Below are 288,358 nucleotides of genomic sequence, written 5' to 3' on the forward strand. Positions count from 1 at the left end.
GAAGCTAAAGGTCTTGTAAGAAGCCCCTCCATTATTTCAGACGTTCCCCACAAAGATTTCTTAAGTGACCATCTATCTCAGCAGTGGCAACCAAATATGGACTCCTGCTTAAGGTCTTTCTTCTGTCTTGCCAGTGCTGGGGGCTTTGAGTATCCTCTTCTGGGTCTTCCTAAGAGGAAGAGTTAGGAAGGCAGCAGTTTCACCAAAGTCAGGGAAAGACCCAAAGCTAAAAGTCACAGAGACCCTATATAAAACTAAGCCCAGTGGTCTTTGATATTTTGGGGGCAAAACAGACAAGATCAAAGAAGGTTTCAGAACTTGAATGGAAATAGAAATTTAGACTGTTGAGGAAAGTTGAAGATGCTCTAGTTCTTTTACTACTTCCTTGCAAGTAGTCAAGAGCTGTAGGGTCAGTGCTTTTTTAATAGTCTTGTTTCAGGAATCTCAAGCTGAGATACAGGACATTGAGGTAGTTTAGCAGGAAGCAACGTTTTATTGTGCTAGCACAGACTCAGCAGACTCATGTCCAAAGACTGAGCCCCAAGAACAAAGAGGTCTCACCTTATATACCCTTGCAAGCAGGTTACAGAAGCAAAAAGCAAAGCTTAACCCACTTGTGGCTGCATGTGACTTCATTGGCTATTTCGTTTTCCCAGTGCTATGTGACATTTATGTTTCAATTCTTTAAGTTTTATCTCTCTGCTTTGCCATCCCTTCCTCAACTCATCAGAACACAACCTGTCTGTTTCTTTTCTGGCCCTCCCCCCTGCTACAGTCTGTCATAATAACCAAGAAAATATTACACTTGACTTTAAAGCTGGCTTTACTTATTTACTGTGTGCTTAGTTAAAATTGGTCATCTGCTTGGTTGAGCCTTAGAGTGGCCAACATGTTGCAGTTTGCCTGTCTTAGCATCGGAAGTCCTGTGTCCTGAAAAACCCCTCAATTCTGGACAAACTAGAATGAGTGCCCCCACCCACCTCACCCCCGGACCCCATGTTTCCATTGGGTAATAAGATTGTCTAGATTATTTCCTAAGGCTCTTCTGGCAATGGCACTCTTAGAACCCGTGAGTGCCTCGTCTCCTTTTCTCTTTCATCATGCTCCAAATGTTAGCCTTGCTGAACCTCAGAACTGGTATGTTCCTCTGTACTTCTTTACCTTTGTTCATGCTCTGCTTTCTTCCTGGAATTTCTTTTCCCACCTCTCTTTCCAGCAGACTCAAACTCATTCTTCATTGTTTCAATTGCATATTTATGCCTATGGATGAAGAAACAGAATAGAGTTGTTGAGTGACTTGCCTAAGTTCCCCAGTGGTAAGTGGCAGAAGTGGAATTTAAACTCAGATGGTCTAGCCCCAGAAGCCATGGGGTTTTTGTTGTTGTTTATTTGGTTGTTTTTGAGACAGGGTCTCATTATGTAGCCCAGGCTGGCCTCAAACTCATGGTCCTCCTGCCTCAGCCCTGAGAGCTCAGATTGTAGGCAAGTGCCACCACACCCAGTTAGAGACTATACTTTCTTTTTTGTGTGCTGGGGTTTGAACTTAGGGCTTCATACTTGCTAGGAAGGTACTCTGCGACATAAGCTATTCCACCAGCCTTTTTTGGTTTTAGTTATTTTTCAGATAGGGTTTACATTTTTTGCCCTGGACAGACTGAATTGTGATCCTCCTACTTATGCCTCCTGAATAGCTAGGATGACAGGCTCCCACCACCATGCAGAGCTTTTTTGTTGAGATTGGATCTCACTTGCTTTTTGCTTGGGCTATGCCTTGAGCCATGATCTTCCCAGTCTCTACCTCCCAAATAGATAGGGTTAAGCTGTGAGCCACTGCACCTGGCCCAGAAGCCATGTTTTATTGGTTTCACTCTACTGCATTCTGTACATATCCCTTCTATGGCATTTGCTATATTATATTGAATACTTATTTGCACACCTACAATAAGTACAGACTTCCATGCTAGACTGTAAATTTCTTAGGAACATAGCTACTCCTTTTTCTGGTTTAGAGCATTTAGGACAATGCTAGCACATGGTAGACACTCAATAATTATCTGTTAAGTGACCAATGAGTTATTGGCACAGAGGCAGAAGAGGGACAGACAGCTTGAGTCACTGCATTGTGGGAATTGCATTATCCTGGTAAAGGAGCCTAGGGATATATGGTCAAGAGATCAATTAAGACTATCTTAGAAGCTGTCACTGAAATCTGTGTTCTCAGAATACAGAATGACTAGAACTCTCACTCATGGGAGTTTTAAAGAGCATTCTACCCCCCCCCCCACATCTTTATAGGCCCAAACATTAGACTATCCATACTTATTTCTTTCCATCAACCCCAAAATGTCCATGTGTATATAAGAACACCTCAGAGGGAGGTAGAATTGCTACCAGCTCTGAAAATAGATGCCAGAGGCTTCTGGGTGAATGAGATAATTGAGCAAGCTCTTGAAAAGTAAGTAAGAATTTTTAGGTGAAACTGTTAGTTTAACAAAAAAGAAAGAAAGAATACCTTCAAAAACACATGTATTAATGAGGACGTTTTCAATAGCAAATAATGGAAAAAGTCCAACTCAAACTGGTTCACACATAGAAGAATTTGTTGATTCAGTTAACCATACAGTCCAGATTTGATATACAGTCAGTTAACCATACATGCTTCAGATGGATTCAATGGCTCAATAGTGTTTTTTCACTCTGTCATTCATGATTTTGACTCCATCCTATGAATGGTTTATCTCATCTGCCATAGTGCTGCCAGCACCACTCAGTGCTACAACTTCTTCTAGTATCTAGTGGAAAAGAAAATGCACTTTTCCCAACCATTGAGTAAAATTCCTGACTTTCACCTGATCGATCTCCTCTCCTGGGCCAGAGGAATGCTATGTACCAGTTGACTTGAGTCTGAAGACCTTGAAGCAACCACTGTGGCGAGGGTGTTAAGGTAGTCTGATTTACTTAGACTGGTGTGGATGAACACCACAGTACCCTTTCCATTATGGCAGCAAGAAGCCTGAGTGTAAATTGTTCCACATGGCCTGCTTCACCAGAACAGAATGTCAAGAGATTAAAGAGTAGAGAAATGGGAGCTAGAATGATGACTTTTGGATATTCAGCCCAAAAGTACTCAGCGTTATCTTGCTATTCCATCTTTCATGACTTCTACCTTAAAACACCACCATTTCTCTCTCTCGAAGCATGTGACTCTTCAGCCCTTTTTTGTGATTACCAACACAGTTATCTGCTCTGTGAGCACTTTGGAGGAACTCTCCTGCCTTAGGACACAGTAACTAGCACTTAACAAGGATTCAGTGAATGTATTGTTGAAATAGACCCCTCCCCGCCTTGGGCCTTCTTTCTTTAGGTTCAAGGAATATCCAGAGGTGTAAAATATTCCCAGTAACCAAGAGGCTCGAATAGTAGAAGTGGAAAAACACAGACCCAGCTTTGGTCTCACATCTATAAATCCTCTGTGTGACTTTCCATAACTTACTTAAGATTTCTATTTCAGCTCACTGATACATAGTAAGAGAAATTGAAAATGTGGTTGCTTTATATCGATTTAGCTATGTTGGAACTAAAAATCCTAGAATTTCTTTCCCTATGTAGTTCAGAGTTGGAGTTGGTCACAAGCTAGTATTCCCTGTCATGTGAGATTTAGAAGAACAAAGTGATCAAGAGCCATTTTATTGTCTCTATCCTTGAAAGATCGATGAAAGTAGATTCTGTTGTAGCTCATGCACATTGTCTCAGATTTACTTGATTGATATGAGGTGCCGTTGGGACTGTAGCTCCTTCAGTTTATGCCAGGTCCCCTCCTTAAGTTTCTCTGTGCCTGGATCAAATTCAAGTGTTACCCTGTGGCAGAAGACACCATCTTGCAGGTCAGCTGCGCCATTGAGACAGATTCTTGTCTACCTAACTTTCACTAGTCCTATTCTGTTCTCCACATCTCTACTCTTTGTTACTTTTTCTTTTGCATTCATAGACTGCTGACTTCAGATGCAATATCAAAAGAAGATACCAGAGCCTTAAATTGTCATCATAAATAGTTCTCACTGTTATGCATGATCTAATGCTTTTCATATGTCTCTTATTCTATATCATGCAGAGTGGTCTTATGTCTCTAATTGAGCTGTGAATGATACAAATAATATTTATTGACTGCTTACTATGTGCTATGCACTTCCTCAATACTTTCTTATTATTAATCCAGTTAAACCTCACAAAATCTCTGGTAGTTAGGCATCATATCCATTTTATATTACCTCCATTTTACCTGTATTATCTCTATTATTTTGTATAAATCATACTTGTAAGCTTGTGTGAGGCTGAGCCAGGACTTTAAATCTTTTAGTCAGCTGGAGTCTGTACCTTTGTCCTGCATTTCATGTGCAGAATGAAAAGCTGTTCTAGTTGTCCTCAACTTCTTTTCTAATGTTTTAACACTCTAGGAAACAGGTTCTGTATTTAATTTTTAACCCCTAGAATAGTGTATCTCAAAGTGTGGTCTAAGAATCATTGGTACCAAAATCACCTGAAGAGCTGGTTCCAACACAGGTCTCCCCACCCTGCAGGTACAGAGCAAGTCCTGCAGGTTCTTCATTTTCCTGAGTAATTTTGATGTACAAAGTAACTTGAGCACCACTCACTGCCCCCCACAAAATAAAGAAAGAAAGCAGGTGTGTGTATGTGTGTGTGCGTGTGTGTGTGTGTGTGTGCGTACATGCGTAGGCAGGCGTACATACATGCCTGTCTGAGGAAAGAAGAGCTGAAATTCGTCCCTTTGGAGGTGACTCTTCATCCCATCTATGTTTGAAGTAGAAGTCTGCTTTGCAGTCTCAGGTCTATACCCAAATGAGGCCCGCCATGGTGTTGGCCTCAGGAAGCTCTGGCAGGATTTGCCTCTGCTCCTCCCAGAAGTGCCTCTGGAAACAGCTTCAGAGATGTCTTCAGTGAGACAGGTTGTCATCAACCTGTCCCATGATGGTTCCAGGAAGCAATTAGAGTAGCAGCAGCTGAAGGAACAGCAACGGCATTTACATCCTACTTCCCACCCAGCCCTCTGTCATCTGTCTCGGGTTTTAATTAAAAGTGTCTCTTCTCTCTCTCCACGGATTTCTCATTCATTTATCTTCTCTTGGGAAGTCAGGAGCACCCTGCACGCTATGTGAAATGAGCAGAGGCTCTCACTGGTGACCCTGTCTGTTAACAGCCTCTGGGGCAGCTCCAGGATGGGGAGCAGCCCACAGGCTGCACAAATTGGACCAGAACGGGGCAAGGCCTGATGATGAAAGCTGCTTCAAGGCGGCTGGTGGCATCATTAGCAGGCACTCAGAGCTGATAATGAGGCCTCTCCCCCACAGTGACACTGGCTGAGGGGGCAAGCACTCCTGTCTGAAGACAAGGAGGAACCATCTCAGGCCTAGGACTCTCCCTTATATGTGGAGGACCAGTTTAAAAAGGGCTTTCCTATACCTGTTTCACTGGAGCTTCTTCCCACCCATCTAGGTATGAATAACCAAAGGAATTTAGAACCTGACTGCTAACAATTTCTTACTATCTTTCATGTCAAACAACTCTCACAAAATGTGTCATTTCTTAAAAGTATTTTATTTTTCTAGCCAGGTGCCGGTGGCTCACGTCTGTAATCCTAGGCACTCCAAAGGCGAGATCAGAAAGTTTGCTGTTTCAGGCCAAACCTAGGCAAAAAAGTTTGCAAGAGTCCATCTCAATCAATAGCTGGGCATGGTGCCATGCACCTGTCATCCAAGCTACCTTGGGAAGGGTAAAATAGGAAGATCATTGTCCAGGCTAGCCAAGCAAAAAGTGAGTCCCTGTGTTAAAAATAATGAGGGAAAAACACCAGAATCACCAAAAAATTTTTAAAAAGTATTTTACTTTTCCTAGATGTAATGTTCCTAGGTGAGTTTTAGGCCAGATACCAGGAACTGTTTGGCAAATTGCATAAGTGATACCGTTTAATCCTTAAGTACTCTACAAAAAAATAGAATCAGCTTCATTACAGAGATAAAGAAACTGAGGGTCCTTTTAAATTATCCCATAAAAAATCTCATGAGACTTTGAGGAATGACTGGCATAACTCCACGATGCAGGTAGAGACACAAGCTAAAGAAAAACATTGATTCCTGAGGATGCACCTCTGTGCCAGCCTCTTGAATGGGGTCCTCTCAAGGTAAGGAGCTTTGGTCCAACATTTCTCTTTGCCTATCTCATGTAAATTGCCAAAACCAAGGCAAAAGGAAACCAAACCTATGCTATCCTATGTTTGTAACCAGGCTTTTCCTGGTAGGTAAGCTTTTCCATAGCAGAACTCACAATGCTTGTACTCTGGGCCAGCTTTCCTGAGAGGACTTGGCCCATGGTTGCTCTATCCCACATCTTTTTTACTGTAGAAGAAAGAAGAAAAAAAGTCTCCCCATCTCTTTGACCCCTTTCCAGACCAGTCCTAATGGAAGATCCCTTCATGGGCTCAGATGCATATCTAGTTGTCCTTTGAGGTCCACAGTAGATTGATTCTAGGACCCCTGTGGGTACCAGAATCCTTGGATGCTCAACTCCCTTCTATAAAATGGTGTAATATTCACGTAGAACCTACACGAATTCTCCTATATACTTTATATAATTTCTACATTAACTGTAATACCCAGTACAATGTAAATGCTGTATGAGTAATTGTTATACTGCATTATTTAGGGAACAGGTAATATGCAAGAAAAAATACTTGTCCATGTTCAGTACAGATATAATTTTTCTATACGAGACTATCTTCCATCTGCAGTTGGTTGAATTTGTGGATTCATAACTCATGGATATAGAGGGAAGACTGTTTCTATGAATATGAATCCCACATACTTATAGTTCATGTATTAGAAGATATTTCAGTAGACATTTAAGTTAGACTCCTACTTAGTTCAGTAATTAACCCTACAGTCAAAGAGATCACTACTTAATCAAGGATCTTTTCCTTTTACTGGACACAATGTACTCTATAATATCTCATCACTCTGAAGCACTGTAACACTGGACAACATTAGAAATATCCAGGTAGAAGAGAGATGACAAATTATTTGAAGAAAGTAATTATGACTAGTTTGTTTACTTCTGACTTCTAGAATCAGAAGCTGACAGCTGAGCAGAAGGTAGGTTGTCTACATAATTGTCAAGTAAATAAATAAACAAGTGAATGAATGAGTGAAAGAATAAATCCCATAGATTTCATGACAACTTTCCCATCACTTGCTTGACATAGTGAAATGTCTCTTACCTGTTCTCCCTGCTCCCCGAGTCTCTATGTAAAGCCTTGATTAAACAATGTCCACTCTAATTCTTCCAGTGCACTATTTATTCATTGGCTCTGTCACTAAACTTGGGATGAAGGAAAGGTTAAGAATAAAGTGGTTGGAATGAAGATCCTGACTATTTGAATTCTGTTGCTAAAGATTTCTAGGAATTCTAGAAAAAAAATCTGCCAAAATTCTTATTTTCCTCCATTCTAATGCCAACTAAGCAAGTCAAAAGAGCTACTTTACTCTCTATTCTCAAGCCCAAATCTGTTTACCATTCCAATGGTGAGGAGAGGCCAACCCAGCATAGGCTTAACATAAATAACAAAACCAAAAAAGGAATTTGCTATGCTACAGGCTTATCTGTTCCTCTGGAAATGTGGCTATCCAGTGTTACTTGCTATGACAATGGCCCATACATGCTCTTCAAGGCTTTTGCTATTAATCCATTTTCCATTGCTATAACAATATACCTAAGGCTGAGTAGTTTGAAGTAAAGAGGTTTGTGTATGTAGCTCACAGTTTTGGGAGCTGAAAGTGCAAGATTACATAGTCCTATCCATTCAGTTTCTGGTGAGGACCTCATGGCAAATGACATCATGGAGGGGTGTGCAAGAGGGACGGGAAGTCACAGAGCTGGGACGGGACAGTTTTGCTCTTTTATATAGGGAGGAAACTGGGTCTCACAAGAACTGTGTTAATCCAATGAACCTACAACTAATCTCCCCTTTTAAAAGTCTACCACCTCTCAATGCCATCACCATATTGGGGTTCAAGCTTCTAACATGTGAACCCTTGGGGGAATCCACAAAAACCACACTCAAATCATAGCAGCTCTTTATTTTCAAAACATATCAGAGACCAATAGCAAACTAACATTGAGTTCCAAACCACCCTCCCAACACCCCCAAAATGAGTGCTGTTCCATCTAGCCTTACTAGTCCACTATCTGCCAGGCACTATAACACATTCCATTCTCCACATCCTGGCTCTTACATTGACCCCTGTTGTTTGCCTCCATGCCTCCTCTGCCCATATTTCTCTATAACCAATTCCATGCTCCCCTCCTCTCCCACTCATGCCCTGACTTCTCCTCCTCACATGGGGAAGTAAACATACAAAGGAAGAAATCCGGTATACTAGCTCTGTCTTATGCCACCCAGTGACCAGGACAGGTGTACTCTGATTTGTGTGTGGAGAAGTACTGAATTTGAGATGAAATATCTGGGATTAGTTCTACATTTCCTAAGTGTAAAAATTGGGCCCACTCACTTAACATTCCCAAATCCCAATTTCCTTCTCTAGAAAATTAGGATAATATCTACTTCACAGCACTTTATGAATGAAATGACACCTAATAGTCACCCAAGAGGCTCTTATTAAGGGTGTTCTAGAGGGCAGATGCACAGTAACTGATACATTGTGGGGTTTATGAACATTATTCAATGTTATTATGTTCTTAAGTACTTTTTAAAATGGATTTATAATACTTGTCCAGTTAGAGGAACTAATTATTAGATTAAACATAGAACTTGTTTGCACAGTCTTCCTTCTTTTTTATTGTTTTACTACATGCTGAACACAAAAGAAGGGAAACAAAAAAGAACTAGTTGTTTAATATCTTATATTCAATATCTCATCCCTTATCCATATTCTATGTCTAACTGTTTAATTTCTGGTGGATGTAGTACAGAAATACCTAGAATAAAAATAATAAGCATGACAAGATTTTCTCACCCTTTTTGTATTAATCAAGCGACATTTGTTGGATAACATGGTAACAGTTTATTAATCCAGACTCAGTGTTTACCTAAGAGAATACACTTATGAAGGACATGATAATTATCTTGAAATACACAAAAGCTTCTCATAGAAAGATGAATTAGACTTTTGTCCATGTGTCCTCAGCAGAAAATCATTGCTCATGGGTGGAGGTTATCAAATGGTAGATTCCTCCAAGATACAATATAAGGAGTCAGTACACCCCCTCAGAGGTGTGTATCTGTATCTGTGACTGGAATTGGTAGCCACTGAATTAACAGTCTGCAGCAGAAGACTGTTATGATTCTGACAGGGACCAAAGAGGAGTAGCGAAGAAACGAAATCTTTCTTACTGAATAATAAGGATTCCTCTAATGCCTTTTTTGTGGTACTGGGATTTGAACTCAGGGCCTTGTGCTTGCTAGGCAGGCACTCTACCACTTGCACCACAGCCTCAGTCCTTCTTTGGTTATTTTTGAGATAGGGTCTTGCTTTTTGCCCAGGTGGGCCTAGACTGCCATCCTCCTATTTTAGGCTGTCCAACGCAGCTGGGATGACATGTGTATAGCACCACACCTAGCTTTTCTCCACTGAGGTTGGATCTTGTGAACTATTTTTTTTTTTTTTTTTGCCCAGCTGGCCTAGAACTGTGATTCTCCTGATTTCAGCCTCATAAGTAACTAGTATTCTAAGCATGGGCCACTGGCCCCCAACTTCACTGATCCCATTTTAACTGACAAATTCACTGTATTCTAAGTTGAAAATAATGTACGTTACTGGAACCATACCTAGTCTCCCTAACATACTCACAGAAGTGCACACACACACACACACACACACACAAACACAACTCATGTTTGTCCTCAAGAGCTGATCTTATTCTGTTAAGTCCCTGGAAAGCACATCTTATAGACTCAGCCTTCTTAGGCCATTATCAGAAAGGAATCTCCCAAAGGTAATGCCATGCTGATTCTCCCATGGATTTTGCCCCTATCCTGTGCCTGCCTATGAAATTTGGCTGATGACCAAGGCAGTGTGGGCTTGGGGTGCTAAGACCACATGATTCAAACTTAAGTCATTTTATATCTGGAAAGGATGAAGAATCCTTTATAAATAAGTAAGATTTCCTAAAAGGAAGTGGAGGGTGGACATTTGGAGATATGTAAATGAGGTGGTTGATAAGATGTAACTGTTGAACTTGAAGACAGAGGATGCAGATGCAGTGGAAAAAGTCACCTCAGGGGATCCCCTCACAGGGCTTCATTTCTGAGAGTCAAGGCAATGCTTGCATCTACTACAACTATACTCTCTTCCTTTTTATCTAATAATTCTCTTTCCAAATCATTGAAATTCTTTAGAAAAGAAATTTTCCTGAAACCATAAACCTGGAGATGCTGGTCTTAAGAAAAGTAAGAAACAAAAGGGCAAGAGAGAAGGGGGATCCTCTTGTGTTTCATCTGCCACACCCCATCAAAGATGTGAAGTCTATTTCCGCATCTTGAGTTTGAGATTGGCTTCACGCAATAGAATGTGGCAGAAGTAACATGCCATGGTCAAGGATAGGCTTTAGCAGGACTTGAGAGCTCTGGTTTTTTTTGTTTTGTTTTGTTTTTTTCCCTCTTGGAGACCACCCAGGGAGCACCATGTAAGAATGACAGCTTAGCCTAGGGAAGAAAGACCGGTCACTTGGAGGAGAATGGGAAAGTCCTAGGTGACTATTAACACCAACATCCAGGCATGGGAAAAAGGCCATTTTGTGCTTTGTACTCTGGTTACACTTTCTAACTGACTGCAACCCCATGAGAGAGAAAGCCCAGGTAAAATCAGCAGAGCAACTTAACAACCAACACTCAGAATATAGCAAATAATGAACACTTGGTTAAGCCACCAAATTTTGGGATGGCATACTAGACAATAGCCCATTTAATGGAACATGAGCTCCAGATGATTCCCAAGGGAAGTGAAGGGCAACCATAGAGAAGCCAGAAGCAATGGGAACCTTGCCAGTGTTAGGGAGCATTCCAAGAGGAGAGCCCTGAGCAAAGGAAGATAAAAGGAACTTGGCCTCTCTTGCACAGAACAGAGAATGCTGCTCTCTGCAAACTGAAAGAAGGTGGCACAGCATGCACCTGAGAACTAATAAGAGAAGGAATTCTCCATCAGAGCGCTTTAAAAACAGAATGGGCTGCTTCAAGAGGTACTGAGTATCCCAACATCAGAGATTTTCAAGCACACGCAGGAGGCATGAGTGAAAGACAGAACCTGAGTGCTGTGCAGTTTGGTCTCTGAAGCCACAATCCCACAGCAGGCATTCTATTAGGTTCTCCAATTCCTATTTGAGCAGATGCATGATTGTGTCAAATCTGTTACGTTGCCTTGAAAGTAGGCCCTGGTTTATCAAAACTAAAATTAACGTGCATGTGAATGTGAATCACTCTGAGTGCAGAGCTAACTGGCCAAAGCATGCAGACAAGCACAACAGGCACTGGAGGATGGTGAGAATGAATTACCAGAAAAACATCCGGCTTAAAAATGAGGCCTCTGGGCAGAGATTGTATTTTTTGAGTGGCTTTTGGGATTAGGCCCTGTTGTGACCACTAAGTGAATACGCAACATGATTATAATAATGACAACAGCAATAATAATAACTTTAACAAGCAACGTCCCCATTGCCTTCTTACCACCAGCAAAAAAATCTGTCACTAAGATAAGCTGTCTCCCCTTTCCCTTCAGAAAGGGTTTGTGAAATGACAGTGGGTGTGCTTGGTCTTGTAGAAAAGTACTGCTTCCTTACAGAAGCAGGTAGATCTTCTTGAAATTTCTGTTTGAGGCTGCAGACTTGCTGTATGCTCATTACACTGACTTTCACCAACTTTCCAAAGAGGAGTTAAGCATGTCAATGATTGTGCTGGTTTTACTTTTCACAGGAATGCAATGAGGCTCTTACGACTGACTTCACTTATTCTGAACTCCACTTTACCTTCCTCAGTGGCACATGGAACCAGAAGTAGAAAAGGACTTTGAAAAGGCAAATTATAAGTTGTATCAGCAAACTCATTAGGGTTTAGTAAAATTTTTATGAACCACCTTTAAACCATATTGTGTTATACTTATATACCATATTTTAGTGCAAAGGAAGAGGAACACAGAAAAAGTATTTCCAAGAGAAAACAGTGAGTAGCTGGTGAGGATCATGCACTCAAGCTCGCTTCAGTGGAGAGAAACCTCAGGGAACATAAACACAGAGTCTTCACTGCGTAAACAGAGTCTGTCCAACCCTCAGGTGAGTTGTTTTCTCAATCAGAATGTAACCCAAAGTACAACCTCTTGAACAGAAATAATGCTGTCCCACCTTAAAATTTTCCTCAGGGCAACTGAAAGACAGTTTGCCCTAAACCTGTCACTCTCTCACTGAATGACTTTCAGCGATTCACTTTCCTTCTCAGAACCTCAGGTTATTTGTGATGTGACAAGTTTCCCTCCAGATTTAGGAGTTGGTGAAATCTGTTTATGTCACCCCCTCAGCTTTACTTTGCATTTCAAAGTGTTCAAGGGGACAGATATTGAATAAATTCAATTTTCTGATTATAAATGGGCCATTTGGAGGATGAGGCTTCTGGGAGGAAGCCCCCTCTCCCATAGGTCTTGATATGTCAATAGAAATGTGGAAGTTAACTATGGATTGCTGAGAGGGTGGCTGGACCATAAGGATCAGGGGAGAATTGGGCTACAGTAGCCCAGAAAGAGTAGGTTCGAGCTTGAAGTATAACATGCAACTATGGTATTCCAGAATCAGATAAACTGTTGGAGAAGGAAGCTGAGCTGTGATTAAGAAATCATTTAACACTTGGGTTGTTTTTTTTTTTAATATGGGAAGAACTATATAGGATCATTCAGGCTCAACCAGAGTCCAATGTTATAACTTAGAACTGGAAAGATAAGAAGCTTCAAGTTGAAGTTTGGCAAGGAAAAGGGTTTGGTGTTATGCCAGGGATATTTTAATTAGAAGGCAAAGCCATAGGGAGAGGCATATCATATTGAGGTACACCAGCTGGTAATATGGCAATGATGATGAGTAGAGTGCCTCAAAGACACAGGATTTAGTTTTAGTTGTGTTGGGCAAACAAACATCTTGCAAAACTGGAAGAGTAATTCTAATCCTGTTTATCTCCTGGGCTAATGGTACAAAGCTCACATGAAAACAAGGGCAGAAATGTACCTTGTCAATTATAAACTGTTATACAATGATAGTTACAAAGCTAACAGTAAAGACAGACAAATAAAAGAGAAGGTAGACTCACTCCCTCCCTGGCTTGACTCTTCTAATGACTGCAAACACAGGCCAAACAATTTGTAGAAATCTCAATTCTTCTGACTCTCCACTACATAACAAGTACAGTAGTTCCCCATCCTACCAAACGAAAACCATAGATCTAAAGATAAAAGACTTTTAATGGATTACTTAATTAAGGGTACTATCCAGAAGCCTTACCCCTGGTGACCCATTTTGGACTGTGGGGATGGGGATTGCCTGCAAAGCATTAGCTCTAGACAAAGCACAGACTGAATGGAGCAACCACTGTCCTGATGAAGGATGGCCGAGCTTCAGGGCTCAAGAGAGGACGATTTATAATGCAAGGAGCTCTGTATAATAGTTCTAAATTAGAAATATTCCTAAAGTCTTTAAGTAGGATAACTGGAAACAAATTGAGATGTATTCAATTTAATAGAATTACCTGCAACAATTAAAAAAAAACCATGTTGCCAAAATATGCAACAACGTTTATCATCAATTTAAGGTATAAACTAGTGACACACACAACTTATTGATATGCACAAAAATTTTGCATCAAATAAAAGAATCTATACACCATAGCATACCTGCTATAAGAATTCCATTTGTGTTACTTTTATTGTTTCTTTAATCAGTTTTGATCATTTGTGTCTCTCCTTCGTTATTTGGAATTTGACAGTTTTTTCTAAATAATTGAGTTTATTGGCATCAAGGTATTAAGATATTCCTTTTTTCTTTAAATATTGTAATAATGCTGTTACATTTGATACTGATTATTTGTGGGTTTTAGCTTTTCCATTTTGAATACTTTCTTATGATATATCGATGCTCAGTCTCTTCATCAAGCTAGCTTTGTTTCTTACCGATTTCCATATGGTTTGCCCAATTTTCTATTTTATTAATTGTTGCTCTTTCCTATGTTTACTGTGACTTAATCTGCTCTTCTTTCTTTTAAGATTTTTTGGGTTTTTTTGTTTTGTTTTTTATTTTATTTATTTATTTTTTTTTTGGTGGGGCTGAAGTTTGAACTCAGGGCTTACTGCTTGAACCATACCTCCAAACTCATTTTACTCTGGGGCTATTTTGGAGATGGGGAGTCTCATGAACTATTTGCCAGGGCTTGCCTCCATCCTCAGTCCTCCCAATCTCAGCCTCTAAAATAGCTAGGATTGCAGGCATGAGCCATCAACACCCAGTGTCTTCTAAGTTCTTAAGAATGAAGCATACAACTTTGCTGTTAAAACTTTTCCACTTATACCTATAAATTTCTCTCTAAAAACTATTTTAACTATATGCCCAAAAGTTTGATATATTCCATCTTCATTATCATTCAGTTCAAAAGATTTGATTCCAAAATGTTTAATTCCAAATTGATGGGATTTTCCTTATTTCTTATTTATGTTACGATTTTCAGCTTAGTTCCATTATGATCAAAAGATGTATTCCAGGGGTTGGAGAAGGAGGGGTGAAGGGGATTAAGAATGCTACATATGTACATATCAAGGCAACATAATGAAACCCACAAACACTGTTCGAAAAAGAGGGGAGGAAAGAAAGGGGAATGGGACTATAATGGATGGGGTGAACTTTTTCAAAGTACATTATACACATGTATGGAATCACCATAATGAAATCCCCTGGTATTATTAATGTATATTAATTCAAAATATAATAGTACTACATATATATATATATATATATATATATATATATATATATATATATATATATTTCATGTGAGTTTTAAATTTTTAATTTAGGAAGGCTATCTTGGTCAATGTTCCATGTGCATTTGGTAAGTAAAGTCTCCTACAAATGTCAATTAGGAAATTTGATCAGTACTATTGCTCAAGTCTATAGATTTTCTGTCTACTTCTATCAATTACTGAGGGAGAAGTTTTGAAATTCCCAACTGTAATTGTGTAGTTTTTCTTTCAGTTCTGTCAGTTCTTACTTCATGTATTTTGAAGTTCTGATTTTAGGTGCATACATATTAGTATTATTATTTCTTCTTGAAGAACTGATACTTTATCATTATGAACTGTGCCTGTCTCTGGTGGTACACTTGTTTCTGCATCTACTTTGTGTTATATTAAAAGACCATTTCTCACTTTCTTGCGATTAATATTTCCTTATTTATCTTTATCTTTAACTTGTTGGTGCTTTTATATTTAGCATGTGTCTTTCATAAATAGCGTAGTTGGGCCGTGCTTTGTTGTTGTTGTTGCTGTTGTTTTGAGATAGGGTTTCACTATGTAGCACAGGCTGACCTCAAGCTTGCAATCCTGCTGCCTCAGCCTCTTGAGTACCGGGATTACAAATGGGTGCTACATGCCCAGCCTGAGTCTTAACTTTTTAATTAAATTTAACAATTTCCTTTTAGTTTGAATTTATGCCTGTTTAGTCATTATAATTACTACTTTGTGCTTAACTATAATGATAATATTTATTGCCTAATTTGGTGGTCATTTGTGTCCCACCAACTTTTCTGCCCTTTTTGGAGTGACTATTTTTTTTATTATTTTATTTTGTCTCTCCTTTTGATTTACTAACCATCCACCTGCTTTATCAGCTATAGGTGACCTTCGATCTCAAAACATAGACCTTTGACTTACACCTCTGCACGTATAAAGCATAAATCTTATAGCACTATACTTCCACTTCAGTCCTACCTTTATGCTCTTTTTATATTTTAGTTTTGATAAACATGTATTGATCGTACATGCTAATGGGGTTCAGTGTGATATTTCAAAATACCTATATACAGCCTGCACTGATCAAATCCCGCTTCCCTTTATCCATCTTTCCCCTCTCTTTCCCAACCTCTAGCAATCACTATTCTGAATTTGAGTCAAGGTTTGTTTGTATGTTTGCTTGTTTTTTAACTTCCACAGATGAGAGAGAACATATGGTGATTGTCATTCTGTGTCTAGCTTATTTCACTTAACATAATGGCCTCCAGATCCATCCATTTTCCTATAGATAACGGGATTTCGTTTTTATTTGTGGCTGCATAATATTCATATATACACATGTGTGTGTATACTATATATGTATATAGTCTCCATGTATATATAGATATACATATGCACATATATATAGTATATATACTGTAATTTCTTAAACCATTCATCTATTGATGGGCACTGAGGCTGATTCAATATCTTAGCCATTGTGAATAATGTCACAATAAACATGAGAGTGTAGTATTGCTTTTGTATGTTGATTTCATTTCCTTTGGATATATACCCATAAGAGGGATAGCTGGACCATATACTAGATCTAGTTTCACTTTTTTGAGGAACCTCCATACTGTATCCCCGTAATGGCTGTGCTAAGTTACATTCTAACTAACAACACATGAAAGTTTCTTTCTCTCTACATACTCGCCAGCATGTTATATTTTATCGATAATAGCCATTCTATCTATGATACAGACCTATACACAGTAAGTCTGATGGGCTGTTATTGGAGCAGAAATTAGTTATGTGGCTTGAGTCTATGTGGTAAAAGGGGATATAGATGACAATTCATACTCTTGGGACACTTACTTCTGGGATTCAACCACCATGCCATAAAAACACAGAAAGATCATATAGAGAGGCCATGTACAGGTTCCGTAAGGTCCCATAGTCAGAATCACTTTAGATACATGAGTGCCTAAAACTTCAAATGATTTTGAAATGATTTTGGATCCCAGACTTCAAGCAACTTCAGCTCCACTGTGTGAATCAGAGACATACTCTTAACAAATGCTAATTCATGAGCCAAACAAATCAATGTTCCTTAAAGCCACTAAGCTTGAGATAGTTTGTTGAGCAGCAAGAAAAAACTATAGCACTGTATTTTCTGTCTTTAGTAGTTACTGAGGTGCAACTAGCACTTAGATCTTTGATTTTTTAAAAAAAAATCAAAGGGTCATGTTCTCAAAAAAAATGTGGAGACATACTGAGCTAGAAATTTTAATTGATAATGAACAGTATAGCAGAAGTCATTGTACTAATGATACTGGTTAGTTTGTTCTAATGAAAGACCATTCCCTGCCTGTTAGAAACTGCAGTTTGTTGAAACCAGATTCTATCTTCCATAGCAATTATTTTGACAATGTATTTTCCTTTACCCATGATAGTGCATTTACTTTTTACAAAAGCATAATTTATTTTTTAAAAAACAGGAAAATGATGCTTCCCTTGATGTGGACAAAACGAAGTGAGTTTAAGTAATTGGGGGAACAGGCATCTTTTAAAAATCATTTCTGCCCATTCGTCTTCTTTCCTTCCTGCCTACCTACACTTCTTCTGCATGGTTACTTGCACAAATGTGGACACAACAGTTGTCAACAACCAAAAATTAAGCTTTGAGTCAAAAGAAAGACTGAAAAATTGAAGCTGGAAACACCCCTAGTGATTTGTTCCATTCTCCTTAAGGTTGACTCAGGCAGAGAGAGTCCTGCTGCACGTGGTTTGAGATAACAGAAGATCTCCAACAGCCTGGAACAATGGGAAGGGACTGTGTAAACTATTGAGGTATTGCAGACACATACAGTGAGCATCTTTTCCAAATAAACACCAGGGCGCACTGATCCACTGCATGGGCCAGAGTAGAGCAAAGCTTTTGAATTCAAGACCTGTGATCTGTTGCTCAGACAGTGAAGGGTGGAGGGAACACATTCAACAGAATCCCAATTGTTCTGATCCATTTTGGACATATTTCACTCCAATTCCAACATAAGGCATAAATCCATCCAACTGGCCACATTATAGTTTTTTTTTCATTTTTTATTAGCATGCATTAATAGTACAGGGGGATTTGTTGTAATTATGCTATAGATGTGTATGATGTGCTTTGGACAGGCTCACCCTATTTTATTATATTCCCTTTTTTTTCATTTCTACCCAAATATTATAAAATTATTTATAATATTATAAATATTTATAAAATATTATAAAATACCCAAAATTATTTTTTCTATGAAACCCAAGAATTTTTAACCCATTGATTTTTTTCTTGTGTCAACTGAATTATTTGCATGCCACTTACACATTTTGCATTCTTATCTCAAAAATTCTAATTAGATTTTCTCACTTGACCACCGCACAAAGACCCCTGGAAAGCATTTCCGCAAAAGTGAGATGAGGTACTTAATGTTTGTGGATTGATCATTGAAACTCAGAAGTAATGGTTTGTTGCTATATTTTTAAAAAACTAATGAGAACAACTAACTTCAGACAAGTTTAATCTTTTAGGGAATCTAAGAACCTATGTAAATCTAAGGAAATTGCTGCAGTAAAAGGCACAGGGTATACAATTTTTACTACAACTTTAGGGAGTTCATGGACTTCAGGTTAAGAACCACTCCCAATGATGACTATTCCACTTGAAGTATGAGCTAGGTGGGTCACAATCAGTCACTGATCCTTGTAAGCCTGCCATGTGTCAGGCATGGAGCAAGGTATTCCCAGCTGGACTTCAGCATAGTCCTGGGGAATTGAGACCAGGACCTTATTTCTTCTTTTCTCCATAATGTCTACTAACATTTCAATAACTGAAAGTTCTGCTCGTGCATTTTGAGAGATGTTAATTTATTTCAAATCCTTTATTTTAAATGTAAGAAAATTAAAGCCTGGGGAAAAAGAAGCAATGTGCCTGATGTCAGATAGTGGGTTGACACAGATTGGAGTTAGAGTCCAGTTCTGTCTTCTAGGTCTGTGCTCTTTGACTGCATTCCCCTTCAATGAGAGGGATGACAAGTCACAGCAGTCTGAGTATCCCAGAAGCTGATCTGAGACAAGGAAAGGATAGCAAAGTTTATTTTGGAGGTGAAAGAAACACTGGTAGACAAAATGAGACAGGAAAGGCAGTCAATATATGTCTCATTATCAAATCAGCTATTACTGTGAATGACCAGAGCTTAATCCCATGTCTTTGGGGACCAATGTGCAACAGAGTCCTTAGAGTTACTCTAAATGGTGGGTGAGGAAGCTGGGCTATTTATATATCAACCTGAGTCAGTTAGGGAGATAGAAAAAGATACTTATTCCAGCACTTCCAACATCCTTCAATGATGGGCTTCAGTGGTCACAAAAGACTATTATTCAAGAAATGCAGGTACTGGAAGTTGCAAGCCCCTTCTCATATGCAAAAGATGTGGGAATATTGTCAAGCCATTGATAACATATACTACATGTGTCTATCCACATTCATGATCAGACCTGTGGGGTAGTGGCATGGGGTATTTGTGTGAGAACAGGAGAATTTGGCTCCATGTTTAATACATTTAAGTTCCATTTGGAAATCCACCTAGGCACCATTTGTAGACCAGGAAAAGTGTTTGTGAAAACAGCAGCTAAGATAATGAAGGGTTTGTGAAGCAGGCATAGTAGGATGATGGTGGCTTTTGGTTTATTTAGCCTACACAAGGGAAAGTTGAAACAGAGCTTAATTATAATCACTGAATCCAAACACTTTCCAAATTCTGTTAATTCTATACTCTCAATGACTTTGTTTTCTACTCCTGAGGCTTTTGTCTGTTTTCAATATTTATCATCTAAATCAGTCATCTTCAACACCATTTGATCTAATGCTCATCTCTCTGGAAAAAAAAAAGAAAAAAAACTCCTATATTTTGTGATGCTTCATTTAGTACCTGGAAATGAAAGTCATAGAAAAAATAACCTATCAACATATGTCATTTCAGCAAGTGCAATATAAAGCCCTGAACTTAATACAGGATAAACAAAAGAAAGTAATGTATAACAAAATAATAATGCATTTCAATGACATAATCTATACTAGAGTACACAAGCAATTAGTCAAATGCTTGTGCCTCTTCATAGTCACTCTGAATGCCATAACTATAAATGCAGAACAGCACCAAAGTGTTATAATGGGATTCAAACACCACTGGCACTGTGTGTGTATATAAAATAGAGTTAAATTCTAGGCTCAGACTATTACTAAAAGTTATATCTGACTTTTACCTGAGATGCAGGACACTTCTGTTTGGAGCTGTCCTGTTCAGTGCAAAATGTCAATCATTCTTGGCTCCTGTCCACCCCTACCAGTGGTAAACCAAGTAATTCTGGAAATTTTCGAAACATGAGCTATAAGCAATATTGTCTCCAATGAGAAGCAATGAGACTCATTGCAATAAAATCCTGGTTGCTCCCCAACTTCTAATTATTTATCATTTCATCTCTCTTTTTACATGGCTATCAGAGTCAACTTCCTAGAATGCTAGATGCCAAACCTTCCACAATTCCTCCTGTCCACATTTCTTTTACCTGATAGGAACACAGAAGGAACACAATTAGGAAGAGTTTCAAAAAGCTGGAAGCAGAGCCACTGTGGATAGTTGTGCATCTTTTGCACTGCTCAATTCCAGGGTCAGGGATTTCTTACATCTTCTGATGGACATAATATGTGATGCTGAAAATAAAGAAATGTATTATCCTGAAGTCTCTATGTAAAGATTATATGTAAAGCAGAGCTGATGTTCCATCAACTGTTGAGGACCCCTGTTTTTGGACTGTGGGCTGTTCATGACCTGGAGCAGTCAGAAGTGGTAGAAGATGGACAGGATGAAAGATGGCAAGATAAGTTGTCACACCACAGAGCCTCTCCAGTTGCCTGTAGGAACCAATGCGATGATGATGCTTAGGGCATATTGATTTAGTGAAAGAATCAATACATTTTAGAGAATGTTCCTCCCAAAAAGAGTACAGCGTGGCTCAGCAGGGCAAGTCTGCGGTGGCACGGGTGTGAGACTAGGTCTTTGTTTTCAGGTTCCAGTTTATTCTGTCCATGTACATTTAGTACATGTCATTCAGTACAGACAGTGGAGAGATGCTGGTTCAATTCATCTAATCAATCTTTACTGAGTCCTCACTTATAAATGCTAGGTACCAACAAGAGCTATGGGGAATGAGGCTGTGGAACATTTTGAACCACACCCCAAAAAGGGACCATAATAAGAGAGGGACTGGGTCTTGCAGAAGAGGGACAGTTTCTCTTCTCTGTGGACAGGCAGGTGGTGAGAACTGAGAATTAGAGCAAAGGTGACCAAGTCCATGGTGAAGTTCTTTCATGAATGGTTGTGGAAATCTTCAGGTTTCCAGAGATAGGCTTGACCATAACAGGACTCTTTCTGACCCAGGTTATCATACTCAGCATTGCAGTCAGTAGGTGTGGTGAACACCAACGTGGCAGTTTGCAGACAGGGACCTCTGTAGCCAATGTGTATTCTACTGAGCAGACCTTGTTTATTCGGTCCTCCCCACTCTGGGCTCTTAGATGAAGGCATCCGCATACAGTCCATGGGATAACAGCATTTAGATCTGTACTCTCAAAAACTCTACGAAACCTACATTCTGAAAAGTCACCCTAAATACCAAAACCACAGTATGTCAGTATTCATTTTACTTGATCTAGCAGAATTTGACCCTGCTAACCACTTCTTGACTCCTCACCTTGGTTCCTTTGACATCGTGTCATCGTGTTTTCTTCCTGCTTTTTTGTTTTGTTTTGTTTTTTGTTTTCTTCTCAGTTGCTTCTACTTGTTCATTCTCTTCTATTTTTTCTATTTTTAGGGGCTAGGGGCTTAAACTCAAGGACTCATGCTTGCTAGGCAGATGCTTTACCACTTGAGTTGCACACCCAGTCCCTTTTTTGCTTCAGTTATTTTTCAGGTAGGGTCTCATGTTTTTTGCCTGGGCCAGCCTGAACCTCAGTCCTCCTACTTAGGGTCCCTGGGTGGCTGAGATTAGATGTGTGCCACCACAGTCAGTGTATTTATTTATTTATTTTGTGGTACTGGGGCTTGAACTCAGGACCTTCACCTTGAGCCACACTGCCAGCCCTTTTCATAATGGGTATTTTTGAGATAGGGTCTTGTGAACTATTTGTCTGGGCTGGCTTCAAACTGCAATCCTCCTGATCTCTGCCTCCTGAGTAGCTAGGATTACAGACATGAGCAACTGGCACTTGGCACAATCAGTTTATTTGTTGAAATGAAGTCTCCCTAACTTTTTGTTCAGGCTGTCCTGGAACTATGATCTTCCCAATCTCTGCCTCCTTAGTAGCTAGGATTTTAGGTGTGAGCCACTGACCTGACTCTCATCTCCTCTACTGGACCTTTAAAACAAGCATGCCTATTTAGTCCATTTTCTGTTACTATAAAGAAATACTGGAGGCAGAGTGATTTATAAAGAATAGGAGTTTATTGGGCTAACAGTTCTGAAGCTATAAATTCTAAGAGCCTGGCACGGGTAAGGGCCTTCTCACTGTGTCATAACATGCTGGAAGGCATCATATAGAAAGATAGAATAAGCATGCTCATTTATTGTTAGATGATAATAAATTCTATAATTATTATAATTTTATTCTTCTTCTCATTATTATAAAACCACTGATGCCATCATGGAGGCCCTACCCTCACAACCTTTATCTAATTCTGACTACCTATCAAAGGTCTCACTTCTAAACACCATTAGCATATGAATTTGGGGATCAGAATTCCAACATGTGAACTACAAGGGACATACCCACAGCCATGCCCAAGGTACAAGCTAGATCTCTCTTCTGGTTTCTTTCCTTAAGACAGTTACTTAGAACTATGTCATTTAACTATTTTCAGATGTCTTTTTGTTTTTAATTTCTAATCTAATTTTGTATAGACTTCTGTCTTTTTAATTTTACTAATATTAATCAGTTGAAGGATTTACCTTGTTTATTTTCCTATTTTCAGTGGCTGTGAGCTTGGGGTATCTGGGTCCAATATCTGAAAGTGATTTCTTTCTCATATGTGTTGCCCAGTTTTCTCCTTGAAGACAATGAGTGAAAGTCATGACACAAAGCCTCCCTGGTTTACTAAATGTGACTCTCTTTATTTTTTTCTGTTATACTTCTGGTTTCAATGTAGACACTATTTTCTCTTAGAAGTCTCTCCTCTCTGCACTCTTCTGTGTTATTTTTTCTTCTTTCATGTTTTCCCCCAGAGTGTACAATATTTATTCCTTGTGTAGTATGTATCCACATTATTGTACTTTCCAGGTACTTTTACACTTTTTTTCCATAAAGAACATATATTTTATATATTAGAGCCATATGAAATCCTTACTACTTAACCATGAAATTGGCAGTTTCTCCTAGTTCAAGCTAATACGTATAAAAAATAACATTGCCTACACACACAAAGAAGTTGTGGGGCTCTCACTCTAGCCCCATCTGTTAGGAAATGTTATGACGGGAGTGTCCTCCTTTCTAGGAATCCTTTCTGCAAAGTGTTCAGAGTGGTTCCACTGCCATATTCTCTACTTCTTGTTATAAAGCTGCCATGAGGATAAAATAACAACCTATATCTGGACCACTGAGAGAAGAGTAGAGGCTCCTAGTGTAGCTGTGGCAGCTGTTCTGTTGGTGGTGTTCAGGTTGTTGTGTTTTTACTTCAGCTTTGTCATTGCCAGACACCAGGCTGTTGCTTACTCTGAAGAAACCTGAGGTCTTCTTGGTCTTTTCTCCAGTTACTGACTTTTACTTAACCCTGAGGAAAGTGCTCCCAACTTTGGGACAGTAGTTACTAGTGCCTTCAGCTGAATGCTGGAAAAATCCTCACAATCCATCTGTTTGCCTCTTCCAGCAAACTCTCATACCCTTAGGACCAACCCGTCCACCAGCTTCTCACCCCTAAGGTGGAGGGAAGGAGCTTGATTTAACCAAATCACTCGCCCTTTTAGCACTTATTGTTTTATTTTGATTTTCTCTTTAGCAATGTTTTGCTTTCTTGGCCAGAGTTTCTAGACCTGGTATTTCTATAACTGCCCTGAAGGAAGTTCCTAGGAGTCTGACAGTAGCAGTGGGAACACTCCTCAATGTCAACCCTCAGTTTGCGCACCGAGAAGAAGTCCCTTGTCTGGAAGCCTTAACATGGCATCTTACCTTCCCACTTGCTGACTAAGTCCTGTTTCCTCTCTCTACTCCATTTCCTCATCTGTTCAATGTCCTTCTAGTTCTCAGGTTCTATGACCTGTTTGAGCCCTTTTGAATGCATTTTCAGAATTCCCATACCTCAAAAATTAGAAAAATCCTTTATTGTCCAACTGCTTTATGCTTGTACAACATGAACCAGTCTTTTATTAGCTGCAGTTTTTCTTAATTACTTAACTAAAAGTTTAACTTATTATCTAAGAAGGAACCCAGTGTCCTCAACTTAAGATCAAGAAATAGCTCTTAATATGAAGGAACTCACCTTTGGATCCTCTCTCAGTCATGTGAGTGGTACCTCCAAGGTACCACTTTTCAGTAATAACACACAGGATAATGATTCTTGGCCACCTACCCACATCAGAGTGTTGTCACTACATAACACGTAAGAGGCATTCTAGTCTTTTCCCACGACAACTGAACAAGTGAGAAATGGCAGTAATCACAGTTGCGCACACCTCTGTGGTTGCATTAGCCATAGAGTCAGTGCTTTGGAAACAGTGGGGGCTATGCGCTGATAGGGAAATTATAGGCATGTGGGCTCAGGTTCTTGAGGAGAAATTATAGCCCCAAGTACAGAGCAACTGTGGGAGGGATTGATGGTTGAAATTGAAGAGCATAATATGGTATGTCAGTGGAATAAGCAGGAAAAGAGTGAAACAATGGCAGGGTGGCAATGACATGCCTTGTGTTTGATCGTTTTTGTATCCTGTTTCTATGTCTGTAGAGACAGATTCCATACAACTCAACCCAGGATTGAATTCCTGACCTTGCTTTTTTTTGTTGTTGTTGTTGGAGGTAATGGCACTGGGGGATTGAACTCAGTGCTAGACAGGCACTTACCACTTGAGCTACTCTGCCAGCCCTTTTTGTGTTAATTATTTTTGAGTAGAGTCTTGCTTTGTGCTTTGATCAGCCTGGACTGCAATCTTCCTCCCTCCTGTTTGGAGGAACTGCATCCCTCCATAACTGGGATGACAGGCATGCACCACTACACCCAACCATTGGTTGAGATGTGATCTTGCAAACTTTTTGCCCAGGCTGCAATCCTTCTGATTGCCACCTCTCAAGTAACTGGGATTATAGGCTTGATGCACCATGCCTGGCCTGACCTTGCCTTTTACTAATGGTACCATCTTGCACCAGTCACTTGCTCTCTCTTAGGCTTAGTTTGTTTCACTGTGGAAACTAAAGTGGCAACGCTTTGCTAAATCTTTGCAAGTAATAAACGAATTGGTATATGTAAAAGCAACTGGTGATGACACTTCAAGTCAGTAAAAGTATTTTCTGAATTCTCATTGTGTTCCAGGCACAATACTAGTCATCAAAGGGATACAGATAAAAAGAAGACAATTCCTGCCTTTTAGTAGCATATTGCTACTGGGTAAGAAAGTGAACGATTAGTTTACCCTAAGAAAATCCAATTTGTTTTAAAATATTTTTTCAAATATTTAAAAATTTTGCCCAATCTCATTTATTGTGGAATAGGATTGTTTCCATAATCAAGGAAGGGTGAATTTATTAGCACTTCTCATTCAAGGGCATTGTAGTGAGTTAATACTTCAGTGTCAGCTCTCATTATCATGAACTGTATGTGATGACACCATGATTCTGAGGGTTTAAAAATATCCCTTTAAAAACATTCAGTTATTAAATTTTAAAGGAAATTCATTGTTTTAAGTTATATCACTCACAAGTACTAACCATCTAAAATGAGAGTTAAATTCAAGATAATCCAGGATCTGATTTGGGAATCTAAGGGACCTATGTCATTGGAGGATGGAGATTTCCTGGGACCAAAATAATTGCTTTTCATCTCCCCAACTTTGCTTTGGGAAACCTTCTTGACTCTGAGGGATGTGGTAGGAAGTGCTTGAGGTGTTTAGTAAACCAGATTTGTAAGTATTGTCGGTTTTGGTCCTATCAGTTTTCTTAAGCAACCAGATACTCACCAAATGCAACCGTTTGTGCAACCACAAATTGGAACCAGTCCATATGTCCACTAACTGACAAATGTATATAAACAAGTGTATCCGTATGATGGAATATTCCTGAGTAATTGAAAGGAACAAGCAACTGATGAATGGTAAATGAAAGAAGCAAGGCACAACAAGGTACATATTGTATACTTGCATTTACACAACCTCATTTGAAAAGGCAAACCGTAGGAGACAGGAAGCAGATGGGTGTTTCCAGGGGTCAGCTAAGGAGTAGAGACTGACCACAATTCGGCATGAGGGACATTTTTGGGGGCAGTGGAACTGTTCCACAATGGATTGTGGTGATGCTTGCACAACTGTGTAAAATTATTACAAAAACATTAACTTTGCATTAACAATGGGTGAATTTTGTGGTATGTGTTTTATGCCTCAATAAAGCTGTTTTTAAAAGAAAACATTTAGAAAAATAATTGTTCCTAGAAGAAAATAAAAGCATAGCTTGGATGAAAGACCATCATTATGCTATTTGCCAGGGAAACAGTGTATGGCATTGTACTAGCAATCTACTCTGTGAAAACTGTATATTCAAAACTCTCTCCTTGGACCCCAATCCACTATGTCTGGGAACATGACTGTCTCAAGAGCATTCTGCTTGACCCATTGTCTCTCGGCTTTGTCAGTTTTCAGAACATGGAATGTCAGCACTGGAAGACATATCAAGCTTCAGAGTCTGATAAAATTGGGCTTGAACCCGATTCCTCATTTACTAGCTGTGTGGCATGGAGCATGTAATATGAATTTTCCAACCTTTGAGTCTTTTACACATAAATTGGGACTTTCTAATTCATATCTCATGTGGCCACTAGGAGGATTATATAAAATCGTTCCAATTAGGTATCATTGTTTAACAAAGTAACCTAAACTCAATGGATAAAAACAATCATTTTATTACATCTAATGATTTTGGGATAAGGATTCCTAAAGGGCTTGTTTGGGCAATCCATTTGTGATCATCTGGGACAGCTGGAGCTGGAGGATCTATTTCCAAGATGGCTTCTGTACCCACATGTCGCCTTTTTTCCTCTCTCTCCTTGTGGCATCTCCTCTACCATGACTTTTCTATGAGATTTGAGAGTCTCACAGCATGGTAGTCTCACATTGTTGGACTGCTTAAGAGGAAGCAGAAGTTGCAGGCAATTTAAGGAAAGATTGTGCCTGCAATGGCACTTCACTTTTATAATATGTTATTATTGATCAAAGCAGCAACAGGTTGCTTTGACACAGTCACACTCTACCTCTTGGTGGGAGTGGGACAAAAGTCACATTTTCACAAGAGCATGTGGGTTGGGAGATACAATAGACATATTTGCAAAAGCTACAATCTGTCAGAGACATGATAACCTCATAGTGCAGGAGCCAATATACATTTGGTATAAGAATCAAATAGTAAATATTTTAGACTTTACAAGTCACATGGTCTCTGTCACAATTACTCAATTCTGCTGTTGTAGCAACAGCATGAAACTAGTCACCAATAATAAATACATAAACAAATAGTTACCACTGAGTTCCAATAAAACTTTATTTATAAAAATAGAAGTAGGACAAGTTTTGCCCATGGGTTATAGTTTGCTGAGCTTTAACATAATGCATGACAAATAATAAGTGTTCAGTAACAGTAGAAATTGTAAAAGTTTCTTTAACACAATTCTCTAGAGCATTTTGTGTTTTCTTTGCAAGTGACTCATCTTAAATACTCTTCGAGTCAATGAGTAAGAAGTTTGCTAGAATTTTCTACTAGCAAGTTTGTCATTGATATCCTTGTTGTGGTGATATGTTATTGGCTTTATATTATCTGCATTGGCATTAACATTCCATGTCAAATCCACAGAATATCTTCAAATTTTCCAATGTGTTTATATGAGTCACTTCACTCAATTAGAAATTAAACAATCCAAGAGCCTATCTATTATTAGCTTGGAAAATTATCTCTTCCTTCTAATGAATTACTTTTGGTTATTTTTGGTTTTGTAATGATTTGCTATTCAATATCAGAAAACTTCTATCAATTTTCTTGCCATTTTAATTGTTATTATTTCCTGTGACATTAATTTTTAATATAATCCCTGCATTTTATTACTGAAAAGTTCAAATACAAAAATATTTTCAAATGGTGCAATAAATATTCACTAATTTTACTGAATTCTCCTGCAGTTCTTCAATAAATAATTTTTAACAACAAAAACAGGGTATTCTTCATGTATGTCCAAGTCAGGAGTTAGTAAATTCTCACTTGATTTACTAAGGCATTCCAATGTATCTCTTCATTTGAAATGGTTTATTCAGATGTTACCACTTTCTGCATAAAATTGTGCATCTTATTCATACTCAAATATATGAAATACAGAAATGTATCCCACTAAATCCAGAATAAATGTATCCCCAATTCAACTTTTTCATTGCTGGACACCCAAAATGCTACCACCTACTACTGAATGTGAGATGAAAGTAGATTCAGAGTTGAAAAGATTTCATTCTTAATTCACTATAATTAAAATATCTTAACTTTTGAGAATTTACAAGAACAAATGAATAAATTGTTAATTTCAGCCTTCATGCCTGATTTTGTTTGTTAGTTTTTGAGAAAGTAGGAAAGGCAGGCAATATAATACATGGAGAATTAAGGGCCAAGGATCAGCAGCTTCTTCTAATAACTAACTAGACTGTGAGACTCACTGTATATCTCTTTTCCAGATATGGCACTGTGTCCCCATCCCAGTAAAAATCCTCCTAAGCCTAGCTACAAGTGTATAGAGATAAGGGCTGAAGAGAATCCAGAGTCCCAAGACAAAGTCATGAGAAACACTAGACTGACATGATGCCTTTGGGTTTTTATTCTTTGGGGTCATTTTTCTCCAAACTTCATCTCATTACAGAAAGAAGAACCAGAAGACTTTTACCAACTCTCCATTTTTTGCATCATAAATATAATCAAAATCTAACCTTTAGCTAGAAATATATTATCCCAGATGCAAAGGGGAAAAAGGACCCACATAATTTCCCACACAATGACTCCAGAGAATGTTTTGCAGCTAACAATTTATTTCTGCCAGCACACTCATTAATTTTCATGACACCCTCTCTAAATTTTAGAAACAAAAGAAGTTAATAATATTCGAAGACACTGGGCAGTATTTTCTGGGCCACCTCACTAAAGTGACTCTTCTGTCAACTAAAAACAAGGAGCGGGGCTAAACCCAAAGTCTAGACTTAAGATTGCGTCAATGACAAGCCAGGGGTTCTGCTCCTATGAAGTGAAAGTGAGATGTGGAAACTTTGGGGACATTAAGCTAACATTCCAAATTGCTGCTTCTCATTCCATGTGAATGAAAATAAAAGCAGGTGACAGGAGATGGGAATTCCAGACCCAAATCTGCATTGATGCCCTAGATGGGGGTTGAGATCTGTTTCTGTCTTTTTGAAGAAAAAAACAATAATCCCTACCTCCAGAATACAATTTTAAGGAAGATTGGGCTATAAAAATGTACTTTTTAAAACTATAAATGTATAAGTATTAATGGTATTGACTTAAAATGGCCACTTGTTTAGAATTTTTTGTACTTACCACCAAACTGTATATCTTTTTAGTGATAGAGCCTTAGGAAATAAATAAGGAGTTGTATTTAAGGAAATGATGGGCCAACTAACCCAGGTTTCCTATGCATTCAATGGTGACACTTTACTTATTTATTTATTTATTGTATTTATTTATTATGGTTCTAGAGATCACGCCTTATGGGTGATTGGAAAGTGCTCTGCTAGTGAACTATATACTCTCAGACCATAATGGTGATTTTTTTTTTTTTTTTGGCAGTACTGGAGTTTAAACTCAGGGCCTCCACACTCTACCACTTGAGCCACACCCCAAGCCCTAAAGGACACTTTAATCACTTTTATAGTCATAAAAGAGACTTGGACAGACTTCATTTATCTGCAACACATTCCCAGCTGGAAAGAAGGATGTGACACTGTGATTTTCAAGTTTCCCTTCATCTTAGATATTCCACAGCTCCAAGTTTCTAACCAAATCACCATGTTCATATTGGCCTTTCATCTTTCCCATCCCTGGGAATTTCTCCATGAGCTAGAACTGTGGTCTTTCTCCTAGATAACCTGAAAATGGAGGTGGGGTCTTTTCCCTAAACCAGCTACATAGCAATCCTGTGTGACCAGCAACCTCAGAAAGGATGCACTTAGGGACCATGCCAACAGAGGATTTCCTCACAAACATTGAAATTTTCTTACTAATGAACTTTAGTACACTATCGTGTAATCATGTTCACTTTCTCTTCATTTCTGGAAATAACTCTAGTTTCTCTGTGGAGGAAGAAACAGCCAAGCATACTACTTCTTTGCCCTTAAGAGATAAGATAGTGGAGGTTCTCTGTGATAGATGTTTTGTAGAGAAGAGAGATCCCAAGGAATATCTCTGGAGAAAGTAGACAAGGCCCAGAACAGATGGAAAAGTCTTTTCAGGGGAGGTAAGCTTTGAGCCAGGTCTTAAAAGATAGGTGGGATTTGGACTGACAAGAAAAAAAGGGAATCCAATAAGTGAGAGTAAGGCTGTGGTCCCTACTAGTATCCAATAGATCCTAGGAGGCTGCTCAACAAGCAGCCCAAGAAATAACGTCCCAGATTGTTAGGAATCTCCTTGGGCTTTGTGCCAGGTTCTGTCCTCAGCATCCTCCTTAGGTCTTTTACTTCTCATTGCTTCACAGCTTACTCTGCCTTCTCCTCCCCAAGCTCTTTAAATTCATGTTTCCATACAATTGTCTGCTTGATTCTTGACTCAATCTCCACCCCTGCATTCAGTGTAGATAAGACAGACAGGGAATTTATCAGCTCCTATAGCAAAGTGCAGTGGTAGGCAAACCTCAAGGCCCACATAGGCTATGGCTCAGGCTCTGACTTCCTCCGAGGTTTCACCTTCACCTTACCAGTAGACAGCTGCACACATTCCAGACTTCAAACTTGACTACAGTTAACCAGAGAAAATGGGAGAGTACCTTTTTGGAATTCTATATGAAGAGTGAGGCAGAATTTTCCAGAATCTCTCTGCAAACTTCTTGCATTCCATTGACTAACTCTGTGATAAATGCTTGTTTATGAACCAATCACTGGCCAGAGGGATATTATCCCTTTGGATAAATTAGTTCATCCCATGGAACTAGAAGTGAGGCCTGGGAGCTTTATGAGAGAGAGGTGGACATGTTAAAGAAAAAAAAAAAAAAACTGAGGCTCAGAAAGGAAGAAGAGAACATGGATGCTGAACAGGCAAACCATGATGCCACTGAGTCCAATTTTGGAATCTATTTTGACTCTGAACTCAGCTATTCCAAACCCTTGCCTGTTTCAGATTGTCTGATTTTAGCATGGGTCCAATGAAAGTGACCCCTACTTGTCTAGAAGTGGAATTTAGTGGCTAGGAATAAAAGCAAAATGAAAGAAAGCATGGAGGTGGTATTGAGTGTGGGAAATCACAAAGCATAGTAAGATTTCCAACTCTGTGGTTACCAGCTGCAGGATCTTAAGCAAGATACTCAATCTCACTGAGCCTCAATTTCCTCATTTATCAAATAAGGCTAGCTGTATTGGCCTTAGAGTTGCTGTGAAGATGGACGTGAACAGGAAAATTGCCTTAAAGCAGGTTATGCAACACAAGAAATTGCTAGTTAAGCCATATAATGAGTCCAGGATCAAGATAAAAGGCCCCATGCGGAGATAACTGCCCATTCCCGCCTTTCTTTGTCTTTTGCAAACAGACTTCCCACTACAGATCCCCTGCTGCCCATTCCTGCCTTTCTTTTGTCTCCTTCAGTAAGCAGACTTTCTGAAACAGGCCCTCCTGCTGCTCCTACCTAAACAACCCCAGGTCCCTAACCCCAGTGTGAGCCCACCTACTAGCAACCAGCATGTTCCCTGTAACCAGGTCCCTTACACTACCCTTTAAGAAACCTGTGATTTCACCACTGGGGGCCCAGAATTTTGAGTAAGAGCTCATCTGGGACTGCCAGCATAAAATAAAATAAAATAAAAATCCGAGTTCTCCTACTTCTCTGAGTGTCACTTGGTTTCTCATCTGACAATATTTCCACAACAGAATATTAAAAGTGGAGTGCAAAGAACTGAACACTTCTAATAGATGCTCTGTAAACATTGCTGTTTTATTATTATTTCTGAGGAAGAGGCTAAGATACCATGCCATGAGGAAAGTGCTGAGTAGCAGAGTCAACAGGAGTCAACAGCAGGTCCTAAGGGCAGTGCCTTGAATGAAGTGGGAAGGCACAATGGTTTGATTTGAGGATAAGGAAGATGGCTAAAGTCATTTCTATCTGTAAGGTATTGCCAAATAAAGACCATGCCATGTGTGGAAAGGAAAGATTTATTAGGAACCAGATCACAGGGCTGCCCCTCTCCCCGAGATCAGGGAGCAGCAGCTTGGCTGAAATGGGTAGTGTGCATTATAGGAGGGGGCCAAGCCATGGGTGAGGGAGAGAGAGTCTGGTCTCTGATTATCTGTGACCACCAGATAGAACAGATCGACATGCCTGGCTAGTTGAGTAACTGGAAGTTCCTGAGTTGTTTTGCAAGCCAAGAAACAATGAGAGAAACAAGCAGGGGAGTTGGACAAGCAGTCATAAATCAGGGGGTCTGGTTTCAGTGCTAGGCTCGTGACCTTCCACCCACCCCAAGAATGCCAGGGACCTAACATTCCAGCCTTTTGTTGGTGTTATGGGCGCTGATCAATCTAGCTGATTCATGCTCAGTGGGAGCATCATTAAGAGGGGGAGTTGGCTGGAATTTGGAAATTTGTGGGGTCCCCAGGAGCGGAGGCTGATGGTTTTGCCTAGGCTTCATTTGCAGACAAGGCCAGTTGTTGGGAGAAGGTTGTAGAAGCATCTGGTGGGAAGTCTGTCTGCTGAGTTCCCTGAATGATCCTGGAGGCATCTAGGGTTAAAGAGCATTTTCCTGGCTTAAGGCTTGTATTTCCATAGCATCATTACATGTGCAGCTGTTTTTCTTTCTATAGTAGCCTCTATAATGGACCTAATAGATCATATAACCAAGGGAAGGAAGCAGGAAAGTATTATGCATGCTCCCAGAATTAGGCTCACTGCCTCTACCAGTGTTTTAATTCACCTATGGCAGAAAACCATCCTCCAAACAAGTTATTAGGATCCCAGCTTTTCTTATGGGGATACCCAGATTTTCACCTTATCCGAGGGGGAGCAAGAAGAAGGATGGCCTAGCAATAAAGGAAATGCAAATTAAAACCATGCTAAGATTCCACCTCACCCCTGTTAGAATAGCCATCATCAGCAACACCACCAACAACAGGTGTTGGCGAGGATGCGGGGAAAAAGGAACCCTCTTACCACACTGTTGGTGGGAATGTAAACTAGTACAACCACTCTGGAAAAACATTTGGAGGCTACTTAAAAAGCTAGACATTGATCTACCATTTGATCCAGCAATACCACTCTTGGGGATATACCCAAAAGACTGTGACACAGGTTACTCCAGAGGCACCTGCACACCCATGTTTATTGTGACACTATTCACAATAGCCAAGTTATGGAAACAGCCAAGATTCCCCACCACTGACGAATGGATTAAGAAAATGTGGTATCTATACACAATGGAATTTTATGCAGCCATGAAGAAGAATGAAATGTTATCATTCGCTGGTAAATGGATGGAATTGGAGAACATCATTCTGAGTGAGGGCAAACACAACAAGGGGATTGGACTTTGAGCACATGATAAAAGCTTTAGCACACAAGGGAGGGGTGAGGATAGGTAAGACACCTAAAAAATTAGCCAGCATTTGTTGCCCTCAACGCAGAGAAACTAAAGCAGATACCTTAAAAGCAACTGAGGCCAATAGGAAAAGGGGACCAGGAACTAGAGAAAAGATTAGATCAAAAAGAATTAACATAGAAAGTAACACACACGCACAGGAAATCAATGTGAGTCAATGCCCTGTATAGCTATCCTTATCTCAACCAGCAAAAACCCTTGTTCCTTCCTATTATTGCTTATACTCTCTCTACAACAAAATTAGAAATAAGGGCAAAATAGTTTCTGCTGGGTATTGAGGGGGTGGGGGGGAAAGGGAGGGGGCGGAGTGGGTGGTAAGGGAGGGGGTGGGGGCAGGGGGGAGAAACGACCCAAGCTTTGTATACACATATGAATAATAAAAGAAAAAAAAAAAAAAGAAGAAGGATGGTCTGATGGAGTCCAGCACACAAGACCCAAACCAGTTTCTAGGCAACACTATATTTACAGAGTTACAGGGGCCTTGACTGCAGTTAGGGGTAGTAGTGCCCTTTTGAAGGAGGCTAAGTGTGTAGCCCCATGCCATGTGGCTCGTGAAACACAACTCCAATAAGGGCAAAAATAATAACCCTCATTATTACATGGCCAGGAGTTGTCTCCCTGGCACATATATTTTTCATTTGATGTAGAGGTCCTTTCCCAACCCAGGCCACCACAACTACAACCTGTGCCTCCACATAGTTTGTCTATGGTCACACATGCATCAAACAATAATGACACTGGGTACGAGTAACAATGTTCCCAGTGAGGTGGTCACTCCTGAGTTCTAACCACTGCTCCACAGGGCAATAAGTGGGGTTGATCATGGGAGCACACTTAATAGATGGTGTGATTGTGCATGCATGACCCGATAACAGAGCCTGCACAAGAATAGTAAGTGTGGAGCAGTAAAGTCTTAGTAACAATACTTCCTGCCCATGCATGGGTCACAGGAAGAGGATCTGGGAAAGCAGATCAAGAGCCAGATGAGGACTAAGAGCTTATGTAGGAGTGGAAGAGGGAGAGAGTTTACAGAAGAGGTGCAGCCGCATGGGGCCCAGCAGTGTGCAAGAGTACTCATCCTTTGCTGTAGTGGAAGAGTCTGAAGTTGGTAGGCAATGTTTTTTTCCTTGAAAGGTGCTGCCACTGGGGGGTCTCATTGAGCTTTGGATGGCAGTGGGCATTGTGAGGATGACCAGATGAGGGCCGGTCCATTGAGTTCCCAATGGAGAGGGTCAAAGATCCTTTAGGAGAACAAAATCCTCTGGGTTAACAGAAATTGTTACAGGGCCCTCTGGGTGGTGGGTCAAGATCCTCCTCCTGGAGGAGGTTAAGATAAGATAGATAGTCAGCCAGAGGAGCAGAGTCTGTTGGAGGCAAGTTTTCTAAGAGAAATGGGTAGCCATACATTATGTAAGACCCAAATAAGAATATTAGGAGGAGCATAAAAGGTGTCTGCTAAAGGCTGCATATTTAGGGATCCAGATTCTGCAAAATCCTGTAACTCCCAAGAAAGCTCTAATCCACTTTATGGTATGGGGGAGTGGGAAACGGAGGATTGGGTTGATTCACACATGACTCAGGGAGTGAGTCTGTCCCTTTAAGATCACACCTAGGTAGGTGACCTGTGGGAGGCATAATTGAGCCTTCTCCTTAGAGACTCTGTATCCCCAGAGGCCAGAAAGTTTTAAAAAGGACTCAGTCATCCTGCAGATGAGGGGCTCTGTGGTTCTTCACTGAAGTAAGTCATATTGGAGAAGGGTGGCCTCTGGGTAGTGCCAACCTAATAAGTCTCTGGTTAGGATCTGTTCAAAAAGATGAAGGCTGTCTTTAAACTCTTATTGCAAAACTGTCCAGGTTAGTTGCTGTGAAAGGTTTGTGGAATCTTTAAAGGCAAACAGGGTCTGACTGTCAGAATGCAGGTTAAATGTAACACTTTTGGATAAAAGAGAGCTTTAGCTCATTATTTTATATAAAGTTACATTTTTAACTTTGTAAATGTTTGTACTGTATTTAGATAAATGAACTCTGATTTAGTAGTACTTAAAGCTTGACAAGATCAGCAAAAATAATTTCTTTGATAAAATGTTTCCTATAACAGTTTTTTTGTAGATGTTATTTAGAGCTGAACAATATTAAGATAACCTTGTTATTTTACAGACATAGAGAATTTGATTTTAGTTTGACATGATCTTAAAAATCTTTTAAGCAGCTCTTAGATTATAGTCAACTTTAACTTTGACACACATTGAAGTTACCTATCTATATCCGTATCAGTAGTTTACTTTGTAACTTGTATTTTAAAATGAACTTCTATAAGAATTTTAATTTTAAATAAAAAATTCCTTTTTGGCTGGTGGATGAGACTGTCCACCCCCACCATGGAGATCTGTGAAGGAGAAAGCTTACCTGAGAAGTCTGGTAGGTGATTGAGGCCCACCTGCTACTGGATGGTTACCCTGGGCTCTTCCAAGGTGATCTTGAAGGGGGCCAAGGTCCCAGGGCCATGTCAGTCTTCTGCCACCAGGCCCAAGAGGTCTGTGAGGCCTTTACTCTGTTGCAAGTGGGAATGGGGAGACTGACCTACCTTCCAGAGACAAAGAGGGGCAGTAGTCCTCCAGTGTCCATTCTGGCTACATTGTGGACAGGGTCCTGGCAGCAGGCAAAGTGAAGGGCAGTTTTTGCCCAATGTCTTGTCTGGTTGCACTTGAAACAGGCCCTGGAGGCATGCATTGTTGTCCGGCCCATCTCGTGGTTGGAGGAGGTAGCCTCAGGGCAGCCACCAAGAGCTGGGCCTTTTGCTGATATGGGGCCTCATCTCGGTTATTAAATACCTTAAATGTCATTTTCACAAGATCTCCTTGGGAGGGTTGAGGGCCACCCTCTGCCTGTTTAAGTTTTCTTTGAATATCAGGGAAGGATTGGGAAATAAGATGAGAGTTGAGAATAATTATTCCATCCTTGGAAGATGGGTCTCATGCCAAGTCATATCATATGCTTGGGTTAGGAATTTAAATTCTTTAATATAGGAGGTTGAGTCATTAGAGAAGGAGTTTAGTCTCTTTTCAATTTGGGAGAGGTCAGTCATTGGAAAGGGCACATGAACTCTGATAATGCCTTCATCTCCTGCCAGCTCCCAGAGTGGGTATAGATGGGCTGGGTGTGCTTAGGAGGAGGTATGGGAGTGGGTATGGGATGTGGGTGAGGAGGAGAAGGGTGAGGGTGTAGCAGGGGCTGAGGGCAAGGCTGGCGGTGTTGGCTCCTGAGAAGCTGATGACTCATGGTCAATTGTGACCACTGTAGAAGTGGAATAGGGTGGCAGATGTTTGGGAGAGCCAGTAGGGGTGGAAGAAGGGGGGTTTGAGTCATGGGAGGATGAGGTGGGAGAAGAGATTGATGTAGAGGACTGGTGGGAGGAGTTGGGAGGCAGGCAGACATAGCTTGTGAGGTCACAAGTAAGCGAGTTCAGTGGGAGGGAGAGGCACAGATTTTGAGGGGAATTTGTCGCTGGCAAGGAGGACAAGCAAATCTTGTAACAGCGTTACAAGATTGGAGCAGGGAGGGTCAAGAGCGGAGAGAAAGGAAAGCTTGGACGAATGAAGTTTTGGATCACTTGTTGTTGTGATGGCAGAACTTGTCAAGATCTAGAAGTGTGTGAAAATCAGTCGCTTAAGTTATGTATCATCTTGGAGACCAAGGGGGAGGTTGCAGGTAAGTATTGCAGTGGATGCGTCTAAAGTGGAGTGGGAAGTCCTGATAATGTAGAAGGAGAGAGAGAGAGAGAGAGAGAGGGAGAGAGAGAGCAAGGCAGGTGCCTTGGTGAGTTTACCCTTCAGGCCAATATAGGCCTAGGTCAAGATCTAGCCTCCCTTTCATGACTCAGGCAAGGAGAGCAGAATCGTCTGGTTGCCATTTGGTCATAGTAAGCTGGAGGGGCTGTTGAGCTCTCACCCTAGGTGGAGGAAAGGAGGGAGGAAGAGCAAGAGAGAGAGAGAGAAAGAGAGAAAGAGTGGGAGTGTCAAGTGAACAGGTTCCCAAGGGCAGGCATCCCCGGCCTGGGTTGCTGTCCAATGGAAAATGTCCCAACTGGTTAGCCAGGCATCTCCCCAGCGGGCAGAGAAAGGCATACCTGGCATAGTGCCATGACGTCTGGACCAGGCAGAGCAGGTAGCCCCAGGAGGAGGGTGACACTTGCCAGGTCTGAGGAGTAGGTCAGGTGGAGAGCAGTGGCAGAGAAAGACTAATGATGGATGGGAAAGCCAGCAAGGCAGTAAGGTCCAAGATCTACAGTCCAGAGGCACGTGGGGTCAATTCAGCAGTCTGGGTTCGGGAGAGGGCAGGACACGAAGGCCAAGGGAACAGCCCTGGGATGGAGTGCCCTGTTAACCTCTCCCGGGTTTAGGCACCACATGTAAGGTACTACCAAATAAAGACCATGCCATGTGTGGAAAGGAAAGATTTATTAGGAACCAGACTGCAGGGCTGCACCCCTCCACCCCCAGATCAGGGAGCAGCAGCTTGGCTGAAATGGGTAGTGTGCTTTATAGGAGGGTCCAAGCCATGGGGGAGGGAGAGAGAGTCTGGTCTCTGATTATCTGTGACCACCAGATGGAACAGGTCAGCATGCCTGGCTAGTTGAGTTACTGGAAGTTCCTGAGTTGTTTTGCAAGCCAAGAAACAAGCAGGGGAGTTGGGCAAATAGTCATAAATTAGGGGGTCTGGCTTCAGTGCTAGCCTCGGGACCTTCTGCCTGCCCCAAGGATGCCAGGGACCTAACACTGTCTCTCCTGTTCTTAGCTCAAGACTCAGAGAAATATTGCTCACTCCTTGGCCTGTTTTGCAGGCAGGATCCTAGCTTACTCATCTTAGAATCCTATTGCTGTTACTTCATTCCCTATAAATCATACACACACACACACACACACACACACACACACACACACACAAGTGTGCCTCAATACAGCTGTGTGTGATTGGATAAGTTTTGCTCCCTCTCTGGGCCTTCATTTCTCAATCTATAAAATACCAAACTCTCCTATTCCTTTGGCCCTAATATACTATAAAGACAAGAAACAAAATTGAAATCTTGGCCCAGCACTTTCAAAAGATTTCAATTTCCATCTCAGACTTATGGTCTTACTTTATATTAATTATGATGGTTCTCAATTTTACTATCCCTAAGGAACTTCTAGAATTTTTCTCTTCTTATTTGGAGTATAAAAAAAATGTGAAACAAACTTCAGAATCAGGGTATGGGGGTAGATGACTCACTCTCATCCTGTTATCTTTTGAATGGTTAATAGCTACCCCTGCTCTAACCAATTCCTTATCTGCTTGAGTTCCATTTCAGACAAATAAACAAAGTGATCATGAAAAAGGTAATCTTAAGAGAGAAGCTGTCAAGGCTGATGGACTCTGGCAATAAAATCTTTCCAACCTTGCCACCCACACAGATCTGGCAAGAACGAAAGAACAAAAGGGTGTTTGTGCAGATACCCCATCATAGTTGGTAAGCAGCTCAGTGTCCTTTGCCTCAGACTCCCAAATCTCTTGGCAAATAATAGCTCACTCATCCCCAGGGGCTCCCAGAAGGAAGCACTTACTGTTCTCTCTGATGAGGAGCCAGGAAGTAAGAGCTTTCCTGAAGCCCAAAATACTATCAACTCTGGAAACCCACCTGAGGCTTTCCAGGTTCTGTGTGAAAGTCAACACTCCCATTTGGAGAAATAGACTGTTGCAGAATCCTTGAGTTTAAACACAGAAAGGACTTTAAAGAAAACCTATGTGAAACAAGGATATTCAGTACTTCAATCCAGGTGGCAAAATATCTCAGCCAAGGTGTCATCTTTGTCTGACTTGAACATCTCCAGCAAAGGGTCCAACCGACTGCAGTAAGAACTCAGAGGTACAGAAAGGGGGTTGCAGGACCCAACCTGGAGTCCAGAGAGAGCTGGTGTGAAAACTGAGTGAGAGTGTGTGATTGGTAAGATAGTCAAGGGATCCTGTATGATGCCGGAAGGAAGAAGGAAGGTATTGAGTCCATGCCTTGGGCATGGGGGACATGAGAACAGGGACACAGTTTGGTTTTACTGGTCAGTGTTTGCAAAAGCAGCACTTTAAGGAGGATGGTGGGCTGGGCAAGTTAGAAGCAAGGACTCCATTACTTCCTTGAGTCATCCATCCTACAAGTGACAGTTGGGCTCTTGGACATCTTGGTCTTCCTGAATTTTGTTGCAAGAACAGAAGTACTGGATTGGGCATGATGAGACTTCAACCATTATCTACCAGCGGCTTGCAATTCCCAATGTGAGCTTGGACAAATTTTTAAAAAATATCTGGTTTGGACTTGAAATGTCTCCCAAAAGTTCCTGTGTTGAAGGGTTGGTCCCCAGTGCAGCTGTGGTCAGAGATGCGGCTTTTGAAGAGGTGACTGGATCACTGATGAATCCACAGTTAAACAAGTTATTGGGATGTAATAGTGTTGAAGTAACTGATGATTCTAATCAGAAGATTTTGGTCCTTGCACTCTGGCAAGGAAGAATCCAAACAGAACACATATTTGTAGTGAGGGAAATAATGGAGTTTTATTGTAGGAAAGGGGGTCTCTGCAAGGTGAAATGGGAAAAAAAAAAAAAAGGGCAGCGGTTTATTTTAGGTCACTTTTATATCATTCCTAACTTGGAAATGGGAAGAAAACCCAAGACACATCCTGTCTCCAATGACATTTGGGTCACTGGGAAGATCTGGGGGACTCATGCATACAACTCTGCTGATGCTAATTCTCAGATACCCTAAGTCCATGCAAGGAGGAAATTTTCACTCTAATTTAACCTAACAAAAGATTTGCAATTGAGATGGAAGCGCTCAGTTCAGACAGGATGAGTCAGAGAGGGCTGAGGGAGGTGCTGTAACTCAGACTGCATGATTTTTTAAAGTCCCAAACTTTCCCTAATGTCTAGTCTGCCTCAGTAGAACGTTTTTTTTTACATTTTTATTAGCATATAGTAATTGTACAAGGAGGGTTCATTAGCACATTTCCATATACTTACAAGGTACCTTGGTTAGATTCATCCCCTCCATCGTTCTCCCTCACCCCTAACACCCCAACGTAAAATAAGTTCAACAAGTTTCATTGTTCTATTTTCATACAAGTATATAAAGCACATTGACCTTATTCCCTCTTTTTCACCCTCTCCATTTTCCCTGCCCCCTCCCACTCATTACCCCCCCCACACACACACCAGGACCTGTTTTACAGTTCAGTACATCATAAATCAAGTTCAAAGGGGTTTTACCATGTGGTGGAGGAACTTTTAGGAGATGACACTTACTTGGAGGAGGGAGGTCACTGGGGGCATGCCCTTCAAGGGTATAGTTTGTCTTTGTCTTTGTCCCCTGGCTTCTCTTTTCTCTCAATCTCAATCTCTCTCTCTCTCTCTCTTTCTCTCTCTCTCGCTGTCTCTCTTTCTCTCTCTCTTTCCCTCTCTCTCTTTCCCTGTCTCTCTTTCTCCTCCTTCTCAGCCACCATGACATAAGCAGCTTTGCTCCATCTCCTGCCATGACACTATGCCTCACTGTGACAGGTGTTCTAGGCCATAGGCCCAACTCCAGGAGGTACATGTGTCTGATATGGCTACTCGCCCCAATATGTCAAATAAAGAGATGAGTGATGATAGACAGGGAAAGGAGGTTTATCGACGCAACATGGGCATACTGCAGGAAGAGGCAAAGTAAGCACTTCAGTCCATCTTTGGAGTACAGAATATGAGCTTTAAGCTTAAATAGAGAAAGAATTTGGACAGGGGCAAAAAGTCTGCATTATTATCAAACAGTCCTTGTCAAAGTATGACCTGGTTGATCATTATCAAGGGGTTGCCCAGGAAGTTGTTATCACTGTCATCACTTTAGGGGAGCAATGTGGTCAGGATAAGCAAGTCACTGTTGCCTGGCAAGTGTTCTGTTCTGCAGAGGCTTTGCTGTTCCTTTTCTTGGGGACATTGTATGATGTTAGTGATCAGTCCTGTCCTTCCTGGAACCCAAGGTACCTGAAGGGTAAGAACTGCAGAGAGAACGGCTCAGGGCGAAGAAGATAAAAAATGGAGGATGCCAAGCTTTTATCCTGCTTTTAGTTAATTTGTGGACCCAAGTAAGAAGTCAGTGCTTTTCAGCAAAAGAAATTTCTAAGTAGCTGTTTTATTACCACAGGCCCAGAAAAAATGGAGCCAGGTGACCATGGTCTGAAACCATGAGCCAAAACAAATCTTTTCTCCTTTAAGTTCATTTCTCCCAAGTATTTGTAACAGCAATGTTAAGCCAGTTAAAAACACCTGGAATATTGTGGGCCAAAGAGATTCTTAGGTGCTTCTTCAGTGCTGGACTTAACTTTCATTTTACTGGACTATTTTATTTCACTATAAGATAAAGGATCACTTATAAACTTTTTTCAGAAGAAATGCAGATAATTTTGACCTATTCAACTAACAGCACCAAATTTACAAGTTATGCTCCTGTTAAACAGAAACTATTTTTTGTACAGTTTATAACCCAGCAAGCTATTAAATTGCTTTTATATACTTAGCTTCTCAAATTGATGCACAGATGACATGCGCAGGAATTTCAGGTGCTCAGGGTTCTTGAGCCTGCTCTGAGAATGAAAGCACAGACAGACTCTAACCACAGAGATTGGAAAGATTTTATTTGTAGAGAATTTAGTTGGAGAAAAGAGACGAGGAAGACTGCATATTGGAGAATGCAGGGGGACCTGGAAATCGGTGATCCCATGGGTCAGGTTGGGGATTGGGTTTTATAGCCTTTTATTGCATTGCCTGGGGGCAGAGATGTCTCTCAGGTGCAGACAGAGGTTTCCTGGGAAGAAGAGGTGTCTCCTTGATCACTTATCACCTTTTGGGACCTCCTGCAGTCCATCCTTTAGTTCTTCAAAATGCTCTTTTGACTAGTTTTAAATCTTACTGATTCCTCATTAATTCAAACAAATTCAGATCAAATCTTTGAAACATGTTCATTCACTAACTGTGTGAAAGATGCAAATTCACCTTGTTTTTGAAAATTATATTTTAACAGACAACTTAGTTCTGTCTCCCAGGATTATTTTGTTGTTGTTGTTGTTGTTATCTGTTCAAAAATGCATCTGGTCTCTGAAAGCTTACTCTAAGGTATCTGAGGCATTAAGCCACCTGATATTGTCTCTTCCCCACATCCTAGGTCTCCAGAGAAAAGGCCATTCTATCTCTCTGTGAGAATTAGTGACTACAATACTGCTTCTGGCAGTCTCAGCCCCCTCAACCCCCAAAGAGTTGATCAAACCACATTAGAATACTTTAGACCTTTTGCAACCCTGAGGTTGTTAGGAAGTTCCTGGGAGCCAGCCTGCATTATTTTTCCCAATTTATTCCCATTCCTCTGATTCTTACTCTCCTGACTACTCTCTCCTTCCTGTTACAAAGGCTTTCATCTATAGCTTTTAGTTTAATCTGGGGCTATGACCCTACCCTTGAGTGTTGAGGTCTTTTACATCCTTAAGTGGGAATCTGCACCTTTGCATCCCTGCCGAGGCAGCCTGGGTCAAACAGCTACTCTTTCCACTGTGCTGAAGGGGGTGGATCTTAGAGAGGAAACCTTTCCTCTCTAAAATCACTTCCGGGTCTGACAGTAGATGAATCTGTCTTCCAAATCTCCAGAGGTTTCTGTCCTACCCTCTTGGCCTGAGGATCTGTAGGACCTCATGCTTTATGCTAAAAGAGCCTCTTTTGCCAGGGTGAAGATGTAAAATATAGTTGGGGGCAGGGAGAAAAGAGATAGTTCAGGGAAAGACCAGGGATTGCATTTAGCATCTTAGAATCTGTAGCTTTTGGCTCTGGCCTCCAATACCAATGGGGAAATAGTTTCATTTAAAGTGGGGGGAGGGCACTGATTTTGTTCACAGCAGTTTTTCCTGAGCCTTCTCAGATCAGACCTCTGTTTGCCTGAGAATCAGCTCAGCACTTACAGTACTTGCAAGATAAAAATTTCTGTTTCTGATATCAGCTTGGCTGCCTGGCCTGACTGATAATGCTCACTCATGGCTTACTGGGTGCTACTGAACTTCTTGTTTCATGTTTCTTCCCTTCAGTAATATCCCAGTCTGTTATTTCAGTAATCAGATTAATTTCCCAGCATGGGAAAAGAGTGATGTCTCTTGGCTGCCAACCATATCTTGACCCCTCAAGAGTCCTGGACTGACATTACTGGGAGTTGGTGGTACAAGGTAGCAACAGAAGATGGACAAGTTTTCCTGGGTTTTATTATGGATTTAAATTCTCCACCCATCGTTGCGTACAATGGAGCATACCCATCGTCCCATCCTTGATATTTACCTACAGCTAATATACTTGGATCCTAATAGTGTAAGCAGTGTTAGTCTAGAATTGTTTTATTGTTTTCAAACTATAAACATCCTTCCATCTGCAAATTTTATAACTGTAATAATATCTAAGTTATAGTTAGAAGAAGAGTGAGAGAAAAGAAGAAAAATCAAGGGAATGTCAGAAGAGAAAGGGGAAAAGAGCATATTAGGGTGAGGAAAATAAACAGAGAGAATGTGATAAATAGGGAGACATCCTTCTTCAGTCAAGATCTAAGCAGTTTTCAGATTTATAATGTATTAACTACAAAAGAGGCCCATTCTTCAAGAAGAAGAATGCTACAACGGGATGCATGACCCTTTATTTTGGTAACTACGTGCTGGGGAAAGGAGACTATCCAGACATTTTGAGAACTTTTGGGTTTTATTGATCCTTGAGCATCTGAAATGAATTATTGGTTGCTTGGAGAGTAGGACTCAGGTAAAAAAAGGAGTCCTCGTTCAAATTAGGCTTATAGTTGGTCCTCCGATTCCATGGATTTCCAAGTTGTCATTTTCCTAGTCCCAAATGTATAATTGGAATGGATACATCAATCCATTGATTCTTTACCGTGGTAAAGAATACATACTGTAATGAGAAAATCTGAGGACTCTTTCCCAAAAAACAAAAATATCCCCTCTAAGAGGGAATGGCAAGTGTTATGCTCACATCTGTCCATGTAGCTGTGATGGTGGATGTGATGTGAGGGTTTATCACTTATGACCAGTCAACAGAGAAAGGAAAAGGCCAATCTTGGCTCACCAATGGTTTAGTTCTAATACATGGCAGAAGTTGAGAATATACTGAGGTTGCAATATAGTCCTATATACTAGTGATCTTGAAAAGTGGTAGAAAAGAAAAATATTCCCAATGGGCAATACTTTGGTGTATCTGGGCATCTACTTCATTTTAAAAGCAAAATGTTTCAGTGAGAATAAAAATGGACCCATGGGCAGCAGCCAGTGGCTTAGCTGGTTGGTCAAGGGTCTGGAAGGAGAAAGATGGTGTGTTAGATTTTTTTCATCACTGTGACAAAATACCTGAGAATACAACTTATGGGAGAAAGGACTTATCTTGGTTCACGGTTTTGGTTCACAGAAGGTTTAGTCTGTGGTTCACAGTTTTGGTTCACAGAAGCTTTAGTCTGTGGTCTCTTGGGTCTGTTGTTTCTGGGCTCATACATGGTGAGGCAGAGCATGGTGGTAGGAAGACTATGTTGGTTACTCAAGTGATAAGTGAGAAGTTGGTTACACAAGGGTATCTATTCTTACTTCCTTGGCCAGTTTTGATAGAAATAAGTAAGGTCAGAAGCCACAGACTTACAAGAATTTTGTGACCAAGGTCTCATACTCTTTGGGGATAAGGTCTAGATAATCCATCAGTTAAGCCACCTAAACCTGCAGAGATATTAAGGTAAGAAAGGGAGATCATGAATATCAGTTGGCATCCCAAGAACAGATGCAGTGGTGGAAACTTATTTTACTCCATAATCTTCTTCTTGTTCATTTTTTTAGGAAAAGAATCTTGGAGGATCTTTACTCACATGTAGATAACTTTTTATACAAATCAAGTGGATCCGAATAATACAAAATGTTGATTATAATGAAGGTTGTGGGGCACCACTGAGGTCACCTCCTTTGAGAGTAAGGCACTCACTCTCCAAGCTCTGGGTGCATTGTTGCAGGGACATGTAACTGGGACTTTCCAAAGGATTTACCTCTGGCCAAAGGTTGTCTCAGAGAATTGTATCCAATTCTTGTTTCACAAATGTGATGTGAATATTTTATTCTTTTATCTGTCAGAGTTGTAGGTAGTAGTTTTGCTTTTAAAATATGTTTTTGATTTATTCTTATTCTTGATTCATCTTGAGTATTTTTTTAGTTCCATTTTTAGTCCTTTTTTTTTCATCTTTGCCTTCATATTAGGGGATTCTATCAAATATTTGATAATCCCTTGGCAATCTGTCCAAAGGCAAACACAAGACACTAAAAAGCTGAGTAGAAGCTACATGGGATTTCAATACCTGAGGTACTTAATCCATGATTATTTAAATTAACTATTGCATTGGTGAAGCTCCCTGCCTACTGCCACAATGGGTACTTATTTTCATTTTTGTTTTATTGTGAGCTGTGCAGTATTACTAAACAGGAACCCTAATACTGCATATTTGAAATGAGTAGGTAGTATATAAGACTTGCTCCTAGATTTGATAGTGGGCAATGGGAGTCCCATTTTTCTGAATGTTGACTTTCGAGGTCTTTTTAGTGTCTGGGTGGCACTCTTCACCTTTGGAGACTTCACAGAGCTCAGAGTTCCTATGAGTAAATGTTTTCAGATAATAAGGCTGTGTTCTTCTTGGGTTGGGTGAAAAGAAACTTGTTACAAAGGCTTTCTGCCAATCCTCCTTCTTCCAAGTGTTTACCTCAGAGTCACTGGCTACGAATAGCCATGGATACTTTCTGAGGACTCCATGTAAATTTGCATCTTGGTTTTCCAGTACTTAATTTATATTCCATATCTCTCTACTCTGCTAAGTCTGCTATCTATCATTAGTGCATCCATTTTCTAGCTTCTAACCTTTCTCTCTGCCCTGCATATTGTTATCTTTTCCCCCTTTTACTGTCTCAGTATGTGGTTTTGAGAAAGACCAAAGATAAATGCATGAGTTCAATCTTCCATGCATTACTTTAACCTGTTTTTAACATGGAAAAACTGAAGCCCAGGAAGGGATAATGGTTTGTACCACATCACACAATATAAACAGACTATAACTGATGTCTACAAGTACGTACCCAGGCCAATATTTTCTGTCAAAGAACCAAAGATGTATGAAAGTAGAAGGAATGCAGAAACTCAGTAGGTGGTTTGGAGAGAGGAATATGAATAAAGAGAAAGTACTGGTGGGAGTGGCCTGAGAGGAAATGGAAAGGGAGATTTTTTATTCTCTGGTTTTCTAGCCTCTAATAATTCACTGACTTCCTATTCCTTCAAGACATTCATTGTCTCCAGGTGCCCCTTTCTCTGTTTACCACTGTCCTGTTGGAAGCCAAACTCCTATGTCTTATTCTCTACTCTATTATTTCCCAGAACTATATAGTGTTTTTACAATGTGATTCAACTCAAATTGCCCAGATCCACAAATGTTTGTAATGACTTAGTTAATTGCCTATGAACTAAGTAGGGAAAGGGAACAACAGGAAAGCATAGAGGGAAGAGATGAGAGCAGCTTGACAAAAAATGAGATGATGAAGATGACAGAAGTTGAAGATGACTCCATGGAGATACTCTAGAGTAACTGGGGTCAATTAGAACAGGAAAGTCAGATATGCTAATAAGCTTGTTTTAAAACATGATAATGTTGAGAAGTCAGTATGATATCCACACAGAAATGCCTAGCAAACAGATGGATATAGAAAGTGAAAGCTAGCCTTACATCATGGGTTCTCAGGACTGGCATATTCTTTCGTGCTTCCCAATCCAGCACTGCAAAAAATGAGATAATACACTAGTTCCAAGCATTATCAAATCAAATGGAATCTCTTTGAGATTGGAATATTTGAGTTTCAGTAGGTGAGAAGGAAGAACAGAAGGAATAAGATGGATCACTATTTCTAATATACAAATGCTTCTTTTTCCTATCAAAACTGAAGTATACCTAAAACACAACTGCCTGATAGTATAGTTCTGGGTTTATCTCAGTCTTACTGAGATAAATTCATGTGATGGCAAGAGTGGTTTCTTCTAGAGATTCTAGCAGAGAATCCATTTCTTTTTTTGTTTGTTTGTTTGATTGTTTCCTTTTTGCAGCACTAGGGTTTGAACTCAGGCTCTCACACTTGCTAGGCTCTACCACTGGAGCTATTCCACCAGCCCACAGAATTCATTTCTTTACCTGTTTCAGTTTCTAAATGCCACCTCTACTCCTTGGTTTGTGATCCCTTCTTTTATCTTCAGAGCACATCACTCCAACCAGTTCCATTCTCAAGTCTCCTTTTTTCTGACATTGACCTTGTTACCACCCTCTTACGAAGGCATATGTTCTTCAGATTTCCATCACTGTGACAAAATGACCAGGAGGAATCAATTTAAAGGAGGAAATATTTATTTTAGTCCCCAGTGGCAGAAGTTTTAGTCCATGGTTTCTTAGCCTGGTATATTGGGCCTGTGGTGAGGCAGAACACGTTGGCTAGAAGAATGTGGTGGAGGAGGCTGCTCACCTCCTGGCTGCCAGGAAGCAGAAAAAGAAAGAGGAAGGGGCCAGGATCCCACAGTGCTATTCAGGGGCATGTCCTCAATAATCTGTTTCCTCCCCAACGATCTACTAGGCTCCATCTCCTAAAGTTTCCACCACCTCCCAATAGCACCATCAGCTGGGGACCAAACCTTCAACTATGAGCTTTTGGGTGACACATAAGATCCAAACCAGAATATAACTCTTGTTATTATTCACTGAATAATGCAAACTAATCTACTTGCCTCAGGATCCTTAAATTAATCACATCTGCAAGCCCATTCTGCCAGGTAAAGTAACACATTCACAGATCCTGGGGATTAGGATATGGAAGGACATTTTTGTGAGGGGAAGCAATATTCAGTCTATCACAGTAACTTTTTAATAATATTCATGATCTTTAGTTTTTGTCAAGATTTGATCAATATATATTGATTCCAAAAAAATGAGTGAATGAATGAATATCTCTTAGTGATTCAATACATATTTATTATTGGTTCCATTAGGTGTTTGACCTAAAGATAGTTTTAGACTATCTCCAAAGGATGTCCAGGAAATTAGTGTTTATTCTGCTTGATCATAAAGCAAATTCTCTGTCATATTAAAATAGCAGTCAATTTATTGACTAGCATTGAATTAAGACAAGAGAAGAGAACAAGACAAATCTATTTTTAAAAATTGGGGTTTTTTGGCGGCACTGGGGTTTGAACTTAGGGCTTTACCTTTGCCAGGCAGGTGCTCTACCACTTGAGTCATGCCTTTAGTCCAAAAATCATTATGGTTTAATGCTGTTTGGGCTGAAAATAAGGGCAAATACTACCAAACATATAATTATGAACCAGAAAAATGGGTCAGGATTACCCACAGGCTCTTCAAAAAGCACATTGTCCATTTGAGGTGAGGAACAGCAAATTTTTGTGGGAAATGTGGAAGGCTTTGCTGTTTGTTTTAGTGAGCCTTTTGTACAGGAGCCCAGAGTGCATGCCTCACAATTGTTTGTATCATGGGGCCCATTCAAAGGTACCTCCCGGATCATTGGCATCTTCCTGAAGTCATGTCCATAGTATCGCCAAAGAATATATTGTATCAGGTTTTGCAGAATCCTTTTGATACTTTCTGTGGAGAATTCAGGTTTCTCAAATTGGGACCAGGAACACTTCTGGCACCTCTGAGCAAAAACCCGCATAAGCACCTGGCCCTGAGATTTGCCAGGCTCTCTGTACATGTGGCACAGGATTTTTACTTGGGCAGAACTCCAACTTCGGTGGCACAGGGAACACCAGAACCTGCAGGCAGAAAGAAGAAGCCCATTGTGTCCTCAGCTGATTGTTGGCCTCAGGGAAAATGTTCTTGACCTCATTGCTAAGCGCTATTTCAATCTAGAAAACTGTCACAGTCACTGACAAATAAGACCAAGAGGTAGTGTGTTCTAGAGAAAGTTTTTTTCCTCTGTGAGCCACTGAGTCTGTCTTTTTGCTAGTAAAAACATCTCTGGATGGATGAGAGGGGAAGGAATTTCTACTATCTACAGTGAAATTTGTTCCTCATTTTAATAACAGAAAGCTTTTACAAAATACCTTTTTGAGACAGGCATGATAATCAACGCCTTAAATGCTATCCCATGCATCTTTATGTCATTCCTATGAAGTGTACATTATTGAGTCCAATATCCAGCTAAGGAAACTGAGTCATTAAAATGCACACAACCTGTTCTGGACATACTGTGGTAGAGGCATATTCTGCAACCCTAGGCCATTTGAAACCCACTTTGTTTACGAACCTCCTACATACAACACCTCTGATGAGCAATTTGGCTAATCTTGCACCTAGACAAACAGTCTGGACAGGGAGCCATGACACTTGGTTGAAGATTCAAGCCCATGACACTTCTCTACACCTCAGTTTTTAAATCCATAAAAAGGGAAATATTTAAGGGTGGGTTACCAGCATCAAATGAGACAATGTATATAAAAATACTTTATAAACTACAAAATGCTTTTCAAAAGCCGGTTGATATTTTCTGAAAGTATGCATGTAAGCTACTTTTCCCATCTCAAAAAGGCTATTCAATCAATTTATCTGAACAGAAGAAGCACCTTTTTGTTTGGGGGAAATGCCAAAATGATAAAAGACATTATGAGTTGCTCACAGATTCTGGCTGAATCTATGACAGACACAGCTCACTGGATTTTACAGTGGCTTGAAAACTGTCTTCAGAGACAGAGGATGTTTCATTTAAAACAAAGAATTCTGAAGCTCAAAATAAAATACATAGTTTGTATAGTATTTTAAATGGTTTATCAAAAATATATACTATGTATTTATGTTATATACATTTGTACTCTATACATAACCATTATCTTATGAGAATGTTGAAGAAGGACACTTGAAAAAGGAACACTTCCTCTGCTTAGGAGTTCAGGAGATGCCTTCACAAGGAGGTGGGCCTTGAGTGTGCCTTGAAGGATGAGTAGGGAGGGAAGAGGAAAGGGCCTGACAAACTGGGGACCTCTGCAACAAATGAGTGGTCAGAATGCATGGAAGTGCCATCAAAATTAGGGATTTTTAAAAATTCATCTTTTTCAGTTCTAGCTTCCTTTAGAAAAGATCGCACAGGAGCCACAGACGTCCTACTCCCAAGAGCCCAGATTGGTGGGGACAGGAAAAGGGTTTATCTTCCAGCTCATCTTCATATGCATATTTCCTGGGTTTTGCTCTAGCTTTTCTATATATCCTAACTGCTATGGGGAAGGCAGAGATAGGCTGAGAATGACTGCCTCCCCAGTTTTGACCAAAACTGTAAATAAATCCATTTTTCCATTTGATATATTTAATGTCATTTTCTCTTGATGCAGAGGAATAGCTGGACCCAGAGCCAGGCCTTTTTTGGCTGGGGCTGTCATAACAAGACAACAAGAGGCATTCTTCAAGGTTTTCCAGAAATATTTAGGGAAGAAAACAAGGAAAAAACTTCCTGCATTTAAACAGGAAGGAGGCTTGGAGTCCATTGGTTAGACCCTAAAGAATACTGTGACCACAAAAGGCTGGAGAACCTCATGACATTTGTTCTTTCAACAAGCCTCTCTGCTCAGGAAGGCCTACGGCTATACAAAGCTCCACTCACCTGCCAAATGCCGTCTGCTGGTATTGCTTCCATCCTGGGGCAGTGTGGCCTGGCAGAATGGTCCCATCCAACTTCAGGCTCCATTTGGCCCAGGGTTTCTCCTGCTCCATCAGTTCTTGAAAGGTCTGCTCCCATGTGCTGATATCTAAATACGACATTCTTCTCTGAGGCTGAGGTTCAGTCTTCAGTGAGGAGCATTTATTTTTTCTCAGATCTCAGGAAGAGGGAAAAATAACCAGTTTGAATGTCTGCATTCAGTTCAGTTTCGATTTCTGGTTTTTAACTTTCGTTTTAGACTGAGAGCACAGAAGAGTTCCTTGTTCAGAAGACAGAGGGCAGCAGAGATTTTTGCTTTGTTAATAGGCCTCGCAGAAGAACGCTTTCTAGCTGTGGGGAAAGTGGCTCAAACTGTAGCACATCTGTCTATGAAGCAAGAGGTCCTGAGTTCTGATCCCCCGCATTGGGAACAAGAAGATTAAAAGACGGATTACATTCTTAGAATTTGGGGGCCCAAATTTTCCCATTTTTATATAGTAAGCAAAGGATTATTTTCAGCCCTAGGTAAAGGAATCCTCTGTGACTAAGAAATCGTGTTTGCCCAACACAGACTCATGTCCTCGTGGAACCTGAGTGAATATGTTTAGCACTCGCCGCGTTCCTCTGATAGAGCCTCACCACAGGTCCCGGGGCCGGAGCTGCGGGGGAGAGGTAGGACATTTTTCTTGGTATTTTGCAGTGGTACACAAAGAGAGCTGTGGTGCCTTGCCCAAAGCCACACAGCAAGGAAATGGTAGCAGTAAGACATGAACCCAGGTCTGTGTGACTCCAAAACTTGCAGTGTTTGCACAGCAAGGAGAAGACAGGAGGGATGCGTCAGGTTCCCAACACCGTTGCCAGAGGAGCCATCTTGAAAACCTGACTTAGTGTTTTGGTTTAGGGAGATTTCCTATCCTGGGATCTAGACTAGGAGACCAGGTTGCCAGAAGGGATTATTTAATTCTACTTTCACGTGTCAATTATCCAGCAGGGACGTATACAAGCAGGTGTGGAAAATACCTTTCAGTAATATAAGAGAGGGAATTCCTGCTCTTGGGATGAGGGACTGGACTAGATGACCTTTTAAAAGCATGTCTAACTCACAGATTGAAATTCCAGAAAATAAACTTTGTCTCCTTGGAGTTTAAAGTGAAATGGCAGAGATAGGACAAGCAGGACACTTGTCTTGGGATGTACTGCTACTGCTTCTGTGTCTGAGACAGGATCAGTCTCTCTTCTGAAGCCTTCTACATTTGAATGTGACCTCTTGGGAGCCAGAACCACCTACACAGGATATTATATTCTATACAAACTCTCTCTGCTCTATAACCTTACACATTGAGGGTACCTCAATCTAGGAGGAGAGGTCTGGGAGCTTGGAATTGGATTACAACCATGTCACTGAGACTCAGTGAGGGAAAATGACTTACCCAAGTCACACAGTGTGATGATGGAAGCCTTCAGACTTTTATCAATTATTGGTGACTGAACATAGATTGGTTGAAGAACTGCTAAGAGACAGTAAGAAGAGGAAGAAAGGAAGAAAGCACAGATTGATTCTGAAAAAGACAACATAAAGAATTTCAATTCTCAGTACTTCAAAGCTAGAATAAGTCTACAGGATAACTAGTCCTGAGATGGCAAGTGATATCACTTTTCTATCTTTCCCAACATAGACATTGCTTAATCAGGACCTAGGTGTAACTTCAGAGTCCGTGTCATTCAGGCAGCCACGAGCAGCAGTAGTTGGACTATTCTTCTTGCCTATTCTTGTAAAATCCCTTACTTTATATGTTGCAGAATTGAAGCCAAGATAAATCTACTTTAACCAAGTTTTAAGTTTTTACAATCTTAGATATGCCCCTATTTTTGGAATATCACAATACCTATCACAAGTAAGGCTGGCTTAGGAAGAAGGAGACTAGACATTAGTGACAGGGATTAAACTACAAGAGGAGATGGATTCCCTGTTTGTGGCACTTCTCCCTTGATCATTTATTTCTATAGTCAGTCTAGCTTGGGAGTAGGAAGGAATGAAGGGATTGGGTTTGGTGAAAGCAGAGAAATAAGAAGTGAGAGAGGCAGTTTCAGAGATAGGAATAACTTGACTTACATTTTTAAACTCTCTTGGCTAGTTAGCATACACTCTGCAGGTTATTTGCAGAACAGATATAGAAAAACAATATAAAGTGAGTGAATAGGGAACATGCTTCAGTTCTTCAAAGTAGGGAGAATGAATTCTGGACAAAGGATCCCTGGCGTGTTCATGATAGCAAATGTGTATCTTCGCCTTTCTGATCTTGACATGATTGTCTAATAAGCAGGATAGCCAGCACTCAAATTTCTCTGATTCAGCACTAATCCTCAGGAAGGTGTGTGTGCTCCTAAAGAAGGACTGAGTTAGGAGGCACAGGAAGGTACTCTGGGAAGTCTGTGGGAATCTTCATACTGCAGCTCTAAGGATTGCATTCTCTCTGGCCCCCCGGGCACATCCTAGGGTGGACCACTGTTCCAGTTTGGACCACCTCTCAGCAAAAGATCAGCCTGGAGGGGAAAGGATGTGCTGGAATCACATCATCCTGCAATGTAACAGAAAGGGCTGGGTTTGCTCCACATCCCTGCCCCTTCGCTGTACATTCTGGACAATCATGACTATGTCCAGCAGGGAACCAGTAGAGTTAAGCAAAAGCAGAATGACAGAATTGGCTTTAAAAGACCAAATAGCGCATTTATTAAATAATAATCATCATCATCTCATCCCACAGCCCTTACCCTCAGACAGGACTTAGTCTAGCAAAACGACAGGCCTGGTCTTACAGACTCATTCCAGCTCTGAACTCTTTTTCAGAATTGAACTGTGCTTTTCTTATTTTGGGAATCCTTCCTCTTTTCCAGCAATCTTTCAATAGCCTTTCATTGTCCCCCTATCTCAGTTTTGTTAGCTTATCCTTTTTAGTTAAAAGCACAGATCTGGAGCCAGACTGCTTGTGGTGAGTCCTAGCTGTACCATTTACCACCTTTGTGGCTTTAGCCAAGGCCTTTAGCATCTCTGTGTCTAAGTTTTTCAATCTAAAAATGAGATAATAGTATTATCTACTTTGCAGGGCTGTGATGAGAGTTAAATGCATTTAAAAATAATTAATGGCACTAGTGGACAGAGTTGTTTGTTATTTTTTGTTATTTTTTTCTACATTACATGTTTCTCTGAAGTTACCATAGAATCTTTCTTAAATATATTGAGACTACAAAAGGTAAAATCACAAATACCTATTTTTTTTAAATTATAAATAGAAGCTGAGCACCAGTGGCTCATACCTGTGATGCTAGCAGGATCACAGGAGGCAGAGATCAGGAGGATTGCAATTCAAAGCCAGCCCCTGAAAATCGTTCACGAGACTCAGTCTCAAAAAGATACCACAAAAAGGGGCTGGTAGAGTGGCTCAAGGTGTAGGCCCTGAGTTCGAACTCCAGTACTGAAAAAAAAATTTATAAATAGAAATATGACTTGTTCTCAAGAGAGCAGAATAGTCACTTAGGAATCCAGATTGAGCAGAAGTACATGTTCCTGTCATACCTTGTTATCTAACCATGCCCTAGTCTGTGTATCTCCCCAGGCAAGGCCAGCTCTTCCTCAAAGACACTTGTCTAATCTCTGTCTTGATGGATAACTACCCTATAAAAGGTGAACAAGAAGTGAAACAAGGTGTGATATCCAGAGCCAGCAGCTGCTCAGGCCCAGGGTCTAAGTCTGCTAAGAAAAATATCAAAGAGATCAAAGATCATACTAAAATAAACCTTGAGAAAGAACTAAGACAAAAACTTACAAGTTTTCAAAGGGGCAGTTTGTTTCAAAATTTCTTGTTTTTCAATTTTATTTTTTTCCCATTAATTTTTTTATTAGAATGTATTCATGGTACAGGGGGATTCACCGTGGTAATTCCAAATAGGCTTATATTGGACATTAGTTATATCACCCCTACTGTCTCTTTCCTCTTAGCCCCCTCCCCTCAAAATTTCTTAAAGGTTTTTATAAGAACCTGTGTGACTTCTTGGTTTTTTGAGATCGATCACTGGGATGCTAGGGTCTGCCTTGATAGACAACCACATGAATATTTTTTGGTAGAAAGAACTTCCATGAGATTGAACAAAATTGAGCCTGAGAGAGGGCAGGTGACTAACCAAGGGCTGCCCATCTGGCTGAGGCCACTAGAATTAGAGCCTTGACTCCCATTCATAACAACTACTTTCTGTCTTTCAGTAGAGATAATCTTAAATTCAGAATGAGAACTATTAGTGCTGTTTCAAAGCTGAGGTGAATATATGTGCCTGACAGGGGCAGGATCAAGAAACAGTGTCAAGAAATAAGCAGGCCAAAGTACACCTTGAATTAGCTTCCTCCTTCCTGTGTCTGACTCACTTTATCAATTCCTTACTTCTTCCCCCAGGGATCACCTTTCAAAATAACTAGTAGAACTAAGACTAGTTCTATCGATGTCAGCTTTTAAAAGAAACTTAACCAAGACAAAGAGTAACTTATTTCATTTTTCTTCATTTCCTTCTCATATATGAAAAAGACAGCTTCCAGTCTAATTTATAAGGAGATTGGAAGTCATCATTCCCATCTTTACAACAAGAGAAAAGCTGAACAAACTGTATAACTCTTATAACTGAATAACTCTTTAGATCCATCAGAGAACTGCAGTCATGGGGCAAATTGCTGCCCTGAAGACTGGAGAGATGGGTGGATAGAGAGAATCACAGCTTACTAGAGCCAAAGCCCAGGAACTGACTAGTCCTGGTGCTGGTAGGGTAAGAACTCCTCAAACTGTAATTAGAAATTCCTGGAGGCTCAGTGAAGACAAGTTTGAGAATTTAAAAATCCAGGAGGGCCCACTTTCATGAGTTTTACCTCCAGGTGCCCCACCAGTTTCTCACAGTGAAGACGGAGAAAAATTTTATGCTTCTGTTAGGGAAGGCAAAATACAGCCATTTAAAAAATGTTCAGAGCTCTCTGTTCTCCTTAATGTGATCAACCCCCAGAACATAGCAGGCTGGAGAATTACCAAACTCTGACCTGGGGAAGGGAAAAACTCAATGCCATCCACTTTTATCCTTCAACATGAGGGATGAGACCTGGTGCACTCTTGTCAGGCGTGACTTCCTTTCTGCATGGTAATGAGGACAAAGCCTACCAAGATGACACTGACAGGGAGGTGAGTGTCATCTCACCTCGAGGTAAGCTCGAGGAGGCAGGGATATCTGTATGCTTTTCTCTGGAACAGGAGTCAGATCCCACACAGTTCAGATTAATTCTCTACTCAGCTCATATGATCTCAGGGAGAATTCAATCAGCTGTCTACATTTCTGAACATACAGCTGGAATCGTTAAGCCATCAAACCATGGAAGAGATTTTAAAGGTACTTTAATTCCATTCTTTCCTTGCTGGCTTTGTAGTGATCGGCATTTGAATTATAAATAAAAACTCAGATACTACTTATTCTTGGAGTCGGAGGAAAACAATGAACTTAAAATTAGAATTCAAGAATATAAATTCTACCTCCAGCATTTATTGAGTTGCTTAACCTCTCTGAACCTTAACATTTTGTCTATAATATGGAAATAATACCCATTCTATTAGATTTAATGACAAGTTATCAGATAGTATTATTTCAAAAAAGACAGACTATGAAAAGGCTTGAAATAATAGCATCTGAATGGAATAGAACATTTGAACTCAAATATTTTAAAAATGCAGAGTACATGAGTGCCACATATAGAAAGGAGAGAGATATTTAAACTAAGAACCAAGAAAGTGTCTGTGTCAGTGTGCTGCAGAGACAAAAAGGAAAAATAAAATGAATAACCAAATTTAGAGCACTTTTTCTCTTAGAATGCCTCTTTATCCCCATGTCTACTTGGTCCCTACAATAACAGAATGGCTAGTGACTCCTATCAAGGAGTCTTTCAGAATAGACAGATCTAACAAAGCTTTGGAAAATTTCCAGGCCCATCTCTGGAACTGGACAGGTCTGGTGTGGGGCCATGAATTTTAAGAAGCTCCAAGAATGATGCTAAAAGATTCTCCTAGAAAAAAATCACTATGAATAAAAAAATACTGAAGTTCAGGAAGCTTGAGCAAGGTGCTAAGAGCTATTACCATGAATGGCAGTGATAGGATTGAAGCAAGGTGCTTTAACTTCCACCTGTGTGCTTTTTTTCCATGGTGAGATTATAGAAGGCAAGGTCAGTCATCATTCATCTAGTCATTATGGCCGAGTTGACCTGGCACCAGAAAGCAGCTTACTCTGTGATGGATGGAGTCCAGGAGACGGCCAAGTAATAATGCATGAATTTAATTAACAGCAGACCACATTGAAAGCAAAGGAGGAGAGCTATAAAAAATGGAGATAGATCAAGCAGGGCTATCACAATGCAAAACTGAGAAGACATTGCCTGGTCTGCCAAAGATACCACTGATAACGTGTCACCTTTTTACCTTTGCAAATTCAATCCAGGCCTGAGAATGCAACAGAAGCCTCTGTGAGACCCTCCTGCATCAGAGAGTTTTTTAATTTGTGCAAAATGTAGACAAGACCCGAGGAAACAAGCAGGAGCAGGCTATCTACCCAGGGGTGGTTTGGGGAGTATATTAAAAGACTCTTGATCTTAACTTGAAGGCAGATGTTTTGCAAAGATTCAGACTTGTCCCCCTCAAGGACAGTGCACAGTATTCATGCAGGAATATTTTCAGAATCTGACCTAGAGTCAGTTACTGATTTCTCCAGGTTCATTCTGACAAGTCATTTTCACAATCTGTTGTGTGTATCACTCCGGGGGGCACCTTCCATTCTCAGCCAAAAGATCATACATTAGATGTTCCATTGTTGGGAGAAAAGAAGTGAGTTCTCTCTCCCTGCCAACTCCTCATCAGAGATGGGTTTTTTTTTTTCTTCATTTCCTTTTTTAAAAAATCCAGATACACTATAACCCTGTTTCACTAGGAGGGGATATTTAGGCTCTGTGAGCTTTAATTATCGAGTTTCACTCACATGTGTCAAGAACTAGAGAAAGATCAAGAGGGCTACAGTTTTCAGAACAAAGCCCAACGTGCTCAGGACATGCTCTGACGACAAGACAGGGTCATCACAGGTGATGAATGTTGCTTGGGATAGCAGCCCTGTTGCTCTATTTTCTCTCCTTCTTCTTCTTCACAGCCCCAGGATTTATAACGACCTGTCTTGTCCAATTTGGGTTGCAGCCTGATGAATGTCATCAGGTGTACCCACTCTGAGGTTTTATTTCTTGAGTGTGTTTTCTCCTACTTTGTATTTGTTTATCATCAGTGTCACCAAATAACAGATTAACTTCTGAACTCACATTTTGTTCTTGTTAAGCTTCTGAGGATTGGGAAATGAATATTCAGAGAATAAACATTCAGAACTGAGCTAAAAAATTATCCTGGCACTGATACATAGGGAGAAGAAAATATAATACTTTCCCAGGGAATTTGATAAACAAAGAAAACCTTATCAGGCACGAGAGGACCTGGATTTGAATCCAATTTCTGCCAGTCTGGAAGAGTTGCTTTGACTCTCTGCCTGGGCCCTCCTTTCTGCATAATAAAGCACTGGACTAGCCCACCTCCAAATCAAGTTCTAGTTTAGCATTCTGTCAATGGATCAGGGCTTTGTAAAGCAGAAGAGTCCTCCTGAGTCCCTGATGCTGTTGACAGCATCAGGCTGCTCCAAGTATGCAGCAAAGTAGTGATCTCAAGTGTAGTCTTCAGGAAGGTGGGAGGCCTATCTCCCAGAAGAGCAAACATTTCCCTCAGAGAAAGCCAGGGCGCTGAGCTAAAACTGGAAGAGGAGGATAGTATGCATGCAGTGCCTAAGAGGAAAGGGCGATGAGATAAGTGAGGCGACTTAACTTGAGGAATGATGGCTCAAGGAAGAAAGGTCTTTCATGTGCAAGAGGAAGCTATTTTACCCCTGACATCTCCAAAAGACTGAATTACAGGCAGGAGAGAGAAGCTACAAGAACAGCAACTTACTCAACCTAAGGAATAACAGAATAAAATTGTCAGTCAAACTAAATGAAGATGGTGTGAGTTAACTCACCCACCAGTTTACTCTCTGGTGACATCCCAAAACTTTGATGCAGCACAAAGAAGGCCATGTTAAGAATTAAACACTTTCATTGAAGTGCAAGCGGTGCTAGGAATGTGTTTGTGGTAAATAGGTGAGGCAACCACATGGTGAGGATATAGAATGGTTTAGCACCAAATGTCAGTTGGGGGAGTTGGCTTTAAAACCTCTTCCAATTTTAGATCTAAGAATTCTTGGGGTGTACCTTCTCCTTCCTCCAAACTTAAAATAAAATATGGGAGAAGTCAGAATAGTTCTGCTTGGCCTGGTGCCTAGTTAAGCTCTTAGCAGAAGTGGGTAAGTGGGTGTCTGTTTGCAAAAGAATTCTGGTAAAGTCTAGGCTAACTCCCCTGTCAAGAAGCACACACGATCTGCATTCATTTGTAGCCTTCTGGAACATTTCCATTCTGCTTTATGTTATTTTCTTAAGTGCAAGTACTAGATAGATTTAAAGTGTGACAAGTACTATTGAGTCTTGCTTTATGGATGAAACAACTCAGAATTGAAACAAAACATTACTTAGATTCTGCACTTAGCTAGACAGATATTAAATACTTCTATTCTGCCAAGAAAGTCAACTTTAATGATGAAAATCCATCTTATAATTCTGACTCCATTCATTTTCAATGACCTTCACCTCCATTCAGTTTCATGGCCACATACTTTTTATTTTGTCATATCCAAGGCCATTAATCTGCATAACCATATCCATCTCTCATTCAGCTACTCCCATCAAGCTTATTGTTTATCTTTGCCATCCCCTGACATCCCTGTCCCTCAGTGCCCTACTGCCTTTCCTCTTCATTCCAGTTCAGATAACATGACCCAACATGAGGAACTGTCCCTTCTGACTACAAAAATCTCAACATAAGCTGCACCTATTTCCAGTGTTTTCCAAAAGTATATAAGTAGGTGTTGAATAGTGTTGGAAAACCACACACACACATACACACACATTGATGTCGCTGCACATTTATGTCCCTAATCAATACAACCTTTCATATGAGCCACAAATCTTTCTGATTCACTTTCTCCCATGTCATGACAGTCATTTCAAACTGGGTCCACTCTGCACAAATTCCAACTCTGCTGCTTCACTGACTTACTCTCAGGAGCTGTCCTTATCTCCTTTGTAGGGAAAGCCTAAATCATCAGATGAGGGTTTCTTTAAATGCACATTACCACACCTACAAATTCTCCTTGGTCTGCACTAGTCCTTTCATCCTCAGCTCCCACTTTGATAGTAGAGGCATCCTTCCACTTAGGTAGAACAATTAATTCAGTCCTTCTCCAAAACCTTAACACTTTAATTTTCTCTCTTCTGTATCTCTGATCGTTTTTTTTTTTTTTTTTTCTGGCTGGCCTCTTTTACTCACCATTTAAACATGTGGGAGACTTTCCTGTCTCAAAAAGATTCCAAACTTGGTCCCATGTCTCCTTCCAGCCACCACTGAATTCTTTTCTCCCTGTCAAAGCCACATTTCTCAAATGAGTTGCCAGTACTCACTGCCTCTACTTCCTTATCTCCTGCCTACTCTTCTACATGCTCTGTGTGACTTCTGTGCCCAGTACACTGCCAAAGCCTGTCTCACCATGATTTACCCTCCAACTCCAGGTGGCTAAAACCATCAGGTAACTTTCCATCTTCTTGTTATTTGATCTCTACATAGAATCACATACTGCTGGCCATGCTGGTGTGAAACCATCTTTCTTTGACGTTATAAAATCACACGGTTCAATTTTTGTTTTGTTTCATTTTTCTCCACAAGTTTCTGGCTGCTCTCTTAGTCTCTTTGGAGTTTTTTTTCTATGCCTGTTAGTGTTCCATATAGTTTTGCCTTCTTATCTCATGTCACTCTCTTTCTTCTTAGTATGTCCTTCACATTCTCACATATGATTTTGTTGTACACCTGGCGCTCACATACCGTCCCAATCTTTCTACAGTACCATTGCCCTCTAGACAGTTTCACTGACTTTTTTTCTTTATTCATTTATTCATATATGCATATATTGTTTGGGCCATTACTCCCTCCTGTTCTCTCCTCCCTCTCCCTCCCAACCCCCTCGCTTCTGGGCTGAACCTGTTCTGCCCTTTTCTCCAATTTTGTTGAAGAGTAGACATAACAATAATAAGAATGACATAGCATTTTTGCTAGTTGAGATAAGGATAGCTGTACAGAGAGATTCCTAGCACTGCTTCCATGTGCATGTGTATTACAACCCGAATTGATTCATCTCTACCAGACCTCTTCATTACTTCCCAGTCACCTTCCCATAGGGACCTCTGTCATTTTAAGGTTACCGTATTAGCTCCTGTGCAGTAGACACATCAAACACTTTCAAGTTTTGGGTTTCCTACCTTTCCCTATTCCTCATGTATGTGTTCTCCCCTTAGCATGTGACCCAAGTCTGATAATATTACTGCAGGACCTTCAACATGTGCAAAGTTTAATTTATTTATTTTTTCGCCTCTGCTGTCTTCTTCACTTCGTTTCTTACTGTGGTCAATGGCACCATCACTATCCATCTCCAGTTTAAGCCAGAAACCTGCCTGCTAATCAGTCCCACTTTCTCCATCTGTTCCTGAGTGTTTCATTAAACAAGACAATTCTTTTCCTTACATTAATATCTTTTAACTCTCTGCATTCCCTCTGCTATGATTCTATTCAGGTTACTATTGTCTCTCTGTCCTCCTAACTCTCCAATCCATTTTTAGGTCATCTATTGGGTATTCTTTGGTGGAGAGAATATCATGCCAATTCCCCCACTGTTATCTGCTAAGTGAGGCAGACACATGTAGGGGCAACTTCTATATTAACACACCTTCAAAACGACCTTTCCTTTTATTTCAATACGATGTTTCGGCGAAAAATGAGCATGCCCCAAAATGTGTCTGCCATCTTCCTTTCTTGAACAATGACCTTAAACTGAGCATGCTGGGCAATGTCTTTAACTGAGAATGCCCAGGAAAATGCCCACCCCTAACGTGCCTTGTTGTATGAATATGCACCCTGATAAAATCCCCATTTCCTTTGTTCAGTGAAGGCACTCTTCGGAAATAACTTCCATGATCTCCTGACCTGCTACAGGAAATAAATCTTTCTCCTCTCTTAATTTTTTTGCCAGTACTGGAGTTTGGACTCAGGGCCTCAGACTTGCTAGGCAGGTGCTCTACCACTTGAGCTACTCTTCCAGCCCTCTCCTCTCTTTTATTTCTTGGCTGAGCTTGTTTTTTGTCTTTGCACTCCCCAAGATGTGAACCTATTGCATTCAATTACATTTCCTCTTAAGAGGCAGATCAAACTTCTCAACTCTGACCCCAACCCTTCATGACCTGACCTCTGCTCTTTATACCAGGGTTTTTCACCATTGGCACTTTGACATTTTAGGTTAAACAAATCCTTGTTGTAGAAGGTTGTCCAAGATGTCATTAGTATATTTAGAACCATCCCTGACCTCTACCCACTAGATACCCACTAGCATCACCACCCTAATTCTGACAACCAAAAATGACCCCAGACATTGCCAAATGTCCTGAAACCAATAGGAAAAGGGGAACAGGTACTAGAGAAAAGGTTAGATCAAAAAGAATTAACCTAGAAGGTAACACCCACGCACAGGAAATCAATGTGAGTCAATGCCCTGTATAGCTATCCTTATCTCAACCAGCAAAAACCCTTGTTCCTTCCTATTATTGCTTATACTCTCTCTACAACAAAATTAGAGATAAGGGCAAAATAGTTTCTGCTGGGTATTGAGGGGGGGGAGAGGGAGGGGGCGGAGTGGGTGGTAAGGGAGGGGGTGGGAGCATGGGGGAGAAATGAACCAAGCCTTGTATGCACATATGAATAATAAAAGAAAAATGAAAAAAAAAAAAAGCCACTGCTTTAAATAATCTCTCACTCCACCTAAACCCCATGTATTTGAACTTCTTCCCATACTCGAATTTTTTCTATTTGGCTGATGAAACTTTTTAAAATTTTACTTTATGTTTTATATTTATAGTAGTCTTATTAAAATATAATTACACAGCATACAATTCATCTATTTAAAGTACAGGCATGGTGGTACTTGGGAGGAAGAATTGAGAGGGCTTCAGTTTGAGACTAGCCCAGGCAGAAAAGTTAGTGAGGCCCTATGTCAAAAAACAAGCCAGGTGTGATGGTTCATTCTTATAATTCCAACTATGTGGAAGGTATAGGTAGGAGGATTGTGGTACAGGGCTGGCCCCAGGCAAAAGCACAAGACCCTATGTAAAAAATAAACTAAAGCAAAAAGAGTTGAGGGAGGATTGTGTAGCTCAAGTGGTAGAGCACTTTCCTAGCAAGCACAAAAGCCTGAGTTCAAAGTGAAATAAAATCAAAATAATAGCTAAGGATCGTCCCCAAACTCATTCTCAAAATCGGACTACACTATTTTAATAAACTGTGTGATTAATATAATAAGACTCACAAAGCTAAATAAATGTATCCCTGCACTGTCTATACTACTTCTGAGCTTATCTCTAACTCTCAGGACACACGAAAAGGAACATTAAAAACTTGAGTATATTACAGATAACTCTTTATTCCCTACCAGCTATTTAACCTTTTCCACTAGGAAGAGCTGGTGTGCAGAAGATGGGAGGTGGGGTGGAGGGGGAGTGGGCTGCAGGGAATGATGAGTTGACCCCATCTCATCCCTAGGGGCAGAGGAAGTGCCAAGACAGGTCTAAGTCAATTAGTGAAATCTCATTCCCATTCAGCAACAAGAAGTTAGAGCACTCAGTCTGAGCCAGCCAGCTGCCTCTCCTGTTCGATTACATGTGTGCAGAGAGAACTCTGGAATTGCAGCATCTATATTATCTACTGAAGGAAGTTCAGCTGACATCTTGGTGGCAGGGAAGGGAGATAAAAAAACTTTGTTGGTGACATCATTGAACTGATGAGAAAAATCATGAACACTTGGATCTCTGTTGCTGTCCAGACTTGTATGAGTTAGGCTTCCTGGTCATTATACCGTAAAGGATTTGCCGGTGTGCTGGAACCTATCCCAGGACATGTGAGCTGAAGGCTTGGAGCTGTGAGGGCAGACCAATGAGGCCACCATCTCAGCTAACTCCCAGGTCACAAAGGAAGAAGCCCTAGCACAGAATTAGAAGACACTGACCATCACTGTGCCTCCCGCCTACGCTTCCCAGGCTCAGGAATGAAGACTAGTAGAGGAAAACAGCTGTAAATCTAAACCTTGTTAGTCTCTCATTGTTTAGACCAAAGTGCTTAAATGATCCACAAATAATTCTTGAGGGATTTGGGCTCCACTGCTGATGTTGAAAAAGCACAGATTTCTGGAATCAGAGCAATACCTATTAAATAAAATTCATAAAGAAAAGACATGATATACAATTTATATCTTAAGCATGAAAATATTTCTTTGAACACCATCATGTAGTTTTATACAGGAAGGACTGTCTGAAAGCAATGAATACCACCAACAAAGTACAGACAAAAGGCATACCAATGGAAACCAAACCTGGAAAGAGCAAGTCCAGTATCCCGCAATATCAAAGAAAAGGGAGAGGTAGTGTACAACAACAAAAAAATGTAGGAAAAATGAAGAAGATCCTATTTATATATAAAATAAAATATGGAAGAAGAAAAGTGCAAATTGGGGAGAATCAACAAAAGAAGGAGAAAAAGTCAAAGAAATACTTATGTTTCAGTTGGAAAGAGTTTCATAAACAGTAATCAAAATTAATCCAAAGCGTTCTAAATTTCTTAAAAGTATGGATGGGTAGTGAGGATATACGTGTATACAGGCAGGGACAGGAGGAAATGGCTTACCTAAAAAGAAATAAAAGCTAGGTTGGCTTCAGATGATTTCTCATTAACATTAAATGCCAGAAGAAAATGGAGCACCATTTGTAGAGATTAGAGGGAAAACATTCAGGGCTGAAAAAGTTATCAAGTCAAGTTATTTTTCACTTGCAAGAGGGGAAAAAGATATTCTTAACAAGAACTTAGTACATATATCAGCACCTCCCAGAAATGTGCGCTCTGAAAAATAATAAGAATAAGAACTTCAGAACAGGGATATCTTAGAGCTTCAATGTATAATATAAGTTTTGTTATTAGCATCTGACATTCTTACTATATTTAGGATGGTTCAAATGTTTACTATTTTGTATTCAGTTTTAATCACTAAAATGTAACCTCCACAAGACAAGGAAGTTGCTTGTTCTTGTTCACTCTTATACTCAAATTAAAAAAGCATCTTGCATGTAGTTGGTGCTCAAGAAATGTTTGTGGGAGAAATGAATCAACTAACCAGAAGCAGATACTGAATCAAGTCATTGACCTTTCCCTCATGTGGTTTTTTTTGTAATGTTCCAATTTACATTCACGGACTTCCTAATACTGAACCATGACCTAGGGGTGGACACATAATTCACTCCTGGCCAGTTGGAGCGTTAGATTTCCCGGCCACAATGAAGGGTTAATTGCCGGGCAAGGGACTCATGATGGACCAATGAGATATCTCAGGGCTTGAGCTAAAATTGTTAGGAGAGAGATGTTTTCATGCTCTGAAGTTCCAAACTGATAAAATGTCAGCTTGTACCTCTTGGTACAAGCTTGGCAGAGCCAGGTAAAACGTGCTTGAAAGTGAAACAAACACAAAAGGAAGCTTAAGTACTTGTTTTAAGCATACTGGAGGACACGCTTCTGTGTTTTCTGGTAATATAAATAAATAAGCTCCTTGTTTTTCTTAAGTCAGTTAGATTTGATTTCTATCGTATTTCATAAGTTAGAATAGCCGGTACTTTTGGTTTTTGTCCTTCCCTTATTAAGTCTTAGTGTCAGGTCAATGCTAGCCCAGTACCACTATAAAAAGAAAAGCTACTCTCTTAGTGATTTTCAAGTATATGCTATATTATTTTTTACTATAGTAACCATGCTTACTGAAACTTTCTACACTTGGACCAACAAGTCTTCTTTGCACTCTCCCAGACTACCAGTGCATCCTCCAATAATCACTCTTCTAGTCTCTGTGATTTCAGCTGTTTTATATTATACACATGATGGGGCACAGATAAATAAATGGTATTGGAGGTGGGCATAGTGTCACATATCTTTAATTCCAACACTGGGAGGCAGAGTTCAAGGCCAGGATAGCTATATATTGAGACCCTGTCTCAGGAATAAAAATAAATAAATAAATATTATTAGGAAAATTGGATATGTATATACAGAAGAATGAAACTGAACCTTTATCTTATCCCATATGCAAACATCATAATGGGTTAAAGACTTAAGCATAAGACCTGAAACTAAAACTATTAGAAGAAAACATAGAGAAAAATATTTAACATTGGTCTTGGAAAAGATTTTTTTCAGCTACAACCCCAAAATCACACACTAAAAATAAAAAATAAGTGAATGGGATTCTATCATACTATAAATCTTCTGCACTGCAAGGTAAGCAATTAACAGTGAAGTGACAACCTACAAAATAGGGACAAATATTTGTAATCCATCCATTTGATGGATATGATTTTAGTATTGGAAAAATCTTCTCCCATTCTTAAAATTTATATTCTTTTCTTTTCTGTTAGTGTTTTTATGCCTATTGTTAATTAACTTTTACCTATGCTGAAAGATAAAGCAATTCTGCTGTTTTATCTTATAAAATACTTGTTAGTTTTCACATCTTTTTTTCAAACCTTTTGGCATTAGTTTTCATGTGTCTTGTGGGAATCAAATTTAATACCACTTATTGGAAAAAAAAGATCTTTTTCTGCAGCTCTGCATTGTCACCTAGACCACATATCCAGTATCCATATATGCTGGAATCTGTCTCTGGTTGCCTGTTCTAGTCCATTAGTTTATCTCCCTGTGCTAACATCACACTGTTTTACTAATGGTAATTTTATAAGTCATTATACCTTGCATATCATGTCCTTCTGCCTTGGGTTTTTCTAAAAATATCTTTACTATGCTTGACTCTGTATTTCTATATAGATATTATGATCTCTCTTCTTTTTCCTCCTTAACTGAAGCTTTATACTCTTTGATCAACATTTCTCCTTTCCCCTCTCGGACTACCATTCTACGCTTTCCAGATATTTGTAGAAAAAAACAAGACACACTATACAAGGTTTATCAAATTCTGTTGGAGAAAGCAATTATTTGATAATGATTGGGATTTCATTTAATTTTAAGATTAATTTAGAAAAAATGTCAACACTCAGTATTTATAACACTGCATCTTCCACCAACTTCCAAATAACATTGCGTGTTATTTGTCTTCACTTAGTCTGATGTCCCTTAATGTTTCTCGACAATATTTTATAGTTGTCTGCAAAGAGTTCTTGTATATCTTTTGTTAGACTTGATCCTAGATATTTAATATTTTGTGCTATTATATAAAAGGTATGCTTTTGGAATTTTACATTTTAACTGCTTGTACATATGAATACATTTAATGTTTTGTACATTGATTTTGTGTCTAGAAAACTTACTAAACTTTCATTTTTTTCACTTTTTTATTATCATTGTAATGAGGGTACACTGTGACATTTACAAAAGTTCTTGTATCATAGTTGAATTAACCTCCTACATCATTCTCTTTTATCCTCCTTCACCCTCCTTACTAAACTTCCAAATTTATATTATTTATATTATTTATAATTTATATTATCTATCATATTTATTTACAGATTACTTTGGATTTTCCAAATATATAGTTATATACCTATGAATAATAATAGTTTTAGCCTTTGTTCAAGACAAAGAAGAAAGAATATGAAAAGCTTAAAAGTTATTCTTTTTTCTTTGTCTTGCCAACCACACTATCTAGAATCCCCTGAATATTAGTGCATTAAAGCTCTCACACACCAGCTCTACAGCCCAAATCATCTCCATGGAAACCGAGGCTGCAATCAGGCAGGTGGGGCTCCTTCTGGCATATGGGTAAGCCATGTCAACAGAGTACTAAGACAGGGAATGAGTTCAAAACATACATAGTATTTCAAGGGAGAAATACTATGTACAAGGTACAAGAAAATATACTCCCTTGTTTAAAAATTGGAAGGTAAAAGTAACTTATATTTAAAAGGGGAACTCCTGGCAAAGATGGTATCACTTCACGTGGGGAGATAGAAGACCTTTGAACCAGACTCACAGCTTGGAGCCAGACATGTCTATGGTTCTCATCAGTGAAGCGACAGCAAGGAAATCTGCTTAGGCCTCTTTTCCCACAATGCCATGAAAGTCAAACAATATGAATGTGAAAATGCTTTCTTGGGGTAAATCACCCCAAGAATAAAATCTAATGTCATTATTAATATCAATAAGAATCAGTTATAATAACAGTAACCAGGCTCCCTGTCACTGGAAGCATTTATGAGGAAGCTGTGTAACTTCCTCTAAGGGATGTTTGGGGACACTGATGCATAGGACATTAGAGACATTAATCTTGGAGTCGCGGTTCAATTTTCTGAAAGCCTGTGATTCATCTAGCACTTGGAAGCGCCATGGGCCAGGGGACAACAATTTCCCTGAAGTTAAACTTAACTCCATGAATTTGAAATCAAGTAGGAACAAGTACACACTGTAAATTGGGGTAAAGGATGGCCTCGATATGTGGCTAATGAATACAGATCTCGCCTTCACTAATGACAGAAAAAAATTATGATGGGAATTCGTTCAGTAAAACAACCAGCTGCAGCCTATTGGCATCACCTTGGCAAGCTGAGGGAGAGATGGATCCCAGATTTAATTAGCAAAATTTGACAAATTCTTTCTCTTGCCCTGGGCTCCAAGCCCACTTTCTCCTACTGCTTTGAAGGCTCAGTACTCAAAGTCTCCAGTTGGTGCCTAGATGTGATATAAGTTGATAAATTTATAGGCTACAAATTATCAAAAACCAATCTATCCACTCATGTTCAAATGAAACCAGAACAAAAAATGTTATCTTGGTCAGTTATCATATACAAAAGTTTCTGAAAACTACTGAGCCTTGCTAGATGTCCCTGGAAACTGAACAAAGCCCCCTCCCCACAAAGCCAAAATATCAGAATGCAAAATGAAAGGAGAATCAATCTGACTGTTGAGATTGTTTTTGTTACTTGGCTCATTAATCTGGCAAACATTAACAAAGAAACCTTTATATTTTGAGACACTTGGCTCAGGACCATGGAGGGAATCCAGAAAAGAACTGGTAGCATCTTTTGCCTAAAATATTTATACTATCAAAGGCCAGCCAACAAAATATGACAAAGTAGAAAATAACTGTAATAAACAGAAGATAGGAGGTTCAGTTAAGAGGTGAGTGGAATATTAGAAGATTGTTTCTTACTAAGAGAATCAGGGAAACTTTCCTGGCTAGTCAATATCCATGCTCAATTTTGAGGAATGAGAAGAACACAGATGTGCCTGGAGGAAGGTAAGCCAACATCTCACCTACAAGACAGGTAAGTGTGGGGAATGTTCTTGAGACAAGGAACTAAAACAAGACATTTATCAAATGCTTTTACTATGTGCCAGGACCTATGCAAATCTCTTGGAATAATTATTTCATTTGATCAGGAATACTGAGGTACAGAGATCTTTCTTAAGGTCACATAACTCAGACATGATAGAATTGATAAAATGTCTGGTGGTGGTTATGGGAGTATATGTAATGACTGCTGATGCCAGTACAAGAGGACATTGGATGACAAGCTTGGGAGGCAAATGTGTCCAGCTTTTGAAATATTCTTTAAAGATTTTGTTAGTAAAAACATCTAACGTATCTCCTACCTGCTATATCTTCCACTCATCAAAGAATTAGTCAGATTTCCATTATTGTAACAAAATACCTGAGATAATCAACTTAAAAAGAGGAATAGTTTATTTGACAACAGTTTTGGACTTTGCAGCCCATGTTGCTTGGCACTGTTGCTTTGGGGGCTGTGGTTATGCAGCACATCATGACAGGAAGCGTGTGGTGGAGTAAGCTCCTCACTTCTAAGTGGCCAGGAAGCAGAGAGAGACAGATAGAGGTCCCAATATCCCTTCAAGGGCACACCCCCAGTGACCAGACTTCCTATCACTAGGCAGTACTTCCTAAGGGCTTCACTACCTTTCTGTGGGCTGAGGACCATGCCTTCAACACATGGGCCTATGGGAGTGGTTTAGCAAATCATGAAACCTGGAGTTCTTTGATAGAAGTGAAAATTATCAATTGCTGACTCTTTCTTCACCACATGGCTCTTATTTCTGAGTTAGGCAGTTCTCTGAAATTATCTGAGGAAAGATCTACCACAGTTTGAAACCTCTCAGCTGTGGTGAAGGAGGCAACTGACTGGTCTAGAATATGGTTCTCACTACCCCCTGCAAACTGAATACAAACAATAAGACATTATGTAGGAAATAGATAGACTAGACTAGAACAGGGGTTAACAAACCAGGGATTGGCAAACCAAATTCAGCTTCTACTTATTTCGTAAATAGTGTTTTATTGAAACAATCCACTTATTGTCTAGGTTGCTTTTCATGCATCAATGGAAGTGTTGAGTAGCTTCAACAGAGACCATTTGGTCCACAAAGCCTAAAATATCTGGCCATTTACAGATAAAACAGCTGACCTCTAAAATAAAAAAATCAGAAGATCTTGCATATTTTCATTGGATGAAATCCTTTTGTCTATTCCCTTCTCTTTTCCCATCCCCTATCACTCACATACACACATTTGATAAAGAGCGTGAGTCCAAAAGAAAAGAAAAGACTTGCCTAAAATCACAGAACTGGTAAGGGAGCATAATTCAGGTCCCCACCATTAGACTAATGTTCTATCTACCACACCAGTCCTAAAAGGGCAAGGTAACTTGCTTTGTAAAGAATTACTTGATAATTCTGAAGACACTGGGTGCCTAGCACCATGCCTTCTCACACTGTAATCAGGAACACAAATAGTAGAAGGCCTTCCCATCATGGAATCTACCCCAGAAGTGATAGAGACCTTATGGAGTGGTACTGTACTTTGATATTCTTAGCATCTAAGGAAAAAATCATACCACATCAAAACTTCCCTTCAAACTTTCTCAGAAGGCCCCACAATGGAGGCTGACATGACATTTTTCAATGAGCCAATGCCAATGATTGGCCCTCCAGGGATGGAAATGATTTCCATGTTTGGTAATACCTCAAATGAACTCACTGGCTTGCATTTAGCAGCCACATAATTCAGGATGTCCCCAACTCTGAGTGGCACACTGGGAATCAAGGAATGGGTCAATGGAGAGGAAATGCCAGCTCTCCCCTCCTGGTACACATGAAGACTGGCTGGGGCTTCTGCTTTCCAAGTGAAAGCCAGGTGGCATCCTCATACCACTGTAGTTATTTTTCTGCTCTTCTTCCCCCACCAAGCCTATATACTTAAATGAATGCAAGTTCGACTCCATGAAATATTGGAAACAATTTAAGAATGAGGTAGTATGTGGTAAATTTCTCAAAGTCAAGTAGCAATTGTCCTTTTGGGGGAGTGTACGTGTGTGTATGTGTGTGTGTGTGTGTGTGTGTGTGTGTGTGTGTGTGTGTGTGTGTAGGGGATCCAGGCACAAACGTCCAGAGAGATGGGAAATTTTCCCAAATAGGAAAGTCTCTTTGGAAATAAGAACTGGATTTTGTGTTCAAGATTTACACAATTTTGGAATTCAAATGTCATTTGAAGGCCGTTGACTCCCAGACTGAGCCCAGTGTAGAAAATGCCCCTGGGCATCTCGCAGAGACAGGCTCTACTGAATCCTATAGGTCGTACATTCCTGGGAGTTGTCTTATGCTCAAACAACTTCAGTTAAATTTCTGCATAGTGAAATAGATTTACAATTTTTACATCTTTCTCCAAACTCCATGGAATAAGAGTCTTCTGCTTTCCTCCTGATGATTAATAGGGCATAGCCTAAGGCAATGAGAAGCTCTTCCTTCCCCATCTTCTGTCCTCCTGATGATGGAGCAACATGGATAGGTGGATGGTGTACCTGTGCATGTGTGAAGCATGTGTGTGCACATGTACATCTGTGTTGGGATGTATATGGGAGGAGAGAGAGAAAATTATAGCAGTTCTGAATTTGTAGAGTATAAAAATAACTAGGTGAAGAGGGGATTGAAACAATAGGCAGGCTATATCACACAGGGGGTAGTATACTAAACTAAGATGGATAGTATTTAGGCAGAAGAGTGACATAGCCAGACTGGCAGTGAGAAGATTGTTTTGCCTACATTTATAGAGAAGTGCCTATGGGTCCAGGATAGGACCGTCCATTAGGGAAATACTGTGAAAGTTCAAATGAGAGGTGATGCTGCCTGAGCAAATCAAAGGACACAAAGATAGAGAGACAGAGACACCTTCAAGAGTTGTTCAGGAGGGACCCTTGGCAAGCCTTGGTGGCTGATGTAGAGTTTGAGGTGAGGAGAGCACCAGATGATGCCAAGGGGTTTGGCTTGGGGTGATGGGACAGTGAACAGATGGAAAATCTCCAATAGGTTACCACTACTAGAAATTATTATTTCACAGCCTCTTTGGAGCCCTCTCAAAGGAGTCTCTGCAGGAAGAGTTGATGCATTAACTGTAGAAGTTGGCAAGGAGCAAGGAAAAGGAAACACTAATTACAGGCCGAGATAATTAACCAGCAAGTCTGGGATCAGCTGCAGTAACCTCAGCTCATTTGCTCCTGAAAATGGCCCAGGGAGACTGCGAGGGGCAAAGTGTGGGCAGAACATTTTGCAAATACTAAGGGAGCAGCTGAGCTCAGACCTCGGTGACACTTGAGCTTGATGTGCTTGGCACTTGGGCTGCAGTTTCTTCAGCCCTTGGGGTGCCAAATGTACTGTAACCGGCAGGCCAGTTGTCCAAATGTCACTCATGCCTTTGGTCCACTAATTACTGGGGTCTCCTTTAGTCTTACTGCTATAATCCATTAGGGGCTCACTGGTGATACACACAGGAAATGGATTGGAGGCCATTACCAGGTTGAGAAAGGTCAGGTCTTGCCTCCTGAGAGAAAAGCCTAGGCAGTAGCTATATAATGGTATGCAAAAAGCAGGAAAAAGGTCTCAGGACTAGAAAAGGGGAATAAAATCTTGCCCCAGCCTAGCCATTTGACTTTGGGCATGCAAATCATTGCACTGCACAGCCTCTAATTGCTTCTTTGGGGTCCTGGAGATCAGATGATGTTAGAGCACCTGTACGTAGTAAATGCACTTAAGGAGATGTTGTTGCTGCTAAAGTTATAATCCCTGGAACTCCCTGAACCCCACCCTCAAGAGAAGGCAAACTACAGCTCCAGCACTGGTTCTGACCTGAGGTGGGGACATTTAAGCAGGCTCAGCATCCAGGCTGAAGGGTCTGGACTTCAGCATCTAGGCCCCCCCGGCACCAAGCTGCCTCTGACCTGCTGGTCTTCTCACATTTAAGCACCACCAGTGCCAAGATGTGGTGCTCATCACGCTGTGCACATGAGTTGCGAGATGGCTTTGTCTAGTCCTGGTTTTCTTAGTGTAGTCCTACTGTTCTCAGTCTGAACTGCAGGCTAACAGGAGGATACCTATGTGTGGCAGTAAGATTGTACCACATGCTGGATGATCCAGCCATCACCTGTTGTTGGTCCCCTCCTTTTACTATGCTACCAGCTGCACAGAGCACCCCACTCACACCCTGAACTTATGTTGGGCACCGTGATAGCCTTTCTTCCCAAAACTGCATGTGGCCCATTGCCCACCCAAGCAAGTGGTATTTTCTGCCTATAGGCCACCTTTTCCAGCCTCATTCCATTCTTTCCCTACTCCCGCCTGATTCCTACCCTCCAAAGTCATCGTGGCCAATTCTATTTCCACATTGTGGACTTCTCTGGGCCTCAGTTTGCCCATATGTAAAACAGAAGTGACAATTATCTGTAATTCCAGTCCTCTTCCCCATCTGTGATCTTTAGTCTTTTTTTTTTTTTTTTGAGACAGGGTCTTACTATGTAGCCCATGGTCACATTTCTCCTGCCTCAGCCCCTCAAATGCTAGGATTATAGGAATGTACAACCATGTCCAGATTTTTATGATGTTTAATTTTAATTGTTAATTTGATTGGATTGAAAGATGCCTTAGAGATTAGTAAAGCACACTTCTGGGTGTGTTTGTGAGGGGTTTCCAGAGATGATTAACATGTGGTACAGCAATGAGAGGGAAGACCTTCCCGAATGTGGGAAACACCTCCAATAGGCCATGAGCCCAGATCATGGGATGAAAAGGAGAAGAGAAAGGAAGCTGACAGGTAAAGGGTCACTCACTCTCTCTCTTTGCTTCCTGGCTGCTATGAGGTAAGCTGCTCTGTTCTGTCACCCTCTGCACCATGATGTTCTGCCTCACCTCAGGCCCATGTAACATAGCCAATCATCCATGGCCTGAAACCTCTGAAACTGTGAGCCAAAATAAATCTTTCCTCCTTTAAGCTATTTATCTCATGTATTTTGTTGCAACAACAAAAAGCAAATGACACCATCTATTAACTGAACTATTTCTTATCCTCCAGTTTTAGGTCTTAAACATTGCTTCATGATGAAGATTTCTTTTATGTTCTTCTAGTGTGCTCTGACAGCAACCTGCACTGTGGTATTTTAAAATAATTCCTCCTAGTGATCCCTATAAGCAGTCATAAATGAAAATCATTGATCTGGTCCAATCACAATATTTTTTCTGTGTGTCTCCTTACATTTGTATCATAGTTAATTATTGGTTTAAAGTCTTTCTCCAGATCATAAGTTCCATGAGGCCAGAAGTTGTCTTGCTCATCACTGTTAAACTCCCATGCTGGCACATACTAAACTTGCAATGTATACATCTGATGGTCAACAGATGAAATGTTACATTTTATCCAGCACATAGCAGGCAACCAAGGAACAGTATTCCCCCATTTCTGCTCCTAGAGAGCACCAAGGATCTGATCCCAGAAGTGAGTGCTCAGCACAGGGAGCACAGGGTTCAGCTGAGCTGGTGCTTGAGGCTCCTGCCAGCTTTCCTCTGGGCCCTGTGTAATTTGCAACCCAAGCAGGAGCCACAAGCAACCAGAAGTCTGGTGAGAATGGTGCCCAGGGCAGCAGTTACTAACCCTGAAATTCTCAAAAGAGTTCTATCTAGGGATCTTAAAAAAAAACAAAAACTGACCCATAGTGAATTTCATTTGATTGATTTGGAATGTGGTCTGGGCTTTGGTATTTTTAAATAATTCTTCCTGCTGATCCACATACTCAGTCATGGATGAAAACCATTGATCTGTTCTAATCATCATTTTTCAGACACGAAGACTAAGGCACAGGAGGGAAAGGAATTAGCCCAGGAACCCACCATAGCTTTGGCAGAGCTGGAGCTAGAATTTAAGAAGCTAACTTTCCACCCATGGCTTCTTCCACTATACAAAGTAACAAATTGAAATGCTCTTTATCAATAGCAGAGGCAGCTTTCCTGGCATCAGACAAGACTGGGGATAGAGAGCTTGTTTTTTCCACCCTGGAAGGTCTGTTATTAAAAGTCTGTTTATGCAAGAAGGATATAATTATAAGTGAATGAGTGCAATTCCTTTATCACAATGAATATTAATTACAGGTAAACACAGCATCTATATTTATTTAGAGAAAGACTGAAGCTGAAAGGCAGACTGCTCATATTGATTGTCAATCACACTGAAAAACAATGAGATGATAGGAGCCCAGCAGCAAAATGTGGCTCTATTTTCTTCAAATCCTCTTGATTCAGAAGTAAGCCAAAATGCAAATCTGCTGCATGACTGTGCATGTCTGGTTGGGCATGAGGCTGCCTTGCTTAGGGCACAGATTTCAGAGGATTTGGTACTATAAAGACTCTTCCTTTATATCAGGACACTGGAAGGGCTGCTAGCCCCTTCAGCCTTTCTGGAGAGGGAAGAGTCAAAGAGACCCAGTAACCAGCCATGTTGCTCTGGACTTTTGAGTCCTGGGAGAAAGGCAAAAGCACAAACATTGCTGAAAAAGAATTTCCAAGGTCCTGAGAGCTGATACATGGGACTCAGCTGGGGAGGCTTTTGACAATGTAGATTGCCAAGCTTTACCCTAGTCTTACAGAATCAAAGTCTTTTGAGTTGAAGCATGGGAATAAGCATTTTAGCAAACTTTTGCCTGGCCAGTCAGCATCTTAAATGATTTCATTCATTAGCTCGTCCATTCATCTGATGTTTGTCTTTGTTAGGCACTGGGTTAGTAAAAGTTTGAAGGCAGAGACTTCTTCTTTGTTTTCTAGCTCCTTGTGGTCTAGCAAGAGAAACTAACACATAAGAAATTTACTTACAACCCATAGGGTTGACTGCTGCCGGGAAGGGAGGAAAGTAAGTAAAAGAATGCAGAGCCAGGAAAACTCTACTCTACATGGGGTCTAGGAAGACTTCAGAGTTCATGAAGGGAGAACTCAGTGGGTGCTGAATTCTCCCAGCAGTGAAGGGGCAGAGTCTTGGAGACATAGATGGAGAATGGATTAAATTGGAAGTCAAAGAGAAGAATGTTTCTTGGGGCTGATGAGTACGGAATAGTGAAGAGCATCCAAGCCAGCAAAGGCTTGTGGATTTCATCATGTAAAAAGCAAGGTATAGCCAGGTTGCCTGATACAACGTGACTATCAGCAATGAGGAAAGAGGTTAAAGATTGAGGAGCCGACCCCACTTGTTGGTAGGTTCTGGTGGGAATGCATTCAGAGATTGACTGCCAGATTAAACGTTCTCCATCCTATTGGACTTGGGACCAAACAAGCATTTGGGAGATTTTAAAAAAGAAATGTCTGATAGGAAGTTACTCTTTCTTCTACTTAGAAGCCAAGACTGGAAGGCAGAAAAAAAGAGACCCAGAGTTCAAACAACTTTCTACAGAAAGTTCTAGATATCTTTGTTGAGAAGCCCATGCCTCTGAACAGGTAGGAAGGAGAGGAGGAAATATTCAGGCTGGGCCAGATTTGGCACCAGCAGCAGCACCAAGCAAAGGCCCTGGCCACCAGTGCAGTCCAGGAAGGTACTGAGGGGCTTTTCTAACTGTGGCTATGGACAAAGACCTGACAAGTGCCTAAAGAGAAAGGATCAATGTTTGGCAGTAATTGCACCACAGGACAGCGGGTTAAGCACCAGCTCTGACAACCAGGAATAGTCCAGGTGACCTCTGAACCCCCACAGGTCCCCCATGGTACAGTTTAAAAGGAAAAAAACTGATTCTACTTTTTCTGAGATTGGTTTTATGGAATCAGTCCTCAGTCCTACCCATACTCACAGAGCTCCTCCGTACCAACTCTCCAAAAGCAAACATCTGAGGGTCTGGGACCTTCCCACTGCCACCTTGTCCCAACCCAAATGTGACCTTCTCCCAACCGAAATGTGACCTTCTCCCTCTAAACACCTGTCCTCTCTCCCTGTCGTTAGCAAACTCTACTGCACACTGGATTTACTTTGGGAGTTTTATGAACTGTTGATGCTTGGGTCCTACACCCAGAGTTTCTTAATTAATGTGGGGTGGGGCCTGGGCACTGACAGCTGTAGATACCACCGGGGTTCTGCTCATGTGCCACAAAGTTTGAGAGACACAGCTCCAATTCTCAGTGTGAGTTAGATGCTCAGCCCATAGGTATTAGCAGGAAATCAAGGAGTTAATAATTCAGGTATCTGTTAAGAAAACTATTGCCTTTTTAATGGAGGAGTCTTTTTTTTTCCCTTTTATACATTTTGCTAATTTTCCTCTAACTTCAAAAGCAGTTCAAACAATGTGTTTGGTTATCTTTTTGTATAATCTAAAATTATACTGTACCTATATTCTTCCCCATTTGTAGCAACAAAAGTTAATTCCCTGTTCCCTACATTCTACAAAGGGAGCTAACATAATATTGATTTGAATTGGGGATCTAACATAATATTGATTTTTAGGAGTCAACAATTATTTATATTTCATTACAGGGTCTTTTTTTTTTTGGATTTTTTCTAACCAAAGAATGTTCCTCTGATTATTCCTTCTTGCATTCCCTTTTTATTTTGACATACTATAGCTTTCAGAAATTCTCATAAGAGTTGTACAGACATTGTGTGTCTGAAATGCATTTTTTGACCTTACATTTCAGTGACCATTTGAGTCAGGACATAAGTCTACATCCAAAGATATTTCATCTGATAACATTGAAGATTTTATTCCAATGTCTCTGGTAGTCATTATTGATCAGGAGCTTGGTGTCTGTTGTTGTTCAGATTCCTTTTCCTTTATATATAACCTTAGTTTTCTTTCTGGAAGATTTTTAATTGTTTTTCTCTTCATTTTCCAAAATTTCACTGAAGTATGTCTCAGGTTTTTTTCTTTTTTCTTTTTTTCATTTATTCTGGTTAGATACTTACTTAGTGTGCCCTTTCAATCTAAGAATGTTAGCACTAGGATGTTCTTATACTTTATATCTTTCATTTTCCTTCCATTTGTTTTCTCTGTTCTCTCCCCTTTGACTCTTATTATACAGATACTGGGCTTGGGGTTCTGTGCTTTCAGAGTCTTAACTTTCTCCATATGCTCTGTCTTTTGAGAGTTCTGCTCTAAGTCCTGGTGGGACTTCTCAGACCATTTTTGTAGCACACTAACCTCCTTTTCACTCATGTCCAATGGCTCTGTAGCCCATTTGCTGACTTTTTCTGTTCAGCTAGCTTTTTTTTCTGTTTTCAAGATCTCAAATTGGTATATTTCATAATAGCCTGTTCTTATTTCATAAATGTATCAATTAAATTTTTCCATGTTATTTATTGAATTTTCTCTTACTTAGAGTGCTAATTTTCCTGTTGGTTAAGTTTTGTTAGTTCCTTTCATTATTTGTTTCCTTAAATATTCAGTAATTCTTGGTGATACTCAACTTTGCATTAAAAGTTTCTCTCAAAGCCATCTAAGAGTGTTTTGCCTTTACCAAAATCTGATTCTAGTCCTGTGGTTAAGAAATGAGATGTGTTCTAGGTGATGAGTTGTGTCTATGACCAGACTTCTGGATATGAGGGCTCCTAGTTGCTCCTGGGTGACACTGATGCTCTTTATCTCTGTGGTCCTGGTAAGGGGCCTCACCAGGCATAGGAGAGGGAGTTGGAGGGTTGGACTAGCAGTACTAGCAGTAGGTTTTTGGACCACTCAGATCTGGTGGTGTATATAGCCCAGGCTCAAATGAATAGGAAGTGGGCCTTTCCTTGAATTTGTTGGCACTGGGCCCAGAGACAGATGGGAAATACATAAACCTGGTCATAACTTAACCCAAAGTCAAAAGGACATTTTAAAGTTTCTCTGCATTGCTTCTCCTTATATGTGCATAGATATGTTTATAAAGTCATATTCTAATAATTAAGGGTCCATAGTTAAGTATTAAAGTGTTTTTCATAAGACCTGACATTGAATTATAGAGAGCTACTTTGAAAAAGCATTCTTAACAGAAGGTATTATTGTCACCAAAAGTCATTCACTATCATATTTCCTCTATCTCTATACTTTCTTTAAAATTGGGTGGTAAACTAGAATGGGTTTACTTTAATACCTTCATTTTCACTTTTTAAAAGGTTAATTAATATGTTAATATTTTAAAGCTAATCAAAATGTTCTCATTGTAGAAACTATGAAAGGAACAGAAAAGATAAAATGATGTATTGAAGAAACATTGAAAGCCTCCCACCAGGGACAACTAGCAATAACTGTTCTCATAATCGGTGAGCTGTGGGGTAGGAAGGAGAAATGGTGGGTCAACAGTCTATTAATAAGCAGATCACTGGTCATTTTTCCCTCCATACAGACCTCTGGACTCTCCGAAACAGGAGCACTTTGTATTTTCCTACTGGCTGGAGAATCATATAAGTGACTACAAACCTGGATAGACTTTCTGTCTCCCTCAATAAACCCAGAGGAGCCCTCAGATCTGCCTGCTCATACTGTCTTTATGATGATCATAGTGTCTGCCTCCTGGATTTCATGACCTCCCTAAGCTAAGGATTATTCTGCTACTTGAGTTTCTTCTAGTATTACTATAGCATGCCCTTTGTCACAAGTGTGGAGATCATGCCAACCATTCTGGAGAACAGAGCTATGAGAGTTACATAGGTGCTATTCTTTCATCACTGTCTGAAAAATCCCTCTAAGAAATTTAGATGTCACTTCCAACATGAAGTCTGCCTTCTGCTAACCAAGCAGTTGGTTGGTCCCAACTTGGTGCTCCTTAGCAATTAGAACATCTGTGTCCTGTAGCATTTACAAGGTATTTGTTGACGTACAGGTCCTTCATACCTGATGGATTATGAACTTCCTAAAGGCAAAGATCCAACTCCTAGAACAATTTCCTGTATATTGAAAGGCCTCAATAAAAGTTTGATGAAAGAATAACTGAATATTTGAATGAATGAACTTTACTAAGGATATTTACCAAGCAGTTAAGAAGCATTTTGTTCATATAGAAAGACATTCACTAGAATAAATAAGACAAAACTTGACCTACTATGCTAAGCATACTGTAAATGATAGTGGACATCAACTAACCCTTTTGGACCAGCTTTTCTTCTATGAACATAGTCATTCATTTCCTAATGTAGCTGGAGTCAACAGTGGAAGGCATGTGAGTGGATATTAACTCTAACACCACAATTGTTGATTGAATTTATTCTATAGAATCCCAGAAAAGTGCTGATCTCATTTCCTGAGCTCCTCCAGGCCAATGTGCACATCCAATTCACCCAATGACTTTAGGAGATAGAAGTGGAATTGATTCTTAAGTAAAAGGTTTAGATTGATAGTCTGGATCTGCTACTAACCAACCATTGGATTCACCTCTTCAGCATCCTAAGCCTCATCATCTTATGTTGAAAGTGCAAAAGCAAGAGCCAGCCATGATGGTACACACCTATAATCCCAGCACTTAGGAGGCTGAGACAGGAGGATGGTGAGTTTGAGACCAGCCTGGGCTACATAATGAGACCCTATTTCAAAAGAAAAAAGAAAAGGAAAAAAGAAAAAGTAATTATAGCAATGAACATCAGAAAATGGCTAGGAACACAAAGTGTGAAATGAATATAAAAGATTTTGTGAACAGTGGAACATATCATACTTTATGTTTTGTGGTACTGGGAGTTGAACTCAGGGCCTTACTTGTTAAGCAGGCGCTCTACCCCTTGGGTCATGCCCCCAACCCCTTTTGCTCTGGTTATTTTGGAGATAGGGTCTTGCATTTATGCCCAGGCTGGTTTGGACCGTGATCCTCCTACTTGTGCTTCCCACATAGCTGAGATAACAGGCACACACCAGCATGCAGAGCTATTGGTTGAGATGGAGTCTTGCTAACTTCTTTGTCAGTGCTGGCCTTGAACCATGATCCTCCCAGTCTCCATCTCCTAAGCAGCAGTGATTATAAGCATCAACCTCTGGTACCAAGCTGAAACACTGTATATTTTTAAGGGAAAAAAGGAAGGAAAGATAGAGGTAGGTAGCATAAATGAGAAAAGATCCTTCTTCAGGCCACACATGGTGGTACATGACTGTAATCCCAGCTGCTCAGGAAACAGAGGCAGGAGATCGTAGTTCAAAACCATTTGGGGCAAAAGTTAGCAAGACTTTATCTCAAAAATAAGCCAAGAAAGATGGTATGCTCTTATAATCCCAACTGCTTGGCAGGTGGAGATAGTAGGATCACTGTCTGACGTCAACCTGGGCAAAGGCAAAAGACCCTATCTCAAAATCAAGCTAAAAAAAAAAAAAAGAAGAAAGAGAAAAAGGACTGGGATCACGGCCTAAGTGGTAGAGCACTTGACTAGCAAGCATGAGGCCCTGGATTCAGTTCCCAGTAACCACTAAATAAATAAATACATAAATAAATAAACTGATAAATAGATAAATAAGTAATTCTTTCCCAAAGTGGGAGAAACCATTGTCCTAACAAATTGTTATATTATCAGGAACAGAAAAGCATTGCTTGTAGTTATATAATGAGTCTAATGTCCATCTTTCTGCTTCTGTCCTACCAGCCTGTGTTTCTCTCACAGTGAGTTATGAGCACAGGCTCTAAGTAATACTGCCCAGGTTTGAATTCTGGTTCTGCCACTGGTTGAACCGCAGAAAGTCCTTCACTTCTTTATGCATCACTTTCCTCATCTATAAAAATCAGAGTAATCATAGCATCTACACATGGGGCCCTCTCTTCCCTCTTTTCCAGTTTTAACTCCAGGACCTATCATTATAACTTCCCTTGTATTTGTTCTCAGCTCCTTTACCTCTCCTTCTTTCCCATGTGCTGTACTCATTTTGTAAAACCACAGACCTCTTTAATCATAACTCTCCTGCCCTGATGCTGCTGAATGGAGCTTGAAAACAATTTACAACCACACAAATGGCTCTGCTTAAATTACAAGACAGTACGACAGGTGTGCCCTTAAGGCTGTCCAGCTGCTGTATTGTATTTTCCTAGTCTGCTTGCTCTCTCAGCTGCTAGAAAAAATTTCACAACTTCCCCTCTCCTCAGTCTGCCATCACTCACACCTCAGCTAATGACTTTGCTTTTTACATCTCTGAGAAAATTGAAGTAATCAAAGAGCATTTTTAGGCACTCTCATAAATATATCTATAAACTTGCCAGCATTTTCAAACAAATGTTCTATCTTCCCTTCTATTGCTAATGATGAATTGTCCATTTCCTACCTGAAGCTGGTTGAATTGTGTGCTCCAGAAATTCATATGTTAAAGTCTTAACTCCACAGTACCTCAGAATGGGACTTGATTTAGAACTATCATTGTTATAGATATAATTAATTAAGATGAGGTCATACTGGAGTAGGATTGGTCCCTAAATCAATATGATTGGTCCTTAAAGAAGTGGAAATGTATTCACAGAGAGGCCACAGGGAGGACGCATATGAAGATGAAGGCTGAGATCACAATGATGTGCTTGCAAGCGAACGAGTACCAAAGACTGCCAGAAAAGCACCAGAAGCTAAGGGAGAACCATGGAGTAGATTCTTCCTCACACCTTTCAGAAGGAACCAACCCTACTGACACATTGACCTGGACTTCTTGCCTCCAGAACTGTGGGGCAATGAATTTTCATTATTTGAGCCACTCAATTTGTGGTACTTTGTTTTAAAAGAGCTTAGCAACTACTCCAGAAGCCTACCCTCAGTCACCTGAAGTGATTAGATCTCACCTCTTCCAAGTGTGTAGTGTCCCGGCAGCACTCTCCTTTTTTTTCCCTGCAGTATCAGTTTTTCATTCTCTTCTGTATCATTCTCATCAGCATCCAAACAGATTATTATTTATCCCATCTTTAAAAACATAATTTCTAACTCTCATTGACCCCACTTCCTCTGCTTTCTACCACCTCATTTCTCTGCAACACTTTACAGCAAAAAAATTCCTTGTGTTGATGGACTCCTCTCCAGTTCTTCTTCTCCATTTTTCTATAAATAAGTGAACCTTTCTCCACATAAAGGGGACGTCTCAAGCTCAGCAGTAACCTTCACATTACTCACCCCAAAGGATAATTCTCAGCCTTGCTTCCACCTGAGCCTCCATTGACATGTGACACAATGGATTATCACTATCTCCTTGAGGCACTTCCTTCCCTTGGCTTTTGGGATGACTTCCTCTTGGATTTCTTCTCTGCTCTGACTGCTCCTTCTCATTCCCCATGGGTGGTTACTTATCTGTTCTCAGACTTATGATGTTGGAGACCCCAGGGCCCTGTGCTTGGAATTTCTTTGTACCTAAACACATTTCCAGGATCAAGATTTAAACTATGATCTGTATGTCAAAGACTGAAATTTACACCTTCTGCTGGTCCTCTCCTCTCAATGCCATACTCACATGACTAAAGCACCTAGTATGTCCCAAAATGACCCTCCCATCTTCCTCCAAAAGCCTGTTTGGTAGCTTTCATTTCTATCTCAGTATCATTCATCTCCATCCAACTCCATTCTTCTAGGTACTCATTTTTAACTCATTGCTTCAGATCCACTAAGTCAAGAAGTCCTGTTGACTCTACTCTTAAAATACACTTAAAAATGTAAACTTTCCCATCCTCTGTGCTGAGCTCTCATCATCTTTAGAACTGTGCAGTAGCCTCCTAGCTGGTCTCCCTCCCTCTATCCTGGCACCTTACAGCCTGTTCTCACCACAGCAGTGAGAGAGAACTTGTAAAACACAAGTTGCATTAAATCAGCTCCCTCTCAATATTAGTGGCCCCCTTCTTGCTCCTACTTGATTCAGAGAGATAATTGATCCTTACAGAGCACTCTGGGTTCTCCATTACCTCTGCCCAAACTTTTCCTGTAACTTCACCTTTCTATTCTCCTCTTCCCTTCATTCCAGGTACAGGGCTCCTTCTCCATCCTAGAGTATCCAGGTTGCTGTCACCTCAAAGTCCTTGCACTACTGGCAGGTCTTTCTGCCCCAAACACTGTACTCCCAGATATCCTCAGGGATAACCTCTTGCCACTTTCATCTCTGCTCTAATGTTATTTACTTAATAAGTTCTACCTGGATGAACTATTTAATATTCCAGTCTCTGCCTTCAAGTACTCACTTCCCCTTCCAACAGATGCTTTTTTTTACTCATTCACTATAGTTATTGTACGTTTTCTGTTTCCCTATGCCAGAGTGCCAGCTCTGATTTTTCTGTTTTGTTTCCTTAAGTATGCAATAAGTACTCAATGTACATGTATTGAATGAGTGAATAAGTGAATACATAGAAAATGTTTAAAATAGTGTCTGACATCAACTAAGTGGTTGATAATCACTAGCTGCCATCAATATTATCACCCATTCTTCAGATCAAATTTTGCACTATAAGTTTCTGGGCCCTCAGCTGGCTATGCAACCCTAGAAAGAAAGACAATGGGTGAGAGGGAAAGCCAGGGAATACTTGTGGGTTAACAAAGCTTATCCAAGACTCATTTATTTCCAGTTGACTTTGCAGGGGCTCTTTCAGTTTTCAGCCAACTGCTCTCTTGTGCCAGCCTTGCATCACTCCCTTGGACCTACCTTGGCAGGACTCTGCTAAAATCATTGCTCTGTGCTTCTCAGGAAAACCACAGGCCCAATTTAGCTAGCAGGAAACAAAAATTAATAACCTCAAAGAAATCTCATCCTATTTCTGCTATTATCTCATTTCCAGGATTTTTCAGTCATTAGGAGTATATAAGAGAATTAAGTCCAAACCTAAGAGCTGGCAGTGAATAATACTACTGAGTAAAGGACAGGCAGATTCTGCACAGTCTGTCACCATATCCTAATGATCAGCAGAGTACACAAATCGTTTTTAATTTTTTTTGGATGCAATGGTTTATAAGGGAACTGCCTTAATGTTGCTTACACTTTATAAGACTTCTCTGGCTGTGATTTTTAAATAGAGCATAGGGTACAAGGGTAAAAGTGAGGAGAAGGACTAGGAGGTAAATGCAATCATCCTGGTGACAGATGATGACAGCTCCGATTATAGTGGTGACAGTGAAGGGGGTGAGAAATGCTTGGATTCTAGGTATTCTTTTTGTCCATTAGGAATTCTCATTGATTGTATCTGTGGCATGAGAGAAAGGGGGGAGCTTGGCCAACTTGGGGGTGAACTCCTGGAAGAACAGAGGTGCCCTTCGATAAGATTAAGGGAGCTGTCAGAGCACCTCACTTGCCCTGGGATGCTGCTGTGTGTGTGACCTGGACAGTGTAGGTCACACTACATTGTTTAGTGCATAAACATGTCACATTTCCATTCCATACATATTTTTGCACAGTTTTCAAAACAAGAGAGAAGAATTCATCCTCAGAGTCCCTCATTACTAATTCCTCTCCTCCCTGCTTTTTTACTCTAAGGAAATGAGTTTTCTGAATCATTTTCACAGAACAGAATCACTAAGATCAGCCACCTTCACACACCCACACCCTCTCCTGAGTGACACAGACCCTTTCCATGCAGATCTTGTATAAAAGCCCGAGTGTCACCCTGAAACAGAGGGTTACTACTTCAATAACAGAATGAGAGATCAAGGAAAGGTTAGGGATAATATTTGGTATTTTTAAACACTTGGGGTGTGGAGGAGCCCCATTTTCCAGCCTGGAGTCCTCTGGGCACATGGATGTCTGATAGCTCCTGGCCAGAGACTGGGCCTGACCCAGAGAAAGGAATTGTTAGATGAAGAGGGGATAAGAGTGGGAAATGGAACTTCAGGGCCTCCCAGTTCCCTGATACTAATATTAACACTCTTTATATATGGAGCCTATGGTTAAGAAAATTTAGGACCACGTGAAGGAGCAGGATCAAATGGAAGCCTTGAGTTGGCTGTTTTGGGGAGTTCACTTGCCTGGGAGGCTCAGGACTCTGTGGGGGAAGGAATGCATGTAATGTGAAAGTGTGGCTGTTGTTGGGGCCCAGGAGGCCCCGGATGAGTTCAGTTATGGCCAAGGGCCACTGTGACTTAGGCAAGTCTGTCTCAAGGACAGTGCTGTGGCTATGCTCAGAAGAGAGCTATACTACAGAGAGTTTTCAAATGACTCACTGCTCTCCAAGTCAAGGTGCAGTCAAGATTGTTCTGTTAATAACATCATCCTTATCCTCTTTCCATGTGCCTTTTTAAAGGAACAAAAAGGAATGCTTCAAGATGAAAGTGTTTATTCCCTGGGGAAGGTTCATGGGGATACCCCAGGCAGACAAGTGGGCATCACTGAAAAAGTTAAGGGCAACTGTCTTGAGATGTCGAGATCCATCCGCCTCTCACACCAAGAGGGGCTCAGGTCTATCTCCAAACACAGAAAAAGGAAGCAAGGAAAGGAGGACTGCATGATAGGAGCTGCTGTGATTTTCAGTGGGTGTCCCTGAGGAGTGTCGCTGCCCAGGCTTCACTGGAGTAGCAGATGAAGCATCCACCCAGAGAAATTTTGTACTCTTGAGTAATCACACACTAGTCATTTTTGACACTTAAGGAAAGGCATTTGAACCTTTGAAATGCTCTTCAAAGAGAAAGTAGCCATTTTCTGTCAGGAAATCTGGTATGGGTAGACACTTTAGAATGTGAGGTGGAAATGAATGACTCTGGTCAGGTAGCAGATTTTCCTATTCAGGGAAAGAGCCTCAAACATAGAATCCAGAGATTTTTTTTTCTAGTTTAGGGGCTGATTGGGACTGCCACTGAATCTTTGTTTCTTCATCTGTGAAGTACACATGGTTTTCTGACCTCTTCGGGTAATAACTCAGTTTACTCTGACAGCAGAGTGGAGGCTGGATTGGGAGAATATATCGTAAACACTGGGAAATGAGTTACATTGACTACCAATGAATAACCATTACCATAGCCTAAGGAAGTCAGGATATGACCTGAGCAGCACAGTTAATATCAGTTTGGGACAAGTGACCTTATAACTATCTCTTCTTTTTCATAAAGGTATGGGTCATTAGGGTGGCCCTGCTAGATTCTGGACTGGACTTGGCCAATCTTGACTGGGTTCACTTTATGTGTCTATGGTTGGTCAGCTGGGGGTAGGTGGGGGCTCTGTGCTCAGCTCTCTTCTACATGTCCATCACACCTCTCCAGCACCCAGCACAAAGCATGTGTTCATGGCAGTGGCAAAAGTCCAAGAGAGAAACCAAATGCCCCAAAAAGCCTCTGTTTGCATTGAGTTTGCTACTCAAGCCTAACTCTCCTAGCCAAGCCCAAAATACACGTGCAAGATATAAACAGAACGCACAGATAATGAGGATGCATGAAAAGTTAATGCAATCAGTCTGTGTAAACGTAGACCAAGTTGAGAGGGTAGATACAAGAACTACTGAGGAGAAAAGCAGAAGCCTGTAAATGAGTTGTGACCTCAGCTCATCTCAAGCACTTGGATTGCACAAGAAGTTTTTAAGGAAAGCAAAGGTTTGGTTTCAGGTGAGTTGGAGTATGTCCTTGATCTTGACTCCAAGGTGAGTGATGAAGAAACAAGATGGGACCTGGTAGCCACATTGTACAGGCACATAAGAGACTGGTGTGGGAGAGGCTATGCCAGCAGGGAAGTCGATGATTTGGAAAAGGGAACTCAGAGTTATTAATTGCTTCTACTGATATTCTACTGCTCAACGCCTTGTCCTCTAGAAATTTAGCTCATTTTTTACAGCTGATAATTGTCTTGCTTACTTACCCCATCTTTTAAAAAGTTGTCTTTCCCAATGCCCTAACTAATTAATTGTTTTCAGGAAAAGAAGATGTGAGGCATGGGGCTCCAGCTAGGGGAGGACATGAAGCCCAATACCCAGCAACCAGATGGCATGAGGGCAGAAGGATCAGAGGGAGAAACCTAAAGGGACAAGAGACTTAGAGGCTGCCCTGGATGCTTGGGCAGCCAGCACGATCTCACCTACATTCTCTTCAAGTTCAAGCTTTTCTGCCTAGACCTCCATGGAGGACTCTGTGTTTTATTTGAATAGTGGAAGTCCCAGTATCACCAGTTTATCTTCTAGGTAGAAGACTTCAAAGGAAGGAAGAGGACAGAAAGCCCACTGCCATTTTTGTCGTCTAGGGCCAAGGTCCATCAACTCTGTTTGGAGATATCTCCCCCATATTTGTGATGTGTTTTCTGCCACAAAAGATTGAAAAATTATTCAAACATAAAAGAGAAAGAATGTGTTAGTAAAGCACTTTGTAGTTAACAGACGGTGTTCAGATATATTTTCTGAGTTGATCTCAAGGAACCCTAGACTGTCAGCTTCATCAGCACAGAGAAATTGTGTCTGTCTCATTCATGGTGTCCTCAGTGCTTGGGGCAGTGGGAGGCACATAATGGCACTCATCACATATTTGTTAGATAAAGGAACTCTATAAAGCAAAAATAGGAGTCATTATCCTCATTTTATGCTTGAGACCCAGAGTCCCACAGTTAATAAATGGAAGGCAGGACCAGACTGAGATTCCTAATCTCAAGGTTATTGCTAGTTCTTTTGTCCTGTGATGCTTCTAGGTCACTAGCTTTGGGATGCAAAGAACCCCACAGTCATGAGTGTATGAAGCAGCTGTATAGTGACGAGAAAAGAGGCAGAATCCTTGAGACTTCCCTGACCAGAGAAAGACTTACAAATAAGCTTCAGATTAGAGACATGGACACATACCTGGCAAGGAGCCCCATTTCCGTCCTGTGCTGTAGAGTATATTCCCAGCAGGCAGGTACTGATGGAGACATGTGTGGCTATTTAACCTCTCCTGCAGCAGAGTTTCTGAATACAGCCTGTCTGCAGGGATGAAGTGCTCACAGGAAAGCCCAGATATAACGGATGGCCCACTTTTAGATGTCATCACATAAACTGTGGGACTCCTGACCCGCACTACTTCTCCAGAGAAAATAACTAAAAGTCTAGTCGTACTACAGACTATGAAGCTGTTAATGTATATAGGGTGGTCATGAAGCATGACTATGAGACATTAGCTTCCTAAGGATAAGAGAAAACCAACAGGCCATAGTCCCTGGACAAAAGTTCTGAGGAGCAGCTAAAACAATACATGTGTTGTGAGCATTCTGGAATGGAGGGTCCATGACATTCATCAGAGCTTCAGAGGGGTTTTTGATTCAAACCCAGGCTCCATAGGATCTAGAATTAGCTCTTCAGCTCTGCTCAGAGCCCAGGGATGAGAGGTGGGCCCTACCAAGGCAACCAACCCACACCATCTCCTGTGATCAATGTGTGTTCCCCTACAGAGTAAAGGATAGGCTGGTTCATGAAGACTGGAACAGACTATCTCCTTCTCTGTGTCCAGCATATGGGGTTGAATCAGAGCTGCAGGGTGAGCGAGCTGAGACAGCCTCCAAAATGCACCAGCAGACCTGCAAAATGCTACTTTTAAAACTCATACAAAGGTAATTGATGACAAGTTTCATTGTGTGCTCTCAAGTGAACTTTTCAAATAAGAATTTCTTCCCACATATCTCAGAATAGCCTTACCTAAAAAGTGGGCATGGAGCCTACAGTAGCACCCATCAGCACCAAACTGTAATGGAACATTCCAAATAAGTTTCGTGTACTTGAGACAAAGTCCCAAATTTGCACGGAAAGAGATCCTCTAGTGCTATCTGGTGGCTAACATATATTACTGCACCTTTAACCATACATTTGTACCAAAGTCTTATTTCTGAGCTTCTCAAGGTTTCAAAAATTGAAACTAGTTTAAAGTTCTCCCTTTTCCTACATGTGAGTTAGTACCCAGAAATTTTTAATCAGCGTTTCATACTATGTTGATGGCAGAGCCATGGCGGGCTTAGGCCTTCCCTCTCATTCTGAGCTCTTGTCACGTTTAACCTTTCTTACTGCTTTGCCTGGGATAGTAATTTTCCATCTGAAAGTGAGGTCTGGGGTGATTGTTCCTTACTTTAGCTGTCACAGTTACCTGAATTTCCCTCTGGAACAGCATTCTCTACTCCCAAATGGTCATGACTGACTTTTCCAGGGTCCTTCACTCAGCAAGAGACACTCAAGGATAGATGTTGTTCACATTGCACCCAGAGGCCCATCCTGTAACTTGGTACCCATCCACAGATGAGTGACTGATACCCAAAACATAGGCATGCAGTGCAGCATGTCAGCCAAGAACACCCTTGTGGCATTTGTCACTGTGACTAATTGTCTTCTTGCTCCATACTATGGAGCCTGGAAAGGACAAGATGTGGTCCCATCATGCTGAGCTCACAAGCAGGCAGGAGGCCCCACAAGTGCATCGCTGATCATACATAGCACTGAAGGGGAGTCTTATACGTTGCTGTCCTAAGTGCAACGAGAACACGCTGGGCTCAGACTGTGAAGCTCAAGGGAGTTTCTGAGGCTTGATGTTGAGTTTAGATGAGCCTTGCTGGAGGGTACTTTGTCAAAGGGACTGACAGGCTCACAGGGGTGAGCCAGCAGTGGTATTAAGGATGTACCTGGAATACAGAGCACATTCAAGCGTTCAAGGGCCAAATCACAGAAGGCCTGATATGCCAGGATATGGAGCTTGGCTTCCATGTCCTGCACAAGTCTGGTTTCCAGGGCTTCAAAGGCAGTAATAGGGATGATGGCTAGGAAACCTTACAGTGTGGCCCAAAGAAAGTCTGTAGAATCCCAGGAGAGATGTTTTATAATGTAAATTCCTCAACCTCCTCCTGAGCTGCTGCTTCTTCTTCTTCCTTCTCCTCTTCCTCTTTTTCCTCCTCTCTTTCTCCTCCTCCTCCTCCTTTTTCTTTTCCTCTTCCTCCTTCCCCTCTTCTTCCTCTCCCTTTCTCTCCCCTTATCCTCCTTATCCTCTCCCTCTCCCTCCTCTTCTCCCTCCTCCTTCTCTTTCTTCTTCTTCCTGGTACTAGAATTGAACTCAGGGACTCATGCTTGCTAGGCAATCATTCTACCACTTGAACCATATCCCCCCAGTCCTCTTTTTTGTTTGTTTTTCATTTGTTTTCTCAGGTAGATTCTTATTCTAACTTTGTCTGGACTGGACTCCAATAATGATCCTACTATATCTGCCTTCCAAATAGCTGGGACTATAGTCATGAGCTGCTATATCTGCTTCTGATACAGTAAGTAAGGACTAGGCTCCAAGAATTTGTACCTTCAGCAGGCAGCAAGCTCTTTGGGTACTTCTGATACAAATGGCTCTTCAACCCCTGGAAAAGAAAGAAAAGACAAGAGAGCCAAAGACAGAAGACAGCATGCCAGAGATGGGAAATGAAAGAGCCATACAGGAGGTTTGGGAAGGAAAAAGAGAACAAACAGTACAAAAAAATCCCTAAAGGAACATTGTTCTTAGAAGGAGAAAATAGATCATAAAACAAACCCAATAAGAAGGTTAAATTATGTACAGAAGGATTGACCAGAGGTCCTTCATGTTGTCTGGGACAGAAGCCAAACAACAGAGGTTACTAACTACTCAAAGAAGAGAAATATCAACACTCAGGAGATAATCCTCTCTACAGAAGTTTGAATAAGGAATAAAGCAAGAAGGAGACTGGAGGTTGACTGAGAAGCATAACACTGAGCTAGAGGAGGAGTTTGCTCTTTGAATGGGAAAGCTTGAGTGTCTCTGGAACTAGGCAGTGGCTTTAGGACAGAGGGGCAGAACTAGAGAAGGAGACCTGTGAGGACCTGAGGAGGGGAAAAGGTCTGAGCTCCAGGGGGTGGGAGGACCATCCTTTCTCAAGGAAAATGGGAGTAGAAGAGTTTTGTAGGTTGATTAAAGGTAGGGAAAATGAAACAAACGTCACAAGTACAAAAACTCACCTGATAAAATTTGAGTTGATACAAGTCTGGGAGAAACAGTGAATTCATTAAGTAATTAAATGAAAATTCAAAAAGATACTGAGAATCTGGAGTGAAGAGCTGCCAACTGACTTCAAAGGTGTAAATGGAGATTCCCACTTGGTTTTCAAATTAGTGTGTGCCAATACAAGAAGGAGACCTGACTTAATAGCAGCTGACAACTAAAACTGCCAACAGATTACAGACTTCACTTGGCTAACAGATTGTGAAGCTTCAAAAGCTAAGAATTTAAGGTTGTCAGTGTGGATTCCTAAGGCTTTACAGAATCCTACCCTACTGTGTGTTATTCTACCCCTTTCTAAGGATATGAAAGCAAGGAATGGTGAGTGGTGTGATTATTGAGTCAATTTAACCACTCTGCTTTACTCATTTTTTAAAGGTCACTTATTTGCAAAATTGGTATTTTAACCATAAATGGAAAGCAGTTCTTTGTGATCACTCTCAAAACCAATTACACCAAAAGATCTGACTACAAATGAGGCTCATAAATTTCCCTGACCACTGAGAGAAACTTTGCAAGATAGAGAACTAAGATCCCCTCAGGGCTTCTGAATGTATAGGTTTGATGTAGGGGATTACTGAGTCATCCTGGGTATTAGTAAGGTTTAGAACCACTGAGCCTGTTAGGAAACCAGGGAAGTGACTGGACTGGTTCTCATCCTAAGCACCTGAGGAGAGACATAGCTCCTTCCGTTGTGCTACATAAGTGTTCAGAATCAGAGTCTGTGCCGTAGTGGAACATGACAAACCGACGTGCTTGAAACTGTGGCATACTATGGTCTACTAGTGATATTTGTACAAAAATGTAGAGAACCAGAGAGAGAGAGAGAGAGAGAGAGAGAACAGGAGAGAAGAGGGAATGGGAGGGGAGTGCGGGAAGTGGAGGAGAGGAAAGAGAGGAGAAAGAAGAAAGGGGAAGAAGGAAGGAAGGGAAGGAGAGTAAAAAAAGCAGGAAGAGTTGCTTAAGTTTATAGAATTCTTTTTCTCAAAAGTTTTGAAAATAAATCTGATCTTTTTGATATTTTCAAGTAACTAGTCATTTTTAAACAAAGCCATGTATAATGATGCATGTATATGATGAAGAGAGACTAATAAACTAGTGAAAGGTGATTTGGAACTAACAATGCCCAAAGAAAATAATGCAAATGAATAAACCACTGTCTTCTTCATTCTTTAGATTTCATTTTATTAGTTCTCATATCTCCTTGAACCATAATTTTTATACCATTAAATGTGTCCACTATAACTGAACAATTTGATGACTTTTAGGAAATTTAAATAGCCATGCACCCATCACCCTGGTTTCAGAGCCCCACAGAGCCCCTCCTGCCTGTGTGCAGTCCTCCAGCTCCAGCAAACCTCTAATCTGCTTTCGGTCTATTTTGCTGTCCTAGAAATTTCCCATAAAGGGAACTATAAAATATTTAGTCTTTTGTGTTTGGTTTATTTCACTTAACATGCTATCTGTGAGGATCATCCCTGTTGTTACATGTATACAAAATTCATTCCTTATTTTTAACTCTTAAAAATACGACATCCATCTACAATCCATTTTTAATCAATTTTTGTATATCACATGAAATATCTAAGTTTATGTATTCATGTACCTATGTATTATTTTTGCATATGGGTATGCAATTGTTTCACTATTTTTTTTTTGCAGTACTGGGGCTTGAACTCAGGTACTACAACTTGAGTCACTCTAACAGCCCTATTTTTGTGAAAGGTTTTTCAAGATAGGGTCTCACGAACTATTTGCCTGGGCTGGCTTCAAACTGTGATCTTCCTAATCTCTGCCTCTTAGGTAGCTAGAATTACAGGGTGAGCCTCCGGAGTGAGCCACCAGTTTTTAAAAAAGACTCTCTCATTGAATTGCCTTGCACCTTTGTTGGAAATCTTTTTTGGTTTTATATATTTCTAATGGGTTTCATCATGACATTTCATAAATGTATGTGATGTATTTTAATTATATTTAACCCCCCATAGCAACCTCTTGTCCCCCTTTCCCCCTCCCTCTGGTCCCCTTCCTCTTACTGGAATCTTTCCCATTGATCTCCATATTTATTCCTGAGGAAAGGGTAACTACTTCTAGGTTACCATGTAAAATGTATTTCTTATTGAGGATTGTAGTAAAAACACTTTTTTGAAAAACATTTGTTTAGGCAGCACAAGATAATATTCACAATTAGATGATAAAAGAGTCCTGGAATAAGTGAATAGGCTATTGACATCCACAGAGATCTTGGAACAGAGTAAGCCCTCACACTTTGTACATGGGGAAACTGAGACTTGTGGGGAGGAAATAACTTTCCTAAGATTAAACAGAAGGCAAAGTGTCCTGCCCAGAGGTCCCCATCTTCCTACTGCATCAGCTGCCTCCCTGTGCCTCTGCAGACCACCCAACATCCTACTTGTCCTACTCAGAGAACAGGCAGAGCCCTTGTGGCACAGGGCCAGGCAGGCATCAGACCACCAGTCCCCCCACCTCCCCTCTGACCCTCACTAGAACAGTCTCCCTAGACACTGCAGTGCCCTGTTGGATCCAGCCCCAGATGACTGTGCCCTTTGCTCCTTCCTGTTCTGTCCTTCTTCCGGGTGGAGGAGCTGGCTTTCCTTCAAGGGACTTGTCTCAGAATGGAAGAAAGAAAGCAGCACCATCGACGTCAAATAGCTCTTACACAACGGTGGCATCTTGCTGAGAATCATATAAATAAACGGGGAACATATGACTTGAATTTCTCTCAACTTACCCAAGAATGCAATAAGTCAGAGCCTCTCAGCCCTGGCCCTCAGAACATTTGAAAGGGTTGTCATCTTCCCAATCCCAGAGACTCCTTACCCAGGAGCATTCTCATCCCTCTTAATTTCCAAGGGCTCCTACCCTCATGGACAAGTTGGCTTTATCTCTGATAGACTAGCCTTGATGGTGAGCAGCATCAAAGGAAGCCCCAGCCCTCACTTCAGAGAAAGATTGAACCTCCTACTTCAGAAGCCAGGCAGTCTGCATCTGTTTATTAGTTCACTCATTCGTTCATTCACACAGTTGATATTCATTGAGCATCACGTGGAGCTAGGAACACAGCAGGGAACAAGGAAACATAATCCTGCTCTCAAGTCTAGTGAAAGAACTTTCCAGCTCTTCAGGTTGGCAAAGCTTTTGAACAGGGCAGAGTTCTCAGCACTGTTGGTATTTAGCAAAGGTTGGTTGAGACCCAGCATCAGATGAAGAATTGGTGGATGGCCACCAAGAACCCTTCCAAGGCAAGGTTTCAGGAGGATTTTCAGCCCAGGTAGCTTGCCCCTACTCCCTTCCTGCCTGCCTCCTGCCCACTCAGGTCTCTTTGGCAACACCCACAGAAGCTTAGAGCCATAGGTTCTGTTGGAAGACTCCAGAGGTCCCAGGAGAAGCCAACGATGGGTCTGGGAAAAGTGGATGTTCATCCCTCATACCTGAGGGATGAACATACCTCTTACTCTTCTTACTCTTATTTCCTTCTGTTTTCTGTCTTCTCTGTCCCCTTAGAGGAGATGTGAGAACTTCCTCCTGGGTGAGGCTCAGCCTGAGAAATAAAACAAAAACTCTTAAATATAGAAGTTCTGGATGAGATGTTCCCATTGGGGAAAACTGTATCAAAGCTCCACAGGAATTCTCTGTATTATGTCTTAGAAATGAATGTAGATCTACAATTACCTTGAAATAACCCATGAGCTCTTGATAATTATACTACAATATGAAATATGTTCCCATTGAGGGAAGAATAGTGGGGGAACATGAAAGAACTCTACATGATTTTTGTAATTTTTTGTAAATTCAAAATTACTTTAACATAAAAAGTTTAGAAGTTTTTTTTTTAGTATCAAGCAACTGCTTACTGATAATGTGTGGGCTAGGAATTAGTAGATATTGACCTCCTTTGTGACATTGGGCAGGTCCCTTCTGCTTTCTGGCCCTCAGGGTCTCCATTCATAACATGAAAATTCAACAAGATGATCTCTCTGCCCCCTTCTTCCTCTCCGTGGTCCACTCTTACCTTCAACCTCTTCCCAAGCCCAATTCTTCAGATTCCCCATGTATAGCATAGGGATACATCACATTTACCTTCCAAAATTGTTAAGCCTAGCCCCTTCTTCTCCCACAAAGCAGCATTCTGCTACTCAAATACCTCCAACCCTCCCTGTGCCTTGAGCATGGTCTCTGGAGAGAGCACACAGATTTTAACAAAAACTCGGAAGGTCCTCCCAGTGCTTGGAAAGAAGCAAAATGGAATGCTCAGACTCTGCTTCTTTTTATGTTGTTTCCTTAGGACAGCGGTTTTCAAACTCAAGTGTGCATCAGAATTGCCTGAGGAGCTCATAAAAAAAAAAAAAAAAGCTCAGATTGTTGGACTCCACCCTCAGAGTTCTCATTCCATAGGTCTAGTGTGAAATTTCAGTGAATTTACATTTCTACAAGTTCCCAAGTGATGCTTGAGCCAGGAGAGCAACTATCTCCTCAGGTTCAGGAGGGAAAGCAGACTTGCCAGGAACTTGCCCCACAGACAGGAGCAGAGGCTCCAAACAAAGCAGCAGGGGGTGTAAACCCAGGGAGAGTGAGCAGGGGTCCGTCCGGGGAGAGAGAGGGAAGAGCTGCTCCAGATTTTTCCCCTTCCTTTTTGACACAAAAAAGCTCTGCCTCCCACACACACCACCCACTCCTAGAAGGCTGCATTGTCTCAGGTGAGGCTGGCACACAGGTGAAGAAAGATAAGAATAGCAATCAGGCCTGACTTGTCAGCTGCAAGGTTAGAGGAAGGGAAATGGAGGAGTGGGGGAACATTCCCAACACCCAAGTCACACAAGCTGGGAGGGAAGTGGCAATTAAGTCAGTTGGGGAGCTGTGGAGGAAATGTTCCTGGGTGGTTTGGAGAACTGCGTAAGTTGGACGTTGCCTGTGGCTGTGCTTGTCAACACACATGTGCCCAAGTGGGAAAAGAGGTGAAAGATGGAGAAGATAGCTAACTTTTCTTAAATAGTTAAGTAAGTGCCTGGCCCTAGGCTAAACACTTTACTTACCCTATCTCCCACTCATGCACACTGACTGTATGTTACACAGGAACCCAGACTGGCTAAGGCCTGGCTTCAGACCCTTGCTCTATGTACTGGGTTGCTTCATAATCTCCAGCGCTCTGTCATTTCCTGCAAGCTTTGTAACTTTCAACAAAGCAACTTTTCTTAGCCTCAGTACCTCTGCCAGCAAAAGAAGTTATGGCAAATATCCACCAAAGGATTTTGAGGCTCAGATAAAATAGCCAAGGCAATCTGCCAGGTAAAATACTGGTTGCTATATGAATCTCAACCACGAACCTAACTGGTACTAGTGATGACTATAGCCTCTGACATTCACAAGGAGGACATTTGGTTCTGGGAGTGACTGAGTTAACATTTTCATCCTGTTTTAAATAAAACCATTACTCACCAGTGTAACTAAAGTTTTATTATTACTAATTCCAGAACCATTACACCATGGAGCCTGAGTTTAAAAAGAATTTAATTGAAGACCAAAACATGCTCAGTAGCAAACGTCTGTTTTGTAAATAACTTCTGTTCCAAATTCTAACTTTGACCAAGAAGAAGTTATTTTGGTATATTTCATTTTTCAATGCATGATACATAATGTTTTCATTGTACCTCTTTTGTAGAACCCTGGAAAGTCGAGAAAAATAGCTATAACAACCCTTCACATTTGTTCAGTGCCAAATGGTAGGCTGAACAGAGACTCGTGTTCCCTCACTATAGATAAGGAAGTAAGCCCAGGCAAGTTACAAGGGATGCTTAGGTAATTAGGCAGGATTAAAGCTGTGTCCACTCATTCAGGTAGGTTGAGTTCAGGGCTCTTTGTCTTATAGCATGCACTTTCACAGAACATTTGAGAAAAGAGCAGACCATCAACCACACAAGTACCTCTCTCCTCAGGTAGGTATGTATTAATAATAAGCCAGGAACTACTCCTTGAGAATCAAAACTATGTCAGAGTTGAAAGAGGCCTTGGAGGTCACCTTATGATTCATATGAGGTATAGAAGTTCAGATAAATAAAGAGATCAATCTGCCCAAGATCACATAGCCAGAAGGGGCAATAACCCCTGACTCTTCTACTGAAGATCTGAAGAGTCTTTTTCCAGTGAGCTTTAGAACTCCTGATAGAAGAGAGTACAGAAGCAGGTATTGAGGGTTGGGAAATTTCTGGACCATCAGAATGTAAAAATCTATACAACTTTCCTGGGGAGTTCCAAATTAAATTGTAATTTGTGTCCCTGAATTATTAGTCAAGTTACAGAATTACCAATTATTGGAGATAAATAAGGTCTTACTCCATTCATTTATCAAATAAGGAAACTCAAGTTCAAAGACCAAATGTGACCTGTTCAAAGTCACATACACATCATCATGACAAAGATAGGAATTAGTAATAATATTTAAGTACTAAACCATGCACTAGATAGAGTGCTAGGAGATTTCCCTGAACATTTCATATAATTCTCAAAATAAATGAGGATCTGGGGCTCAGAGAGGTAAAGACTTTCCCAAGTCAAACATCTAGGAAATGAGAGAGTATGGATTCACAACCAGGACTGTTGGGCTTCAAGCCCCGACCCACCTTCTAACTTGCAAGGACCCACTTCTATAGAGTCATTCCTCTGGCTCTGGTAATGACTTTGGGCTTGCCTTGACCTGCTTTTTTAATCTCATTCTAAGTATGTCTCTGGAGAGCTATATGAGTTGATAGGGCCCTAGGATTTTTCTGTGAAGACCATTGTCCTGGAATAACTATTAAATGACTTTTTTTTTCTCAGAAATGCAAGCATTTCTGAGTCTCCACTGATGTATCCTCTGACTACTTATCTTAATAGGCAATGTAACTCTGTGGTTAAGATTATAGACTCTAACATCACGTGAATGTTGCCACTTGATAGACTTATGACATTGGACAATTTAAACTCTCTACACCTCAGTCTCCCAATCTGTACAATGAAAATAGTAATGATGCTTAACTCAGAGGGCTTTTTTGGTGCTTGATATACATAAACTGTTATTTTTAACTATGCCTTTCCTAACCCTCAAAATTATGTAGATTCTTCTACTTCTAGTGAAAATACCTTCTTAAAAAAATAAGCACAAAATAAAGACTTCTCTTACATATAAAATTTGAGGGCTGGTGGAGTGGCTTGTGTGGTACAGCACCTGTCTAGCAAGCATGAGGCCCTGAGCTCAAAAACCAATAACTCCCTCCCTCCACAACAGAAAAAATTCATCACCAGCAGGACCACATTAAAAGAAACCTTCTAGGAAGTCCTTCAGACAAAGGAATGTAACACCAAATAAAAATATATAGCACACAGTAAAGAAGAGCACCAGAAATGGTAACTACAGGGATAACTATATGAGATTGTCTTCATTATTGTTTAAATCTTTTAAAATATGATTGCTTGCTTAAATAAAATAAAGCCAATATATTGGTGGGATTATAACATATATTTAAGGAAAATTCATAATCACATTAATATAATGATATGGAGCAGGAAAATGGAAATATACTGTTGTAAGATCCTTATAGTACCCACGCAATATCAGTTGAAGTTATACAGGAATAAGTTTAACCATAGAACAAACAACAAAATAACAAAATGAATGAATATAACTAATCACAGGAGCTGGGAGTATAGCTCAGTGGTAAAGCACCCACCTACCATATGTGAAGCCCTGAGTTTGATCTTCAGCAGTAAAAAGAAATATATCTAAGAAGATAAAAAGGGAGATAAAAAGAAATCATAACAAATACACTAATTCTAATCTAAATTAATCTAAAAGAAGGTAAGAAGAAAAATATGAACAAAGTGAGCAAAACCCAGATAGGACAGAGTACAAGCAGCACTCTTATATCCTCAAATCCAATTGTATCAATAATTACATAAAATGTAAATTTTCTGGGTTTGCAAGATGGTCCCTGTTTGTATCCCTAAGGGGATACAAGAATTTAGTGATTATACATGGGAAAAAGTGTCTTTGTGGGAACTTGGGACCCAGGGTTCTGCAGGAGTAGAAGACCCTTTGTGCCCTAGGAGGTAGGCCTGCCTAACTTAGTCCCACAGCAGACTCTGAAACAGCCCTGTAGCTTAGCTCTAAATCTCTCATCTGTGGTCTGAGAGCAGTTCTTCCTTCCCAGAAACCCAGCAGGCGGCATGCCCTTCCCAGCCTCTGGAGGCATGCCTGCAGACCTAGTCTTGGCTATGGCCCCCAAGCAGCTCTCTGACATGGTTCCAGCCACTCTCAGCCATTTTCCAGGACCAGGCCTGCCTTTCTAGGGGCCTATTCAGTGACCCAGGGGGAGAATTTCCAGGGACCCAGAGAGAGGTACACCTATTTTTTTGGAACAAAAGATTCCAAAAGGGAAGTTTTAAACAGTCCCTTGTCCCAGTTCCAGCCTTATTGATCAAGGAACTACAGGCTGTCCAATCTTTCCAGGGACCAGAAAAAAATCCATGCCCACTCAGGCCCCTGCTAAAAGATCCACCACCTGCAGACCACTATGTAGACTCAGCAACAGTCATTTGACCCAATTCCACTTACTTGTGATCCAAGAGGCCATCCTATCAGCCTTAGAACCCAACACAAGAGGGTGCTTATCTGCTGAAACCAGTCTGTAAAGATGAGAAGAGTTGTTAACTCCTTCAAAAGCACAGACACTAACAAAGTCTACAGGGATAGCAAAGAATCAATAAGCATGATAATACCAAAGGAAACTAATAAAGCTCTAGTTACTAATTCCACAGAAATAGACTTCTGAATTGCCTGACAGGTAATTCAAAACAATCCCTTAAAGAAGCTAAATGAGATATAAGAGAGCATAGGTAACCAACTGAAATCAGGAAAACAATGCATGAATAAAACTAGGAACTCAATAAAGAAATAGAAATGACAGAAAAAAATGAACAGAACCACTAGAGCTAAAGAATGCAGTAGCCAAAACTGAAAAGTACAAAATAAACCTTCGATGGCACATTGAGTCATGCAGAAGAAAGAAACAGAAAACTCAAAGAAAGAATATTTGAAATTAGTCAAGCAGAGGAATCAAAAGTAAGGAGAGTGAAGGAAACATAAGTCATCTATAGGACAGGAGAAAGAGAAAGAGAGAATAAACTCATTTAAAGAAGTGATGGCCCAAACCTCCCCATATCTTCTGAGAGATATGGATATCCAGATTTAAGAACCTTCAAAAGACCCTTAAGTAAAAAAATCAACCCAAATAAGAATATCCTAAGACATACCAGAATCAATTTGTTAAGAGTTAAAGACAGAGGGAAACTTGAAAGTAGAAAGAGAAAAGAAGACTCTACAATGTAAATCTCTAAGGCTGTATCAGCAGATTTCTCAGCTACAACTAGGAAGAATGGGATAATATATTCAAAGTGCTAAAAGAAATTTTAAAAAAAAGCTGCCAACCATGAATATTATACCCAGTAAAACTATCCTTCAGAAGTGAATGAGGATGGGAATTCCAAGATGGCGGCTAGAGAGAGGAAGCAGAAACATGCCTCCTATAGTGAAATCTTGGAGCAATACTGGAGACATATCTTGCAGGCAAAACCACCAAGAAGAGGCAAAACTTTGACCCCTCCACACCTCCAGCTGGTGCAGAAAATCTCCACTTCACATTAAATGGAGAAACCAGGAGGGCCCCTGGGCCGCCAGTCGCCCACACCCAGATGGCTTGGGAAGACAAGGTGAGATAAGCAGTACGTGGTACTCCCACAGACAACCCTGGGCCAGAAGAGCACAGCCCTGTGGACAGACCGACCTCCACCTGGGGAAAAAAGAGAAACTGAGTAATAACCAATAAGAACAATAAAGACACTTTGCAAAGAGGGTGGGGCACCCTGAGTGCCAAATAGGGGGGAGGGGACTCCTTCCCGGAACTGTAAATAAACAAGCCAGGCTGGCTGGAGAGGCTCTAGCAGGAGTGGGGGCGCACGCCCAGCAACCAGGAGTGGGAAAGCTTGTGAGAGTGGCAGAGGGAGGAAAACTCCACAGGAGAGGAGGGAAGACCCACCTCCCACGTGAGCTATAAACAAACATGGCGGCTGGCAGGAGCAGCAGCACCACCCAGCAATCAGGAGCAGGAAAGCTTGTAAAAGTGGCAGTGGGAGGAAAACTCCACAGGAGAGGGGGGAAGACCCACTTCCCACGTGAGCTGTAAACAAACACACAGGCCAGAGAAAGTGGGTGCAGTGTCACCCGCTTGGAAAGGGGAAAGCTTGTAGCAGAGGCTCACGCACAGAACTCTGAGTAAACAAAGCCTGCAGGGCCAGGTGAGTGCTAAGCTCACCCCAGAGATCTGCATAAATAAAGCCTCCAGCAAAAGCAGGCTGACAGTAGCGGGCAGACAAGCCACAGCCGCAGATAGCCATTCACAGATCTGTCTCCAGACTCTTTTTTCTCTCTCCCTACCTTTGATGAGAAAACAACCGAACTACACCTGCATGCTGAAAAACGTACTGAAACTGTATTGCATTTGAACTTGGGACACTTTGTGGGTTTTTTTTTTGTGTGTGCAGTTTTGTTCTACTTTATGCGTCCCCGTTGATGAGACAACTACAGAACAACATCTGAGGCACCATCTCCAGGATTGGAGGCTGAGACGGACACCAAAATTATTAAGACTGAAACTTCATTGCGTTTGAACTTGGAGGTTTTTTTTTATTTTCTATTTTTCATATTGTTTAATTTAATTTTATTTATATATATATATTTTCTTTCATTTACTTTTTTAATTCTTATCTTTATTCTTTTTATTTTTTATTTTCAATCCTCTCTCTAATGCCTGTTCAGCTTACTGTCAATTAGTACACTAACACTCCCTGTTTACATCTTTGAAACTTTTTTGTTTGATTCTTTGTTTTGTTTTTTCCTACTTGTCTGTTTCTTTTTCTCTTTTTCTTTAACTTCTTTGCATTCCATCTCCTCTCACCCTTCCATGCTAAATATCACCATTGTTATTATTACAAGCTACAAAATACTTAATCGCACACAGTACAGGGACAGTAACAACACCAAGGGAAATGATGGGAAAACAGAAAACACAGGAAAACCAGTTTCCCCACAGCAAAAAATTAGTACAGGAACCAGAGACAAATGAAGACAACAGATACTCAGATCCAGACTCCAATAAAATGAAGATAAACTATGCCAAAGAACCTAATGAAGCCCACAAGAATAATTTAAAAGAAGACATACTACAGGTACTCAATGAGAATTTTATAGAGATGATACTGGATAAGGTCAACCAAAATGTACAGGAGACACTCAAGAAATTCCAAGACAACAAAAATAGAGAATTTGAAAAAGCAAAAGAAGAAATAAAAGAAACATAGAAGCACTGTATAAACACCAAAGTGAAATAGAGAACACGATTAATAAACAGATAAATGAACTCAGGACAAAAATAGACAACATTAAAGAGGAAACCACCCAGGATATGGAAAACCTCAGAAAAAAGAACGAAACAGAACTGCAAAACAAAATGGAAGCCAATCCAGCAGAAGAGAACAAACAGAAGACAGAATCTCAGAACTTGAAGATGAAATGGTAATTAAAGGAAAAACCGAAGAACTATTAATTAAACAACTCAAGACCTGTGAAAAGAAAATGCAAAAACTCACTGACTTCATTAAAAGACCAAACTTGAGAATCATGGGCATCGAAGAAGGAGAAGAGGTGCAAGTGAAGGGAATGCATAATATATTCAACAAAATAATAACAGAAAATTTCCCAAATCTAGAGAAAGATATTCCCATATAGATGCAAGAGGCCTCCAGGAAACCAAACAGACCAGATCAAAATAGAACTACCCCACGACATATCATCATTAAAACAACAAGTTCAGAAACTAGGGAAAGAATATTGAAGGCTGTAAGAGAGAAAAAACAAGTAACATACAAAGGTAAACCCATCAAAATCCCAGCAGACTTCTCAACAGACATTAAAAGCAAGAAGAGCGTGGGATGAGATCTTCCAGGCACTGAATGAAAATACCTTCAACCCCAGGATACTCTACCCAGCAAAACTATCATTCAAAATAGATGGAGCAATAAAAGTCTTCCATGATAAGCAGAAACTAAAACAATAGGTGACCACAAAGCCACCACTACAAAAGATTCTTCAAGGGATTCTGCACACAGAAAGTGAAACCCAACTTAACCATGAAAAGACAGGCAGCACCAAACCACAGGAAAAGAAAAAGCAAGAAAGTAGAAAGTAACCTCAGCTTAGGTACACACAATCAAACCTTCAAACAACTAAGACAACTAAATGGCAGGAATCACCACATACCTATCAATACTAACACTTAATGTTAATGGACTTAATTCACCCATCAAAAGGCACCACTTGACAAAATGGATTAAAAAGGAAGATCCAACAGTTTGTTGCTTACAGGAGACCCATCTCACTGACAGAAATAAGCATAGGCTTAGGAAGAAAGGCTGGAAGAAGATATACCAAGCCAATGGCCCCCAAAAACAGGCAGGAGTAGCAATACTTATCTCTGACAAAGTAGACTTCAAACCTACATTGATCAAACGAGATAAAGAAGGACATTCCATACTAATAAAAGGGGAAATAGACCAAAAGGAAATAATAATTATCAACCTGTATGCACCCAATGTCAACGCACTCAATTTCATCAAACATACCCTGAAAGACCTAAAAGAATATATTAACTCCAACACAGTGGTCCTGGGAGACTTTAACATCATCAATAGATCGGTCATCCAAACAAAAACTCAATAAAGAAATCCAAGATCTAAAATAAACAATAGATCAAATGGACCTACTTGATGTCTATAGAACATTTCATCCAACTTCTACACAATATACAGTCTTCTCAGCAACCCATGGAACCTTCTCCAAAATAGATCATATCCTAGGGTACAAAGCAAGCCTCAGCAAATCTAAGAAAATAGAAATTATACTGTGCATACTATCTGATCACAATGCAGTAAAACTAGAACTCAAAACAAAAGTAAAGACAAAAAACATGCAAACAGCTAGAAACTAAATAACTCATTACTTAATGAACAATGAATCATTGATGAAATAAAAGAGGAAATTGAAAAGTTCCTGGAAGTCAATGAAAATGAAAACACAACCTACCGGAACCTATGGGACACAGCAAAGGAAGTCCTGAGAGGAAAGTTTATAGCCATGAGTGCATATATTAAGAAGACTGAAAGATCCCAAATCAATGACCTAATGATGCATCTCAAACTCCTAGAAAAACAAGAACAAGCAAATCCCAAAACAAATAGAAGGAGAGAAATAAGAAAAATAAGAGCTGAAATCAATGAAATAGAAACCAAAAAAACCATACAAAGAATTAATGAAACAAAAAGTTGGTTCTTTGAAAAAATAAACAAGATCGATAGACCCCTGGCAAACCTGACTAAAATGAGGAGAGAAAAAACCCAGATTAGTAGAATCAGGAATGCAAAAGGGGAGATAACAACCAACACCACAGAAGTCCAGGAAATCATCAGAGACTACTTCGAGAACCTATATTCAAATAAATTTGAAAATCTTAAAGAAATGGACAGATTTTTAGATACATATGATCATCCAAAACGGAACCAAGAGGAAATTAATCACCTGAATAGATCTATAACACAAAATGAAATTGAAGAAGCAATCAAGAGTCTCCCCAAAAAGAAAAGTCCAGGACCTGATGAATTCTCTGCTGAATCCTACCGGACCTTTAAAGAAGAACTGATACCATCCCTCCTTAAACTGTTTCATGAAATAGAAAGGGAAAGAAAACTGCCTAACACATTTTATGAAGCCAGTATTACACTTAGCCCAAAACCAGGCAAAGATACCTCCAAAAAGGAGAACTATAGACCAATCTCCTTATTGAACATTGATGCAAAAATCCTCAACAAAATAATGGCAAACCAAATTCAACAACATATCAAAAAGATTATTCACCACAACCAAGTAGGCTTCATCCCAGGAATGCAGGGGTGGTTCAACATACGAAAATCAATAAACGTAATAAACCACATTAACAGAAGCAAAGACAAAAACCACTTGATCATCTCAATAGATGCAGAAAAAGCCTTTGATAAGATCCAACACCATTTCATAATAAAAGCTCTAAGAAAACTAGGAATAGAAGGAAAGTACCTCAACATTGTAAAAGCTATATATGACAAACCTACAGCCAGCATTATACTTAACGGAGAAAAACTGAAACCATTGTCTCTAAAATCAGGAACCAGACAAGGATGCCCACTATCTCCACTCCTATTCACCATAGTACTGGAATTCCTAGTCAAAGCAATTAGGCAAGAAGAAGGAATAAAAGGAATATAAATAGGTAAGGAAACTGTCAAAATATCCCTATTTGCAGATGACATGATCCCATACCATAAAGACCCAAAAAACTCTACTCAGAAGCTTCTAGACATCATCAATAGCTACAGCAAGGTAGCAGGATATAATCAATATAGAAAAATCATTAGCATTTCTATACACTAACAATGAGCAAACTGAAAAAGAATGTATGAAAACAATTCCATTTACAATAGCCTCAAAAAAAATCAAATACCTAGGTGTAAACCTAACAAAAGATGTGAATGACCTCTACAAGGAAAACTATAAAGTTCTGAAGAAAGAGATTGAGGAAGACTATAGAAAGTGGAGAGATCTCCCATGCTCATGGATTGGTAGAATCAACATAGTAAAAATGTCTATACTCCCAAAAGTAATCTACATGTTTAATGCAATTCCCATCAAAATTCCAATGACATTCATTAAAGAGATCAAAAAATCTACTGTGAAATTTATATGGAAACACAAGAGGCCATGAATATCCAAGGCAATACTCAGTCAAAAGAACAATGCAGGAGGTGTCACGATACCCGACTTCAAACTATATTACAAAGCAATAACAATAAAAACAGCATGGTACTGGCACAAAAACAGACATGAAGACCAGTGGAACAGAATAGAGGACCCAGATATGATGCCACACAACTATAACCAACTTGTCTTTGACAAAAGAGCTAAAAATATACAATGGAGACATAGCAGCCTCTTCAACAAAAACTGCTGGGAAAACTGGTTAGCAGTCTGCAGAAAACTGAAACTAGATCCATGTATATCACCCTATACCAAGATTAACTCAAAATGGATCAATGATCTTAATATCAGACCACAAACTCTAAAGTTGATACAGGAAAGAGTAGGAAATACTCTGGAGTTAGTAGGTATAGGTAAGAACTTTCTCAACGAAATCCCAGCAGCACAGCAACTAAGAGATAGCATAGATAAATGGGACCTCATAAAACTAAAAAGCTTCTGTTCATCAAAAGAAATGGTCTCTAAACTGAAGAGAACACCCACAGAGTGGGAGAAAATATTTGCCAGCTACACATCAGACAAAGGACTGATTACCAGAATATACAGGGAACTTAAAAAACTAAATTCTCCCAAATCTAATGAACCAATAAAGAAATGGGCAAGTGAACTAAACAGAACTTTCTCAAAAGAAGAAATTCAAATGGCCAGAAAACACATGAAAAAATGTTCACCATCTCTAGCAATAAAGGAAATGCAAATTAAAACCACACTAAGATTCCACCTCACCCCTGTTAGAATAGCCATCATCAGCAACACCACCAACAACAGGTGTTGGCGAGGATGTGGGGAAAAAGGAACCCTCTTACACTGTTGGTGGGAATGTAGACTAGTACATCCACTCTGGAAAAACATTTGGAGGCTACTTAAAAAGCTAAACATTGATCTACCATTTGATCCAGCAATACCACTCTTGGGGATATACCCAAAAGACTGTTACTCCAGAGGCACCTGCACATCCATGTTTACTGCAGCACTATTCACAATAGCCAAGTTATGGAAACAGCCAAGATGCCCCACTACTGATGAATGGATTAAAAAAATGTGGTATCTACATACAATGGAATTTTATGCAGCCATGAAGAAGAATGAAATGTTATCATTCGCTGGTAAATGGATGGAATTGGAGAACATCATTCTGAGTGAGGTTAGCCTGGCCCAAAAGACCAAAAATCGTATGTTCTCCCTCATATGTGGACATTAAATCAAGGGCAAACACAACAAGGGGATTGGACTTTGAGCACATGATAAAAGCGAGAGCACACAAGGGAAGGGTGAGGATAGGTAAGACACCTAAAAAATTAGCTAGCATTTGTTGCCCTTAATGCAGAGAAACTAAAGCAGATACCTTAAAAGCAACTGAGGCCAAAAGGAAAAAGGGACCAGGAACTAGAGAAAAGGTTAGATCAGAAAGAATCAACCCAGAAGGTAACACACTCGCACAGGAAATTAATGTGAGTCAACTCACTATATAGCTATCCTTATCTCAACCAGCAAAAACCCTTGTTCCTTCCTATTATTGCTTATACTCTCTCTTCAACAAAATTAGAGATAAGGGCAAAATAGTTTCTGCTGGGTATTGAGGGGGTGGAGGGAGAGGGAGGGGGCAGAGTGGGTGGTAAGGGAGGGGGTGGGGGCAGGGGGGAGAAATGACCCAAGCTTTGTATGCACATATGAATAATAAAACAATAAAAAAAAATTTTAAATGTTTCTAGGACTCATATATGTCTGATATGAATTCTCAATAAATTGTGTCTTTAAATATTGAAAAAAAAAAGATGTGAATGAGTTGAATACATTCACAAACAAAAGCTGAGGGAGTTGACCATTATTACAGTTGACTCACAAGAAATGCTAAAGGGAGTTCTTTGAGTTGCAATGAAACAACAATAAGTAACAATATGAAAACATCTGAAAGTACAAATCTCACTAATAAGGGTAAATTGTTACCAGTCAAAATCCTGAATGTCATAATTCCAAACATTGAAATCCTGAAAGACTAAAATCTCTAAAGTCCAAAATCCCCAAAGTCGAAATCCCAAAAGATTAAAATCCCAAATGTTGACATTCTGAAAACCTAAATCCTGAAAATTTCAATTCCCATGAAAAATAAAAACATTATGTAAGAGAGGTAGAAAGCTCAATTCTGGAGAAGTGATTAGTGCACTTTGGGGTAGTATGCCAAACAGTTGCCAAATTGTTCAGTCATGTACCTCCTCTTCCCCTTCACACACAGTATCAGGCATGCCCTTTGTCAAGAAGGAAAAGAATTTCACAAGCTCAGCAACCTCCTGGATTACAAAACATTAAATGGTGAACTGTCTTGGTTAAGGATTTGACTGTTGAAGACAACAGACTTGTTTTATTTACCACCAAATCTAACAACAACAAAAAAAACTGGTGCATGCTTCACTTTGGCTAGTGGATGGCAATTTCAAAACTGTCACCACTATTTTTTAAGTGAGATGTATATATAATTTTTATTTCTATAAGATCTGAAAATTCTAGAACTCATACACTTGTTTCTGGATTAATAACTAGGAAAAAGTGAAGCATGTTGAAGATTTTGAGAGCTTTAAAGAACAGAATGAATTTCAATTGGATCCCCAAGCTGCAGTGACACATTTGGATTTACATATGATCAAGGCTTCTAAAGGTGAATTTCAAGGTGTTATCAATAAAGTTTGGTTTTTTTCCCATCCAACCCAGTGCCTTTGGTGGAAAATTCAGATGAATAGATTGGCCACATGACAGAGAAATGACAAAAATTTTAGTTTCAAAATGCGTCATCTGTCTGCATTAGCATTTCTTCCAACTGATGAAAATCCAGGAGCTCTTAATAAATTAAAGCCACATTTGCTCAAGGAAGCCAGCAAAGTTACTGACTAGTTTGAAAATAATTATGTGCAGGCTAGGATAAGAAGACACTTACGCAATGGTGTCACTGTTTGATCACCAGTATTGTTTCTACCAAATTTGTGGTCTGCATACAAGTAAATAGGGAGCGGATTTCTGTGTGTCCAAAACAACACAGAAGCATGACCCTGAAGGTGGGAAAATTTAGTAGGGATTCTTCATGACCGTGTATATCAAATCACAGAAGAATTTCAAAAAGAGCAGTGCTATGGACAAATGAATGTAAATGTATTCTTCAAGGAGAGTCACAGCCTAAAAGAAAAAAAAATGGCTATTCATCATGATTCAAGACTTCAAATATAGTTAGTGATTATGAAAGCTAGCCAATTCTTATGAAATGCCTCATGTAACCATAATCTTTCCTTATAAAATACTATTTCATTTTGAATTTCTTTTTTTCTTTTCATTTTTCTACTACTTTAAATTTTCACCATTAATGTCTATAATTCTCTATGCTAAGTATTTCATCTTCTCATGATACTGAAGATATAAATTGTAAAGACTCAGAGTTCTAATTTATTTTTTGTATTTTTTACAAATTTAATCAATAAAAGTTCATTATCAAAAACTTAGTTTTGTGTGTAAACATTCTACATATATATAAAAACATTGACACTTCTTCAATAAATGAAGAGATGTCCTTTTTGTATATCTGTACATATGAACAATAAAATTTCTCTAGATCTGAGTATCTCATCTGATTATATATATGGTGGTGACCCATCATGAGTTTATTTCAGTGGTGGGGGTTCCTTTTGTTGGTTCCAGACAAGAGAAGCAACTCAGATAAGAGATAGAACTTACCCACATACCTAAAACATGGTTAATGTTCAAGCACTAGTCAAGAGAAGCCCAGAAAGTCATGTCACAACTGGGAGATGATCCAGAGATGTTATAGACCTTAACATAGAATCAGGTGGGTTCAGGAAGAGCTGGATTCCAGAAATACTGGAAAGCTGATGGGGAAGTAGGGGAGATGCTGAGTTCCTGGGTTGAAGGCCCTACCAGCCTTGGAGGATATAGTTATCTGCCTAGTCATGGCACTATTTAGTGCCATGGCTTCCTGCCTTGACAACCAACTCCTCTAGCTTCCAATATGGCTGACTAAAAACCCATAACCCTTGAAGGATTGAATGGGGCTCAGTTGCTAATGCTGTTCTCATCATTGTCTAAATATGCACCCAGTTGGCTCAAGAAGGAAACACTAGATGCTTGTGATGCAGGGCCAGCTGCCTTCCTGCACTTTGGGGTGCCTGGTGTGGGTACCATGTGGCCCTGTGGTCCGGCATCATAGTTTTTGATTAATCTCATTGAAAGACTTAGGTTTTCCATCACCATATTTCAGATAAATGAAGTTATAAAACTGGAAGACACAATTAACAACCATCATGATATGCACTTTGACATTTCACTTTTTTAGCTATTTTCTTTGTGAATATGATTTGCCTTTTCATAACTACTACACCTATGATAATGTCATTAGTATATATGAGTGCTTATGTTTACAAAAGATGTATTTTATTACTGTTTATTTTATTATGCAAAATGACATATGAAGTGTTTTGTCTTGTTTATATGTGTTTCTCAAATAAATCTCCTATAAAAATGAAATAAAGGTCCGTGAAAGAATATTTAAATTATTTTTTCTAGAATTTTATTTTTGGGATTTTACTCTTTTAAGCTTTAACATTCTGAATTATGGTGTTCAGAATTGTGTCTTTTGGGATTATGACCCAAACCCAAAGATAAATATATGATGAAATTCAGAATGCAGATAATCCTTGACTTAAAATGGTCTCACTTATGATTTAAAAGTTTTTATGATGGTGCAAAAAGACACACATTTAGTAGAAACTGTACAAATTTTGAATTTTGATCTTTTCCCTGATGCGATATGTACCGTTATACTTTCTAATGATGCATGTCCCGGTCAGCCATGTGATCACAGAGCAAACAATTGATGCTCCACAGTGTGCCGTGTTGCTAAGTCTTGATGCTCAGTAGGTTAGGTGTATTAAATGTATCTTTACTTACAATATTTTCCATTTATAATAGCTTTATCAAGACAAAAGAAGTATCTGTACTCTTACATGTAATGGTGGGACATAAATCACTTTTAACTCTAAAATAAATTTAAAAGATGAGAATGTTTTTTAAAAAATGTAGCTATAATAGTTAATGAATGCACAATATAAAAGCATCAAGTGTGTGAGGATAGGTAAGACACCTAAAAAACTAGCTAGCATTTGTTGCCCTTAATGCAGAGAAACTAAAGCAGATACCTTAAAGCAACTGAGGCCAATAGGAAAAGGGGAACAGGTACTAGAGAAAAGGTTAGATCAAAAAGAATTAACCTAGAAGGTAACACCCACGCACAGGAAATCAATGTGAGTCAATGCCCTGTATAGCTATCCTTATCTCAACCAGCAAAACCCCTTGTTCCTTCCTATTATTGCTTATACTCTCTCTACAACAAAATTAGAGATAAGGGCAAAATAGTTTCTGCTGGGTATTGAGGGGGGGAGCAGGAGGGGGCGGAGCAGGTGGTAAGGGAGGGGGTGGGGGCAGGGGGGAGAAATGAACCAAGCCTTGTATGCACATATGAATAATAAAAGAAAAATGAAAAAAAAAAAAGCATCAAGTGTGACAATATTATAGATTATGACAATATCATAATGTGATTGAATTTAAGCTATTATTGGCTAAAACTAGAATGTTATAACTATAAAAGATTTTATGTGAGGTCTTTGGCATTCATAAAGTAAAAACCTCTTGTAAACACACAAAAAGATAAAGAAAAAAGAATAAAAGCATACTACTAAAAAAAAAAAAGAAAAGAAAATCAATATATCACAAAGGAAATCAGCAAGGGAAGAAGAAGCAAAAGAACTACAAACTAGTCAGACAATAATTAACAAAATGTCAATAGTAAGTCCTTACCATTGATAATCATTTAAATGTAAATAGATTCAATTCTTTGTCAAAAGACACAAACTGACCAAGTAGATTTAAACAAAAAAACCAACATATGATAATATGCTGCCTATAAGAGGCTTATGTTAGCCTTAAGTACACACATAAGCTGAAATCAAAAGGATGTGAAAGATATCCCACGCAATGCTAACCAAAAGAGAACAGGATGGCCGTGCTGATATCCCACATAATAGACCATCAGTCAAAACTGGTCACAACAGACAAAGATAGTCACTATATAAAAGTAAATGTATAAGTTCATCAAGAGAATATAACAGGTTAAGTGCATATGCACCCAACATCAGAGCAACTAAATACATAAAGCAAATATTAATAAAACTAAAGAGAGAAATAGATAGCAATATAATAGTAGGAGACTTTGACAGCTCCTTTTCTTCATTGTCAAAGAATTCCTGGGTGAATTCTACCAAATATTAAAAAAAAAAAACTGATACCCATCCTTCTTGAGCTTTTCCAAAAAATTGAAAAGGAGGGAAAACTTTCAAATTCGTTTTATGAGGTCAGTATCACCTACAACTGAAGTCAAACAAGGGTGCATAAGAAAGGAAAATTATAAACCAATATCCCTAATGGATACAGATGCAAAAATCATCAGCAGAATACTAACAACCTGAACTCAACAGCACTTTAAAAGGCACATTCTATATAACAAAGCAGGATTTCTCCATGAGATGCTAGAATGGTTCAACATATGTAAACCAATAAATTTAACAAAGTAATAAAATGAAGGGCAAAAACCATACTATCACCTCACTAGATGAGAAATAACTGACACAATTTAGCATTTTTTTCATGACAGAAGGCACTCAACAAATTAAGTACAGAAGTAATGTACTGCAATATAATAAAGGCCACATATGACAAACCCATACCTAAAATTATTCTCAACAGACCAGCATCAGAAAAGACAACCTTTCATTCCCCATACTCAGAGAGTGGGGGCAAAGCGCCATCTCAAGAGGCCTCCTGATTAAGCCTTAGGTACTTGAGGGTCTTGCAAACAAGGAGCAACTGTAGCTCAGGGCATCCTAAGATACCTGGCCACAATATATGAAAGGGGATAGCCACGAGAGGCTTGTGGAGGGAGGTTTTGACTTGGGGTGGGTTGAGAAGTTAAAGGGAGCTCAGGAAAGCAAAGGCACTCCATTCCTTAAGAACACTGTCAAAACAAAACACCTAACCTTCACTAGCAGAGTGCTCAGGTTGCAGAAGTTACATAGAAACAGCATGTAGGCAAGCCTTGAGACTGAAAACCCTGGGGATTTGAAAAATCAGAACTCAGTGAGTTCTATGACTCCTATCCACAGTGTCCAGGGGGTAGATTGCCATTAGAGGCAGACATATAGAGGGAGAGATTTTGATAAGGCAGAGTTGAAGACTCCTGGCAGCAGCTCAGGAAATGGCAAAAGGCCCAGAGATTGGCAGACCTACCCTACCCAATGGGAGCAATTCCATTGCCTAAACTCAATTTCAAAAACAAAAAAGAAGATGCAGGAACTCTGTGACTCCATTAAAAGACCAAAGCCAAAAATCATGAGCCTTGAAGAAGAGGTACAAGTTCAAGGCAAGATTCCCAAATCTTGCGAGAGAAATGCCTATCCAGGTATAGAATGCCTCTAGGACTCCAAACACACATGACCAAAATAGAACTTCTCCATAGAATATTATAGTTAAAACATTAAATACCCAATAGAGACCAAAAAACTATACAGTCAATGCAACATAAAGTTGGTTCTTTGAAAAAATAAGTAAGATTGATAAACCCTTAACCAATCTGACTAAAAGGAGTAGGGAAAGGACCCAGATTAGTAAAATTATAGATGAAAAAAGGCACATTACAGTAAATACCAAAGAAATCCAGAGAATCATGACGAAGTATTTTGAAAACCAAGATTCAGACAAACTGAAAAATCTAGAAGAAATGGAAGATTTTCTAGCTGCATTTGACCTACAAAACTGAACCAAGAAGATATAAACCACTAATTAGAACTATGATAAGCAATGAGATTAAAGCAGTAATAAAGAGTTCCCCAACAAAGAAAAGCCCAGAACCTGACAGATTCACTGCCATATTCTACCAGACTTTTAGAGAAGAAATAGTATCAACACTCCTCAATGATTTCCAGGAAATAGAAAGGAAAGAAACACTCTCAAACTCATTCTATGAAGCCAGTATTACACTCATTCCAAAACTGAACAAGGACACAGAAAAAAAGAAAAGGGAGTTAGTTATAAGTCAATCTCTTGAATAAACATAGATGCAAAAATTCTCCATAAAATACCTGCAAACATAATTCAACAACACATTGAAAAGTTCATATACCATGATTAAGTTGGTTTCATTCTAGGACTGCAAGGATGGTTTAACATACATAAGGAGCAGAAGACATACACTAGAGAAAAGACAGCCTCTTCAACAAATAATGCTGGGAAAACTGGCTATCTATATAAAAAAGACTGACAATATACCTCACCCCTATCTCTCACCCTGTACAAAAATCAACTCTAAAGGGATCAAATATCTTAATGTAAGACCTGAAACACTGAAACTACTATAGGAAAAATAGAGAAAACTGAAAGATATAGGTATAGGAAATTGTTTCCTAAATAGGATTCCAATTGCCCAGGAAATAAGAGCAAGAATTGACAAATGACCATATCAAATTCAAAAGTTTCTGCACATCAAAAGAAACAGTTTGCCAGAATCAAGAGACAAGAAAACGGGAGAAAATCTTTTCCAGCTATTCAACAGATAAGGGATTAATATCCAACATATATAAAAAGCCCAAAAAATAAAACATTAGAAGAACAAGTAATCCAATTAATAAATGGGCAAATGAACTGAATAGACAGTTCTCAGAAGAAACACAATGGCTAATAAATACATGAAGCAACGTTCAGTATCCTTAGCCATAAAGGAAATGAAAATCAAAACTGCACTAAGATTCTACCTCACCCCAGTAAGATTGTCTGTCATCAAAAAAATAAGCAGCAACAAATGCTGGTGAAGATGCTGGAAAAGGAACCTTCATATGCTGTTAGTGGGAATGTAAACTGGTGCAACCACTTTGGAAATCAGTATGGATGGAGATTTCTTTAAAAAAATTAAAAATAGATCAACCTTATGACCCCACCACACCACTCTCAGGCATGTATCTGAAGTAGTATAAATCAACATATGAGTGAGACCTGCATACACATGTCTGCTGTAGTTTTCTTCATAATAGCCAGAATGTGGAATCAGCTGAGTTGCCTGATAACTGATGAACAGATAAAGAAAATTTTGTAGATAGATAAATAATGGAACATTACACAGTCATAAAGAAAAATGAAATTATGTCATTTGTAGGAGAATAGATAAAACTGGACATCGTCATGCTGGGTGAGATAAGCCAAGCTAAAAAGGCCAAATATCACTCATTTGTGGAACCTAGACCTAAAATGATGATGATGATGATAATAATAATAGAACATGAAGGCATCTGGGTACAGTCAGTGGGGGATCAGTGTGAGGGGGAGCCAGAAAGAAAAGGATACTGAAGTTGAAGAAGATGGAAATAAGCTACATATATACATATGAGGACAATATAATGAAATCCACCAAACACTGTTTGAAAGAGAGGGAACAGCAGAGGGGAGGTGGGAATATGATGAGGGGGGTGAACTTGTTCAAGATATGCTGTACACATGTATGGAATTATCACAATGAAATCCCTTCATAAGTATGACAAATCAAAAATTAAATTAAAAATTTAACAATAAAGTGTCGTTATTTTGCATCATATACAAAAATTAATTTGAAGTAAATTAAAGAAACTATAAAACTCTTAGAAGAAAAGATAGGAGGAAAGCTCCCTAGCACTGGTGGTGGCAATGACTTTTTAGATATCATACCAAAAACACAAGCAAAAAATATAAATTTAAACAAATAAATATACAAAGTTTACATCAAACTAAAATACTTTTACACAGTAAAAAAAAAAATACAGTGAAGAAACAGCCTTAAGAATGGGAGGAAATATTTGTAAAACTTTTATCTGATAAGGAGATAATATATAAAGAACTAATACAACATACAACTCTACAGCAAAACCAAGCAAATAAACCATCCAATTAAAAAGTAGAGGACCCAAATCACCATTTTCCAGAGAGAACATACAAATGGCCAATATATATATGAAAAACACTCAATATTACTTGTCAGGAAAATGAAAATCAAAATTACCATCATCTCGCAATTTTTAAGATAGCTATTAAAAAGCAAGAGATACTAGTCTTGTGAAAGTGTGGAGAAAAGGGAGCCTTTGCACACCATGGTGGGCAAGTAAAGTAGTACAACCTTTATGGAAAAGAGTATAAGGATTCCTCAAATTATCAAAGGGAGAACTACCATGGGATCCAGTCAATATGCCTTTTATGAATATTCAGGTAATGAAATCAGCATCTCAAAGAGCTATCTATACTCCCATATTCATTAAAGACTCACTCACAAAACCCAAGGCATAGAAACAACCTGAGTGTCCACTGACAGATGAATGGATGAAGTGTGATTGTGTGTGTGTGTGTGTGTGTGTGCATGTGTGTGACCTACAATGGACTCTTCAGCTTTAATAAAGCAGGAGGGCCTGGCATTGATGGTGCACACCTCTAATCCCAGTTTCTTGGGAGGCAGAGACCAAGAGGATTACAGTTTGAGACCAGCCCAGTCAAAAAGTTAGGGAGATCCGAGCTCACCCAACAGCTTGGGCATCATGGTAAATGCTTGCCATCCCAGCTACGCAGGAGGTGTAGGAAGGAGGATCATGGTCTTTGACCAGCTCGGGACAAAAAGTGCTAGATCCTATGAGAAAAAACTAATTAAAGCAAAAAGGGCTAGAGGTATGGCTCAAGTGGTAGAGTTCCTGCCTACCAAGCATGAGGCTCTAACTTCAAATCCCAATATTGAGAGACAGAAAGAGAGAGAGAGAGAGAGAGAGAGAGAGATCAATTAAATGAAATCCTACCAATTGTGACAACATAGACAAGCCTAAAGAGTATGTTATGTGAACAAAGCCAGGAACAGAAAGATAATTCTGCATGATCTCACTTGTATGTGGAGTCCAAAAACGCTGAACTCATAGAAACAGAGTAGATGTTAGTTACTAGGAGATGGGGGATAGGAGATGTTGGGCAAAGGATGTAAAATTTTAGTTAGATAAGAGGAATAAGAGATTTATTTAGTCACCTCTACAACCTGGTGACTATAGTTAATAATCTATTCTTGAGAATCTCTGCAAGAGTGGATTTTAAATATTCTCACCACAAAAAAGTACATAAGGTAATGCATAAATACATTAATTTGCTTTAGGTAGATATTCCACAATTTATAGCTATTTCAAAATATGTTGTATACCACAAATATACAACAATTAAATAATTAACTTAACAAAATAATATAAAATGCTTAATCGTGGAAAAATTGTCTGAAAAACAGCTAGCTTAGGAAACTGAGATGCTTTTTTTGTGAAGAAGTATTTTTATTTTTAAAATACTGTTTTTTAAAGTCATTGTCATTCAGACTTGCTGTGTTGTGACAACTGAAAGTGTTTAAATTTGCCCTGTGGTTTGGCCAGAAAACACTGAGGGCCACCAAGCTCATGTGTGTCCCTTGCTCCTGGCCGGCAGCCAAGATGCACTCTGGCTGGTCTAGCCTGGAGGTCCTTCCAGCTCTGTTCCAAATGACTTTAGTTTCATCACACTTTTCCTGAGTCTGGGAGCAGTATGAGAATCGGAAGGCCTCAGTACAGTCGGTATTGTTAGCACCTTGAACTTATCCTCCTGTTTCTTAACTGCCTCATTCCCATCTCTTCTGCTAACAAACAGTGAATTTTTAAAAATATTATCTAGTCCTGTCATTCTGTTTAGAAACCTTTTGTTTATTTTTTTCCTGTTGCTAACTCCAGTGCACTTTCAAGACTCTGGATCAGTTGGAATGAAAGTGGTGGCTGAAATTAGCATTATTAACATTTCCCCACATGGCTCCAATGTCCAGCCTGAGTTGAGAATCACTGGCCTGCCTGGTAAATTTTCAACTTCAACCTGGCATGCAAGGCTCTCTTTGCTTTGACTCCTACCTACCTCCCCGCTCTTCCCAACACAGAAAATGTGACCAATGCCGTCACAAGCCAGAGTTCTGGGATTTGTCTTTGATGCCTCCCTCTTCTTCTTCCTCACCTTCAACTCATAGCCAGGTTCAGGCTTTCTTCTTACAAAATACATTTTGCCTTTGCCTTTGCTCACTTGGATCTGTGTCTGCTGTCACTACTCTGACCCATCAAAACATTCTCTTTCCCATCCAGGATTATGGGTCACCTCATATATAACATATATACGTATACATATATATACGTATATATATATATGTATATATACATATATACATATACATATATATACGTATATATATACATATACATACATATATATATATTAGAAAGCATGGTTTAGTGTCATGGTTTATAATCCAAGCTTGATTCACTATTAACTTTTGTTCTGATTTTAGAAGAAATTAAAACATTTTCATGGACCCCAAGCTCAGTACCCACTGTGCCCAAGGAATAAGGGGGCACACATCCTAGGTATGGCTACAGCCTCCTTACCTTCTACTCTCCAGATCCATCCTCCCCACAATGCCAAGGGACCTTTTAGAATTGTCCATGGCATTGCCCCTCATTGTACTTAACACACATCAGTGATTGCCTGTGGTACTAAGAATATAGCCAAACTTCTGGATGTGGCCTACAAAGCCTGGCATTAAAGACTTTGCAGTATTATAAATAAGAGTAAGTCACAATAAGCAGAGTATTGTGGCACATGGCTGTAATCCCAGCCCTTGGGAGAGTGAGGCAGCAGCATGTCAAGTTCAAGGGCAGCCTAGGCTACATATCAAGACCCTGTCTCAAAATTTAAAAAAAATGAATAAAATACAGAATAATAAATCACAATAAATATTTGTCAAATTAAATAAAATAAATCTGCTTATACTTTAAAAATGAACAATGTCACTTTGATCTCATCCTCCACACATTTATGTTGGTTATGTTTGCTGTGTCTCTTTCCACACTTCTGTGATATGTGTGTATATCATACATGTGAAATATCTATGAGGTACACAAAATATGTATTGTTTGATATGGCTATTGATTTCTTTATTAAATAAATGTTATCCTAATGTATGTATCATGTATCATTATTCAATCTGCATTTTTCATACACCAAAAAGACTTGGAGCTAAATTAATGTTGATGCCTGAAGATTTTTATCATTACTTTTAACTATTGCTTAATACTTCACAGTATGGTTATGCCATATTAAAATTAGCCACTCTACTGAGACTCAGTTTTCTCCTTGACAAATAATGCTGCAGGGAAAATGCATGTAACATGTGAGAGCATTTCCAAGATAGATATCTTAAAGTAAAGTTGCTGATTATTATGATATGGCATTTTTATTTTACTAATACCCGAGGCTGCCCTTCGGGTAGCACTGTCACCATATGCTCCCATGTGTATTCGTATGAATGCATCCATTTCTTCACAGATTGCCAAGACTAACCATCTCTAACAGTTTTTCTCCCTCTTAGGGAGCATCCTCCAGTAATTCTTTCCAAAAGGGGCTAAAAATTGTAAACTTTTGAGAGTCTGAATACACCCTTATTCCCACAGAGTCCTTTGGCCTCTATACAATTATAAGTTTAAGTTTAAAGGTTTTTTTTTTTTTCCATTTCTCACATTAAGGTACCCTCTATTTTCCTCTTATTTCTGGATGTGGGTAAGAAATCTAACGTTATGTGGGTCAGTGGTGCTATGGATAACCCCATGTGACTGTAGATCAGAAGAAACCTGATCTTATTCTGACTTTCATTCTTTTCTAGGTAATTTTTTGCTTCTGATAATTTTTAGGATTTTTTTCCTGATATGCTGAAGTGTCAGTACAAGGAGTACAGGTATAACTTTTATACTACATGTCCCACTTGGGGACTGGTAGATTCTTTCAGTCTGAGAATTCATTCTTTTTTTCCAACTCTTTGAAAATTGCAACCAATATTTCCTCAAAGACGCAGACAAACAGAGTGAGGGAATGAGCCCAGGTTGCCCAGATGTCAGGAGGAATGGGAAGGAGTGGTAAGCAATGGTGCCATGTACCTGGGTTCTTATAATAGGAACAAAGGAGGTGACAGTGACATAGAGGAATAATAGCATGAGTGGTAGAAGAGCAGAGGAGCCTGGAGGGAGGTGGAAAAGTAGTGTTCAAGAATGGTAGTGGGGGGGTTAGAGAAGTCAGAACCCTGGCTTCTCCCTCATCAGATTCTTGCCTCCCCACAGTGGACCTTCAGCTGACTGCCTGCTTCCTATGACCTCCTTTCTCCTGCCCTGGGGTTGGGTCTACTTGGCCATTTGGCTTACTATCTAGGAACCTCTGGGAGAGGGGAGACCATATGAGTAGATAGACCTATAATTGATATAATAGGACTTGTGTGAGTGAAGGTAAGGGAGGTGGGGATGGTATGTCACTTTGCTCAGGCAGCCATAACAAAATACCACAGACTGGGGATGCTTAAACAACATAAATTTGTACTCGCACAATTCTGGGGACTGGAAATCCAAGACAAAGGGTTGGAAAATTAGGTTTCTTTGAAGGCTGTCTCCTTGGTCTGCAGATGCCCATTTTCTTCCTGTGTCTTCACGTGGTTTAGATATCGACAGCCCGCTTACAGGCACACTTAATCTCTGAACACCAGTATCTTCATCTGTAAAAAGACGTGACTATTACCCACAATGAAATATTTGGAAGTATCCAGCATATCCAAGTATATCTCACCAAGTCTAAGGTGCCATCAATCAGAGCATGTGCCAGTATCTCATATGTACCAAAAATGGCATTACACGTACCTAGATTCATTGATTTGAATCTCCTGGGATAAAGCACAATCACATTTTAAAAACATTCCCACATCCTGAAAATCTGGTAAGCTCAGAAGTTGCAGCTTCCCGCATACTGTTCATCAATATGCCAAACAATCCATGTTTAATTCTAAGCTATGATCTTTGGAGCTCCTTATCAGTTTCTTAGATATTTGATAGGAAGCCTGGATTTCAGGCTTTGAAAAAAAATTGACCAAATTCTTTACATTTTCTGACACATTCATGGAGTTCCAGAAACTCTCACTCAGAGTTATAAAATAAATACTTTGGTAGAACATGTAAACCAAAATGTTCTAGTAGTGGAAAGGCTGTGTATTTACCTCCCTAGTACCTAGCTTTGTGGTACCTTTCCCTGACTATAACCCAAGGACAGGGAGCACACTTGTGTCCTTTCACACTTTTATGATTCTAAATGAAGAACTACTAGTTCCCTTTATGCATGTTAAACCACTTTTGTCAAACATTTAGAAAGAAATCGAATCCTCTCATTATTTTTCTGCATATCTATGATTGAATTCTGAGTAATGACACTATTATGACCACAGAAATAGCTCCTCTCGCCTCCTTGACTCCCTTTAGAGGTCTAGAAATGCAATCCACCTACTTACCTTCACTATATCTCTCTCCATAATTTTCACACCCACATTTATATGCTCCATGAGCTCAAAGGAGCCCAGACCCCTGATTTTATAGTTGAATAAACTGATGCTTCCCCAAGAAATCAGTGACTTGCCTGAGGTCACACACAAGGTAACATGCAGAGATTGAGCAAATGCATTCCAATCCAATGGGAAACTGTCCTAAGTCACCCCCAGATCCTTCAGGAAGCCACAGCAGTCACTGTTTTCACGCAGATTCCTCTGAGCTTTGGCTGACTCCCAGGGAAGCACACATATCTGCTGTGTATTGGCAGAACTTTGGCTTAAAACATATTTCAAATGCCTCTCATTGAATGTTGGCAGCCTTGAAAAAACATGGCTAGGAAATTATTCTAGGAGGCCTAATTGCTCTGTGACACTTTCCAAGGTGAAGTTGATGGCATTCTTTCCCAAGCTCTTCTCCTTGCATCCAGAACCAGAATAAAAGGCATTTCCCAGTGTGTATCCTAAATCTGGGGAGGGCTAGCTTAGCAGCCTCTGGAATCATGGCTGTCTTCACTGGGCAGGGCTTTGTGCACAGTGCTGAGTGCATTTTGCCAAGTTCTTTCTCCTTTGGTTTCAAAACCCTTGTGTATTCCAAGAGAAATGTAGTCCATGTGTTTCTGATTCATTTACTCTTAAATCATTAAAATGTTGTTTTGTGAGAGTTATTTGATGTCTGAGGAGCCCAAGAGTCTTCCTAATGGGAATTTTAAAGGCTTTTCCTCTTATCCTGCCTGAAACAGGAAGCAAAATTTTGCTGAAACACTGCCTGAGTTCAAACACATCTTTTCATTTCATATTCTTGCACCTGCCTTATTGACCACACAGCCTCCTAATAATAATGCTCTCAGCAAGGCTGAAATTCAGACATGCTATAATGGGGAACTTGGAAAGAAACATGGGAAAAGAATTACAGTGACAGTGAAGCCACTGCTCCCCAAAATGTGCCAGGAGAGTGCTACCTAAGGGTGGAGAGTGTGTGCTTTTGCCACCTTGGTTCAAGTGTCAGGTAACCCTATGAACAACTCTAAAGCACTTCCACAAGTATAATCTCACTTAAGTCCCACACCAATCTCCAATTACAAACGAGGAAAAAGGATGAGAGATGTTAAGTATTATGCAAAATAGTAGAAAAGAAAGATTATAGCTAAAGTTTGACTGAGTCTCAAGCTTTTTCCAAAATGCTTCAAATTGAGTTTTCCTGTGGTACCTGTGTTTGAAATTTCATGTGCATTATGACATGTTAGTAGGAAGCAGTGCCAATTCTTCCTCAATTGCTATGCCAACCTGGATTTAAGAGGTTAAATTGCTTAACCTCTCTGGGAAGTTTCCTCATCTGGAAAATGGAGATAATGTTACTACCCACTTACAAAAGCTGAAAAGATAATTGAAGAGAATTAATGTCAAGTGCTTACGTCACTTACCTGTCTTAAGTAACTGGCTGTAAGTGGTAGTAGCAGTAGGGAGTAATAAGTAAATAGCTAGATAATCTTGACAAGTTATATAATCTCTCCAAACCTCAATTTCTTCATTTGTAAAAGGAGTCTAATAGTGGGACCCTCAAAAGTTTGTGAAAGCAATTTAGATGACATTTGTGTCTAGCAGTGTCTAACACAGAAAAGATGCTCAGTAAAACCTATTTCTACACCCAGACATGTCTCTCCCTATTCAGTGTTCGTTGTCATCAGGGAGAGATCTTACTATCAGCTCAGCTTAAATCCAGTGTTAATTTTCTTCTCAAACTATGACACTGACATACATACAAGCTCAAGTCTTTTTAGACATAGAGGGTACCTGGCTTCTTGATGTGACGGGCCCTTTCTAGGCTGGATTGGACCTCTGCACACTCTGAGTTGGGATAAACAGTGCCACAAGCCTTGCTTTTAAGTAGGGAAGAACAACCTGCCAACTGCAGAACTCCACGCTCCCTCACAGTCCCAGCCAGCAGTTCTGCTCACAGGAAAACCTGCGGTTGCCCACAGACAGACTGAGGCTTTGCATCTTTTGTTCCTCCTAGCATAGACACTAGAACTGCCTTCTTGATTGTTTTTGTTTAAGTGGTGTTCTTTTGCTGGTGTCCTAAAGGAGAGCAAAAGGTTATAGCCATCAAGCAAATTAAACTTTACACACACACACACACACACACACACACACACACACACACACACACCTATCTGAGCATCTTAGTTTCCTCTGACACACACACACACACACACACACACACACACACACACACACACACACACACACACACACACACACACACACACCTATCTGAGCATCTTAGTTTCCTCTGAAGGGCTGTGTCCCTAAGGAGGGAACTAAAGAGCAGAGTAGATCTTCTAAAGATTCTGTTCTGTCAGGTCCCCTCTGAACATGTGGAAGAGCAGTTAGTGGAGGGAGAGAGAGAGAAAGAGAGAGAGAGAGAGAGAAGAGAGAGAGAGAGAGAGAGAGAGAGAGAGAGAGAGAGAGAGAGAGAGAGAGAGAGAGAGAGGCGGAGAGGGGGAGAGGGGGATCTGTTGCAGGCAGGGGAAGGCGTGACCTGAATGGAGAATGCCAGCCAATTCCAGAGACACACAGGGACCTCAGAACAAAGATAAGGCATCGCTGACACCACACCGGGGAGCTAACAGACAAGTCTGGCAGAGAGGACCAAAGCCAGGCAGCCAGGAGAAGGCAAGGCAGGAAAATGAGGTGAGTGCCAGGGCAGGAGAGGACAGTATGCCCTCCGGGGGACCAGGTGTCAAGCTAGAGGGTCTGACCTTGTTTCTGGGCATACTCACCTGCATGTCCTGTGGGTGGCTGGCGCGGGGGCGGGGTGTCGGTTCTCATGGACCCTTGGGCAGAGCTGTGGAGACTCAGGGCGTCTTCCCTGAGACCGCGGAGACAAGCAACTTGAAACGGGAGAGTTTGTGCAAATCCTGCTCCAAGGCTGCTGGCCGGCGTGCGGGCGGGCCGGCGCTGTTGAAGCTTGTTTCTCGCTCTGCCAGCGCAGGGTACTGCCTCCTGGCCAATGTGACCCTCCTCCTCTTGCCCACAAGGCTGATTTTTCATTTTCCTCCTTAACAATGAGCTCTGATTTCTCACTCCCAACACTTAGAGAGTTAGATATGGTTTGTGTGTTTATTTGTTCTGACCGGAAAAGAAATCAGCTCCCACAGCCCAGCTTTGTGGTTTCTTAAACCTTCAGAACTTTGCTCGTTCAACCTCAATTTAGAAAACTAAAAACCTGTCCCCATTTTACAGTTCCCTATAAATTCTACATTTCTCACTGAAATCAGAGGCAGCTGGTGACATGAATCAGGCTAGGAATTGCACCAAATGGCTCTTAAAGGGATACCACAATTTTCAAGGAGCATTTGAAATTCTGAAAACTAGGACTTAAAATTCTAATTGGCGTGAAGCTCTTCACCCTTTCTTTTTCCTCATCTTCCTTGATGCCTTCTTAACCAGACTTTCCTTACATGTTTTTTTTCCTGCATTTCTGAAAACCCCACCACTTTAATTATTTTTATAACTAGTGTTAATGGTGCTAGAAACACACAAAGGTGAAAACACTGCAGATGTGTTAAGTGTGTTAACACCTCTTTTCTCATTAATTTCCCTTTACATTGGGAGTGCTTCTATTTGTTTCTCGTCTGCAAAGTCACCTAGCAACTTTGCTGAATTTGGGGGCAGTAAGGGGCTTCCAGCTGTGTATAACTTTGGACTCCAATTACCTGCTATTCAAAGGGATATCCAAATCCCTGAAAAGTTAATTCAATCATTCTGTTCTTTTAAATTCCTTGTCTTTGTTGTTGTTACTTATTTGTTTTTTGGGACAGGGTCTCAGCACCTGAGTGCTGGGATCAGAGTTGTACAATACCATACCTGGCTTCACTGTCATTTTAAATGTGCCATCAAACTTCATTTTTCTTTCTTCTGGGAAAAAAAAAAAGGCATTTATGCTCATTTACATAGAATGCTAATATGTCTTACCTGTCTGGGAACTGAATCTCACCCTACCATTCAATGCCCCAGCCATACCAAAGTGCAGTAACAGTCCTGGATCTTTGCATATGGTTGTCCCCCAACTTGGAGCAACCCTCCCACACACTTTCTGCCTACAAGACCTGATTGTTCAAGTAGGCTTGACTATCACTTCCTTTTCCCTGATTATCATGTCCAAAAGATAGTATCTCCTCCTTTGTTCTGTTCTGTCCTTTGAAGTCAATCTCTTACTGTCTTTGGAACACCTCCTTAATGTCTGTTTCCTGCTAGGAATTCAATAAATATTGGTTGAGTTGCATTCAAATGCTGAATAGCAAAGCAACTACTAGGAAAGTCTCTAAAGGATCTGGCCTCACCTGCATACAGCACTTCAGAGTTTGCAAAGCACTTTCATGGCCATTGTCTCATGGAGTCTTCAAATTTGGAGTGAAGTAGTGGTTGATGAATAGATGAGGATAAAAGCAATTGGGAGTCTTACCCAGAGCAATACTGATGATCTTGAAAAGGCTCAGCCTCAAACTTGGGTCTGTGGGCTCCAAGGTCAGCATTTTTTCAACTATATTCCAGTTAATTCTCAATCTCAACGCAAATTAGAATGGTCTGTGGAGCTGTAGAAAATGCTGATGCCCACGATTCGCCCTAGACCAATTAAACCAGAATCTTCTGAGGAGGGGCTCAGGCATTAGTATTTTTAAATTTCCACACAAAGCCATGGGTTTTTGAATTATTTTTCACAGGATTAATTGCTTTGGCCAGATGCCTGGGCATGATATGGGCACAGACCCAACTTCTTCTGTGCGCTTTTGATATTCCTTTCTTCTGTTGAAGTTAACTCGCCATATGGTATTGGGCATGATGGGACATCTCTTGAGGTATCCTTTTCATCATCTGTCAAATGAGTGTGGCATGTACAGGAGCTGTACACACCCTTCCAACGCAGACTCAAAAATGGAGTCTTGGCGTTGTGTATGTTGAAATGAGGAAAGTGAATGGAGAGGTTAGAAAGTGCTATGTATTCCACGGTCGTAGATTCAGTGGGCTTTCTTTTGCATCCCTGATACACTGATCCTAGGGGCCTATGACATCCCAGTTCCCTATATTACTTTTGACATTTCAAGCAAAAGTAGCTCAACTTTTTGATTAACTGGAGGATAGATAACAAGTGTCAGGAATTGTACAGCCTGTGCCTGGAGTACAAAAAGGCAAAACATTCAGAGAGAGTGATGAGGAGTGAAAGCTGCCACTGACATTCTTTAATTCATAGCCCCTAAGGCAAGCAGGCAAGCATATGCTCAAACCCATTACGTGAATGGAGATATTTGCTTCATATGCTTGAAACTGTCTCAAGATGCAGAGGAGAACAGAATGCTTCACAGGCCTTCCTCCCACGCTGACCAGTTGCCTACCACACATGGCACTGGGCCCCTGGGCTAGACGGGCCAGTCAGCTGCCAGCCCTTGACAGAACTGGCCTGAAGAGGCTCTGTCTCCTTCATGTGATCTGAAAAAAGCAGACATGAGGAAAGTCGACCTTTCAGCCTTACATAATCCGGTTGCCGCTATTGCAGGGAAGTCCTGTTTGGGAACCAAAGCTCATGCTTGACTCCTGTTTTTCGGGAAGCAGCATGACGGAGTCATCATAACTAATGTTTGTCTATGGCTGGACACTTAACAAAAACACTTTCCAATGCTCCTGGGGGCAGTAGCCCTGGGGGAAGTCGTTATTTTAAGATGAGGAAACAGAGACCTTCCCTGACATCCTTAAAATAGGTAGGATAAATAAAGTCAAGGCCTGGAGTTGAATCTGGCTGCACCTGATCTCCCAGCCGAGGTAATATCAGTTCATCTCCTCACTTGGAAATGGGGGTACTTGAGCCCTATAATTTAGAGTTTCTGCACTCAGCTTTCCTATAATTTACTAGATAACTTGGACCCATGCCTTCCTTCTCTCTGCCTTTAAAGCCCTTCCGTCACAGACTGTTTTAGGAAAATACTGACATTGACTATTGGATTAAAGCGTTTTGTTTTCTTAATAACATCCCACATATTGTTATTGTAGGCCCATTGGGGAAAATTTAAATAAGTTTATTTTCTTTTTAGTTAAAAATTATCCATGGTCCTTCTAGACCAGTGTGAACATTTTATACACACAAAACTTAAATGTACGTTCATATTACCATCCCACAGACAACTGCTGTTAGTGCCTTGATGTATATCCTTCTAGATCTTTTTATACTTGCCTATTTACCTTTTTCAAAAATATTACATGAAATAGATAATTTAGTCATGTATTCTGCTGTATTTATATATGCAAAAATTCATATATATGTATATATATACACATACATATATGCATCTGAAAACATGGGAGGAGATATTGGCAGGAAAACAACTTCCTAATTAGTAAAGATATAACTGTTAGACCCACCATCCTGGTATAGTTTTCCAGCATTGACTTTTTAGGCTGTCTAAGACTCTGGCCCCACTTTCTTCTTTTGTGCATCCATTCATCATCTATTATATATCAGACTCTATACTAATTCCTTTAAATATATTATCTCTAATGCTCATACAATCCCTGTAAATTAAGAATTATAATCCCCATTTTATATATAAGGAGACTGTTGCTCAAAGAAGCTAGTTGCTCAAGTTTTCACAGCCAGTTGAAAGAACAAGGAATTGAACTCAGGTACCTGTAACTTTAGGCTATGCCTAAAGCATTGCAGCATGACAGCTACTCTGTGCCGCACAGTGGAGCAGAATGGTCACATCTGTGTTTTAGAAAGACAACTTTGGCAGAAGATTGTGGTATGGTATGAAGTGGGAAATGGGGGCGGTAGATTAGTTGGGATGTTATAGCGATAGTCCAGGTAAGAGGGCTTAAGTTAAGTAATTGTCTGGAGAGGAGAAGAGGTGGATTTCCAAAACACAGGAAGCAGAATGAGTAGGACTTGGTGACTACTACACGTTGTACAAAAGGAAAGAGGAATGGTAAAATTTCAGGCATCAAAACTGATAAATCAGAAATGATAGAGGAACTTATTAGGAAAGAAGTTGATGAACTGAGTTTGGGATGTTTGAGTTCAAGGTCCCTGGGTCTTACAGGGAAAGTGGTGTGTACTGACTTTGGCCAGCATTGGTTATTGTGCCTCATTATTGCATCATCAACCTTTGGTGTGTTCCATAAGTTTTATTGAGCTTTCCTTGACCCATTTTGCAATTCTTTGAACATTCCATTACCTCTCATTCCTGCAGAAAAGAATAATAGGATTTTGACCTTTGTCTTAGAACACTTACAAAAAGGAAGAAGAGTCATTTTGCTCATGCTATCTTTATTCAAGATGTTGTGTGCCCCAACAAATTTTGAGGTAGAAATACTTCTTTCAATGTTAAATTTGTTAAAGGTCTACAGATTTCATTGCTGAGTATAAGTCTCATCCTAATATTACCATGTTATTTTTACTTATGTCTTAGAAAAATGCATAAGGAATTTATGCATAAATGAAGTTTTACTGAAGAAATGATACCAACTTTTACCTAATTATGAATGCTACATTTTTAGTAGTAAAAGAATATGTGTCAGAGTCCCAAATGTGATTACTTTCTGAAAAAGTTTAACACTCTTATCAAATATTCCAAAGTGCAAAACTGAGAGAGAAAAGAAAGCCATCTAGCTGTTTCCTCCCTTATTACAGACTGAGTAAGCAGAGCGGGAAAGTAATTGCAGCAGGGATATGCTAAGAACTTCGTCTCCTAACTACTAATTTAGTACAATGTTGGGGACCTGTGTCTGTGCATGTAAGTAGGACCACATTCATGTCTTTCAGGTGGCTCCTTTTCTACTATGCCCTGTGCCTTTCCCTGTTGAAGTCTTCAGCCCACACTGTGGAACTAAATGATATGTTTGGCCAGATTCAGTCACCTGGCTATCCAGACTCCTATCCAAGTGACTCAGAGGTGACTTGGAATATCACTGTCCCAGAAGGGTTTCGGATCAAGCTTTACTTCATGCACTTCAACTTGGAATCCTCCTACCTTTGTGAATACGACTACGTGAAGGTGAGACACCCCCCTCCCCCGCCAATGTTCCCTGACTGGGCCAGGCTCTCTGCTGGAGGCTAAAGAAGTCTAGATGGATTAGACACTGTCCTTACCCTCCTTGCAGGGTTGCATCTAGAGAGGGAGGACACACAGGTGACAGTGCGATGAATAAAAGCCAGAGGGCAGTATGCTCTGTTCAAGGTGAAGTAGAAAAGACCAACGACTGGTGGAATATGACTTGGCCAAACACATTTTTTTCTTTTTTGTTCTCCAAGACTGTAATAGTTCCACTAACCTCTGCTCTGCAACAAGGTCCCAATCAGAAAAGAGCAGAGACCCTAGATTAAGCAGTAGTCATACAGAAACAAGGCCATAATTATATCCAAAGCTGAGGTATTAGAAATCATTGCCAAAATTTCCCAAATAATGATTAAATGTTTGGGAAGGGTAAGCTATGGAGTAGTCAACAGTAGGAGGTGAGCTTGGATGGGAGGGTTAAGGTGAGATTCTGAAGATCGTGGAATGGTCTGCTATGGTGTTTGCATTTATCAGCAAAGGGCATAGACAGGAAGGAAAGTCAGTATTAGAAGGGTGTATAAGAAACTTATTTGGGGAGTGCAGCAGAGTATCCTAACATACAAACAATATTCCCTGGAATTGCTGTACATGAGAAGTTCCCATTTTAAGGTGGGATTGAGAAGAATCAAAATATTTTGAGAGATCAAATCTATTAACTGTATCTACTTCAAAAGATATGGAAACCAAAGAACCTACTTACTAAGCTCTCTGTGGCTTCCTGGAAAAGGTTCAAATCAACTAACATTAGAGTCAGCTTTGTGTATTTTTAGCATTATTGTAGTCTTATTTTCCCACAGCTAGTAATTCCACGAACGTTAACCTTGTATTAACTGGAAAATTTGATCAACAGCAACGTAGTGAGTTTACTAGGTGATTTTACACTACAATCTCATTCAAACCTTACAATAATACAATGAGACAGCATTACTATCCCATTTCACAACAAAGAAACCAATTCAGGGAGGTTAAATAACTCACCCAGGTTGTACATATGGTAGGCAGAAGATCAATGTCCCAAGCCCATCTTGTGGCTTTGAATCCCATGCTCTTTTAGCCACACCAAACAGCTCACCAGGATACTACAGGAGCTTATAGGGTCACAGGAGTGGGGGAAGGCCTGCTAAGATGGGCTGTTGACCCCTTCCTTGCTTCAGCTCATTTTATGTGTAGGGTGTTGCCATTGAATCTGTTGGGTTCACATGAAGTGGTCCATGATGCTCTGTGTCACAGTCGTCAATCAGCACTATTGACCATTTGAGCCACATAGTTCTTTCTGAGGAAAGCCATCTTCAGCACTAAGGCATTTTCAGCAGCATCCCTAAGCTTCTCCTTATATATCAGTGGCAGTTGTCTTCTTACTGTGACAACCAAAACTGTCTCCAGATGTTGTCAGTGTCTCAGAGCCACTACCGATTGGGGTGCTTCCCTTCTTCAAATTCCCTTGCTAGACTGTGGGACTATTAGAATACAAAAGATCTGGTTCACTGCAGAGAAATGAGCCTAGAAAACATGAGCTCTGGGCATTGCAAAAACAGTCTACTTGAGGCAACTCACAGACTGAGCTGCCTACCTGAAATGCCCTATTGCATCTCTGAATCAGACACATTTTTGTGATTTCTTTGGAAAAGGGGATTCATTTGAGGGAGGAAGCTTGTTAGTTGCCTCTCTTCTAGAATTCCTGCCTAGCCTTAGCACTAGCCACCCTGTATAGCCATGGAACGTGAGCAGGCCTCCCCTTGCAGGTTGTTGCATCCTTATCACTTGGCACTCACATGGAGACAGGGCCCTTTGCCCTTGTGTACACATGCCCAGCAGAGTTTCCCTTCAAAAGTCATAAACTCACAGAATATCAAGATGCAGGCCCTCTGGAGACTCATCTAGTTCAAGTTCATGGGATTATTCAATTTTTTTTTAAAGTAATTTCTCCCAAGTGAACCCATTGTTCTAACAACCTTTCAAGTAGGCCCAATATAGAAAACCGAAATGCCACTGCACAGGTAAGGTGACCTGAAGGTCACTCTACCTGCTCATCCTCCTTAGTCATGCTGCAGCACCTTGATGCATGATGACTTGAATTGTGTTACTCTGTTCAAGTTTCCACTGAATGGAAGAAGAGACTCAAGGTCAGAGTTCAAGAAGAGGACGAGCATGCTACCTCTGAACTCTCAAACCCAGAACTTGACACACAGAGTTGAATCCTGTTCACTTTTTTTTAGTTGCCTTCCCAATCTCAGTCCCCAGAATATGTGCTTTTCATTACTTTGAGTAAGAGAGAAGCTCTTTTCTTTCCATCTAAATAAAAGCAAAAGCATGCCATGTGACTCCAGGGTAAGAAAACATCACTCTCCAGTATTTTGTTTTTTTCATCTGTTCAATAAGAAGGTGGATGAGATAATCCCCTAAAGTACCTTAAATTCCAGAATTCTAATCCAAATCCTCCTTTCCATAATTTCCCAGATGACCCCACCAAAACTTCATTGCAGACAATGGTAGTAGTATGTATATAATAGCCAATTCTCAAAGTTCTGAGGTGGTAAGCACTCCAATTAGAGTTACAGTCTGCTGAGGCCTCGCTTTGGCAGGATAGCATCCCTGCTTTGAGGAAATTTTACTCTGTGAGTAAATTTCTTGGCAACCAAGGAGTTCTTTGATAGGATCTCCCAGCTCGCATGAACCCTTTCCACCCCCATGCAAGCCTACAAAACTGCCCTTCTCATCCAGGCCCATCAGGCTACTAGGAGGAAACTGCTGACACTATGCATCAGTAACTGGAAAAAGAGCAGGACCCCCAGACTGTGATCTGGATGCTCACATTTATGAGAATTCCTCTCCAGCCTGACTTCCCTTGGTCTTCAAGGCACGTGTACATCTGCCCAGCAGCATCTGTTCCTTTGGAATGTGGCTGCAATTGTGGATTCCCACAGTGCACAGATGAGGCATATGAATACTGACTGGACGGAGCTACAGGCCAAGGACAGAGCACAGATGCTGTTGGGGAGTTGGGACCCTAAGCTCTGGTTGTTATATACTAACAAACCTTACACGAGTGATTACTTATAGAGGGATCTTGGTTTCTTCTGACAAATATAGGGAGTTGAACTCGATGGTCTATAAGATACACCTAACCCTAATGTTTTAAGACCTTAGAAATAAAGGTCTACTTCCACCATCATGTCAAAAGACCAGGGAAGGTCAATTCATTGGTAAATATCATGCTTGGACCAGAATTTACATCTCAAGACTCTTCATCTTTTCTTCTTTTAAGTTAATTAAACTGTAGTGGAGTCCTATCTTGTGAAAGCTTACATTTTAAGTTGTAATGTAAGGCAAATATTGCCTGTAGTAAAACTCTTTAAAATCTCTTAAAGCCAGGCACAGTGGCACAGGCCTGCAATCCCAGCACTTGGGAGGCTGAAGCAGGAAGATCACGAGTTCAAAGTCAGCCTGTGTGGCCTGATCTCAAAAAATACAAAACAAAATCTCTTAAATATAGTAATTATTTTTAATATGGCCAGAAAAGACATCATTTTTCCAGAAATGGAACAAATTATACTTCCTTTATTTGAGCACCTGATGAAGGTGTTGACTTAGGAAGGAATCACTGGGGCAACGGTTATGGAAAGAAATATAATCACTTAGAAATCAGAAACCTCAAGAGAAAAGCAGATTCGCAACTCCCATTTTGAAGTTCACTTCATGGCATCTGTTCATTGAAAAAGGAGACATTAATCACCTGCATTATTTTTTATTCTCTCATTGTCTGTAAAAGTTCATTTGGCAACTGTTGTGTTCATATGATGCAATGCCACTGTTCTCTTATTAACCCTACATCCCTGATATATGCAACATTTCTTCCATCATTTCCTACCCGATATCAGTTTCTCCTCATTAGTCTACCCTCTTCATATATCCAGAGGGACCTTCTTAAAACATTACTCTGTTGGACTCACAAATCTTTCAATGGTCACCCACCTTCTATCCAATTAAGTCCAAGAGATCTATTGAAAACCTGTTGTAAGCAAAACACTATACCAAAACTGGTCAACAAAGATGAGTGAGATAGTAGTGTCTTTCAGGAACTCACAAATTTAACATATGTAATGAGGTAATTGCTTAATTAGTAAATTAAAGATAAAGTAATACAAGGGCATAAGATAACCTATGTTTGGGAGTAGTCATTTCTGCATGGTCAAGAAAGGCCTCAAAAAACAGCTGATGTATGGGATAGGTCTTAAAGGATAAATAGGAATTCAACTGTTCAGTTCCTTAAGTGGGATGTCTCAGAAGAGATATCATTACATGGAGGTTGAAAAGGATGAAATGATGCAGGCAGAAGATAGTCAGGGCTGCCATGTTTTAGGGATATATAAGAGAAAAGCCAAGAATAATCATCTAGGGAGTAACTGAGAAATTTGGGTTTAAGCATGTGTACCCAAAGTCACAAACAAGTGGTCATCAGGTTGAATTAATTTTATAGATGTATTTTGTTGAGTAGCCTAGTAGTAGCTAACTTTATGTTTTGAAAAAATAATAACAAAAACAAAATCAAAAATTGAATTAACATCAACATAAAATTTCTGAACCCACACAAATGTCTACTTTTCTAAATTCCCTTAGAAAATCTGACAACTCTGACAGCTTCCTTTATGCCAACAATCAGCTGATAGAGGTGGCCCTATAAATGGGGTCCCCTCTATTCTTTGCAGTTCTTGCATGCTAAAACTTGCTTTCTTACAGTAAAGAACATGAAATGCCACCCCCCCATGCTTCTGTTAAAAGTAGGAAAAATAAAAGTGCCCAAGAAGGACACTTATTTCAAGAAAAATCAGTTGAAAAAATTCTTTGTGAAGTGGAGATTATCCCTCTGTATTTAATATGCAAAGTACATTTCTCTCTAAAGATAACAAAGCAGCTTGTTTCACTCCTTTGTTCTTTCTGCCTGGCATCTTTTGGCATTTCAGTCAAGAACCTCCAAATAGAAGTTATGAACTGTTTGGAGGCAGGGAGCACGGTACTGGAGGTGACATGGTCAGGGGTATGTTTGAGGAAGTTTGTTATGTAAGTACAGCTAAGCACGGTAAAGCCAATAGTTTTGGAGTCATTGATGAGGCCAGGAAAAGAGCTGTATTAAACAGATTGGATATGGTTCTGTGGACATAATATATTTTTCGAGGAAGCGCACAGTCCTCTAGGAGAGTTGTGGAAGCCCAGGTAGAAATATGTGCAGGTAAACAGCCCAGGAACAGAGAGCAGGAGCATAAAGAGGAAATTTAAAAATGGATAGCGTATGTTGAAGTACACCAAATTTGGAATGCAGTTGGGAGCGCTGCTCCACATTTTAAGACAGAGCTTAAGGAATCAGAAAGGTAAAATGTGTCTCTGCCACTACCTGAGTGAAACCCCTTGGCCAGGCTTCTTCATCACCTGGAGCTTTTGTTTTTTATTAGTTGGTTCTCCATCATCATTGTTATTGTCATTGTTTTAAAGCTCAGAATGGATACAGTATCTTCCTCAGATGGTGGAAGGGCAGAAATGAAATGATGGTTGTAGATAGAATCAGGACCATAAACCGCAGTCATTATCATTGGTTTGGGCCCAGGGTTTAGAAACAGTTTAACCCAGGGTCAGGTCCTACCTCTGCCTCTCACTCAAGCAAATGCTTCAACTTTTTCTGGTTCCTCTTCTCACTCTGTAAAATGGAGATTATCATAATTCCTTTCTCATGGGCTTTTTGTGAATGCAAAGGAAAGTAAATGCTTAAAAGGAATACATCCAACATGGACATATGTAATTATCTCAGTAAGTGGTATTATGGTGACAATGGTGCTGATGGTATGAATAATAGAGTGCCTGCCTGCCATCACCAGATTCTCTATAATGTCAGCTTTCTCCTCTACTCTAACTTTACCACTAACCAGCTATATATGACCTTGTTCATGTTGCTCAGTGTTTTTAGTCAATTAATAGACTTTGAAAGCACCATTCACAAAAGAATCTTTTTAATTTCTCTTCCGTCTTTACCTTGTAGCATCACAAATTTTATGACAGCGTCTAATCTATTATCTCCTTGATTCTCATGGAATAGGAAGGGCAGGGACTATTGTATGTTACTTATGGAAAAGAAAATTGAAGCACAAAGAGATTTGTCTGAATCCCTTCAGAAAGGCAGGTCTTAAACCCCAGCCTTCTTACTTCCACGTCATGGCTCCATCTCTCCATGGGGCCCTTTTCTGGCAGATTCTATTCTGGATGAGACCTGGATGTCTTCTGGCTATGACTTTTTTGTAGGGCAACACTTTGCCTGGTATGGTAGGTAACTTAATAATATTTGTAAAAGGATTTCAAGGATTCTTGAGGGTCCCTGTGTTGTCTAGATTTTGTTAGAGTTTTTTCTTGTATACTGACTTCGAGAGGAAAATTATTTGTACAAAAATAATAAGAAATGGAATCTGAGCTACTAAGGATATGAAAGTGCTTGATTTACCTGTTTGTGGTGCTTAGGTTTTAAGGGTAAACTAAAGGCCATTTCCACTAGACTATTAGTCCCATGAGTTCAAGACCCATGTCTGTGTTTTCACAGTCGCAAGCACAATCCTGGGGCCAAACAGGACAAGGCACACACCTTCCGACGTGTGTAAAGGAAAGGACACTGGCCTAGAAATCACTGTCTGCTGCTGAGACCTTGGGCAAGTCACCAGTCATTCTAGGCCTCAGTTTCCTCAGTGAGAGAATTGAATTAGCTGGCCTCTCTGCATGCCGTTCCAGTTCTGATGATACATGACCTCCAGTCTACTGTCCCTGCCCCCAGATCACATGGGTTAGTTTGCATCCTGCCATGTAATTGAGAGATAAATCCTCTGACCCCAGCTCCTAATTTCTGTGCAGAGCTCTGTGTTTACTTACAACATGCCCTCAACTTTCAGGCTGTGCTGACCTCAGCTACTGCAATAGCTCTGCTCATTCTCTGGGAGTGGACAGGGGGCCTTGGCCTCTGAAGGAAATGAGAAACTGAATAACAGTTCTCATGGATTTCAACTGTATTCCCTAGTGGAATTCTTTTCTCCAGAGGCACCAGGTCCCAAACACCAATTCTAGATAATTCAGAAAATCAGGAATTGAAAGATGAGCTTCAGGAAAACATAACTAATGTTCATTTTATGTAGGAAGCACAAACAGCACAGGCTCTAGGGTGATGAAAAGCAGAAGGAAGCTCCTCCCGGTGCTGGGGCAGAGAATGCAAATGAGCATGGATGAATGTGAGTTAGGAGTGCTCTAAGGTGTGTGTATCTCTGGGGCATATCCATACACAGGACACCTTTGGAAGCATCTTGGTAAAGAGCAGAGTTTAAACTTACTTTCCCTATAGAAGGAAAGGCAGGGCAGGAAAGATATTCATTTGTTCAAGTAAATTTATCAAGTACCTGCAATTTACGAGAACTTTGAGTTTAGCAGTAATGAGAACAGATTGAAAGCCCTGCCAGCATGGTGCTTACATCACAATGAGGCAAGCAGTTGCTAAGCACTAAACACTAAACTCAATCCATAAGTAAATTATGTCCTGAGTAATAAGTTGGTAGGCAAAGAAATGAAATAAAATGGAATCTGCTGAATTGTGGTGGGTACTATGCTTTAAATATGGTGGCCATCTGGGTTTCATTGAGGGGATAATATTTGAGCAAAAAGACATGAAGATGAGGAAATTAGCTTGTGCTTTATGGGGTAAAACATTCCAGCCAGAGGGAGTGGGTATTGCAAAAGCCCTTAGATTGGGAAGTGTCTGGGGTGTGTGAAGAATGCAAGTGCAAGGATGGCAGTTGGACTGAAGGTTTAGGAATGGGAGGTGGAGACAGGTAGACTGGTCAGGAAGCAGAGAGGGAGGCTGGGAAATAAGTCTCCTGAAAAATGTTGCCAGGAGTTGCAGATCTTATATGCTGCTTTCATACCCAATATTTCTTTTGATCTCATTCCTTTTGGAGGGCATTAATTAATGTCTACCTTTTATGTTTGTGAAAACTGAGGCCTGGAGACAGTGATGTGTGTACTTGTAAGTGATTAACAATTAGATTTGGGGTGGAAGGGAGAAAGGGAGAGACGAGATATACCCTGACACATCATTCACTATTCAGATACAATAGACATTAATAACTTCAAGAACAGAGGTAATAGAAAATGCTAAAGTAATTAGGAAATGATGCTTTCATGTAATTTATTTATTTCTAATATAATTTATTTAATTGTAAGTTTATGGAACTTAATCTTTAACAATGGCTGTGTTTAACAACAGGGTAGTAAAATCCCTGAAAAGTTGATATTTGGCTCTTGGGAGCATGTCTCCTTCCCCTCCCTACCCCTAGCTCCAACACAGCACTGACCTAGGGTCCTTTGATCTCCACTCCAGTGCCATCCAAAGATTTCTGTGCAAAGATTTGAGGATGTAAATTTAAGGTGGAGTGGGCAGTGGTGAATGAGCACCCCAGCTCACACAGTGCTGGAAAGTCTGCTGGAAGCCATAGCCTTCAGGTCCCTTCATTGCTCAGCACTGGCCAATCACTGCCTTCCTCCCAGTCCTGACTGTGACATACCTTGAACCAGGCAGTCTATGCCATAGAAGAACACAGAAACTCTTTGTTTTTTCCTGTCCTCAAGCTATTTTCCTGAACTGAACTGTTTGGGGCCCAGCCTTCTCGGAGTTGCTGAAGGGATTTGCATGTGAATGAGTGGCCCCAAAGTCCCAAAAGGGGTGGGATGGAGGAGTCTAAACCATTCACAGGGGAAAGAGAGCAAATCTTCCCTGGCCCTCCTCCCCAGCTGTAATTCCCAGGCTCTTCCTGCCCCACCCCCATCCTGCTCCAGCTGAGATGGTGGGCACTGCCTGTTTCCCACCTGCAGGATGCCACTTTCCAGGCTCTGGGCTGGGCCTTTCCCCTGCCAGCTCTTTCTTCCCTCCTTGCTTATGTTGCCCTTTTCTGTCCTAAGCCCTCCCTCAGAATGGGCCATCCTTCCTGGCACCAGTGGGATTCTCTCAGGACCTGTGAGCACTTTCTCAGGCCCCTCATTCTTTATGGTGCATAGCCTTTGTATGTACATAATACCATCTTACAGGATCACACAGCTCTTTGGGGGAGACTTTTACTATAATTAACAAACAAGAAATAAGAACAGTGTCCAGGGAAGAGCAGTACACCTGGACCCTGGTCTTGGCTCTATCATTAACTGACTGTGTTACTTTGAAAAAGTCTCAGTTATCTCCACCTAAGGAAGAAAAGGTATACAACTGAGGGACTTGGATGTCTTTTCCAGCTATGTAGTTGTCTGATTTTAATTACTGAACCTTTGCTCAAAATCAGGACATCTGAATTTTATCTCAGATCTGCCACCTATCTTAGGTTGTGTGGCTCAAATGATAATGTCTGAAGTATATGCATTAGGAGCGAATAAAATAGAGAAGATTAAAATGCCCCATCAACTGGAAAGAGAGGAGGTATAATTATTATTATCACCATTTTTATATTTACTTTTTATAGTCAGATGACTTCAGCCAAGACTGGAGCATCAATCTCCAGCACATCTTATCTAAGGTTAACTGCAGTCTTAGATCTATCAGCTGTGTTATTTTTGAATACATGACTTTGAAGTGCTTTTAAAACATAGCACACAAATACCAACAAACATATCAGGAACCTCTATTTTATTCTAGATCCAGATTCTTGTCTGGTACCTTTAATTTGCTTCTACCCACGCTGTTTACTTGATACTTGAGGCCACCTGATAACATAGCAAGATTGGGTCATCTGGCCCAGCCCCTGGAGGTGATGAACTATCAGTGAGAATGAGTACGGAAGTACAGAGCCTTCACCTGAGAGCAGGAGCCTTGGGCCCAGGGCTGCCTCAGAATTATTATTCTATACACGCACACATCTAGAAAAATCTTGGAAACACAGGAAAGTAAAGAGAGAGATTCTTGAACTCGAAGCTGTACTCATGTGGACTAGTCATGTAGACTATTACTCTAGTCTTCTCTCTCCCAATAAGGTTAATGACCTTTACATGTCATCCATCCCAGGATTGGTGGGAGGCTTTGTAAAATGCAGAGTCAAAGGGACCTGAAAATGCATCTACCAAGTCAGGAGGCTGACTGAAGTCTGTCTAGGTCCCTTGCCAATGGTGGTGGCTTCCGTGAGATTGGGAATGAAGGAGTGAAATCTAAAAAACAGACAAAAGGAGTTGCCAGGCCCCAGCTGGGAGCCCAGGAGGGGCATCGTCCCTGTGGCTGGATCTCAGTGGTCCTGTTTTTCCTCACCAACTTACTGAGTGCTGACTATATTCTAGGCATCTTTCTGTGTTTTACGTATATTAACTCATGTCAGAGGCACAAGAGTCCTGTGACAGAAATAAAAATTATGTTCACTATTTTACATATGAGAAAACCTGTAGACAGAGTATTTTCATTTCTTAGGGGCACCATAACAAATAGCCACAAACAAGTTGTCTTAAAGCAACAGGAAGTTATTCTCATACAGCTCTGAAAGCCAGAACTCTGAAATCAAGGGGGCAAGGCCCTGCTCCCTTTGAAGAGAGAGAATCCTTTGCCTCTTCTGCTTTCCTGATGGTTGTAAGGAATCCATGATACTCCTTGGCTCCAAACTCTGCTTCTATCTTTGCATGGCCATCTCCCTCTCTGTTTGTCTCTGTCTGAATTTCCATTTTCTTATAAGGATACCAATCCTTGGATGAGGGTCCACCCAACTCAGTATGGTATCACCTTAGCTTGATTACATCTACAAAGGCTAGTTTCCATGTAAGGTCACAGGGGTTAGGACTTGAACATATATGTTGAGGGGACACAATTTACTCTATAACACAGAGTTTACTAATTTTGGTGGTGATCATGTACAATCCATATGGGATTTTCATATCCCATATGAAAATAAGGTTCCATGTGATCCAATCTCAGTAAGGGGAAGCATCCCAAGAAACAGAAAACTTAAGAAATTGAAAGCAATTCACAATTTCACTCATTCTCATGAGGAACAAACTAAGTAAACAAACAAATAAAAAGCAGAGGTATTCTTATTCCAAACTTTCCAAAATGGCCTATATCTAGTCCTCCTCCATCTCTCTCCCCTCTCTCTATGCTCTCCTCTCCTCTCCTCTCTCTCCTCCCCTAACCTCCCCCTTCTTCCCTCTTCTCTCTCTATCTCTCTCTCTCTCTCTTCCTCCTAAACTGTACTGACCTCCATTCACTTATACCCTTCCACACTCTTCTTGGATTTCACAAAACTGCCATGAACATGAGACATTCCTGGCTCTACACTGCCATATGTGGATTTTAATTACTTGAGTTGCTTTGTTGTTTTATCAGAATTTTATTTTTTACCTTATTGTTTATAAAGCAAAGGTTTTTACCCCGTTTTCAACTCCACTGGAACCAAAGTGCTAAAAAAATGAAAGGAGGTGTCAGAATGATGAGGTGTCCCACCCACACCATGTCCTCTGAGGAGAGGAAACGGGTAGCTGTAAGACATGAGAGACATGGAACTTTCAGCCTGGTTTAGTTTCTCCCCTACCCAGTGTGTCCCTTTTATTTGTTGCCTAGAACTGACTAATTTTATACTACTCAGTAGGAGACAGAGTGAAGCAACTTTAGCACCAAGTTTCTTTTTAAATATAAAAAGAGGAAAATGAAAAGACAATTTACCTATAATTCCACTAGCCGCTGTTAACTATTTTCGCTAGTTCCTTCCACTTTCTATTTTCATATGCATGCTTTTGACATAGGTATAATTATACCATACATATTTTTTTCTTGCTTTTTCACTTATCATGAATTTCCAGATCGTTGTAAATTCTCTACTGACTGCCTAATATTAGCTGAGTTAATGTTAGTTTAACTATTCCTTTAGAATGGGATCTACATTGCTTCTAGTTTTCTATTGTTGTAGATGACTATTATAAACATCTTTGTTCATAAAAGTTTTTTCCACACTTGTAACATTTTCTAGGTATGAGACCAAAGGTTAACTTTCTAAGTCAAACATAATCCAAAATGGCCTATCTATCTTGGAATGTATTACGTTTCCTATCTCTGCAGCTGATAGTGAAAAGGCAGTATGTTTTTTAGTAAAGGTGCAGTAAAAAGCAAGGATAAAGACTAGCTGACTTTCAAGGCTCCAAGAACCCACTAGATTATGATATTCCAAATTTCCACTTACAAATGTCAGTCTTACTCACTGTCCAAATCACTTCCTTACCCCATATAAAAGTTATTTATCCCTGTGAAAAAATCCACTCCCACCCTTAGTAGCTAAAACAATATCTGTTTTGTTTTCTCATACCTCTGTGGTTAGGATTTTGGACTGTGCTCAGTGGGACAATCCTTTTACTGGATGAGCCTCGAGTCATTCATGCAGCTATGATTGTTCAGAGCTCGAAAGTCCAAAATGGCCTCTCTCACCAATCTGGTGTCTGGAGGTGAATGTTAGCTGGTTGGTCTAGAGATCTCAATTGGATGGCTTATCTCTGCCCTATGTGGCCTTTGATCCTCCATTAGGCCCCTAGGGCTTCTTCACGAGGTGGCTTCAGGGCAGTATGCCAAAAGTGAAAGGGTGTTAAAGAAAAAAATGATTCAATGATACCTGCTAAAGAACAGCAAGGCAAGCTTTTTTCAGAAGCATCATGATAAGTACAGGAACCACAGCAAAGGGATTGTGCAGTCAGTGAGAAAGATTACAGTCAATTCTAATATAGCATGGACAAGTAAGAATTCATAGCCAAGGAGCAGGAAGTCTGTGAGTAGGAAACTACTAGGAAGAAACATCAGGACTAAGGGAGATTGTGGCTTACTGAAGACAGGTCAGGGGAATCAGACAACATCTATAGGACAGTGGCATATGAGGAACCCAATCAGATATCTAGGGAGGCAGGGGAGTCTTGCTAAACTGATTTTGTAGGATTCTTTGCTAATACTGGATTTTATACAAATGGGCCTGAAAGAAAGTTCTGAAACTTTGCCAAAATTTAGGCATGCAAAGAATCTTTGTCAATATCTACAAGGGTCCTTGAGGCTTAAATTTAGAACTGCTTCTAACAAACACATCATATGCTTTTTTTTTTCTAAACAAGTCGCCAGATCAAATTCACATTGTAAATGGATCTGGAATGGAACGGATTATTGTAGGTACTTTTGTAAGCAATATATCATGCCCTCTGAATAAAATAATTCATGTCCTTTCCATATACCAAATACACTTTTACCCTAGCCCATTGAAGTTTCATTGCATTAGGAAGTTAGGCTTGAAGTCTAGGACCTCATGGTCTAAATCAGGTCTAGAAGCACATGAGATATCAAGGGTGTGACTTCTTAGAAGCTGCTCCTATTGGTTCAGAGATTTCTGAACCCAAAACAAAAATTATTTGCCTTCCACATATCCAACATCTTCTTTTCTTATTGAGACAAGAATAAGATAACCACAATAGAGCTCCCATTGAAAAATGGGAGGTTTGGAGGGAACATTAACAATTTGTTCCATACTAATTCTGAAACTTGGCCAGGTATATGTTATCTGCTCTAGAAACTAGGGATATTCTTTGATTGGAGCCCAGTTCTGCTTCTTGGGAGGGGTTCCCAGAACATTGATGTCTGTGGCTCTGGATTCTTGCCTTCGATCTGCCTCTGGCTTCTTAGCTTCACCTTCTAAGACATTCTTCTCTATTCTATAAGAAATGGCTTACGTTTACAAATGAGTGCTCTTTTCAGACTTATTTCTATACATAGAAACCTTGGACTCAGAGGCCTCTTCTTGTTCTGAACTGTCTCAGACATTTCTAGTCCAAGCTAACATATTCTGTCTATCTATCTATCTATCTATCTATCTATCTATCTATATCTACCTATCTATCTATCTACAGTCCACCTCTTTACACAAAATGATGACAAATACAACAACGACAAAGAACCACCAAGAGTTATTTTCAAAGTAGGATTCTTTACTTTGGAGGCCATGTCAGAGCACTTAAGATTCTTAGATGCTTTTTGTTCTGGCTGATAGGGAATAGTACGTACTGCCTTAAATCCTCTAGATCTTAACACTTCTTATAGTCACACCTTTGACTTGATATTACCCTGAAACTAGTTTTTCTTTCTAAAGTCTTTTGCTAGCGGAGAGTCTATGTTGCAGCCCAGCAAGTCCTGGGCCCCCTGTATGTTCTCTAAATTCTGTTTTCACAGTGAAGACTTAGTTCTTCCCGAAAATCTTGGCATACTCAGCTAACAGTGCATGCTGACACTGTCAGCACTCTTCCAGATGTTTTTCTAGCCAGATCCACAAGTTCATCATGTATATTTTTCTACTTTCTAAGTTGCCACATATAAGTTTGACAGTTATTTCACTACAGAACACAAATGGCCTTTTCCCAAGGCTCCTATAGCTGTTTGCTCTCTGCTCTTCTAATATCGACTTGTTAGCCAACCCCAAAACCAAGATCACACATTCTCGTTCTTTTGGTTGTTCTTTGGTTTGTTTTGTTTTGTTTTTCTGAAACATCCTGCTTCTGGTTCCAATAACTCTTATCAATTCAATCAGGAAATTAAAGTCCCTATCATGAGATGATGGATATTTATGGGAATTAGAACCCATACAATTATAGGAAGAGCTGGGGACATAAAAGTTGGGGTGGGAAGTTAGGGAACTGAAGTTTTCCTAGAGTGTTGGCATCAGTGAAAATGTTGGCATCTGCAAGCGAGTCAGGTTCATCCAATGGGCCTAAGTGGGACTGTGAATGCAAAGCTCTTTGAACAAGGCCCCTGAAAGCTCTTGGCTCCAAGAATCTTCTACCTTTGTGGATCTACATGCATGCTGCAGATGATAGGCGTGGGCTACTGTTGGTAGCCAATAGTTGGAAGAGCTGAATGCAGAATCAAAGAAGAAGAAGACAAGTTAGAACCTACTGGGCACTTCTACATCTGTCCAAAACAACCTTCAGAGAGTAATGACTGTTGCCTTCCAAACTTGCACAAATTCCTCTTTGGATCAACTCTAACCTAGAACTACACAGGGAAGGAGACTCTGGGAATATTCTTCTCAGATTAACTAAAAGGTTAATAAAACCAGCACTCTCCCTGAATGTCTGCCTAAATTAAATCTAAAGTATTCTTCACAGGTTCACAGCAGACTTCAGAAGGGCACCAGGGTGTAGCTTATGAACATGGACAAGCCAAGCCATGAGGCATCTGGGCTGTAGGGGAACCCTTGTTTGTCTAAAAAGAGCTCTGTCCAGGGAATCAGGAACACTTGAAAGAGCTCTGGCCAGGGAATGTGGATGCTGCAAATTATAGGCCTAAATCTGTCACTTACTACATTCATGTACCAGTAGGTACACTCACTGAATTCATACTCACTTTGCCAATGCATTTAAATTATCTGGGCCTCAATTTCCTTGTCTATAAAATAACAGTCACTCCTGAGCTACTTTCTCCATACACTCCTTGGAAGAGCTGATTGGTAGCTGGTAAAGCAGTCATGACTCTGATATGGTGAAGCTATACCTGTATGGAGAATAGTCTGACCCTCTTTTCACAGGAATCTGGCTAACTTCCTACTGCCCTGCCTCAGTTTTATCTAGGATGTTTGTGTTTGAAAACTCTCGTGGAAAACAAAGACTCTGGACTCTCCTCCTGCCATTTGTTTCCAAGCTCCCTATCCTCAACAGAGCTGCTCTCCTATAACACCAGGTGCTTAGAGGTAGGGTGATGTGGAGCTTGGTTGAAACTCTGAATACCCTAAGCCTTCACTATTCCCTCTGCCTAGATTCCCTTCCTACTACCCAAACCTCCACCTACTCTTTCTACCTAAATCCTGTTCACCAGTCATTCCTCAGCTCCAAGGATATTCTTTTCCTCCCAAATGGTGAGGATCAAACTTAGGGCCTTGCACATTAGATGAGTGCTCTACACTAAACTCTCTCCCCAACCCTTAACTATTTTATGATCCTACCCAGCTGGATGAAATATTTCCTTTCTTTAAACCCCTGATGCTGACCATCTTTCATTATAGTTATCATACCCTAACAAAATACCCTAACATATGCATTTGAGGAGTTAGCTTGTTCTCCTATTAAATGTCACATTCCCAGAGGCAGGGGATGTGCTTATTAAATTCATGTCACAAAATAAGTAATTTTTGGCATCACCCACATTATAGTCCAGACAGAACTTGGTACATAAATATTTGTTGAATTAAGTTAAGAGAAAACAAACTGACTACATGCAACCACATGTTGGTGCCCTAAGTAACAATAGTCTGTAAAGACACTGTTGCCTACAATAAAAAGTAAAGAAAGGAAGATCTATGATCCTCAGCCACATGAGTCTCTCTTCTGAATTTTGTGTTTTCACTTAATAAGTTCACTCCACCATGTTAATATGATGACCCCAGAGATGGAATAGTCCAAACAGAAAGCAGAGCTCAATCCCCCTATACTCAGAGGCAAATGATCTTTGTAGAACTTTATAATCCAGTCAGAGGATGCATATATTAACCAGGGCCAGTGACCCCTTTGTTTAGGTTATGGCTAGAGCTGTCACTGAGCCACATCCTCTTTGGGAGAAAATCCATGCACCCATGATAAGGTTTCAAGAGACTCTTGAGTCAGGAAAATTATTTGGCCAAGTGTTTGTGTCTTTTGTCATGTACTGTCTGGACTGGTGGTTCCTGTCCCCAGGCCCAGAACAGTTCCAAAAGCAAAACTGGTATCAGAAAATGTTCATGTTATCTCTCTACCCTTGTGCAAATTACTTCCCCTTTCTGGACCTCAGTTTCCTCTGAATGAAGGGAGATTGAAATAACTTATAGAGGTTCCTCCCAGCTCTGATAGTCTTAGATTCTATTCTGGGCTGCAGGCTGAATTCTTAGGACCATGGCTCTCACTTGAGCATGCTTCTGTGTTCTCTGAGATAATGTTTCTTTGCAGGCAATGATTATTTTTGTCATCATAAAAAGGTCCTCATACCCAGAATTTTCAAGGAGGGAGGAAATTTATCACTGACCTTCAGTAGATCTCTCTTTAATCCTAATGATCTCTGGTTGGTTTCACTTGAAAGTGTCATGCAACAGGTATATAGAACCAAAGGAGCCATGCGGATGCCAAGTTACAGAAAGGAGGTTGTCATGGCTGAAACAGCTAATGCTTGAAGCATGATTATTCACTGGTAATTGATTTTTTTTTTATTACATGGATATGGGTCACAAACAAGCTTAAGTTCATCAAACTCATCAGCAGGGGGTTGCAATCTGTGTGTTGAAATTCCTGGTCACCACCATATGGCTGGTTTATTTAACATATGGCAGTGGTGACTTGTTAGAATACTGGTATGTTAGATGTGGAAAGGAATCTAGAGCAAAGCAAGTTCAAATTCCTGTTTTATAGGCAGATAAGTGAGAGCTAGAGAAGGCAGTGGTCATATGGTAGTTTATTGTAGGATGAGGAATAGGATCCAGGACCTCCAACTACCAGGTTCATATACCTAACATTACTCCAAAGCAGAGGTCACCAAGGTAGAGCCTCAGTTCATTTATTTATGCATGGAAATATCCCTTTACCAAGCCTTCGCTGGAAATACATAAATGTATTTATTCTCTCTCTCTCTCGCTATCTATTTATCTCAGCAGTACTGGGGGATTTAACACATAGGTAAGCACCCTGCCACTTAAGCCTAACCCTCAGTCCTTTTGATTTTAGCTTGTTTTTCAGATAGGTGTCATGATTTTTCCTGGACTGACCTAGGACTACCTCTGCCTCCTAGATAGCAGTTACCACAGGCATGTGCCACCAGACCTGGCTTGTTTTTGAGATAGGGTCTCACTAACTTTTGCCAGAGCTTATCTCCAACCAAAATCCTCCCAATCTCTGCCTGTGAGTTGTTGGGATTACAAGTGTAATCCCACTACGCCTGGCCTAATCGCCTTCTTATCAAGTTTCAACACAAGCAGTTTAAGTGGTTTCCAATTTATAACATTAAAAATAAACAGAAAAGCACAGCAACTAGACTGATTAAAAGACAGAAAATAGAACACTTGATAAAGTAAACATAAGAACTGAAAAAGCATATAGTCTGGAAACATTCTATGCAGGGCAAACATTCCATTAAAAATATCCCAAGGTCTTACTTTAAGGTAGTATCATGATAGATGAAATTTCTAACGATGCCCTGGACCACCTAGAAAGGGTTAATGAGTTTCACATAAGAAAACAGGGATTTATATAAAGCACTTTTTTTTTTAACAAAGAAGCATTATACCTAAAAGAAAATCATTAAAGATCACAATTTGGTAAACCTTCAGCTGTAAGTAAAACTCAGTTCACCAAAATAACACAGCAGCTGGGATGTTCAAGAAAGTAGCATTTCACTTGTGTAAAGAAAGGCACATTCTCCAGGAAGAAGGCTGGTGTGAATTTGTTGGTATCTACAGAGAAGAACAAATAGCAAAGCCATGATCTCATCTACTGTTTACACTTCAATTCCCAGCGTAAGTGATTAATTGTCCTTGTGTTTTGTTGCCAAGGAAAATTGTTTTTCTTTAAACCTCCTTCTTATTTTAAATAAATAAACCATTAGTTTCAAAACAGAAGTGTCAAATGTCAAGATATTCTGACATACTAAGCTAATGAACACAACAATGAATTTGTTAGACACTACTAGAGATAGACAGCCTTTGAGAATTTTCCTTTAATGGCTTTGAAAGGCAGCAGAAACCATTCATGACAAGATTTTCTCATGCATCTCTGGCAATACACCAGCCCAGAGATTACAAATAGAAATACAAGTAAAAGAGTCAAGTGAAGTGTGAGATGATATAGTGGTGGACAGGTCAAGTATTTGTAGTCAAATCAATGTAGTAATCATTTGCTATATTGTGCCTCCCAAACCAGACATATGAAATCAGCTTTAAGTGACCAGGGTAGTTTCTCTGCTCTGCACTCTGAATTCCCACAGGACCTCTGGCACTTCCAAAGCAGAGGAATTCTTGTAGCAAGTAGAGAATTTTTTTGTATCTGTTCTCAACCGACACACAATTTCTAGACAATTCCAATAAATACTTTCTGTATTTTTAAGACTACCTATTAAATATCGTTATGATTACATGTCTTCTTGATCAAAGGTTTTCAATATCTTCTACTTACTCACAGAATTAATGGTATTCAAGGTCAACCATAATCTACTTTCCATGAATACTTCCAAGTACATGTCCTTCTACAGTCTTCAGAGACTCCCTGACTTCTCATAGATATCTGAGTGGGTCTAGAACTTTTAGTTCTTATTAACTAATATTTTTTGAATAACGACTATGTGTCAAGTATTATTTCATGTGCTGAGGACATGTCTGTAAAAGAACAGCCCTAATTTCCTCTAGTTTATGTTCTGGCGGGAATCTTTCACCTCCTGGAGGCTTCCACTGAAGGGCTTGTCACACTGTGTAATAGCTCTGTCTGTACCTATTCTCATCAGTCTGAACACTGCCATCCTGCACACAACACTGTGCCTTACTCATCTCCAATCACCCAATCTCATGCTTTGCTTAGTGGCAGGCACACACTGGATACTCTGTATACTTATATTGTATACACAGTCTCTTTTCTTCAGAACGTGGTAAGTTCCTGTTGCAGAAAGAATCCATCTGCAAGCTTATCTAGCTCCTTTTGAATTTAACATTGAGTTATTTTCAATGAATCAGTCATTAAGTTGGCAACAAGAATGGCAAATAACAAGCTACTTTTGATGGAACTAAACAAATTGAACAAAACTGATCAGATGGTCTCATTGACTTAACTTGTAACTTGTCTTCTTCAAATCCAAGAGTCCCTAATCTCCTCTCTTTGAGTTTCTCATGCTGCCTTGTCTACCACGGGCAGTCCCTTCCTCTTGCTTCCTGGAGAGAAGCTAAAATGGGAAGCCTCTCATCTTGTTCCCTTTCACTTTGACCTCAAAGGTAGAAACTGAAGACCAGGTGCTGGCAACCTTCTGTGGCAGGGAGACCACAGATACAGAACAGACCCCTGGACAGGAAGTGGTTCTGTCCCCTGGCTCCTTCATGTCCATCACTTTCCGGTCAGATTTCTCCAATGAGGAACGATTCACGGGCTTTGATGCCCACTACATGGCTGTAGGTAAGTTGGAGACCCGGGTGACTCATCCCGAGGCTCCCTTTCTCTATAAAGACAAAAACTGCCTTGTGCCCTCTCCTTGACAGTTAACACCTGTATGCTCACCATATAGGCTCTACCTTCAACGTCTTACTACATTTACTCTATCATGTAGCTCTCCATCTATCTGTCTGCTATCCAGCCACCAACTCATCTTTTTGATATGTTTCAAAGCAATTTCAGCCATCATTATACTTCATCCTAAATACTTCAACATGCATTTAATTTTTCTAGAGTTCAACATCTGCCAGTTTTTCTTTTAGTGTGGAATTTACATATAGTAAAATGTGTATGTCTTAAGTACACATTTGTTGAAGAATTTTGAAAAATGTATGCTATGTATAACCCAAAATTCTATCAAGACTGTAAACTTTACCATCAGCCCAGAAAATTCCCTCATGCTCTTGCCAGTCAATTCCTGCTCCCAATTCCCTTAGAGAAAACAACCATTCTGATTTTCTTTTGCCATAGATTATTTTTGCCGCTTCTAAAATTTTACATAAATGAAAAAATATATATATATATGTTGGGGATGAGGATTCTTTTACTCAGCATAATGTTTCTGAGATTCATTTATGTCATTGCATATATCAGCAATTTACTACTTTTCCTGGCAAAATAAGTTCCATTGTATGAATATATATTTTTTTCTCCATCCTCCCATCAAGGGACACCTGGATTAGACCAATTTTGGGCTCTCATTAATAAAGTTTCTATGAACATTTTTGTACAAGTCTTTCTGTGAACATATGTTTTCATTTCTCCTGGGTAAATGTCTAGTTATAGAATTGCTGGGTCACTGGGTATCTATGTCTAGTTTTATAAGAAATTATATCATTTATATATGTCCACCAGTCTATGAAAGTTCTGGCTGCTCCATGTCCTCCCCAACATTAGACATTGTCAATTAAAAAAATTTTAACCACTCTGGAGGGTAAAAAATTGCATTCCCCTGATGACTAATGATGCTAAGCATCTTTAATATGCCTATTTAGGAGAAATGTGTATAAACTAACAGGGACAAGACTTGGAAAGAAAGAAAGAAAAAGGCAACATGGAGTAGATGTCAAGAGCCCAAGCTCTAGAGCCAGCTCATCTGGATTCTCCTTGTCTCAGTTTCATCATCTATAGATTGATGGTGATAACAGTTCTGCTTCCTAAGATTATTGCCTGGCACAATAATTATCACAGCTGCTAAAGGATAACGCCTCCACCAGAAGTCAGGTTGCCTAAGTTTGAACCTGGCTCTCTGTGATCTTGGGTAAATTGCCTAACTTCTCTGAGTCCCAGTTTTCCATTCATAAAATGGAGATAATGGCTACCTTTGAGATTTATGTACAGATTAAATGAGATGATGAATTCATTTTCTTTCCATGACTTTGCAACATAAGGAATGACCCAACAAATTGACCTATAAAAGGTGGTTGTTATAGTTATCATCATGCATGCATTGCTTGACTGAGAGGCTCTACCTGCCCTGCAGATGTGGACGAGTGTAAGGAGAGGGAGGATGAGGAGCTGTCCTGTGACCACTACTGCCACAACTACATTGGTGGCTACTACTGCTCCTGCCGCTTTGGCTACATCCTTCACACGGACAACAGGACCTGTAGAGGTAGGACCTCAGAATAATTCTTTACATCACTGTGATATAGCACATTTCCAAACAAGATTAGAGAAGGCTCAGAGGACAGGCAGATAACAGTAGGGATGACTAAAAAATGAAGTCAAGAAGTGTCACAGATAACACATGGATAGTGATGCTGAAATACTCATGCAGCCTGGAAACCTGGGACTCCGTTTTCAAAGGAGCACATGAGAGAAGCTCAGTCTATCAGATCATCTTTATTCCTGGGTAGCATGTCTGCTCCACAGGTCCCTGTCTCTCTCCTGCTGCTGGTAACTAACATGGCCAAGTTAGGGGAAACCTGGGTTTCCAGTCCTTTCTCTCTGAGCCATGATCTATGCCTCACCCAGAGGTTCCTTTTCCTCTCTGCTTCTATGACCCCCCAGTCCATCTCTGACAGAGGAAACCTCAGTCCAAAAGACAGAAGGAAGAGACAGGCAAAGATAGAGACAGCAAGAAAATTTCCCATTCTTTCTATCTCTCTTCATTTTCAACTTCCAGCAGTATGACTGCTATAGTCCCAGGTTGAGACAGGAATGGAGAAATGGAAGAGCTCTGCCACTCTGCAAAGTAGCCCCTTCCCCTGGGGTAACAGCCACATAAAGGAATGGTTAACTGCAGTAAATGCTACATTTACTGCTCAAGGAAGCATGGTCATAGCACAATCAGACATGAGCTGGCCTGGAGAAGTGGACAAATGCTTCCCAGAGACAGTGACCCTTGATAGAGATGAAAGAATAAGGAGCAGGGAGAACAACTTCTGTAGGCATTCAGAGCTGTGATAGAACTTGAGACATTTGGGGGAACTACCAAAAGATTAGTGTGACTTAGGGTGAGGGACTGTGCTTGCAATCTCACTTGGAAGCTGAGGGATCAGTAGAACAGGGCAAGGCTGGAGACAAAAGTTCTTTTCTTCCTTCTTCAAAAACTACTTGTTTCTGAATAAAGTCATGTATTACCCATCAAGGTAAATCAGTGTTAGTCAGTCTTATTGTTGCTGTGATCAAATATCTAACAGAAGCATCTTAAGTGAGGAAAGATTTATTTTGCTCCATGGTTTCAGAGGTTTTAATCCATCATGGAGAGGAGGGTGCGGTGGATCAGCTCAGATAATGGCAGATAGGAAGAAGAGCAGAAACATCACAGGATGGAACCAGGGCAAGAGATAGTCCCCCAACAACAAAAAAAAAATCCCCCTAGTGCCCTCTTTCCTCCAACATCCCACAGCTCCCCCACTTCCCATAAGTCTATTCAAAATTTGAATCTATCAATGGATAAACTCATTCATTAGGTCAGAGCCATATAATCTAGTTGTTCCTGGAAACACCTTCACAAACACATCCATAGATGTATTTTACTATTCTCCCAGGCATTTATCAATTTAACCATGTTGACCAATATTAACTATCACGAGCATTATAAAACAAAAGCAACAGGTAGATGCAAGAATTTTCTTGAAGAGGGTTGTATTTTCTATTGTTTTTATTCAGTAAGTATTTGAGTCTCTACTATGTGTTAAGTACAGTGAAGGCTAAGAAATTTCAGGTAGAGCAAGATTTCCTGATTTTTTTTTTTTTTTTTTTTTTTTTAGTTTTCATGCCTGCCTCCATAAGCCATTTTTTCTGTTTTTTTTCTTTTTATTTTTTGCTATCGCAGATATGTAAGGTATCTGTTTATGTACTCTATGTCTATCTGTGCATTATGCATAAGATAAGATCTTCCCTCTCAAAAAACAATTTTAGCTCCTTTTTAGGTGAGATTATCCCCATGAGAATGCTTGAGGTCATAAATGAAAACCGATGGGAATTGAGAAGACCTCAGCTGAACTTCAACACGCAGCTCATTGCTACAGGACTTTAAGTTAGTCATGACCACCTTTTTGGGCTGCAAGTTACCCATTTGCAAATAAGGATGATGAACAATGGCTTGGAAAGCATGGACATGCCAGCTCTAGCATGGGTTAACCAAAGAGCAAAAGCTCAGCAGCAAATAAAGGTGCCTCAGTAGAACTAAGTCATGGCCAGGTTCCCACAATACTGGGTCCCTGCTGGCAGTAAATGTGGGGGTGGGGGGGAAGAAGAAGCCCTGAACTCAAAGAACTCAGTATAGTGGGGACAAGGAAATCAGTAAGTGAGTATGTGACATAATGTCAGGTAGTAGACCACATTGGGATGCACAGGAAGAGCAGGGGCTGGAGAATGAGGACCCTGTATTACATGAGGATCAGGAAGGCTTTGAGCAGAAACCTAAATGAAGTTTTAGCAAAAGGGAGAGCAGGGCCAAAGAGGCACAGACATCCACATGAAAACTCCATCTCAAACCCTCCCTTCTCAGAGTACATGCCTGTCACCAAAAGTACCAGAGACTCTGATGGGAAGGGTCGTCACCCAGGGTAAACAGCTCTGGGCAAAGACAGATTTAGTGTTGACTTAAGTCTTGACTGCAAATTACTAGGTGTGTGACCTTGGATAAATCACTTCTCTTAATGGAGCATCAGTTTCTCATCTGTGAAATGGGGATGGTGATTCCTTCCCTGCCTACCTCATGAGGACATTGGAACTATTGTACAGATAAACAAGGGTTGCTGTGGCTGTGATTGTGGTGTGCCATTTTCTCTGCTGTTTCCCACAGTGGAGTGCAGTGACAACCTCTTTACCCAGAGAACCGGCATGATCACCAGCCCTGACTACCCCAACCCCTACCCTAAGAGCTCTGAATGCTTCTACAACATCGAGCTGGAGGAAGGTTTCATGATCAGCCTGCAGTTTGAAGACATTTTTGACATTGAGGACCATCCTGAGGTGGCTTGCCCCTATGACTATATCAAGGTGAGCCTGCAGTGGGCATTGGTCCTAGGGACGCTGAACAATCTTGGCAGAACTAGGAAAATTAATATAAGGCTTCTCACCTTTTCCCAAGATAGGGGGCCAAGTAACTGGCTTTCCAAAATGTCATTATTTAAAATAACATTTACTAGCTTTATCAGATCCAATGTAGAGATCTTCCCTAATTTAGAACCAGCTTCCCTGGGTACTAGGATAGTTTGAGTTGGAGAGTTCCATGATTAAATATGTGTTTTGGGACAGTCCACCATAGGCAGACTCCACTTCATGGATGTATGCCCTATGCAGTTACACGGGATTCTGCACTCAGACCCATTTATGATTTATGTGCTGCGTTGCCATCTTGAACTTCTCAATACATTTTGAACAAGAAGCCCATACTTTCCTTGTGCTCTGGAGCCTACAAATTATATATCTGGTCCTTCTTAAAGGAAGAGGGTAGGCAAAAGTCAAATAAAAAGGAAAGAGAGTGCCACAGGCCAGCAACCACTCAATTTGAGTTTATCTCCACAATATAAATATGCTGCAAAGCAGCCTGAATTTGAGCCATGGTTAGAATAGTGGAGGAGATAGTTCTTAGATAAGTAGGAAGTAAAATCAGCAATTCTTAGAAAGTGATCAGCTGGAACATCCAATAGAAAGGAATACTGGGGTCTGATCTCAGGAATGATACTGAGCTGGGGAAGAGGCTGCTACCAAATGTTTCAACCACCTGGACAGTGAGTTGTCCTAAATGGAAACTGGAGTACAATAAATTCTGAGAGCTAGACAGAGGAAGATGAGCCTGAAAATGAGGTCAGAAAGAGCCATAAAATGAGATGTCCACAAAGGGAACTGCCAATAGTGAGAGAAGCAAAGAAATCCAAGAGTTTAGAGGCTAGAAAGAGGTTTCCAGCTTGGCTGGGAAACATAAGACATGGGTTTTCATTGCTATGTGAAAAATTGCCACCAATGTAACAGTTTACAGCAATTCCTATCACATTGTTCTGTAGATCGGAAGTCCTAGTGACCTTAATTAGGTTTTCAGAGACTGAAATCAAGGTGTCAACTCCACAGGGCCCTTACCTTGAAACTCTGGAGAACAATCCACTTTAAAGATCATCTAAGTTGTTGACAGAATTCAGTTCCTTACAGTTGCAGAACTGGAATCCCATCTTCTTGTGACTATCAACAAGGAGTTTCTCTTGTCATCAGAAGCTGCTCCCAGGTCCTTCCATGTTGCTGCTTGCAAAGACACCCTTGCCATGTAACATTACATAATCATAAAGTAGCCAGGGTTAAAGATCATGGGACTGCCTTAGAATTCTGGTTGCTTGAGAGCCTTGTCCAGGCTCTTAATCCATTGGAGCTCCACTTTTCCCCCTCTCAATAATAAAATAAAGACGTCACTGAAGATTGTAGAAGTACCAAATGCCAGCTAAGCATTCCTGATCCTTAGAGATGAAAGGAAATGGGGATAAATGCATAGGAAGGACTCAGGACTGGGAGTTGGGGACTCTGAATCAGCTAAGTGACTATTGCTTTCTCTTCTGCCACAATGAAGTAGATACATAATCCTCATCCAAATGCTAGTACTGCCCTTCCGCTCAACTGCAAACTTCCCAACAAGCATTCCCATTCCCATCCTTGCCCTACACAGTATCCATGGGTATAAAATGTAGATTAGCTCAAGATTGTATTTCAATTTCAATTTAAATATCTCAACAAGATGTGGCCATTACCTGCCTTTCCAACCTCATGCCATGCCACTCTTTGTCCTTGCCAACTGGTGTCTTCCCTGTTCTTCACACCTGCCAAACTCTTTCCTACCTTTGGCCTTGGCCTTTATTTGTGCTATTTTCTCTGCCTAGAAGGTGGTCTTTCTTCCTCTTCAAAAGACAAACTCCTACTCATCCTACACATCAGATCCACTGTCATCCCATCTTAGGCCTTCCTTGACCACCTATTTGCAGTTATTATTATATTACTATCTACTCTATAAATGATGAATTCTATCGGTTAAATAGATTTTAATACATAAAGTATAGGCATAGCATATGGTTGTATTACATAGCAGCCTATGATTATTTTGTGTATTATTATTGTTAGTCTCCTACAACTAGAATGCCAGTTCTTTGAGAGAAGGTACCCGTCTATTTTGTGCATGGGAGAGAACTCTTTCCACAACATGTTCATCTTTAGTCATGGGATTATTAACTTGCCTTGTTCGCATCCAGGACCATGGGAAATTATGAGTGAAAGAGTGTAGATGAGACTATTTAGTTATTGGGAAAGCCCACTAAAAACATGACTGAATACCATGGTTTCCCACCAAGGATTCCAGAAAACAACAGAGTGCAGTGTAGAAAGTTGCCTGTGGCAACCTCCTCAGCTGTCAGGTGTGACTCTTCTCTCTGTATTGCTTTCCTTAGATTAAAGCTGGCCCAGTGGTTTTGGGGCCTTTCTGTGGAGAGAAAGCCCCAGAACCCATCAGCACACAGACCCATAGTGTCCAGATCATGTTCCGCAGTGACAATTCTGGGGAGAACCGCGGCTGGAGGCTCTCATACAGGGCTGCAGGTAACCTCTCCCCTCCCTGGTCACACTGAGCTGCTGTGCTCAGAGTTCACGGGGAGATGGGGCAAGGAGGAGGGGGTGTAGGCCTAGCACTCTTCTGGGGACCTGGTGGAACTCCTGGGTAACTTGGGATGAAGGCACATGTTCTCTCCTGACTCTGCTTCCTAGCTATATAATGGGTGCCAGGGTAGCAATGAGGTTGGACTTGGACTGGCAGTTTTCAAAACTGTCTGCTCGTCAGCATTACATGGGAAATGGAAAAAAGTTATCCTAGTTCCTGAGCTACACCCCTCACATAGTCATTCATTAGGTCTGGTGATGCCCCTTTCAGCCCCAACCTTCACTAAGTCTGGGACTGGAATTTGGGTGCAATCCTGGAGCTCTGAGTACTTCATTATGGTGGTTGCCTCCATGTAAGCCCCTAGATTGGCAAAGCTCACAGGTCCCACTCTTAGTTCCCAAAGCAACCAGTTCTGGCCTAAACCCTGATGGAACCATTTGGCCCAAAACTCAGGGAAGAACAGGAGTGACTAATCCACTTCAGAAACCCTGGCTCTGCCTGCCTTATCATATCCAGTGCCCAGTCTGGAAAGAGGAGTGCACAGGAAATTAAAAGGACAATTTGTCCAGGAAAAAGTGTCAGGGATTGGTCCAGGCCTTGAGGATCTCATTAGAGTTAACCTTTTGAAGAGAAGGCTCAGAAGCATATGATCATAACTTCTAATGCTTTGAAGGGTCTTAGGAAGAAAGGTCTCTTGGGGTCATCCTGGGTGGACAAGTGAGTAAAAATTGCAAGGGCACAAATTTCAGCTGAATAGGAAAACATTGGTCATTTGATCAGAGGCATCCATGTGTGGAAGATGCAGGCTTCAGAGGAATTGAGTACCCTGTCCCTATAAGGATGCAAACAGATCTTGGAAGTCAATTATAGGGATCCTTGTAAAGAAAGTGTTGGACAAACATTGAATTCAATGACATTTAATATTCCCCCCAACTTGGAGTTTTAATGAAATCATCTGGGAAGCTTCCTCACTTTACAAACAAGGAAATAGAAGGTCAAGTTGTAAAGTGCTTGCTCCTGGCTGCAGAGTAAGTCGCCTGCAGGGTCCAGCAAGTCCAGGTCCCTGATGCCCAGTGTGTTGTTTGTACCTCCATCAGGCCTCAATTTCTAGGGGATAGCCCTTTACTGCCATACTTTTCCTTGTTTTGTCACCTGCTGTCCTTTCATTTACTTTCCACTAGGAAATGAGTGCCCAGAGCTACAGCCTCCTGTCCATGGAAAAATTGAGCCCCTGCAAGCCACATATTCCTTCAAAGACCAAGTGCTCATCAGCTGTGATGCAGGCTACAAAGTGCTGAAGGTGCAGAGCCCTCCTGGATAGAGGAGTGACCAGACCAGAACAATTCTCCAGAGCCTCCCGAGGCAGATGGGCTACTGCAACTTGCCATAGTGCCAGCACACTATTTCCTAGCTGTCCCATAAATTCTAATGCTTTGTGTCCCAGACTGTCTGTTATTTCTGCCAGGGGATAAAGTCTTTTATCAGAGAATAGGCTGGCTTGAATTTTAAAAATATGGACCCATACGGCTTTAAAATCAGAGCTTAACAAGTTTATCAGGCTGATAGGATGTGCGTGCGTGGGGTGGGGTATACTGGAAAGAGAAATATAGGTTTTCAAGGTAACAGGCACTCTTTAGTCTCCCAGCCTCTGAAGTGCTGGTTCTGCTAATCATCTTTAAAAATAATAGAAATAAAAAAATCATCTCCTCAGTCTCACTTGAGACCAGTGAAAGCAGTATCTTTGGGACCAGGACCAGCACTTGGTACCTTTTTAATGTTCTCCAGATGTGCAGCCAAACTGGAGGATCACTGCTCTCCAGGAGGGGTCCCTGAACTGCCAGAATCAGAAGCACCTGGATTCTGGGTTGAATTCTTGGGGGAGTCAAACCCACTCAACCAGAAATTCCAGGAATAAGTCCTACAAGGCTGTCTTACCAAGCTCTCCAGGTGGTACCAACCACTTATTCGAGTTTGACAACCATTGCTCTGAAAAAAGGAGTGAAGGCCACAGTCTACCCTTTGGAGACTATTGTCTCTTCACAGCCCTTGCCTATCTCCAGAGTATGAACGGCAAATATGAATTTAGCATCTATCTTTCTCTTGTCTTCAGGCTTGCCCTTAGAATTTCCATGGAAGGAAAACCCTAGTCAAAGACAGATAGGTTTGAATTTTTAATTTTGCTGGTAAACAACCATTGACTCCATTCTTTTCCTTCTTCTCACTCCCTTCTGGTTTCTGCTCAGGATAATGTGGTGATGGACACATTCCAGATAGAGTGTCTGAAGGATGGGACATGGAGTAATGAGATTCCCACCTGCAAAAGTAAGAAAACAAAATGATTGATTCCAATGATAAATTAGTTCCCTCACACCGGTGGGACTGGGGCAGAGAACATGCAAGGGTAAAAGGTTGACCAGAGCTCTCTGCGAGGGATGGAGCAGGAAGTTGGCAGAATGTGAGAGCTGGACAGAAAGTATATTAATGTCCCTTTCAGCAATAAGATTTTAGGATACCAAAAGAACCGTTTTATGGGCCCTAGTTCACTTCTACGTACTAATTTTACTCCATCTATAGTCAGGTTACCAAACTTGATAAAGGAATAGCATGTTTCCAGATTTGAAATGAGTTCTTGCAATTGCTAATTTAAAAAGCTAGTTTGACATGGGTGTCCAGAGCTGAGTGAACTTGCATGTCTCTACATGACCATTATCTACACCCACTAAGACTTACGGGTTAGCTCATGATTTAGGGGTGTGCAGGAAGGGCTGTTGTGTCAGCACAGTGGGCTTATATAAAGTAAAAATCATAGCACTTCACTGGCTTTTGGGGAAAAGTTCTTGCCTTATGTGCCCCTAACCTACTCTGTGACTATGAACAAGATATTTTACCTCAACTGTAAAAAGTTTGGACTGGCTTTAATATTCTAGAATTTATACCAAAGTAATATAGTCTGTATAAATCATCTGTTGAGTTTTATAAAATTACAGATTTCCAACCACTAGCCCCTTACCACCACACTCAGGTGATTTCAATGTAAGACTAGTAAGGACCACAATTTTAGAAACCTACAAACAATAGTGAAAAGAAGAGGTATAGTTACAGAGTCAGGGAAGAAAGAAGCTGGGAAGAAAGGATTTGTTTTAGAATGAAGACCTGAGAACCCAAGAGTTAGGTCTGGTCCCACCTATCTGATTTCATGACTTTTCATGTAAACTTTGGAGCTCTATCCTCTTCCCTTTTTTCCTAAATGGCTCCCATTCAGCAAGCAGACAGATCCCCTCTGCTGCCCCTAGGAGGTACTCCCAAGGCAACACTTGGAAGCAAAATGTGCTTGTTTTCTTTTTCATATGATGATGTGGCTGTGTTCAGGTCCTTGTGGGAAAAGAAGGGCATTTAATAGCTTCAACAAAAAGTTTCACCAAACACTTACTGGGCTCTGCCTGTGCAGAGTTCTGTAGGGAATTGAGATAGAAAAGATCCAGTCAGGAGGAACTCAAATGCTCCTCCAACTTCCAATATGAAGTGTTGTGACTGAGTTCTGGGCCAGGCCCTCTACAGGACAAAGGAAGGTTGTTTTAAAAAGAGTAAGGGAGGATTTCAGGTACTCAGGACAGAATCTGGCTCTGGACTCTAGAAGTTCTGCATACCAGTTGAGTGTCCTTAAGTGATTTACTCATACTTTTTGGCTTCAGTCTCCTGCCTTCAAGATTGTTGTAAGGACTCTCTGGGTTAGTATATATACCATATCTGTGGAAATGCCAGGAACAAGCTAAAGCTCAATAAAAGGTTAATTCTCCCAGCCCAAAACTCTGTTTGGAAGAAGGTTTGATTTCTCTCACTCACACTTTTGGAAAGTATGAAATGTTATTAATATTTTTCCATGATGAAACACGCATGCATTTTATTGTAAGGGACACATTGATGTAGTAAGACAGTACTATTATTATGTGATTAGTACTATTTCTTGTGACTTATATCAGAATGTGACAGAACACCTACCATTTAGTAGTTAAGAAAATGTGACCCAACTTTTTCACAATAGTCTGGATTAGGACTATTAAAACTCCCATTTAGACACATATAGTATCTTTGCACAACCCATACATACTATTGAGCAGCTTTTTGCACCATGTACTGTGTTAGGTCCTAAAGAAAAAGAGCAGATGAGACTGAGAAGTTCCAGAGATTTTGAGGGGAGGGGCTGGGGAGAGACAAGACATATGCCAAGCATGATAAAGAAATGCGCACCTGAACAGGAAGAGGGAATTATGGGTGTTGTCCAGGCCCTGCCTCCACTTTGTTGTGGTGAGAGGTCCTGATATACTCTGAATGATTTCTGTCAAATAAGAATTCAGACCAGATGAATGCAGAGCTCCCTGCAGGGGCATTTTAAAACCCTCAAGAGCCAGAATATATGGTTGTGCAAATTCTCAGAATGGTACAAATTCAACAGTCCCAACTGTCCTTCCCACTAGCTGTACCTAAACTGTGCATTCTTAATCAATTCTTGTGGAGTGATTTCTGTATTTCCTGCATGAACTATTTCTGCTTTGCTTGCTAATTTTTCTTTCTCTTCTCTTTCTTTTTCTCTCCCTCTTTCTCTCTCTGCTTCCTTCCTCTTTGTTTCATGATCCCACTTTGACTTCACCATGGTGACAGAAAGCGAGATCAATTTGGAGAGTGAATTCGAGTCAGAGCAAGTGACAGAGTGAATGACGGGAGCCCCACACAATACAGACACCCAGGAATGGATCACCTACAAAGACCCCCGGCCCCAGAGCTACTCCACCCCTCCCCACCTGCCAACACTCCATTGCCCATCTCAAGGTGGATTAGAATGGATGCTGAGCAAGGCAATAACAGCCTCAGCAGTTAAAGATGCTGCGTGTCTGAGAGCAAACTATGCCTCACTCATCATTCAAACATGACTCCACAAAACAATGAAAAGACAATGGGTGATTTTTTTTTTTAGGACCTCTAAGTGGACTATACTCTTCTCAAAAGGAAAAAAATGCCCTTGGTTCTAGAAACACAAGATTTAATATTCAATCATGTGGCCTTTCACTGCCTAGACCAGCATGGGCCCAGGCTTCTGATCCATTCGGCACTTCAAGTTAAAACGGATCCGAATGCCAGTGACTGTATGACTTTAAAATTTTTATCTGTTGCTACTTTCTTAACAGCTATGAGTAGGTAAAATGAATTATAATTCATATAGTGTGGATTTTTGAGAACCTGGATATTTTTTTGTCCACAAAAGTATCCCCTCCTCCCATATTTAATAAAGGGCTAGAAGTCTATCACTAGAGGTTCTTTCTTCTGCGCTGACAAGTCTTGTCTTTCTTAAAATTCACTGATAAGCACTTTAAAAAGACAGGCATCACACATGGAAGCAGTGGTCCTGAGCTCAAGGCCATGGACAACACTGGGTCATAAACAGTGGCAAAGAAAGGGCTGAGGAGTGGTAGCTTGTGTTCCAGAATCTTGGCTTCAGCCTGAACAAGGCCTGCACATTCATATCAGAGCAGCCCTGCATTGGTCTGTGGCTACCTGATCTATGTGATGTTAAGTGGCCTCTGGTGGGGGCAGATCCTGCAGGAATGAGCAATGAATAATTTGGAGACTGGAGTGCCATCCTAGAGTACAAGTGCCACTGAGAGAAGAGAGGGGTTTGCTACTAAAGACAAGTATCAGCTAAACAAATGTTTGCAACCCAGCAGAGTATTAGAGACATTAGGCCCAGTGTGATAAAGGGAATCACAATTGAAGAGGAAAATTTCATATGTGCCTAAATAATTGTAATACCAGGCAACATAAGATAAGTTCATCAGAGAGACACAAATAAAGAATCCCAAAACAAAGAAGCTCTCCTGTCCAGTTAGAGAGACTAGAAAAAGGCTTTTTAAGAAGTGGTGTTTATTCAAGGCCTCCAGGTGGCCACATGGACACAGGGTGTCCCAGGCAGTAGGGATGGCACAAGCAAAGCCTAGAGGGCAGGCAGCAGTGGAGAACGGGGCACGCTGAAGGTCCTGGTGACTTTGGAGTAGAGATGCACTGAGAGGAAGGAAGAACATGAGACTGGGAAGGAGGTCTGAGACCTAGTCCCTGGTTCTGAGTGCCAGGGCGATCTGCTCATATATGCTTCTCTCTGAAGTCCCTGTATTACAACAAAGCATGCTCAGAACTTCAGGCCAAGAAAATGTCTGAAGGAACATAAATGGTAGCAAGAAATGACAGGGCAGAACAGAGGGTAGGGTGGTACAGCACACACTAGAGAGTGGTGAACAAAGGAGGCCAAGAAAACAGGAAGGAGAAGGATATTTGATTCCAGGGTATGGAAGTGGTCACACTTCCTAAAGCAAAGATGATGGGCTGAGGACATTGGATGTGCTGACTGTGCCAGCAGAGCTGGGCAGGGGTCATCTTGAGAGAAGCTTGCTTCTACTTTCAGAGAGACATGGGTTTTTTGTCTGTCATTATACACTTGGGAAGAAGATGCACTCTTCCCCACCTGCTGCAACCAAGATGACACAACCCTCTGTTTTCCAAGGGTTATCATCTCCTCTCTCTGGCTGTAGGACTAGCTGTATCAGTGGGTAGTCACTTCTCTGCAGCAATGTGAAAGTAGGCCCTCACCTAGAAAATATCTCCTTACCAGCATCAGCCATACAAATCCAAGGCCAATCCTGGAATACCTCCACTAGGGACCAGGTAGTTGGGCCTTGAGGATACTTTAAACAAAAGGAACTGCTAGAAGTGAGACAAGAGTAATATCAATATCTAGGCACGTATTGAGGGCATCCTAAGGGTTTGGGGCAATCTGCTTTGAGTCTTGGCAGAAAAATTAATTTATGATTATTTGCAGTTTCAAATAACAAATATTATTACTTATTATTCCGGTGTTACTCTTCACACATTTACCTCAGCAACTGTACTTTGGAGTGATCAAAGCAAATGGACGTGATTTGTCCACAGAGAGTAGAGGCCAAGACAAAACCAGCCCTTTTGGCTTTGTCTTCCTTGTGGATAAGAAATATCTTCATTTATTCGCTTCCTTCATTCCTTTACTCTCACTGGAAGGGTACTGGAATGATACATATTTTAAGCTACATAACTGTCTAGTTGATCAAAAAGATGAATCTGAAGTCCTAAAATTGAAATTACAATATCTGACTAGCACTCAGAGGTAAATTTCCCCTCTCTGATTCTTAAGGTGAACAGGCAAAATTCAGGAAGTGGAACTTAACTGGAGCTCTGGAAATATGTTCACCATTAACCAGCTAATACCTAGTTTGGGTAATTTAACTGGAAAACAGATCTTTTGGAGCTACTAGTATCATTTAACCAAAGAGCACTGAATTCAAGGTCACAGCCAGTTCTCACTCTAACACTAACTTGCTGGGTGACTTCATTTTTTAATTAAGATATTCATAGTGATAATTGTGATTAGACTTATATTGTACATTATTTACATTGCCCCCATTATCTCTCCCCCTCAGCCCGCTCTCTGCCCCAGGTAAAGCAATTGCAAGAAGTTTCTTAGTTCTGTTTCATGCAGTTATATGAAGTCCATCTACCGTATACCACAACCTTAATCTCCTTCCTTCCTTTACCCTCCCCCCTCCCATTAGAAACACAAATACACTGTAGCTATTTTACAGTCCTGTTTTTCATTAATTAATATTTGAGCTGGATGACTTTAGATTAGCCAAGTGTCCTATCTGGGCTATTATGTAACAGAAAGAGGATATTCTACATTGCCTACATAAAGTTCCTTTCAAACTGTGAAATTCTATGATTCCTCAACTCTGGCATAGACTGCTATGCCTAAGATTAGGATTTCCTAAAAAAAATAGCATCATAATCATCATTATCCTCTAAAGGAAGTCCCTGAAAAGATGTTAATAAATTGGGTCCCCAGCCTCTAATGTGACCATGAAAAGATGGCCTGAATTTGGATTGACTCATGCTGGACTCCATCTGTGCCGGCAACTCCCTTAAGACCTAGCTAAACTGGCAAGTTCCCCAATCTCTGAGAACCGGGTACACTTGGTCATGTCCTGTACTACGGCTACAACCATCCCCAGCACCCTGCCACCGATGATTGGAGAAAACGAGCAGGTGAAGACTAAAAGTTGATCCACCCCTGATCCTCTTCTGCTTTCTGTGGGTCAAATGAGCTGTCTGTAGAAAGCCAGAAGGGTGGGGCTGTATATTCTTGCTGAAGCTGGGTTTTTTTATTTGTTTGGTTTTGTTTTTTTGGTGCCAAGCTCCAATGTGAGCACATTAACTGTTCTTATTCAGCCTGTTGTTGGAACTGGAAAAATGGAACATTCTTTGGTTCAGGTCAGGCAGAATTTTCTCATTGAGCTATGTACTTATTGGGCAGAAAAAGCAGAGAGGATTACATAATAGAACTGGAAGTCAAGGAAAGCAGTTATGATGGAGATGACACTGAGGTTTCCTTAAATCTTAGCAGATCTTCCCCTGAAATTGAGACTAGGCCAGGTGATTAACCATAGAGTGGTACCACAATGGAGAGACTTCCTAAGCCATACTACTGGTAACTGCACAAGTTGAATGCTGCACAGTTCCCTGGGAACCATTTAGATAAACTGTAACATTGCCTTCTGGAGTTCTCTGTGATGCATATTCTGCACATCTGTATAAAACAGGTCCATCAGACAGCCCCAAGAGGAAGACCAAAAGGTAATTAAGGGGCCTCACTTCTTCTCTCTCAGTTGTAGACTGTGGAGTCCCAGCAGGGCTGGAACATGGGCTGGTCATCTTCTCCTCAAAGAACAACCTCACTACATACAAATCTCAGATCAGATACTCCTGCCAGCAGCCCTACTATAGGATGCTTCACAATATCACAGGTAAGCCTCCATGCTGAACCATCCCACTCCCACCACACACTCTCTGGGCCTCAGGGTTAGTTTGTGGTCTCAAATAGCTCTGAAAGGAGCAAACCCTTGCCAATTTGTGGAGCCTTGTAATGCAAAAGGTATTCTTCCACACATCACATCTGAGTCTCAGGTCTCATGAACTCATACTATTGTGTCCACTTAGAGATGCAGAGACTGAGTATCAGAACCAAAACCCAGGCCTTTTCTTTTCACTTTAAATCTAGCAGTGATTCTACTAATGAGTATAGACCTTGTTGGGAGAGCACAGAGTCATTCTAGGGGATGAAATGAAAACCTCAAGGAAGCCCAGGATCTCCCAAAATAAATTTCTTCATGTTGCCTGTAGAGGAACTGGGGCTTCCAGAAAGTGGCAAGTGTTGCTGCTTCAGCCAGTGTTTGCTTTGGCTTGTGGATGGCCAGACCAGAGCCATTCACCATGCCTGGTAGGAACCCTTCCTCAAAGATCTGTTCTTATAGTGTGCACAGGATTCTAGGAGGAGTGAGGGAATGAGGAGCAAATCTGTCTATCTGACCAGGTAGCCCAGTACATCCTCAGACTAAGACTCAAGTACAGATGCAGCCATCCCCATCTGGGACTCTCCATATCTCCTGTCAGGGATATCCTTGGCTCATCTTGGGGTTGGGCAGAAGTCCACAGATCAAAGGGGGAAGGGCCAGAAATTGCCAGTTCATTGCCACTGTGAATGTTGGGGAGTGAATTAGGAGGAGAAATACTTTATGTATCACCACTCTGCAGAATGTCACCCAAATACCCCCCGACATGTACTCATCATCCCCATCAGGGAGATGAGAAGGCCCATCTGCTCTGTGCCTGTAGCATACAAGCTCTAAGACAACACTCTTAGTTTTTCCAAGTCTCCAAGTCCTCACATCTCAATAAGGGAACAGTGACATAGCTCACAGAGTTATTGTGAGACTTAAATGGAATGGTGGACACAAATGTGGCATTTGAGTGGAGAAGGGAGGGAAGGGCAGGTGGTTGCAGAGAGCTGTGTAAGCCAAGGTTGTTGTGACTAACAAGGAGGAGACACCTGCCAGGGGCTGGGAATTGAGAGGCAGGGCAGGAAGTAGCCCTCAGATAGGCAAGGGTCAGATTCTGCAGTGCTTGGGGCACTGTCCTGAGGAGTGTGACACTTATTTTTGAGGACCATGAGGATCCATTGGTAGTTCTGAGTTGAAGTAGGACGTAGTCCTATTCTCATTTTAGAAAGATTTTTCAGGGCTGCAGAGAAGACTGTCTCAGAGAAAATGACTCTAGGGAGACTATTTGAGAGGTTTTTGCAATGATCCATATTAGAGAAATTAAGAGCCCAAACCTGGGAGAATAATGGAGGGGTGAATTCAACTATGATATATTGTAAGAGCTTCTGTAGATGTCACAATGTACCCCCAGTACAATAAGAAAAAGAACCCAAACCTATTTTCTGTGTGCTCCCCATCAATCACTTTCTTTTTCTTCTCCCACCCTTTTCACTCCCCCAGGTACATATACCTGTTCTGCCCATGGGACCTGGATAAATGAAGTACTTGGGAGAAAACTGCCCGCCTGCCTTCCAGGTACCTCACCCAACAAATCCTTTGCCTCAAAGTCTCCCATCCAAGTACTTAGGGCCCCAAGTGCTTTGGCTGTTACTGGGGAGTTGAAGGGGAAGATGCTTTGATTACTTTTTAACAGATGTCTTCAGAAAGTTAAAGGTCAGAGAAGCCTACCCTTACACCTTCTCAAACTAACCAGCTTCTATACTCAGCTTGCTCTGTTGTGCCAGGAGTCCTCCTGTCAACTTTTTGTGTAGTTTCAGTCCCTTCCCACCAGATTTTTCATCCAGCAGCTTGTGTGTGCACTTGCTATTGTGTCAGGGAAATCAAGAAAGTGGACACCCTGTCCTTGAGCTCTCACCAGGCTGTAAAGAAGATGACAGCATAAGACAAATAACAAATAACCAAAGGACAGAGTAAGGATCCAAAGGGGAATATGTGCAAGACTTTCTGACTGCTGCCTTCATGCTTAATCTACTGATCCCACTTTAAAAGGGAAAGAGAATTTAGTGGTAATGGGAAGCATTGCTATAATATAGATTTGGGGATATTTGCTTTAGTATTAAAACTATGAATGATTTGCATTGCAGTCATAATGTGGACATATTCAAATCAACTTAGAAAAATACAGCCTCAACACACACACACACACACACACTGTAGGGTTAAATAAATAACTCACAAAAATTAAATTTAATATTCACAACACAGTAATTTATGCATTATTTAAATTAAAAAAAATCAACAACAGTAGTAAATCAAATGAAACAACCATTCAAGACAGCACTAAGGAACACTGCAAATTAATTGTCTTTCCTAATTCCATATGCACATTTACATGAACGCAGGAGCTTTTTAGTGTGGTGAAGCATTGGGTGGCCTTTGTACTTTACTGAATTACAGTGTTGAATAAACTGAGGTAATGTGTAATACGAATGGTACATTTTAGTAACCCTCACTATTCACTCAGTGGACATCTAGATATTAGGTTAGACATTTAAATGGAAAGACTAAGGCGTTTTCTACCATTGATCCTTATCATGGGTAGAACATGCTAGCATTTGAGGGTCAGTTCCCAGTCTTCAGAGGTGCAATGGGACCCAGAAAAGGAGGAAAAAGCTTCGTGTGTTTGTTCAGGAGTGGAAGGGTGAGCACCATGAAGAAAGACTTCACCTAAGAGGTCTTTATGCCCAAGAAAAAGTTTGTGATCCCATACTTCAATTTGGCTTGTCCATGAGCACACCCAAGGACTGCAGTGGTGGTGAAGTCTCAAAGAAGAGGAGAATGATGGAGCTGTGGCAAACTGGAGGCTCAGTTTTCCTTTTTACTAAAAAAAAAAATGTGGGCTAATGAGCTCTAGAGGCAATTCTACCCTGGGAAGCCATGTTGCAAACTCACTGGCCGTGAGTCAGGGGCTGGGATCTAGTCCTGGTAATGCTGTCTCCTAACATGGATGTTTGGTAGGTAATCTCATCTCTCTCAGGCTAGGAGTCTATACCTCAGAAGTGAGGGAACAGGATCAGGAGGTCCATGACAACCTATGATTCTTAATGACCATCACCCTCTGTTTGTAACAAAGCATCTTGGACAAAATGAGTCACAAAATTCTTTTAAACACCCAGAATTGGGCAGAACCCTGATGTGTCATTGGACCAGGCCAGAAATTTCCAAATTCTTTCCTCCTGAAAGACTAGATGGAATTGGGAAACAAGTCAGAATGGAGAAAGCCATTTTATCTAGCATCATAAAGTCCAGTTTTCAGAGGGCTTGATAAACAGATATTACTTTTGCCTTTATTTTACAGATGTGAAAACTAAGGATCAGGGAGTGGGCATGGTGGTGCACACCTGTAATCACAACCACTTGGGAGTCAGAGATATGAGAACCATGGTTTGTGGCTAGACCAGGCAAAAGCACTAGGGCCTATCTAAAAAACAAAGTAAAAAAGCAAAAAAACTGTACATGGATCAAATAGTAGAGCACTTACCTAGCAAGTGCAATGACTCGAGTTCAATTCCCAGTGCCAGTACTGAAAAAAAAAAAAAAAGCAAAACAAAAAAACTCAAAACCTAAAAATCAGAATGATGTAATGATTTGTGCTGTGCTAAGCTACCAGAATTAGAGGCAGAGATGAAAGATGAACGCAAGACTGCCATGTTTTATGTCATCCTCATGCACTCAGAATCCAAGAGCATCACTTGTTTGTTTTAAGGGTCTCAGTACCCACCATCTTCTAGAACCCAAATTTGACTTCAGTCCAGCCAGAACTGTAACATGTCAATAATATTCCTTTACCCCAGGAAAGACTGGGAAGAGAATGGCAGTAGCCAGTAAGAATGATTCTGACGTGGTTATATAAACCAACTGCTTCATTTCAGATAGGTGCAGTGGTGCATGTCTACAGTCCCAGCTACTCAGGGGGCTGAAGCAGAAGGATCACTTGAGCCAGGAGTTTGAGGCCAGCCAGGGTAATGTGGCAAAGAAAAAAAAAAAGGACTCCATTTCAATGAGCTTTTACAACACAAAGACTTGTTGCATCATTCCACCTCTTGAAAAGAAAGAGCACATCAGGGAGGAAAACAGATTTTAGTGGAGAAATGAAGCCAAGTCAAGAGAAATGGGTTCTATTTTTTCTTTGCCACTAATGACTTTGCATAAGTCAGCTGGCTTCTCTGAACCTCCATTTCTTCATCTGTAAGTTAACCATTCTCTGGGGTTCTTCTGGCTCTGCCCTCTGGGACCCAGGGTATGACACTGGCACCTCGGATGGAGGAAGGCATCATTCAGTGCTGGCTATGAACCTTGTGTGACCATGGACAGAGCTATCTATGTGTCCCTCACCAAATAAGGACCTTTTAGCAGTAAATGAATTGTTATGCAGAGCCTGTCACAGACCTGCCTTGTAGGCTGCTGCTTATAATTGGAGGCCAGCCCTCAATTTTGAAAGGCCAGGCCACAGAATTACAAAGGCCTATTCACATCTGGCCTGGGGTGAATGTCAGGGCACCCTAGAATCATGCAAGAAGCATCCAGCATCAGGAAGAAGAGCACCCGAAAGGCAGTGGGTTGCTGAAAGCCTGCCCTCCCCAAATTGCAAAGAAAATACAAATGTTCCCTGGTCTCTAAAGGATTGTTGACAGCATCTAGGGTCAAGGAGTGGAACCTGGCCATTGCACCAGTCTCACCTCCCAGGCTCAAGCTCCCTGCCTGGAAAGGGCTCATGCAAATTTGTTCTTAGCCAGTGGGGGCCTGGTACTGAAGATCCTCTGCTCATGAGCCAGAGGCATTTGACTGAAGGAGGCTGGTGGTACATGTGCATGCTTGGGGTGCAACTCAGTGGAACGAAGTTTTCTCAGACCCTTTTCCTTCCCTTGAAGGTATTACAGGGCTCCTGGGAGCAATGATGGGTGGCCCTGAGGAGGACCCATGCATCATTGCTAGTGGATTATGCCACCTTTCGCCTACCTTGTATGTCCTGGGCCTTAATACCCAAGTATCAAAGAGTCCCTTAAGCCACAGAAGGAAAAGTTTAAGAGCCCATAACCATGGTCTTAATATGTCAGAAGACTGTGGGATAAAGGATGAGACATCTGTCTTAGAGTCTGGCTGAGGCTGTGCTACTCAACTTGATAGGCATGCCACCTTGGGCTAGTCTCTTAAGCTCTAGAGTATTATTCATCTATAAACTAGGGTGGGGGGCCATGGAAAACAAAATAATAATTAAAGAAATTTGGAATTCGGAGATTATCTTGGTCAACTGCTTCATTTGACAGATGAAAGATTGAAATCCAGAGAGGAAGAGTACTAACTAAGAGTGACATGGGAAATAGAAAAGTCAGGCCAAGGATCCAGGTATCTTGGTGCCCATTCCAATATATATAATGTTTGATGCTAAATGGTCTTTTAGGTTCATTCCATTTCTCTGGGGCTGTGGACATGAAAAGAAAACTTCCAGAAGACTCTGAGTACCCACAGCATGGGTGACTTCTGGGATATGAGATACCTTTCTAGGGAAGAAAGGGGAGAAGTGACCACTGCTGTTGATAGGCCTGGCTAAAGATGGTCCAAGCTAAAAGTTGAACAAAGCCCAACCATGAAATGATCTGGTCCAGAGATGACACCATCTCCAAAGAGACCAAATGGGAGATGGGCTAACTCACAGAGACTTAGACCTAAACTGACCCACGGCAGAGCTCTTCCAGGCCAGCCTAACTCAAGCAAGTTAGGGTCCCATGGTGGCATAATCTACAGTGGGTGAGTTTTGAATTTCTTTTAGTGGCTCTTTTCATATGGCTGATCTAACCCATCTTTGTCTCTTGTCCCCACTTCCTCCATCTCCTTACAGTGTGTGGTCAGCCCTCCCGTTCCCTGCCAAACCTGGTCAAGAGGATTATTGGAGGCCGGAACGCCGAGCCTGGGCTTTTCCCTTGGCAGGCCCTGATAGTGGTGGAGGATACCTCAAGGGTGCCAAATGACAAGTGGTTTGGAAGTGGGGCCCTGCTCTCTGAGTCCTGGATCCTCACAGCGGCTCACGTGCTCCGCTCCCAGCGCAGAGACAACACAGTGATACCAGTCTCCAAGGAGCATGTCACTGTCTACCTGGGCCTGCATGATGTGCGGGACAAATCGGGAGCTGTCAACAGCTCAGCGGCCCGAGTGGTGCTTCACCCAGGCTTCAACATCCAGAACTATAATCACGACATAGCTCTAGTGCAGTTACAGGGGCCGGTACCCCTGGGACCCCATGTCATGCCTGTCTGCCTTCCAAGGCCTGAGCCTGAAGGCCCAGCTCCACACATGCTGGGCCTGGTGGCCGGGTGGGGCATCTCCAATCCCAATGTGACAGTGGATGAGATTATCAGCAGTGGCACACGAACCTTGTCAGATGTCCTACAGTACGTCAAGTTACCTGTGGTACCACATGCTGAGTGCAAAGCCAGTTATGAGTCCCGCTCAGGCAACTATAGTGTCACGGAGAACATGTTCTGTGCCGGCTTCTATGAGGGCGGCAAGGACACGTGCCTTGGAGATAGTGGTGGGGCCTTTGTTATCCTTGATGAGTTGAGCCAGCGCTGGGTGGTTCAAGGCCTGGTGTCCTGGGGGGGCCCTGAAGAATGTGGCAGCAAGCAGGTGTATGGAGTCTACACAAAGGTCTCCAACTATGTGGACTGGGTGTGGCAGGAGATGAACTCCCCACAAGGTGTGGGGGAGCTCCAGGTAGAGCGGTGAATTGACTTACTTTATCAGGACCTGCCTTCCCCACCCCAGTCCAAGTGATGCTACAGCACACACTTCCGACAACGCACTCCATGTTACCCATCAGACCAAAAATACTGCAACACTCTGACCTACCAGGGCACTAGTCCTCTTGAGTCAGCCCCAGGACCCTGAGAGGCAGCAGTGTGGTAAAGGGAAAAGACTCTGGGCAAGAGACCTGGTCCATGACTTTGGCTAAGTCCCTTCCCCTCTCTTGGCCTCATCTCTCCAACAATACAATGGGACCTAGACTAGAGGACCTCTGGCCCAATCAAACACTCCTCATCAGAGCAAGCTTTACTCTGGTTTTTATTCACTCCTAACCACTTGTCAAACCCATTGGGCCCCCTATTGATGAAAGAGATCTTGGACCTGATTGTTAGGAAATGATTTCTTACATTAAACTAAAGTCTGTATTCATATGTTACCCAGCACTTCTCTCTGGGCTTGCACCAAGTCTAGTCACTCCACTAGGAGAGAACCACTCAGGTTTGGGAGACAAAGATCAGAGCCTGGAAGACTCTCTCTCATCGTGTAACACCTCAGAGCATTTTTGTTTCTGGAGTTTCTCTCTTACAAGTTTCTTGCTGTACAAGTCTTATTCTTTATGTTCCCCTTTAAAGGAATTTCAAAGAACCAAGGGAAAGCTGGGAATGTTTATGGTGACTGGGGGAGAATAATAGCAACAGGAGGCTCCCCAAACCCTTAAGTTCCTACTGTCCACCAAGAAAACATCATATGGGCCCATATACCACTCTCAAATACAAGCTGACACCATAAGGTATCAACACCTGCTACTCCAGACAAGCACAAAGCAACCTTCTAACCCTGGAATGCATAATCAAGAAAGACTACCTGATCCTGATGCCCAGGCCACATATGGAGATTTGGCTGTTACTTGGAAAAAGAGAAGACTCACGTTGTACCCCATTGTGCTTCTGGGAAGAAAAATAGAAGATAGAGTGGACTTAGGACATTAGGAGTCACCCAAATCCTGCCAGGCTGCCCCACAACCTGGGGACCTAGGCTCAGTGAAGAATTCACCAGAAGGATGGTTAGAGGGATCCACTGTTCTTCTTTCCAAAGGCCAAGGTCAAGGAAAGCAGAGGCTCACTCATAACAGTTGTGAAAAGAGATGGAGAGATAGGAGTCATAAGTTCTAGCCCTAGATCTTCAACTGGCTGTTTAACCTTTGACAAATCATTTTCCTCTCTGAGCCTCAGTTTCCCCATCTATAAAAGGAAGTCATAAAATCCCCTCTTCTTGATGACAACACCCTGTTGATGGCCAGCAACCTCTCTCTGGCCTCACTGGTAGATTGTCTTACTCCGTAGAACTCTCTCTCCTGGAAACCTCCATCAGACCAAGGCAGCTGGAGAAGACCCTAAGAGGAATTCCAAGAGAACAATTGGGAAGTGTCCACTTTTCCAATCGGCTCATCAAAATACTCTTGTATCTATGAATGGTGCATGTAGAAGATGCTATATTTTATATATTTAATATCGCATGCTTTGTACTCTGTAAGGGGCCTCTGCACTCTGTTTCTCCTGTCAGGGGACTAAGGTGGAAATAAACCCTCTGTGGATAACCAGTATCCTTGGTTTGGGAGTTTGGTTCATTATGGGTGAAGTATATTGATTGTATTGACCTTTTGAAGAGAAATTGGTACTTTTTAAGTCAAAATAACTTTGGACACCATCCAAAAAAAGCGAACGAGGAATATTGATATATTTTCTTCTCGGTGGCTTCATGTTCCTTCATGAGATTTAAGTATTATGGGAACTTAATTAAATGAGGGTGTGATTTTACATGGCTGGAGGGCATCAGGATGACTTTGCAGAGGATTCAGGGGATTCATGGGGAGGTGGGAGGGAGAGGGCACAGTGGACAAAGGTGTCAAAGCAGGAAAGTGGGTGTTGCTTGAAGTGGAAACAGTGGGCATTGGGAGAGTGGGAAGAATTTTAAAAGCCATATTGTGGACTCAGCCCTGTAACCAGTGATTCTTTAAGTGTGGAGTATATCAGAGTCACTGGGGTGCTTGTTAAACATGCAGATTACTGGGTCTCACCCAGTCTGAATTCAGCAGGTCTGAGAGCAGGCAGCATGGTGGGGAAAGTAGAGGGAAAGGGCCTGAGCCAAGAAGAGCAGTTGGGAAGCTACTGCAACTGTACTAGTGAGAGATGGGGAAAACCCACCAGACTCAGAGCTGTGACAATGTAGACAAGGGGTGGGGGTAGTTTAGATCCACTTAAGTGGTATAGTCAACAGAGGTTGGCCTGTAGCCATCTCCTGACATGTAGGGGATTCAGAGGGTGACACAAGTTATCCTAAGAGTCAGGGGTCTCCATGTGACACACTCATGATTTGCCTTAAGGAAAAATGCTTCCTAAGCCAAGGAGAGGAAATTGTCAAAAGGGATGAAATAGTCAAGAGCACCCAATGTGGCTTGAGGATTCAGGCAAAGGATTACAAGACGGAAGTCCCCCCAAGACAGGTCCCAAGGCACTGTTGTCATCTGGCTCCCTGAGTGTTTGAAGTTTCTAACACTTCTCTCTCCCTCTGTCCTCACTCTTCCTCTTGAGGATTGTTCCATCTTTCCTCCTCCCTTTCTTCTCTCCCTCCCTCCAGCTTTTCACTATGCCTGAAAAGAGCTTTTAACTTTTCCCTGAGAGGCAGGAAATTGCCCTAGCATCCTTTCTTCTCTAAGGCTTACAGTAAAAATTATATGCTCAGTTCTCCAGAGGAGAGGGAAAAATGTGCAGACTGAGTGTCCACTCAGCTTGACTGAAACAAAGAAGGAAAGACAGGAAAATGAAAGGAAGCAGGGAAAAGGAAGTTGATTTTTAGATGGAAAATCTTGACCATATTTTATAGGAGAAAGTAATGGGAAAGACAGGAGAAAGGCAACAATTCCTAAGGCTGGGTGCCCAAGAGTTTAGAAATGAGGATATCCAAAGAATACAATTAGTTCTGAAGATAAGAAAGTATACAGGAGGTACCCATGGGGAGGACGAAGGACAAGGAATTCCCACCCAGTGGGATCTGAGCATCTGCTGAGAATGGGGACAGGCTGTTAGCTAGAGCAGCTGGCCAACCATATGTGGATGACAGTAAGAGATGCTAAGCATGTAGCACATTTATCTGTGATGTTCTTCAGCCTGGTGGTAGCTACAAAGGTGACAGGTGTGTCTGGATCTTGGGGGCTAAGGTATGAGTGCCCTGCTATCCAGAGGAGAACAAGACCACAGTTGGGAGTTAGGAGATCCAGCATTAAAGTCTTATTATATTCTTGTCACCAACTCATAGAATAACTTTTGGCAAATCAAGTTCTTTCTCTGAGACTTGGTTTCCTTTTCCTTTGTTTCTTTCTCTTAGGTTTTGTTTGTTTGTTTGTTTTTTTATGTTGTTGTCTTGGTTGTTTTGCTTGTAGTTGGTTTTTCAGGTAGGGTCTCAACCAGTCCAATCTTTGAATAGTTATCCTCCTACCTCTGCTTCCTGATTAGCTAGGATTACAGGCATGAACCACTACACTAAGTTAGGCCTTGGTTTCTTTAACTGTATGATAAGAGGAACAGACTAGATGGTTTCCAAAAGCAAGGGCTATTCAGCAGTGTGTGTCTGAGAATCCAAATCAGTGGAAGCCAGGAGATGGAGCACTTGTTGTGGGGGTGTCAGCCCCATAGGCTCTGAGGAAGAGTTTCTCTGAGGAGAAGAGCCCCCCCTACCCCAATGGAGTATGAGGCTCCCTATTAGTCAAGACTCTTTTTCATTTCTAAGTCACAGAAACCTAACATAAACAGCTTAAGGAAAAGGAGAGCAGGAGGGAGAGAGAATTTATAGGTTCACATAACTGAAATGGCCATATTCAGAAGCTTCAGATATGGCTGAATCAAACGGTTCAAATATTCGGAAACAATTTCTTTTGCTTCACTACTTATCTTTCAGTTCCACCTTCCTCTGTGTTAGCAGTATCATTCTCAGCAGACTCTCCACGAAATAGTCATTGCCAGATCCTGGCCTATGGTCAATGACTTATCGACCCCAGCAGAGAATGACTTTCTCTTTTTCTAATATGTTCAGCAGAATCTTCAAGCCAGCCTTTCACTGGCCTGGCCAAGCCTGAATCTCATCTCTGAAAGCAATTGCTGTGACTGAAGTTCCATTTGATTAGTCACATTTCTATCCCTGAAGCCACAGGTGAATTCAGTGCAATTCAGGCCACCTAGAAATGGGAAAAATGTGGACTCCAAGGAAAAAGTCAACATACCTTTGTCAGAAAGGGCAACAGATGCTGGGAAATCAAATGTTACAAATGTTCCTAACAGAGTGATAACTGGTGACCTAAGCAATTGGAAACATGGAATCCAGAGTGTGATCTCTTCTCCCTTCCTTGACTGCAGTGTGTGGTGTCCCCAAGTTCTCCCGGAAGATGATAGCCAGGATTTTCAATGGACACCCAGTCCAGCCAGGCACTACTCCTTGGATTGCCATGCTGTCACACATGAATGGGCAGCCCTTCTGTGGAGGCACCCTCCTAGGTAAGGAGAAGGTAAGGGGTAAAGGTCAGGGTTGGGAACAGAGTGGAAACTAAGGCACCTGTCCCTCTTGCTAGAGATTGGCCAAGGTTTCTGCATTGAGAATCCACTGTCCAGGGCCTAAGAAGTACAGTGGGGAAGAAAGAGTCCTTAAGTGGAACCAAGATACATGCGTTCCTGTTCTAGTTTGTTCCATTGTGGAGCACCTCCTGAATCAGGGTCAGTGTCTAACAGTAGGAAGGACTAAGCCAGAGAGTCAGACTGTCAAACTGGAATTATCGCAAAAGTCCCATACATGTGTTAGAACTGTGGGATCAGGGAGAAATAGGAAACTCACCCTTGGGAAGTCAGAGAAGGAGGGTTTACAAAAAAAGGTCTTGAATGCCATGCTTAGGGAACTTAGATCTTATCCTGGACACTGCCGTGGGCTTATAAGCACATTCTGGAAATTTCTCTCCAGGTGCAGACTGGGCCAAAAGGAGGCAATTTTGACGTGAGGCGGCTGTTGTAATAAAGAGGGGAAGAAGTTATTAGCCTCAAAATAAGAACAGGATGTAAAGGGTGGATCTAAGGGACAGATTCAAAATCATTGGAAAATAGGATTATCAACTCTAAATGTGAGTGGGAGTGGGAATGGGATAGCAAGGGAATAGCTCATGGCTCTCTGAGCGGTTTGGTCTGCCGCAGTTTGGTCTGGATCTGGATGATCTAAATTTGATTGAAATTCTTACTTTGTCAGAAGATAAGAATCTATCATCCCAAGCCAGTTTCAGGTCTGATTCCACCACAGAAGAAGAAGGCCTGGATTGGTCCACCTCTATGTGGGCAGCTCCCAGGCTGCTGGCCATGCCTCTCCCTCGACTTCACCCTCTCCCAGACTGCAGTCAGAGTTGGACAGCTTTAGGCCAGAGATGCCCTCAGGCAGGCATGGGGTCTGGGCTAGGGCTGCACTCAAGGTGCCATGGATATGGGAAATGGTGAATCGGATGTATGAAACTTCGTGCTTCAAGAAATTGATCCTTATACTGCCATAAGCACAAAGGCTCACTTGATGAAGACTTTCAGGTCTCCATCCTCTTTCAGAGGCAGAGAGAATAAGTAAAGGCATTAAAGAAAGGAGGTAAGGTATTAAAGGTTGGGGCTGAGGGCATTCTGGTAGGGAGAGGGGCAGGTGAGAGGAGAGGAATGAGAAAGAGAAGGGAAGGGAGATAAACAGAGGGAGAAGATCAGTGACAGAAAGAGACAGAAAAAGAGACTAAACTATGAGAGGGAATTAGAAAGTAAGAGGTAGGGAAATGAAGAGAGAATAAGAGAAAAACAAAAGTGACAATACAACAGGGAAAGAGAGACTGGTAGGGTTTGAGATTCCTAAAAGAGAAGAGAAATCAGAAAAGAAGAAAGGGAGGGAAGAACCCTATGCGAAGAGCCAGACAAGGCAGAGAGATGGTGAGGAAGAGCCATGGGTGAATGGAAGGAAGGGAAAGCTGCTTCATGAGACATGTCCAGTTTTATTAGAAGGCAAATCAGGGAGATAGATTATGTGCTACTCTTTTAAGACTTAAATTAGTTTCCTTAAACCTGGAGTTTTCAAGTCAATAATGTTCAACCTAGAAAATCTCATCTTATTAATATTAATATTCAAGAAGGGTTTGTCATCCTTCACTACTAAGTGAACAATAAGCATCTTGATTATTTTTATTACTTTTCAAAAAGATAATGTTCAACCAGTATTGGTATTTACTGCATGTTTATTGCCTATGACTTATGTTTGAGTGTTGCTTGAAACTCACTTCTCTATCCTCAGCCCAGCTAAAAACGCCCTCAAACCTGACCCTCCCCACAGCACTCTGGATCTATAAATTCTTTCTTCCTTGTGATTCAGCCTTGTTGGTGGGGGGCAGTGATAAAACAGGGTAGAGGAAACTGGAAAGGAGCTGAAGGGCTGAGAATGGGGCAAAGCACCATCTCAATGTACACGTTGATGCTGAGTGGAGGAATTGGCAGAGCTAAAAGATAGATGAATCTGTGTCTCTGGACTGGCCAATGCACACCCCCAGGCTCACCAAGATAGCCTGGGTACCTCACCAAGGAAAACAGCCCAACAGACCCTGGCTATAGACAGGGATCAAAAATGCATCAGGGGGAAAGATGGTGGCTTATGTGGCGCTCAATCCACAACCAAGACCTAGAGCCCATAGCTGCTACCAAGAGGGCCATGTGGGACCTGAAATCTGCTTGAGAAAACACCTGTGCCCTCGCCACTGAGCCATGATCTGTACCCTGACTCTCACCCAGCCTCCGAAGCCCTAGAGCCTATCTTTCTGCTTGGCTCCTCCTGAGTGTACCCCAGAGCTCAGCCACTTGTAGATTTGTCATTTGTTTCTCCAAAAGGATGACTCTGCATTAAACAAAGCAAAGGGATATATCCATCCAGGGAAAGAAGACAACTAAGACTCAAGAAGGATACTAGGCTGCCACCTAGAGACCCAGGGTCATTAACCTGCTGTGACCCTGGCCACACTGCTTTCCTGCAGGCCTGAGGGTCTGTGACTGTAAACAAGAGTTTACAGTCAAAACCAGTCATTCTCAGCCCTGGCAGCAGCTGAATTATGTGAGGAACCTGTAAAACATGCCTGGGCCTGGGCTCCAGCCCCATAATCTATGGCCTAAGTGCCGGCCTCGGCACTGACATTTCTAATTTCCTAGGTAATTCCAGTGTGCAGCCTCACAGCTAGCTACTAGCCATTCTTCACAGTACTTGCTAAATTTTAATGTGAACAGGAACTCTTTGGGGGTTTTGCTGAGTGCAGGCTCTGATTTAGTAAATCTGAGGTGGGCCCTGAGAGTATGCACTTTGAAGTCCTTCCCATGTGATGCTGATGCTGTGGTCCAGGGACCACACTTTGAGAAGTTTGGCTGGAGAGGCAGCCAGAGAGCACAGCGTTTCTGACACCCTACTTTGGATTATCTGGCATTCAGCCATGCCACAGGCTTAAAGGGGCCCAGAAAACTGGCCTGGGTTAACAGGCCAGTTGATGTCAGAGGCTTTATCTTCAGATGAGTGTTATGTGAGTGTCTGACCTAGGGCCATAAAATGCAATGGAGAGGTGTGGTCATTTGCAGAATCCTGAGCGATGCCCTGGAGCAGGGTTAAGCGCCTCAGCTCCAGACACTGGGAGGTACGATAGGGCAGTTCAGGACATGGCTTGTGGATGTTCTATCTTCCAGGCTCCAAGTGGATTGTGACTGCCGCACACTGCCTCCACCAGCCACTGGATCCAGAGGACCCAACCCCACAAAACTTAGACTGGCTCAGCCCTTCTGACTTCAAAATCATTATGGGTGAGTGAAGGCCACGCTGACTCCTGAAGCCAGTTGTGGGGTCTTGGAACAGAGTTCCACTACTGCCATTTTCCAAGGACCTTGTTTATAAAACCAAGACCACCAGCTGATTTGATTCAGTTCAACACATACTTACCTACCTACACTCTGCCATGATCTAAGGATATAGTATAATTCAGATCTCCTTAATCTGCCCACAGGAAGATCACTGTCTAATACAGGAGTAAGATATAAGTACAGAGCCCTCTCTCATAAGGTAGGGAGCAGTAAGTTCTGTAGCAACAGATAAGGTGCCACGGGAGTTCAAAGGTGAAAGATTTCTACTTGAACTATCTAAGAGGCTTCATGGGGAAGAGAACATACGACTCAGGCACTTAATGGTGATTATGTGGATTGGACTGTGGCAGCAGGCATAAGAACAAACATTCTAAAGCAATGTGATCATCTCACAAAGAAAGACAGGTGGGAACAACGAGACCATGCAGGGAATGGCAGCATGGCTGGGGGAAGATGACTGAAGGGCACTGAAAGGGTTGAGGCTAGAAGTATGTACTGGATAGATAAGACCCAGGGGCTGGCTGGGAGCAAAGTATTAACCTTATCCTCCACTACCTTCATATCTCATATACTTTCTTCTTGCTCAGGCAAGCATTGGAGACTCCGATGGGATAAAAATGAACAGCATCTCAGGGTCAAGCACAGCATCACCCACCCCCAGTACAAACCCAGCACATTTGAGAATGACGTGGCTCTGTTGGAGTTGTTGGAGAGCCCGATGCTGAATAACTTCGTGATGCCCATCTGTCTGCCTGAGGAGCCCTCACAGGAAGGTACCTTTCCCCATCCCCAGTTCCACCTCTGCAGGGCAGCTGGACCCTTAGCAGGGAGTTTTCTTCCAGGGCTGGTGAGTCAGTTGATGGTGTCTGCATCCCCAGCTGCCTCCCACCCAGACAGAACTGATTCTGAGGAAGCACAAATAGCGACAAGAGGCAGGCCAATGGATCCAAGAAAATAAAAACCAGACTAGCCAGGGCTTTGAGAACTTATCTCCCCTGAGTCTGCTAACATAATAAAATTCCTGCTTCCTTCAAAAAAAAAAAAAAAAAAACCAGACTAGTGATTGTAGCAGACAGAATTTAACACAGGGTATTGATAGACTGCAAGAAGAAACCATCACTTTTAGGCCTGGGAGAACAAAAATAAAAGGCTGGAGTTATAGAACCTAGAAGCTTGGAAAAGGAGCTCTTTTGAGCTAGAACTTAGGCTTCTTCAGAAAAGACAGATGTGCTAAGGAAAATAGTTGAAACCAGTTGCCACTACTGGGGTGAAAAGCCATGACCAGAGTGATGTTGGCAATAACAGCAAGTTTTCCAGTCTACCTGAAAGTCCCTCTATTTTCAGGAAACCAGCTAGCCAAGCAGAACTTCCATTTGAGGGTCTCACCCCTAGCATCAGAGTATGGAAGGGCAAGTCAGAAGCTGAGAGACAATAGCTTAGTCACCAACATGGGTTCAAATCCCTCTGCTGGCATTTCCTAGTTGGATGATCTTAAGGAAGTTCCTTAGCCTCATAAAGTCCCTTATCTCTCAATTGGACACAAAATTCCTTGGGTGGCTTGATAGTTAAATGAGAAAATATAAAACAAAACATATCCAACATAGAGTAAGAAGCCAACCCATGCTAGTTGGCTTTGTTTTCATTCTAAATTCAATGGAGCCATATCATAATTCATTTCCTTTAGCTAAAAGATGTTGTAAAAACTGCTGAGCCGGAATATGACAATGTTCAGGGGAAGTGGGCCCACAGGAAAGCACATAAATGGTTCTAATTAATCAAGTACCATGGGCAATGTGCCCGTTGCTTTACCTCATTAGTTTACTTATTCCTCATCAAAGCCTTACAAGGTACCATTTTACAGGGGAGAAAACTGAGGCTTAGCAAGGTGAGCTGTAAGAGACAGACTCAGGGCTTGTATCTGTGTTTTCTGACTTTAAGCCCAGTGCTGTTGTCAGTATCCAGGCTTTTCAGTAAACACAATATAATTGCTCAATCACCATCAACCCATTTCCACGTTGCCCCTGGATCTGCTAACTTCGTAGGCTTCTAGAATGTTAGAACTAGAAGAACTTTTAGGGAGTACCAAGTCTAGTCTTTATTTTATGGATCGGGAGTTTAAGGCTTAGAGGACAAAAGAGGAAAAGAGACTTGCTAAATGTGCCTCACATAGTGTTGACTAGTCTGAGCTTTTTATTTATTCAGCATTATTGGCTGAGTGCCTACTATACACCAGGTATGAAGATGCAATGGAGAACAAAAGGGAAGACCACACCTCTCATAGACCCTGGGTTCCTTGCTAGGAAGAGAGTGGGGAGGGGCTGGAAGAATAGACAACCAAATAAATCAGGTAGTGTATCACAGAAACAAATGCCTCTCCCCTACTTTGGTCACCTCCAACCCAGTAGCCTTTCCCATCTTCCTCCCTACCGCACTGCCTTTCTCTGAAGTAGCAAGTTCAGCCCTTCCCCTACAGGCAGAGGGGGATGGAGCTGCAACATGGCAGCCCTCTGCACACTCCACAGTGTCTTCTTACAGTGTCTTCTCTCCTCCAGGATCCATGGTCTTTGTCAGTGGCTGGGGAAAGCAGTTCTTACAAAGGTTTCCAGAGACACTCATGGAGGTAGAGTTCAATTTATATCCTACAGACAGTGGCACTTTGACCCTGCATTGTGCCCTCCTGCTCCACACTGCCCTCTTAGAGATGTAGAGGCTTAGGTAGGGGTTGGTGAGAGAGATTCATGAACCAGATTCACCTCCAAAGTTCAGTGGGAATTTGAACCCCAGGATATTTGATTTGTTTGTTCTACAGGTCATGGTCTCTAGTTTCTAAACACTGTTCAGTGTTCCAGGTACCTTATGAAAGCCTCAGGACAACCTTTGGAGGTTGGACACTCCAAAGGCTATGATTCATCTTCACACATGAGGACTATATACCAAGTTAGCACCAATGGGCCAGGCTTAGAACCCATAGTCCTTGCAGAAGTAAACTTGACTATTGCATTTGAAGGTCACATTCCTATCATTTCAGAAAAGAACACTGAACTAGATCTAAAGAGGCATGGCTGCAAGTCCTGTCTCCTACTAATCTACTGAGTTATCTGAAACAAGTCATTTTTGCCTCTCTAGGCCATGATGTACAGCCCAAACTACAAAAGTAGGAACAACACTAGACCTTCCCCTCAGAAATGCCTAGCTCTTCCATGGCCAAGTTCTGTGACACAACTGTTTTCTAAAACCTTTGACATACATTATTTTAACATACTTTGAAATTTTGGATTTTCAACAATCATTCATCAATTTATTCATGAATTCTCAGGTTTTTATTTGGTGTCTCCTGTGTACTAGCTACCAGATGGAGGCAGGGTGGGAGAGAAGGAGAGGAAGTAAAAGGACAGAGCTGCTTCCTATCCTCCTTGTGCTTACAGTAAGTGGCACAGATAGAAAGTGGTTATGGATGTGATAAAAGTGGTGAAGAAGAAGTGAAGAATGCTCTGGAATTGTGCAATGGGAGCTCTGACTTCATCTTGGGGTCCCAAAGGAGTGACACGTAAATGACACCTGAATGATGAATAGAAGTTAAGCAGAGAATCAGCAGTTTGCTGAGATATGACCTCATGATATGGTGTCCCCTCCCCATTTACCCAGGTAGAGACATTGCCCAAGGAGAATCAGAATGGTCTCTGGTTCCCTCTTAACAAGCTTCAACATAAAGTGTATTTTCAGAACATTAAGCTCTTGGTTTGACTGAATGAAACTCATATATTTCCCCCTTTTATTCCAACATTTACAACCATGCTGAATCAAAAGCAATAATCACAATACCTTACTTTTATGTATCAATTTATCACCTCAATTCAAAAAAGTATTTCCTGAGTACCCACTATTTTTCAAGTTCTGGAAGATAGGAATGGACAAAATGCAGGGTCAGTGTCTAGGAGCTCACCCTGCAGTGAGAAATAACAGCGTAAGTGAATGATTGCTGCAAAGGAAGCAAATGAGCACTTGCTCATTCATTCTTCTTTGTACAACTCCATGGGACTGGTTTGTCAAATACTGTGACTTCCATTTTTCAGATGAGAAAATAGTCTCAGAGGTCTGACAACCAGTGATTAAACCACATGCCCTAGGTCACGCTGAATGGGTGGGGGAAAAAAACTGACCATGGGTTTTGTATACATTGTCACATTTTAAATAATGCATTGTTAGACAAGTATTATTATCTCCATTTCACAGATGTTAGAACCTAGTCCAAGAGAGGGCAAGTTACTTGTCCAAGATCAGACAGCAAGTTCACAGCTGAGACTATACCAGAACATAGGTATCTTGGTTCTCTGTTCAGTTGTTCCTTCACCTGTACCACAGGGCAGTTTCTGAGATCAAGTCTAATTAGACCCAGGCCGGCTCCAGGGGTATCAGAGAAGGACTCCTCAATCAAGGATGGGGACCCATGGTAGCCTTGTGTTCCAGATTGAAATCCCCATTGTTAACCACCGCACCTGCCAGAAGGCCTATGCCCCATCAAAGAAGAAAGTGACCAACGACATGATCTGTGCTGGGGAAAAGGAAGGTGAGTCCGGAAGCTGACCTACAATGGTACAACGTGAGCAATGCCAGTCGGGGTGGTATGCTGCCAGCAGTGAAGTGCTGGAGACTTTCCCTCCTGGCTGCCAATGTGTGTGTTTGGGGGGGTGGGATCAGATCATGAGCGAGCGAGAGAGATTCCGTTGGAGAAGATAAATAAGAGAGGAGTGCTAAGAAATCTCCATCATCCCCTTACTGGTCCAGCACTTTCTAAAATTCCCTTGAGCTCTGAGTATGCCTGACCTGCAACTACTCAGAGCGCAGGTTTAGGTCTAACGGTCTGCTGCGCCCTCTAGTGTCTGACTCTCTGAACTACAAGTCAGACTTAAGAAAGCTGCCCTTCTTGGGTTTGGGCTGCTAAAGAGGACACTTTACTTTAACATGCATCTCCCTTTCATTCAGGAGGGAAGGACGCCTGCGCAGGCGACTCTGGAGGCCCCATGGTGACTCTGGATATAGAGAGAGGCCAGTGGTACCTGGTGGGGGTAGTGTCCTGGGGCGAGGACTGTGGGAAGAAGGATCGCTATGGGGTGTATTCCTACATCTACCACAACAAGGGCTGGATCAAGAGGATTACCCGAATGAGAAACTGAGTTCAGCTCCCCAGCCCAGCCCCACTATTGTGATCACTCAGCAGCAAAGGATGGTCATTTGAACCAAGCAGCCATTTCTCCCCTGTCCAGCATCTTCAATCCCCCCCCCCATTCAGCCCACCTACTACAGAGTAATCAAGGAACTGCCACTGCCCCCTTTACCCTCTCCTTAAAGAGGCCCAGTAGAAGAGTGGTCAGAACAAAAGGCTGAATCTAGACTCCATCACTTACCAGCTTTGCAATGCTGGATATCACTGAGGTTCAATTATGGACAACACACTTCACCTCTTTGAACCTGTTTCTTCATCACTTTGAACCTGTTTTTTCATTCATGAGATGTGACTGGCACACATTACCTACCTCATAAAATTCTGATAAAGAGGAAATTAATTAATATAAACATAGCACTTAAGTGCTAAACATAGCACTTTACAGTCTAAACTAAGTGTTCCATAAATGTGATTTAACAAAGGTCAGTGTGTCTACAAGGAAGAGGAAATTTTCTTACAAACTCCTTGCTGACTCTCAAGACTAACAAGACGCACCTTTCCTCCCACCCTTGACCATCTCCTTCATCTGCCGCTTAATACTCTATGCTTCTTCACCGCATACAATTCTCCCAATCCCAATCCTATTCCTCCCTACATAAAAAGGTAAAACAGATAAAATTCTTAGTCTTTCTTAGTTCCGCAGTAATGTGGTTATGCACTTGAGCTAGGTACCAAATTGTGGGAGAGACTAAGAGGTGCAGGGGTCGGGTGGGAGACCAGGGATGGTGGATTGGAAAGTCAGACATCTGGGGCTAGAACCAGTTCTACCACAGCTCACTTTGTGACCACATGAAAGTCCTTTCCCCTGATTTCAAAGGGCCATCCTGACTCTAACAGTCTAGGATTGAAGGAAGCCATAATTTCTCTGATGAGATTAGTTAACGCCAAAGGAACCCAAAGCCAAAAATTTTATTAAGTTCAAAAGAGCTTTGATGCAGACAAAATGTTTGTGCTGTTCCCTCAATATCCATCCCATGATCCCCAAAGACATAGCCCAGACAAAGTACAGCTAAGGTTCTTCCTTTTTCCTAAGCAGAGAATCTGCTCAGGGCTCTAACCTCCTGGGCTCCACAAGGTGAATCCTGACAAGGTAGACTTCAGACCTCTGAGCTCTCCCTCCCTATGTCCACAGCTGAGGCCAAGCAGCCACTCCTCACCCCTGCACCTTGAACTCCCTGGCCTTGCAGGGTCATAAATGTTTCCTAAGCAGAATTCCTCTTCCATCCAAGAATTACTTCCTCTCTCAGAGAGTTCTTAGAGCCCTCATTTCCTCCAAAACTCCACAATATAAGCTTTACAAAGACTTGGAAGACCTGTGTCTCTACCTTCTTTTCTATTAGAATTGATCTTCAGGGGAGATTTTTAGCTCTTGACCTGTTGAATCTCTTACTGAAAAAAAGGACGATATTAGGGAATGAGAACTTGTAGGCATTAATTCCTAAGCTAAACATTCAGGGACAACAATTCATAGCTTGCTCTAGTCCTATGAGCAAGTCATTATACCTCTGTGTGCTCTGCTCTCTATTCCGTAAAGAGCAGTTGACAATAGGACCCAACTTTATCAAGCAACCTGGAGCTATATTTTAAACACCAAAGAGGACTTATGTGGCAAAGTTTTGAATTGCCCCAAGACAACACAAGATACTGTACCATCCATTCCCCAGCATTGCCTGGGTGTTCCCCTACTCCAGGCTGTGCTGACTGTAATGGGGCTGAGAGTATGGTCCATGCCTTCCAGGAGCTCCTAATGGGAGCCATGAAACATAAGTGACTGCCATGTATAGCAATGAATACCACCAAGTGCTATATTTTGGAAAGGCATGGAAGTCAAAGAAAGACCACTCTGGTACAAAGGTGTTGAGAAAAGAAACCAGAAAGCATTCGTGGAGGAGATGGCCTTGAGAAGGATGGGCATCCCCTCAAGTGAGACAGAGAGAAGCCTTCCTAAAGGAGGGAGAACAAGAGTAAATGACCATTCAAGCTTTGCTCAGATTACATCAGCTCCTCCCATGAAAACCACACGTCCAGAAGAGCAGTGCTTTGGAATGAGAACCAGCATCTAAAAGAGCCTTAGAATCAGAATAGTAGATAGCACTTAGAATAGCCTCAGGATTTGTGTGCAGATACTGACTCCTGGCTGGACCTCATTTATACTGACTTTTCCCCTAATTGCAATTTCTGAGAAAATGACTAACTGGACCGTGGAACCTTAACTTCTCCTGATCTACCAGACTGGTTAGATGTGCATCTCCTGCACTGCTGCTAAGATCCAAGAAATCCACCATATCTCTCAGAGTCACAGAAGTGGAGGGCTAGAGTGTCTATTAGAACCACCTTGTAGAACTCCATGGCCTCATTCCTGAACATTTCTAGTGATGAGAATCTCACTACCTCCAAATGCAGCCCATTCCAACTTTGTGCTGCTTTAAAAAAAAAAAAAAGGTATCTCTTCTACTTAACCAAAATCCACCTTCCTAGAATATAATTTTTATAAATAAAGCTATGATTCCATATCACAAATGCTGCTATTAGTAATACTAATTATGCCTGGATTTCATTAACAATGGAAGCTTTTTTCTTATGGGAAACTACACATTTGGTCCAATAAACATCTACATTGAGTCAAAAGTCCTTGTTTGGTTTGTGTGTGTTGTTTATGCACTGATGAGTCTAGTGAGTTGTTTTCATGCTTCAAAATTTTGTTCCATTTGACTAGAATCACTGTACCATGAAGAAAGAGAGACTATGATGGGAAGATTGTATTCTAGATACAAAAGCATGTCTGTTTTTTTTTTGGGGGGGGGTGGGTCTGTTCTGTTTAAATACCCTATACTATTGTTCCTCTAAATTATGAAAATATCCCATAATGCCAATAATGCTGCAGCATGCAAATTATGTTTCTTGAATGCCACCCATACTCAGATTAGAAAAAAAGTCTCATATCATATGTGAATTGAATGTCTGCTTTGAAAATAAAGCACCATAGCTAGATCATACTGTTTTGGATTGGAAGGTATTCCTTCCTTCTGCCATGAGTTAATCTTGTCCATTAAAGTGGCCTTCAAACAAGGGGCAGGCAAAAGTCTTGGAGGGAAAATGTAGAGTGTTCATATGGCAGAGTGCAGCCAATCTTGGTGTAGAATGGGTCTTAGAATCAAGAGACTTAGGTTCTAGAGCAGCATAAGTTCATTCACTTTCCCCTTTGTCTATATATTAAGCTAGTAGAATAATCTTTTCCTCCCATGTCTGAGATTATTGAATCAGAAGAATTAGCAGATGGGAAAAATCTTTGAAAATTTTTAATTTAATCCAAATACCAAAAGTTCTATGGAAAATAATAATCACTAACATTTTTGAGCATTTATTATCTAGTGGAGACCACACTACACTCTTCCCAAAATTAACCCTGACAACAACCTATGATTAAAGTACTTTTATTATCCTCAATTTATAGATGACTAAACTGAAGCACAGTAAAGTTAAAAATGTGACCCAAGTTAGAAGCAAAAACACCCCAGTAGCAATGAGCACACATAGTGCCTAGATTTTGTTTTTTTAGTTTGTTTGTTTGTGGTTCTGGTGATACTTGGGCTTTAACTCAGAGTTTTGCTCTTGTTAAGCAGGCACTCTACCATGTAAACCACTTCCAGCCCTTTATGCTTCAGTTATTCTGCAGGTAGGGCCTCACTTTTTACCCAGATTGGCCTGTGCCAGAATCCTCCTATATTATGCTTCCCTCTGTAGCTTGAATGAAAAGTACTCACCCAGCTTTTTTCCATTGAGATGCAATATCACAAACTCTGACTGGCTTGGAACCCTATCTTCTGATCTTAGCCTCTCACACATCTTAGGATAACAAGCATGTACCACCACACCCAGTTATTGATTGAGATGGGGTCTACCAAAGTTTTTGCCCAGGCTGGCCTTGAACTGCAATCTTCCTGATCTCAGACTCCCGAGTAGCTAGGATTATAGGCATGAGCCACTGGCACCCAGGCAGATCTTAATTTCTAGTAACATTCTCCAATAAGAGCACAAGGGACCCATGAGGAGGTGAATGATTCTGGAACTGGAGCATGAACTATACAAGACAAGCCTGGAACATCCTGTGATGCCAGAAAGTAAGGAGGCACTCAAAGAACTCCTCAGTGGTGAGGCTGTGTCAAAAGTACACAGATGCCAACGAAAAGAGGTCCAGTGACCAAAACTGGAACAATCTGAACAAGTCAAGCAGTATTGGATAATATAACTCAAAGTATAAAATAAGTACCCATGAATATGTATTTATATGAATAAATTGTTAAACAAATACATAAATTATGAGAATAAAAACACTTCCCATGAAGAAGAATGCCAAGTAATTTATGTAAATACTTTACCCTCTAAGAGATGGAGCATAACTCCCCATCCCCTAAGTGTGGACAGCACACACTGACTTCCTTCCAAAGAGTACATTGTGGGAAGGAGGAAAACAATAGCTCTACAGTGGAGAAACCTGACTAACACTACTTCAGTCAAGTAATCAAGGTTAATATGAATAGCAATAAATCATATTGATATTATGTGACCTTCATATGCTATGCTGAAAATAGCTCTGCAGCTCAGTGTTCTTCCTCTGAGAATCCTGTAACCTCATCTAATCACGAGAATTACACTGGATAAATAGCAAAGTAGGAATAGTCTACAAAATACCTCACCCATGCTTCTCAAAACTGTTCAGGTCACCAAAAACAAGAATGTTATAATTGTCACAGCCAAGAGAAGCCTATAATTGGTTTAAGTTTGTATCCCCAAAAGACATTGAAGTATTAACTACCAGTACCTCCAAATATAAATTATTTGGAAATAGGATCATTTCAGATGTAATTAGTTTAGGACAAGCAGGAGAGGAGAGGAGAGGGGAAGGGAGGGGAGGGGAGAGGGGAAGGGAGGGGAGGGGAGAGGAGAAGAGAAGAGAAGAGAAGAGAAGAGAAGAGAAGAGAAGAGAAGAGAAGAGAAGAGAAGAGAAGAGAAGAGAAGAGAAGAGAAGAGACAGACACACCAGGGAGAACACCCTGTGTGTCTGGCAACTGCAAAGCAAGGCATGTCAAGAATTGCCAGCAACCACCAGAAGCTTCAAGCATACAAAGAAGGATTCTCTTCTACAGGTTCCAAAGCAAACAGCTTGATTAGCTCCATAACTATACAACCTAAATTTCTGCTGTATTAAGCCCCCAAGATGGGGGGCATTGTTACAGCAGCCCTAGGACACTAATATAGGATATGGGATAGCTAAATCCAATATGGCATTCTAGAACATAAAAAAAAGGCATTAGTAAGGAAACCCAAATAATATATGGACCTTCAGTTAATATTAATGTGTTTGATTGGTTCATTAATTGTGACAAGTGTACCATATTAATGTAAAACTGGTGTGGGTTATACTGGAACTTTCTACACCATTTTCACCATTTCTTGTAAATCTAAAACTATTCCAAAAATAAGTGTCTTTTTAAGATCTCTCAGCTAGGAGACAGAGGAATCAGGATTTGAATCCAGTTTCTGATGAGCTCTGGAACCCAAGTGTCTGAACTCCTACACCAGTGTTTTGCAAACTCAACTGTGCACAGAGGAGATTTTAAGGAAACACAGATGTTTGAGTCCCTCCCCACAGAGATTCAAACATACTGGCATAAGGCCTGAGCATTGGAGTTTTTAAAAGGTTCCCAGATGATTCAAATATGCATCCAGGCTACCTACATAACCCCTGAAGAATGGTGAGAGCCTCTATTTCCCAGACTTGGACCATTGGCTGAGATCACTCAGCTAGTAAGAGACAAAGATGGGTCTGTGCTTGAGTACTCTAATCTATGGTCCGGAACTTCCTTGTGACTATCAGAAGCAATACCATTGCTAAGACTCTTCTGCATTAGTGTTTTCCTGGACACACTGCTTTTTACTTTGTAGTACTAAACTAAAGAAGTGGGAAGACACTCCCAGAACTGGAAATGAAAGAAACAGGGAAACTGAGTGGCATGGTATCTGTCCATGGAGAGACAGACATGTTAAGGGAAAGAACATCACACTACCTAAGGAGATCTGTAAGTGCAGAGTCATACTAAGCCCTGAACACACAGTTTGGTTTTGGGAATGAGGAGATATTTGAGGTTTTTTAACTAAAGAGAGGTGTGATCAGCTTATTTTTAAATGAGTCATTAATTCAGACAGTGAATTCAGGGAGACTTCGGATGGCTATATAGCATCAGGCAAGAGAACTAATGGTCCTTAGTAAGGGCAGGCCCTTAGAGAGCAAGGAGAGGAATAGGACTCTGAAACCCTAGGGCTGGGCCTAAAGAGACCTCCTTTAACAGATTCCAACTTCTGTTAACATTTCAGAGTGGATTACTAAGTGAGGAAATAGGGCAAGGACCAAAACCCAAAACCCAAAAGCAGTAATGGTTTTCCAGGTCCCTGGTCTTTCTGTGACCTGCTGGCATCAGTGCTTGTCTCAAGAGAGGAAGCATGGGGTACTCTGAACTCCAGAGAAGGAGACAAACAGGGCCTTTTAAAGCTTTCCTGCATCTGGTATGCATTGGCTTTTTCTTCTGCCACCCCCAAAAGTTCAAGAAAATGTTATTTGGATGCAAAAACACAGGCCAAATTCCCAGCAATGAGCTTCTGATCACAAGGGAAAAGAGCCAGGACAATTTCAACATCTAGGAAGATCACAAAGGCTCCAAGGGAGTCCCCCAAGGAGAATGGATATTAGAACAAAGCAGTATTATGACCAAGAGAAGGTGTATTGAGCATGGACAGTGCCCAGTGCATGTGTACTGAATGGTGAAAGAGCAGTGTGGGCGAGAACACATACATCTACCCTCACCAATATCTGCTAGTCCCAGAGAAGGCCTCTGTAAATTAAGTGGCTGCTATGGTTTGAATATGCATAATGTACCCTAAAGGTATATCCATATGTTAAAGGCTTGGTACTCCAGAGGGGTACAACTGGGAGATGATAAAACCTTTAGGAGGGGAGGACTAGTGGGAGGTTCCTATGTCATTGGGGATATGCCCTCAAAAGAGATTGTGGGGCCCCATTCTATCTTTGTTTCTTAGCTTATGATATGAGTGCTAAATCTGACACATAGTCTCCACCACTGCCATGCACCACCCTCACCAGAACTGGGGCAATGCTGGTACCAGGACCTTGATCCCTTAGCAAAATAAACCTCTTTTTTCTTTATGAGTAGACTGCATTGGGTATTTTGTTGCAGCAAAGTAAACCTAACTGGTACAGAAGTCATGGAACTCCAGTCCATACTAACAAGTCAGGACCAATTATAACAAGCCCTGCAAAAGTAAGGTTACAGTGTAAATGTAGGCCAGGTCCAAGTCTCAGAAGATGCTAACCTGTTTTGGTTTCTGGATGGAAAAGATGCTCATCTCCCCTTGGGCTATTTATCCTGTAACATTAGTCCAACTTGCCATCTCCTGGGACCGTGTGGCTTATTTAATCTTGTTCTGTTAAATGTCCACACGTGGCCAAGGCCTGCCAATAAGATCCAAGACTACAAAATGCTTCCTTTAAACAACTCTGACAACAACTCCCTTTGGTCTGAGTTTTTGTGTCCAATGTCTAAATCCGTGTTGGCAGTCTAAGCCTCCCACAAAGTCCTTTTATTTTAGTGCATTTTACAATTATGAAATACTTCAAACACACTGGAAAAAATAGAGACAAAAATCTGCATCCTACTCAGACTTGATGAAATAACATATCCCATGCAAAAAACACCAGTAGGATTCTGATCCAAGGAATGAGTTGGTGGCTAGTGAGAAGTGCCTTGATTCAATGATAAGAGCTCTGAATGCTAACTGGTCCTCCCACCTCTTCCTAGGCTTAATCACATATCTTATCTGTGCCTCAGTTTCCAGTATCCCCATTGGTTTCTCATATTTTCAACCTCGGTACATGGAAAACCCCAGGATTCAGTCCTTGGTACTCTTTTCTATCTGTGCTCATAGCCTGTATAATCTCACTAGTCTCAGAACATTTAGCATCACCTAAATGCTGATGACTCTCTAATCATCTCTAGTTTGGGCCTCTCCTCTGAAATACAAGAATGAACACTCAGCTTCTTTCTTGCATTTCTCATGGTCAGTGTGCAAAAGAAGGTATTAAAGAGTATCCCAAACTTACATGTACAAAATCGAGCTCCTGACATTGCCCCCAAATTTATTCTTCACAGTCTTCCTCATCTCAACAAGTGGTGACTCCATTCTTCTAGTTACCTAGGCCCCAAATCCTGAAGCCTTTCCTTCCCTTTTTCCCTCACACTGCACATCTACATCATCAGAAAATCCCTTCTGCTCTACTTCTATATTACATCCACACTCAGTTACAATCACTACTACCATAATATAAGCCATTAACCTGGAACAGGCCACTATCATCCCTAGCCTACATTACTGTAGGAGCCTTCTTGCTAATTTTTCCTTTCATTCCTATCCTTCAATAGTCTACTAACACAGTGATAATAAATTATAAAATATCACCTCCTGCCCCAACTCCTCCAGTGGCTTCGAATCTAACTCATATTAAAAACCAATGTTTTGACAATGATCTAGGTCTATGACCTGTGGTTTATATGCTCTAATCCCCAGTTCTGGTTCTTCTACACTCTACCCACATTGGCATCCTCATGGTTGAACATTTTCCTGCTGCTCCTACTTCAGAGCTGTTCACATGCTGGTCTCCTTATTCAGTGCCTTCATCTTTTTGCCAAAGGTCACCTTCTTAGTGACAGCTTTCCTAATTACCTAGTCTAAAATTGTATCTCTATCCCCTGACCCTTCTATTCACATTGCCTACCTTATTCTTCTCCTTAGCACTTAACATTATCTAATGTATCACACATCTTACATTGCTTATGGTCTGGTTCCTCCATTATTGCAATGGCAGTGACTTAGTCTCTTTGCTCCCTGTTGTATCCCCAGTGCATAGAACAATACCTGTCACATGATATACACTCATCTAATCATCTCAAATATCACTAGGACCCTATTAAGAAAGGAATGAAGAGTTATTGGGCTTGCTTTTAAAAAGAAGGGCTAAGACACAGGCTGAATTTCCATCACTACCACATATGTTCTTACAGAAGGCCAAAACTTTCAAAATAACTGCTTTTTAAAACTTGAGTATCTTTTGAGAAAAGTGAGAGTGATAGATTGATTTAAAAAAGTATTATGAATGTTGCAGATAAGAAAGACAAACACCAAACTGACCTAGACAGACTGAAATCCTATGGTAACAATTAGAAGACCCACTGAAAGAATAAGGGTCAGGATACCACCAGAAATGCCCCAAAACAGAGAAAGGTAAATAGCAGTGTATGACCAAAGTCAAAGCTGATGAGGGTGGAGCGGGGACTCGTGGAATGGTTCACATGGTAGAGTGCCTGCCTAGCAAATTTGAGGCCCTAAGTTCAATCATCAGCATCACAAAAAAAAAAAAAAAAAAAGGATGACACAGATCCTTCAGGTTACCTGAATTTTTTGCTTTACAACTTAGGACTTAGGAGAGAAGAAAGACTAAGTCACCCAAGGCCAGACAATGGCTAATCCACCTCTAAAAGGCAGGTTGCTTAACTCCCAAGCCAGTGAGATTTCTACACCACCACTCATCCATCTACCTTCACAAGACAAACAGGTGGCTTTCATTTCCCTTCTGCATGTGGCAGTACCACAGCAGTGCCAAAAATGACTCCACAGGAAATTCCTTAGTTGGGAGTCCTACAGAGAACCAGAATGGGACTTGGAAAAGAACTAAATTCCTTCTAACGCATTCCAGCCAGTAGTAATAGAGCCCAGAAATCACTGGTGTTTTCTGTTTGAGAACATTTTTAAAACAGCTATCTTTGAAGAATGAAGAGTGACCACCATGCTCTGGAAAAATGAAGTCATTGCTTTGAAATAAATATAAGGGGAAAAATGACTTTATGTGCATTAAAACAAGCCAGTTGTAAACCTTGGACTGAAAAATTGATCCTTGCCTTCTACTTTTTCCTACAGCATTTACCAACAGAGCTTAATCAGAGTCAAAGAGAGAAAGAGTCTGTCAGAAGTCAAAGGGGAAATTGTGAATTAAAAGAGAAAGAGGAAGAAAGAAGAGCACAAACGTTCAGTAAGCATGTACTGTGTGGCAGGCATTGTCCCAGACAGTACTGTACATTATTTATTCCTTCCAGGGCAGATAATATCATTCCCATTTTGATGATGGAGAAAATGAGGCTCAAAGAGCTCTTGCCTCAGGTAATAGAGCCAATAAGAAATAGAACCAGACATCAAGCATTTCCTAACCACATTCATGATCTTCTCTTACCCCATGCTGCGTGATGCCGTTGAGTTCATATTTTCTGTAGGTTTCAGGTCCTCATCTCTAATTTGTCTTATAGCTGCCTTATAGTCTACAGAATTGTATTGGAAATTTTCCTCCACTGGGAGTTTTTTCAGTTCTCAGGACTCAAGAGAGTTCTCCCAAAGGACTGTTCACTTGTTCTGATGGGATTTGGGGGAACCAGTCAAGGCAACACTTCTTGCTGACCCTCTACTAAGAATGCCACCCACTGGAACCACACAATTCAGGGCCTGTAGTTCTCTTCTTGATATGAACACCAAGAACAGTGTGTAGAAACTCTATGGAAAAGGGCCAGGATCCTGAAATATCCATGGGAGTTTATTTATAATAGATAGAGTACAACTAAAAAGTTTGTTTTATGACATGTGGCAATGTGTGCAAAGAAAGAACTGTCTCAGAGAAGTCTTTGCCAACTCATGGACCAAATCAATGAGCAAGCCTAGAATTCCTTATCTTGAGCAAGCATAAGGGCTATAAGGGACAGAGATGAGACATTTTTAAATTGTAAACATCCTCCTAGAAGACAGGAAGAGTCCTGGGAAAGACCTCTGAACTGAAACTCAGTGAGTTGGACTCCTTGCTCTGAACTACCTGATGTGTTTTCAGATAAATCTCTTCCACATTTGGTTGCATTTCATCATTTGTGAAATTAAAATGGTTTTTCCAATTCTAACATCCCAAGAGTCTGTACATACTAACTTCCCTAGACTTTCAGAATCACAAAGCCTTAGAGTTGGAATGTGAGTCTATGAAAGGAGAAGAAGAGAGAGTGACACAAGTTCTTAGCAGTAACACCAATTTTATTCTTGCATGGAGGAAATGGAGAGGAAATAATGTAGTCTAGAAACTGAATTAGCTGGAATTAGCCTATCAAAGAGAAAAGGAACAGATGGAACTGCATGTGTGAATAAGTACCATTACAGCCCCATGCAGAGGCTAGCTTGAAGGAAGGCAAGTTCAGGCAGAGCTGTTGAAGCCATTACAACAAAATGGCAGACTAATAAGCTCCAAGTCCATGTACACCCACAGGAACTTCAAAAAGCAACCAGAAAGGGACTAAAATAACCTTATAGAAGCTCTGAAAAATAAGCAAAGGTCTACAGCAACCAAGTGGATGCCCAATCAAGAAAAACTCACCGTCAAAGCACCAGAAAAACTCGTGATTTTATTTGTCCTTGACCAAACCCCTCCTTAGGAACAAATAGTGATGGTCTCGAGGAGGCAGCAGTCTTCAAATTCTCTCCTTTGGAATGGAAGGAGCAGAATGGACCTTATTATCAGAGCACAGACATTATTTGCAATATTCTAACCTGTCTGAGAGTTGCCTGAAGAACTGGTTTCTGATTTGCCAATGTCTCAGGTAGAGCTTCACTCAGGAAATCTGCAAGGAGACTACAGACCCACAGTCACCTGGGAAAGACATTACAGGTAGAGATATAATAGACCATCTACAACCTAGAAAAGAGGCTGAGGTGACTTCTGGGGAGTGAAGAGATTCAACAGCAGCTCTATATGTAGGAAAACTGAAAAAAAACACATGCTCAGAAAAGACCCAACAAGACTTTAAGCTTTTGCCTCTACCATGTCCAGCTAAATAGTGAATGACTTCTCTGACACAAAGCCTGTCTACAATGACTGGAAGAAACTGTTGTTTTCCAGATACCTTATTTTTAATAAAATAAAATAAAATAAAATCACCTTTTGGTGAATTAAAAGCAGAGATTCAAACAGATAGTTGTACACTTTTATTCGTAATAGCATTATTCACAATAGTCAAAAATTAGAAACAACTCATTGTCCTTCAGTGGATGAATGGATAAATAAAATATGTAGCATAAAATAGAATACTATGCAAATTTTAGATACTAAATGAGCTCATCCAAGGGTATGGATAAATGTGAGAAAAGCAAACAGAAGGTTAGTGACAGGACCCTGGAGAACACTAGCATACAGGAAATCAGGCAGAGGAGAGAAACCTACAAAGAAAATGGAAAGAAGAAGCCAAAAAAGAAAAAAAAAATGAAGGCAAATCAGGAACCAGAGAGTAAAGCAGGTTATAGCACTGAACTCCTTTAAGAGGTTGAGAAAAATATCGTTTAAAGTATCCATTGGGGCTGGGAATGTAGCTAAGTAGTACAGTACTTGTCTAACATGCCCAGTGCCTTGGGTTCCATCTCCAGCATCAAAAACAAAAATAGTGCGTTGGATGTAGCCATAAGATGCCTATTGGTGACCTGAGTAGGGCAGTTTCTATAAAGCTTTTCAGGTAGAAACCAGCCTGCAGAATTAATGGAAGGTGAAAATGTAGACAGATTATAGGCAGTTCTTAAAACATTTGTTTGTAAAATAGAGGAGAAAAGGCAGGATGTGGAGGGGAAAATTGGGTCAAGGAAGAAAAGAGAAGTTGAGAAGGCTCAGGTCTGGGCTCCAACCATCAGAAATGACCATACAAAGCATGTCCAAACACACACTTTTGGTGTGCCAGAGTCCTTTGGTTGAGAAATGGCTGCAGAGGCAGCAGTTGATCTACCTCTGGGGAATACATTGGAAAAGTATAGGGAGTTCACTGAATTAAAAAAAAAAAAAAGAAAAGAAAATTTAGCCATGCTGGAAATGTGAATAACAGGAACCGTTTTACAATCCTGCCAGGGCGCCACCACTGGAATTAATGGGCTCCATCTGTTTTCATGGTTTTTTTTTTTTTTTTTAATCACTTTGCTCATCATTGAAATTCTAATCAACCTTTCTTGGGCCACATGTCCCTTGCTTGAGAGTTGGAGGAGGTGCAGAGCTCCTTAATATTGCCTAATTGTATTCTGAGAAGAAAAGGTAATTCCTTTTCCAGGAAGTCAGTGTGCTGGGCCCTCAGAAAGAAACACAATAGAACAAGAGTGCAGAAAAATCAGACACTGGAGCAAATCAGAGAGAGAACACAAATCTTGTTTTCCAGTCCCCTTTGGCACCCAGTGACTCAGAGCACTCAACCTAGAGTGCAGGGAAAGTCGACTCCCACGGGGTGAACCATTAGCCACTGGAAGGGAAGAGCCAGAGGACAGATCCTCCTACCCTCATCCCCAATAACCCTGAAATACATTTCCTTCGGCTTTGCAGATGGTTCTGTGAGACTGAATAACCAGTCACCAGTTGACGTGGCTTACTTGGTATGACCTCCAATTGGCTTTCCCTCCTACCCTGCTTTGCCCCCCATCCTCACTTCTGCTTCTTCCATAAAGTACCAATGCATAAGCCTTTGTCTCTTCTTCTACTTTCTAGGGACACAGGCCAAAGTAGAGGCAAGGATGATTAGGAACAGAAGGGTGGGGTGGGGTGGGGTAGGGTTAGGGTGCAACATGAAATAGCTTGTCAGAGTAAGCCTGGAGGAGGATGAGACTTGAGCAAAGAGTTGAAGGAGGTCAGATGGTGAGCCAGGTGAATTTCCGGAGGAAAAAAACCAATCCAGGTAGAGGGAACAAGAAAAAAAAAGGACCAAGACAGAAGTTTGCCTAGGACATCTGGGAACAGTAAGAAGCCAGTGGTGCTGCAAAAGTGATGGGGGAGAAGGTTGAAGGGTGTCAGCAAAATGGATGAAGCCATGCCATGGTTAGCCTCATGGCTTTTACAGAGCAGCAAAAAAAGCAGAAGAATGGCAGGACCTGACCTAGGTAAAAGGGTTGCTCCAATTGCAGTGCTGGAAAACAGATATAGCTCTCCCTTATGGGATTCCTCTTGTGAGAACTAAACTGGAAAATAAAAAAAATACAAATCTTCTTGGAGAAGTTTTAAAAGATCTTCTTTAAAAGGCAGAGCTATAAAAGATAGATCCCCCTGCCACTGGGGTGTTCAAAAAGAGTCTAGATAACTTGTCATTGGGAAGTATATAAAAGCAATGGGCTAGTATAGGATGGTACTAGGAAGGACAGCAGGAAGTTTTAAACCTAAAACAGAGCACTTGAGACCCAGAGAGAAAAGAGCAGCTCAAATTCATTCACAGGGGAATCAGTCCAAAAATAAAGCAGAACCCACAGCTCCCTATACCCAAGTGTATAACCCCATGCTACCATCTGAAACTAACAAACTCTGTCCTCCCAAATGTTTTGACTTAAATACTTTATTTAGTATATATGAGTACAGGATCTAGGAAAAATAAGTGGTGAAGTGAAAAAAGAGTCCAACTATTATCTGGGGGATAAGGATCTTGCTGGAGACAGCCTAGCTCATTTGTTCATTTACTCATTCAACAAATTTTTACTGAGCATTTGTTATGTGCTCAATAGAAGTGCATAAAATACACGGAACATAGAGTCTGTGCTTCTTGGAGCTTACATTCTAGCAGGGAGTATAACTATAGGAGAGTAATTACAACAGAGTTTGTAACTACAACAGCAAAGGTGGCAGAACTCAGTAATGGAGACTCTAGGAGCAGAAAAAGATCATTATAGCAGCAAATCTGCAGGCATGGGGGCGTGGGAGAGGAAGGGTCAAATTCCTGGGGCACAGGGTGGAGAGGGAGTAAGGTAACTGAAAAGAGGGAAAAAAAGCCATAGTCCTAGAGAATCCGGGTTCAGGTCATCAAGGAAGATCTCAAGGCTCAGCATTTACAAAACTGGTTGCAAAAGGAAACCCAACCTGGTTAGGAGACATTATCCTAACAGTACAGGTGGATGGCCTGGGAGCTCTACTGTAAGTCAGATACCTAGGCCCCACTCCCAGAAATTGTGACTCCATTGGTGTGGAGAAGAGGCTGAGCACTGACAGTTCTTTAAAAGCTTCCCAGGATTTCTAAAGTAATCAGGGCTGAGAATCAGAGCTGTGGTAAGCAGAGATTTCTGAAAGACAAGACTGCCCCTGGGTGCCCACTGTATCCAGAACCTAAATCAGGGCTTGCTAAAGAGGAGGTGCTCAGGATATGTGGACTGGAACAGGAGATGAATACTGTGCGAATGGAGTGAAGGAAGTTACTGCTGGTTACTAGTATTAGAGCAGGGGTAGGAGTAAGATTTACCTCATGCTGATCTCCTGCATTCCTCTCAACTATGGACAGGATTAACCCAGAATGGGAGCTAGTTGAAACCATATGTGGGGGCCCAGGAACAGGAGAAGGGAGATGAAAGGAGAGCCAATGGCCTATTATAGATCCGAGACAGTGTGAGGAATCTGAAGCATGCATTAATGACATCAAAGGCTGACTGAAGATATCCCACATTTGCTTAGGTATCCCATCTTTGTGCTAATGTCCCTTGTCTTTCCACCACTAAAGATGATGGTGACTTTCTACTAGAGAGGAAAGTAGTGGGGGGGATGAGGGGAGGGAGTCAGGCTATTAAGAGAGGTGGGGTAGACCAGAACTCTCAAAAGTTTGGGGTGGCATCCCACTTCCTGCTTTCTGCTTCTTCCCACCAACACCCTTACAGGAAGTCTCCTCTCCTGTCACTCCAAACCATATTACATCCCATTTTAAAGTGATGCAAGAGTCTAAGCACTTCTCTAATGGACAAATCACTTCACATCTTTACTGGTCCCCTTTCTTGCTGAAGGTACCTCATTCCTGTAGCCTAGGAGGATAGCTGATATCTGGCAAGAGGTCTTATGCATAGTCATTGTGGAAAAGCCAGTCAACTGTAGTTTCAGCAAAACACCAGGAGGCCAGACCCCTGCCCCCTATGTTCTGGCAATTAGCACTGCTGAGAATTTGAACTCTGAAAACCCTCCCTTATAATGGGCAGTTATATGTGTTTCCCAGGGACTTTGTGCTTTGCTTCTAAAATTCTGTCTTTTAAACCTCCCATAAATTCTGTGCCAGTTCATATGCATTGAGTGGGAAGCCCACTCTGTAGGACTATACCCAAGCCACCATCTTTCAGTCCAGGCCAACTCCAGGATCTGCCTACATGGAGAGAAGCAGGAAGCTAGGAATCTGGGAATCAAACAAGGGACTCCATAACCCTAGAAGGAACAGAAAACCTGGTGCCTCCATCTCTCTCCCTTCGAGGGAAACCTCTTCTGGATGCATGAGTGAGGCCATGCAGCAGGCAGAGGTTAATTTAAGCTGCAGTTAGAACATGTGGAAATAATGAGTGGTAAGGGTGGAAGACTAATAAGAGCAAGGTCAAGTTCACTGCTTTGGAAAAGTTTTTGAGATCACCTAGTCCTATAATTTTCAAACTTGTTTTTAAAGTTGTTAAACCTTTTTTCATTTTAAAAAAATCTTACATGGAACTCCATCTAAGGTAGCACTGTTCTGATTGAAGCAAGAGGAGGAGGTACGAGTTGGGGATAGGCTGTTGGAGGAGAAGTCAGAAACACACTCACTCAGTCTACCTTCCAAATCCAAAAGTCCCTGAGGCACCTACCAGAACTTTGCAGCCCTAGACTTTCCTTTGAAAACACAGACCCTAAATTTTATAGATGGAAAAACTGGATAAATTGTCCAGGGTCCCCACTAAGTCAGTGACAGCATCAGTGCTAGAACTTAATCTCCCCTGTCCTCCTTGCCCCCAAGCCTCAGGCCCTCCAAGGGAATCTTAGAAGGAGCTACGGAAGGAGAACTGTAGGTAGATGATCAACAGCAGGACAGTAGCCCAAAACAAGCACCAAGGGATGGAGCAGAAGTTGCAGCCTGAGCCACCCTCAGCCTGCGGCTTGGTGGGGCTGGGAGCCCTGGAGAAGGTGTAGGTCGTCGCCTCCTCCTCCAGCAGCTTCTCGCTGGGCTTCCAGTGCACGATACCCTCCTGGCAGGCCTCGCAGAATTCGCCACGGTGTCGCCGGTTGTCCTGGCGGCTGGCAACGTGGATGCGGTACTGTCCACCACGCTCGCCATAGCACTGCTCGCGCAGGCTGGTGATGAGGTTGTCCACCAGGCTCTCGATGTTCTCCTCCAGCATGCTCGACTCGTCCAGATGCGCAGTGCCGCATTCATAGCACAGCTGCTTGAAGACGCGCATGCGCACCGAGCCCGCACGCTGGGCGCGGTCCAGGTACATGTGGAAGAGAATGACCACGTGGGGCGACTGCCAGGTATGCCAGCACCAGGAACAGTGGAACCTGCCGAGTGTGGAAGGGGAAAGAGAGAACCATGTGGAGGTGGTGAAAATAGGTCCAGGAACAGGGGGCTCATAGAGTGCCAACAGAGCATGCAGATGGGGGTAGTAAGTTGACAGTCCCATGGGTTTATTAGGTTTTCCAGGGAGATCGCTCAGCCTGCCTCCTTGCAAGTACCCCTGGGACTATAGCAGGCTCGTTGGGATTCGACCTGGCGTCTAGCAGTGCTTTGCCTCCCTGGTACTTTCCAGAGGCCTCGGATCCCTCCAGCCCAGTTTCTTCAGGCAGTGCTCCTGGGCCTTTCTGTCTGGGCATCATTCCTCATCTAAAAAATGTACTCAATGCAGTAGATGAATCCTTTCTGCCCAGATCACCTGGGAGCCTGATAGTGGAGCTGGCCCTCACTAACTAAGAAACACACAATCTGTCCGTACCTTCCTATCTGCCAACACTGTGACTCAAATCAGGAGAAAAGGGTCCCATCGTCACCAATCAGTCTCCAGGTCAGAACCAGAGTTAATGCATCCCAAAGTCTGGAAGTGGAGCAGTCTGTGTAACCCCCCAACACCCAAGGTTTTTCAGGCTGACTGAGGCCAGCTGGGTATCACAGGTCACCAGCCAGGTACCAGAGAACCACAAGCCCACTCAGCCCCACAAGACATCCAGGGTCCCTCCAGCAAATGGCATCCCCTCCTGGTGTCTGATTTAGGAGCTTCATACTTTCATTTTCATCTTTCCTCGTTTATTCACATCCTATGGAGACTGTTTTCCCCCTCTCACACAAGACCATAGAACTTGGATTTTTAAAATGTCAGTTCCTAATCCTTTGAGACAGAAAAAGAGAGCCACCCATGTACATTCACTGGCAGAGCCAGTGCCAAACACATTACAGGTGCCCAGTAATGTTTTTTGAATTTGATTGAATAGAAATGAGTTGATCTAACCAAGCCAAGCAGGCAGGCCTTGCTTCTAACCCCAACACGGCACCTCCTAACCTCCCCATCTCACATCCCAAAGGTAAGTCTTGATACTGTAAATCCCTAGACAAGGATGCTAGAAGGTTGTCTCAGATATTATTGTACACATAAATCACCTGGAACCTTCCAAAAATTCAGATTCTGATTCCGGTTAGAATGGGGCCCAAGAGTCTAGATGATGATGATGTTGGTGGTGATGATGCTCTCTGGACCACAAGGCAAAGAACCAGGCTAATTCTTCATTTTGTAAATGGGGAAAGCAAGGTCCAAGAAGGAAACTGAATTGTTCAAGAGCCATGGAGCTAACAGTAGAGCCAGTTTCTAGCATACCTTGTGTGTTAAATATTTTAAATCAAATCAAGCTGAAATAGGTGTAAACTGAACTACCCCAGGACCAGGGTGCAGGCCTCTTGACCTCCAATGGATCACAAACCCCCTTCTCTTGGTTTACAACTATTTTTCAGATTATTAAACTCTGGAAATATGCACTATGTCATAGCTTAAGACTAATTGGTATATTCTACCTCTTTATTTTCTAGATGGGGAGACTACCAAAAGAAATGTTACACAGGTGATCAGTAGAAGAGCTGGAATAAAGCTCATGTGTCCCAGCTCTCTGTCATGGACTCTGCCTCCTAGTCTACATCAACTTAACAGCAAGATTGAAGCTAAGCACTTGGGTTCTGTGTCCTTGTCTCTCCTTAACAGGTGCCCCACGGCTAGGGACTCAGGGGCTGCAGGCAGGTCCCCTACCCCTGAGCTACTCACCTTCCTGAGGCATGCAGTTCCAGGTACTGTTTCCAGCCAGGGGCCAATACATTGTGCTTGAGGTTGGGGTCTATGATGAGGTCCCAGCTGTCAGCTGGCTTCGCCTCTTCCATCTTCTCATAGAAGACTTTCTTCCATTCACCTGTGGTCACACTTTTACACATGTCCTCGTTAGTGGTGAGGGAGGGCAAACTCCACTTTAGTGAGAACACAGGGAATGAGGGCAGATGCAGGGCAGGGCAGCGTAGTCTCCACGGTCTAAAAATCCTCATCGACAGGACCAGGAGGAAGCAGGACCCAGCTCCCTCCTTTGTCCGCAGTGGAACCTGTTTCCAAGGCAACCAGGCAGGGTGCCAGGAGACAGAGCTTGGAGAAGAGGGAGTCTTGGAAAGGGAGTTTCAAGGCCCTGAACTGAGGCTGTGGAAGTAAGGTTGGTGGGTCTAAATGGTCCAGGACAGGATGGTGGGTCCTGAAAACAGGCTAAGCTTCAGACCATCTCATCCTGGCCTGCAAGAGGCATGAAGTGAGGACTTGAGAGCTGGCTCAGTTTCACCTGCTGCCCCCTGGAGACATCATCAGTATCTGGCTGCTATGGTAACCATGATGCCTCAGGGAACTATGGAGAAACAAGGAGTGGGAAGATGTAGACTTGTTAATAGATAGAGCAATAATAATACTCTGTCTGTGTACTCATATCCATCTTGTGACAGACACATTGCCATGTAAAAAAACATAACCCAAGGTCTCTTAAACCATAGTGACTATTGCCACTTTACAAAGCAGGAACCTGGGACTCAGTCTAAATATGGCAAGAGCTCCTATCCAAACCTTTGCTGTCAACCCCATCCTACTTCATTCATTTATTTATTTCAAGCATGCTCGTGTGGCAGGCTGTATGCCAGGTGCTTGTAACTAGAAATGTACCCAATAACCATAACACAGTGGGATCCATGCAGTAAAGGTCACGCACTACAACAGCTACCTGTGCACAAAGGTGGAAACCACTGCATCCGCCAAGCAGGAACAGACAAGATGATTTCCAAGCTGATTATAGAAGAGTAAGGAAGAGTACTGTTCACAGGTACCTGAAAATTTTAATTATTTGTTCTTTAAAAATTCATGTGGCCTTATTATAGAAAATTATAAAATATAGGTGAAATAAAACAAAGTTAAGACTCTTCCATAATACTATGTTTCAATGTTAATATGCTATACACACCCTGCCTGCCATTCTTCTGTACATGCATATGCATGTGTATGTGTCTATGTGCACACATTCTACACACTGTACTGTGACCTTCTGGGGGGCAGTACTAGGAATTGAACTCAGGGCCTTTTGCCTAGTGCTCTACCACTTAAGCTGAGCATCCAGCTCTTTCTGCTTTAGTTTGTTTTTGATAGGGTCTCATGCTTTTGCCTAGGCTAACTTTGAGCTGTGATCCTCCTCTTTCCACCTCCTGAGTAGATGGGATTACAAGTGTATGCCACCATACGTAGTCCCCTATATTGTGACATATTTTTCAGAGTCTCATGTTCTACCAACTGAGTTATCCAGGTGTTCCAGTGACATATTTTTAAAATGACAATATATCATGAATAGCATTTTAAGTAATTAATATAATTCTCTAGTAGTATTTCCTATGTTACCTATATTCTGTTATATAGATTGGCACAATTTATATGGTCAATCCTGCCTTTGGGGACATTAAAGTTTTATTTTAATTTCTTATAATTGAACTCTTGCCACTGATGTGTCTAGATCTTATTGATGAAGCTTATGAACCTGCACTCCAAGGTCAGACAATGCTTCTTGCAGTCCAAAAACACATCTATCTCTTGACTCTACTTAGCAAAAGCTTGCAGCAGTTAACAGAATCTGGGCAGGATCTTCAAACAGTGTGAATTACCGACAGCCTGTAGATCCTGAAGTTTGGGAGGAAAAAAGAAGCAGCTAAAAATCCAATTTCCTCTCTGTAAGCAGAGACCATGTTCCAAGTGCTCCTCCTGCCATATCACAAATAGTGCCTTGATTTACACTATTTTAACCTCATTTGATTTATCCTGGCAATGGGATAATAAAGAAACCATGTCTGTAGTAATTAAATGCACAGGCTCTGGAATCATTTGCCTAGGTTTCTGTTTTGTTTTGTTTTGTTTTTAATTCCTTTACATCCTATAGGTAGCTATTCTAATGTATATAATGTGCATTCTTTGATTCCAGGAAAACATATGTGGATATTTTTTGTGAGTATGTTTTTAATTTGCATGGTAATAGCACTTGCTAAGTAATTGGCATTATCTGTCCTAGGTATTTTAGATGTGTTAATTTATTTCATCCCAATTCCTTATAGATTAGAAATATCAACAGCAGCTCCATTGTTACAGATATGTGAGCTAGAACAGAGAACTTAAATAACTTGCCCAGGAGACAACAGTTAATAACTAGACAAACTGGGATATGAACTCATATGACTGTCCCCAAAACCCCTGCTTAAACCATTATGCTGTCCAGCTTGGAAGCTAGAACAGACTATCTGCTAACTAAACATGTATTTCTCCCTCCTTATCCTTCGATGTGACTATTCCAACGCCAAGAATTAGAGACTCTGTCAGCATATGGTTCACTAGACCATACTGAGACCACAGCTGCCTAGGAAGAAGAAAGAGTCGCAGATGATCCTTCAGGCTTCCTGTTACTACTGGGGATTCTGCCCCCCATCACTGAATTTAAGGAAGCAACAGCATCCACAAACCCCTGATGCTCAGGGTAAATATTTTGAGCTGAAGGAGAGGTTTAACTTGAAATCTTACCAAAGAAAATACAGTACAGGAAATCATCTCTAGGTAGGCCAACCCTATGAGATTGTAATCATTTGATGCCTGTGCTTAGCTCAGTGGAAAGAGCACTACACTGGGAGTCAGCAGATACAAACATACATCTCAGCTCTTCCATTGACTGACTTTGTGACCTTGGGCAAGTCACTTCCCTTCTCTTGACCTTGGCTTGTGCAGGTGTTCAATGAAGAATTAGAACAGATGACAACTCTGAGGTTTCACCCCCCCCTCCCAACCCAACTATAGCTGGGTTTCAAAGAGCTTTACACTTAGAAACCTGAATCCTTGGAGGACAGGAGATAGGATGCAAGCTACTGGGCAAAGTAGGAAAGCTTCTGAGGAGGTATCCAGGTAGTTTTCCCTGGGGCCTGCTACATAATTGCTTTGAGGAGGTGGCACTCCACTGAATTTGTACTGGTAACAGTAAGATGGACAGAAATTAAATCTAGAACTACTATGCATAATACCTCCTAAGTTCTTTGGGATACTTAAACTTTTAAGCCTTCAAGTCAGTATTCTTGCTCTTTAATTAAGGCAATCAGCCCTCAGATAAATACAGCTGACTTAACTGGCCTCAGAGGTGTGACAAGAGATATCTCAGGTGGCATCACCCATCAGGATGAGAATGCAAAATGGGAACCATCCCAGAAAATACCTGAAGCTGAGAAGAATTTATAACAAAAATTATTATCCAACACCCAGAATGAATCCTCTAGAACTATGTTGCCATTGTTGCTACAATAAACACTATGATGAAAAACACCAAGACAGAAAGTAAGAATCACCAAAGTTGTGTGTGTGTGTATGTGTGTGTGTGTGTGTGTGTGTGTGTGTGTATGCATTTAGCCAGCTGATGCAATCCCCATTGGCACAAATTAAGTTTAATTTAGAATCTCAGCTTGCTATGCAGAGACCAATATAATACATCCTTCTATATAGCAGAGTGTTTTCTCTAATAAAAAATTTTTTCGACCAAGTTAAAAGAGCATTATGCTATTGCTATTTGTTCTCTGATGTCATAGAATCCAAATTTAGAAATTGCTAATCTAGACATCTTTAAGGTTACTGGCCTCACCCTGGTCAATTTCTTAAAGTATGTGGTATTTTAAATGCATAAAATAACTTAAAACTAATCTCCTACTAGAAAATAAAGCAATTTTTTTTTCATTTTTCTTTTATTATTCATATGTGCATACAAGGCTTGGTTTCTTTCTCCCCCCTGCCCCCACCCCCTCCCTTACCACCCACTCCACCCCCTCCCGCTCCCCCCCTCAATACCCAGCAGAAACTATTTTGCCCTTATCTCTAATTTTGTTGTAGAGAGAGTATAAGAAATAATAGGAAGGATCAAGAGGTTTTGCTGGTTGAGATAAGGATAGCTATACAGGGCATTGACTCACATTGATTTCCTGTGCGTGGGTGTTACCTTCTAGGTTAATTCTTTTTGATCTCACCTTTTCTCTAGTTCCTGGTCTCCTTTTCCTATTGGCCTCAGTTGCTTTAAGGTATCTGCTTTAGTTTCTCTGCATTAAGGGCAACAAATGCTAGCTAGTTTTTTAGGTGTCTTACCTATCCTCACCCCTCCCTTGTGTGCTCTCGCTTTTATCATGTGCTCAAAGTCCAATCCCCTTGTTGTGTTTGCCCTTGATCTAATGTCCACATATGAGGGAGAACATACGATTTTTGGTCTTTTGAGCCAGGCTAACCTCACTCAGAATGATGTTCTCCAATTCCATCCATTTACCAGCGAATGATAACATTTCGTTCTTCTTCATGGCTGCATAAAATTCCATTGTGTATAGATACCACATTTTCTTAATCCATTCGTCAGTGGTGGGGCATCTTGGCTGTTTCCATAACTTGGCTATTGTGAATAGTGCCGCAATAAACATGGATGTGCAGGTGCCTCTGGAGTAACAGTCTTTTGGGTATATCCCCAAGAGTGGTATTGCTGGATCAAATGGTAGATCGATGTCCTGCTTTTTAAGTAGCCTCCAAATTTTTTTCCAGAGTGGTTGTACTAGTCTACATTCCCACCAACAGTGTAAGAGGGTTCCTTTTTCCCCGCATCCTCGCCAACACCTGTTGTTGGTGGTGTTGCTGATGATGGCTATTCTAACAGGGGTGAGGTGGAATCTTAGTGTGGTTTTAATTTGCATTTCCTTTATTGCTAGAGATGGTGAGCATTTTTTCATGTGTTTTCTGGCCATTTGAATTTCTTCTTTTGAGAAAGTTCTGTTTAGTTCACCTGCCCATTTCTTTATTGGTTCATTAGTTTTGGGAGAATTTAGTTTTTTAAGTTCCCTGTATATTCTGGTTATCAGTCCTTTGTCTGATGTATAGTTGGCAAATATTTTCTCCCAATCTGTGGGTGTTCTCTTCAGTTTAGAGACCATTTCTTTTGATGAACAGAAGCTTTTTAGTTTTATGAGGTCCCATTTATCTATGCTATCTCTTAGTTGCTGTGCTGCTGGGGTTTCATTGAGAAAGTTCTTACCTATACCTACTAACTCCAGAGTATTTCCTACTCTTTCTTGTATCAACTTAAGAGTTTGGGGTCTGATATTAAGATCCTTGATCCATTTTGAGTTAATCTTGGTATAGGGTGATATACATGGATCTAGTTTCAGTTTTTTGCAGACTGCTAACCAGTTTTCCCAGCAGTTTTTGTTGAAGAGGCTGCTATTTCTCCATCGTATATTTTTAGCTCCTTTGTCAAAGATAAGTTGCTTATAGTTGTGTGGCTTCATATCTGGATCCTCTATTCTGTTCCACTGGTCTTCATGTCTGTTTTTGTGCCAGTACCATGCTGTTTTTATTATTATTGCTTTGTAATATAGTTTGAAGTCAGGTATTGTGATACCTCCTGCATTGTTCTTTTGACTGAGTATTGCCTTGGCTATTCGTGGCCTCTTGTGTTTCCATATAAATTTAACAGTAGATTTTTCAATCTCTTTGATGAATGTCATTGGAATTTTGATGGGAATTGCATTAAACATGTAGATTACTTTTGGGAGTATAGACATTTTTACTATGTTGATTCTACCAATCCATGAGCATGGGAGATCTCTCCACTTTCTATAGTCTTCCTCAATCTCTTTCTTCAGAAGTGTATAGTTTTCCTTGTAGAGGTCTTTCACATCTTTTGTTAGGTTTACACCTAGGTATTTGATTTTTTTTGAGGCTATTGTAAATGGAATTGTTTTCATACATTCTTTTTCCGTTTGCTCATTGTTAGTGTATAGAAATGCTAATGATTTTTCTATGTTGATTTTATATCCTGCTACCTTGCTATAGCTATTGATGATGTCTAGAAGCTTCTGAGTAGAGTTTTTTGGGTCTTTAAGGTATAGGATCATGTCGTCTGCAAATAGGGATATTTTGACAGTTTCTTTACCTATTTGTATTCCTTTTATTCCTTCTTCTTGCCTAATTGCTCTGGCTAGGAATTCCAGGACTATGTTGAATAGGAGTGGAGATAGTGGGCATCCTTGTCTGGTTCCTGATTTTAGAGGGAATGGTTTTAATTTTTCTCCGTTAAGTATAATGCTGGCTGTAGGTTTGTCATATATAGCTTTTATAATGTTGAGGAACTTTCCTTCTATTCCTAGTTTTCTTAGAGCTTTTATCATGAAATGATGTTGGATCTTATCAAAGGCTTTTTCTGCATCTATTGAGATGATCAAGTGGTTTTTGTCTTTGCTTCTGTTAATGTGGTTTATTACGTTTATTGATTTTCGTATGTTGAACCACCCCTGCATCCCTGGGATGAAGCCTACCTGGTCGTGGTGAATAATCTTTTTGATGTGTTGCTGAATTCGATTTGCCATTATTTTGTTGAGGATTTTTGCATCAATGTTCATTAAGGAGATTGGCCTATAGTTCTCCTTTTTGGAGGTGTCTTTGCCTGGTTTTGGGATAAGTGTAATAGTGGCTTCATAAAATGTGTTTGGCAGTTTTCCTTCCCTTTCTATTTCATGGAACAGTTTAAGGAGGGTTGGTATCAGTTCTTCTTTAAAGGTCTGATAGAATTCAGCAGAGAATCCATCAGGTCCTGGACTTTTCTTTTTGGGGAGACTCTTGATTGCTGCTTCAATTTCATTTTGTGTTATAGGTCTATTCAGGTGATTAATTTCCTCTTGGTTCAGTTTTGGATGATCATATGTATCTAGAAATCTGTCCATTTCTTTTAGATTTTCAAATTTATTTGAATATAGGTTCTCAAAGTAGTCTCTGATGATTTCCTGGACTTCCATGGTGTTTGTTGTTATCTCCCCTTTTGCATTCCTGATTCTACTAATTTGGGTTTTTTCTCTCCTCATTTTAGTCAGGTTTGCCAGGGGTCTATCGATCTTGTTTATTTTTTCAAAGAACCAACTTTTTGTTTCATTAATTCTTTGTATGGTTTTTTTGGTTTCTATTTCGTTGATTTCAGCTCTTATTTTTATTATTTCTCTCCTTCTATTTGTTTTGGGATTTGCTTGTTCTTGTTTTTCTAGGAGTTTGAGATGTATCATTAGGTCATTGATTTGGGATCTTTCAATCTTTTTAATATATGCACTCATGGCTATAAACTTTCCTCTCAAGACTGCCTTAGCTGTGTCCCATAGGTTCTGGTAGGTTGTGTTTTCATTTTCATTGACTTCTAGGAACTTTTTAATTTCCTCTTTTATTGCATCGATGATCCATTCTTCATTAAGTAATGAGTTATTTAGTTTCCAGCTGTTTGCATGTTTTTTGTCTTTACTTTTGTTGTTGAGTTCTACTTTTACTGCATTGTGGTCAGATAGTATGCATGGTATTATTTCTATTTTCTTATATTTGCTGAGGCTTGCTTTGTGCCCTAGGATATGATCTATTTTGGAGAAGGTTCCATGGGCTGCTGAGAAGAATGTATATTGTGTAGAGGTTGGATGAAATGTTCTGTAGACATCTACTAGGTCCACTTGATCTATTGCATATTTTAGATCTTGGATTTCTTTATTGAGTTTTTGTTTGGATGACCTATCTATTGATGATAATGGAGTGTTAAAGTCTCCCACAACCACTGTGTTGGCGTTTATATATGCTTTTAGGTCTTTCAGGGTATGTTTGATGAAATTGGGTGCGTTGACATTGGGTGCGTACAGATTGATGATTATTATTTCCTTTTGGTCTATTTCCCCTTTTATTAGTATGGAATGTCCTTCTTTATCTCGTTTGATCAATGTAGGTTTGAAGTCTACTTTGTCAGAGATAAGTATTGCTACTCCTGCTTGTTTTCGGGGGCCATTGGCTTGGTAAATCTTCTTCCAGCCTTTCATCCTAAGCATATGCTTATTTCTGTCAGTGAGATGAGTCTCCTGTAAGCAACAAATTGTTGGATCTTCTTTTTTAATCCATTTTGTCAAACGGTGTCTTTTGATGGGTGAATTAAGTCCATTAACATTAAGTGTTAGTACTGATAGGTATGTGGTGATTCCTGCCATTTAGTTATCTTAGTTGTTTGAAGGTTTGATTGTGTGTACCTAACTTGATGTTACTCTCTACTGTCTTGCTTTTTCTTATCCTGTGGTTTGGTGCTGCCTGCCTTTTCATGGTTAAGTTGGGTGTCACTTTCTGTGTGCAGGATCCCTTGCAGAATCTTTTGTAATGGTGGCTTTGTGGTCACATATTGTTTTAGTTTCTGCTTATCATGGAAGACTTTTATTGCTCCATCTATTTTGAATGATAGCTTTGCTGGGTAGAGTATCCTGGGGTTGAAGTTATTTTCATTCAGTGCCCGGAAGATCTCACCCCACGCTCTTCTTGCTTTTAATGTTTCTGTTGAGAAGTCTGCTGTGATTTTGATGGGTTTACCTTTGTATGTTACTTGTTTTTTCTCTCTTGCAGCCTTCAATATTCTTTCCTTAGTTTCTGAACTTGTTGTTTTAATGATGATATGTCGTGGAGTAGTTCTGTTTTGATCTGGTTTGTTTGGTGTCCTGGAGGCCTCTTGCATTTGTATGGGAATATCTTTCTCTAGATTTGGGAAATTTTCCGTTATTATTTTGTTGAATATATTACGCATTCCCTTCGCTTGCACCTCTTCTCCTTCTTCGATGCCCATGATTCTCAAGTTTGGTCTTTTGATGGAGTCAGTGAGTTCTTGCATTTTCTTTTCACAGGTCTTGAGTTGTTTAATTAATAGTTCTTCGGTTTTTCCTTTAATTACCATTTCATCTTCAAGTTCTGAGATTCTGTCTTCTGTTTGTTCTATTCTGCTGGATTGGCCTTCCGCTTTGTTTTGCAGTTCTGTTTCGTTCTTTTTTCTGAGGTTTTCCATATCCTGGCAGTTTTCTTCTTTATTGTTGCCTATTTTTGTCCTGAGTTCATTAATCCATTTATTCATTGTGTTCTCTCTTTCACTTTGGTGTTTATACAGTGCTTCTATGGTTTCCTTTATTTCTTCTTTTGCTTTTTCAAATTCTCTATTTTTATTGTCTTGGAATTTCTTGAGTGTCTCCTGTACATTTTGGTTGACCCTATCCAGTATCATCTCTATAAAATTCTCATTGAGTACTTGTAGTATGTCTTCTTTTAAATTATTCTTGTAGGCTTCATTGGGTCCTTTGGCATAGTTTATCTTCATTTTGTTGGAGTCTGGCTCTGAGTTTCTGTTCTCTTCATTCCCCTCTGGTTCCTGTACTAATTTTTTGCTGTGGGGAAACTGGTTTCCTTGTTTTTTCTGTCTTCCTGTCATTGTCCTTGGTGTTGTTACTGTCCCTGTACTGTGCGTAATTAAGTATTTTCTAGCTTGTAATAATAACAATGGTAATATTGAGAATGGAAGAGTGAGCTGAGATGGAAAGCAAGAAGTTAAAGAAAAGGGGTAAACAAATATACAGACAAGAGGGAGAAAGCAGAACAAGGTATCAGACAAGAGAGTTTCAAAGGTATAAACAGGGAGTGTTAGTGTACTAATCGACAGTAAGCTGAACAGACAATAGAGTGACAGAGAGAGGATTGAAAATCAAAGATAAAAAAAATAAAAAATAAGTATATGAAAGTAATATCTATTTATAAAATGAATTAAAATAAAATGGAAAATAGAAAATTAAAAAAAACAAAAAAACCCAAAAAAACCAAAAAACTTCCAAGTTTATATGCAATGCAATTTCAGTCTTAATAATTTGGATGTCCGTCTCAATCTCCAGTCCTGGAGTTGGTGCCTCAGATGTTGTTCTGTAGTTGTCTCATCAAAGGGGATGCATATAGTAGAACAAAACTACACTTGCACACACACAGAAGAAAAAAAAAAAAAAAAAAGCCCCACCAAGTGTCCCCAGTTCAAATGCAATACAGTTTCAGTAAGTTTTTCGGCTTGCAGGTGTATTTCGGTTGTTCTCTCATCAAAGGTAGGGAGAAAAAGAAAAAAAAGCGTCTGGAGGCAGTTCTGAGAGTGGTATCTGCAACTGTGGCTTGCCTGCCTGCTGCTCTCAGCCTGTAGCTGGAGGCGTTATTTATGCAGATCTCTGGGGTGAGCTTAGCACTCACCTGGTCCCACAGGCTTTGTTTGCTCAGAGTTCTCCTGTGCGGGGGAGGGGAGCCTCTGCTACAGGCTTTTCCCTTTCCAAGCACTGGGAAAGGCGACACTGCCCCGCGTTGTCAGGCCTGCGTGTTTATTTACAGTTCACGTGGGAAGTGGGTCTTCCCTCCTCTCACAAGCGTCCCCGCTCCTGGTTGCTGGCGCGCCCCGCTCCCGCCAGAGCCTCTCCGGCCCGGCCCGGCTCGTTTATTTACAGTCCCGGGAAGGGTTCCCTTCCCCCAATCTTCAGCGCTCAGGGCGCCCCACCCTCTTTCCAGCGTGTCTTAACTGTTCTTATTGCTTAGTACTCAGTTTCTCTTTTTTTCCCGGGTGAAGGTCAGTCTGTCCAGGGGGCTATGCTGCTCTGGCCCAGGCTTGTCTGTGGGGGAACCGCGGTACCGCGAAGCTCACCTGGTCCGCGTCTTCCCAAGCCGTATGAGCGCCGGCCACTGGCCGAAAATAAAGCAATTAAAAGAAAGAAAACCACATCTCTTGTTATTTGGTTCAATATGGAATATTTTGTGAAGCTTAGTAGTCTACTATTGTTTATCAAAATTTTACAAAAATAAGCAATCACTCTTAAAATGATGTACTAATGGACTGGAGATGTGGCTCAAGTGGTAGAGCTCCTGTCTAACAAGCACGAGGCCTTGAGTTCAAACCTCAGTACCACCAAAAAAAAAAATGAACTGAGTTCATACCTCAGTCACACACACACAAAACAGATGCACTAATGAAAAGTTACTCTTAACCAGAGGCAGTTCCCTGTCCCAAAGTGGCATTTGGGGAGAGTGTGTTTTGGAGCTGGACCAATGACTAGAAGTTTCTACTGGCATTCACTGGCCAGGCACCTAGAATATAAATATGCCTGACAGTCCCACAACAAAGAATCTTCCTTCCCAGAATGTCCAACCCATGCTGAGCCAGAACAGTAAGTCTCTCCATGATCTGTTGACTTAATGGTACAAAGAGTTCAGATAGTAGTCTCAGCTTTCAAGTTCAAAGGAATCATGATTTTTCATCCCTAGTGGAAACACTCCTTCCTTGGGAACTAAGATCTATCTCTAAGTCAGCAAGCCCAAAATTGCAGGAACAAGAAAAAAAGTCACTCGTATATCACTAGGGCTAATTTTGAGAGTACCACTCTCTTTTTCCCCCCCTTAAGCCTTGGCACTGGAAAAATAGCACCGTATCTTGGTTGCTAATTCCCAGCATATACCACATCCTAGAGAACATTATTCCAGCCTTGCAAGATACTGTCACCCAGCTGATTGAATAGCTGAGTCTTCCAAAGACCATCTTGTAGTTAAATCAAGTCAGCTGCTTCAGGGTTATGGGCTATATGGCAAAACTAATGAATCCTATGAGTTTCCCAGCCAGAAGCAATGCTATATGGAATATCACAATAGTAGATATGGTATTTTCTAACTCCACTCCTGAGTGCCCAAATGCCAACAGCAGAGATCAACACCCCAATCTTGATTCCACGGGGAGTCAGCCAACCACCTGGTGGCAGGTTGATTATATGAAACTATTTTCATCAGAGCAGGGAAGGGGATTTTTCACTAGAATAGACAATTACTGTGAATGTGAATTTTCTTTCCTTCTCTGCAACACTTCTGCTGTTAGTGGACTTTCTCAATGCCTTATTCACTATTATGGAATTTCTACATTTGGGCCTCTGCACTTAGCTGCTTACGCTTCCTCATGACATGGTGGTTGATTTGTAAGAAAGGACATTCCAAGAGGAAGGCAATGGAAGTTTCTGATTCTCTTAAGGCTAAAGTTAGAAACCCAGACCATAATTCCCATCACATTCTGATCAAAGCAGCCACAGGGCCAGCTTAATGTAGAGATGGAAAGTAATCTTGCCTCTTGATGCAGTAGTGTCATGTGCCTATAGGCAGGGAAGCAATAAGTAGTAACCTTCTTTGTAAACTCTCTATCGTGGTGCTGGATCCTTTCTTCACCCTCCAAATAGCTTAGTGCCTTGAGAAAACTATGCCAAATTCTATGATGCCAATAGGAATTAACAATATTTTGCAGAGAAAAAAAGTAAACTAAGAATCACAGAGACAAGTTAATCAAACATTAAAGTAATCCATCAAGCCCAATCCCAAAGCATAGCCAGAAAGGGACAATAGGTAGGTCCCTTTGGAAAACAGGAAAGGAAAGCATCACAGGTACCCAGCCCACCACTACCACTTAGCCCTGCATGCCCAACCATGATGTATGGTAATCCCTTCCTCTCCTTGCCCTACTCCCTTCACCATAGCCATTGAGCCTCTCTTCCCAGCTGTTGTTCAATTTTGTGAGGCCTTTGTGCTCTCCATCAGCCAGGCCGCTGTCAAAGTTATATATCTATGCCCCATAACCCCATTTATCAGCCCAAAAGATGATCTCCTCCAGTCTCATTGTTCTTGGACCTCTTGAACTCGTCCTCTATGCTTCTGCACTTACTTTTTAGTGCATGGTCTTTCAGATTGACCATTTATCAGGAAATGCCCTATAGCTATTACCAAGGAAAAAATATTGTGGTCCAGAGGTTAAAGAAGGGCATACTGAAAAAAAAAATTACCAAATCATCCCAAAACAATTTTCTCCATTTTCAGAATATTTAATGCAGAATAAAATATAGCTCATATCTTAGTCTGAAGAAGGGGCAAGTCTAGCAACATTAGTGATTTTATTTATTTATTCATTAAAAAACCCTCTAAATTCTTGGTTACTATGTACTATAAAGATAAATTGGTCTTGTAATAGGTATATAAAAATTACTTTTGCTAAAAACACACTAACTCCTTACTTGGGACTAAATGTTAACTAGAAGCAGGGAAAAAAATATCCCGACATCCCTGCCTCCATTTTTCATCTGTCTCTGGCTCTGAGTCTCTCCCAGTCACCTTGGATTCCAGGAACGATAGAACTGATAGATAACATGTTTACAAGTGACCAAAACTACTCCCAAAGAACAGCAGAGAGTTGCAGGTCTGACCACCCCCCAAGTGAGAACAGTTACCTAAAATGATGAAGCTGTACCCTGGAGGAGAAGTAATCATTTCTTAGGAACCAGGTTGTTCCCCTCAAGTCATGACAGTGATACTAACTTCTCTGGAACCCCTTGCAGAACCAGAACTGAGATAATAATCAACAATATTACACTTTGCTCAGGACTGCTTAATTATGCATTTCTCTCTCTCCCTGCCCCAGTTCTTCTCAATTTTAACCTAAAGCTCATGTCTGTTCCCTGAAGATGGGCTAATGTGATTTGCTCTCCAGTGGTGTGCCCATACCATGTAATAAACCTCCTTTCCATGCCCTTTACCACTACTCATCTTTTTACTTGGCATATTGGGACAAGTGACCAGACTTGAAATGTTGGAACCCCCAGAGTTGGGCCTCTGACCTATGTCTCCCGTTACTGTCTCACCCGTTTCATGTCCAGTGAACATCAATCAGCCAAATGACCAAATCTAACCCAGAGCCATTTAGGTACTGTGACATGAAGATGTAAAAATGTTCCTCTTGATGGCAACCACTACTATGGAGATGCATCTTCTTCAAGTTCAGAGATTATCTTCTCTGGGTGGTCTTAGAAATCTATGAAGCTGTTCAACTCCGACAATTTGTTTTATCATGGAATGTTGTGGCCTAAATGAAGTCACAATACGTTATCAAAAGTTTTACTTGTGGTTGAATGTCAGACTTGTGCAGTTCAGAGGACAGGGTAAAACTTTCCCTTTCTTTTCTATCAGTTCTCCCACCAGTTTGCTAAGAGTCCACTGAGGGTGAGTGGCCCGGACTTATCCTTCTTTTTCTGGTTCCTTTATGTTGTCTCCTCTTCAGTCTCTTCTGCCCTTCTGTTTTCTCTTCAGGACCCTTGCTTCAACATTCCAAGTAGAGAATATATCAGCAAATGAACTTCTTCCTGCCAATATTGATCATCTCCCATTGTATACCTGCCATTCACTACTATACTAACAAAATTGTGTCCCTTCACTCTATTATATCAACAACTTTCTGCTCACTACATTAAAATGAAGAAGGCAAGCAGAAGAAAATTCTATCCTCACAAAAACTGTCCTCTCTCTGAACATGATCTTTCCAAGAAAAGCCATACACTGAGAAAGCTTGGTTCTCTCCTTTGCAAGTGAGGGAGAACTGCTCTGGACACCAGATGTGTGTTTCATGATAGACCAGAATAATCCTGGATCACATTTCTATTCAATTACTTTGACTGATTCTCTACCATATGACCTGGAAATACAAAGATGTACAGAACAGAATTCAGAAAAGCAAGAGGTCTTGGAGATGTCTCAGGACCACTGTTGCATCTGACCAGGGTGGACCAATGAAACACCACTGACCATGAGTTGACAATTAGTGAGGATGAATGTCAGGTACATAGGCATATATTATATTATTTTCTCCACTTTTTGTATGCTGAAACTTTCCATAACAGAAAGTAAAAATGTAAATAGCATTTTTATCATTGTAGAAGTCAGGGTTCTAGAAAGAAACAAAACTAATTAATTATTATAATGAATGGGTTTGTGTTATTTTAGAGACTGAGAAGTCCTATGATCATCCATCTGCAAAGTGGAGACCAGGAAAGTTGGTGATTTAATTTCACTCCAAATCTGAAAGCTAGAGAAATAAGAATACCAATTGTATAAGGCCCAGTCTAAGAACAAGAGAAGACCAGTATCCCAGCTCAAACATTAAAACAAGAGAGTGAATTCTCCTTTTGCCGTTTTATTCTATCTAAACCTTCGATAGATTAAATTATGCTCATCTATACCAAGAAGGGCAATCTACTTAACTCAGTTTACAGATTTGCAGGCTAATCTCATTTAGAAACACCTTTGCAGACACACCCAGAGATAATATTTAACAAACTGTCTGGGTTCTCCATGGCTCTGTCAAGTTTGCAAATTAAATAAGACACCATTGTCCTCTCCTAAGCTTTTGCTTTCAAAACAGTGATCTCCTGGCTTTTTGTTTCTGTGGTTTTCTACTTTAATCCTTTGTGGCCAGAATTTCTCCATGTATCGTCTTATCATTGTAATGACAACCTATATATATAAAATAGTCCAAATATGTTCCTCTTACAGCCTCGTGTATACTTACCAATGAACATCTAGATTTGAAGTGCAGTATAAATAACTGTAGGTGGTGGTGCACACCTGTAATCTCAGCTACTTAGGAGGCAAAAATAGGAGGATTATGGCTCAAGACCAGCCTGGGTGAAAAGCTAGCAAAAGCCTATCTCAAAAACAAGTCACGTATGGTGGCACATGCCTGTAATTTGAACTACTCAGAAAGCAGAGATAGAAGGATTGCCATCTCTGTGACTGGCCTGGGCAAAAACCCACGAAAAAGGACTGGGGCATGGCTCAAGTGGTAGAGCACTTACCGAGCAAGTGTGAGACCCTGATTTCAGTATTTCCCAAAGAGAAAGAGAGAGAGAGAGAGAGAGAGAGAGAGAGAAATATAATATATACGTAAGTAGGCAATGAGCATAAGTGAGTCTGCCCAGAAGCCTAGCTTCTCAGGACTAAAGAATTTTCTAAGGGAATTTGACAATCCTGGTGAACTATAAAAGTTAAATAAATTCTATTTGTTCAACATCTATCCATTCAGTAATTCCTGTGTGCTAGACAGTCACAGGCTGTGAGGACACAAGAACAAACTATGTTTCAGTCTTTTCTCTCAAACTAGTTTTCAGGAAAATTTTATAATGTTGATGAAAATAAAAGACTACAGGGATCCCTGGCATCTGGAATGTTGTCTTACATATAGTAGACACTCAATAAATGTTTGTTAAATGAATAATGAGTGAGTGCATTGCTGGATATCATGTTCTAAGCTGGGGATTAGATTAATTAATTAATTATTGAGAGATGATTTAGCACTTAATGGAAAAAATAAGGAGGATTTACCTTCCCATTTTCATCTTTCTGAGGCCTCAATATTTTTGCTTTCTAAAAATATATTTGTCTTTTAATTTATACATAGTAATTGAACATATTTATGGGGTACAGTGATTGTACCTGTATAAATTGATCAGGTCAGGGTAATTGGCATATCTATCCCCATATGTGTTGAGAACATTCAAAATACTCTCTACTAGCCTTTTTTTTTTTTTTTTTTGGCAGTACTAAGAATTGCGCCCACAGCCTCTTTCATGCATGATACATGTTAGGCAAGTTCTTTACTACTTGACCTATTCCCAGTCCTCTACTAGCTACTTTGAAGCACACAACTACTTGTGGTCAACCTTGTTATTCTGCTGTGCTACACAAAATTGGAAATTACTCTTCCTGTTGAACTGTACTCCATACCTATTATCCAGCCTTTCTCCATCCTTTATTCTTGCTTGCTAGGATTTCACCTTTTGATTGGCTTTGGTCTGGAGGTTAACTTGTAACTTTGAATGTAATTGGGGGTTGCAATATTTGACATAGACAGATGAGACTGAGATTGAAATTACACACAAGTGCAGCATGCAAACAGAACAGAAGACTGAGACAGCTAGGCACATCCTTCACTGCAGGCCACAGTAGCAGACAAACCAGTTACTTTACCAAAAACCATTCTCACTTTCTCTTAGAAGTCAATGTTGAATTTTCAAAGATCTAAGTTAATTCCTTTGTATATCTGACTCAGAAGAGACTTACAGGAGTGTTCACTTGTTAGCCACTCAGGGGACATGAATACTCCAAGTCCAGACCTATTCTTCAGGGTCCCTGTGCAGGTATTTTCTTCCTTGGGATCCAATTCTAGACCTAGATTTACTCCTGCATGAATGAGAGAAAGAAGTTTACACATTTCCTGAGAGGCTTTTCCCTTGAGATGGGTACCAGCCACACCTATGCTGAGATTAAGAGTGACAGGATGTTTAGTACTGACACAGCCATGAAAAGAAATAGGGAAGTGAGCTGAGCCAGAACGGGTAATGTCCCAGATACCTATGTGGCTGGCAAGGCAGGTGCAAGGTCAGCTTGCTGAAGGCTGGCTGGGGCTCCAGCACCAGAAGCTACATTTCTCTTCTGTCAGTTCCCAGGATCCTGACAAGCCCCACAGGAAGGAGGACACCACACCAGGTACAAGGCCAAGGGATCTGAAGCCCCTTAACTGAGTACCCATGGGAACAGGTCTTGAAGGCCCAACCAAATAACTACTCCAGTAGGAACTGGCCAAGTCTGCACCAGAGAGAACCCAGGTGTCACTGACTCTGATGTCACCTTAAATGACCAGCTAGTCAAGACTGGCTAGTCTAAGGGTTCTACACTCCATCACCTTTTCCAGTTAGACAGCACCTTTACTATTTTCTTTAGCTTTTCTCATTGTTTGACTGAATTGTGCTTCAGATATCTGGGACCCACACTTCTGAAAGCAACTGGCATCTGGTATGACTAAGTGGTACACGTTCCCCTGAATACATATGCAGGTCTGCCGTAAGGTGTAGATATGGTTCTTGGTTAATGCATATTCCCATGTGCAAATCTCAGAAAGTACAGGATACAGGAGAGAGATCATTGCAGTAAGACCTAGATGGAAAGAACAAGAAACAGAGAATGAGAGACCTGCATTCTATCACTGCTGTGTGACCCAGAGAACATGACCTCTCTGATCCTACATTTCTATATCCTTAAAACTGTACCACGTGATCTTAAAGCTTTCTCTCTGCCCTACCAATTATTTATGGGTAGAGTTATGTGAAGCATTTCTAGCTTTGGCAAAGGCAGGATTCCCTCTCTAGAAACCCCTTAGATCCTTAGTTATACTTATAAGAAGCTGCTTTCTGTTTTCCCAAGGAGGAGACACTGCTATGCTCATAATTTTTCTTTGGTATTTTCTAAATAAACAAGGATGGATAGCTATCTAGCATCTCTGCAAATTCTTTGTATGTGTGTGTGGGGGGGTTAAACTCAGGACTTTATTCTTGCTAGGCAGGCACTTCACAACTTGAGCTACCCCACAGTTTTTTTGCTTTTCGTTTGAGTTTTAGATAAGGTCTCTTGCCTTTGCCCAGGCCAGCCTCAGATGGATTTTCCTACCTCCACCTCCTGAATAGCTGGGATTGCAGGCACGAGCCACCGTACCCACCCTCCTCAAATTCTTAAATGACTATAATATAAAATGACTACCCCCAAATTCTTGGTTATATCTTTACCTGAATCAGTGTGCCTTCTATTTCTTTTATTATTTTTCTGAAAACCATGTAACTCAGCAGTGTCTATAAAAGAATGAAACTTAGCTATGGAAATCAACACCTTCTCTCACACACTAGGGCCACCTCACTAAGTTATTTGTTTAGCATGGCACTCATTCCCCATGAACTGGTCACAATCTAACTTGCCAAAAGTAGCTCCCACTACTTGATCCATTCTCAACCCACCTGGCTGATGTTTTTCCCTTCCCAGAAAAGGACGTGGAATCTCATGTTCATGCCTTTGTTCTTCTACCTGAAATGTCTGTTCCTGTCTTCTTAAACCTATCCACTATTTCCACACTGACATGCTTACTTTCATATCTGTAATGGAGTGGGCATGAAAAAGTCCCTGTGCTCTCTGTAGCAGCCCACATTTTTCATACTGTAGCATTTATAAAGACTGCTAGCATTTACTGAGCTCTTAATATCTGCCAAGAAGACATATTGCTAAGAGTTTACATTTTACCCTATGACATAGGATTTTATTTTTCTTCCTTTCATGGGTGACTCAAATAAGCCTTGGAAGGGTTTGATAACTTGCCCCAGGCCACTTGGCCAGCACATGATGAAAGGAGAGATTTGAACCCAGGCATTGTGACAGCAGCACCAACTCTCTTACCCACCGTGCTATGTAATGGCAGGATTAACTTTTTATCTTCCCTAAGAAAAGGTAAACTCTAAAGATAGGTTGCTGATGCAATCCTAGCATCAGATGCAAAGAAAGAAGGCATTGTGTCAGTTAAAATTCTGCCCCTGTGGGAGCATGCTCTCTCTTTTATAGGCCACTAAAAATCCTTTCTATTGCACTTTCCTATTAATCTTCCCATGCTATTTTGTGTATGAGTTGTAATGGTAACAATTCACAAGCTCCTTGAGGCAGCGTGTCTGCCAGGCACATATGGGCTTAGTGTTCTTGCATGTGAATCCAAGATGACTTAAAGGGAACAAGGAGGGACCTGGCAGGACCCAAGAAACATGACTACACCTTCTTCCTCAGGAACTCTCAGATCGCAAAACTAGATCATAACACCCTGTAACCTCACAAGAAGCAAAGAAATATGTCTGCAAACATATTGCACACCTGTTAAGTAATCTACCACTTAGAGACTGGCTGTCAAGGGCATGATTATCTCTTCGCTCTGAGATAATAGGCAGTGAAGTGTCCCTTGGGTGGTAATATTTGTAGACAGTTCATAGATTACTGAGCTAAGTATCTCACCAAGTGGAGAAGAGATTTGCTAACATTAGAGTCCATTGCTTGTTCCTTGGATTTTCCTACTGAGGGTCTCAGTGTCATGCCTGTTGTGCAGTGATGCCATACATCCAAACACTCCAATCTTATAAGAGATGAAAGCTATGGATTCTGGAATCAGCCTGACTGCATTCCAATCTTGGTTTCACCTTTGATTGGCTATGTGACAATTGATTGACTTAATCTCCCTACATCTCAATTTCCTACCTATATAATGAACAAAATAATAATGACCACTTCATAAACTTGTGAGGATTATGTGAGGTAATATGGTCACAGAATAGCATTTACTATGCATAGAATCTTATTCCACTAATTTGGTCAATGACAAATAAACATTAGTTATTATTATATCATTTCCAAACTAAAATGGGCTTTAGAGGTCATCTTAGGTCAACTCTGCATTTCCAACTTCTGCTTGATTACCTTACCCTTCAGGAGATCATTTCTTCATAATCTGCCAGATTTTGACAGAGCACTCACTACCTTTCATGAAACTCTTTCTTCTGAGGAGAAGAAATGAAGCTTTCCTGCTTCATCCTTTCCATGACCCTGGGTTTGCTCTCTGGATCCACATTGACTAATACACATTAAACCCTCCACAAATTAGTGGTGTCCTTCAGACATTTAAAGGCACCAGCTGTTAAGATCCTTGGAGCTTTCCCAGCCCTCATCTCAAGATGCAAGCATCAGAAAATGGCTCTGTGACTAAACTACTAAATACAGGATGCTGGAGCCCTGGGGGAGAAAATCTCCAGGGAACACCTCCACACCTGCAGCTTCTTGCCTTCTTAGAGGTATAAGTACATGAAACACCTCCAGAGAAAAGCCCTTGGCTTCTCTTCCACCCCATCTTCTCCACTCTATGCTTTACCATGTCTTTAAGGACATTTATTTTAAGGACTCTGGACTTTTTTAGTCACAATGATCCAGTGCTTGGAGGCCTGCACAGACCTCTGAGTACTCCAAAACACTACCTCTGTTTGTATTCTTACCCCTCATCTCTACCCTTCAAAATCTGGCCTTTCCCTCAGGCCCAGATCAAAACTAGCTTCTCAGGAAGCCTTTCCAGATTCTCTCCTTAGAACATTTTCTTCCCTTCTTGGTCTTTTTCTTGCTCCTTTATTATGTTAATCATTCTCTCTTTGTATGTTATATGAAAGTTAAAACTACATCTGATGAAACCATGTCTCATTATCACTATGGCTACAGAACGAAGAGTGTACTGGATAGGTGATAATAAAATTGCACACACCTTCTAATGTCATTTTGTGGGAAAGGAAAGGAGGCCTTCAGATGCCCCCTACCCCTCAGCTGGGATTACTGACTGCTGATGCCTCACTGGAAGTTGTCTTTTACAATAGCCCCTCGAGGCCAATACTGGCTACCTTGAAGATTTGGATCTTTGTGGCCTTTGGAGGCTGTTCCCTTTGCCTGACCAGGATACCTCTGAAGTGTTAGCTCAGTTCAAGAGTTTCCCACGCGATGGGTTAAGACTCAGTTCAACCATATTGCATGTCAATTTCTTGCTACCATTCCTGCCTTCTTTACCTCCATCCAGGTGAGCACTTCCCAGCAAACTCTGCATGCAGCTCTTCATAGAGCCTGTTTCCAGGAAACTCAACTGAGGCATCCTTAGACTGTACATAGGGCACTGTCACTGCCATACACCTGGTGCATCTTGCTTTCTTAACAAGCTTCAACAAGTGAACATAGGGCCAGGGGGACCTGATGTAAGATGTGAACTCAAATGCTGCAATGGAGGGAGCACGGGGAGAGATTTCTCCTAGGAGGCTTAGAGACTGGGAGGATCTGCAACTTCAGGCCCTGTCACTTCTTACATGACAGAGACTGGAAAACAAAGGGAGAAGTTAATGACATGACCTTGTCATCATAAACTGAAAGAGATAATGGGGGAGGCTAGAGAAAGCAAGGCTCACAAGGAGGAAGAAAAAGAGGGAAAGTAGAAGAGAAGAAAGAGGAAAAAAAAAGAAGAAAGCAAGAAGGAGACAAGACAGCCATAGAACGGAAGAGACAGAATTGGACAGAGAAAAAAGGAACATTCTTCACAAACCTGCAGCTTCACAACCTGCATTCTTCAGAACCTGCAGCTGCACATTTTAAGTTTATACTACCCTTGCACCTTTCAAGTAGCACCATAATTTTTGTTCCTTGTTTTTACAGATTCCATTTGGGTTCTGCTTATATTTTGTTTAGGTTAGTTTGGTTTGTTTTTGTTTTCCTATTGGCTCAAATTTCAAAGATGACCCACTGAGACTCTGCTGGCAGACAGGTGGTGTATATTCGCCTGTTTTCCTGGGCTCCCCTCCTTCAGATCATGCCTTGAGGGAATGATTGTCCTGTAGACACTCAAAAGTGACTCACTCAGATTAAGAAAGAATCTTTTGCTTCTTCCACATCTCAGCTGCATGACTGTGAAGAGAAGATAAGTTTGGACCACCTCATAGTTATTCATTACACAAAGTCACACCAAAAAAGCACAATCCAAAAAGATGCTGAAAAATAATTGATGTGATTTTGACACCTATCTCTGAAAGATACCAGATGGGGAATTTCATCTTATAATACAAAGCAGAGGAGCCTAAGCTTTCTTCTCAGCCCATCACTTCCCGCTTTCCTTGGTAATTATCCCTTTAAAATATTTTTCTTCTTTCTCCAGAACTCTACCCAAAACCCCATTCTTTGCTGGCTCTCCTGGAAACCTTCCCTCAACAAAACTTATTAACTTGCCCTCTTCCTCATCATCATCCTGACTAGATTTCTTGAGTTCGTTCCAGAGTGGCTTTTGGCCAATGTGATTACTCCTTGCTCCTTCCAGTTCTTCTCATCCCTTATTTCTTTTGGTACAACAATGACCTGGTGGCAGAGGTCAGGCAAAGCAGTTTTACCTTAAGAAACAAACTAACTCCCTGCCCTCATTACCCCTGAGCTCTGACTCTCTGCCTAGGCTGTTTTTATATTTTCTGACAGGAAAAAGCTAAGTCAGACTCTACCTCTATTGTGCTTTCACTCAGATAACTGCTGTGTCTAGTGGATGTGATAACGCAGAGATGGAGATGGAAGAGGGCAGGGTTAGTATGGCCCGGAGAGAAGAATGGGTAGTGGGTGTCAATCCACTTTCCAGCTTCATCATGACTAAAGTTTGTCACTTTAATCCCTTCCATATCTCAGTTAGTGGGACATTTCCCAGATAGTAACAAATGATCCATTGCTATTCTTAATTCCCAGTGCTGTGGTCATTGTGTGATTTGTATGGTTTGCATGTTTTTGATGGAAAGTAGAAAGATGGCATATCAAGGCTGGTTAGGCTGATGCCATCTCAGACAGCCATGTTTAAGAACACCAGTTGATTGGCAGCCTGAAGGATGGATCAAATAAGGAGAAATAGCACAGTGGCTCTCTGAAGGCCATAGCTGTGTTTCTTCCCAGTGAGGCTGTGGCAGGAAGGAGAGTGGTGAAGAGCATGCACTTTGGAGTTGGACAGACCAGACTGGCTCTTTGATTATTGGAACTATAGCTTTAGAGAAGTTTGTGTCTTCTAAAGCCTTTCCTCATGTGGCTGATTGGGTGGGCCATCATTCCTACCTCACAGGTACTTGTGAGGATGAGATAAATAGATGGAAATTTTACATTTAATTTTAGAACCTTGAGCTGAAACCAGAGTGATGAGCAGAAAAGGGGAAGTAAGTTGCCTTCAGGGTAGACACCAATATCAGCACAAAACTCCAGAGCAAAACTCTGATCAGGAGGAGAACAGAACCAACTGGAGTTCCTAGATTAAGCCTGAAACATAAAAATGGGCCGAAACATCACAGGTCTGTAACTTCCCCCAGGCTCCTGCAAAGACAAGGTCTAAGTTTAGTTAGAGGAAAGAATTCTGAATTCAGCCCTGAGCTTTCCACAGACTGAGATAAACTGAGCCAAAGAATACAAAGCATTTCCCTCAGGGAGCAGATTTCCAGTCAGCCCTTAAGATATTCAGGCAGGGTTCAGCAGCCTTTTTTCTTAATGAAAAGATCTTGCACAAGACCTGATGTAGATTTTCCTCTAGCTTTGCTTCTCCTTAAATGACAACCATGCCTGCTAACGCATTGATGCCCCAACCATTCTATTTAGCCAATACATACATAAGCTTTGCTTAGATTGAGATGTTATTTTCTGTTGCAATGTTTTTTTCTTCTTTTCCAGAAATTTTCCTAGTGACTCATTTAATTTCATTCTAGAAGACTCAGATTCAAGCATTTGGGTGTAAGTGGACATCTGGTGTGACTCATCCTTCCTTATAGATCTGCTTATCATTAGAAACACACCTACACTATAGGAATATGGACTGCTTTAGTTAGTATATAGGTTAGACCATATGTATTAATTCATGCATAACTTATCTCTCCCTGACAGCCAACTTAAATACAGTATTACTTGTGAATGCCTGGTGTTTGCATTATGAAGACCTGATGCCCTGTTGAAGCTACTGTCTCTACATAGTGTCACAGTCAAGATAAGGAGCACAGAAGTCAAAGAAGTAATTATAGAAGAATCTCATCTACTTGCTTTTCCAAAGGAGACAGAAGTGGATCCAATTCTCAAGTCCTAAAGACATTTCTCACATTTCTATTTCTCTTCTCCCTGCTTCCTACCTTCTTCTCTATGTTAGAAACTGACCTGTTCCCTCTACTCCTCACCATAGTCGCCTCCCACCACCCATGGCCTCCATTTCTCCACCTTTCTCCCAGGTCATTCTCTCAGCCATTAAGTCATTCTTGATCCATTCTTGTGTGTGTGTGTGTGTGAGAGAGAGAGAGAGAGAGAGAGAGAGAAAGAGAGAGAGAAAGAGATACTGGGGTTTGAACCCGGGGCCTCCCACTTGCTAGGCAGGTGCTCTACCACTTGAGCCACCTCCCTTTTTGCTTCTAGATTATTTTTCAGATAGAATCTCACATTTTTGCCTGGACTGGCTCAATCTTCCTACCTGTCTACTGTCTAGCTGGAATGGAGGTGGAGTCTCATGAACTTTTGTCTAAACTGGCTTGGTCCTATTGCTCTCCACCTCCTGAGTACCTAGGATTATAGGCATGAGCCACCATGCCCAGTCTTGATCTGTTCTTACAAAAGTCTAGAGACCGGTCTGGAGGAAGGGATGGGAAGGGCATGGGAGGGGCAGGAAAGGCTAACCTGGTGAGACTGTTGTTTTTGTTGGGCCAAAGGGGGGAGAGGAAAATCTGTGGACAGTCCTGATTAATATTAATTTCCACAACAGTCTTATGCCTATGAAAGACAGATAGACATATAACCATAAATTTATTTTACATAGAGCTTCATAAAGAATTACACTATTGCATTACAAATTAATTTATGCCCCAGCTTTCTTTAAAATGTTCGGCATTCAACAATTCATAAAATATAACAATATCTTCTACATTTTAAAATGGACAAAACTACCTAACAAAATAATATATGTGTTTCCTTTTGGCTCAGGGGCTAGCTTCAAACTCACAATCCTCCTCCCTCCACCTCCCCAAGTAGCTGGGATTACACATGTGTACCACCATGGTCAACCCCAATGTGTTTATTGTGCTGTTTTTATTTAGAGCCATGCCACGTTTTATATGATTATATAACAAAATTGAGTTTTATAAATCTTTAAAACTTGAAAAAAACCAAGTGAACCTAGCTCTATGAAATTTGTGGCTTTCTTACTCAGTGACGAATTACTTCAAGTGACCTTGGCATAATAATTTGACTGTGTCCATGTGACCTAAGGAAGTTGGATAGGGGATGAGGTGAACTGCCAAAGGGTCTTAAACTATTTTTAGTAACAACAACAGTAATTTCTAAGATGTAGCGGTATTGCAGTAATCATTGCAATAAGCTCAAGAATTTGATGGTAATACGAAAAGATGAGAAATATATTAAGTCTAAGAAGGTAAATAAAAATTCCTATAATATAAAATTGGAATTGGGAATGTAAGTATTATATCATGATAAATTTTTGTTGCCAGTAGAAATTATAAATTTTCTAACTTTGTTTTCTACAAGAAATAAATCCCTCAATCTCGTTAACAATGAGCACCCTTAGCATCAATAGAGTGATGTATAAATGCTATTTCCCACCAAAAGTGATCAAAATTCCCTGGGTAAATAACTGCTTCAGGTGAAAATCAATAAAGTATAAAAGGAACCTGGACTATTTTATCATATCAAATGTCAAAGTTTCCTGGGTTTGTGTAAAAAAATTCAAGTACACCAAGGTGCAGGTGGTTCACGCCTGTTATCATAGCAACTTGGGAGGCTGAGATTGGGAGAATTTCGGTTTGATGCCAGGCTGGGCAAATGGTTGACAAGACCCCATCTCCAAAATAACTGGAGCAAAATGAACTGGAGGTATGGCTCAAGCACTAGAGCTCCTATTTTGCAAGCCTGAAGCCCTGAGTTCAAACTTAAGCCCTACTTCCCCCCACCCATAAAAAAGGAAGTAGAAAAAGAAAAGACGATATCACAAATGAAACTAACTTGGAGAAGTTTTCACTGGCCAAAAATGAAAGAATTAGATCATGAAAAATAATAATGCAGCAGGGTGCCAGTGGCTCACGCCTGTAATCAGAGCTACTCAGGAGCCAGAGATCAAGAGGATCACTGTTCAAAGCCAGCTGGACAAATAGTTCATGAGGCCCTATCTCAAAAGTACCCATCACAAAAAAAGGTCTGGCAGAATGGCTCAAGCAGTAGAGCACCTGTCTAGCAAGTGTGAAGCACTGGGTTCAACTCCCAGTACTGCCAAAAAAAAAAAAAAACCAACAAATAAAATAATGCTTGCACCTAACTGAAATGCATCAAATGTGTTTTTTTAATCCATGAGTTCATAATCATATTTTAAGTAAAAGAGCACCAATTAATTCATTCAGAAATAGATAAAAATGTCAAGTATTTATCCTTCCTTTACTATTTAAGCTTAATTTTATGGTAATCAAGTAACTGTTGAGTAAGTTATTATTTATAGAAGAATTCCAGCTGATGAAAGGGAAAAGGGACTAGGGGTGTGGCTTAGGTAGCAGAGCACACACTTGGCCTGGTAGAGGCTCAGATTCAATCTCCAGCACCAAATTTAAAAGAAAAGAAAGGAGAATAATACAATGAGAATATTACCATTTTGCAACTCTTGAGAAAATAATGATAGAGACAAAAAACTACTGAACCTACAGTTGGAATGCTATGTGGAACTTCATAATGGCTGGGACAGGCTAACACATCAGATCTCACTGATCAGTCACAAAAAGAACAACTAGACATTATGTTGCCTTAATAAAATGCTACAGGCATTGTGCAACACTAACTATACAATATTTTTATCAAAAAATAAATCAGAATCTGATCTAGATAAGATCTAGATAATCTAGAGGAAATGTAAGGTAAGAAGAAAGACTTCAAACACACAAATATTCTGTCAGCAAAGCCCAGAATGTGGAAAATCCTATATAATACAGATACTTGATTTTTTTCAAATAAATAAATGGTAAAGAAGACAAAATGGGATGGAAAAATATTAAAAGAGAATTGAGATATAAAACCGAATGTAATGTGTGAACTTCTTTGAATACTGATTGAATCAAATCAACTATCAAAAGACAATTTAAAATAACATGAGAACTTTGTCTGAATTAGATGATCCTGAGGAATTCCTTTTGAACAATTATAAGGAATTATGAAGAATTATTATAAGAAATTATGGAGGATTTTGAGAAATTATGTTTTTAATTTGTTACTTTCCTCATTATGACAAAATACCTGACATAAATAACTGAAGGGAAGCAGGATTTATTATGGCTTATGGTTTCAGAGATGTCAGTCCATCATGGTGGGGAAGATGGTCAGTTCACATCAGAGGGGACAGGAGAGAGAGAGAGATCCACAAGAACCACCTCCAGTGGTTTCCAGATACTAAAGTTTCCAAAACCTCCCAAAATAGCACCTACACCTGAGGTCCTGTGGGGATATTTCCTATTCAAACCATATCATGCTTGAAAATTCTAGACTAAAAATTTTTTAAACAGCAAATACAAAAGCAGAGGGTTAAAAAAAAGTATGACTGTAAGTAAGTTAGGTCCAGGACTAGCATTTGGTATATATGAATTCAATGTATTTAAGAACACATGTGTTATGAGAGTGGCCACAAATTTGACTGTATTCTTTCAGCCACAAAAATAAAAAGGACATAGAAATAGTGTCTAAGAAAAAAATGATTTTCAGGTAGAGCACCATTCCAATGCTGAGTTCTGAGCAAAACCTTCCCTATGAGTACTCATTAGATAGCCACTCTGAGATACCATGGAAAGCATCCTCAACAACACAATCAAAACAAACCCAGGAAGGTTTCTCCCTTTAATTTGATTTACCAAATGTTTATGGTTTCTACACCATCCCCCATTTACCCAGACTATAAGACTCAAAAGACCCCTTCCTTCATCATGACAGAGACATTTGTTGAAATCTACGTTTCAGCATGTGTGCTAAGATTAGAACATATTTTATAAATAAGGCAGTCTCTGCACTCAGAAAACTGAGCCTACTGGGAAATGCTGGTGTTCACACAGCATTGTGATTATGCAAAGACAAGACATGACATGACAGCAGAACAAGGAGGATCTTTGGAAGTACAGTAAAAGGCTCCATTCAGATTCTCAGGACAAGTTAGGTATTCTGAGAAGTGGCATCAGCATAGGATGAGATTTGTTGAGGTCAAGGTCACTCCACTGGAAGACAGAGTGAAGGCACAGAGGAAATCTGCACATCCCTCTATGGTATTTAGTGACAAGATTGAAATAGGTATGTATAGCATAAGTGCCTATCAGTTAGAAAGATCATACACAAGCTGATAGCTTCCCACAGAGGCAGTGATGTTTATAGGGTCCAAGGACCTTTCATGATTATTTTTCTCCGAGTAAAACTAAAGATTGATCATCAAGACAGTAGCAAGGACATGCATTTGTTTGGTAGTATTTGGCTCTTGGGATGAATTTGGCCCTCTGTATTGAATTTCAGAAATGACACAGACCTCTATGACATTAGGTCTGTCTATATTACAAAAAGTTCCAATTTATTATGGCTCAACATACAATTTTTCAGCTTTACCATGGTGGGAAAGCAATACACATTCAGTAGAAACTTTACTTAAAATGTTGAATTTCAGTCTTTCTCCAGGCTAGCAATATGCAGTAGGATACTTCTTGTGATCCAGCTCCCAGTCACTCACGCCATTACAAAGTCAAACAATTGATACTCTAAAGTGTACTGTGTTGCTAAGTTATGACAGTAGGTAGGTTAGATACATTATATGTATTTTCAACTTATGATATCTTCAATTTATGATGGATTTACCATGATGTAATCATATTGTAAGTCAGAGAACATCTGAATTTTGTTTACATTTTGTTTGCATTCATGCTATTTAATTGTTTAAGTGTATGTATACCTATAGAGGTATATATGCACATGTAAATATACATGTGCATGAATTAAGTGTAATTTACATGTAATATATAGGTTTATGTATGCATCCGTGGTGCTATTTTCTAAACTCCAATGAGACTGTCTATGTTCAGTGTCTAAAGAAGTATTCAGTATGAACTCTATACCAACATATTAGTGAGAAAAATCTATAATGAGATGATATGTCTCCAAAGTCAGCCTTGGGCCCTATCCAAATAGTTGGAAACATTTGGTCACACATGCTATGGAGGACTGCTAAAATTAGATAGAGAGAAAAGAGACAGATATAGCTTAAAGATGTGCAGGAGTTGAGTTCAATGAAGTAACTTTCAGAAAACTATAAGCTCTAACCTAAAAGGAGCTTCAGAATCCATTTTAGTTAAGCTCAAACTTATGTGTGAATTTCTTGTACAGCACTATATTAGTTATATATTGCTACATAAAAATTACTCTAAAACTTGGCCTTATTCAACAAAAAAATGTTACTATCTCACATAGTTTTGTGGGTCAGGAATTAATGACTGGCTTAACTGAGCCATTCTAGGTCAGGGTCTCCCATGAGGTCGAAGTCAAGATGCTGACCAGGGTCACAGTCACCTGAGGGTTCAATTGGGTTGGAGTATCCTTGCGAGCATAGTCTATTTCCATTGACAGCTGAGTCTCAGTGTCTAGAAAGGTATACAATAGGAGCTCTGCACCAAATATAAGTGAGAAAATCTATAATGAGATGACATGTGATGCCTCTGCTTTTAGTCACATGGACCATTCTTAAGGCCTCCTGACATGATGGATGGTTCCCCTAGGGCAGTAGTCAAGTGAGAGTGAGGTAAAAGGCACAATGTGTCTCATTAAACCTAGTATCAGAAGTCACTGTCATTTACATGGTATCTTGTGAAGGTTGGTGCTATACATGTTGGAGGTGACTGCACAAGGCATAGTTATCAGAGGCAAGGATAAATGGTGTCATCTTGGAGTTGTGTGTTCCCATGCAGGGCAGCCCACTTTTCTTTAAATGCTTGCAGTAATGACAGTTCATTGCACAGGCAGTCAACTCTCCTAGAAACTTCTCTCTTTCTTCAAGTTGTAAATATTATCTCCTTCTTTTCATTCTTTTCTGCATTTGGAGGCTCACAAAACAATTCTAATCTTTTTTCTGAAAAAAACAAAAAATAGTCCTTCAGATTGAAAACAGTAATTCTATTCTTCATAGTTATCCTAGTCTTTATCCAGTGCCTTCAGTTCTTTTTGTGGGACTTTAGGACAAGAAAAATTATCCCCTAGGGATAATCCCTTCCCCACCTTGTCCCAGCTGTTATCTCAGAGTCCACAGGTCATCTGCCCTGGGCTAGTCCCACTGCCTACCAAAGCCAGGCTCAATTTTCAATCAGGAGTCCAGTCCATCTTTGCAAAGAAGGCCCAATGAAACCTACACAAACATTATGCTATGTTATATAGAAGCAAATCAGGGGAAAGAGAGCCTGTATCCACCAAGGCTTCTCATCAATTTTATGACCCACACTTCCTTAATGATCACTGCCATAAAACACAAAAGCCTAAGCAATAATGAACTCTACTTTGTGGTGGTCTATACGCAAGGATGATGGGAATACCTCTGTCATAGGCTGTTTTGTGCTGCTATAACAAAATACCTAAGGCAAGTAATTCATAAAGAATGGAGATTTGTCTTTCCCAGACAGCATCTTTGTCTGCAAACTCTGGAGCAGAGAAACATTGTGCTTTCACCTAGTAAGAGGCAGAAAGGCAAAAGATGGAAATCTACATGAAGACCCTATTGTAAGGCCCCCTACCTCATTCAAGAGGGAGGAATTTTGTGGCCTGAGCACTTCTTAAGGGACCCACTTCTTAACATCATCACATTGGTCATTACATTTCAAAACCAAAATTTTGGAGGGAGCACATTCAAACCATAGAGTTTACTACTCAAGAAGCACTGGGGTGTAGCTCAAATTTAGAGCCCTTGCCTGGTGCTTGTGAGACCCTGGGTTCAATCTATAGCAGTGAAAATAAAAAAGCTGCAGATGGCAGTGGTCTTATGACCAGGAAAATGTCTTCTACAGTGGCTTAAATTCAACACTTCCATACTTCGGTGTCCTCAGAAAACAGATCCAAAGGATCACATTCTAACTAAAGGTCCCACCCAAGACTCTCTGTGGATGTTATTTAGAATAGGTTGCAGCTATAATATAAATAGATTTCTCTCTTACACAGCCAACTAGGCAGGCAGAATAGGGCTGGTATAGAAAGTGTGTGGTATCAGAGGCTCCTTCTATATTATTCCTTAGCTAAATATGACATGGACCCCATAGTCACAGAAAGAAGTATCCATGCTTGAGGAAGCAGAACAAAATAAAAAGGATCAAAGAAACACGGAGTATACGAGTTCTCTCTAAAATAAGGTTTCCTCACAAGAGGCCACGAATAGCCAAGGCAATACTCAATCAAAAGAACAATGCAGGAGGTATCACAATACCTGACTTCAAACTATATTACAAAGCAATAACAATAAAAACAGCATGGTACTGGCACAAAAACAGACATGAAGACCAGTGGAACAGAATAGAGGATCCAGATATGAAGCCACACAACTATAAGCAACTTATCTTTGACAAAGGAGCTAAAAATATACGATGGAGAAATAGCAGCCTCTTCAACAAAAACTGCTGGGAAAACTGGCTAGCAGTCTGCAAAAAACTGAAACTAGATCCATGTATATCACCCTATACCAAGATTAACTCAAAATGGATCAAGGATCTTAATATCAGACCCCAAACTCTTAAGTTGATACAAGAAAGAGTAGGAAATACTCTGGAGTTAGTAGGTATAGGTAAGAACTTTCTCAATGAAACCCCAGCAGCACAGCAACTAAAAGATAGCATAGATAAATGGGACCTCATAAAACTAAAAAGCTTCTGTTCATCAAAAGAAATGGTCTCTAAACTGAAGAGAACACCCACAGAGTGGGAGAAAATATTTGCCAACTATACATCAGACAAAGGACTGATAACCAGAACATACAGGGAACTTAAAAAACTAAATTCTCCCAAAACTAATGAACCAATAAAGAAATGGGCACGTGAACTAAACAGAACTTTCTCAAAAGAAGAAATTCAAATGGCCAGAAAACACATGAAAAAATGCTCACCATCTCTAGCAATAAAGGAAATGCAAATTAAAACCACACTAAAATTCCACCTCACCCCTGTTAGAATAGCCATCATCAGCAACACCACCAACAACAGGTGTTGGCGAGGATGTGGGGGAAAAGGAACCCTCTTACACTGTTGGTGGGAATGTAGACTAGTACAACCACTCTGGAAAAAAATTTGGAGGCTACTTAAAAAGCTGGACATCGATCTACCATTTGATCCAGCAATACCACTCTTGGGGATATACCCAAAAGACTGTTACTCCAGAGGCACCTGCACATCCATGTTTATTGCGGCACTATTCACAATAGCCAAGTTATGGAAACAGCCAAGATGCCCCAGCACTGACAAATGGATTAAGAAAATGTGGTATCTATACACAATGGAATTTTATGCAGCCATGAAGAAGAACGAAATGTTATCATTCGCTGATAAATGGATGGAATTGGAGAACATCATTCTGAGTGAGGTTAGCCTGGCTCAAAAAACCAAAAATCGTATGTTCTCCCTCATATGTGGACATTAGATCAAGGGCAAACACAACAAGGGGATTGAACTATGAGCACATGATAAAAGCGAGAGCACACAAGGGAGGGGTGAGGATAGGTAAGACACCTAAAAAACTAGCTAGCATTTGTTGCCCTTAACACAGAGAAACTAAAGCAGATACCTTAAAGCAACTGAGGCCAATAGGAAAAGGGGAACAGGTACTAGAGAAAAGGTTAGATCAAAAAGAATTAACCTAGAAGGTAACACCCACGCACAGGAAATCAATGTGAGTCAATGCCTTGTATAGCTATCCTTATCTCAACCAGCAAAAACCCTTGTTCCTTCCTATTATTGCTTATACTCTCTCTACAACAAAATTAGAAATAAGGGCAAAATAGTTTCTGCTGGGTATTGAGGGGGGGAGAGGGAGGGGGCGGAGTGGGTGGTAAGGGAGGGGGTGGGAGCATGGGGGAGAAATGAACCAAGCCTTGTATGCACATATGAATAATAAAAGAAAAAATGAAAAAAAAATAAAATAAAATAAGGTTTCCTGAAGATAGTATATAGCACTACTACCCACATTCCATTGGCTATATTGTAGTCACGTGGCCACACCTATTACAAGACAGTTTGGGAAATGTAATCCTTATTTTGGTGGCTTTAAGCCTAACTAAAAATGCCATTCTCATGGAATAAAGGGAGACAGGCAATTAGGGGATAATCAGCAGCCTCTGCCACAGCCCCTTTGAGTATACCAGTGCAAATACACAGGTCAAATTTTAGATGCCAGCTACAGATATAAAATGGAATTATGAACTTAGAAATTCCTTGCCTTTGACCAAGACAGCCACTAACTGTCCTTTGGTTCATTATCACAGCATCTCCAAGTCATTAGCCTTGCAAAATAGGCTGCTGTCATCATGCATCTGGTGCCATAATGCATCCAAAAAACCCATATAATACAGAAGAGGGGAGAAAACCATATTCCAGAAAAATTCAGACCCATTCCTGGAAATCTTCACCTTTCCTCCACATTGACTCATGAGTAGTAATTCCCTGCCATTAAAGTTTGCCCATAGGACAAGCTATCCCAAATCCCAGGGGGTGGGATTTGAGAAGCCCCCACTCCCTTTTAAATGTGTACTTGTTTCCACTTCCTAAAAAAAAAGAAAGCTAGAGAGGGGGAAGAGAGAGGGAGGAAAGAAGGAAGGAAGAAAAGAAGGAAGGAAGGAAAGAAGGAAGGAAGGAAGGAAAGAAGGAAGGAATTCCTTGTCTATTATTATTACTTAGGAAATTGGATACTTTTAGCCACAAATCTTCATTATTTCCAGAAGCAGCTTGTATATTATGACTTTACATCAACTAAATACAGTTTGGTCATCCTCAACCCCGACACCTTGAAATAAAACTCCATCTAGCAATGGGATGTTTAATTTTATGTCAATTTGACTGGGCCATTGGATGCCCAGTCAAACATCTTGCTCGTGTTTCTGTCAGGGTATTTTTGCCTGAGATTAACATTTAAATTGGTAGCCTGAGTAACGTAGATTGTTTCCCTATTGAGGGTAGGCCCCATCCTAATTGGAGGGCTGAATAGAACAAAAAGGCTGACATCTGCTTGCTGGCCATCAAACCATGAGTAGTATGATTTTACCTGCGTTGGCACTTGAACCCAAATCTCAACTCTTCCTGAGTCTTTTTTTTTTTTTTTGGCAATACTGGACTTTGAACTCAGGGCCTCACACTTGCTAGGCAGGCACACTAAAACCTGAGCCACTCCATCAGCTCTGTTTTGTGTTGGGTGTTTTCAAGATAGTGCCCAGGCTGTCCTAAATAGTTAGGATTACAGGCATGAACTACTGGTGCCCAGCTCTTCCTGGGTTGAGCCGATAGGACTTTGGACTAGAACTGCACCATTAACTGTACTGGTTCTCAGGCTTTCAGACTCAGACTGGAACTATATCACCAATTCTTCTGGGCCTCCATCCTGCTTATCCTGCAGATCTTGGGATTTGCACCTCCATAATCATGAGAGTCAATTCATTATAATAAACTATACTCTACATAAATTTAAAAATATGTTTTTCCTGTGTCTTTAGAGAGCCCTAATACAGTCTATAACTGAAGAATATTCATGCATCACTTTATAATATGAAGCTATAAACATCTAGATAAATATGAAACAATAATGTTGGAATCCATTAGAGATATGGACATTATTCACAAAATATTAAAGCAGTACTTTAAAGTAATTTAATAAGAAAAAAGTTTTAAAAACTTACATGAAGGCCAGGTGTGGTGGCTTAAATCTGTAATCCTAACTACTCAGGAGGTAGAGATTGGGAGGATCATGGTTCAAGGCCAGCCTAGGCAAAAAGTTTTCAAGACCCCAAATCAACCAATGCCTGGGCACAGTGGTGTATTATGCTGTAATCCCAGCTATGTGGGGAAGCACAAATAGGAAGATCAAAGACTAGTCCAACTCAGGCATAAAGTAAGACCCTATCTCAAAAATAACCAACGTAAAAAAGGGCTTGTGGAGTTGCTCAAGTGATAGCACACTTACCCAGCAAATGTGAGGCCCTGAGTTTAACCCGCAGTACTGTTAACAACAAAAAGTTACATTAAATAGAAGAAAATGTGGTCAAAAGAGAAACTAAGAATAAGAGAAATAACATGAAAAGCTGTAAGACTGTTAAGTTTATGTTTTGAAAAGAGATTGGCATTGTGGGAACATGCCCCCGAAGCGTCCATTGTGACTGAAGATGTGCTTCCCAAGGTGGCATTGTTGGGAGGGGTAGAATGATTACTATTAGGGCCTAATGAGAGGTCCTTATGTCATTGGGAGCAAGTCCTCAGAAGGGATTGTGGGACCCCAGTCTCCATTTCCTCCCCCTTACCCCCTACCCGCTCTTTCTCTCTTTCTGTTCCCTGGCATGAGACGTGACCACTCACTCTGACACACACTCCTCCATGGCCGTCCATCATTAGGTTTTCAACAGAACTGAGCTGACACATACCATGCTCTTCAACTGCTGAAATTATAAGCTAAATAACCCTTTTCTCTTTATGCAGTTAGCTGCCTACAGTATTTCATTCTGGTAATGCACAGCTGACTAGTGCAGAGATTTATACAAAATCACAGCCATTGGTACATTCTCTGAATCAAGCCAGCCAGTTTTATCCTGACAGCCTGAGCCATGAGGTCACATACCTGGTTAGTACCTCAGCTTCAAGTGATGAATAATCAGGATGGCCTAGTTTTCCACTTAACTTTTAAGCCATTTAGATGCAAAACAGGCAATTTCTGTAACAGCAAGTTTCCTCCCAGCAAATAAGGATATTTTGTTGTTGTGCTAATTTTGTTGTTGTTGACCTGTGGCAGATATAAATTCAAAAGGCAAAAGCCCATTGAAACATCAATCTTTAGTGTACTTGATCTCCTGTGAGCATTGATTGTAATACTCTTAAATGTCCTTATTTCAAATCTGTACATTCCCCTTCCTGGTCTTAACTCAATCTTCCCAAACAAGTTTATACCCTCATCATCCCCACTGAGATCATTCTTGCCAAGGTCACCATTGACTTCCATCTTGAAATCCAGTGGTCAATTCTCAGTCCTCATCTTTTCTGACTTCTCAAAAGCATTTCATTGTCATGGTTAAGTTTCCTTCTCTACTTTTTGAAATTGGTTTCCAGGACACTAAACTTTCTTGTTTTCCATTTTACTTCACTGAATGTTCTTACTTGGTTTTCTTTGCTGACCTTACCTCCTCCTCCAGCTGTTTAAATGGGAAGCACCTCAGGGTTCAGACATCAGGCTTCTATCTTTCTACCTGAGGCAGGCTAGGTTAGGGATAGTCTGGGACTGCTCCCTCTTTTGGCCCAAGGGCTCCTTCCCCACACCCACAGGTGGGAGGAGCCAGGTGATGATGTAATGTCTCCCCACCTCCAAGTTCAGGGTGGTATAAAAATGACCTACCAAGAGACTACTGCCCTTCTTCTTCCCTTCCATAACCTGGCAAAATGGGTGACTCCCCTTCCTTCACACCATCCATGCGTTCTGTTTGAATTCTTCCATTTGGAAAGCAAGGACCAAGATGTTCTGAAAGCCCTGCTTGCAGATAACATTTGTGGTGACATCAGCCAGGAGCAACTGAGGGGTGAGATCCCAATATGCTAGCTCTGCTAATCCTTTTTATTTCAATCCATCTTTCTCTGTGCTCTGATCCCACGCTTCACTACCTGATGTTTCAGAGCAAAACACCACTCACATTGGGACATTCACTGGATGCTTGGGACTCCTTCGGAGCCCTGGTGCAAACAGGCTGCACCCTGATTGGCAGGATGCAATATTCACCCACAGGACTCACAAGCTTCAGTGAGCACCCCAAGGCACAGGGTTTGAGCTCCCTGGTCCTGTCCAGAGGGATGGACCACATTAAAGCTAGCTGTCCCTTTCCTAACCTTACCCTCTCTAACCCTTAACCCCTTCCCCCATCCTTTCTTTGCTGTGCTGTGGGATATTGTACTCCAAGGTCACTAACCCTCCACTGGCTGGGACAATTGGAAATGCCCCTGCCATCCCCCACCTTTCTATTTTTCTCTTTTTCTCTCTCCTCCTAACTAGAGGTTTTAAGAAAACAGATGGGAGGCACACCTCTCTCAGACCATCCAGCCACAGGCTTTTTTAAAAGAAGAAAAGAAACAGGCTTTGGAGGAGCTGACTGACTCCTGCCCTGGGAAAGCACAGCTGCAGAGAAAAATAAGGGAGGGAGCTGCGCAAACAGGGAGCTAGCTAATACACTGTTACCTGTGGGCTGGGAGACTTGCAAGTCCCTTGCACTCACCCCGGAGGTTGGGGGGTGGACATAAACTACAGGCGTTAAGACCTATCAGGGAACGCACTCAAACGGTAAAGGGAACAGAGCCTTACTGCCTCATCCCAAACACCACCAACACCTGGGGATGGGTGTGCACACACAGCCTCGTGGCCTGCCCCTTGGGGCAGGTTCAGGTGGCATGGTGCACGCAGCTTAGCACATGTACACAGTTTCCCAGCCGTTGCACTTGGCTTGGCGGGCACATGCCTTTCACAGGCCTGCCTCTCAGAGAAGGCTCACTCATTTTTCCCAGCCTGACTTTTGGGACTGACGGAAGATCCACCTCCAGAGGCCTGGAAGTTCTGCCTCCAGAGGACCGCAATGGGCCATTGCTGTGCCGGATCTCCAGGACCCCTAGCGCCATCCACCGGGACCTCTGGAACTCCCACTGTCATTTGGCAGGACCTCCGCTGTCCCTCCCTGCAGACTACCACTCTATGTGGTTCTCCAGCCCTCCCGTCCGGCCTACATGTGGCACAGGGCCCAGCCCGGCTCCACTTCTCAGTGTGAGCTGGAAGCTCCATTTGCAGAACCTAGCCAGCCACTTGGCACTGACTCGCAATGATAAAGTGCAGTGACTGTGACTGAGAGGCAGCAGCAGCGGCTGTGTGTGTGCTGGAGTAGTTGCAGCTGCAGCTACAGCATGCAGAAGGGGCTATAGCACCTGCATGCACACGTGTGCACGCTGGGCCTCCTGCATGGGCCAGTAGCCTCTGTCCAGCAGGCTCCAGTTGGAAGGCTCCCAGTGCCTGAGCTGGCTAAGAGGGAGCACAAAGGCATGGCAGCTCCACCACCAATGGGAAGACCAGGGAGGCTTGGGGTACCAGGCCTAAGGCAGGTGATGCCTGGGCAGCCCACCAGGACCACACATGCTCTCCCCAGTCACACCTTGCTCTGCCCCCCAGCCCCATGGCGATGGTGGCAACAGGGGAGAGCTACATGCCCCCAAAGAGATAGGTTCACAGCCCCCACTCCGGAAACCAAAACAAAAATTTTTTAAAAAAAGAGAGCCACGTCTGGTGGCCAACGTCCCACGCATTGTCAAATTTCCTTCCTCCTAACTGCGACCCTCTCTGTCTTCCTCCTCTGACCCACTCCCTTACATGCCTATCTGCCATGCCTCTTTGCCCTAAACACCACATCCCAACTTTCCTTGCCCCCATGCCCTACAGAGGTCGCAGAAACGCTCACCCAAGGTCACATTCCCTTGTCCCAGGGCTAACAAGGACTTGTCTGCCTATTTGAGCCAAAGATTCTAAATTCCATTCTAAGATAAAAATCTAAATTAACATATAGGTTACATCAGTGTGCCTATGATGTTGATTGTTACTGTCTTTAAATGTTAAGTGCATTTAAATTCTCTTAGGTATATTTTTCCAAAATTAAAATTTAATTAAGGATTTGATATTGGTTACCACAAAGTATATCTATAATAAAAACATTGTAACTTATTTAAAATTCATTTACTCTAAAGGGAAATTTATTCTATTAATAAAATGTCATTTTTTTACACTAAAATACGAGTTCTAAATATATACTTAAGGAGGACTTAATAGTACTAATTAATGCTGTCCATCATAATTATTATTCTAAAATGCAATATACAATAAATATTTTAAAACATTCTAACTTTAACTGTTCTCTGCTGATAAAATTAGGCTTACTTATAGCCAAGAGGTTAAAAAGAATGGGTCTTTATGTATGGGTATTTTAAATAGACAATTTAATTACAGATTTTATTCTTAACAATTATTTTTATTTTAAAATTAATAAAACTTTGTTCTCTGTAGCTCAAAGTAGTATGTCGGATTCTAAACTTGTTTAAAGTCCTTTCCAAACTGTAGGTCTATGAATGGCTGGGTTCTACAGGATTTGGAAGCTTGGCTTTCTCCATAATAACAAAGCCCATTTGTGAGGAAATCCAGGATCTAATTATAAACACCTGGAGTAAACTGGACAATAACAAAGTCCCTCAAAGCTTGGAGGTTTACTGCCATTTGCCCTAACCTTAGTAATAAATAAGCCTTTAAAAATAAAAGACAGGACATTATATTTTTAAAAAGCCTATGACTAATTTTCCAAAACTATCAAGTGATGTCACATCCAAAGAGGCAACAAAACCTTTTAAATCCCACCTTAGCTTGCTTCAACTATTTGGCCTTCTTTTCATTAGGATTACTAACTCATATGGACAGCTGTCTCTCAGGGGCAGATGTCTTTTATTCCTATAACAGATTGCTATTTTGAGCCTGTATGTTGCATCTTTGTGTTCCATTTGAGAAACCCTTTGGAGAGACCATGTGGTCACAGGGAATGCTGCCACCATGATGAAGCCACCCCATGACCAGTGCCATCTTGCCACTCACTATGAATAGGAAACTCATGCCATCCTCTAGGAAAATTACAACTAACTTGTGATTAAAATTCTCTAGATTAATATAGTTTTTATACGTGTTGTATTTTACTGCATTGATCTGTTAAGGATTCGACCAAGTGTAGAGTGTATTAGAGATCTGTTGTGAACTATTTAGGAATCGAGCTAACAAATCTAATAAAGATAATGACAAAGAAATGATTTGTTTAATAAGAGTGCACTTTAAATTAATGTGATTGCTTTGTGTGTCATTGTGTGTGTTTTCTGTATATGTCTTTCCTACCAATTGTGGCCACCTAATTTTTACTTTTTTTGAGCTCATTATGCATGCTTATATTCTTTGGCATGCCTAGGTCATAACATCTGTGTGTGTGTGTGTGTGTGTGTGTGTGTGTGTGTGTGTGTGTGTGTATAGATGTCTTTAATATGGTTCTTAAGCTACTTTTATAAAGTTAATGTGTACAACTGTCTCAAAAGTTATCTAAAGTTCTAATCCCACCCAGGCCAAACTATCCTCTGCCTTTGAACACAAATTTATGGACAATAATCTCTGTGTCATTCTATCATTAATGTAATTTACATTGAACTCTTTTATAATTAGGCTTATTGTGTGCTTATAGTTTGCTATTATGAAAAAGATAGTTTAATTCAATTTTCTTCCTGAGTCTTTTAAAGTATAAGGTTACTAAGAGTTTTATTAAAAACAATGTTATCTAAATTCAGATTTTTACAAAGGTTGTTTCAAGATACAAATTAAGGTCTTAAAGCTTATAAGTTTATAGTTTAAAGTTTGCCTAAAAGTTTTCTAAGATCAAAATTTAAAGTACCAATGTGTAATGTGTAAAAATGGATTTCTGTTTTATCAAAATAATTATCAAGATCTTTTGGTGCTGTAGGCTGATACCAAATTTTACCAAAACCAAACAAAAGCTCACCCTCCAGATGTAATGCTAAAACCTTAAGTTTTTAAGAGTCTACAAAAAGGTAATTAATTCTAAAATACCAAATTATGTGTGTCATTAACTCCCAATAACTAAGTCTGTTATTTTTGGGCTCCAAGGGCTACATGCAGGTTAACAACAACCCTGCTATATGTCCCAAGTCATTCTGTTAGTTAACATCAACAGTTTAGGATGTAATCTCTTAAGAACATCCAACTCATGGCCCTCAGTCATTGGGTCTCCTAAATTTATTCTTATCCCCTTCTCCCTGTTTCTGTATTGAATTATTTAAGACATTAATCTTAATTGGCTTATTATTAAAAATTATACATGTTCTCCCATTTTTTTCAGTTTACAAGCTGACTATAATCCCATGGCCCAATATGAAAACTAACCATGAGTGATGGGTTTGTATCAGCCGAGCTTACTTTGGTGCAAATTATATTTGGGAGTTAATTTTGTACTGGTTGTACAAAAAGTTCATACAAATATCTTTTGTAACAATCAACAGATTGTCTTCCTACATATTATTTTCTTTCCATTTTACATGTTGTTTTGGTATTAGCCTCTTTGCCCAGTGCATAATAGTTCTGATGTTTTAATAGTTGGGTCAACATTCAGGATCAGCATCTCATCTAAAAAATCCTCGTGCTGGGGTGGAAAAGACAGGCTTTAGGGAAGTGATTTACTTAAAAGACAGGATACCCTGCCACTCACTAGTTCCATAGATGTGTGACAGAAACAGGTTGAAGGGACCTGTATTGAGGCTTTCAGAAAATTCAAGGACACTAGAAAGTTCTTGGTTTACTCTCTCTGAAAGGACAACTTTCCTTCTTTCCTTTTCCTCTCTCTCACTCTCCACCAGTCAGCATGGGGAATTCCATTCAGGAGCTCTTGTGCAAGGGTGGATGGTGAATGGATTTTCCCCCTTCCCTTCCCTCTCTCTCTTTCCATCAAGCAGAATAGGGGAAGCCAACATATCCACATGGCTGTATCCTTAAATACTGGAAGATGCTTTGATTCTACTAACCAAAAATAAGATAAGTAGATCTCTACATAACCCACTTAAAATTATTTACTATTCTTTACATCTTGCCAAAACCCTAAGGGTATTTTTCTAATAACACACAAAAAAGCTAAGTTTAAACTAAGTCAAAATTCTTTCATATAGTTCTAGTACTGCTAGTGCCTTATAAAAATGAATACATGTGAACAGTTCTAGTTCTTTCTTCTAAGGTACATTCTATCAATGTTTATTCTATAAGCGTTGGTTTATTTGACATTGACTAAATAATATATAAGATATAAAATTGTGCATCAACACAAGGGCTATTTAAAACTGCTAACCCTGCCTTTTCTTATCCATTGGAAAAGTTGTTTTATTATTGTCAATATTGTATTAACAGTACTGACAACCACTAATTTGTGACTTTACCTAACTAAAATTCAAGGTTTAAATTGTAATTAACCATGGTTACTTTAAGTTTTGTCATTACAGTTCTGATTATCCAAATACATTTACAGGTAAGCCTGTGGAAAATGACTCTGACAAGTGCTTATCTATCAACCAGGACAGACATTCTTAAGTACTGGGGTCATTTTGTATTTTCCTTGTAAAGCTTTATAACTGTTGTCTGCTGACACTTTACAGCAATTTAAAAGTATTGGTACATCCCTTATGGGACAAACAATTAGATTTAATTAAGCCCAGCCTAAGAGCCATTTTTAAAATAAATATCTTTGTTGCTTAATTTGGCCCAAAAAGTCACATTGGCACTGACTTCTGATCTGTTTGATGTGTTACTCCTCCCCCCTCCACAGGACAAAAATTTGATTTTCTGGACTTTCAGGGGAAGCCACTCCCACACCGAGGGACAAAACTACAAAATTGGCAAAATCTTCAGAGATGACTGTTTAAAGAAACACTTCTAAGAGGACCTGAACCTCAAGTGGTCAGTGTTCCCCCAACTTCTCAGAGGAACAAGTGGCATTCAGCCACCAGAGACAGTTCAAAAGGACTCACAAATGAGGGGACATCTCCAGATGCAGATGGAACCAATTACGCCAGAACTCTAAAAGTAACCAAAGCTGAGAGATTTAAAAAAGGGGCTCTTACACATGCGCTAATATTTAAGCCTTCTAGGCTTCAGACAAAAGGCAAAGTCATGTCTTTGGCCAAGGCCTTCTGTTCAAACAAAGGCAATATAACTTTCAATGGTGTCTAACTTCTGCTTAGGGATGCTGTAAGTCCTCTTTCTGTAAAAGACTGACTCATTGATGTCTATTCTCTAATTGGCCAAACACCTCCTCCCAGGTATCCCTGACCCTAAATGCAATCAGCCTTTAACTGTTCACTATAGTGACAGTCTAAAATAGAGGGCCATCTAAGAGATAAAAATAGCTACAGGTACAAACACCTATAGGAAAAGTAACCATAGGACTCTGTCATTTTTAAATTACTTTATCCTTCCTGCCACACTTGGTAGGGCCCCTTCTGATGCTCCTATCATTGTTAATGTTCAGGTCATGCCTTCTAAGTCAGATTTATCTCTTCCAGAATAAAACACTTTAGGACCTAAATCATGAGACAAAAAGGCTATCAATCTCTACAAACAAATGCGATCTCCACAAGCAACCCAGTTCTCCATGAGGAACCTAAAATATGCTGGACAATAATGCAGACACTTTGTGTCCAAATGATCCCCAAGAGAAAAAAACAGGAGAAACAATATCCCTTAAGGCTCTGTGAGCTTTAATTATCAAGTTTCACTCACATGTGTTAAGAACTAGAGAAAGATCAAGAGGGCTACAGTTTTCAGAACAAAACCCAATGTGCTCACGACATGCTCTGATGACAAGACAGGGTCATCACAGGTGATGAATGTTGCTTGGGATAGCAGCCCTGTTGCTCTATTTTCTCTCCTTCTTCTTCACAGCCCCAGGATTTATAACGACCTGTCTTGTCCAATTTGGGTTGCAGCCTGATGAATGTCATCGGGTGTACCCACTCTGAGGTTTTATTTCTTGAGTGTGTTTTCTCCTACTTTGTATTTGTTTATCACCAGTGTCACCAAATAACAGATTAACTTCTGAACTCACATTTTGTTCTTGTTAAGCTTCTGAGGATTGGGAAATGAGTATTCAGAGAGTAAACATACAGAACTGAGCTAAAAAATTATCCTGGCACTGATACATAGGGAGAAGAAAATATAATACTTTCCCAGGGAATTTGATAAACAAAGAAAACCTTATCAGGCATGAGCGGACCTGGATTTGAATCCAATTTCTGCCAGTCTGGAAGAGTTGCTTTGACTCTCTGCCTGGGCCCTCCTTTCTGCATAATAAAGCACTGGACTAGCCCACCTCCAAATCAAGTTCTAGTTTAGCATTCTGTCAATGGATCAGGGATTTGTAAAGCAGAAGAGTCCTCCTGAGTCCCTGATGCTGTTGACAGCATCAGGTTGCTCCAAGTATGCAGCAAAGTAGTGATCTCAAGTGTAGTCTTCAGGAAGGTGGGAGGCCTTTCTCCCAGAAGAGCAAACATTTCCCTCAGAGAAAGCCAGGGCGCTGAGCTAAAACTGGAAGAGGAGGATAGTATGCATGCAGTGCCTAAGAGGAAAGGGCGATGAGATAAGTGAGGCGACTTAACTTGAGGAATGATGCCTCAAGGAAGAAAGGTCTTTCATGTGCAAGAGGAAGCTATTTTACCCCTGACATCTCCAAAAGACTGAATTACAGGCAGGAGAGAGAAGCAACAAGAAGAGCAACTCACTCAACCTAACTAAATAAAACTGTCAGCCAAACTAAATGAAGATGGTGTGGGTTAACTCACCCACCAGTTTACTCTCTGGTGACATCGCAAGAATTTAATGCTGCACTAAGAAGGCCATGTTAAAATTTAAAGACCTGGATTCAAGTGCAAACTGTGCTAGGAATGTGTTTGTGGTAAATAGGTGAGGCAACCACATGGTGAGGATATAGAATGGTTTAGCACCAAATGTCAGCTCAGGGAGTTGGCTTTAAAACCTCTTCCAATTTTAGATCTAAGAATTCTTGGGGTGTACCTTCTCCTTCCTCCAAACTTAAAATAAAATATGGGAGAAGTCAGAATAGTTCTGCTTGGCCTGGTGCCTAGTTAAGCTCTTAGCAGAAGTGGGTAAGTGGGTGTCTGTTTGCAAAAGAATTGTCATAAAGTCTAGGATAACTCCCCTGTCAAGAAGCACACACGATCTGCATTCATTTGTAGCCTTCTGGAACATTTCCATTCTGTTTTGTGTTATTTTCTTAAGTGCAAGTACTAGATGGATTTAAAGTGTGACAAATACTATTGAGTCTTGCTTTATGGGTGAAACAATTCAGAATTGAAACAAAACATTACTTAGATTCTGCACTTAGCCAGACAGATATTAAATACTTCTATTCTGCCAAGAAAGTCAACTTTAATGATGAAAATCCATCTTATAATCCTGACTCCATTCATTTTCAATGACTTTCACCTCCATTCATGTAAGGCACTCAGCTTCATGGCCACATACTTTTTATTTTGTCATATCCAAGGCCATTAATCTGCATAACCATATCCATCTCTCATTCAGCTACTTCCATGAAGCTGATTGTTTAACTTTGCCATCCTCTGACATCCTTGTCCCTCAGTGCCCTACTGCCTTTCCTCTTCATTCCAGTTGAGATAACATGACCCAACATGAGGAACTGTCCCTTCTGACTACAAAAATCTCAACATAAGCTGCACCTAGTTCCAGTGTTTTTCAAAAGTATATAAGTAGGTGTTGAATAGTATTGGAAAACCACACACACACATACACACACATTGATGTCGCTGCACATTTATGTCCCCAATCTCAATACAACCTTTCATATGAGCCACAAATCTCTCTGATTCATTTTCTTCCATGTCATGACAGTCATTTCAAACTGGGTCCACTCTGCGCAAATTCCAACTCTGCTGCTTCACTGACTTACTCTCAGGAGCTGTCCTTATCTCCTTTGTAGGGAAAGCCTAAATCATCAGATGAGGGTTTCTTTAAATGCACATCACCACACCTACAAATTCTCCTTTGTCTGCACTAGTCCTTTCATCCTCAGCTCCCACTTTGATAGTAGAGACATCCTTCCACTTAGGTAGAACAATTAATTCAGTCCTTCTCCAAAACCTTAACACTTTAATTTTCCTTCCTCTATATCTCTGATGCTTTTTTTTCTCCCTATACTCATCATTTAAACCCCTTATACTCACTATTTTAAAATGTTAGAGTCTTTCCTGTCTCAAAAAGCCTTGAAACTTTACCTTGAGTCCCCTTCCAGCCACCACTGAGCTTGTGCAGGGATGGAAGAGATGGGTCCACAGGAGATTGGTTGACTTGCAAGACAGGGTACCCTGCTCATTTGCTGCAGAGACATCTGACAGAAACCTATATCTGACAGGGACCTATATTGAGGCTTTCAAAATGTAAAAGAACTACCCTTCACAGATCTTGAAAGCTCTCGTTCTCTCTCTCCAAAAGGGAAACTTTCCTCCTTTCATTTTCTTCTCCCACTGTCCATCAATCAGTATAGGGAATTCCATTCAGGAGCCCTTGTACAGGGGTGGAGGAGTGAATGCACTTTCCCTCTTCCCTTCCTTCTCTCTCTTTCCAGCAGCCAGCATAGGAAAGCCAGAGTATCCATTTGGCTGTATCCTTAAGTGCTGGGAGATGCTTTTATCCTGCTAGCCAAAAATAAGATGACTAGTTCTCTTCATGGCCCATTTAAAATTATTTACTATCCTTTACATCCTGCCTAAACCCTAAGGTATTTTTCTAATAACACTAAAAATATTCTCCTAGTACCTTATATCTTAAAGTTACAAAATCATTTAAAGTCAAAAATATATACATATAAACAGCTATAGTTCTTTTATCTAAGGTATATTCTATCTAATCAGGTCTTTCACATTTCAGCTATTTTTAACAAACACTAAAAGTTCTACCATTTAGGCTTGATGTCTGTTTGTCACATAAACATTGATTTACCTGATACCTATTTGTCAGATAAACATTGGTTTATCACCAATGTTTATCTGACATTGTCTAAATAATACATATGATATACAATTAAGCATCAAAACAAGGGCTATTTAAAATAGCTGACAATGCCTTCCCTTAACCATTGAAAAATTTAGGGTTTTTCATTAACTTGTTACTTTACCTAACCAAAATTCAGGGTTTAAATTGTAATTAACAATGGTTACTTTAAATTTTGTCATTATGGTTCTGATCCTTCAAGAACATTTACAAGCAAGCCCATGAAAATTGACTCTGACAAGCACTTATGGATCAAACAGGACAGACATTCTTAAGTATTGGGGTCATTTTGTATTTTCCTTGTAAAGCTTTATAACTGTTGTCTGCTGACACTTTAGAACAATTTAAAGGTGTCAGTATGGGACAAACAATTATATTTAATTAGGGTCAGCCTAAGAGTCATTTTTTTAAAAAAAAAATCTCTTTGTTGCTTAATTTGGCCCAAAAGGTTGCATTGATGCTGACTTCTGATCTGTTCAATGTGTTATCCCCCCTCCTCTGTGGGATAAAATCTGACTTTCTGGACTTTCCATGGGAAGCCACTCCTGCACCGAGGGACAAAACTGCCAAATTGGAAATTCTTCAGAGATGACTGTTCAGACAAACAGTTTAAGAGAATGCAACCCCTGAATAGTCAGTGTTCCCCAACTTCTTAGAGAAACAAGTGGCGTTCAGCCACCAAAAACATTTCAGAAGAGCTGCACAAATGAGGAGACATCTCCAGATGCAGATGGAGTTAATTATGCCAGAATTCTAAAAGTAACCAAAGCTGAGAGATTTTTTTAAATGGGGCTCTTACACATGTGCTATAATAGTTAAGCCTTCTAGGCTTCAGGCAAAAAGCAAAGTCATGTCTTTGCCCAAGGTCTTCTGTTTAAACAAAGGCAATATAACTTTCAATGGCATCTAACTTCTGCCTAGGGACACTGTGAGTCTTCTTTCTGGAAGCAGCTACCAAAGATGGCCCATCTGCCTTCAGCAACCCCAAAAAAGAAGCTTTGGAATATTGTCCCTCAGGGAGAGTTTGAGGCAGACTAGGTTAGAGGTAATCTGGGACTGCTCCCTCTCTTGCCTCAAGGGCTCCCTACTCAGCCCACAGATGAGAGGAACCAGTTGATGACATAATGTCTCCCCACCTCCAAGTTCAAGGTGGTATAAAAATGACCTACCAAGAGACCCCAGCCCCTCTTTCCTTCCCTCACCTGGCAGAATGAGTGACTCTCTTTCCCTCAATAAGGCTATTCTACCTCACTCCATCCACGTGTTCTGCTTGGATTCTTCCATTTGGAATGCAAGGACTAAAAAAGATCTGAAAACACCAATTGCTGATAACATACCCTCAAGTCCTTCTGTCATCTCATTCAGTTCCACTCATTTAATGATGGCTTCCACATGTATACCTCCAACCCTAGTGCCTCTTCCCCAGTTTCAGGCTTTTGTACCAACTGTCTGCTGAACATGCCTACTTGGATGTGTAATAGACACTCCAAAGTTAATGCAGGGAGACAGAACATGTGATCAGCCCCTTTCCCTTCCTACACTAAACACCATTCCTCCACTACTAGCCAAAGTCAAACCCAGGAGTCATCTTAAACTTCTGTTTCCCTCATTTCCCACATTCAGTACATCACATGTCTACAGACTATACCCAGAAATGACCACTTTTCATAATCTCCAGCATTTCACCAGTTCAAAGCTTTTCTGTTTCTATTTTTCTTTTTCTTTCTTTCTTTTTTTTAAAGACAGAATTTCACTGTATCAAATACAAGATCGTCCTGTCTCAGCTGGGATGGCAGGTAGATAACACCATGCCCAGCTAGATAGTCCATCTCTTGCCATAACTCTTGTAATATCTTTCCTTTTTACCACCAGGCTTTCACTTTCTACCATCAGCCAGAGTGATAGCTTCAGATCATAAGTTACATCATATCACACTCCTGCTTGAACTTTCTAAAGGATTCTCTCTGAGTAAAATCCAATTTTCACACCATGTCTACAAGGACCCATCCATCTCCTCATCTCATCTTTCTATGCTCCTACACTGACCCTCTTGCTAGTCTTCAAACACACCAACCTCTTTCTACCTCCACTCTTTGAACTTACATTTCTTTTACTTATACTCTTTAACTGGGCTGTGTGTGGCTTGTGCTGTTATTTCACTCACATTTCTGCATGTTGCCTCCTTTAAGTGGTTTTCCAGACCATCTCATTACCTTCTATTTCTTTACCACTAATTCATTTTATTAAATAATCACCACTAATTGGAAGTAAATTGCAGTAGGAATTTGCCTGTGTGTTTACTGTATTTGTTTGTTTTGTATTGGGGTGCACTGGAGTTTGAACTCAGAGCTTTGTGCCTGCCAATTGGCACACAACCAGTTCAGCTATGCTCCAGTCCATTTTGCTCTGGCTATAGATATAGTCTTGCAGACTATTTTCCCAGGCTGGTCTCAAACCATGATCCCCCTGACCTTAACCTCCCAAGTTGCTAGGATTCTAGGCATGAGCCACAGGTACCTGCTGTTCAGTTTTATATTTTTTGTCGGGCACTCAGTAATATCAAATAAATGGATGGATGACATATCCATTGAAATGAAGTCCCCTATCCTGTTTTCACAGTGGAACTTTGTTGGGGACTAGGCAAGGACCCTGAACTGGGAAATAGTGGAGCTTGCAAAGCCTCTCCTACCATATTTTTCCCAGCATCTTTGGATGCTTTTTTTTTTACCTTTGTTCCTGCATCTCCTTGAAGAAAACAACTTGCTGTGTCCACATACCAGCCCCCTGATGCAAAACTAGATAAAGTACCAGAACTGTTAGTGATAGAACAATAATGTTGCCATTTATAAATCGGTAGTCATTTTATCCTTAGACCTCATTTGAGAAACTCCCAAGGACAGCCCCACCCTTAATAGAAATTCCCACGCTCTAAGACAGCCCCATCCCTACCAGAGACTACCGCGCATGCGCTAACTTCCTAAACCTTCCCCTTTTATAAAAGCCACACCTGGCCCAGAATTGCTGCTGCACCATCTTTTCCCTGGCCAGCCTGGCAGTTTGGGCCTGCCATTAAACTTTACTCTATGGATGTGGGACTTTTCTCATGAGCTTTCTTTGTGAGCGGCATTTTTCCTAACATTTGGTGATGTGACTCAGATTGGGTGGGTTGTGCTCCTGGTACTGACCTTGCTTTCCCAGCTTCACCCATCCCATCCCACTCTCTCTTTCTCAACTCCCACTCCCTTCCTCTGGGATCTGAGCTGCTTTACCGGAACCCCCAATCCCAAAAAAATGCCATTCTCTCAGTAGCTCACAGGGAAGTTCCTCCGCCCCAGTGCACCTCCAACTGCCATCCACCACCAGCCAATCTTCTCTCAAGGTCCTCTCTCCCTCAGTGAGTCCTCCTCACATGCAGAGCTGTGATCTCTCTCTCACTTCCTCAAAACCCTAACGCTAGGTCACAGCTCACTCTTGTCTCTGGGAGCTGGATTCCCCACTAGGGACTGTGAACCACCCCCTGTGGTGAAGATGTTCTCTCTGGGTGCTCCACATCTCTCTCTCTCTCTCTCTCCTGAGGACCTGATATTTCAGGGATGCCCGCCATACCTCTCCTCAGGTCAGGCCTCACCATGGGAGTTGGATTGTCCCAAATTCCTTCAGACTCCCCACTGGGATGTATCCTGGCTAACCTTGGGCCCCTCTGCCTAATGCCTGATCTTAAGCCATGAAAGCTCATTTTTCTCTATAATCAGGCCTGGACCCAATACCCATTAGACAATGCCTCCAAATGGCCACTTAATGGCACTTTCAATCCCAATATTTTAAGGGATTTATATAATCCCTGTGAGCATGCTGGTAAATGGAAGGAACTTTCCTATGTCCAATCCTTTCCCTATCTCTGCACCAAACCCTCCCTTTGTACTTTCTGTTCCCCTGTGCAGATTCTGTTAGTTTCTAAACCAGTTTCTAAATCAACCAATTCCTCTCCCAAACCTCCTCCTTCCCCATGTAAACAGACTTCTTACGCTGCTTACCGTGCCTGTCTCTTCCTATCTTCCTGAGGAAATTTCCCGTCATGGTGTTAAACCAGTCACTCCTTGCAAACTCTGGCCTCATGGCAATTCTGGCTCTGGGGAGCTCATGCTCCCTTCCTGTGGGCTGAGACCAAGCCCAGGATTTATTCAGGTATGCCTCATGCTATGTTGTGGGAGTCCTGTTTGGTTATCTGATGACTGCTTCTCTTTTCCCCCCTGTCTAATGTCCCTTTTTCCTGGGACAGCGACCAGAGAGTGGAAGTTTCATTTTGCTGAAAGTGTTCCAGTACCGGTCAATGGGAGTGACCTAGAGATGCAGGTGATGGCTAATCCCTGAGACATGTGTCATGCCTCCAGGCTCTGCCTTCCCCTCCCTTACCTAAGATGTCAGGACACCTTTTTTCTGCTTCTTCCATGGTCTCACTGCATGTCCTTTGTCTCTGTCTGCCTTCCCCTCCCTGGGCTTACTGGGACCCTGCCTCCCATGAAAAACTTGTAACATAGTACCTTATGACTTAAGTTATTCCAACTAGTTTACCAGGCCTCTCAGTCTAAAGTAACTTTAAATCAGCTGCTTTACAAAAAGTGCTTACAAAAAACTGCAGCTGCCACACTTATGCCCTAACTCCACCCCTACAAGGGGAGGAGGGAAAGCAAACAGGCACACCTGTGCACAGGATGCCAGCTCCTGGACACAGAAAAAACACCTGCCATAGCTAAGAAAATCCATAGAGAGGACCCAGTACATCCTGGGCCACCAGCCACATGTGGCGATGGCTGCGGCCTGTTGTCACTTCCCCTAGAATAAACACACACAGAGTACACAGGAAGGGGGGAGGGGCAACAGGCCACAGGATCAGGCCTAGACAGTCAGGGTCATTTGTCCCAGGTGTGTGTGGAGGGAGTGTCACCTTGCACAAGTCCTGCTCCTAGCCCCACCTCACACCTTGGGGCATCAGACCCAGCCCTTGTAAGCCAATTGTTAGTTCAAGGTTATAGTTCCAGAAATAGCAAAATGGACATTACTGTGGTCTCTAAACTTCTCATTTAGAATTTTCTATACCTTTGGCGTCAACATAAATTTTTCCCTCCAAATATTAACACTAGTTGTCCCATAAGGTACTGTTATTGGCCTGAGATGCCCTCTGAATGCCCTTCTCTAACTTTACAGACAATTTATTCCTTTGTTAAAAAGTAGCCTTTATTAAAGAGGCTGTCTGCTGTTAGCTAAAGACAGGATCATAACATTTTGTTCTTTCTAGATGGGATCTGCACCTTCCAGTCTTTTGGCTTGTAGATGTTGAAAGCTTTGTACTGAGGCCTGGCCTCAATATGCCTTGGGTGACCAAGAGAAGTGGCCTTCACAGGGTTCCTTAAATTACAATACCATACTCCAATTAGACCTTTTCTATAAAAGGAAAAAAAGTAAACTGAGGTCCCCATACAAATTTTCTTTCATCTCAGATTGGCTCCACAATTACTATTTAGATACTCAAATGCTGGCCATTCTTTGTAAGCTACAGGATAAACATGGAAAAGAGAACCAGAAAAGCCACTTATAAATGACAAGGCCCACCTCTCCTGCTCCACCCTCTGCCCTACCTTTTAAGCCACCCCAATATTCAAAACGTCCTAATGGGTGCTTCCCCCTTCAACAGGCAGTGGTAGGAGAGCAAGTCTTATGTCCCCTTCCAGTTATCAGATCTAAGGGAAATTTAAAAAACATCTGGACAGCTCTACTGATGCCCAGACAAATACATTCAAACCTTTATCTCTATGATCCAAACCTTTCAATTGGCATGAAAGGATACTACACTTCTACTAGACCAGACTCTTTTCTCATTAGAAAAAAATGGGTTCTGGCCCAGACCACTCAGGTTGAAAATGATTACCATTTACAATGAGCCCCAATACTAGTGGCACCTGGAAATGAGGGAATAAATGTGCCTATCTACAGGGGCACAGGCAGTCAGTCCCCTTGTAGGGGACTAAAAGGGCCTGGTGATATGGCTGAAGCAGTAGAGTGCCACTTTACAGACATAAGGCCCTGAGTTCAAATCCAGTACAGCCAAAGACAGAAAAAGATATTTGGGACTGAGAAAGTAGCTCAATGAAAAAATTTCTGCCCAGCACATACAAAGCCCTGGGTTCAATTCCCCAACATTACTAAATCAAAAAAAAAAAAAAAAAAAACGGTGAGGAGGATAAATGGCATTAATGTCACTTCAGCCATCTCATAGTGGAAGAAAATAGCTTAACCTAGGCCAGATCTCTCATTCTTCAAATGAGGAAACTGAGGCCCAAAACAGTCCAGAGACCTGCTCTCCAGAGTGTCAGGTGTCAATGTAAAATAACAACTTTGCTTTACAGCAACGTCCTAAAGAAAATCCCCTTACCTTTCTACAACATCTTAAGGATGCTATCAGAAAGCATATCACAATGGACCCAGAGTCACAGGTGAGAGAGGTTCTCCTCAAAGATAAATTTCTAACAGTCAGCCCCAGATATTTGTAGAAAACTCAGTCTGTGGCTGAAGGAGAAAAGTCATTGGATCAACTAATACAACTAGCCATGTCCGCATATAATAACTGGGACATTACTAACAAAGAGAAAGAGACATCATGACCTCATTGCTGCCCCCACCCAACAGGGCCTACATCTCGAATTTGCTACCACGGTGGACAGGAGGGGCACTTCTGCAGAGGATGTTCAAAAGGGGGGACAGCCTAGGAGACAGCCCAGGAGACAGCCCTGCCCCCAACCGGGACCCTGCCCTCTCTGCAAAGGTAACCATTGGAGGTCTAAGTGCCCCCATCTCCAGATGGAAGGTGAGGTACCACCTTCTATGGATTGATGGGTCCCAGCCCCCTGTCCACACTCCACTTCCTGGCATCAATGTTGAGGAGCCTCATAGTAGCCATTATGACAAAAAAACCAAAAGATCATTTTCTGGTAGACAGTGGAGCTCATTTCTCTGTTTTACCTTTCTCTTCTGGTCCCCAGTCCAATGACAAAAGTTATCATTCGGGGCAAATCTGGCCAGCCCCTAGAGCTGGCCTGCTCTTTGGGAGACCTCCTCTTCTGTCACTCTTTCCTCATAGTACCTAAAACTCCAATGTCCCTGCTGGGACAAGATTTACTATCTCAACTAAAAGCTCACATTCTCCTCCCCCCATGCAGATATCTCTGCTGCCCCCTCCTTCAGAAACAAATAGATCCCACAGTGTGGACTGATGGGATGAGTGTAGGGTGAGTCAGGATGGCCCTCCTTATTCAAATAAAGCTCAAAAATCCCTCACAGTTTCCATACCCAAAACAATATCCCCTCAAGTCTGAGGGATGATGAGGCCTTATGGCTATCATAAATTCCCTAAAACAATAAGGGCTACTAATTAGTTGCTTCAGCCCCTATAATAAATTTTAAATTCTTACAAAAGCTAATTTTAAAATTCAAGTTACAAAGTAAACAACTAGAAAGGATATAAGATAGGTAGTGAATGTATTTTTTGAGAAGTTAAAGGAAAAAGAAATGTTTTCAGATGAGAAAGGATTTTGTAAAGAAGGGTTTTTCCTAAAGATTGTTTCAAATAGGAGAGATAAAGACAAGCCATCAAAGGGTTTAATATGTTATATAAAGGTCTGAGTAAGTTTTAAAACTGTATAATAAAAAGCTTCAGTGTGTAATAAAGTTAAAGTTGAGTATAAGAGTTGCCTAAAAGATTTTTAGGGTCATGTCAAACTAAAATCAAATTCTCTATGTCTATAAAATAACAAGGTTATCTAAATATTGTTCTGCTCTGAGTAACATCCACAAAAAACTGTTACAGAGAAATATTTTATCAAAGAAATTATTTGTGTTTCTGCTGATCTTGTCAAGCTTTAAGTACTACTAAATCAGAGCTCATTTACATACTTTCTAATGTGTCTTAAGTGACTACCTTGTAACAGTGTTGTGTCTATATACACATTTACAAAGTTATATACAAAATGAGCTAAAACTCTCTTTTATCCAAAGGTGTTACATTTAACCTAAATCCTGACAGCCCCTGCCTCCCATAGTTCACCCACCTAGGTGTGGCCTTAAAGGGACAGACTCACTTCCTGAGTCATGAGCGCATCAACCCAATCTTCCATTTCCCTCTCCCGATACCATCAGACAGCTTACAGAAAGCTTGGGAGTTACAGGATTTTGCAGAATTTAGATCCCTAGGTATGCAGTCCCTTAGCAAGACACCTTTTATGCTCCTCTGGCTGACTACCTACCTTATTTTAACCTTCTCAGGGAACTTCTCAGAGAGCATGCAGACCAGATCCTGCCCCACCCTATAACAACTTCTGTTAAACCAGGGGATCTTGTTCTCCTAAAAGGATCTTCTACCCTTTCCATTGGGACTTCAGTGGACCAGCCCTCCTCTGGTCATTCTCACCACATCCACTGCTGTCAAGCTCAATGGGATTCCCCAGTAGCAGCACCTTTCAAGGAACAGTTAGAAAAATGGAGAAGGGAGTTGGAAGACTCTTGGAATCCTCTAGGGAATAACATTTCATAGTAGTTCTCCTGGCTAATAGCCATCCTAATGCCTATATTTCTTGCTCTGATATTCTTAAGCTTCCTCCTTTGTATCATAAAAACAATACAAAGATTTCTTTTAGACCACATGTCTGCTATTGCTAATCAAAAGTTTAACCAGTTGTACCTCCAGGGATATCAACCTCTCCAAAACCATCCAGAGGACTGCTATGAGGGCCCCCACCAGGACGCAGTAGTCTGAGGTTCTTGCCCCATATAGCACCCCCTGCCAGCAGGAAGCAGCTAAGAGGCTGATGCTTCATCCCAATTCCTGATCCTCAGCCCCTACCCCCATCATTGTTAAAGAAAAAATGGGGGAATGATAGAGCAATAATGTCACCATTTTGTGAATCAGCCAAAATAGCAGACCTGCCCCTTAACAGAAATCCCCACACTCTAAGACAGCCCCACCCCTACCAGAGACTACTGCACGTGCGCTAACTTCCTTAACCTTCCCCTTCTATAAAAGCCACACCTGGCCCAGAATTGCTACTACGCCATCTTTTCCCCGGCCAGCCTGGCAGTTTGGGCCTGCCATTAAACTTTGCTCTATGGATGTGAGACTTTTCTTGTGAGCTTTCTTTGTGAGTGATGTTTTTCCTAAGTTAGGAACTTCCCTGATGCCAGATTAATCAATACCTTAGATAAGGTGTCCTGCATGCCTTGATGGTTCCAGAACAGGTGTATTGTAATTCAGCTTCTATGCCTTAGGAAATTTAGCTCACTAGACCCCATTCCTTTTACCTTAGATAAAAGAATTGTTGAAACTTGATTTTTTGCCTGGTTCATTTCCTTGTATTGACCTATAAAATAAATACTCTGGCTCAGATAGGTACTCACGTATCCCACCAGGAACATATAGTCCTCCCAAATGCAGCTTTCTGTTTTATGTGTATGTGTATCTATGTCTGTGTGTCTTTATTTCTCATTCCCCATTACTCCTAGTCAGGTTCATGCAGCACACCCATGCAGGTCATGAGCAAGTGGTGTCCAAACTTGGGGTTCCTGACTATGGGAGAACTCATCAGATAAGGCAAGGGAACACTCTCCAGAAGGATGCATCCACAGGAAAACAATGTAAGGGGAGAGCACAATATTGTAAAGTTGGGAGTAATAAATATGGACAAACTGGATCAAAAGAAAGAGATCTCTACATATAGATGCTTAACACTAGAGGTAAATCTAAAATCTTCAATGTCCTAGAGTGCACTCAAAGTTAATGTAATTGTTTTGTGTTTCATTGTGTAAATTTTGTGTATGACTACTTTATGATTAACTTATTAGTGACAAAAATCTTATTGGAGACTGAGACTGACTCAAGACACTATTCCTAAAATTGACTCTTGCCTCAGCTGTTAAGCTGCCCAAAATGAGCCCTAAAAGAACAGAATCGGACACTTTTCACTCTGCTCCTAAAAATTTAAAAAAACCCAAAAACTAATCAATGTACTTGTGGCCACTTAATTTTTTACATGTTCTTGAGCTCTTGAATCTATGCATGCTTAAGTTGACATTTATGGCATGCCTAATTTAAAACCTTATTTAAATTATTTACATATGCATATATTTAAACATCTTTAGGACAATTCTTATTTTAAAATTATTGTAAAGAAATACAAGGCTTCTGTTCTCTTCTCTCTCCCACCTCTTCTGCTACTACTTTTAAGAAAAACCAGTTTTTCAAAGGTTATGTCAACCAGGTCTAACTAAATTACAGGAGTTATTTTATGGACATTACCCTTAATCTCATTTTATCATAAGTAATTTACATTCAATTCTTTCACAATTAATACAAAAATACAAATGGTGTATTCTTATAAAAGTTATTTTTAAAATACATGTTACAAAGTGAGTAAGTACAAAGGATATAGATAAGTATTGAGTGTATTTGGGGGGGGGAAGTTAAGGGAAAAAATGAATGTTTTTGGATGAAAAAGGATTTTGTAATTAAGGGTTTGTCCTAAAGATTGTTCCAAATATGGAGAGGAGGGATAAGGACAAATCATCAGAGGATTAAGAATGTTATATGAAGGTTCTGAGTAAGTCTTAAAAGTATATAATAAAAGCTTTTGTGTGTGATAAAGTTAAAGTTGACTATAATCTAAGAGTTACCTAAAAGATTTATTTTTGGTCATGTCAAACTAAAATCGAATTCTCCATGTCCATAAAATAACAAGGCTATCTTAATATTATTCTGCTCTAACATCTGCAAAAAACTGTTATAGGGATAGATTTTTATCAAAGTAATTACTTGTGTTTTCCGTTGATCTTGTCAAGCTTTAAGTACTACTGAATCAGAGTTCATTTACATATTTGTTCATGCACAGGTCTCTTAAATGACCACCTTATAACTGTGTTCTGTGTCTATACTTTATCTAAATATGGTACAAACATTTACAAAGTTAAAAGTGTCAGTTTGTGTAAAATGATGAGCTAAAGTGCTCTTTTATCCAAAAGTGTTACATTTAACTGACCAGCTAAAGTTCTTTTATCCAAAAGGGTTACATTTAAACCTTTGACATACAAAATGCTTAATGAAACTTTTGACAGGTGTGTTGTTTATAATCAGTAACATTCAGAAAAACCTTGCCAATTGGGCAATCCTGCTACTTAAAACCTGGCCTATATTAGTTTTAGTCAAATAAGTGTTACTGTATATGTATGAAATGTAATTGTACATCAAAAACTGAGGCTGTTTTGGATCACAGGTATTGGCCCCCTAATTTGAAGAGCTCTAAAGTTAACAATGCTAGACTTTTGCAAGCTTGTTGCCCACATGTTCCTAATTGTAACAAGGCACGTTAGTGCTGCTGTTCTAATACTGTCAGTCATACTTATTTTCCTAAAAATGCAGTCTGCAATGGCAATAACTAAATGTCTGACAATTCCCAAACTACTTTTCAATATTTTAACCATGGCTATTCTGTCTTTTCATTCTCAGTCGGGGTCCTTCTTTAGAGTATTTGCAATTACCCAGTACCTAATTTCCATTGAGTCGGCCTTCTAAATATTTACTTTTGTTGGCTTTTTTCAAAACCTTTAACTGTTGTCTGTTGACATTCTGCAGCGTTTTTAAGTTGTCAGGATATCATCTATAGCCCAGACAGAACTAAAAATGGATGCCAGGTAAGCCCACTTCTTCTAAACCTCTTTTGTTGCTTCAGATTTAGAGCCTTTAAGACAAAAATTTCATCTGACTTATATTGTTCATTACATGGATGATACCTTACTTAACTACCCTGATTTAGATATTCTTCAAAATTTATTGGCTCATGTGCTTGAACAATTGCCAAAATGGGGCCTTAGTGTAGCTCCAGATAAGGTACAAGCCAATCTCCCTTTTCATATTTGGGACAGCTTACTGAGGACGTACTATCTACCCCCCAAAAATAGAAATCTGTAAAGACAACTTAAAAACTTTAAAAATGATTTTCAAAAACTTTTAAGTGACATAAATTGGCTGCGTCCTGCCTTAAAACTTACCACCCGTGAGCTGTCTCCTCTCTTTAAGATTTTACAGGGAGACACCCAACCATCATCTCCTAGATATCTCACACCAGAGGGTCATATGGCCATGGCTAAGGTTGAACAAGCCATTCACCACTCTCAGAGAACTCGTGTTGATTATTTTCAACCAACACAACTTCTTATTTTACCTACTACAAGTCTACCCACAGGAGTTCTTTGCAGTCTCAGGGAGTACCAGGGTCACAGTCCTGCCTCAAGTCTAGTTTGAATCCTCCTTCTGCCCCACCCTCCAGTCAGCATGAACCATAAGATCCTAACCAATCAGATCATGCTGAGTCCCACTGAGGGGTATTTAAGCCCCTGCCCCTCTCTCTCTCTTTCTCTTGGCTCTCTTGGCTCTCTTGGCTCTCTCCCTCTCCCACCCGGCAATAAAGAATCTCTTGGCCAGATCACTCCTCTCCACGTGGTCATTTTGGGGCCTATATTTCCTTACAGATTTCATTTACCTTACTCCCCTACTAAAGTCATCACTCCTTACCATACTATGGTAGCAAAATTAATAGCCATGGGACGTTTTTGCACTGTGCAACTCCTAGGACTAGAACCATCCCTTATTATTGTCCCATTTACCAAGGAACAACAGGTTTGGTTATGGCATACTGACATCATGTGGCAAAATGCATTAGCTAACTTTACAGGACAGCTTGGAGAACATTTGCCTTCCTCTAAACTTCTTAATTTTGCTTCTCAACATGCTTTTATATTTCCTCACAATATCTGAGAGGATCCCATGCCTCAGGCTCTTGTGATTTTTACTGATGCTTCAGGTTCTGGAAACGCTGCTTACTTTTCTTCTCAAAGACAAAAGGTTATACAAACAGGTTTTTCCACTGCTTAATGTGCTGAGCTTCAGGCAGTTATATTGGCTTGTCAGGACTTTGCTCATGTTCTTTTTAATTTGTTTACAGATAGTGCATATGTTTATGGTGTACTTAAGACTATTGAAACCTCCTATATAGTGCACACCAATTATGAACAGTTTTTTCATCTCTTTCATGAGTTAAAGGCTTTATTACAACAATGCCAACATCCCTATTTTGTGGGCCATCTCTGGTCCCATTCTGGCCTTCCTGGGCCATTGGCAGAGGGCAGTTGCTAGGCCAATGCCTTGGTTTCTTCATTAATTTTACAGGTGGATACCTCATCGTCAGTAAACCAGGCCATACAAAGTCATTCTGAGTTCCACCAAAACTCCAGAGCTCTTCGTAAACATTTTCATATCACCTAATAACAAGTTTGTCAGATTGTGAAATCATGTTCAAGTTGTGCTCCTCATTTGCCTGTGCCCACTGAGGGAGTTAACCCACGTGGTCTTCGCCCTCTATCATTATGGCAGATGGATGTTACTCACATTCCACTTTTTGGATGAGAGCGTTATGTCCATGTTGTCATTGATACTCACTCTGGTTTTGCTTTTGCCTCTCCAAGATCAGAGGAAGCAACACGCCATGTCAAAGACCACTGTTTGGCATCTTTTGCAGTGATGGGCAAGCCACTCCATATTAAAACTGATAATGGCCCAGGCTATACATCTACTGCCTTCAAGGATTTTTGTTCCTCCTACCAAATTCTTCATACCACAGGCATACCCTACAATCCCCAAGGCCAAGCTATAGTAGAACGAGCTCACCAAACTTTAAAACTTCAATTACAAAGACAAGAAGGGGGGAGACAGCTCCTCGGCCACTCAAATTAATAAAGCTCTTTTTACTTTAAAATTTTTAAGTTGCTCTGAATCTGGCTTTACTCCAGATGAAAAACATTGGGAACATCATAATAAACAACAACATTTGCCACAGGTATTGTGGAAAGATGTAATGACTGGGGCCTGGTAAGGCCCCAGCCCAGTCTTGTTATGGGGCCGAGGCCATGCTTGTGTTTTTCCTGAAGGTGCAGAAAGCCAAATTTGGGTACCCTTGCGGTTCGTGAAGACCCATGGAACCCATCAGTCATCAGATGCAGACGCTCCACCTGACCAGGGAGGAGAGGAGCCCAAGCCCGCCGAAAACCAAACTAATGGAGATCCTGTCACTGAAGGCGATAAGGAACCAACCTTACTGGTCCTACAAGAGGCAACATCATCACCTTGACAAACGCAGTAAAACAACTAGGGGATCTACTCCCCCATCCTGGTGTCAAATAAAATGCTTGGTGGATATGACCAAGAATGCCATTAAGGGGTGGGGAAAGGAAGAAACTCCTGCTGTTCTTCTGCTAGCTATGATTACCATCATTAGTCAGCAAATAAATGCTGCAGAGGCCCAGACCTTAGTACACTGGGTTTTTGTGCCTCATGCACCTCTGCTTCATGCAGTTACCTGGAAAAGTCCTTCTATATCAGTTTTTACTAATGATGCTGAGCTGGTAGGAGGTCACTCCAGTGGACACCTGGTTCCTACTTTCACTAATTATAGTTTTACAGGACAAGCTGTTGCTTTACCCATATGTCTGGGGAATTTGCCTTATTGTCTCCCTCTCATGCCTATTTGGAAAAGTGCTCTGTTATGGAATGGTACTCAGTTTCTTGATTAAAAACTAGAATTTTTCAGCTTTAATGCCACTGCACCATATAATGCTACACATTGGCCTCACATTCCCCGCTGTCATGACAAACGCAATCCCTGGTGCCCCCATAAGGGAGCCTCATGGGAACAATGTGTATTTGCTTCTCCAATGGCTGTTAATGTTGCAGGCTACAAGCTTGTTTACTGGTCTCATAATGGCACTTCTGAAACTAATATTATAGAGTATTGGACCACCCCTGGTGGGACCACATAGAGGAACCATTCAGTCAGGTATATGGAAGCTCGGAGCTGCTACTGCTAATATCAATCTAACTAGCTTGCAAGCTTGTGTTCAACATCCAGCTTTATTGGCTAGATCAATTAACATTTATAAAAACTGAACTATTTTTGATATCTCTTGTTCTAATTATAATTTAACTTCATGTGTGGACAATTACATAAATGGCAGTCTGTTTATAGTAAAATAAAGCCCCTATATCTTGGTACCTACAAATTTCACAGGACCATGGTATCATGACAGAGGACTACAGGTTGTCAAAGAAATAAAATCATTACTAGTAAAAGAAAAAAGATTTGTAGGGCTCTTGAGAGCAGGCATTGTGGCCGCCATCACTGCTATTGCCACCATGGCTACCACTGCAGTAGCCCTCTCCCAAAGCATTCAAAATTCTCATTCCGTTAATACCTTGACACAAAATGTCAGTTATGCCCTTCAACAACAAGTTGCTATGGATGAAAAAATTGATATCTGGTTAAATTCTCTAGAAGCTGCTTTGCTGGCTATGGGAGATGAAGTTCAAATGCTAAAATTCCATCAAGATTTACTGTGCCATTCAGGCTTCCAACACATTTGTGTTACTGCAGCACCTACAATGTCACAGACTTCCCATGGAAACTCGTTAAAGCACATGTCATGGGAGCCTGGGAAAATAACAATGATTCCCTTGACCTACAAGCCTTAAGACAGCAAATTTTAGCCATGCAGTGAGCACACAATCAGGTGCCTGTTCCTGCAGATAAAGAAAAAATTATCTTAGATGAATTACAAGGATTTAACCCTTTTAATAATCTGAAATATTCCTTCTGATGTTTCATTTGCATTTTATTACTAATGATTTGTTGCTTTCATTTACTTTCAGTCGGAGCTCAAAGAATCAGAAAACAGCTCCTCAGATTAGATGTAAAGCTGCATTTGGAGCATTTAATAATTAATAGAGGGGGAGATGTGTGGAACTAGGCACGGACCCTGGACTGGGAAATAATGGAGCTTGCACACCCTCTCCATAGTAGGAGCTTGCAAAGCCTCTCCTACCATATTTTTCCCAGAACCTGATGTCTTGAGTTTCATTCCCACATCTCCTTGAAGAAAACAACTTGCTGTGTCTGCATACCAGGCCCCTGATGCAAAACTAGATAAAGTACCAGAACTGTTGGGAAACTCCCTGATGCCAGATTAATCAATACCTTAGATAAGGTGTCCTGCATGCCTTGATGATTCCAGAACAGGTGTGTTGTAATTCAGCTTCTATAGCCTTAGGAAAATTAAACCACCAGACCCCATTCCTTTTACCTTAGATCAAAGAATTGTTGAAACTTGATTTTTGCCAGTTTCATTTCCTTGTACTGACCTATAAAATAAACACTCTGGCTCAGGTAGGCGCTCACATATCCCACCAGGAATGTGCAACCCTCCTGAACCCAGCTTTCTGTTTTAGTCTATGTGTGTCTATATCTATGTGTCTTTATTTCTCATTCCCCATTGCTCCTAGTCAGGTTCACACAACACACCCATGCAGGTCGTGGCAGAACTTGGTGTATGAGTGAATGCTACTGTAAAAGATATCTTCTTTGAAAACACTCTGAGTCACCTGAGCACCTCCCAACTGCATCTTGGCAAATCTACTCATGCTGAATTCCTTTCCTTGGACAACTCAAACTTCAGCAGAGTTAGGCAGAACTGAGCTTCATGCTGGTGGTAAAAGCCTTTTCCTTGGGAGAATTAATTGTGACTGAGTGGTGTGAACTCCTCAACCCTTAGGTGTAATTTGAGTAAGCAGCCATGGTGAAACTTAAGCTGCTTTGGGGAACATCTGTTTGTAAGGAGTAAGAAAGCAGATTATATATATATGATGTTATAACTGTTGTACGACACAAGGGGGCAGCAAATTCAACTTTTATTTTTTAAAATGAGCAGAGTTTTGATAACTAAAATTACATGTTCAACAGATGAGCTAAACTTCGGTGTGTCTCTACAATAAGCATTAGGCATCAGTGCAAATGAGTGAATACACAAGCAGCAGCATGGATGTATCATATGGACATACTATTTAGTGAAGGAAGCAAGACACAAAAGAATGTGATTCCTGGTTCATACATAATGTTCAAAAATAGGCAAAACTAAAATATATGTTTTAGATACATTTGTAGATGTCAAACTACAAGTAAAAGCAAGTTTTGTGAGAGTGAAGGAGTCGGGGCAGGATGGTGCCCATAGGAGGCTTACTGAGTCTGCTATATTTTCTTTCTTTACCTTAGCAAAAGTTACATGGCAGCTCAACTGGAAAGTACTCATTAAACTTCACATTAGTGGTTTGTGCCCTTTTGGTACATATTTCATATTACAAAGTCTTGTTAAGGAAAGGAAAGACAAAGAAAGAGATTAAGAAATTAAGAAAGAGAAGAGAAACACAGAAATGGGTAGAAAAAATAGAGCTTAAGAAACAAAGGAGTATTTTATTGTGGCACTATTCACAATAGCCAAATTATGGAATTGGCCTAGGTGGACATCAATGGATGAATGGATAAAGAAAGTGTGGTGTATAGCTAGATACTGGTGGCTCACACCTGTAATCCTAGCTATTTGGGAGGCTGAGATCTGGAGGATTGCAATTGGAGGCCAGCATTGGCAAATGGTTCATGGGATCCCATCTCCAAAATAAGCAGAGCAAAATGGACTGAAGATGTTGCTCAAGCGATAAAGTGCTGGCTTTGCAAGCACAAAGCCCTGAATTCAAACCCCAGTCCTACTCCCCTCCCCCAAACATGTGGTATACATACACAATGGAGCATTATTCAACTATAAAGAAGAATGAAATGTAATTTGCAAGGGACAGGATGGAACTAATGCTCGTGCTAAGCCAAGTAAGGCAGATCACAAAGGCAAATATGGCATGTTTTCTCTTGTTTGTAGAATCTATACTTTTAAAAAGACATGAAAGTAGAAGGGGATGATTTGGGAAGAGAAAGGTGACCAATGGGGAAGGGTAGGGGGACAAGAGAAGATAATGGAGGTGGATATGATCAAAGTACCCTAAATACATGTATGAAAATGAAAAAAATAAAGGAGTAAAAAGAAGCTTAGAGCTAGATAAGAATAGAAGAGAGATGCTGAGAAAGAGTATAAAAATGGGAAAAGAAGAGAAAGAAGTAGGAAAGGAAGATGGCAGGAGAGGCAGTAATGGAAGCAAATAAAGAAAAAAGAGGATGAAGGAGAGGGTAGAAACAGAGATGGTAAAGGGAGAAAGAAGTGAAAGGAAGAGAGAAAAAATGTTAAATATGAAGAGTAAGTTATTGAGAGGAAAAATCAAACAGAAAAATGAAAGACCAAGAAGAACTCATATGGCTAGGCTAGAGCTCTATGACCTCACCCTGAGCTCAGGAAAACTCATTCTTCTGTCAGCTGCAACTAGAATACAATAGTGCCAGTAGAGTAAAGAAGCCAAAGTGTTCTGAGAGCTTCAAAGAGTTCATCTGCAGATCTATAAAGGCAGGGCTTGGAAAGGGATCTTAACTTTGTAGTCCAAGGTCAACTCAGGCAAAAATGCAAGACCCTATCTGAAAGAAATTAAAATAATAAGGGATGCAGGGGTAGTTCAACTGGTAGAGCACATTCCTAGCAAGGGTGATGTCTTGAGTTCAAACTCCAATACTACCAAAAAAATATTTGGAGACTCATATTTGGAGACTGTTAGGTAAACTCTACCAACATGTTCTCTGTTTTCAGGTTTAGTCTATAACTTACCCTTCTCCACTTCTATACTTCTAATTACTTGTTAGGGTCTTGGGTTTGCTGGTGGCCTAGCGATACCAGTGGCCTCCATGCTAGAGAAGCAGGTGAGAAAAGCCATTCTCCATCCCATTGCTCAGAGAAACAGGTTTATTCAAAATTACACCATGAGCAGGTGTGTTGATCTGTGATGCAGGGACTTTAGTTACCTCCTCAGCACCTTATCACTGCCTACCATCTCAGCAACAACCATTTCTATGGTTTGGAAAATCCACAAGTGTTACCAGGAGTTTGGGTCCTAAAAAATGCTTTTTTTTTTTTTTTTCTGCCTTGCCCCTCTAGTCAAATTCTGGTTTCTCCAACCAGGGAATTTATCAGAACAGTTCTGCAAACCTGAACCTCAACTCTGATTTGTTTCAAGACGCCTTTCTTCTGAAGGAATCCAGTCATAATTCTTGCTAAAACTCAAAATTTGAGCTCAGTCATAAAAGGGTTGATGACTAGCTAAGAAGTAAGGGTGTAAGAGGAGACAGCATGTGTGCCTCCTATGGCTATAAAGAGCCTTGTGATGGGGCAGGTTGGAGGAGGATGTGTTTCCCTGAGCAGGGAGTAAGGTTTCTGCTGCAATCAGCTTTGTAAGAAGCTTACATCTGACTGACTGCTACCTATTGTGTCCTTTTCAAGATGTGCTTTCATGGTCATATTTTTGGCTACTTCTCCATCCAAGCTTCACAAAACCATTTTTTAAAAGATGTGAAACTGAGTAATTATCTGTAACAGACAACATCAGACAGAATAGTATCATCAGTGGATCAGAAACATGGAAACATTATTGGGGAACAAGGCAGATGAGATGAGATTGAAAAACTTTTTTACCAACCAGTCACATGTGAAAAGAAGGCCTGAGAGAAAAGTGAGTAAGACTGTATGGGAGCCTCAGAAAGCCACCAAATAAGAGCATGAAGGTTGGAGGGCAGGACAGGCCTTAGACAGCTGGGGCTAGCTTGTAAAAATGAAGATGAGATAGAGAGTGGTATTAAACAACAAAGTGATCATTGTAAACATAGTTACAAAATAATTCTCTACAAATAAGGGGCATGATGCAAAATATTTAATAATCTATATAACTTAAATATATAAGATGAGTTTATTGAGTAATTACTGTTTATAGACATTGTGTTGAGTGCTTTATATGCATTATCTCATTGAATCTTGATAAAATGCCTCTATGGTAGATACCATAGTTATATCCAGTTAAGGGATAAGAAACAAAGACTCAAAGAGAATTTGACCAAAACCACACAGCATCAAATGCTACCCAGGCTGGTCTGTCTCTGGAACCCCTAATTTTCATAATTACAAAACATTTCCTCTCATACAATTCCAGCACAAACTAGGGATCCAACCAGATGGATAAAGAAGTAATAGGAAACCTGTTTTCTAAACCACTCTGATGAGTGCACCATGCTTTTCTTGGTTTTCCACATGAAATTTGAAGTGTGGTACAATTAGACAACTGGTCTTTTAAAGTCCCTTCTAGCTGGAACATTTTATGAAGCCAATCCCCTGGAGACTGTTTCAGAGGAATATTTCTGTTTTCTGTTTATTCATTTGTTTGTTAACAAGCTTATACTAAATGGATGATAGAACTAGAAAGTGGTAACAGATCCTTAAAATAGATAATTCAATTCTGACTTTAGTGTTTTCCATTCTGGGCCTTTCAGGGCCAGGATGCAAGTACAGTTGGAAAAGTGCCCTAGAAAGTGTTGTGCATGGCTTCCAACTGTTCCATCCTCTCCTGTGGCATCTCCATGTGTGTCAGTCAAAGGGAAGGGGTATGAATGTGATTCAGGTCAGTAACAAAAAGTCCTCAACAGGTATCCATCCCAGGAGTGCTCCAAACCAACACTGTCATGCACACCACACACACACACACACACACACACACACACACACACACACACACACCAGCTCCACAGCTGTGTGCAGGAGTTGGAAGCACCAGGAGGCCCAGAAGGCTTGTGAACAAGCCATAACCTCAAAGAGCTACAAGCACAAACTCCTCCCTTTAAGTCAGAAAGCCAGAAAACCATTTTGTACTTGAACCCCACCTCATACTACATGTTTATTAATATCATAAATCCGGACTTTTTTTGTCCATCATGACATTTTGAAATTAAAACCTAAGATCTACTGACTGAAAGATTAAATGTAATCTCAAGAGGCCTTTACTCTCCTTTTACCATCCTCACCAACCCAATCTTCAGGGCCTACCACAAATGCCACCTATCCCAGAAGCTTTTCTGATTCTACAGCCACAATTTGTCTCTCAACTCTGGCCCCAAGGGTCACAGTATGTATTTTGCCTCCAGCCTTCATTGATAGAGATACTGGTGGAGCATGGCACTCCACAACAACAAACACAGAGCCTATGGAGAAAGCACTGGCTCAAGTTCAGTCTCATATGGCCCCAGACTTCATCACTGTGCCCCCCTTAATGAACTCACATTAACAATCTTACCCATATTTCCTTGGCTTGTTAATATGCCCCTAGTCAAAGAAGAAGATATCTCAGAAAAACCACCTCAGCTGAGACAGGGGCAATGTGGAACACATGGAAAAGGATCCTTCCTGAACAGAGCTCCCTCTCAGCCTCGGCTGAGCATGAATTCTGAATAGAGGATGGTCACTGGCCACATGTGTAGTTTACTTTCCAGAAGGAGGTACAAGCAAAGTATTTGGGATCTTTGCTGAGTACATGCAGGCAGCCTCAAGTCTTATTGCCTCCATAAAACCCAGCTAAAGGGCTCTGAGAGTCTATGCTATGTCATCATCAGAACCAGGGAGCCCAATTCTTTGGCTCCTGAGAGACCATAATCACAGCAGCTGCCCTCTCATGGGATAAGCAGTCACTGTCATGATGGCTTAAGGAAAGTCCTTGTCACAGGTGCCAGAGGAAAGAGGAATGGTTAAAGGAAAATCTCCATATGGCTTTGACTTCATGCACAATTCAGGCCCCACTCTGGATGCTCTTAAAAATGATGCTTTCCCTGGAGCTGGAGTCCTGACTTTCTTGGTCACTCTCAGTTTTGTGAATGGTGGCCAAGCTCACGTCCCTGCAAGAAGGATCTTCTTAACTCTACCCAGAAAGTGGAGAGAGTTCCCAGGGCAGGAAAAAGCCCCAGCTTCACAAACTCACAGCCAGAAAGAGGAAAGGACCACAGAGAATAAGGCTTCCCTGTGCTCCTGAGCCAGGCTGAGTGAATAGGAAGGGGAATCATAGCAGAGGAGGAAGGAAGAAAGAAAAATGGAGAGAGGAGAGTAGATGGAAAGGAAGAAAACATAATAGTGACACATGGGCAAAAAAGAGGAAGAATGAAAGAAGGAAGGCCAAGAAAGAGAAGGTAATTGAGGGACTCATTAGAAAGAATTGAGCAGACACCCAGAGAAGTAGAGAGAGTGATTTTAAAAATGAGGAAGACAGGCTGGTGCAACAGTTCACACCTGTAATCCCAGTGGAGATTGGAAGGATCACAGTTTGAAGCCAACCAGGGCAAAAAAAACAAGATCCTACCTAAAAGGGCTGGCGGTATGACTCAAGCGGCACAAGGCCCTGAGCTTAGACCTCAGTATCACCAAAGAAAACAGGAAGAAGAGTCAGAAATGAGAACAATAGGAAGAAACAGAGAGAAGAACAAAAAAAAAAGAAAGAAAGACAAAGAAACAACAAGAGAGAAACTACAGGATGCAGAGGTAGAAAGAGCAGAAATGGAGAAAAAGGAAAGCAAGAGACAGAGACAGGCAAGAAGAACAGAGAAGGAGAATCCAGAGATAAGTGAGATGGAGTGGCATGGAGAAAAAATAGTCTCTGAATGCCAGAGAGAATACGAGGGAAGAAATGAGGAGAGAACAAAGGGCAGGACTGTTACCTGGGAAGAGGGAAATCAGGGCGCAGAGCCAAAAGGCCAGGGATAAACAATAAACTAGAGAAACAGGAGTAGAGAAACACAGAGAGAAAGAATTTGAGAGGAACTAATAGGAGGTAGTGTTAAGGAAGAAAAGGAAGTGCAATGAACATAATAAACAGAAAAAGAGCAAAAGAACAAAAGGGAAAGGGTTGGATCAGAAAGAAATACAGGGCTTTGGCCATGTCTGAGCCCCAGTTTTCTCAACTGTAAAATGAAAGGTATACTTCATTAGGTTTAAACTCCATGTAATTTCAGAACCTTACTCCCAAACAACAAGCTCTGCATGTCACAGCCACACGTTCATATAGCTAGAGATCTCAGCCCATGTCCACCTTTACAGACTATGAAACTACAAAGTTGGTGAAAGCTCAGCAACCATCTACTGGTTAGAGAAGTTTGTCTCAAGGCACATAGATGTAGGTAGAATTGGTTAATGAATAAATCAGTTTCCTGAACTTTCTGCTTACAGACTTGGACATTCTCTCCACTCGGGGGATTTCTTGTGAGTTTACTGCCATGATGAACTAAAAATAAGGGCTTGATATCAGGATCCATACCTTGGATCAGTACAGATCTGAACTAATTGCAAATTGGCTATACCAGTTCATGAGAAGAAGCGGGCATGGAAAAGAGGGGAGAAGCTTGGACCAGCAACTTGCTGGCACAGTGATATCAGATGTGATGGAAACATTCCAAGTATACCTTGCTGATTATTACATGTCCCAGGGAATGAGGGTGGACTAGAAAGTGGGATGAAAATGAAAGAGCTACTTCCTTAAATACCATGTTGAACACTGAGGCACAAGTATCATGGTCATGGTGCCCAAAGACTAAATATGGGACACAAAGAAGAAGGTGTCTCCTCCCCAGAATGCCATGGAGCCTTGGCACATGTGAGGCACGGCCTCACAGTCACCTATCCCAGTGGGTGGTATAGTGCCTAGGAGACCAGCAGCAATGCCCAATAGGGCAAGCTGGTACCTAAAGGAGATACTAGTTCTCAAGAAATGATAGTGGTATCCAGAAGAAAACTAATGACAGAGGGGCCCAGAAAATAGGACACTGTGCAGCTGAAGTATTGGCAATGCCTAAATGAGTGGCAGAGTTTAGTGAAATGAACCCAACCAGAATGAATGTCAGCAGAGCATGTAGTTAACAGATAGAGCAATGTCCCATAGTACAGTGCCAGCACAGGAAAAGGAAAACCATAGCTGTCCTGATAACTCCTAGACACGATTGTTGGAGAGGTAGTTCTTTATTAAATTTATTACTGTCTTCAAAACTATCATGGGAAACAAGAATCTATAGATACAGATGAACCGAATAGTCTTTTGTTCTCATTCCTGGAGAACCATGTTCTGTGTTTGTTAGGAGTGAGCAGCCAACTTGGAATTATGAGGAAAAGACCAAAGGAGTCAGATGGCAACTTGTGCTGACATAAATGAGCTATGGCCTTCCTCCAGACTTATGGAAAATAAACTCTGGTTTGCTTAATCCAAGTTGGACCAATTTATTTTATTTATACTTAAATGTTTCCAACTTTGAAAATAAGTGACAGGAATTGTATCCACAAATACAAATCTAGCTACAAGATGTAGCCCCTCTCAGAGATCACAACTCCTAACCCATCTTCATGGTTCTCTACTGGATTCTGTCAGCTATTAAACTTCTTAATGTCAGAGATCAGCTATTGTCCATCACCTTAAAGTACTTCCAGCACAAGACTTTCCAGAGTTCAGACCTCAGAGACAAAGAACTAGCGTGAGTGAGAGACAGGGCTGGATTAAATAGATAATTAGGGTATGGGGTGTTGTTCTATTTATTTCATAAATATATGAGAGACATACACAAGTTTATAGCAGTCATAGAGAGGAAGTGCTTGAAAGTACAGAATTGTATGGAAATGGATGTTGATAAACAGGATTATACTGAACAGAAGTCCCAATACTGAACAGGAGTCCTTATTCCTGTGAGCCTAGAAAATAAGGAGATGAAAACAACTCAAGTTTCAGCTATGCGGGTAGAAAACACAAGGAATTAGGAAAAGTTGAAGGGAAGGTTCTACTGAGTTAGGGATGTGCACACAAAAGACAGGGTTGAGGCTTGGGGAGAAGTGATGTTGGTTTGGGACAATCCTTGGAGGGCGGGAAGGAAGAGAGTTGTTTGAACAATCTTCCTCTATGAAGATTTGCCCCAAGCTTAGGTAAAATCAAATTAGTCTTCTGGTTAGAAATGGCAGCAGTTTGTTTCAATACAGATTTTATTTCCACTACCAATGCCACACAAAGACCAGATAAAATAATTTTAATGTGTAAAGAATGTGAGACTACAGATGGCAGAAGTTAATAAATTTTTGGAGAATAAAATTGGTTGGATGAATGTAAGGATGTACATGGCCAGTGATTATAAAACTGAAAATGAAGAGCCTGCAAGTAAAGGGATGCATCACTCACCTGAGGCACCAGCATCACCTTGGAGCTTATTAGAAATGCAAGTACTTCAGGCCCACCACAGAACTACTGTACAAGACTCCTTGGGAGCAGGACACAAGTATCTGTGCTTCCACAAGCTCTTAATAATACATGGGGAGGCCAGATCCCAGAGTCTTGGGAATGGACTCTTGCCTTCAAGAGATACTAGGAAGGCAAGCAAAACCTCAAAAGAACCATCTGTTTGTTTTGAAGAAGAGTTCGAACCCAGATTCCACCTTTCAGTTCAAACAGCCATGTTGGCTCTTCCTAGGAATGATGGTGCACATGGACTTGAAGCAGACAGATGGAGACCAAAAATGACTAAGAGTAAGAATGAGTCAGTGAACTAAAAACAAGGAGACTGTAGAAGAACCTTCTTATTAAAAAGTGCCCTCTTTTCTCACTTGGCTTCCAAAATGGAAAGCAAGATATTAATTGCCTCCCCACCCAAAGCAAGAGATGGGAGGATATCTCTCTCTCTCTCTAGATAGAGTGAGTATTCCATAGATACTGACATGATACAGTACCCCCAGTCCTCCAAAATGAAGCATCACTTACTGCCAAGTGACCCTGCAATGAACTCTAGCAAGCCTCACCAATGCACTCCAATACATATTTTAATTCCTATCTCAAAGTGGCAGACAACAGTCATGAGACATGTGAAGAAGGTATATAATGAATAGGACACAAACAGAATCAAAAGAAGAAACTGTAAGAAAGACAAGAACTGGGAGGAAAAGTTCCTCAAAACTATAAGTAATGCCCACAGAAAGCTAAAAGAAGCTGCCTACATGAAACAGGAACAGGAGCCTATAAAAGAGCACTCAGAGAATACTCAGAATACACTCAGAAGTGTACTCAGAATCTTTAGTCTTTCTTAGAAATTAAATTTACAAGAAAAAAACTGTATGGTAGCAGAAGGAAGAAAGGAGAAGAGATCATATGTGAAAAGATAAGGAAATTGGAGGATCAATCCAAGATACTCAATGTTTTAATACTAAGAGACTAAGACAGAAAATAAAAAGGGAAATGAAGGGGAGAAAAATTATAAAAATAGAAAGTTATCTCCCAGAACTGAGAAACATGAATTTCTTGACTCAAGTGTGGCATATTGACTATAAAAGGAGCTATAAAACATTATTTTGAAATTTTAGAATGATAATAGTAAAGTTTTTTCCTTTACTAAAACCTGAAATTTTCCACAGATGGGAAAAGAAGGTAATACACTGGTGTAGTAACCAGTCCAGCATTGGATTTCTCCACAGCAGCCCTAGGAAATAGCAGGTAGAAAGAAGATCTGAGCATACAGAAACAGGGAAGCTGACCCAGGAAAAAGAGAAAGGGAAATTTTAGTTTGATTATGTAAGAAAATTTTCTGCCCTAAAAAAGCAGCAAAGGACGGATTCTCCAGAGGAGAGATGACTCCATGGCAGGTAACTGCGAGGTTTGGCTTCCAACGTCACAATATAAAGTTTCTTTGTGTGGTTTCATTTCAAGTGTTTCCAGAGATAGAAAACATTGAAGTCCATTATTGGAAGAAGATCTGGGGTATGTCAAATTAAGTTCTGATGTCAGGAAATTTTCCGATGCTCACAAATGAGATGGGGAATAGTGAGACAACAGAGGTTGCAATAATATGTATCTCACAGGGAACAGTTGATTTGAAAAAGTACAGCAAGAAGGTACCATACATGAATTGGGTAAGGACCCACTTCCTCACCTCATAGACATTGAATCTGCCAATGTATTTATTTTGAACTTCTCAGTTTCCAGTACTTGAGAAATAAATTTCTATTGTTTATAAGACCTGCCTCCAACCTATGGTATTTTGTATTGGAAATTTCTTAATGTCTATATCTCCTACATAGACTGGTTCCCTGCACCTGACATGAAAAGCAAAAGGGGCAAGATTGAGTTATAGATAAATAGACAGATAGCTAAATAGATAGATAGATAGATAGATAGATAGATAGATAGATAGATAGATATACATAAGATATATCTCAGGTAACAGTCTACCTATATGGTAGGAGGCGGGGAAAAGACCTGAAAAACAAAAGCCCTTATCAATTATGGGGGATAACTAAAGACATAATTAAAACTCAGATTTAAAAGTAAATTGCTGTTCACCTAACAGGCCTACTCCCACCTCTGTACTAAACTCCTATAAATACCTGATGCAGCAAAACCTCACCTCTTTGAAAACTGAGGTAATCAAAAAGGAACTACAAAAAAATCTATACAAAGATCCTATAATAACAAATGAGAAAAAAGCATAAGAAAATGAATAGGATACAAAAGACACTTATGGTAGAGAAGTTGCCTTGAACAGTCTGAAATGTATTTTGCCATGAAAATTTGAGACAAACATACATATATGTGTGTATGTATGTATATATGCAGGAGTACAAGAGCTGGCACAGTTAAAGAAAGACGTGAACAAAAATTAAACCATCACAGAAAAAAATTACCATGGGAAACACATTGGGAATTACAAAGTATACAAACTCAGTAATGGACATAAAGGAAAGTTAATAGGGATTACAGAGAAAATAACAGATAAGAAAGATACATAATGAAAAGCTGATGAAAATAAATACTTGTCTCTACATTTAAACATGAAACAGGGAAAAAGAAATAAATGATTGGTTTGTAAAAAGAAAAGATTTAATTAAAAAAATTGAAAGAGCCCACAATGTCCCAGAAAAAAGTAACAAAGAAGAATACTGCAATAAAACCACCAACTGATCTTCAAAGACAAAGAGCTCTTTGAGGAGCTACAGAAAAATGTTGCCATTTACAAAGGAAAAAAAATGAGACTGACTTCAGAGTTGTCCAGAGTAAACTCTAAACCAGAAAATAGTGGAGCAATGCTTGTAAGTGCTCAAGAAAATAAAGGCAAAAAAACGCACATTTTGAATGTCTAATACTACTAACTGATAAGCTTCAGTCAGACAAGAGAGAAGATAAAGCAACAGGACTAGAATTATGATTGAATCTACTTTACCGTAGACAAAGATCAAAGCAACTACAGATATGATAGTATCATACAGAATGAAAATTTGAGAAAATAATAGGAGGTACTAAAGGATGAGAATTCTCTCATTCTTTATAGATAGGAGCTAAAAGACATTATTGGAAGCTGATAGATTAAGTAAAAACTAATGGAAATTTATTTAGTAAGACAAAAGTAAACACAAAGAAATACAGAGCTAAGATTGAAAGGAAGGGCAAAGGAGAAGAAAAGGAAATGCACTAATTTGTGACTGCTAGGTGTGGAGTTAACTGATTCTGTTTAAACAAAAGATTAAAGGTTTTGTCCTAAATTATGATAATAGTAACCTTTATGTCAAAAAATGCTTTTCAAAATATTAGGATACATGCACATTCAAAAAATTACAAAATGGATTTCCTGATAGATACTACAACACAAAAACATACTGTAAAATAGTGTGGTAGAACTAAATCAATTTTAGTGATACCAGTGCTGTTCTGGTAAATGCTGAACAACAGGACTGAGGCTCAGGGGGTAAGGGGAGGAACAAAACAAAACCCCTCCGCTTGTGATTGCTGATTTCCATGGTGTACAAACTCCCACCATGGCCAATGTCAAGCTCTGAATATGATACCACTGGATGTGGATTTTGGAAGAGATGTACACTATCAGCTCTGTGATCTTGTATGACCTGGCTTCAACACACCACTGGTGACAGCAATAAATTGAAATCAGCTAAGGAGAGGACTTTTATATTGGATTACAAAGCAAAACCAGATTAATATTATAAACTAGACACCCTCTTTAAGCGATCAAAAACTTGGAAAATAAAGTGGTGGGGCTGGGTGTGATGGCACATGTCTATAATCCCAGGTCATTGGGGACTGAGGATGAGGCTAGAGGATCAAGAGGTCAGCCTGGGCTACGTAGTGAGACCGTGTTTCAAAACCACCATAATACACCAATAAATAAATTAGAGAGGAAGGAAGGGAGGGAGGGAGGGAGGGAAGGAAAGAAGGAGAAAGAAAGAAAGAGAGAAAAAGAAAGAAAGAAAGAAGAGTCATTGGTAAATGTGTACTGGATTTGGGGGAAAAGAGGAGGGAGAACACTCATATCAGATAAGATGAATTTAAAGAAATTTATAGTGATAAGCACAGAAATAACAATAAAAATAGCAATTATGAATAACTATGCACCTAACATCAATATTCATAAACAGAAACTATAGGAGTTTAAAGGAAAACCAATTTAAAATGTATTACTCCCACCAAGCACAACAAATAAAATAAAATGTGTTAGTTAAGAGAATTTATTGTTCAGTCCAAGAACTTCCAGTGGACAAAAATGAATAAAAGACATAAAAGACCTAAATAACATAAGATGTTGAAGACCCAAATAACATAACACTTTATATCAAATTAAGCACCTCCTTTCCTAGAAACCATGGAAGGAAAGAGTCATGAAAATCAACCACGTATTAGGCCACAAGACATTAGACCACTTTCAACTCTGAATGACTCAGCAATGGCACTTCTGGGCATTTATCTCAGAGAAGTGACGACTCGTGCGCACAGAAACTCCTGTACGTAGATCTGATAAAGACCTTATTCATAACAGCCAAGTCTGGGAATCAGACCAACGCACAACGGGGAACCCCAAAGCTGACTTGGTTGCGTCATGCCTGGCGGGAGTAAGACTGCCATCCCAGGGGGCCGCCGGAACACGTGTTCCCTCTTCCTACCCCCACCCCCCAACACGTTGCACATTTTCCCTCCTAGCACCACTAGGGTTTGCTGCCCCCACACACAAGTGGGGAAAGAAAGAGGGGTCCGAGGCTCAGAAGTACCGAGGCCCCTCCGACAAGGTGGCCATGGTGTCTCGGGCTTTGGATTGTGATTCTGGTCAGTTGGCCCTCGACCCTTCCAGCCTGATGCGTGGTCCCCCAGTCTGTTACAGATAGAGGTCTTTGAGCCTCTGGTGGAGGAAAAGCAGAAACACAAACCCCCAAGGGGTTCTTGTAGCCTGGAAAACTCTCTCCTCCCCAGTGAATTCCAGTAGATATGAACTGGGGGTCAATACAGCATATAGCCCAGAGACTCTCATCACGTCCCTGCCCTTTACACGTCTGGAATTCCTCCAAAGACGTTATAGCCCTACCGGGACCAGCTTCAGGGGGCCCAACCTGGGCAGTCACAGGGGGATTAAAAGGGCCTTTGTGCTGGCTTTGTTGCAGGAAGGACGAGGGAAACAAAATCACCAAGACCACTTTTATAGGAAGCCAGGAGTTTATGACTCTAGCGGCCTCAGGGGAGATAATTTGTCAAAGCCCTGAGCCGGGATCTGTGTCAGGGGATGCGTTAAATATGCTCCAGGTGAGTTATGTAATCAGGGGGGTTTTGCAGTATATGGGTCACAAGTGGTCAGAAAAACAAGTCAGTTAGGGCTGAGGAAGTGGCTCAAGTAGTAGAGTGCCTGCCTACCAAGTGTGAGACCCTGAGTTCAAATCCCAGTCCTGCCAAAAAAAAATTAAAAAAATAAAAAAAACCAAGTCAGTTACAGAGTTTGCCCCCACCCCCCACACCGCTATAGAATGTGGTCACAGTTACAGGAAACATTGCAGAGCTGGCTGGAGGTTTGCAAAAGAGATAATAGAAAGCTGCTTATAGACTCAGAATGCGGAAACCAAGGTAAATTCCAGACACACAGTAAATCCCAGAAAAATAGCCAAGCTGGCTCCAACATTCCCTCCTTTGATGCTTTGACATTTTATTTGTCAGAACCCATCATCTCTTTCTTCCTCAGGGATGGGATTTACTCTTTAGTAACCTTGTAATAGATATAATTGTGTGGCCGTTTTTCATTTCACTACGGCTTTTATCAGGGTCGATATGGATCATGTGATCAGTGGCAGCAAGCATGGGAGAATAAGACAGCCTGACACCATAATTAATACAGCCCCTAACACTGTTTTAAATCCTCTTAGTGTAGAGAACCGTCCTCCAAGCAAATCATCAGGATTCTACCCCTTCCAAGTCTGAACATGATCAATCTTTCTCATTTTATCTGTGTTCTCTTTTATTACCTTTCCTGTGTCATCATTCTGAAGGCAAGAGTTGCTCAAAATTGAATTTGCCACAAACTCCTCCTTCTAAGGCTAATAGAGAGTGCAGAGCCAAGCAGTTTTGACAAACTGCATTGCGCATTCTGTTGCTTTGCTTAGCTAGTATATTGAGGGCTTTTTCAGTTTCATTGGTTATGATTTTTACCACTGCTTGATATGGTTGAACATATCCGGTAGCCCCAAGAGCCATCCTCAGCCCAGGTGGCAGGCCCATAATATTAAATTATGTGCTCTAGGGGCCATTCATCATCTTTTCTGTTTCCAATTTGTATATTCCTTTGTATAGCCCTCTGACTCCTTGGGTGCTCCTTTTCCTCATAGACTGGAATTCCCAACTGTTCACCTTGAGGTAGGGGGAGGAGGAAAAAGGAGGGATATATTGTCCTTAGCACATAGGACCTGGTCCAGAACCAGGGCAGCCTGGTATAGGTGACCCTTCCGTATATCCAGTATAATCCTCCAGGGGCCCACCAATGTCTGTGTCATCTTTGTTGGAGGAGATGGAAACTGGACAAGGGGTGAGGGTTTGGCTTAGAATGACTTGAAGACCCCCCACCACGGGTTTCTTGGGCAGTAGCATTATAAAATCTCTGACCCAAACATGTCAGGTTTCCAATGGAAGTGTTGAACTTCCCTCCCCACTGGGCAAGACAGTTTTTTCCAAGAATGGAAGTTTTTAGGAGCCAGATTCCTGCCTTGAAGTGGGAACATCCCATTCCATTGGGGAGTTTTCTGGAATCTAATTCCTTAGCCTCCCAGGACCATTGATCTCCCATATTTGTTCCCACACACACAAAGCAAGAAGAAATATTAAGAGACTGAGCTATTTTCTCTGCGAGGGTCAGGAACAAATTTTTAGTAGTAGGGGAAATGGGAGGGGGGCCCTGTTACATCTCCTCATAGAAGGAATGGAAGACCTAGTAGGATGCAGCCTTGTGTGAGATTGTGAGCTTTTTGAAAATTAGTTTTACTTTTGGGTCGTTCTATAGTCCATCTTTGTGGATGCCTATCCATGGACTTCTTTCCATTTCCATCTGAGGTCTGTAAAGTTAAGGATGGTGAAAATGACAATGTTGCAGTCTCCCCAGGGACAGTAAGTAGGGCAACTTCCTTTTGGAGAATGACAGTCTTATTGTTTTCATGGGCTGCAGCCCACATTGCCCAAGTTACACATCTCCATTGAGGCCACATCCATGCATCCCCATAACAACCATATCTGTACCCAGCTGTCTGTTTTTCACACATGTACTTGGTTTTTTTGTATAGCTCCTTACCCAGGAGAGATTTGTGCACCTGGAGATACCAGCGTCAACATTAATAGACTGATATTGGCAGATGAGGGTTAGTAACTCAGGTCCAGATAATTAGGGACCATCTTGTGAATCGGACCTCTAGCCATTCTTTCGAGGGAGCTTACACAGGGTCAAAGCATGTGTGCTGATTATCGTGAGAGCACACTGAGAAAGCAGTACTGTTGTGAAAACATGATCCAATAACAGTACCTGCATAAGAGTAATAGTTATGGAACAGCAAGGTTCTGGCAATGGCATTTCCAGCCCAAGCAGTAAGTAAACAACTCACAGGACAAAGGGTTTAGGTTTGCAAAGGGAACCCAGGATAGAAGCAACCAAAAGCAACAGCACATCCCGTCAGCAGAAGGAAAAAGACTGCCAGAGAAAGCCTTTCGATCTGCTCCATCCTGCTGGGGCAGTTACTGTTATTCCTACTGGCCAAAGCAAGGTTACAATACCAAGAAATAGAGACAGGCAAGGGATAGCAGAACTTAAGTATCACCACAGAACACTAACTATGAGAAACAATAGTCCATTAATTGTCTGTCCAGTTGATTCCTCAGGCTTCCACCATGCATTGACTAGTCAGCTTCTGGTTTGTGACTAGGGCAAGGCTGAAGATCCCCTACTCAGGGTCAGTTTGAGTGGGTTGTTGGAGTCCAGTTCACTCTTCCATTCGGGAGCTGCTTTATTCACTTGGATGTGATGAATCCACGGGGTGATTTCCACCATCTTGATTACCGTGGTGGTAATCAGGATTACTGAATAGGGTCCCCTCCACCAAGGCTGGAGAGGCTGGAGATTTCACTCCTTTATTCAAACTTGGTCACCTGTCTTAAAGGAATGCACATCAGTGGTTAAGCTGATAGGGAGTTTTTCTCGAACATGGCGGTGTAGGTCATTGAGCACTTCTCCCAAACTGTGCATCTGTTGGAGCAAGGTTAGATTTCCTATTTCTTTTAAATCTCCCTTAATGCCTTTGACCAGTAGGAGTGGGCTTCCAAAGACAATCTCATAGGGCGAGATTTGTTTGGTGGGGCTGCACCTGATACTAAGTCAATCTAACGGCAAGATCTGTTCCCAAGTCAGGTGAGTCTCCTGACAAAATTTACTCATCTGAGTTTTTAGTGTACAATTTATCCTCTCAACTTTGCCTGAACTCTGGGGCTGGTGTGCTGTGTGAAGGTTTCAGGTTATTTTTAGTCCCTTTGTCAGTTGTTTAACAACTGCTGCCACAAAAGATGGTCTATTGTCCAATCCA

The 288,358-nt window shown here is 40.9% G+C and overlaps 4 protein-coding genes and 1 long non-coding RNA gene across 10 annotated transcripts; 2 read left to right on the forward strand and 3 right to left on the reverse strand.

The window, feature by feature from the left end:
- The first annotated feature begins 35,840 nt into the window (after window positions 1–35,840).
- Window positions 35,841–89,881, forward strand: LOC141423272 (uncharacterized). Its single transcript, XR_012447997.1, has 3 exons — window positions 35,841–35,901; window positions 52,471–52,623; window positions 89,310–89,881. It is a non-coding gene; the product is annotated as an uncharacterized lncRNA (long non-coding RNA).
- On the reverse strand, window positions 48,641–52,194 carry Rtp4 (receptor transporter protein 4). The gene is made up of 2 exons (XM_020171332.2): window positions 51,916–52,194; window positions 48,641–50,077 (listed from the first exon to the last, which is right to left on the reverse strand). Exons 1-2 carry the CDS (start codon window positions 52,071–52,073, stop codon window positions 49,567–49,569), a joined length of 669 nt encoding a protein of 222 aa, XP_020026921.2. The 5' UTR covers window positions 52,074–52,194; the 3' UTR covers window positions 48,641–49,566.
- Window positions 89,882–94,259: 4,378 nt separating the features above from the next.
- Window positions 94,260–127,993, reverse strand: LOC141423271 (uncharacterized). Of its 3 annotated transcripts, none has more exons than XM_074073577.1 (4): window positions 126,632–127,988; window positions 122,867–123,032; window positions 101,993–102,063; window positions 94,260–96,946 (listed from the first exon to the last, which is right to left on the reverse strand). In XM_074073577.1, exons 1-4 carry the CDS (start codon window positions 126,900–126,902, stop codon window positions 96,942–96,944), a joined length of 513 nt encoding a protein of 170 aa, XP_073929678.1. In that variant the 5' UTR covers window positions 126,903–127,988; the 3' UTR covers window positions 94,260–96,941. The 3 variants fall into 3 exon arrangements, with proteins under 3 accessions (XP_073929678.1, XP_073929676.1, XP_073929677.1); XM_074073576.1 differs by lacking the exon at window positions 94,260–96,946 and adding an exon at window positions 96,962–101,160 and having other exon boundaries at window positions 126,632–127,993; XM_074073575.1 differs by lacking the exon at window positions 101,993–102,063 and having other exon boundaries at window positions 126,632–127,987.
- Masp1 (MBL associated serine protease 1) lies at window positions 126,369–201,697 on the forward strand. Of its 4 annotated transcripts, XM_074073573.1 has the most exons (16): window positions 126,376–126,542; window positions 131,665–131,896; window positions 151,942–152,119; window positions 153,639–153,770; window positions 156,414–156,610; window positions 159,037–159,184; window positions 160,424–160,542; window positions 161,486–161,564; window positions 167,984–168,121; window positions 169,655–169,729; window positions 179,365–179,502; window positions 182,728–182,841; window positions 183,486–183,671; window positions 185,451–185,518; window positions 187,366–187,465; window positions 201,627–201,697. In XM_074073573.1, the coding sequence occupies exons 1-16, from the start codon at window positions 126,538–126,540 to the stop codon at window positions 201,680–201,682; spliced, it is 1,965 nt and encodes a 654-aa protein (XP_073929674.1). In that variant the 5' UTR covers window positions 126,376–126,537; the 3' UTR covers window positions 201,683–201,697. The 4 variants fall into 4 exon arrangements, with proteins under 4 accessions (XP_020026933.2, XP_073929674.1, XP_020026936.2 ...); XM_020171345.2 differs by lacking the exons at window positions 126,376–126,542; window positions 201,627–201,697 and adding an exon at window positions 187,882–190,629 and having other exon boundaries at window positions 131,654–131,896; XM_020171344.2 differs by lacking the exons at window positions 179,365–179,502; window positions 182,728–182,841; window positions 183,486–183,671; ... (1 more) ...; window positions 187,366–187,465; window positions 201,627–201,697 and adding an exon at window positions 174,054–176,558 and having other exon boundaries at window positions 126,369–126,542.
- Window positions 201,698–201,760: 63 nt separating this feature from the next.
- Rtp1 (receptor transporter protein 1) lies at window positions 201,761–207,908 on the reverse strand. The gene is made up of 2 exons (XM_020171350.2): window positions 207,299–207,908; window positions 201,761–205,556 (listed from the first exon to the last, which is right to left on the reverse strand). Exons 1-2 carry the CDS (start codon window positions 207,568–207,570, stop codon window positions 205,037–205,039), a joined length of 792 nt encoding a protein of 263 aa, XP_020026939.2. The 5' UTR covers window positions 207,571–207,908; the 3' UTR covers window positions 201,761–205,036.
- Window positions 207,909–288,358: the final 80,450 nt, after the last annotated feature.

The sequence above is a fragment of the Castor canadensis genome, chromosome 5 (assembly GCF_047511655.1).
Source record: "Castor canadensis chromosome 5, mCasCan1.hap1v2, whole genome shotgun sequence".
NCBI classification, from domain to species: domain Eukaryota; kingdom Metazoa; phylum Chordata; class Mammalia; order Rodentia; family Castoridae; genus Castor; species Castor canadensis.

Bases quoted from the DNA above. Each gene is read 5' to 3' on its own strand.
- Rtp4 (XM_020171332.2), bottom strand. From the start codon at position 52,073: ATGTCGTATTTAGATATCAGCACATGGGAGCAGACCTTTCAAGAACTG. The intron at 50,078-51,915 runs GTGAGTGGAGCT...TTCTGCCTGCAG, and splicing joins CAGCAGACGGCATTTGGCAG to GTTCTGGTGTTCCCTGTGCC.
- Masp1 (XM_020171344.2), top strand. The intron at 152,120-153,638 runs GTAAGTTGGAGA...CCTGCCCTGCAG, and splicing joins TGCCCACTACATGGCTGTAG to ATGTGGACGAGTGTAAGGAG. The intron at 159,185-160,423 runs GTAACCTCTCCC...ACTTTCCACTAG, and splicing joins GCTCTCATACAGGGCTGCAG to GAAATGAGTGCCCAGAGCTA.
- LOC141423271 (XM_074073575.1), bottom strand. From the start codon at position 126,902: ATGAAAAATCAGCCTTGTGGGCAAGAGGAGGAGGGTCACATTGGCCAG. The intron at 123,033-126,631 runs GTGAGTATGCCC...GTCTTTTTACAG, and splicing joins GCCACCCACAGGACATGCAG to ATGAAGATACTGGTGTTCAG. The intron at 96,947-122,866 runs GTGCGAGTACAA...TTTATTTCTCAG, and splicing joins GATTTCCAGTCCCCAGAATT to GCTGAGCCTCACCCAGGAGG.
- Rtp1 (XM_020171350.2), bottom strand. From the start codon at position 207,570: ATGAGGATTTTTAGACCGTGGAGACTACGCTGCCCTGCCCTGCATCTG. The intron at 205,557-207,298 runs GTGAGTAGCTCA...CACACTCGGCAG, and splicing joins GAACTGCATGCCTCAGGAAG to GTTCCACTGTTCCTGGTGCT.